The 288358-nt window shown below is 39.5% G+C and overlaps 1 protein-coding gene, 1 long non-coding RNA gene and 1 other non-coding gene across 3 annotated transcripts; 1 reads left to right on the top strand and 2 right to left on the bottom strand.

Moving 5' to 3' along the window:
* Window positions 1-59710: 59710 nt before the first annotated feature.
* Window positions 59711-180184, bottom strand: LOC138446646 (uncharacterized). Its single transcript, XR_011259488.1, has 2 exons — window positions 179884-180184; window positions 59711-60748 (listed from the first exon to the last, which is right to left on the bottom strand). It is a non-coding gene; the product is annotated as an uncharacterized lncRNA (long non-coding RNA).
* Window positions 180185-214037: 33853 nt separating this feature from the next.
* EDNRB (endothelin receptor type B) lies at window positions 214038-244089 on the top strand. Its single transcript, XM_069602359.1, has 8 exons — window positions 214038-214380; window positions 215228-215759; window positions 235592-235704; window positions 235839-236043; window positions 237660-237809; window positions 238847-238980; window positions 239541-239649; window positions 241574-244089. Exons 2-8 carry the CDS (start codon window positions 215280-215282, stop codon window positions 241706-241708), a joined length of 1326 nt encoding a protein of 441 aa, XP_069458460.1. The 5' UTR covers window positions 214038-214380; window positions 215228-215279; the 3' UTR covers window positions 241709-244089.
* A 20808-nt stretch (window positions 244090-264897) lies between these two features.
* Window positions 264898-264969, bottom strand: TRNAG-ACC (transfer RNA glycine (anticodon ACC)). Its single transcript has one exon. It is a non-coding gene; the product is annotated as a tRNA-Gly (tRNA).
* Window positions 264970-288358: the final 23389 nt, after the last annotated feature.

The raw sequence follows: 288358 nt of genomic DNA, 5'->3' as shown, positions 1-288358 counted from the left end.
CTGAATGACAACAGCGTGAACTGCACTATCCCCTGACTTCTAGGGAGGGGAGAGGGGCTGGAGATTGAATTTATCACCAGTGGAAAATGAGTTCAGTTCAGTTCAGTTCAGTCGCTCAGTCGTGTCCTACTCTTTGCGACCCCATGAATCGCAGCACGCCAGGCCTCCCTGTCCATCACCAACTCCCGGAAAATGAGTTAACCACTCAAAATTATATAATGAAATCACCGTAAAAACCCTAAATTATCTTGGTACCAATAGCCTCACACACCTTGAGTCTATGAAGATAGCAGCACCTGAGCTCAGAACTCTTCCAGACCTTACCCTGTGTTCCACTTCATCTGCCTCCTCATTTGTATTTTTTATCATATCCTTTGTAGACAACAGAAACCCATAAATGTAGGTAAAGTTTTTTCCTGAGTTCTGCATCTTTAAGCAAATGATAGAAACTGAGGAGAGGGCTGTGGGAATCTCTGATTTATAGCTAAGCTGGCCAGAAACTCCCAGGTAGCACTGGTGGTAAAGAATGTGCTTGCCAGTGCAGGAGATGTAAGAGACTCAGATTTAGTCCCTGAGTCAGGAAGATCCACGGGAGAAGGAAACATCAAACGACTCCAGTATTTTTGCCTGGAGAATCCCGCAGACAGAGAAGCCTGGCAGGCTACAGTCCATAGGGTTGCAAAGAGCCAGATATGGCTGAAACAGCTTAGCACACACGCAGGCCAGAAATGTAGGTAACCTGGGGACTTATGATTAGCATCTGAAGCCGAGGGGTAGTCTTAGGGAACTGAGCCCTTAACTTGAGGAATCTGTGCTGACTTCAGATAGTTAGGGTCAGAATGGAATTAAACTGCAGGACATCACGTGGTGTCTGCAGAGAACAGTAGAATTGCTGGGTGTGGAAAACCCACACATTGGCCGTCAGAAGGGTTGTAAGTAGAGGTGTTTTCCTTTAAGCATTTAAATTTTTCTTGATACCTATCATGCTGGATTTAGAACCTGTTTGGCTGACCTTCTTCACCACCTTGAAGCCTGATCAGTGTTCCATCTGCATTTCTGCAGCCTAGAGTTACAAGTCATGTAGAGGGAGGAGGCGGGGATGGGGAGAACTCAGCGGGGTGTGTGTGTATCTTTCATTGACAGTCACAAGCTCTGCTCTCTCCTTTGGGATTTTCTTAAATGTTCTGTATCATTTCACTTAATTGGGAAGGGATTTTTAGTTTTGAAAGGGTATCCACTGGGGCTTTGAATTTTTTCCAAAATTCATCAAGAAGTCCTGCGTAATCTCAAGCCTCTCCAGGGATTTTGGGGTCCATTGCTATTGGCTCTGCTAACATGACCATTCCTCTACAGAACTAGTCCTTGACTCTTTTTGGAATAACTTTCTCATCCACCCAGCTCGGCCTGCTTCCTGCTCTGTGGGCACAGATCTTAACAAGAATGCTGAGAATTTTGTAGATTCAACTTTTCTACCCAATACGACAACTAGAATGTGGGGTAAAGTTAGGAGCCACTGTACTCCATACCCATGTGAGACATTGAGGTTTTTGCCTCAGACATCACATTCTGAACTTGTTTGATTTGGTTGAATGTTATTTGTTTATTACTATGTTTGATTCCTTTTGTTACTTGCTAGGGAGAGAGATTCTGAGCTCCAGTTCTATTCTTCCATTTTAAACTGAAATATATAATATTTTAAGATTATTCTGTCTTTATGGCACAAGCAATACATGTTTACAAACACAAATACACCCCTATATATAAGAAAAATAAAAGAAAGAAACTGTAATTCTATCATGAAGTGACAATTACTAATATTGAGATAGTATTTTTCTATAGCATAGTGAGAACTTTTACTACACATGTTTATATTGTCATAAAATTTCATATATGTGTATATTATTTTACCACATTAATATATAGTTTTTGTTACCTTTTTCTTCTGTTAAACACTTTAAAAACTGATTTAATTTTTTAATAATAATAAAATATTATCTTAAATAAATTTATATTTATAAAGTATTCTAAATGAGCCAAGGATATTCCATTTTAATAATCTATATGATTCTTTTGATTAGTATTTCACTGGTAGGTACTTAGATTATTTCCAATGAGTCTTATTCTAAACAATCTTTAGATATACTTGCTTTTACATCATATTTTATAGTATTGCTCTTATTTTCTTCAAACAAAGTCCAACAAAAATAAGCTCAAAGGATTATTTGAGAAGGAATCCATACTCTGACTGAAGTTTCAAATAGATTATGTTTCTCCAATGTCAGTGGACCTAGCTGATTTGACCCACTCCTAGAATAACTATCTTGGATTTCTCTAAGAACTAACTTTTGGAGCTAAAAAGCACTACACGAGACTATGTAGTTAAAGCATTTAATAAACTTCCAAATGGCTATATATCAATTGCTTTGTATCTCAGGCCTCAGGACCAAGATCCTGAATTTTAAAAATATTACTGCACAGCTGGTGTTGATGCCTATGTTTTGTTGAATCAGGAGACATCCAGCTTTCAGTCTTATGATTAGTTACTTACAGTGGTTTTAAAAGTTCTAAGACTGCATTTAAGGGACAAAAAAAAAAAAAATGCCATGTCATACCAAGACTATTAGCCCAACGGGCATCACGCTATGCAATAGCAGCCCCTTGAGAATTAGCAAACTCATGACTTGTTTCTCGCTTTGTCCCAACCAGCAGAGCACTTCTCTTTCTCCCCAGCGCTGTCAGCTGCAGGGAGTGGGGAGGAAAAGGAGAAAAGAGGAACTCACAAATGTGTCCTAACACAGCCATCTGCGAGGTCATCCCACAAACAATAACGTCTGCCGTGACATGGGGAAGGCAGTTCTGAAGGGAAGCCGGAGGAGAAAAGGAGGGTAGCTGTTGCTCAACCTTGACTTTCTGTGGCTATTAGTCCTGGTTCACCCTCCATCAAGCATCAACAATGTGACAAGCCTCTATGGGTCAAGACACGGTCATTCTGACTCTACTCCAGGAATCTGAGAATTCCTAGTCTCAGGGCGCACGATTGCCCTCACTCCCACTTGGAGTAAGTCACACTGGTAGTAGTTTTAGAGTCACTTATAGATCAGATGTCTCACAGGACGAAACAGCTCATGCACTTTACCTTCTGGGAGAGGAACTTCAGTTCCCAAACCACAGAGGTTCTAACGGGAAATCCCGAATCTCTATATCTCAAGGAAAGCATCCACTTCTTACCTCAAATGAAAGGTTTTTTTTCTATGTTGGAATTTAATTTTTCTCACTCAGTATTATTTTGACAGGGGCTTTCCAGGTGACTCAGTGGTAAAGAATCCATCTGCAATGCAGAAAACTCAAGAGACTCAGGTTCCATCCCTGGTTTGGGAAGATCCCCCTGTAGAAGGAAATGGCAACCCACTTCAGTATTCTTGCCTGGAAATTTCCATAGACAGAAGAGACTGATGGGTTATAGTCCATGGGGTCACAAAGAGTCAGACATGTTTACTAATTCTATCTACATGTTTTCTAATTCTAAAATTAGAACATCATGCAGGCCTGTCTCATAAAGGCTCCTGAGTAACTTCTTCAGTCAAGTCACAAGACGGGCAGATGCATCAGCCCTTCCCCTGAGAATGTCATATGCACTGATGCATCTTTGCCCATCATCTCAAACAAAGCCATGTTTGTTGGACGAACAAACCAGTGAAAGAGGATGGAGAGACATGAACAGTCAGAATAAGTCTGCTTCCAAGAACAGAAAGTAGTGATTACTCCAGCATGCCCAACTTTTCCCACCTATGAGCCTCCTCTGTTACCCAGAACACTTTGCTTCAGCTCTAGCTGTTATGGGAAGATGGAGTAGGTTTTGTTCGATCAGTCGATGAATTCATATGTTATTGAGTCCAGCCAGCCCTGTGTTGAATCACCAAGAAAAGTCACAGATGCATCAATACACACCTTCACATACAGAACACATCTCTCTGTTACCATCAAGTCATCTGAAAAATGTTAAACCTTTTTGGAGGGTCATGTTTAATGTTTGGGATGCTTTTGCTTGAAACTGGGGCTGCACAACAAAGGCAATTTTTGCTTCGGAGTATCCTGAGATAAACTCAAAAAAGGTAGGCGATCTCATTTAATAGATCTAAAATTAAGACACAATGGGAATCCCATCAGATCATGGAGTAGGAGACACTAGCCATGCACGTAGACGTGTGGTAGACAGAGGAAGTAAGCAGTTGTTTGATGAGAGGCCCACAGTGGAAGACAGTTTGGGCAGATACACTAAGAGAGAGGCACTGACTTACATCCGGCTGCTTCGTGCATGCGCTACTGTTCAGTTCCATTCAGTTCAGTCGCTCAGTCGCTCAGTCGTGTCCAACTCTTTGCGACCCCATGAATCGCAGCACGCCAGGCCTTCCTGTCCATCACCACCTCCCTGAGTCTACTCAAACTCATTCCATCGAGTCGGTGATGCACTATTGTTAGAGTTCCTCATTGTGAGAAACAGCAAGGTTGTATAACCTGCAGTAGCAGACACAAGAAATGCATTATGGATCTTATTCCAGATTAGTTCATTTCTTGCAGCCTGACATAGTTGACCAGGTGGTTGAACAGTCTTGTGTGGTGGCAGGCTGACAGAGACTCTGCCATCTTCAACACGTGATTCCCATGTCTGAGTCTCAGATCACCTTCATTTTAACTGAACTGACCGGAAGTATGGAGGAGCATGTATGGGAAGTTTTTAGTGAATCGGGTCTGAGAAACACACACCACTACACTCACATTCTATAGGTCAACCCTCAGTTGCAAAATAAAGTCAAATTGGCAAATAAATTAAAACTGGGGCCACAGAATGAAAAAGAGAACTCATGTTTTGGTGAGCAACTTGCGGGCTTTGACTTTAGGATAGTCTTCTAATTATATAAGGTTGGATAAATATTCTCCCACTCTGGACTAATAGAGGAGAGATGGCAATAGATAACTTTATTTAGGATTCGTAATGTGCTAGATGCTGTTCTGTGAGCTAAACATGTATAGTTTAATTCAGTTCTCATAAACCTTTGAGGTATGTCATTCATTATTCCCACATCCGCACAGATGAGCAACAAATACTCAGAAAAATTAAGCAAACATCTGTGGTTGCATAGCTAGCAAGTGGCAGAGCCAAGAGTCCAGTTAGACTTAGTCTGTATCAGTTCAGTTGCCCAGTCGTGTCTGACTCTTTGCAACCCCATGAACTGCAGCATGCCAGCCCTCCCTGTCAATCACCAACTCCCGGGGTCTACCCAAACCCATGTCCGTTTAGTCGGTGATGCCATCCAACCATCTCATCCTCTGTCGTCCCCTTCTCCTCCTGCTCTCAATCTTTCCCAACATCAGGGTCTTTTCAAATGAGTCAGCTCTTCACATCAGGTGGCCAAACTATTAGAGTTTCAACTTCAACATCAGTCCTTCCAGTGAAAACCCAGGACTGATCTCTTTTAGGATGGACTGGTTGGATCTCCTTGCAGTCCAAGGGACTCTCAAGAGTCTTCTCCAACACCACAGTTCATAAGCATCAACTCTTCGGCACTCAGCTTTAGTTATAGTTCAATCTCACATCTGTACATGACCACTAGAAAAACCATAGCTTTGACTAGATGAACCTTTGTTGACAAAGTAATGTCTCTGGTTTTTAATATGCTGTCAAGGTTGGTCATAACTTTCCTTCCAAGGAGTAAGTGTCTCAATTTCATGGCTGTAGTCACCATCTGCAGTGATTTTGGAGCCCAAAAAAATAAAGTTTGACACTGTTTCCACTATTTCCCCATCTATCTGCCATGAAGTGATAGGAGCAGATGCCATAATCTTAGTTTTCTATATGTTGAGCTTTAAGCCAACATTTTCACTCTCCTCTTTCACTTTCATCAAGAAGCTCTTTAGTTCTTCTTCACTTTTTGCCATATGGGTGGTGTCATATGCATATCTGAGGTTATTGATATTTCTCCTGGAAATCTTGATTCCAGCTTGTGCTTCCTGCAGCCCAGTGTTTCTCATGATGTACTGTGCATAGAAGTTAAATAAGCAGGGTGACAATATATAGCCTTGACGTACTCCTTTTCCTATTTGGAACCAGTCTGTTGTTCCATGTCCAGTTCTAACTGTTGCTTCCTGACCTGCATATAGGTTTCTCAAGAGGCAGGTCAAGTGGTCTGGTGTTCCCATCTCTTTCAGAATTTTCCACAGGTTATTGTGGTCCACACAGTCAAAAGCTTTGGCATAGTCAATAAAGCAGAAATAGATGTTTTTCTGGAACTCTCTTGCTTTTTCAATGATCCAGTAGATGTTGGCAATTTGATCCCTGGTTCCTCTGCCTTTTCTAAAACCAGCTTGAACATCTGGAAGTTCACGGTTCACATATTGCTGAAGCCTGTCTTGGAGAATTTTGAGCATTACTTTACTAGTGTGTGAGATGAGTGCAATTGTGTGGTAGTTTGAGCATTCTTTGGCATTGCCTTTCTTTGGGACTGGAATGAAAACTGACCTTTTCCACTGCTACTTTTCCAAATTTGCTGGCATATTGAGTGCAGCACTTTCACAACATCATCTTTCAGGATTTGAAATAGCTCAACTGAAATTCCATCACCTCCACTACCTTTGTTCCTAGTGATGCTTCCCAAGGCTCACTTGACTTCACATTCCAGGATGTTGGGCTCTAGGTGAGTGTGAGTGATCACACCATCATGGTTATCTGAGTTGTGAAGATCTTTTTTGTTCAGTTCTTCTGTGTATTCTTGCCACCTCTTCTTAATATCTTCTGCTTCTGTTAGGTCCATACCATTTCTGTCCTTTATTGAGCCCATCTTTGCATGAAATTCTGTATATTGCACCAGTAAGCAGAGAGATCGGTCAGTAAGTAGGCTTTCCTGTTGGCTTGTTGTTAAAGAATCCACCTGCCAATGCCGGAGATGCAGGTTCAGTCCCTGGGTTGGGAAGATCCCCTAGAGGAGGAAATGGCAACCCACTCCAGTATTCTTGCCTGGAAAATCCCATGGACAGAGCAGCCTGGTGTGCTACAATCCATAGACACACAAAAGAGTTGGACACAACTGAGCAATTAAACAACAGCAACAGGTCAGTAAGTAGTTGGATATGTCCTTTTCTCAAGACATTTGCAATTTCATTGGAAATATATAATCAAGAAGAATGGGAAATAATATGCCATATATAGCCAAGTCTTATGCTCTATGGTCTAGAAATTACATTAGCAAGAATTATGAAAGTTAAAGCAATCTGGGTAGCTGGAGGTCTGTATAGACAATGATGACTCCAGAAGGATCCAGTTTTAAAAGCCAGAGGAAGGAGGGATGCAGAGAAACAGGGGAGAGCTGTAATGAGGACCCCTGATTCAGGAGATGCATTGTGCTGGGAGGACATAGGAAGGACTGTCAGCAGGGAATGGTGAGGAAACTAACAAGTTGATTGTAGAGGCCAGTGTTATGATTAGATGTGAGTTCAGGGTAGCAACCAGACAGCCAGATACTCTGTGTCTGTTACTCAATCTAGAACCCTCCCCATGGCTTTATCATTTGTTTAAAGCTATTTTGTGGGTAATGGTTAATTTTGATTATTTTTAAACAGCCACGCAGTTTATAATATGCAATTTATGTAAAAGTACATTTGCAAGAAAATAATTTTGTTGTTAAAGATCACTAAAGAGCCACGCAATAAACTGTGTTCAGAATTTATTCCTAGCAAAACGTTCTCTCTCCTGGTAAACTAATCTACTCACATTTGTCATGATGGAAGTTATATAAACCATGACGCCCCTTTTCTAAAGATACCAGGAAACCTAGATTAAATATTTTTTTCATTTTTACTGAAAAAGCAGTGGTGTACTTATTTTTTAATGCAATACAATCTCTCCCACTTCTCCCTGCCTGCATCACACAACTCTTGGTTTTTATCTTTATTTTAATGAGCTGACTCTGTGTACAGTCTTTAAAGACTGCCTTAAACTATTTCCAGGAGGAAGCTGGTAAAGACAGTAGGAAATGCATAACTGAGAATTGGGATTTGAAGGTCCATAAAAGTTTGGCCAAATGACATGCAATGAATCCTTAAAGGAAGTTCAAGGAGCAGTCTTGGCAATATGCTCCCTCTAGTTAAGACCATTATATCTCCACCTATCCCCCCCTGAATTTCAAATCTAGGGAAAGCCTAATCAGTGTTAGAGGTTTAAACAGCTCATGAGAGGAACATGTTCAAGAATCAGTGTGAGAAATTTTCCTCTTTGTGCTGGGAATTGTGGTATCTGATCTCATTCATGGAAAATGTCTACTTTTCACTGGAGAATTTTAATTTCACTTTTAATTTTAATATAATTATAGACTCATGTGGAATTGTGAGAAATAACACAGAGAGAACCCTGTACTCTTTACTCATTTTCTCCCAATAGCAATAAATCACAAGACTAGAGTCCAATATCACACCTGGGGTATTAACACTGATACAGTCAAATAGAGAACATTTCCATCACCACCAAGATCCTTCCTGTGGCCCTTGTAAAGTTAGGCTTACTTCCTTCCTCTCCCTCCCAAATACTCTTTAGCCCCCTTGAAACCTTAATCTGTCCTCCATTTTTATGCTGGGGTTATTTCAAGAGTGTTTTAATCAGAATGTTACCTTTGATATTGGCTTTCTTCATTCACCATAATTCTCTCAAAATTCACCCAGCTTGTCACATGGATCAACAACCATTTATTCAGCTTTATTGCTGAGTACTATCATCCCATGGTACAGGCTTCCACGAGTGGCTCAGTGGTTAAGAATCTGGCCGCCAATGCAGGAGATGCGGGTTTGATCCCTGGGTCAGGAAGATCCCCTAGAGAAGAAAATGGCAACCTGCTCTGGTATTCTTGCCTGGAAAATTCCATCAACAGAAGAGCCTGGCAGGCTACACAGTCCATGGGGCAGCAAAGAGTCAGACATGACTGAGTAACTGAATATGCACGCTTCCCATAGTATAGACATACCACCAGTTATGTAACCATTCAACCACTGAAGGACATGTAGGTCTGTGTGTAGGCTTTTGTGCAAACATGAGGAGCGTTTTGTTTTTCTCTAGTGGTTGGACTTTCGGAGGCATCTCATCACAGTCTGGCAAAGATGGAAATTTAGGGGCCCCACTCAACTTTTGCTGGTTTATTTATGGTTTATTCAATAGTTTATTCTCTGTTGTTTGCCTGTAATAGAGGGTTATTATGTAAATATTTTCTGTCTAGCGAGGTGTCCTTTTCCTGGTCCTTGGCTAGAAAAAGCAGACTTTTGTTGTCTTTCTGGTTTTGTGGTTTTGGGGGGTTTTGTTGTTATTGTTGCTTTTGGGGGTTGTTTTTGTTTTGCTTTTGTCCAAGCTCCTTGGTTTTTGGTCTCCGGTTTCTCCAGTCCCATGTCTGGAATGTTTTGAGGCAAAAACAAAAACAAAAGACAACCTGGGAAGTGACCAATGTATCATTCCTTGAGTTCCCAAGTCTCTAGCCAGTCTTCCTGCTTCTCACTTTTCCTGTGTTAGTTTTATGTATAATATTCAAGTTGTTAAAACTGTACTTAGTGGAAGCGATAGAAAAAATGTATTTACCATATCTTCCTGGAAGTGAAAGTGTTTTGACATACTTCAAAACATGGATTCCTGCCTCATAAAATCAGTAAAAGCTTAATATACTATCATTTTCATCTACTCACTGATTGACCTCTATGAAGATATAACTAAAGGTATAAAATCATATAAATAAATCATTTTTAACATCAAGATATACTATACATTTTCAAAGCTTCACAATATGTCAGCTACATGACTGACTTGTTACTCCATCTGTATCAGCTTTAGTTTCTATTAAAATGGAGTTTTGGTGGGATAGTTAATATACTATGAAGAAAACTCTCTTTTGTAGTAAAATTGGGAAGCTCAGTAAATTGACAACACTGGTGAATTCAGAACTCTGTGGGTATATTTACTAGCACTGAACTGAACCGGTGAGAGATATGCCTTATTTATGTCACATACTAATGAGTTTTTCTTTTAAACGACTCTCCATAATTAGTTAATAGATGCAGGCTGTCAAAACTAAAATTAACTTAAGAAAAGATATTTACTTCAAACCTTGCTTCCTCTGACTTAATTTAAAACTATATTTAAAATTAGAAGATACCATTTTTTATATAACCACCTTAAGGAGATAATTAGAGTCTGGCCTTTGAAAATTTGCAACTATTTAAGAACTGCATCAACTTTTAAAGATAATACACAATAAAGGATAAAAGAACAAATAACAAGAGTAATTAAGAATAAAGTCATAGAAGATAACCTCCAAAGTTAAATCAACATTTAGTATTATGTTTGAAAAAATAGGAAGCATTATATTTTAAAATAATTTAATTTAATTAGAAAACCACAGTCTCATTTATTCTTGAAGTCTGTATTTCAACCTTTGGCATCTATAGGAAAAATTAATTCAGAAAATTTATCTGAGTGGTCTCCATCATCTAAATACCATTTTTCTCCTAATGTCCAATAGCTGTGAGCTATGAGGCTATGTTTGGACTGTGAAGAAGGCTGGGCGCCAAAGAATTGATGCTTTTGAACTGTGGTGTTGAAGACTCTTGAGAGTCCCTTGGACTGCAAGGAGATCCAACCAGTCCATTCTAAAGGAGATCAGCCCTGGGATTTCTTTGGAAGGAATGATGCTAAAGCTGAAACTCCCGTACTTTGGCCACCTCATGCGAAGAGTTGACTCATTGGAAAAGACTCTGATGCTGGGAGGGATTGGGGGCAGGAGGAGAAGGGAACGACAGAGATTGAGATAGCTGGATGGCATCACTGACTCGATAGACGTGAGTCTGAGTGAACTCCGGGAGATGGTGATGGACAGGGAGGCCTGGCGTGCTGTGATTCATGGGGTCGCAAAGAGTAGGACACACTGAGTGACTGAAATGAACTGGACTGAACTGAACTGACTGAACTGATGAGGCTATGTTAGCATGGTCTGAGACTCTATAAAATACAGTTGAAAATTTTGAACATTATTTTTTAAAAAGTCTTTCAACTAGAGTGTACTGAGCACAGGTAATTCATTTATTCATCTTCATTTATTCATGTAACATTTATTTTTAGATAACCTCGTATGTGCCAGGCACTGTTTTAGATGTTAAAACACCAACCAAATAACTAGCAACCCTGAAGAACTTATACTACAAAATGCAAATATATATATATATACACATACACACACAACATACTCTGTAAATACAACTTGAATTTCTAGAAATGAAACTTAATCACTATGAGTCTATGTTCAAATCATTTGCCTGACTGAAACAGACAATTTCAGTATCTTTATTCCATTTTGCTATTGTAGATAAAACTTTTAACTAAAGTTAAATGCTCCTAAGGACAATTTAAATAAAAGCAGTATATGCTGTCTGTCCTAATACCGAGGCCGAGACTCCATTGCTTCTGTGCCACAGAATATGTAAGCACTGCAAGATGCATATAGTATATTTTCCTGACAAATTCATACTTTAAGCTTTTGAGGGATGAAGTTATATAATTATATCAATAACTGATTTGAGTGTGATATATATATACTCATATGATTATATTAGACAAAAAGGCAAACTTCATATAAATTGTTAAAATTCAAGATGACAGTTCAAAAAATCCTCATTTATGCAACAGAATCAGAGAATCAGCTTCTGTAAATCCCTAGACATGTGGTGAAAAATTTGCATGGGGATTCCCTAAGTAATTTCCTGACATAATTAATCCATTAGAGTTGAAACTATCAGAAAATAGGATCTACAGTATTTTTTATTTTTATTTTATTTTAGAATACAGTTATCTACAATGTTGAGTCAGTTCAGGTGTACAGAAAAGAGATTTAGTTATATATATATATATATATATATATATATATATATATATATATATATATTCTTTTTCAGATTGTAGTTCTCTTTCATCTATAGACCTGCATCCAATAGGCATTCATATTCTCCTCACATTTCTTCCATCCAGGTGAAGGGTCTAGAATCAAGACTTTATGTGCTGTACGAGAGTGATTTAATCAACCATCTCCTTACCATCCCAGCATGTACACTATCAAACCTGCTCTAGAGTTTTATCAGAAACCTAAACAAGTCACGTTAAATTAACTAAAATAATTTAGATATATGTGATTTTTTCTTGTATAATCTACTTTTCTCCCTTAGCTTCTTATCTAATGCAAAGGTTCTAGGTTGCACATTTTCCAAAGGTTCTGGACATTTTTCATTACCATCTAAATCCATTTGCTTGCCGTGAAAATTTTGCAAGTTGCAGTTCTCTAAATAAGAAACCAGGGCATTGTCAATTTTGCATGCAGTATGCTGTGCTGTGGAGAAGGCAATGGCACCCCGCTCCAGTACTCTTGCCTGGAAAATCCCATGGACTGAGGAGCCTGGTGGGACAGGAGCCTAAGGAGGAGCCTAAGAGTCAGACACGACTGAGCGACTTCACTTTCACTTTTCACTTTCATGCATTGGAGAAGGAAATGGCAACCCACTCCAATGTTCTTGCCTGGAGAATCCCAGGGACGGGGGAGCCTGGTGGGCTGCCGTCTATGGGGTCACGCAGAGTCAGACACAACTGGAGTGACTTAGCAGCAGTTGCTGTGCTGTGATGAGTTGCTCAGTCATGTCCTAATCTTTGTGACACCGTGGACTGTAGCCCACCAGGTTTTTTGTCTTTGGGGATTCTCGAGACAGGAATACTGAAGTGGATTGCCATGCCCTCCCCACAGAGTTCTTCCCAACCCAGGGATCAAACTCAGGTCTCCTGCTTTACAGGCAGATTCTCACCAGCTGAGCCACCAGGGAAGCCCTGCATGTAGTATGAACCCCTACAAATTTGCATATTTAAAGAAGTGGCCACATATGAGTTAAAGTTTACAAGAAGATAGTACAGGGAAGGAAAAACAGGAAGTTATAAATCTTTGTATTAATTTTACTCTCAGGCCTGTTGTAAAGGGAAAAGAAAAGCATAGCAGAAACTACTTATTACAGACAACCAACACAGGTTAATGCAAAGTGAGGATGTTAATAAACCATTAACAAATCTATAACCAAGCCTCAGTGCATAAATCCTTGAAGAATACAACAAAAATAATTATCAGAAGTGTATTACCAAGGGATTATCTAGACTCTTTAGACATAAAAAAAAATTGTCATATATTGCTTTGTTTTACAAAACTGGAAAAGCATCATTACTATTGAAGGTAATGGGAAAAAAAATGACCTATGGACTCAGTCTCCAAAAGGGGAACCAATGACTGTTAGTATGCAGTAAGGAAACTATTTCAGAGTAGTAGTGATTAAAATATGCATATTTATATAGTAGTTTCATATGATACTTATATAAATATACACAAAGTGAATAAATATATATATGAACTTATATTTAGTACTTATATTTAGTACTTTTAAGTACTTTTATTACTTCATCAGTACTTACAATCCAGTTTTTGTCATGATTTATTGTGTGCTACTTTTTAATATATGCAAATATAAATGGTAAGAAAGGACTGCTTTTCCTGTTCTCCTGAGATGATCACCTTCTCAACCATAGTCTAGCTTTTACTTCATTTATTTATTTTTATTGAAGTATAGTTGATTTACAGTATGGTACCCACCTCTGCTGTACAGCAAAGTGACTCAGTTTTTTTATATTCTTTTCCCTTGTGGTTTCTCACAGGATATTGAATATAGTTCCCTATACTATACAGTAGGACCTTGCTCTTTATCTACCCTGTATATAATAGTTTATGTCTGCTAATCCCAAACTCTCAGTCCTTCCCTCCCCAAGCCCCCTCCCCCTTGGTCAATATAACTCTCTTCTCTATGTCTGTGAATCTGTTTCTGTTCTATAGATAGGTTCACTTGTGCCAAATTCTAGATTCCACCTATAAGTCATATCATATGGTATTTGTCTTTCTGTTTCTGACTTATCTCACTTAGTATGCTAATCTCTAGTTGCATCCACATGGCTCCAAATGGCCTTATTCCATTGTTTTCTATGGCCGAGTACTATTCCACTATATGTATGCCCCACATCTTCCTTATCCATTCTTCTGTCAATGGGCCTTTAGGCTGTTTCCTTGTCCCAGCTATTGTGAATAATGTTGCTGTGAACAGGTATCTATTTGAATTATAATTTTGCCTGGGTATGTGACCAGGAGTGGGATTTCCTCAGCCATAGTTTAGATTATTACACACAGAGATGTTCCACATTTTATATCTTCAGCCCGTATCTCACTTCTGAGATCCAGACTCACGGTTGCGCCTGTCAACTATGCATTATTTAGACTCTTCAAAAGCATATAAAACTCAACATGTTCAGAATTTAATTCAAGCTCTCTGACTATCCCTCCCACTACATCTTCAAACCACAACAATGAATGGTTAAAAACTTGTATCCCATCATCCAAACAAAAATGTCAGACTCATTTTGGGCCCCCACGCTTTCTCTCTTACGTCCCATGTGAAGGCCATCAAGAAGTCCTGCCATTCTTACTTTCTCACTGTTTCCCACATCCATTCACTTCTCTGAAAGTTCCCTAACCTAAACCTGGTCTAAGTGACCGCATCTCTTTCTGGACCATACCAGATGCCTTCCACTCGTTCTAATCATATCCACTCTTACCAGCCACCTACCCACCATCGTATCTTTGATACTGTACTGAAAGCGATTTCTCAAAATGCAAACATCTTTATTCACTGCCTTGCTTGAAACACATAAGCAATTGCCTTTCATTCTTAGGATAATGAGGAAATTTCTTACAGTGGCCAACAAGGCAACTCTGTCTCCAACCTTGTCTGCCCTGGATGACCCCTCACGCACTGCTCTCTAGCTGCCCTGGCCTCAGTGCCTCCAACACAGAGTGCTCCTTCCTACCTCAGGGCTCAGAAATGGTTGTTCTTAGCCTAAACACTCTCCCACTTCCTTAACTAGTCAACTGTCAACCACTAATCTATCATGAGATCTCAGGACAATGACTACTTCCTCAGGCAACCTTCCTTCATGCCCCTTTATTATGTAACTGAACATTTTTGAATGTGATTCTGTGCTTAGTATCTGTCATATCCACATCTGGAAGCTCCTTGGGGGCATCTGATTTGCTCCACGTTTTCTCCACGTTTACACCTAGTAGAGTGCCTGGCATATAATAAGCACTCACAGTTGTTCTTGAAAACATGTATGAGTGCAGAAAGGTAGGAGCCAAGTGAGCAATTAATGAATGCCTACTCTACATTTCATGTACATTTTCCATTCAGTTTCCAAAAGCACATGGTGCAGATGAAGAAGCTGAAGCTCAGAGAAGTTAAAGGCTCTTGCTCAAAGTCATGAAGCTAATATCAGCTTTGATAAGGCTTTACACCATATCCAGAATCCTTAAATGATGAACATTTGTTGTTTCTAGTTTTCTAGCATCCATCCACATTGCTCTGCTAAAATATCTCTAATTTTCTTTGGAAAAGAAGTCTTCCCCACTCTCTCTCCACATAGTTTTGGAAAAGCTAACCTAACTCCTGCTCCCAGAGAAAGTAATCTAAAGAAATAAATACATATATAGATAAATACATATTGATACATATATGCAAAAAATAGGAATACATATGAAAGAGAAAGGAAATTTTAAAGAAAAAATGACATAAATAACTTTAAAGTATGTATGATCCTTTTTTTTTTTTTTTTTTTTTGGAGAAGGCAGTGGCACCCTACTCCAGTACTCTTGCCTGGAAAATCCCATGGACAGAGGAGCCTGGTGGGCTGCAGTCCATGGGGTTGCTAAGAGTCGGACACTACTGAGCAACTTCACTTTCACTTTTCACTTTCATGCATTGGAGACGGAAATGGCAACCCACTCCAGTGTTCTTGCCTGGAGAATCCCAGGGATAGTGGGAGCCTGGTGGGCTACCGTCTATGGGGTCGCACAGAGTTGGACACGACTGAAGCGACTTAGCAGCAGCAGCATGATTCTTTTTTATGAAATTATGCTGCTATTTATACAACAAGAAATATAACATGATAGTCATCAAAAACTAATGCTGATTGTTTCAGAATATGTATATCCTCAGTCGCTCAGTTTTATCTAACTTTTTGTGACCCTATGGATTAGAGCCCGCCAGGCTCCCCCATCCCTGGGATTCTCCAGGCAAATACACTGGAGTGGGTTGCCATTACCCCCTCTAGGGGATCTTCCCTACCCAGGGCTCAAACCAGAATTGCCTGCATCTCCTTGCATTGGCAGGTAGATTCTTTACCACTGAGCCACCTGAGAAGCCCCTTCAGAGTATGAGATTGAAGATAATTTTTTTTAATATATGTACTCTTTTTGTTTGACTTTTAAAAAATGAAGATATGTTATGTATCAATATGTAACCAAGAAAAAAGTAAGAGTCCTCTTTTGGGGGTAAGAGGAGGTATAGTAATTGAGAGATGTTGAGAGAGGTCTTTGTTTAGACGGAAAACCCATTCAATAGCTAGAATTCCACCATAGATGTCCGAGCTTCGCTGAAGACACACCGTTCCTTCTTCCCTTCAAATGTCTCTCAGCCAAGAAACACACACACTGAGCCAAGAGTCAGTGTGGTTTTTGAGCAAGTCTTTTTGAAATTAATTTTTAAAGTTTTATTCTCATCACCCTCAGTCTCTTAATCTTTTTTTGGTTTTTCTATGAATTTGTGAAGTATTTCCTGACTCCTTTGTTTTCAACCAAATATATGTAAAAATTTACAGAGATTAAAATTTTCATTAGCGTGGACAAGGCCAATGATAACTGAAAAAAAGCCAAACAACTTTGGAAAGGAGCAAAATTTATTCTGACACATGGTGTCATGTAGATTAATAAATACTAATGACAATGATTGCAGCCATGAAATTAAAAGACACTTACTCCTTGGAAGAAAAGTTATGACCAACCTAGATAGTATATTCAAAAGCAGAGACATTACTTTGCCAACTAAACTCCATCTAGTCAAGGCTATGGTTTTTCCTGTGGTCATGTATGGATGTGATGTTGGACTGTGAAGAAGGCTCAATGCCGAAGAATTGATGCTTTTGAACTGTGGTGTTGGAGAAGACTCTTGAGAGTCCCTTGGACTGCAAGGAGATCCAACCAGTCCATTCTAAAGGAGATCAGCCCTGGGATTTCTTTGGAAGGAATGATGCTAAAGCTGAAACTCCAATACTTTGGCCACCTCATGGGAAGAGATGACTCATTGGAAAAGACTCTGATGCTGGGAGGGATTGGGGGCAGGAGGAGAAGGGGATGACAGAGGATGAGATGGCTGGATGGCATCACTGACTCGATAGATGTGAGTTTGAGTGAACTCCGGGAGTTGGTGATGGACAGGGAGGCCTGGTGTGCTGCGATTCATGAGGTCGCAAAAAGTCAGACACGACTGAGCGACTGAACTGAACTGAACTGAACTGAATGACAATGAAATGTCTAATACATAAAAATAAACTAGAACTGTACTTCAGAGAAGTAAGGACTGCAATACTAGAAATTTCTTAAGTCTGTGAACATGGAAAGAATTGTTTTTTATCTCAATATCCAGTTCCTGGCATAACACTAGACATGTAGTCAGCATTTAACAGATATTTGTCAACCAAACAAACTAATGGTTAATTCTTTCTCACCCAAGGAGAGAGAACTCCAGAGACCTACAGAGAGGCTTCCTCAGCCTGGTGCTGGGGACAGAATCAGTGGAAAAAAGCAGGCAGAACAACTCTCAGAATAGTCATAAAGCCTCAGCGTAGTTTTTTGCCAGCTGCCGCAGTGGGGACATAATTCACAGATAATAGGATAGAAGACAAAGATATTGCCTCAGAAAGGGGGGGTGGGGAAATGAGCCCCAGATTCAAGACTTCTCTTGACTTGCCAGGCAGAGCTTAAAAGCAATCCTTGAGAGTCTCAAACTCTTTCCAAGGAACTTAACTGTATCGCAGAGCCAAGCTCAAGAATTGATATTATATATACATGCGGGCACACACGCATGAATATCCAATGCCCACCTGGGTGAAATCTAGAACGTTTGGAATCTAATAAAAAAGATTATGAGCAGGTAAACAAGCAGGAATATACATGTCCCCAAATGAGGAGAAAAGTCCATCAATTGAAACAGATCCAGAAATGACACAGCTCATTGAACTTGTAGACAAGAGAATCTTGAGAGCTACTGTAAGTCATTAGAACTACATTTAATATGTTCAGGAGAGCAAAGGAAAGCAAGCATTTTGAGGAGAAACATGGAAGATATAAAAAGACAAAAGCTGAATTTTTAAGGATAAAAAATACAGTGTCTAAAGGAGAAAACAATTAGGAATTACTTTAGGAATTTCTTAGCTACAAATACGGAGGTTTTATCAGTTTAAATAACTGAGTCAAAGTATTAATATTTGGTAAAAACATGCTTTCTTTTTTGTTTTCTATATTCTGTCCTACCACTCTAATACCCCCTTCATTCTCCCCAAAACTAAAAAAAAAAAAAAAAAAAAAAGTTGTCTTGTTAAGCCCTTCAAAACCTCCTGGGGCAGAGGGTACCTGAAGAGTCTTTGTGGGTCAGCAGTGAGGGATCTGAGCTGCTCTGAGAAACTATCAGGTGATGGTGTCACGGTCTTCTTGGTCACTGCTCATGGATTTGGCATCTCTTTCTTTTAGAAGCATCTACCCTCCCTGCTTCTCTAGCAAAATGTCATCATGGCTTCCAGGGCAAATAATTTGTGGGAGAGAAGAATGCAAAACCTCAAATTAAGATTTGCAAAATATTATCCCAGTCATGTAATAATTAGATTACAAAAAGCCTTCATAATCAACTTTTCAACACAAGGGTATAACAGAACAAGGCTTTGTAAACTGTTTACATTGGCCTCTACCACCTCCTAGGAATGCTATAGAGAATCCTCTAATTTTTCTATGGACTGTGTACAAAATGTATCAGCAGGGAAAATCCTGTTCAGGATTATCAAATAGCTACAGTTCAAATCCTCTCCTAGTTGTAAAGAATGGGATTCAGTCAAATTTTGTTTGTTTACTTACCAAAATGCCTTTTCCTTGCCAACTCAATTTAATTATGTTTTAATTGGTTTGAATTCAAGTTCATGTTCTCAACACTGAAATTTCCTTTGCTAAAAGATGTCACCTCATCCAAAGTTCACATGTTTCTCTAACGAATAACAGAAGATAACTCTGGAAGATTCTGCCCTAAAATGTGAGATCCGTTGGGACACTGAACTATATTTTACTTTTAAATTGTTTTTTCTTTAAAGCATTTCACATCCAATCCAAGACTTTCCTATTGAAATATGTTTAAGAGAAAAAAAAATATTTACACAAATTTTATTATTGGTGCTTTATGGTAGACATATCTATGAGTTTTGAAGAAAGAACTATTTTGAACACTTGAGCATCAAAAATTGAGTTTTGAGAATAACAGATGAGTTTGTCAGTCTTAGAAATGTTTCACATGGACAAAACAAAGATTTTCTTGTATTTTAGAGCTACATATAAATAACACAGAGTCTTTATTTCTTATAAGCCGATGAAACAAATTAAAATGGAATTTGGCCTAAGTTTAATATTTCAAAATGGTTAATATGAGCAATGAAACAGTTTTGGCTTCTTAAAATGTTTTGCAAATTAATGCTTTTATGGTGAAATCCCATAACTAATAACCACAAGATTAATTATGACTAATAACTGACCTCTGTTCCACTCAGGCAAATTGCATTCTTCAGACTTAACCATTCATCTGGATCACAAAAATGACCATAAACTACACCTAAATAACCATAAAAATAAAGTTTAAACAAATCATCAATCAAAGTATGTCCCACAATACTACATTCCAGATAAGATAAACTCAACTAAACTTTAACAAGTGCAAAGCATGGTGCAAAATCTAAAGGGGATATAGCGGTGACAAAACTATATTTCCTGCCACTGTGATCTTAGACTCTATTAAGACAGACAGATGTACAAATTATTAATTGTATTAATACAATGTAAAAATAATGAAACTATGCAATAGTTTGTATCAAGATTATATGTGTGAATGACTTTGATAAGTGTTTTCTTATGAACTGATGCATTTGATTTCTGAACAATTCTAAGAAATAAGCACTCTTAAAAGTCTCATTTTACAGGCCGCTTGTTTTACAGGGACACTGAGGCTTGGAGTTAAATGACCTGAGGTCAAGGAAGAGAAAAGTTTTGAAACAAGACAGAAAGTTGGTAAAGATATGAATAAATTGCCACAGGTAGCTAGTAGTGTTAGAGGAGAAAAGAGTAAGATGTAGGATGTATAAGATTTAAATTTAAATTGTTCCTCTGTTTTTTTCCTAACTGTATGTGCACATTAGCCCCTCAGTTGTGTCTGGTTCTTTGTGACCCCAGGGACTGCAGCCCACCAGGATCTTCTGCCCGTGGAATATAAGCTGAGCAAATATTCAAACAAGCCTTTCAGAGACTTATTGTCTGTAATTATGAAGTGGAGCCATGGGGCTTCCCTGGTGGCTGAGACGGTAAAAAATTTGTCTGCAATTCAGGAGACCCAGGTTTGATCTCTGGGTTGTGAGGATCCCCTGGAGAAGGGAATGCAACCCACTCCAGTATTCTGGGCCGAAGAATTCCACGGACAGTGGAGGCTGGCAGGCTACAGTCCATGAATGAGAGATAACACATGCTAGTTGAAGTAAAGATTATACTAGCTCTTTCATAAGGTTATTGTGGGGCTTCCCTTGTGGCTCAGTGACAAAGAATCTGCCTGCAATGCAAGAGGCAGAAGACATGGATTCAATCCCTGGGTTGGGAGGATCCCCTGGAGGATGAAATGGTAACCCACTCCAGTATTCTTGCCAGGAAAATCCCATGGATAAAGGAGCCTGGCAGTCTACAGTCAATGGGGTCACAAAGAGTCAGACAAAACTGAGCAACTGAGCGCACACACACAAGGTTATTGTGAGGATTATACAATTTAATCTGTATAACAAACCCAATATAGTGTACTATTCTTGGATTCTCCATCACAAAATTATAATTATTTTCACTTTACAAAGGGTCTTATATAGGTTAGGAATATCAGTAACACCAAAATAACAGTGACTCAGACTCTCAAGTGTATATTTTCTCACATAGAAGAAGACTAGGGAAGGAAAGTCCAGGATTGGCGTGGCAGCACCAGATACCCAGATTCTTACCATTTTTGGTGTGCTGCTTCCAGACTTAAGGTGACCTCATGATTCAGAATGGATGCTGGAGTTCCAGCCATCTCATCCATACTCCAGACAGCAGAAAGAAGAATAGAGAAAGTTATCAATAAACAAGCCTGATTCCAAGGTACTTTTAAAGAGTCTTCTTGGAAGTCTCTCACAACACATATACTCTAACACATCTTAACTGGATGGGTACAACAGCCTCAGGGTACCTGGGAATTATTTTCTGATGTGGTCCTATGGAGATTTAAAGATTGACATTCTTGTTAGTAAGAAAGCAGAGAAGGGGTATTGGATTGACAGCTGGCACTCTCTCTCATGACTCTGATGGCAACACATAAAGTAAAAGTAATTTAGAAGATTGGGGAAAGAAAACTAGATCTAATCCTCACTTCCTGAATGCAAAGGAAGAGAACATACCACCCCAGAAGCCTCACCTTTGCATAAATAAATTACACAGCCCCCAAAGATGGCATCAGAGAAGAATTTCTAATCGAATATGATAGCTGGCATTCCCACAACATAGGCTAAATAAATTAGGTGACAACAGTCTTCAAATACAATTTGTGAGCCCTCGACAGAAAAGAAAGCAGAATGAGAGTGAATCAGTAGGTTTTCAGTAGCCAACTCAGAGTAAATTATACCTTCTATTTTCTGTACTTAATCCTCTTCTCAGGCACCCCTGCTTGTTCTTGAATATTTGGGGAAAGAAATGATAATTCCAGGAAATCATCATTCACAGCTTCCACTTCCCAGAGCAGCATCAGAGGTAATTCCAGGGAAGTGCAGTAGGGGGAGTCCACTGTACAGGAAGGCCTGCTTGGAAAACTCACTTGGCCTGCAATCTACCACCCCTAAAGCAAACCCCCATTTCAATCTTTGCAGCTATCCTGAACATTGGAAGGAAATAGAATAGTTCCTATACAAGGGTTCTAAAAGCCCTGAAATTCTATCTGACAGCCCTGGGTTAGGGTCCCATGTTCCCCACAGGCTAGCTGTCAAACTTAGGCCATTTTAAGTCTTGATCTATTTATTGTAAATCCGAGATGAGTAGTACCCACCACATGGAATTTTTTTAAGGATTAGGAGCTTGGCAGAGTACTTCATCTTAGCAAACATTCACATTGGAGTCATATTGGTATATGGTGGAACCCACCTACAAGTTAAGCAGTTTAAATTTCTAAGTCTCAATTTCTGGAGTATCTGACACCTAGAAGTTTTGAAATAAAATGTAATGATTTGTGTGATAATTACAATACATGCTTAATTTTTCAGAACAGCAATTGTATTTTCTCTATATGAGTTCTGGAAATTTTCCCTTACAGATTATTTAACTGCACGTGAATTTTATTATAACATGCCAAAAACTCATTTGATATATTTCCTTCTGTCTTCATATCTCTCACGTGATGATATAAAGAGATATTTAAAGAGGAGATATGCATTTGACTTAGTCATAAACTAGTGTAATATAAGGTCTGCCTCTTAGATCTGACACAAACTGCCCTCTTTAAATGGTAATACAGAATGTTGAAATAAGTCTGGACATGTAATCTTACTTTTTGATTCCATTAGCATGTACAAAACTCATTGTATTTAAGCTACAGTCTCAAAAGGGATCATCTTTTATCTGCCAAATCTTAAAGACTCCAGACTCCTAAATTCCAGAAATGAGTTCACCGACCTAAGTATTTGGAAAGGGGGTAAATGCATTTTCCCAAAAAGGGAATAAATCTAACATAGGAAAATCAACCGGGGAGGGAGAAAGATTACCCTTAGAAGAAGCACGGTTGGATTTATACACAGTTCATTAGTCAATGATGTATTTAGTACTTTGTGATAGCCAGAAAATGTATGGCTAAGTCAGGACTCGGCATGCCAAGAGTGTTAAGCAAATGTTTTTAGGAACCAAGTTACTTAAAGACCAATGGCATGTTTTCATGGTAGAAATTCAGATTTTAGGAAATTGTTTAAACTGTTTTCAGATAAATTATAAATCCAGCAGTTGGTAACTGTTTCCAATACCAGTGAGAGTCCCCTACATTTAGGGTAAGACACCTTCCCAGGCACAAAGTCTGAAAACCAGTAGCTACCAGCTGACAGCTGGTATCTTCTAAAAGTGCCACTTTCTTATTGCAGTTCTAGTTATCTCATTGATTATATTCTTTGCAGCCAAAGATGGAGAAGCTCTATACAGTCAACAAAAACAAGACCAGGAGCTGACTGTGGCTCACATCATGAACTCCTTATTACCAAATTCAGACTCAAATTGAAGAAAGTAGGGAAAACCGCTAGACCATTCAGGTATGACCTAAATAAAATCCCTTATGATTATACAGTGGAAGTGAGAAATAGATTTAAGGGCCTAGATCTGATAGATAGAGTGCCTGATGAACTATGGACTGAGGTTCGTGACATTGTACAGGAGACAGGGATCAAGACCATCCCCATGGAAAAGAAATGCAAAAAAGCAAAATGGCTGTCTGGGGAGGCCTTACAAATAGCTGTGAAAAGAAGAGAAGTGAAAAGCAAAGGAGAAAAGGAAAGATATAAGCATCTGAATGCAGAGTTCCAAAGAATAGCAAGAAGAGATAAGAAAGCCTTCTTCAGCGATCAATGCGACGAAACAGAGGAAAACAAGAGAATGGGAAAGACTAGAGACCTCTTCAAGAAAACTAGAGATACCAAGGGAGCATTTCATGCAAAGATGGGTTCAATAAAGGACAGAAATGGTATAGACCTAACAAAGGCAGAAGATATTAAGAAGAGGTGGCAAGAATACACAGAAGAAATGTACAAAAAAGATCTTCATGACCCGGATGATCACGATGGTGTGATCACTCATCTAGAGCCAGACATCCTGGAATGTGAAGTCAAGTGGGCCTTAGAAAGCATCACTATGAACAAAGCTAGTGGAGGTGATGGAATTCCAGTTGAACTATTTCAAATCCTGAAAGAGGATGCTGTGAAAGTGCTACACTCAATATGCCAGCAAATTTGGAAATGTGGCCTCAGCAGTGGCCACAGGACTGGAAACGGTCAGTTTTCATTCCAATCCCAAAGAAAGGCAATGCCAAAGAATGCTCAAACTACCGCACAATTGCACCCATCTCACATGCTAGTAAAGTAATGCTCAAAATTCTCCAAGCCAGGCTTTACAATACATGAACCGTGAACTTCCTGATGTTCAAGCTCGTTTTAGAAAAGGCAGAGGAACCAGGGATCAAATTGCCAACATCTGCTGGATCATGGAAAAAGCAAGAGAGTTCCAGAAAAACATCTATTTCTGCTTTATTGACTATGCCAAAGCCTTTGACTGTGTGGATCACAATAAACTGTGGAAAATTCTGAAAGAGTTGGGAATACCAGACCACCTGACCTGCCTCTTGAGAAATCTGTATGCAGGTCAGGAAGCAACAGTTAGAACTGGACATGGAACAATAGACTGGTTCCAAATAGGAAAAAGAGTATGAGGCTGTATATTGTCACCCTGCTTATTTAACCTCTATACAGAGTACATCATGAGAAATGCTGGACTGGAAGAAACACAAGCTGGAATCAAGATTGCTGGGAGAAATATCAATAACCTCAGATATGCAGATGACACCACCCTTATGGCAGAAAGTGAAGAGGAGCTAAAAAGCCTCTTGATGAAAGTGAAAGAGGAGAGTGAAAAAGTTGGCTTAAAGCTCAACATTCAGAAAATGAAGATCATGGCATCCGGTCCCATCACTTCATGGGAAATAGATGGGGAAACAGTGGAAACAGTGTCAGACTTTATTTTTGGGGGCTCCAAAATCACTGCAGATGGTGACTGCAGCCATGAAATTAAAAGACGCTTACTCCTTGGAAGGAAAGTTATGACCAACGTAGATAGTATATTCAAAAGCAGAGACATTACTTTGCCGGATAAAGTCCGTCTAGTCAAGGCTATGGTTTTCCCAGTAGTCATGTATGGATGTGAGCGTTGGACTATGAAGAAGGCTGAGCGCCAAAGAATTGGTGTTTTTGAACTATGGTGTTGGAGAAGACTCTTGAGAGTCCCTTGGACTGCAAGGAGATCCAACCAGTCCATTCTAAAGGAGATCAGCCCTGGGATTTCTTTGGAAGGAATGATGCTAAAGCTGAAACTCCAATACTTTGGCCACCTCATGGGAAGAGTTGACTCATTGGAGAAGACTCTGATGCTGGGAGGGTTTGGGGGCAGGAGGAGAAGGGGACGACAGAGGATGAGATGGCTGGATAGGATCACTGACTTGATGGACGTGAGTCTGATTGAACTCCAGAAGTTGGTGATGGACAGAGAGTCTTCGCATGCTGATTCATGGGGTCACAAAGAGTCAGACACGACTGAACGACTGAACTGAACTGAGGTTATCTCAGCATCAGAAGCTATTATTCCCATTGCATCAGTTCTAAAATGACACATGCTAGGATCATGGGAATGCAAATACTCAGGTGCCAGGGATCTCTTCAACCTTTATTCCATGGACATTCAAGGTCCAAGCACTGCAAATGGAACACAGTAACTTGGAAACTTATCAGCTGTGGATTTTGAATCTTGATACTCACTCCCATAGACTATGGGTTTCTCCCATGCCCCAGGCAACCATCCCCTTCCTTTCCCTAAAAGCTTTAATCAGGGATAGGTGGCTGTCAGAAGCAGGAATTCAGTACGAGTCTATTCATATACTATTTTCCAAGAAATAACTGCTCATATTATAATCCTTTATAAAGTAGCCAAATAACAAAAAAAAAATCATTTAAACAAATAATGGTGACATTTTTGGTATAATAGGAAGAACACCAGATTTGGGTTAAGAAAAAAACTGGAATTCTAGAATTCAAATTCTCTTAACTCTCAGGATTATGACCGTGGGTTAGTCTCTTAGTCCCAGTTCTTTGTTTATTAATCCATTCATTCACTAAAGGCCCAATTTACAACATCCATCGCTATTGTTGTATAGACTTAGTTGTGTGCAAGAGACACAAAGAGACAATTTTTCTGCTCCTTTGGTGCTTACAATCACAAAGACAAGAAAGACATTTCAGAAATATAATAACATGATGAAAGTATAGCAATGTAAGAAATCCATTGTAACATTTTTAGAAGGGAGGTAAACAGACCTGAATGAAGTAAAGATGGAGATATCTAGGGGAATAATAATTTAGAATTTCCAGGAATAGAGAAGAGTGGAAATATATCAAGACTTCTCAGATGGTCCTAGTGATAAAGAACCTGCCTGCCAATGCAGGAGACACAAGAGATGTGGCTTCCATCCCTGGGTGGGAAAGATCCCCTGGAGGAGGACATGGCGACCCACTCCAGTATTCTTGCCTGGAGAATCCCATGGACAGAGAAAAGCTTGGTGGGCTGCAGTCCATAAGGCTGCAGAGTTGGACACAACTGAAATGACTTGAATGCACACAGGGAGAAATGCCTCCATATTTAGGGGAAAATGGGAAGTTCCATGTAGCAAGGTAGAATGAAGGGGAGGTGTGGACAGGAGCTTGGAGGGCGGGTCTAGCATGAATCACATGGTGTCTGGAGACGAAGGGAGGGATTTGGATTTCATTCCCAGTAGGATGAGTGCCACTGGAGAGACCTGAGTGAGTAGCATTCCTACTTTGGGCTGTGTGCGGAGAATGGTTCTCCATACAGAGTGTAGAGAATGGTTCTGGAGGATAAAGATTTGTTACAAAACGTGAAAATCCCACGCACACTTTGTGTTGATCATGAAGTCTGTAAGAACTGATAGTGAATAAGCTGAAGCAAGGAATGGTTTCTTTGCCAATGAACTGGGCTGTCGTCAAACACTTGTCTATTTTCTCCAGTGATACTGTCCCAGGACCTTTTGATCCTTGGGTCTCAGCTGTTTATCCAAGGACAGTGTTAAATACCTTCTGAAGGTTGTTATTATCTTGGTCATGCCCCACCCCATCCCTACCAGAAGACGACTCTAAATGACTTTCCTAAGTTAGTATCATCCCTGGGAATTTTGCATTCTGCTGCTCACTGGGCTTTATCTTCTCACCAGTCAGAACTCCCCTAACACTCAAGTGTGGCCTATAGCAGAATCAGAAAGAATAGTTTTGTTAAGACACAACCTCATAAAAGAAACTGCATACTCAGCCATTAAAAAGAATACATTTGAATCAGTTCTAATGAGGTGGATGAAACTGGAGCCTGTTATACAGAGTGAAGTAAGCCAGAAAGAAAAACACCAATACAGTATACTAACACATATGTATGGAATTTAGAAAGATGGTAACTATAACCCTGTATGCGAGACAGCAAAAGAGACACAGATATAGAACAGACTTTTGGACTCTGTGGAAGAGGGAGAGGACGGGATGATTCGGGAGAATGGCATTGAAACATGTATAGTATCATATATGAAATGAATCACCAGTCCAGGTTTGATGCATGATACTGGATGCTTGGGTCTGGTGCACTGGGATGACCCAGAGAGATGGTATGGGGAAGGCGGTGGGAGGAGGGCTCAGGATGGGGAACACATGTACACCCGTGGCATATTCATGTTGATGTATGGCAAAACCAATACAATATTGTAAAGTAATTAGCCTCCAATTAAAATAAATAAATTTATATTAAATATATATATATATATATCTTTGAGGACAGGGTAAACTAATCTGTGAATAGCCAAAACCATAGTTGGTTGCCTAGAAATTGTAATGTCCGGTAGTTTTTCTCCTTATTTGCCAGTATATATTTATTTGTTCTTATTTTGAGTAAAACTCTAGTATGTGATTTTTGTTTCATTACACAGGTTTATATCCTTTTTTCTTTTTCTGAAAAGAGACAACTGGTGTTTCAACTTTAATAGATAGAGAATCCCCTATGTACTAAAAATAATATTTTTACTTCTCCGTTTATTTATTTTGGATGGTCTGAATTTATATGATATAAAAGAAAATTTTGATATGCTAAGCATTTTCCGATACTTTTTAAATGATCTTTTATTTGAGCATAATTTTTCTGCATAAGTTAAAAATATAAAATAAAAATGGATAATTCAGAATTTTTAAAAAAATAAAAAGAAACTGCATAATATTTTGTCTATCTGCAACAGGCTCTCACTTCTATGTTCCAGTCTGAGTTCATGCTGTTCAAGTTTAGAAACATCCCTAAAAGGATTCTTTTAGAAATTAATTTTAATTCCACAGGAAATACAGAAATAGTTTTTTTCTTAATTAAATAAGTAAATTAAAATATAACAGGTTATACTAAGTCCCTTCTGACTACTGCCTCTAGTCTTTCTCTTTCTTCCGGGTTGACCACAGATAAGAATTTGGTGTGTATCCTTTCAGAACACCTATATTTTTCTGGCATATATCATGTCATAGGTATAATTTAGTGTTTGTTTTTCTTTTTATTTACATGTATGACACCCTTTTGTGAGTTCTCTTTCTTTTGCATATATATAAATATATACTACATCTAAAAATACTACTCTGTGCCATGCTACAAATTGCATTGTGCTTCTAATACATCTGGTAGAAATTTCTAGTAATAAATGTTTGTCTTATTCCTTTTAACTGCTGCAATGCATTCGACAATATGAATATACCATAAACTGTTCAGCCCTTTTCATTTTCACAAAATTTCTTTTTTATTTTCTATTATGACTCAGGCTGCAATTAACACTCTCAGAAATGATTACTTGTTCATGTGAAAACATCATGTTTATTATTCTAGAATAACTACTGAAAGCGAAATGACTAGTCATATGCTATCTGCACTTAAATTGGATAGAATTGAATTGATCAGAAATTAGAATTAATTTATAATTTTATCAGTAGAGTATTTACCTATGCATTGGCCAAGACTCTGATTGATTGACTGATTGATTGATTGACTGATTTAGTTAGTTCAGTTCAGTTCAGTCGCTCAGTCGTGTCTGACTCTTTGCAACTCCATGAATCGCAGCACACCAGGCCTCCCTGTCCATCACCATCTCCCGGAGTTCACTCAGACTCATGTCCATCGAGTCTGTGATGCCATCCAGCCATCTCATCCTCGGTCGTCCCCTTCTCCTCCTGCCCCCAATCCCTCCCAGCGTCAGAGTCTTTTTCAATGAGTCAACACTTCGCATGAGGTGGCCAAAGTACTGGAGTAGACTCAAATTGAAGAAAGTAGGGAAAACCGCTAGACCATTCAGGTATGACCTAAATCAAATTCCTTATGATTATACAGTGGAAGTGAGAAATAGATTTAAGGGCCTAGATCTGATAGATAGAATGCCTGATGAACTATGGAATGAGGTTTGTGACATTGTACAGGAGACAGAGATCAAGACCATCCCCATGGGAAAGAAATGCAAAGAAGCAAAATGGCTGTCTGGGGAGGCCTTACAAATAGCTGTGAAAAGAAGAGAGGTGAAAAGCAAAGGAGAAAAGGAAAGATATAAGCATCTGAATGCAGAGTTCCAAAGAATAGCAAGAAGAGATAAGAAAGCCTTCTTCAGCGATCAATGCAAAGAAATAGAGGAAAACAACAAAATGGGAAAGACTAGAGATCTCTTCAAGAAAATTAGAGATACCAAGGGAACATTTCATGCAAAGATGGGCTCAATAAAGGACAGAAATGGTATGGACCTAACAGAAGCAGAAGATATTAAGAGGTGGCAAGAATACACAGAAGAACTGTACAAAAAAGATCTTCAAGACCCAGATAATCATGATGATGTGATTTAGTTAGTTAGTTATTGCCATTCTAGCAAGTGAAAAGGGCTAGCTCAGTTTCGGTTTAGTTTCCTTTATTCCTAGAAAACATGACCACCTTTCCACATTCTTACTGAATGCCGTGTTTATCAGTTATCTGTTTAATTCTTTAACCATTTCTTTTATTGTGTTTTTTCTTATATACTTGTGGAAGTTGTTTATATGTTTTAAATATTAATTATTATCTATTATATATTCAGATAATATTTTCTCATGGTTTATTTTTCTTTTGAGAGTTTTAGCATGTCTTTTGTTAAATGAAAGCTTGTAATTCTGGTTTAAAGAAACAAATTTAAAAAAAAAAAACAATTTTTTCTTTTTCATTTATGGTTCTCCCTTTATGGCTTCCCTCATAGCTCAATTGGAAAAGAATCCACCTGCAATGCAAGAGACCCTCGTTTGATTCGTGAGTCGGGGAGATCTGTTGGAGAAGGGATAGTCTACCCACTCCAGTATTCCGGCTTGGAGAATTCCATGGACTGTACTGTCCATGAGGTTGCAAAAAGTTGGACACAACTGAGTTACTTTAGCTTCATTTCATTATAAGTTTGTTTATAGTTTAAGCCATCTCTATCCCAATTAACATGTACATATTTCCATGTTTGTTTATGGGATATATCTGTCAGCTTAGTCACTAATAATAATATTAATTCATTTATTAATCTATCTCGTATTTATATTCAGATATTAAGGAATTTTCAATGCATTTTTACTAATAATGAGTAAAAATCTAAAAACAGTTTTCTAAATGGAAAACTGTCTCAAATTGTTTTTATAGAATTGTTCACCCTTTCTACTCAGATTTTAAAACTGTAACCTTGCTTATATACTAGATTTCCACATGGATCTATTTTCATATTTAATTTGTCCATTGATGTAATTACCATATAGTCTTCCTTTCCCAGCTTTCTTGAGATTCACATATATCACCCTGTTAATATACTTTGGCTTGCAAGTAGTGGAAAACTCAATTGAAATAGATAAATTAGAGGAATTATTGGGAAGTTCATTAAATTGAAAAGTCACTGAAAAAGTCCAGAAGTAGAGTTTAGAGTCATTCCATCCCTGGGTCGGGAAGATCCCCTGGAGAAGGAAATGGCAATCCACTCCAGTACTATTGCCTGGAAAATCCCATGGACGGAGGAGCCTGGTAGGCTACAGCCCGTGGGGTCGCAAAGAGTCGGACACGACTGAGTGACTTTACCTACCTTACCACACCTTGCTTAGTGCCTCATGTGATGTGATGAGGAAGCAGTTTCTTAGCGCAAAACAGCTTCTCTTGTCCACAATTTGCAGCTTCACTTTGCTAGTGCTAACTCCAACCCTAGCAGCACCCTTGCCACGGTACAGAAAAGTGAGAATGAAAAATCTATATCTAGAACTTTCAGAAAAATTCTCTGAAATATACTATTACTGAATCCTTGAATTAAACTCCACCATCAGGGAGGTAGGGCAAGTCTGAAGGAAGGCTACAACTGGGACAAGGCTAGGTATTCGTCTCAACTCAGAGATTTTTCGCTGGTGCAGCTGGGTGGAATGATGGCACCATTTTCTGATATGAGGAAGACTGTAGGAAGAAAGTGTTGGAGTTGGGGACAGTGAAAGATGGAGTTTATCTTTCAAATAAGATGGAATTTATCATATTTATAAAGGAGTTTATCTTAGGTGAGTTCATGTGAAATGCTTGTGAGATATCTAAATGGATGTTATCAAGTAGGCAGCTCGACATGTGAGTCAAGTTTGGGGGAAAGTTTTGGGCTAGAAATATAAATATGGGATTCACCCTGGATTTATATATTACGGATGAAATATAAGCTTTGGAAATAGATAAAATCTAGGAAGATAATTTAGATAGAAATCAGAAGGTAGCCTAGGACTTACCTTTGGGGAACTAAAGAGTTCAGAAATTAGAGAAAGAAAGGCATGCTATAAAAGAGTCTGAGAAAGACTTCCTAGTGGTCCAGTGGCTCAGACTCCATGCTCCCAATTCCGGGGGCCCAGGTTTGATCCCTAATCATGGAACTTTATTCCACATGCTGCAACTAAGACCCAGTGCAGTCATTTTGTTTTTTAAAGTTTTATTGGTATAACTTAAAGAAATTATTTATTTATTTATTTTTTAAAAAGCCTGAGAATGTGTCTTCAGTGAATCAGAAGTTAAACTAGGAATGTGAGGCCAGAGCCTAGGAGTATCTCAATACATAAGGCAACTAATCTGAAACATGGGCACAGATTCATGAGCCTCCAAACAAGAGGGGCAGATAATAGTTAACTAATTCCTATGTGGATATTGATATATAGTCCTTTAAAGCTTATGATAAAAGTATGTTAGAGGGCACACAGATGCACTTAATCAAGCAGCATTGTTTTGGAAGCAGAGAGACCAATGACTGTCTACCTTGGTCAAGTTTCTTAATACCTTGTAGCCCTCACTCTATAATGTGCTAAATGCAACCCATCTACTTCATAGGGTTCCTATGAGAATGGGTTGTAAGACATGTATGAATCCCTCATAGATGTTTTATTTTCTTCTCCTCATTATGAAAAGGAATTAAAGGGGTGGGGATGCACTGGGGAAAGCAGCTCTACACATCAATGTCTAGATGTGGTTTGATGGAGAGATTGTGTGTGTACATGTGTGCTAAGTCACTTCAGTCATGTCCATCTCTTTGTGGCCCTATGAACCATAGCCCTCCAGGCTCCTCTGTCTATGGGATTATTTAGGCAAGAACACTGGAATGAGTTGCTGTGTCCTCCATTCTCCTCCACTAATCTGAGGCTTCCCTGGAGGTCCAGTGGTTAAGACTCAGTGCTTCCACTGCATGGGGTGTGGGTTTGATCCCTGGTCAGAGAACTTAGATCCTACATGTCTCATAGCACAGCCAAATAAATAAGTTCTCTAATCCCCACAGTAGGGCTTCATTGAGGATGGGACTTGTCAGATGCTGTTTACATGGCAGAAGGACATGGTTGGGGCTGGTTATCCCCTCTTAGCCTTTAGAAGTCTGTTCCTTCTTTGTTCCTCACACACACAAATAGCTATGGAAGTCACTTCACATTTCAGAGTAATGTCCCATCATTTTCATCACCTCTGAATGACTTAGCAGCAGCAGCAGCAGCTGAAGGAACTACGATGTCTATCCTTAGGGAGTATCTTCTACATATTGAGTGCATATCTACGTTGCTATTGACTCTGGGCCATTCATTCAGACATTCGTTGCCTTCTCCAACTTCATACTCTGCTGCAGCAGTGTTTTATATTCCTTTTTCTAATAATGACTTTTCTCAGTGACTTACTCATGCATTAGTAGACTTTGAGGGCATAGAGGGTGCTTTGAGAAATAACCTAATCTCCCGTCACTTTGATTTACTTTCCAACTCCAGGGTAACAAGATATTTTTGCTTGGACTTAGTCTTTTAGAATATCTTGACATTGCAAAAGACTGAAGAGTATATTGTACCAAACAATGCTGTCCTCAGTACAGAGATCAACCAAGTGACCTAATGTGTCTTGCCAGCTTCTAACTTCTATGATATCTTACAGTATGGAATCTATTCACAGCATAATAGTCTTTTATATGAAGAAATGAATATATCATCTAATTCTTTATTTGCATTTTGAACCACAATGTAGCTTCTTATTAAACCACAGATGAACATTCTCCAGTATCTGCTACAGTACTTTGATTAAAAAGTAGAATCAAAATTGAGGAGGTTTATACATTTTATACTTATCTGAGTTTTTCTTGTAGGGGGAAGTGAAAAGAGAACAAGACATAGCCTCCTCCCCTTCTAAGTCATATTTATCTTTCATCAAAACCTTTTGGCTGGTTTAAAATCAGGTCTAAAATCAATGAATTATCTGATCTTGTTTCAGTAAGTCAGTCCAGTTGTTGCACCAGATCTAGTGTATGAATAATGTGCTGCTTTATCATTATCAAGATTTAATTATACCAAGCACTTTAGATCCTCAGAGATATTTATCACTGTCAATTACAATGATATAATTAGAAACAACAGAATTTGACTGACTTGGAGGAACTTTCTCACCAACTGTTTAACTTTGTAGTGTTTTCTAAACAGTTTAAGAAATTCTTCTTTCATATTTTGATGGAAAAATATATAGACTTACTTGGTTTGCTGTTCTACATATTAACAGCAAGAAAAAAAACTAAATTCCATTCGTTGCTAAATGGTATAGTTGATCTACAAACAGCGCCCATTTGTCTTTTATGTACCACATAAGACAAATGCTCATCTTAAAATCTGGTCCCAGGACAGCTCCTGACAGATGGTGATATGGTTATATATACATCCTTGAACAGTAGTTATTTACTGGCTGGTTTCCATCAAAGTCATAAAAAGAAAATTATCGTGGATGATTAAAATGCTATCATTGTATGTTAATGATTTTAATAGACTTTACTTTTTAAAGCAGTCTTAGGGTCACAACAAAATTGAGTGGCAGGCACAGAGATTTCCCATCAATAACTTCTTACACCATCTGAGACTAGACTGTCAAAAGTGTGAAAGCAAGGCTGCCTTTCTAAGTGAACTACAATTAGTAAATTTATTCAAGGGCAAGGAAAGAAGTTAAAGCAGATAAAATTCTTCTGCACCAGCTGGAGGCCCCCTTATCTTCTTGCATGGCTGAGATGGGTTAACCCTGTTTAGCAGGTGGAATATATCCAGCAATCAGCCTAGTCCTTGGGCAGTGGCTGATTTACTGGGAGGAAGGGTGAGAAGAAAGGGTAGCCCAACAAAGTGTAGAGGAACAAAGGGAGGTCTTCAGGGGCTATGAGAACCCGATACTGAATCATAACATCTCCAGACCATTGCAGCCAAGGATATTTTACATAAAAGTTTTATGAGTCATTCTGAAGTTTTGGTCTATGCAGATGCTCCAACCATCTTGCAGATAGAGGGCTTCCTGCTGCTGCTGCTGCTGCTGCTGCTAAGTCGGTTCAGTCGTGTCCGACTCTGTGCGGCCCCATAGACGGCAGCCTATGAGGCTCCACCGTCCCTGGGATTCTCCAGGCAAGAACACTAGAGTGGGGCGCCATTTCCTTCTCCAACGCATGAAACTGAAAAGTGAAAGTGAAGTTGCTCAGTCGTGTCCGACTCTTAGCGACCCCATGGACTGCGGCCCACCAGGCTCCTCCATCCATGGGATTTTCCAGGCAAGAGTGCTGGAGTGGGGTGCCATTTCCTTCTCCGAGAGGGCTTCCTAGCCACCTGAATAAAGTACCTCAAGTCTTTACCTCTAGCCTCCTTAGGACATTGAACTTGAGAGCAGATCCACTCAGTATTGCTCAGTAAGACTCACGTGACCCAGGGATCCCTTCTCACTTCCACAGTATCAGATTTGCCCCAAGAGGAAACTCAGTGGAAGTGCCTATGGAATCATCATAACCTATCCTGGGAAATCGGAGGAATTCAGTGTTTCAGTGACTAGCACAGTAGGGGCTGGACTTCCCAGGTGGTGCTAGTAGTAAAGAACCTGCCTGCCAATGCAGGAGACATGAGAGACACAGGTTTGATCCCTGGGTTTGGGAAGATGCCCTGGAGGAGGGCATGGAAAGCCACCCCAGTATCCTTGCTCGGAGAATCCCAAGGACAGAGGAGCCTGGCAGACTACAGTCCATAGGGTGGCAAAGCATCATACATGAAGCAACTTAGCATGCATGCACAGTAGGTGTTTACATGAGTAAGATGTTTACATTTTATTACTTTTTTTCTTTCATATTACCACAATTCAATGTCTATTATTTTCTTATCTTTGACTTAAATTTTACTGAGAGTTGATTAGTAGTCTAGTTTTTCTCATTATTTTACTTATATAAGAGAAACCTTCTCCCCATTTCTCATTCAATTTCCAGTGCATGTGAAAATGCTCGAGAAAAAGGCAAATCTGAATGCCAAAAGCCTGTCTTCACATGGTCTTGATTCATACATGCTTCAGAAAGATGAACAACTTGTCAAAGCAAGGAACTGCTCCTTAAGTTTTTCTCTCTTAAAACCACTTATGCAGTAATCCGGAGATTAATTTCAAAGCCCTTAATTTTTTAAAAAGCATAAGCTATGGATCAGTATAAATAATTGTGTGATACATCCTAGTAAATAAGTTAAATTAGTGTACCTCCAAGGCCTGAATGTTCTTTGCATTTATACTGATTTAGCACACTTTCTCATGACTGCATCATATTACTATTCATAAATCATGGTGTATCTATCAAAATCTATCATGCGTATCTATCATGAGTTTAGTCTTCCTAAAACACATCATCTTCCTAAAACACAAAAAGGTGTTTCTAAGATGCAAGTTTCATTATGTTAATCTTCTGCATAAAAAATCTTCTGTGACTCTTCTTAATGCCTAGAGTATTATACTAAATTTTAACATGATTTTTCCAGCTATAATTGAAACCCAATCTACCTCTCTGGCTTTATAGTCATCTTCCTACAGTCCACATGTCCTAGACAGCTGACAACTATTTCTTTTTCAGACTTGTGCAAGCCTATTCAAACTCTCTGGTTTGGCTCAAACTCTTCCTTCTGACTTATAATAATTTATTTCCCATTGCTGTGCCTCCCATTATCGATATCCTTACTTACCATCAGTGTCTTTCAAAATCTACCAATGTTTTCAGGTTCAATTCAAGTATCACCTCTTTCAAAAACTCCCTTCCAGTGACTGTCCCATCAGATGTAATGTTACTAAGTCCAAGTTCATGCTACTCACTGCATGACAGGCCAACAAATTGAAGAATGTGTTGTTGGGGCAAGGGAGAGCGACTTTATTCAGAAAGCCACTTGACTGAGAAGATGATGGAGTAGTGTCCCAAAGGAACATCTTGCCCGGGTTTGGATGCTAGTCTCTTTTATAGAACAAAGGTGGGGATGTGAGGAGATTAAGTTGAAAAAAGCAGTAAGTTATTGCAAACATTTCCTAGCTCCAGCCAGACTCTGCAGAGGTTGTGTTAATTCCTTCTTTCCTATAGCCATTCACAGGTGGGCCTGGTCAGGAATTTCCCTGTGAGTTAAACAAAAGTATTTTAGCTTAACATTCAGACATGGGTGGCATGTCTGGAAAGGGGTTATTATGCGTACTTTAAGCCATAGACAGCAACCCTTTAGTGATTAACTTGTAGCAAAGGCAATATAATACAAAGGCTAAAGTAAAAGAAACAGATCCAATATGGAATCAGACTTCTTCCTAATTATAGTAATACTGTCATCCTTTGGGTTGCTATTGCAGTAATTTCCATATCTCTGATATCATTCATTACTATGTGAGTGCATGCTAAGTCACTTCCATTGTGTCCAACTCCTAGCGACCCCAAGAACTGTAAACCCCAGACTCCTCTGTCCATGGAATTCTACTGGCAAGAATACTGGAGTGGGTTGCCATGCCCTCCTCCAGGAGATCTTCCCAACCCAAGGATCAAACCCGGGTCTCCTGCATTGCAGCAAGATTCTTTATTGCTGAGCCACCAGGGAAGTCCCTTATCACTCTGCAGAATTTTTCATAATTTGTATATGTACTAATTCATCTTCACAGTATGTAACCCTCCATCTCATTGAGCATTGCATCCGCAATAGGCCTTAGCTGAACTTGTCTTGAATTTAACTGTCAGTTAAATTAACATTCTAAAAGACCTTGGCCCAATGTTAAACTATTATTTTTTATAAACATATTTGAATTTTGTCATACTTGGTAGTGACAAAGAAAATCTATCATTAGGGCTAAATCTGAAGACAAAGAAGCCTAAAAACAGCAAAAAAAAGACTAAATACAGAGTTTAATAAGAAACACTCCCTGAAAATTAAAAGCATTACAAAGTTTACAGTCAGTGAGTAAAGGGAAAATAAAATGTGTACAAGGACCCCTCAAGTGCCACCAGCCTGTTAGGCTGGCTCTTCCCATTGTATCTGCCCTGGTTTCCTGAGGAAACACTTCCAATAGGAACCACCCTGGTGTTATCTGGCTGTATCAGAGGTTGGGAGGCATTGTGAAAATTTCAAATGTTCCTAATCAATATCTGGGTTGCAATTACACTGAAGCATACTGTTAGAACATTTACATCTGGAATGTCTTTAATAATTATACAGTACCTTCCACTTAGAAGTTGATTCCTCCCTTTCATTTAGCTACCCCAAAAGCAGTATGCCAGTTCTGCATACATGAACTGAACCAACTGCAGATATAAAAAATTCAAGAACTCCAGAAATCTCCAAAAGGCAAAAATCAAATCTTCCACATACTGACAACTATTTATATAGCATTTACATTTTATTAGTTATTATAAGTAATCTAGAGGTGACTTAAAGGGCATGGGAGAAATTGAATAACACCTGCCACCTAGAAAGCTATATAAAACAGTTGCTTTGGGGATTAATTTTTAGTTTTTGTTGTTACTCTTTTCTCAATGAAAAGGAACATTCCTTTTCCGTTTTCTGCCTTTATAAAAAAATTAATTTTAAAAAATAGAGTGTATGAGAGGATGTGTGTAGGTTATATATAAATACTACACCATTTTACATAAGGGACTTCAGCATCCATGGATTTTGGTACTGGCGGAGGAGACTGGAAAGAATCTCCCCTCAGTTCAGTTCAATTCAGTCGCTCAGTTGTGTCTGACTCTTTGTGACCCCACAGACTGCAGCCCCCCCCCCCCCTCACCCCATACCAAAAGATAACTCTATTAAGTAGTACTAAGTAAGGCTGGAAGTATGGGGAAATTCCCACTGTCATTCAAAGCATTCTGACCTATACTTAAACCTGGAGACTTTCTAACCTCCCAATAGTATTCTTGCCTGGAGAATCCCAAGGACAGAGGAGCCTGGCCTGCTGCAGTCCATAGAGTAGCAAAGAGCCGGACAGGACTGAGCGACTTAGCACACACACCAAGCTTGCCCTGCCCCTACATTTTCCTCCTCTCCCTTTTCGGAGGTACAATGACTAGTGTTTATTTTTCCCAGCCTTGAAGCCCAGGATCCACCTCAGAAATATTAAGGAGATAAGAGTACCTATAAAAGCTCTAGAGATACTCTTAAATTTACAGCAAACAATGGACTATTTACTTGCCTTATCTGAGGATGGGTGTTCCCTTTAGTTCATTAGTAAGAAGCCTGGGGCAGAGGAAATTTACAAAAGGAGTCCTGGGCCTCCCAGATCTCCTAGGAAGTGGCCAGACATCCAGGGCATCACACCCTCTGACCTCTGCTAGTCCAGCCAGATTCTAAACATGACATATTGTTTCAAATAAAACCCTCCTTTCTTTCTACTGAAATCACAAATAGTGTTATAACTGAAACAAGACAGGGCTTCTTTGGAGGGTCAGATGGTAAAGAACCTGAAACAGGTAGATCCAGTGACCCTATGTGGAAATAAAGAGTACTCAGACCGAACAAGCAGAGGCTGTTTATTTGGAGGTTGTTATAGGGAGGGAGTCAGTCACCATCGCTGGCATCAGGCAGACTAAGAGGTAGGCAGGCAGGGGAGAGGGAAAGTTTTCTCATAGAACAAGGAAGGCTTCAGGTATACTGTTTAAGTTTTTGAAATGGGGATGCTGGAAATGGTCTCACTAAAAGTGGGGCATCCAGTGTGGTAAGCATGGAGAACATATTTGGCTTTTTCTGATCGACCTTGAGATGGAAGCAGAGTCAAAAATTAAGTAAGCTGGCCTTCATTGAGCACATCCTGGCTGTTGGGGACCAACTGCTACAGAAGTTGTACTTTGGTTTCCCTAGATGGCTCTTTTAGAGACTGTGGGTCAGAGCTCTATTCCATTTGTGGGGCCTGGCCATTGTCTGCTTGTATGTTCAGTCTCTCATGGGACTTTTGCTATTGTTCACTTTTAAATCATTTAAAAATAAAATAGTATCTAAGAAATCATCAAAAACTGAAGAGTAGAAACAAACCATAAACTTGTCTCTGGATATTAACTCTAGAACAAAGCATAGCCTCAGCCCTTAGGATGCTGTTCTCATTTATTCTCAATAAGATATTTGCCTTGCTGGCCCAGTGGTTAGGACCCCACACTTCCACTGTGGGGGGCCTGGGTTCAATTCCTGGTCAGGGAACTAAGGTCCTGCATGGTGTGCGGCATGCCATAATAATCATCATAATACTCCTAATAATTGGCTTTAAAGATGAAATAAAATGCTTGCCCTAAAAAGAAATTTAAAAATCACTAGCAAATCGTTATTAAAAACTGGAAGTTGCCAATGGTCTTAAAGTTAAAAGTAATCAATAGTAGTTATTATTATATGCATGCTTAGTCACTCAATAGTATTCAACTCTATGTGACCCTATGGACTGTAGCCCTCCAGGCTCCTCTGTCATGAAGATTCTCCCAGCAAGAATACTGGAGTGGATTGCCATGCCCTCCTCCAGGGGATCTTCCCTACTGAGGGATCAAACCCAGGTCTCCTGCATTGCAGGCAGATGCTTTACTATTGAGCCACCAGGGGAGTCCCATTATTAGTATATTCCTCCTCTTTTACCATGAATTTGCTCTGTGGTCACTGGTAATTGGATAATTTTCTTTCTCTATAAATGTTAATGAGTGAAAAGAACAATTTTCTCCTTGAGTGTATTAACCTATCTTGTCCATTGGCCCTGCCCTGTAAATTCCAGTTTATTATTCCAGTATCACCCCAGTAAAGATGTGCCCAGACAGCATTCCTTCTAATCCCAATTAGGCAAATTAGTTAGGTTCAATCTCTATGTTACCAGTTTCAATGAATATTTCTAACATTTTACATATACATAACTTTACAGATATAAGCTATTCTGTCTTAATTGCCTCCATATTATTGCCTATGTCCAAGTCATCTTTGTGCTCCTAATATTTGGTAGAGTACATGGGGCATGTTGAATAAATGATTAAATGAATCCAGAAACTCAAGCACACTTTTGTAGTTTGAATTCTGGTAGTCAACCTTTAGGTAGATTGCGACGAAGCTTTGGGGAACATATTTCAAGATACCAATACAATATGATGCAGAGTGTGAAGCAAGGATTTTGCATTATTTATTCATTTTTTCACAAAATATTATTAAGATCAATTTCATGCTAGCTAGGAACTGGGAAAATGTTAGTAAACAAAATACATGTGAATTTTACCTAGACAATCTCTTCTTGAAAAGGTCTACTTTCTGTCTCCATCTACAGAGTTCCATTTCTATGAATTTGATCATGAACCAAGACCAGGTGGATGACAACATGTTGAAATTCCCATATTCTATTTTTTCTCTTCTTTCATACCTGTAGTGTGTAGACACGAACACAATGAACATTCAGTTAGTGTGTCCTGAACTGGATTTCTATCACTGTCAAGTGACTCCAAGGTCATGACTATTCAAGGCCTATAAGATAGCCTGCTTCTCTCCTTCCTTGGCTCCCAACAGTTCAAGTGCAAATAATTGTTGTAGTTTTCCTGGTATGCAATATGTGAGTATAGGAAATGCGGTGTGAAATCTATTGGGTGAAATCAAGAAGGGAGACCCCAGTCCTCTCAAAATGATAACACTAAAACTTCTGCAGAAGTGAAGGCTGTGTTTTCAGTTATGAGGCAGTCTGATATCAGAGATATGATGTCTAACTTTAAAAGCAGGGTTGTAGTTCCTACCTCTCTTTATTATACAATAATGTGATCTTTTGACAAGACAGTTCTGCTTCCTGGGTCTTAATTTCCTCATATGTAACAGACAAGGATTATAAAGATTAATTCAAAGTCAGTATTATTGTTCTAGGCAAAAATCTGACCAAAGTATTTAGACCATCTCAGTTCTGTGGGCCTGATAGTTATCCTAGTGTTTAATTGTCTTCTCAAGGCAGTCCTAATTTACACATGTTCCTAAATAGGGTGCTAATGAACAATAAGAGTTTTTTTCCTGGGATCCACGTGGTCAAGATGTTGTCCATATTTTTTTCTCCACCTTGGAGAGTTCTCATAATTTGCTTTCTTCCTCCACCTCCCAATCAGAAAGAAATGAGAAAAGAGAATGAGTATAAATATGTAGCAATGTAGAGCTTTGTCTGAAGTAGATGGTGTTCCTTTTTCAGTCTAAGAAAAAGGCTCTCTTAATTCAGTCTTTCATGGTCCTCTACCTTTCACTAACTTATCTTCCCTAAATTTCAGGTGTAATTTCACTTTTACATGTGAAAGGTTTAGTCTCTAAATCCAAGACTATTGACTTAAATGAGTGATAACCTAACTTCTACAGGTTTAAGGGCTTCCCTATGGCTCAGCTGGTAAAGAATCCACCTGCAGTGTGGGAGACCAGGGTTTGATCCCTGGGTTGGGAAGATCCCCTGGAGAAGGGAATGGCCACCCACTCCAGTGTTCTGGCCTGGAGAATTCCAGACTGCATAGTCCATGGGATCACAAAGAGTAGGACAAAAACAGGTTTAAGCATATGATCTGTCCAGATCCCCCAAAGTCTCACATATACACATATATCTCCTAATTCTTTTCCCACTATTATGTGTGTGTGTGTGTGTGTGTGTATTCCCACTATTTTATGTATGTATGTATGTATATGTATATATATATATATATATATATATATATATATATATATGGGATTCCCTGGTGGCTCAGATGGTAAAGAATCCACCTTCCAATGCAGGAAATCTGGGCTTGATCCCTGGGTTGGGAAGATCCCCTGGAGAAGGGAATGGTAATAATCCATTCCAGTATTCTTGCCTGGAGAATCCCATGGACAGAGGAGCCTGGTGGGCTACTGTCCATGGGGTTGCAAAGAGTCAGACACGACTGAGTGACTAATACACACACATACACACACACACACACACACACACACACACGGTCTTTAAAAAATTTTAAAGGTTTTAAATTTTGGATTTAAATGAATATTTAAGGATTGATCCTTAAAATAAGAAAAGAAGGACTTCGCTGGTGGTACAGTGGTTAAGAATCTGCCTGCCAATGCAGGGAACATGGGTTCTATCCCAGGTCTGGGAAGATTCCACATGTTGTGGAGTTACTAAGCCCATGTGCCACAACTATTGAACCCATGGGTTGCAACTACTGAAGCCTGTATGCCTAGAACCTATACTCTGCAACAAGAGAAGCCACTGCAATGAAAAGCCCATTCACTGCAACGACGGGTAGCCCCTGCTCACTGCAAGTAGAGAAAGCCCGTGTGCAGCAGCAAAGAGCTAGAGCAACCAAAAAATAAATAAATAAATAAAAATAATCAATAAAGAAAGAAAGAAAGAAAGATCATTTCTTTACTTCTTATATGGCCCACACTTCCTCTTACCCCCATATTGTCTAGTAAAAATCCCTCTCATAGCGCATGCCATAATGCCTAGTTCCCCTAACAGACTATAAGCTTTATAGAGTAGGCTGTGTGTCTTTGAGATATTACATTCATCATCTATCATATAATTTGAGTTGTTGAATAAACAACTGCATGGATGGATGAATATGTGAGTCTTCCTAACAACTAGGGCTTATAAGAATATTTATATAATTGGTCTGCCACAGCAAACTCATATCCGTCTATGAATGATGGGACCTTCTGGCATCCTGGAATTTAAAACAGAATTGTTGTGAAACTTTTCTTTGGATTCAAGAGAAAGTGAAGTGCTAGGAACTGAGAGAAAGCAACAGATATGTTTTCCCATCATCATCATAGCAATACAAACCTGTTTAGTTCACTATAAAATAGCAGAAACGGTGCCTTTAGTCATGACCTCAATTGCCTGGCTTTAAAATAATCTCAGAATGATAAAGAAATATGAATCTCAGTTAACATTCAGAGTCTCTAAAGAAAGTAATCAAAAGAAAGTTAACATTTATTCAATGTCTACTATAGGCATGCTACCAGATTTATTGACCTTTCATATATGAACTTGTATTTTGCTTAATTTTTACAGCAATACCCTGAGGTGTGAAATTGGTTAATATAATTATTTTACATGAAAAGCTAATGAAAGCTAGATATTTTAATATCTCTTCAAGATGCTAATAATATTCTAATCCCATCCACAACTTTATACTTTGAACTGTGTAGGAGATAGGGACAACAGACATCTATGATGTTTATCTTCCAACTTTGATACTAAAGCTACAGAAATAAAATTTATCTTTTTGTATAGGGAGTGATATGGCTTAGAATCTTTAAAATAATTTTAAATGCCAAAAGGCTTTAGAGTTAATACAGTAAGAATTGTTATTTATGCTAGCTTTGTCCTTAATTTCATTATCTATCCACAAAAAATCTTTTAATAGTGGTTTTATTCCATCTATAGAATAAGAATGATAGAATAAATTGAAGGATTTCAAAGAAACACTAAGTTTTCTTGCCATTGTTTTCAGCATTGGTTATAAGTAGAATCCAAACAATAAAGAAACGAATCTCATGAAAAAGACTCAAAAGCAATCAGAAATCCTCCAAGATGGACAGCAGTAGGAAATCTGTGAACCCTCTCTCCCGTGAAACAAGCAAAAGCAGTGAACAGTATTTTAAGATCAAAAACAAACAAACAACAAAACTCAGTTTCTTGAAATTGTCCTAATGGCATATAGCAAATGAAGAAATATTTGTTCAAGAAAAGCTACTAAAACTCAGAACACTGAGAGTCTGTACATTTGAGCCATGGCCTGCTCTCTCCATCTCCACCCCCAGCTCAGCATGACTGAAAACTTCAAACCAGGTAATTGTAGCCAAGAAACTGGTTCTCCCTCCCTTCAGCTTCCAGTCAAGGGTTACCGTATTTCACTGAGAGAGGCAAGTCAGCAGAATTTCTTGTGCCCCCAACTCCTAGTTGAAGAGGATAAATTCCCTGTATTACTAGAGGACAGTGTTACTGGGCGGTTCACCCAGCTGCACTTAAATCCTGGAAGGCCTATTCCAGCCATGGCTGGCAGGAAAGTTTTTGTTGTTGAGTCGTTAAGTCATTCCAATTTTGTTTTGCAACTCCATGGACTGCAGCTTACAAGGATCCTCTGTCCTCCACTGTCTCCCGAAGTTTGCTCAATGGGGTCCTACCACCCTGACATCAATTCAATCACAGAACAGAAGTCCCACCCCACGAGATTCAGGCCAAAAGACCAGAGGTGCTAAGTCACTTCAGTCGTGTTCAGCTTTTTGCGGCCTTATGGACGGTAGCCCTCCAGGTTTCTCTGTCCATGGGTTTTTCCAGGCAAAAATACTAGAGTGGGTTGCCATGCCTTCCTCCAGGGGATCTTCTCAAGCCAGGGATTGCACCCAGGCCTCTTATGTCTGTCTCCTGCATTGGCAGGCAGGTTCTTTACCACTAGAGCCACATGGGAAGCCCCAGAGGGCCAGAGGCTAACTGCTCCAGCTCCTCCTAGAATAGGACTCAGAGATTTTACCCAGTTTGAGAGGCAGTTTATATAGAGACCTGTGAAGCTTTTCCCAAAGGAAATAATGAAGTCATAATTCAAAATAAAGTTTGATGAAGGTCAAGCCTGTGTTCTTAAAAAACAAAGGCTCTTCTTAATTAGAAGTAAAAAGCTGAATTGCAGGCCAGCTAGTTCACCAGAGAGAAACAGAGAAAGAGATAACTAAGAAGTACCCTCCTGAGTACAAAAGATAAAGACCATGCTCAAAAAAAAGTATTCTGTCTGAATTTGATTGAATCAGACTACAGAGCTACTTATGCCTTGGGGCACTGTGTAAAACAATAGAGTAATCAGCTGGTAATTAGTGTGCCTAAGAGGTCTGTATGATACCAAATGAAGCCGAATCATCAGGAAAGGAGACATTCAAAGAGAACCCTGCTAAAGATGCTGTTATCCCAGATGACTGGGTGCATGTCCATGGTTCTCTCAGATGCCCAAGGTTTCACACTTCAGGAGAGTTAAACTTCACTAAAATAAGCTACCATGCAAAAAAAGAAAAGAAAAGAAAAGCCTCAGAGCAGGGGAAGGGAATCATTAGTGCTTGCCTAGAGCTGGGGTAAGAAGATTGAAAGGTGATGGATCAAGGATAAGGGGTTTCTTTTTAGGATGATGTAAATGTTCTCAAGTTGATTATGGTCATGGTTGCACAATTCTGAAAATATTAAAAGCCATAGGGATTATATTGTATTTCAATATGGATGTTTTTTTAAAGCCTTAACAGTATTTTTTAGGCATGGGAAGTGACAGCCCACCCTCAAATACTCTGACTGCCAAGTGAAAGAAATATTTTTCAGCCAAAGCAAAAAATTATAGACTTGCCTGGATTCATCAAATTCTTTGGCAATTTGATGTTGCAGACTTCTGATTTTTTGCATATGCCGTTTGCTTTTCTTTCTCTCAACTAAAGGAAAAGAACACGCCAAGTTTTTGTTTTCAGAGGACTTGTGGGAATTGGGTTCCAGGCTGATGTTCAGCCAGCTCTTCCAGTAACCAGTAACAATAATGTCAGGGTAGCTCTGACGTTTGTCATGTTTGTTACAGGTTGACGTCAACACTCCTGCCTATGGGCCATGCACTGGACATATAACGTCTTCCCAAGTAGGCTCTATTACAAATTCTACAGCCCTGTGTATTTTATCATTCATCTCATGTTGATCTAATGCCTGTGAGCATCAGGCCACTACGGAAAGCGGAAGATTTTAGATAAGTGAATCTAATTAGAAACGTTTACCTCCCTGTCCTTCTATTTCTTTAAAAAGCTTATGATTTTCAGATGATGCTCAGTGTTGGGTGACAAATTTTGAGCTTGTTACCTAGACATTTTCTTTACCTCTGAATTGATTTGCTTCCTTAAAATGGAAACCTCTTGTCTGACTCCTAACTTTGGCATGGCTGAGTCAAATGACCTTGGTGACGTTCATTCTAACTTGAATGGGAATTTCTTTGTAGTTAGTTTCTGTTACTTATTTAGCATTGACTGAGAAAATTCATTCCTCTGCAAAGAAGGTGATATAATGCGACTTTCAGTGTGGCACAGGAAGAATACTCAGCAGGAGATGGTTCTACACTTAGTCAAGTCAGTAACACTCATTCATTCGATCATCCTATATCACTAATCCAACATGTACCAGGCACAGTGCTAGGAGTTAGGGACATGGCAGCATGTACCCACTCTCAGGAAATGCACCATCCATCGCCATTGTCTCTGTATCCATTCAACTCGCACAGATGAGATGTCTGTGTTGCAGACTTTTCATTTTTCACGTGTGTACTTTGCTTTTCTTTCTCTCAACTAAAGGGAAAGAACATCCCAAGTTTTTGTATTCAGAAGAATATTCATCCTCATTTCTCTGTATGTCTGCCCAAAAGAGACTAGGAAATGAAGTAGTGGATTATAGGTATTTATGCAATCGTGACAAACAGCATACATTCTGATGCAAAATTACCAATATCTTTGCTGCCTTAACTTTCTGTTCTCTGTGAAACTGAAATATACTTACAAAACATTTTCCTTATTAACCACTTGCAAAGTGTCAAAATACTTGCACAGTTACTCATGACAGAATAAATAAAATGTTCTTATTTTAAAATTATTGACAAGATGTTGCAATTTTTAAAATAATTTCAAAAAGACAAGTGTTTCAGAGTCATGTATCAGTTCAGTTCAGTTCAGTTGCTCAGTGTGTCCAACTCTTTGCGACCCCATGAATTGCAGCACACCAGGCCTCCCTGTCATCACCAACTCCCGGAGTTTACCCAGACTCATGTCCATCAACTCAGTGATGGAATCCAACCATCTCGTCCTCTGTCATCCCCTTCTCCTCCTGCCCCCAATTCTTCCCAGCATCAGGGTCTTTTCCAGTGAGTTAGCTCTTAGCATCAGGTGGCCAAAGTTTTGGAGCTTCAGCTTCAACAATGAACACCCAGGACTGATCTCCTTTAGGATGGACTGGTTGGATCTCCTTTTAGTCCAAGGGACTCTCAAGAGTCTTCTCCAACACCACAGTTCAAAGCATCAATTCACCAATCACCATCTGCAGTGGCTTTGGAGCCCCCCAAAATAAAGTCTGACACTGTTTCCACTGTTTCCCATTTATTTGCCATGAAGTGATGGGACCAGATACCATGATCTTCGTTTTCTGAATGTTGAGCCAACTTTTTCACTCTCCTCTTTCACTTTCATCAAGAGGCTTTTTAGTTTCTCTTCACTTTCTGCCATAAGGGTGGTGTCATCTGCATATCTGAGGTTATTGATAGTTCTCCTGGCAATCTTGATTCCAGCTTGTGCTTCCTCCAGCCCAGCATTTCTCATGATGTACTCTGCATGTAAGTTAAATAAGCAGGGTGACAATATACAGCCTTGACGTACTCCTTTTCCTATTTGGAACCAGTCTGGTGTTCCATGTCCACTTCGAACTGTTGCTTCCTGACCTGCATACAGGTTTCTCAAGAGGCAGGTCAGGTGGTCTGGTATTCCCATCTCTCTCAGAATTTTCCACAGTTTCCTGTGATCCACACAGTCAAAGGCTTTGGCATAGTCAATAAAGCAGAAATAGATGTTTTTCTGGAACTTTCTTGCTTTTTCATGATCCAGCGGATGTTGGCAATTTGATCTCTGGTTCCTTTGCCTTTTCTAAAACCAGCTTTAACATCTGGAAGTTCACGGTTCACATACTGCTGAAGCCTGGCTTGGAGAATTTTGAGCATTACTGTACCAGTGTCTGAGATGAGTGCAACTGTGCGGTAGTTTGAGTATTCTTTAGCATTGTCTTTCTTGGGGTAGGAATGAGAACTGACCTTGGCAGCTGCGATGGCCAGCCGGGAGGAGCTACCCCACGCCCAAGGTAAGATTAACCCAAGTAAGATGGTAGGTGTTGTGAGAGGGCATTAAAGGGCAGACACACTGAAACCATAATCACTGAAAACTAGCCAATCTGATCACACAGACCACAGCCTTGGCCACCTGATGCTAAGAGCTGACTCATTGGAAAAAACCTTGATGCTGGGAAAGACTGAAGGCAGAAGGAGATGGGGGTGGCAGAAGATGAGATATTGGAGGACATCATCTACTCAGTAGACATGAATTAGAGCAAACTCTGGGAGATAGCGAAGGACAGGAAACTCTGGTGTGCCACAGCATCACAAAGAATTGGACACTACTGAGTGACTGAACAACAGCATTGTGTGTTTTTTTTTCTCTAAAGCACACAATAAACAGAATTGATGAATAAATCCTTAATATGGCCATGACCACTTGACCTACCTCTTGAGAGACCTGTATGCAGGTCAGGAAGCAACAGTTAGAACTGGACATGGAACAATAGACTGGTTCCAAATAGGAAAAGGAGTATGTCAAGGCTGTATATTGTCATCCTGCTTTTTTAACTTATATGCAGAGTACATCATGAGAAATGCTGGGCTGGAGGAAGCACAGGTTGGAATCAAGATTGCCAGGAGAAATATCAATAACCTCAGATATGCAGATGACAATACCCTTATGGCGGAATGTGAAGAAGAACTAAAGAGCCTCTTGATGAAAGTGAAAGAGGAGAGTGAAAAAGTTGGCTTAAAGCTCAACATTCAGAAAACGAAGATCATGGCATCTGGTCCCATCACTTCATGGCAAATAGATGGGGAAACAGTGGAAACAGTGGCTGACTTTATTTTTGGGGGGAGCTACAAAATCATTGCAGATGGTGATTGCAGACATGAAATTGAAAGATGCTTACTCCTTGGAAAGAAAGTTATGACCAATCTAGACAGCATGTTAAAAACTAGAGACATTACTTTGTCAACAAAGGTCATGGTGGAGAGGTTGGACCGAATGTGGTCCACTGAAGAAGGGAATGGCAAACCACTTCAGTATTCTTGCCTTGAGAACCCCATGACAGGATGAAAAGGCAAAATGATAGGATACTGAAAGAGGAACTCCTCAGGTCAGTAAGTGCCCAATATGCTACTGGAGATCAGTGGATAAATAACTCCAGAGAGAATGAAGGGATGGAGCCAAAACAAAAACAATACCCAGTTGTGGGTGTGACTAGTGATAGAAGCAAGGTCTGATGCATAAAAAGCAATATCGCATAGGAATGTTAGGTTCATGAATCAAGGCAAATTGGAAGTGGTCGAACAGGAGATGGCAAGAGTGAACGTTGACATTTTAGGAATCAGCTAACTAAAATGAAGTGCAATGGAGGAATTTAACTCAGATGACCATTATATCTACTACTGTGGGCAGGAATCCCTTAGAAGAAATGGAGTAACCATCATGGTCAACAAAAGAGTCCGAAATGCAGCACTTGGATGCAATCTCAAAAACAACAGAATGATCTCTGTTCGTTTCCAAGGCAAACCATTCAATATCACAGTAATCCAAGCCTATGCCCCAACCAGTGATGCTGAAGAAGCTGAAGTTGAATGGTTCTATGAAGAACTACAAGACCTTTTACAACTAACACCCAAAAAAGATGTCCTTTTCATTATAGGGGACTGGAATGCAAAAGTAGGAAGTCAAGAAACACCTGGAGTAACAGGCAAATTTGGCCTTGGAATATGGAATGAAGCAGGGCAAAGGATAATAGAGTTTTGCCAAGAAAATGCACTGGTCAACAGTTCAGTCACTCAGTTGTGTCCAACTCTTTGCGACCCCATGAACCACAGTACACCAGGCCTCCCTGTCCATCACCAACTGCTGGAGTTTACCCAAACTCATGTCCGTTGAGTCGGTGATGCCATCTCATTCTCTGTCATCCCCTTCTCCTCCTGCCCTCAATCTTTCCCAGCATCAGGGGCTTTTCAAATGAGTCAGCTCTTCACATCAGGTGGCCGAAGTATTGGAATTTCAGCTTCAACCTCATTCCTTCCAATGAACACCCAGGACTGATCTCCTTTAGGATGGACTGGTTGAATTTCCTTGTAGTCCAAGGGACTCTCAAGAGTCTTCTCCAACACCACAGTTCAAAAGCACCAATTCTTCAGTGCTCAGCTTTCTTCACAGTCCAACTTTCACATCATACATGACTACTGGAAAAACCATACCCTTGACTAGACAGACCTTTGTTGACAAAGTAATGTCTCTGGTTTTTAACATGCTGTCTAGGTTGGTCATAATTTTCCTTCCAAGGAGTAAGCGTCTTTCAATTTCATGTCTGCAATCACCATCTGCAATGATTTTGTAGCTCCCCCCAAAAATAAAGTCAGCCACTGTTTCCACTGTTTCCCCATCTATTTGCCATGAAGTGATGGGACCAGATGCCATGATCTTCGTTTTCTGAATGTTGAGCTTTAAGCCAACTTTTTCACTCTCCTCTTTCACTTTCATCAAGAGGCTCTTTAGTTCTTCTTCACATTCCGCCATAAGGGTATTGTCATCTGCATATCTGAGGTTATTGATATTTCTCCTGGCAATCTTGATTCCAACCTGTGCTTCCTCCAGCCCAGTATTTCTCATGATGTACTCTGCATATAAGTTAAAAAAGCAGGATGACAATATACAGCCTTGACATACTCCTTTTCCTATTTGGAACCAGTCTATTGTTCCATGTCCAGTTCTAACTGTTGCTTCCTGACCTGCATACAGGTCTCTCAAGAGGTAGGTCAAGTGGTCATGGCCATATTAAGGATTTATTCATCAATTCTGTTTATTGTGTGCTTTAGAGAAAAAAAAAACACACAATGCTGTTGTTCAGTCACTCAGTAGTGTCCAATTCTTTGTGATGCTGTGGCACACCAGAGTTTCCTGTCCTTCGCTATCTCCCAGAGTTTGCTCTAATTCATGTCTACTGAGTAGATGATGTCCTCCAATATCTCATCTTCTGCCACCCCCATCTCCTTCTGCCTTCAGTCTTTCCCAGCATCAAGGTTTTTTCCAATGAGTCAGCTCTTAGCATCAGGTGGCCAAAGTTTTGGAGCTTCAGCTTCAGCATCAGTCCTTCCAATGTACATTCAGTTCTGATTTCCTTTAGGACTGATAGATGCTGAATTTTGTCCAATTCCTTTCTTACCTCTATGAAGAACAGAAATGCCCATAAGATTTTTTTTTTAAAATCATCACTCCGTTAAGATGTTAGATTTTATCCATGGATTTTCTAATATTTAACCACTCTTTAATTCCTAAAATAACTCTTACTTGGTAAGAATTTTTAAGCATTGCTGAATTCTATTTGCTAGTAATTCATCTTAAGATTTTTACTTGACTATTGGTAGGTAGAACTGGTCTGCAGTTTTCTCTATTTGGTGAAATCTGTCAAGTTTTGGGGGAAAAGATCTCTTACTACTTCAAAAATAAACTTAAAAGTTTTGCCTCTTTATCCCTGAATAGAATAATTATGGAATATTGAGATTATATGATTTTTAAACTGTAATTCTGAAAATAAAGTAAGTCTGTTGTGAAGCCATCAAGTTATTGTGCTTTTTTAATCTACTTTCCATTTTATTCTATGGCAGCTGGTCTCTTTAGCTTTTCATTTACTGGGGTCAGTTTGAATCAGAACTGTTTTTCTATAAAATGAAAAATCTGTTTTAAAAACAGAGACATACCTTTGCCGACAAGGGTCCATATAGTCAAAGCCATGGTTTTTCCAGTAGTCATGTATGGATGTGCAAGTTGGACCATAAAGAAGGCTGAACACCAAATAATTGATGGTTTTGAATTGTGGTGATAGAGAAGAGTCTTGAGAATCCCTTAGACAAGGAGATCAAACCAGTCAATACTGAAGGAGATCAATCTTGAATACTCATTGGAAGGACTGATGCTGAAGCTGAAACGCCAATACTTTGGCCACCTGATGGGAAGAGCTGACTCATTGGAAAAGACTCTGACTCTGGAAGAGATTGAAGGCAGGAGGAGAAGGGGACAACAGAGGACCAGATGGTTGGATGGCATCACTGACTCAATGGACGTGAGTTTGAGTAATCCCCAGGAATTGGTGAAGGACAGGGAAGCCTGGCATGCTGCAGTTCATGGGGTCGCAAAAGATTCAGATATGACTGAGCAACTGAACAACAACAACAAAGCTTTAAAAGAAATCTGCTTGGAGATTTTTTTTTTAAATCATACTCTAAACAACACTGAGCGTGAACACAACTTTTACTCTTGGCAGTGTACCACCAGGGCTGTAATAATCTCAGCATAGTGTATATTTTTTTAACTATTGGTTTTCTATTCTTAGCTATAATATATCACACTTTAAATTTTACTACTTTATGGATAGTTAAATTTGCTCATAAACTTGCCATTATTTGGCAAGTTGCCAGTTTACAGATGAATTTGCATTCTACTTCTGAACAATTTTTATTGTAAAGAGGTCCTATCAAACACCTGCTAGAAATCTTTTCCACGTTTTTCAATGAAGAGTACTTTTGCATATGAAGTGAGAGAAGACATGGTAGCCAAACAAATTTTGGCATTTCTCTCTTTCAGTTCCAAGTTGCAGTGAAATATTGCCTTCCAGACCTTGGTAAGTCTTTCTTATAATACTTACAGAATTTATACTCCTGGTGTTTCCTCCTTTATACCTTCATCTGAACCTTTATACCTTCATTTCTTTTTCTCTTTCATATGAAAATGACCTGCCTTTATTGTCTACCTACTAAGAAAAGATTCCCAGCATTTTCATTTTAAAGTCTCTTTATCGCTCTCTTATATACCTCAAGATGCTGTGTTTATTGTGTATTAATGTTACATTTTTTTAATCCATGCTAGTTTTATCCATGGGTCTTTATGATTATATATCTAAGGAAAGAATCTTTAGGATTATTAATTACACATTAATAATGACATATTATTAATACATTTCTATTTCATTTGTTAATATCTTTTAAATGTTCCTTCGTAATTTGAAGATCCAGCAATTCTATGCTGGGAATCCCCATGGTAAAACATCCCCTTTCCAAGTCATCTCAACAAGAGTAAAACAGGAACTTGAAGAAGCACTTTCCGGAGAATGTGGAAATAGCATATTTCATTATGTAAATAGATTTTTCCTGCACTGGTCTGCATTATGACCAGACGTCTGCTAATTATACCAGAGGGCAAGACTACAAAGGCCGATTTACATTCTGTTTATGGTGCCCTTGATTTGTTTCTAAATCTGTTTCTATCTTGAGAACTAAAACAAGATAAGAGGTTACAAAGTATTTCATTACCAACAGTCACTGCTTTGCCTTTGGCCAGTGGACATCAGGGTCTGTGGCTCCCACAGCACAGTACTGGCCACTCTGGGAAGGACTTCTAGGATCCCCTTAGCATAGACACAGGATGCCCTAAGCACAGATGTGGGGCTTAGGTTTCTTCCTGAGCCACAGATGGACACAGTACTCAATATCCTGAGGAATCAAATGAAACCAGCTGGTGTACTCCTCTGGGTTAAAACTGCCTTCTTCTTCTGTTCTGTCCACATCTTCGGTCATGTTTATATAACTACTTCTCTTCCCTGAAAATCATTCTTAGTGAGATTATTCTCCTTGCATATACAGAGTTCTCTCTCATTGTGTGTATTTGTGTGTGCGTGTGTGACTTATCCACAGACGTCATTAAAACTCAGTTTTCAAGGGACAGGGGGTTGCATCTTGGATCAAGACTCAGGGGACCTGAACTCTGCTTCTACATTTGGTTCTTATTAGATAAGTGGCCTCAAACAACCTCTGTTCCTTTCTTCTCATAATTTAAAAACTCAGGTTAATAATGGATAGTTTACAAGAATATTGTAATAAATAGTATAATGGAAATATTCATTAAAAATCTAAAATAACCCTGTGAAGGTATAATGCAAATATCTCCATAGCTCTTGCTTATTTAACACTTATATATGTGCCAGGAAACCTATGTATATTTTAGGCATATTAAAATTTTTAATATTTACCAGTTCTTGAAAGAAGTATTATTATCCTCACTTTACACACAAGAAAATGAAGCACAGAGAGGTTAAATAACTTGCTGCAGGTCACATAGCAGGTCTGTCTACAGAGCTTTTAATCACGATACTGTACTCCCTTATATACAGTCCCTTGGTCATAGCAGACCCTCAAAAAGGAGAAAAGGGTAATAATTAAACTTGGAAAATTATATTTAGTGAAAGACAGTTGTTTAAAAGATGTCAGTACTGTTCTTTGACAAATCCACATCCTGGCCCATTAAAATAAGCCCATCAAATTTCCAGCTAACAGAATCTACTCTTACTAGTTATTTCATATTCATTTTCAAATGTATTTATGAATGACAGGAAATTATGAGCTTTTGTGGATACTTGTTTTGTAGCTGCACATTTGGCATGCTTTGTTTTTTGTTGTGAGGACAGTTTGGACTTTATTTTTCATTGCAGATTTATTTGGCAATGTACAATAAAATTTGCAAACCTACATCATTTAAAGAATTATTTCAGACAAAAATTTCATGCAAGCAGTCATGAGTGCTGATTTTTTAAAATCTACATTTATTAGAAAATTTGCTGGTTATCTCAAAGTCATTTCATGTCATATGTAAAAATCTTTATGTTCGAGTCACAAAATTTATTTTGAAATCTTTCCCATTTAGGGCAGGAGAACACTTCAATTTTCTTCTAATTCCAATTTAAACAATATAATCCCCTTATCTCCAAAGTCTATTAATTATTTCTCCTCTCATATTTTTGGTTGCTATGGGTACATTTGAATATTTATGAAATTGATCTATTGCTTTTCAGGCTAACCTAACCTAACAGCAGTTTAGAACTAGGAAACCCTACATCTGCTCATTTGCACTCATGGTGACCCACATAGCCTGTGGCTTGATCTATTCTGATTTCATCTTCCAAAGAGTGTATTTCAGATGCCCCAAGTTGGGACATCTTTCTCTTGTTTCACAGACTGAATGAAATGTTTAATCTGTCAATATAAGCTTTTGGCATTTTCTTATCACTTAATGTATGAGATTGAAGGACAGCTTATGAGACAAAGCACACCGACTTTATTTTGGGGGGGGTTGGTTAGGTTGTGTTTAGACCTAGTGGCACCTTGTGGCATTAGCTGCGGGAAGAAAGTGAAGGATCTGCCTGTAATCTCCAACTGACTCCCTCCCAACAATCTTTCAGATGGGTAATTGATACTTTATATTGCATGAAAAAAAGTGACATACAAACACTCTTTTGAGCCTTGCTTTTGAGAAATTGTGGAGCAGTCCCTGTATTTAGGAGGCCTGAATTCCCAGGCTCTCTTTTTCTGATGCCTCTGTCCCCTGATCTGACAACTCTCCCCTGACTATAGCTGTGGGCATGTTTGGATTGTCCTCATCGCCTTCATTGGAGAAGGAAATGGCAACCCACTCCAGTATTCTTGCCTAAAGAATCCTGTGGACAGAAGAGCCTGGTGGGCTGCCATCTATGCGGTCACACAGAGTTGGACACGACTGAAGCGACTTAGCATGCATGCATGGAGAAGGAAATGGCACAATATTCTTGCCTGGAGAATCCCAGGGACAGGGGAGCCTGGTGGGCCGCGGTCTATGGGGTCGCACAGAGTCAGACACGACTGAAGCAACTTAGCAGCAGCAGCAGCATCGTCTTTTTTCATGAGCACCCAAAGTTTGGGCTTACTGAACCCCAAAAGTCTTCTAATCTAACTCAGTCACAGTTTTGGTACATCTTGCCGCTCCTAATATCTGCTCATGAACTATTTGCCCCATGGTTCTGTTGATAAAAATTTAGGACAATGATGAGAGCTGTTTAACAATTTGAATTTCTGTTTAAAGATGGCTTACATGCAGTGTAAAATGTAATTGTCAACTTGAGAGACACAGGGGATGTTCTAAAATAAGTTGCTCTGGGTGGAGTATGTTTGCAACCATTCTACTTCTCATCCCTCTTTGGAGAACAATCTAAACCGTGGTCCTTAGTTTTCCATTAGAAACATGTCCTCAGTTATGCTGTTCTCACATTAGGAGCTTAAGGACAACTGCTCATGTTGCATTTATTGCAATGGTATTACTCCCAGCAGGAGGGTGGGGGGAGCACAGTAAACCTTAAAAATGTGTAAAACCTCTATAATTCTGGGACTAACTTACTATAATAATCATCATTTGACAGTAATGAAAACTCTTTCTTCCTAAGGAAAGAACACTCTGCACGTTATCCAAGGGTGGGGCATGGGAAATGGGTCTTGTGGTTAAGTTATCTCTGGTTCCCGGACATCTATATTTCCTTTTCTGACAAGTTCATTTGTAATGTACAATGCACATGGATAAGCTATCGGTCACGTGAACATTTGAAGGAAGACCAAAAAAAAACCCTGTTGAATGAAAGATCATTAATCTTTTATAACAAGGTTCCAAAGCATACTCAAGGCATATTCTGTCCTGCTCCTTGAATGTTACCTTGAGGACATCTAGTCTTTGCCGGGGAATGATGTATTAAGCCCAGATCTCCAATAAATAAAATGAAATAGAATACTATTAAACTCAGTAGACAAATATTTGGATTGAGTACGATATATACAATGCACTGTATTTCAAAAAGTAACTAGTCTGTCCTATTTTTCTTTTGTAGAGAATTACACAAAACTCTATTTCATAACCTATCCAAGGGCCACAGAACCATTTGTCTAAATAAGACCAGCTGTGATATTCAGGACAAAAAAAAATTTAATTTAAAACTTTTAAAATGTTTTTTTAAAGTTAATTTAAAAAATTAAACTTTAAAAAATCACTTTATAAAAATTAAATACATCTGCCATTTTCATCTTATTGTATCATTAGCAGTATTAAGTTCACAAATGTGTACCCAACTCCCATATGAATTTTAACTGAGAAAAGTAAAAAGAAGTTGGAAAGTTAAAACCATTCTCAAAGACAAGATGTACAATTTCTTGATCATACATGGAAAAGAATCAGAAAGCAGTAGGTGGAATTCTCTGGTTCCAAAATTGAAAATAGGTAGAGACTGCTGACAATTTGGGCTCTGGTAATAAAAACTAAAAATGTTATATACAGCACGAGACTATGCCAGAATTCACAGCCTAGAACTTGGAGTTTTGGTGAGTTCGCCTTGCCGTGAGCTGAAGCTCATAACAGGGGGGCTCACCATTTGTGTGAACCGATGGTTAGAGTTTTTATAAAACTGCATCACTAGAGAAAGAAGAGGAAGTAAGTAGGGTCTAGAAATCAAGGCAAAGACTACACCACAAGTTTGGTGTCTGGTTTTGCACTATTTACAATATCACTGTGTAACTGACATCCTAAGACACACTGCAGAACATGACAAACTTTCACTCAAGATGAACCTGAAAATCAGTATTTCAAAATTCATGATGAAAAACTAATGTAGGAATGACAGCCATGAGATGAATTCAATCTGATAAAATGAAAAAATAAGCAATATGAAAATCCATTTAAAGTGTATATGTTGAGTATCTTCAAAGAGATATAAGAAGGCATAAGTCCATTGGATAAAAAGGAAGCATATACAATAATAACAAAGAAATGAGAGAAAATGAGAAAGAGTGAAGTAAAAATAGTACAATAATACAGCAATTGAATTTTTTTTAAAAAAAAAGCAGAAAATCTCTACACTGGACCCAGAAATAGAGACAATTAGTGAATAAGGAAAAAACACTGAGATGTTCTGCCAAATCACTGTGCAGGATAAAGAGATTGAAAGTATAAAAACGTAGTTAATAGTGATGGAAAATGGTTTGAGAGAACTCAAACATATACTAAATGGGCCTGTAAAACAAAAGAGGGAATGGCAGAAAAGCAATAGAGAGCAAGTGAAAAGTGAAAGTGAAAAGTGAAAGTGTTAGTCACTTGGTCGTGTCAGACTCTTTGCAATGCCATAGACTATAGCCTGCCAGGCTCCTCTGTCCGTGGAATTCTCCAGGCAAGAATACTGGAGTGTGTTACCATTCCCTTCTCTAGGGAATCTTCCTTACCCAGGAATTGAACTGGGGTCTCCTGCACTGCAGGCAGATTAGCTAATAATTTTAACCATTTTCAGAAAGGTTCGAGTATTCAGACCATGAACACGGAGTGCTAAGCAGTTCAAATAAAAATAAAGTCATGTTTAAATTCACCATGGCTAAAATGCAGGTTATCAAAGATGAAGAGAGAAATCTCTTCAAGTAATACAGATAAATTACATTCAAAAAATACACCAACCAGATGGAGGCAGACAGGGAACAGGAGGGAGATTCAATGTAGTACCTTGTCTCATTGAAGAAGAAGCAAGAGATAGAGAAAGAATTTGAGTGAGAGAAAACTATAGTCAAATGAATATGTGAAAACAGAGTAGAAACAGAATCTACAGCTTCCAAACTAGCAAGAGGAATATATTACCAGTCCAACAGAAAGCAGAAAGAAGAGCGTGCTTGTGTGCTAAGTCACTTATGTCCAACTCTTTGTGACCCTACAAGCTACAGCCAGCCAGGCTCCTCTGTCCTGGGGTTAACTAGGCAAGAATGCTGGAACGGATTGCCAGGCCCTCCTCCAGAGGATCTTCCTGATACAGGGACCGAACCTGAGTCTCTTGTGTCTCCTTCACTGGTAGGCGGGTTCTTTACCACTGAGCCACCTGGGAAGACCAGAAAGAAGAGAAGAAGTATCTAAAAAAATAAAAAAAATTAGAGAAGGCAAAGAGAAAAGTGAAAAATTAGAAGGTAGCTAGGATTCCAAATAAGTGAATAATCAAAATAAAAATTAGTGTATTATCTGATTAACAGACATCTGATCAGACTATTAAAAAATGAACACCCTTCTAAAATGAAATGACTCAAAAAGTTGAACATATAAAAGAACACATCTGACAAATACCAAGAAACAAATATTGAATTATCATTATTAATATTGCAAACAGCATCTAAAATATTTGCTTTTAACAATGAGATACTAACTTTCCATATCCAATTACAGATGCTGATTTCATGGTGTTTTCAGTTACCAACTGACATGTGTGGCTTTGATTTCAGTTCAGTTCAGTCGCTCAGTCATGTCCGACTCTTTGCAACCCCATGAACCACAGCACGCCAGGCCTCCCTGTCCATCACCAACTCCCAAAGTCTACCCACACTCATGTCTATTGAGTCCGTGATGCCATCCAACCATCTCATCCTCTGTCTCCCCTTCTCCTCCTGCCCTCAGTCTTTCCCAGCATCAGGGTCTTTTCCAATAAGTCAACTCTTCACATCAGGTGGCCAAAGTACTGGAGTTTCAACTTCAACATCAATCCTTCCAATAAAAACCCAGGACTGATCTCCTTTAGAATGGACTGGTTGGATCTCCTTGCAGTCCAAGGGACTCTCAAGAGTCTTCTCCAACACCATAGTTCAAAAACATCAATTCTTTGGCACTCAGCTTTCTTTACAGTCCAACTCTCACATTCATACATGACCACTGGAAAAAACCACATCTTTGACTAGACAGACCTTTGTTGACAAAGTAACGTCTCTGCTTTTTAATATGCTGTCTAGGTTGGTCATAACTTTCTTCCAAGGAGTAAGCATCTTTTAATTTCGTGGCTGCAATCACCATCTGCAGTGATTTTGGAGCCCCGAAAAATAAAGTCTGACACTCTTTCCCCATCTATTTCTCATGAAGTGATGGGACCAGATGCCATGATCTTCATTTTCTGAATGTTGAGCTTTAAGCCAGCTTTTTCACTCTCCTCTTTCACTTTCATCAAGAGGCTCCTTAGTTCTTCTTCACTTTCTGCCATAAGGGTGGTGTCATCTGCATATCTGAAGTTATTGATATTTCTCCTGGCAGTCTTGATTCCAGCTTGTGCTTGAGAGGAACAGTTAATTTCACAGAAAATAGGATTAACTTATGATGTCCATTTCAATGGGACTTCTGAAAAAGAAGAGGAATAAAGATATTTATGATGGCAGGGATATAAGCAAAAAGGATGCTTACAACATTCAAAGCATTTTAAAATTTGATACAAGATGTCCTTTATGTCAGTATAGGTTAAATTTATTTTCTTCACACTATCAAGCTTTTATTTACTCAATAAAGATATAAATGGTGTGTACATACACACACACACACACATATATATATATGTATATTAAAGTGTTTTAGATTCCCTGCAGTAAAGCCTCTGGTTCTTCATTTCCCTCTGTATCCCTGTTACAAGAGATTTTGCAGTCTGACAAAAGAGAAATGTGGTTTTTACCTTAGACTGTGGGTTTGTTCACATGACTTGCAATGGAACGCTTTTGGGTGTCATGTTAGCAAAGAGTTGGGAAGCTCTTGACTTCTTGAGCTAACTCTATTGCACCTTTGCCATCACTGTGAGAAGAACATGCCTAGTTGAGCAGAGTTCAACCATCCTGGCCACACACAGCCTAGATAAGCCAGCTTCTAGATGAACCCTACACATAAGAGCAAGCCCAACTGAGATTAACCGAGCCACTCAGCTGAGTTCACAAATTTATGAGAACAGATCATGATTGTTATATGTCCCTCAGTTTGGGGGGTAGTTGATTATGCAACATTTTTTTGGCAATAGCTAACCAACACACTTTGCCCTATTTAAAAAAATCTTTTATTCTCCCAGAGCTTTTCACTGATGAGTGCTACTAAAATGCCCTCAGTCTTTGGTTTCAACCATAATTTAACATCCAAATAGAATTTAAGAAAACCAAAGCATGAATCAAGGAACATAAAATTTGCAATTTCTATATTAAATAAAATAGAATTTAAAATTTCCTCTTTTCATAGCATTCAACTCACTACTAGAAAAATAACAATGGAATAAATCTAAATGAAGTTGAAATAAAAGAAATGGAAAGCATGAAAAACAAGTCTTTTGAGATATTAACTAGAACTAAAAGTTATTTGAATAGAATAAATTAATAAAATAAAAACCAGTAGCATCACTGAGGAGGAAATGGGAGGAATTCATCAAAGCATAGCAAAGAGCAGAAGCATATGAATGCAAGTAAATAAAAACGGATTATTACATGCAGGTAAAATGATTGTTAGTGAGTTAAGCATTAAGATATAATATTTTCCACCTTCTTATCTTGACATTTACACAATCCCTAAGTAATAGTCCTTATGTATCAATGACTATATATATTCTGATAATTGTAAAATTTTTATTTGCAGAAAACACTCCAAGATTTAGTGCTATAATTTTGCTTGCCTCTTACTGGCCTACTATAAGTGAGCAACAGTATTTCAAAACCCACATATTATTTCAACTCTGCTCTTTTTTCCCAGTGATCATTTCTTGAACTTTCAATTTGAGTTCCAGTCTGGGTTAATGAAATGGCCATCTGTCCAGATACCAATAGGTGAAGCCTTGACTGACTCCTCTCACTCCCACTCTACCAACTTGGCAGTTTGGTTCTGTGGATTCTTCCATTAGCTATCAACAAGAAAAAATACTTAGTACTTAAAAAACCATATTGCACAAAATATGTATTGACAAGATAAGAAATTTCTTGATGATGGCCATAAATTTCTTAATGTTTTATTCAGTTCAGTCACTCAGTCATGTCTGATTCTTTGTGACCCCATGGACTACAGCACACCAGGCTTCATTGTCCATCACCAGCTCCTGGAGCTTGCTCAAACTCATGTCCATTGAGTCAGTGACGCCATCCAACTTTTCCTCCTGTCATCCCCTTTTCCACCTGCCTTCAATCTTTCCCAGCATCAGGGTCTTTTCCAATGAGTCACTTTTTTGTATTAGGTGGCCAAAGTATTAGAGTAGATATATAGATTTGATCAGATTTTCATTTTGCAAAAATGCATCATTTTGTTTTCAAAGACATGAATGGTATATTAAAAACTAAACAATGCCAAGTCTATGCTTTATTGACTTAAAAATGTGCAATTATCCTTGCATAGATTATTCATGACATTAAATATTCCTCCTATGTTGCCAGGATGTGACAACTGAAAACCAATATTGAACCACTTTAAATAAATTCAGAGGAGCAGTGGATTTAGGAAAAAAAGATTTCCTATTTCCCATTTATTAATAGATATTTTCCCCATTCAAAGTCAGTGAATATTATGTTTTAGATATTAACTTAATGGAGGTTACATCTGTGAGGAAATAAAACATATATATACATACACACACACACACACACACACACACACACACACATATCTCCCCCCAGTTCTTGGCACAGAGCTCTTAAAACTCTTGTAATTTCCTAAGTGATAAGAACAGTAGAAGCATCTTTTGTTGTAATATTTGGTCTTTGACCCTGGTTCCGGACACTGAGCTCCTGAATCCCTTGGAATTTCCTGGGTGGTAGGAGTGTCTTTTCTTCTAACGAGGTGAGTCTTGCTGAGCCTGTCGCCAAGAAGACCAAGCCATGATTAGAAGTTTGGGACATTCAACACCTGCCTTCTTCTCTGAAGCAGGCCTTGAAACTGAATTAATGATTGAGCATGGCTTCGTGATGGAGTCTCCAGAAAAATCCCCAAAGCATTAGAGAGGATTTAGAGAGCTTCCAAATTGGTGAACCCATGGAGGAGGGGAGAGGAGCGAGCTTAGAAAGGGCATGGAAGCCCTGTGCCCCTGCCCACACAACATGCTGTACTAGTGAATCTCTTCCATCTGGTTGTTCCTGAGTCATATCCTTTATAATAAACTGCTAAACTAGTAATGAAACCATTTTCCTGACTTCTGTGAGCAGCTCCAGCAAACTAATCAAAACTGACAAAGGGGACTTCCCTGGCGGTCCAATCTTAAGACTCCACCTTCCAATGCAGGGGGTGCAGGTTTGATCCCTGGTGGAGGAATTAAGATCTCACAGGAGGATGGGGGGTAAGGATGAGGAGGGGTGGCTGTCAGTGGGAACCTCCAAATCATAGCCAGTTGTCAGAAGCCCAGGTGACAACCTCAATGGGCAGCCAGTGTCTGATGTAGGAGGGGAGGAGGAGCAGTCTTATAGATCTGAGCCCTTAACTCATGGGATCCAAACTTATCTCCAGGTAGATAGTGTCAGAATAAAATTAAATTCTAGGACACCTTTTAGGGTCAAAAAGAACTGCTTGGTGTGGGAAAAACTCCCCCTACATTTGGTGAGCAGAAGTATCTGAAGTGTTCTGTGTGAGCACTAAAGAGACACACAGAAGTAAGCTTTTTTTTCTATTCAGCATCTTAGTGCTAGGAGACCAATATATGAGCACATGTACAATATATCTGGTGAGGATAAATGCAATGGACCAGAATGAAACAAGGTAAGAAGGCGAATTCTGACACAAGTACTATATATAGGATGGTTTGGGAAGTCTTTCTAATCAGGGAATATTTTAAGTCAAGGCTTGAAAGGAGTGAGGGAGCCAACTATGTGGATATTGGAAGAAACAGCAGCTCGATGGTGAGAATAGCAAGTGCAAGAGCCCTCCGGGTTTGGCTTGTTTGAGAAAAAGAAAGGCAATCATTGTAGCCAAGAAAAAGGAGGAAGGGGGCGAGGTAGAAGATAAGACTGGACAGACAATGGGTAACAGGTAGGCTGGGATGTCTAGGTCAGTCATGTGAATCTATCCAATTGTTCAGTTGCTCAGTTGTGTCTGACTCTTTGCGACCCCATGGACTGCAGCATGCCAAGCTTCCCTGTCCTTCAGTATCTCTTAGAGTTTGCTCAAACTGATGCCCATTGAGTCAGTGATGTCATCCAACTATCTTATTCTCTGTCATCCCCTTCTTCTCCTGCCCTCAATCTCTCCTACCATCAGGGTCTTTTCCAATCTATCCAGTTCAGTTCAGTTCAGTTCAGTTGCTCAGTCGTGTCCGACTCTTTGCGACCCCATGAATCGCAGCACGCCAGGCCTCCCTGTCCATCCCCAACTCCCGGAGTTCACTCACACTCATGTCCATCGAGTCAGTGATGCCATCCAGCCATCTCATCCTCTGTCGTCCCCTTCTCCTCCTGCCCCTAATCCCTCCCAGCATCAGTCTTTTCAATGAGTCAACTCTTTGCATGAGGTGGCCAGATGTAATTATTTAGTGCATGCTGTAGTGACTTATATTTATATAAGAATATAAATATATTTCAACACTTGATATTTAGTGTTTCAGACTAAATTTTAAATTACATGTATTGATTGACTATTAAAAACTAGAAAAAGCTATTCTATAATGCAAACATAACATTCAAAATAACAAACTATCATAAGGGTTCTTAATGATCATAGGAAAGTGCTGAACAAACTTCTTGATTTAGGATCAAACTGGCATTTCCTGCATTACAGGCAAATTCTTTACCAGCTGAGCTACCAGGAAAGCCCTGATTTAGGGTAGTCAGCCCATTAAAGCAACCAAATATTTATTTCTAAAAGGAACACACATTTTATGAGAAACATAAAAGTTGAGCAAAACCACTTATGAAAAGAAGTATTTTAACAAGATAGTGGGACTATATATTGCCTCACATTAGACAAGTTCATATAAATTCAAAATAATGCAGTTGGCCAAAGTGATCTGCATTGATGATACAGTAAGACTTTAACTAACCAGACAGCAAAGAAGCTGAGTTATGACAATGTAGCCCCAGAGGATGAACAAACAGACTTGCATAAAGGTTATAACACAATAGTAATACTTTTATTTAAAAATATAAAATATTTCTCAACCTACTTCTCACACATATCAAATGCTGGGAGATCCAATACAAAATTAAGTATTGGGAAGCTCTACTCTCAAATAATTCTTGATTTAATTTTTTTCTTATCAACTACTTCCTTATCTATTTTATTTCAATAATCTCTTTGACCATCCCTGGTCTCTGACTTTTCACCAGAATTTACTCAGAGGCAGTGAAATGTAGTGTTTAGGAAAGAGGGAGTTTAGTTCAAATTTCCCTGGTATGAATCCATGCTTTGTTACTTAATAGATAAATGGCCTTAGGCTTTGTTACTTAACAGATGAAAGTACCCTCAACATTTATTTGTAAAATGTGGATAAATAATATTTCTTTGTAGTGTGATTTTTCAGGATTAACTATTAATATAACAATGTATTTAAAGCAAGCACGCAGGCAATAACTTGATGATGATCTTCTAAAATATGATCAATAACAAAATGACCTTCTAAGTGATCTTCTAAAATATGAATCTAGTCTTACTCCTTCCTTGCTTAAAAAAATCCTTCAAAGTCCCTCTATCACTAAGAGATGAACAAATCTCACGGCAGACAGACACTCTCATAATTGGTGTCTCCTTTTTAAGCCTCATTTCTACTGTTCTCTATTATTAACAATCACATATTCAGGCCATCAGTTCAGTTCACTTCAGTCACTCAGTCGTGTCCAGCACTTTGCGACCCCATGAATCACAGCAAACCAGGCCTCCCTGTCCATCACCAACTCCCGGAGTTCACTCAGAATCCTGTTCATCAAGTCTGTCTTCTCCAACACCACAGTTCAAAGCATCAATTCTTTGGCACTTAGCTTTCTTCACAGTCCAACTCTCATATCCATACATGACCACTGGGAAAACCATAGACTTGACTAGATGGACCTTAGTTGGAAAAGTAACGTCTCTGCTTTTTAATATGCTATTTAGGTTGGTCATAACTTTCCTTCCAAGGAGTAAGTGTCTTTTGCTTTCATGGCTGCAATCACCACCTGCAGTGATTTTGGAGCCCCAAAAAATTAAGTCTGACACTGTTTCCACTGTTTCCCCACCCATTTCGATGAAGTGATGGGACCAAATGCCATGATCTTCGTTTTCTGAATGTTGAGCTTTAAGCCAACTTTTTCACTCTCCTCTTTCACTTTCATCAAGAGGCTCTTTAGTTCCTCTTCACTTTCTACCATAAGGGTGGTGTCATCTGCATATCTGAGGTTACTGATATTTCTCACAGCTATTTGTAAGGCCTCCCCACACAGTCATTTTGCTTTTTTGCATTTCTTTTCCATGGGGATGGTCTTGATCCCTGTCTCCTGTACAATGTCATGAACCTCCGTCCATAGTTCATCAGGCACTCTGTCTATCAGATCTAGTCCCTTAAGTCTATTTCTCACTTCCACTGTATAATCATAAGGGATTTGATTTAGGTCATCCCTGAATGGTCTGGCGGTTTTCCCTACTTTCTTCAATTTAAGTCTGAATTTGGCAATAAGGAGTTCATGATGTGAGCCACAGTCAGCTCCCGGTCTTATTTTTGTTGACTGTATAGAGCTTTTCCATCTTTGGCTGCAAAGAATATAATCAATCTGATTTTGGTGTTGACCAGCTGGTGATGTCCATGTGTAGAGTCTTCTCTTGTGTTGTTGGAAGACAGTGTTTGCTATGACCAATGTGTTCTCTTGGCAAGATTCTATTAGCTTTTGCCCTGGTTCATTCCATATTCCAAGGCCAAATTTGCCTGTTACCCCAGGTGTTTCTTGACTTCCTACTTTTGCATTCCAGTCTCCTATAATGAAAATGACATCTTTTGGGGGTGTTAGTTCTAAAAGGTCTTGTAGTTCTTCATAGAACCATTCAACTTCAGCTTCTTCAGCATCACTGGTTGGGGCATAGGCTTGGATTACTGTGATATTGAATGGTTTGCCTTGGAAACAAACAGAGATCATTCTGTTGTTTTTGAGATTGCATCCAAGTACTGCATTTCGGACTCTTTTGTTGACCATGATGGTTACTCCATTTCTTCTAAGGGATTCCTGCCCACAGTGGTAGATACAATGGTCATCTGAGTTAAATTCACCCATTCCAGTCCATTTTAGTTCACTATTCCTAGAATGTCAATGTTCACTCTTGCCATCTCCTGTTCGACCACTTCCAATTTGCCTTGATTCATAGACCCAACATTCTAGGTTCCTATGCAATATTGCTTTTTATGCATCAGACCTTGCTTCTATCACCAGTCACATCCATAGCTGGGTATTGTTTTTGCTTTGGCTCCGTCCCTTCATTCTTTCTGGAGTTATTTCTCCACTGATCTCCAGTAGCATATTGGGCACCTGCCGACCTGGTGAGTTCCTCTTTCAGTATCCTATCATTTTGCCTTTTCATGGGGTTCTAAAGGCAAGAATACTGAAGTGGTATTTCCCTTCTTCAGTAGACCACATTCTGTCAGACGGCTGAGAGGAGCAACCCCACGTCCAAGGATTGGCAGCTGAGAGGGCGCAGGAGGGCCAAGAGGAGCTATTCCACATTCAAGGTCAGGAGAGGTGGCTGTGAGGAGATACCCCTTGCCAAGGTAAGAGAAACCCAAGTAAGACAGTAGGTGTTGCGAGAGAGCATCAGAGGGCAGACACACTGAAACCATTATCACAGAAAACTAGCCTATCTGATCACGTGGATCACAGCCTTGTCTAACTCAATGAAACTAAGCCATGCCGTGTGGGGCCAACCAAGATGGATTCAGGCCATATGGAACTACAATTCTTACACTTCATCAATCCCTACTACTTTCATACACACTACTCTTTCACTTGGAATACCGTCTCCCCACTCTTTCTATTCTACATGGCAAAGCCAGGTTTAAACATTTAGCTCAAAATGTTGGATATGTTTTCCTGCTCTATTCAGTAGCCTTTTGTCATATGTCTTATATGACATATACATGTCATATGATACATAGGTGAAAATTTAGATGCAAGTTTTCTTACATTTGCTTTTCTGTTTTGACTACTAAACACGCAACCTTTTTGTAATCATAACTAAATCTAAATGTCCAATTAGTATACTTGAAGTCTGTGCATTAGAAAATATTTACATCTACAGAAACTAGATATCTGCAGCCAAGAATGAAGATTAGGTCAAATCTTCTCATTCACTCATCACTAGATTGTTATTGCAGCCTATACAAATGTTGATGTATATTTAAGGGCAGTACCACTCTTACTCCCAGGCAACCCTTGCCTGTGCTGCAGGCAGCCAGGTGGGAGGAAGCTGTCTTCCAGGAAAACATCTAAACCTCCTGTTGGGGCCTGGGAATTACCTATGCAGAAACACCGAGGGTCTCATGCTAGTTCTCACCTGCTAGAAAGTCACACTCCAACTCTTAGTCAGTTTGGCAGATAGGAATCCAGATGTTAGGAGGAGTCTCAGTGGGGGCATTCAGAGACCCAGTGTTCTGATCAGATTCCAGGAGGACGACCTAGCTAGGGGATTCTTTTTCTGACCAGTGTGGTATGTCCTTCAAGTTATTTCTTGAGTTTGAGCCACCAGAATGGTGCTGACATGTAGGTCTTCAGTCACTCAAAAATCGTTTATAGAGAGACCCCCACCTAACTACACACAATCATACACTTTCAGCCTCTACATTTAAAGATTGAGTAAATTCATATATGGGGCTTCTCTGGTGGCTCAGATAGTAAAAGAATCTGCCTGTAAAGCAGAAGACCTGGGTTCCATCCCTGGGTGGGGAAGATCCCCTGGAGAAGGGAATGGCTGGCTACCCACTCCAGTATTCTTGCCTGGAGAATTCCATGGACAGAGGAACCTGACGAGCTACAGTCCATGGGAGTTGCAGAGTCAGACATATTCATATTACTGACCAGTCCCCTGGAAGATCCTAAAGCCCCGGTGCACACTCTCCAGCTTGCTGCCTTGGGGTCCCAGTTGGACCACTCTGGGAAGATGAGGAGTCATGTGATATCCAGCTCACCAATCAGAAGTGAAGATGCAACCAGGGTCCGCCCACCTTCCTACCTCCGCTAACCATCAGTTCAGTTCAGTTCAGTCGCTCAGTCGTGTCTGGGTCTTTGCGACCCCGTGAATCGCAGCACGCCAGGCCTCCCTCTCCATCACCAACTCCCGGAGTTCACTCAGATTCATGTCCATCAAGTCAGTGATGCCATCCAACCATCTCATCCTCTGTCATCCCATTCTCCTCCTGCCCCCAATCCCTCCCAGCATCAAAGTCTTTTCCAATGAGTCAACTCTTCACATGAGGTGGCCAAAGTACTGGAGTTTCAGCTTTAGCATCATTCCTTCCAAAGAAATCCCAGGGCTGATCTCCTTCAGAATGGACTGGTTGGATCTCCTTGCAGTCCAAGGGACTCTCAAGAGTCTTCTTCAACACCACAGTTCAAAAGCATCAATTCTTTGGTGCTCAGCTTTCTTTATAGTCCAGCTCTCACATCCATACATGACTACTGGAAAAACCATAGCCTTGACTAGATGGACCTTAGTCGGCAAAGTAATGTCTCTGCTTTTGAATATGCTGTCTAGGTTGATCATAACTTCTGCTAACCATGGCTCCATTTAAAAAGGCTTTTGCATCAGAGGGCCTCTGTTTCTAAGAACTTGGTGATATGATCACCTAGTCAGGCTAGGAGGAGGAGAGAAGGAACAGCAGTTTGAATTCATGTGCGGTGAGGCAGCCAGTGGGACTAAGAACAAGATTTCCCGTGCTGCTATGGATACCAGCAGTGTTGGCACCCCTTGGGCTGGGTTCAGACTGCTGCCCAGAGGACCCCAGTCTTCTGGCACCCCTGAGCTCCTCACAGCTTGAATGCTTCCTCTAGAACCTCCCTGGTGATCCAGTGAGTAAGACTCCACAGCTCCCAATGCAGAAGGCCCACCAATGCAAGGGGCCAGAGTTGGATCTCTGGTCAGGTAACTAGATTTCAAATCATGACTAAGAGTTCAACTAGAGATCCCCTGTGTTGCAAGTAACTAGGACCCAAATGCAGCCATATAGATAAATTAACTAATTAAATTGAATACTAGAAAAATAAAGCTTCCTCCATCGCAGCCTTCATTTTCATCATCTTTGGGGACCCTGACCTGCCCTCTGTACACTGAGCAGATTCTGACCCCGGAGGGAGAGGGAGTGCCCACTGAGACCTCAGAGGATAGTGATCCCTATGGCCCAGAACTGATACTGTGTTCCCAGGAGCAAGGCCACAAGGGGACAGCTCACAGGGGCCACTGGTCAGTAGACAGGCTGTGATTCAGGGGAAACCATGCCAACAAACAGCACCACCAGGAAGATCCTGGCCAGACACAGAATCTTCCAATGTCCCATGGGTTTCCTAGAGCTTTCAGGACTCAGGAGTCTGAGCTTTTCCTGATGTTTACTCCATAGTCTCAGCCCAGCTGCAGACACCATGCTGAGGCATCTCTCTGGACTGTGACATCCCAGCCAGGCTCTGTTTTTTGCAGCCGCCCGAACCTCCCCAGCCACCACACAGGTAAGAAGGGTACTTCACTCCCATCCTTTTCCATCCCCTGCTGGGGGCTGACCTGAGTCCTGTTTTCTCCCACTAGACACCGTAGGAGGTCTTGTCTTGTGCTGTGCTCTGCCTTCCAGCCTGGTGGTAATACCATCTTCCTTAGCACCTCCTCATCTTTTCTCTTGGTGCATTTTCCTTTCACTGTACTGAGCAGTATGTTGAGAGCATCTCCTTTGTCACATTTCTTGGCCTGAGCCTCTCACCTCTTCCACTGGGCGTTCTGTTCCAAGGGTCTCCCTCCTACCATGAGGATGATTATTTATCTTGCCCTAAGGTGTGCTGCAATTCATGGGGTCGCAAAGAGTTGGACACGACTGAGCGAATGAACTGAACTGAACTGAACTGAATGTATATCTGCTAATCCCATCTCCTAATTTATCCCTCCCACCTTTCTCCATTGGTAACCATGTTGGTTTTCCATGATTGTGAGAATTTGTGAAAGAATAAATAATATAATAATATATATGAATTACTTTGCTGAACACCAGAAACTACTATGGGCATTGTAAATCAACTAGACTTTAATAAAATATAAAATATAATTTGAAAAAATTTAAATATAACTCAATTTATTATATCCCTTTCTGTTGAGGCGCTTTCCCCTGAATAAGGGTTCCCCCCACCTCACTACCACCCCCTACATTGTCTCATACCCCCCGGCCCACCATCTTTTTCCTCTTTGATCCCCATGGATCTTTGCACATATCACTAATCATGACATTTGTTTATTTTGATGTTAACTGTAGACTTCGCTGATCCTCTTCACTGTCATCACCATCAGAGGGTGACCTTCTGGCCCTTGAAGACTGTGTTTCTCATCTCTGCATTCTCATTGCCTAGTAGAGAGTCAAGCTTATACTACAGTCCTGATTATTGCCTGTTGAATGAATTTAGGCTTCAAACATGACTTTTTTTTTTTGAAAAGAAGTTTCTCCTACAAACTGCTATTAAAACTCAGAGCAAATTTAAAGGTATGTTAAGTTTCACTAACCACTGTCATGCCTATGATGATAGAAGCAACAAAACAATAACAGCAAACGCACTTATTCTAAGAACCTTGACAAATAATGGGCAGGTTCTATATAGGCCTGTTTTTAAACAATGACCATTTCCCAAAAAAAAGTTTGTAAAAAATATTCCTAAACCATGTTATGGCTTTGATGAGAATCATAAAAACAAAATATAAATTGAATGATAATAATATGCATAAGCTCCAGGAGTTGGTGATACACAGGGAATCCTGGTGTGCTGCAGTCCATCGGGTCACAAAGAGTTGGACATGACTGAGCGACTGAACTGAACTGACTATGGATAATTAAATAATATAGCCACAATTGCTATTTTTATTGTGGTATAACTAATATGTAACACTTTAGTTTCAAGTGCTCAACATAATGATTTGATATTCATCTATTGTGACTAAACTTTTCTGTTAGTTTCAGCAGTTACTTAGACTTTAAAGAACAAGCTTGATATGCTGTTCTTATATAGCATCAACTTGTAGTCTCAAAAAAAAATCAAAACAAAATTTTAATATCAGAATTGATTCTTTTTCCTGCAGAATAGTGACATTCAGGAGAAGTCTTTTTAAAGACTGAAAGAGCTTATGAAGAAAATAAATTAAATTTTAACTGTTTGGCTGGTTATTTTTAAAGTGTCATGAAATCATATTTATTTGAAATAATTCCTTAAAGTTTTCAATACACTGCCTTGGTCTAGCCACATCAAAATTTGGGGCACATGATGCCTGAAATTTTTAGATCATACACCTGGACAAAGGCTGAATTATATAGAGTTCAGAGGTGAAATGCGCTCTAGTGTTTATTATGTGTAGCAAGTATTTTTATAGTGTCTTTACTGCATGGAAGACAAGATAACAGGATTCTTGTTCCTCATAGATTTCCTGAAGCATAGAAACCCATCCTGCTATGAGTGCAATCGTGTGGAACATCAGATGGAAGCTCTTTGCCCCCATGGCCTGCCCGAGAGTACATTTATCCAGCCAAGCTGCAGTCCGCAATGAGATTTCTCTTCTTCAGAGTGCAGCTGTGGCAGTGGTGGGCTCTTGATGTGGGAGCCAGCTCCTGGCTCTGGAAGCACCCTTCAGCTTCCTTAAATCTCAGGAAACGTGAAGTGAGGTCCATCAGCGTGGATCTCAGTCTTAACCTCACCTCTCAAACTTCTCTGCATCTGCAATGCACAAAATATTGTGTAGAATGAGGCAATGGGGAACCATATTCAGTTAAAGGGAATTATACCTTCTAGTCTATCATAATGAATGTGTCCGGGGAAGTCTCACTATAGAGATGCTGTCCTGGTAGGTGACAGACAAACAGGAAACCACAGAAATGCATGTTCATATAACAAATGTAAATGAATCCCTTAGTTAATCCCTGTTCCTCATCTGAGATATGACAATATATTGTGCCTATGTGGACACTGCTGTTCTCTAGTCATTAATTTACATGTTGGTCTTAAATTGAGTTAATTTTAGCCCAGTTAAAGATTTTAACTATACATATGTATATATAGATATTCTCCAGGGAGAAAAAGAGATATTTCATGTTTTTCATGATGATATTGATACTTTAAAAAATATTTTTTCATGCAAAGCTAGTCATTTATTTTATTAACATTTTCTACATTGATTAAAATAGCTGCCTTGAATCAAAGAAAATGCTTGAATTTCACAGACAGTTCAATTTCATAATCTTACATTTAACAATGAGTGCATGCATGCTGTCCTTCAGTCGTGTCTGACTCTTTGCCACCTATGAACTGTAGCCCTCTGAACTGTTCAGGCTCCTCTGAACTTGGTATTCCCCAGGCAAAAATACTAGAGTGAGTTGCTACACCCTCCTCTTAATAGTAAGTATCAGGACCCTATTAAAGTTCTCTTCGAGCAATCAAAATACAAATAACAGACATGGAGCTTGCTATGGGTTGGGACTATGTGTAAATGCTTCTTTGACAGAACCCTCTTCTCTTCTGGTGTTTTAGGTAAGTGTCCTAGAAAATGTCTTTATTGAATGGGAACGCAGCAGCTATCTACGTACACACAAATGTCTGCTTTGTACACAATTTACAAAATAAAATCTATTCATAGTCCTCAGATAAACAAGGTCTCTTCGTAAACAATTTTGTCAACATTTCTTGGGACTCACAGTCCATCATCATCACAGTCCCCTCTCTGTTCTGTGTCTCTTCCCTGTGTTTCCCTTCACCTCCCTGCTCTGATGGAGCCCTGGCTTTCCCCTAAAATCCTCTGCCCCTCATCCCTCTCCTGGGGAGCTTTTTCTTTCCACAGCCTCCTTGTCTTTGGATCTGGAGATAATTTTCTGTATACCTTACTCCTCATTGGCACTGCCAGATGCTTGCCCTTCCTCACTTCTTGTAAAAGCCTCATTTTTGAAGCTCTTGTCATCATATTAGAAAATTAATATGCTTCTGCTAAACATATCTACAAATCCCTGAGCTATTCCTAGAACTCCTTAAAAGTTGTGTGTGCATGTTTTTAAGCAGATCTCTGTCATTCTACCTTATACAATTGTCATCATTTCTAATGATTTCAACATCTAAGTGTTTATCATTTTAAGAAGCTGTCCATACGATTTCCAATACAGATGTGTTCCAGCTTCTCCACATCCTTACAGATACTTGATATGGTCATTTTTTTTTTTTTAAGATTTTAGTCATCCTTATAGATGTGTAGTGGTATGTCATTGTGGTTTTATTGCATTTTCTTAATGATTAATGTTGAGCATCTTTGCATGTGTTTATCTATCATCTGTGTATCTTTTTTTGGTGAAGTGGCTATTTGAATACTCCCCCCCCCTCTTTTTTTTAATGGGTAGTTTGGTTTTTTATTGAATTTTAGGAGTTCTATGAATATATTCTATATTAAGTCCATTATCAGATACACGAGTTGCAAATATTTTCTCCCAGTTTGTGGCTTGGCTTTTCATTATCTTACTGGTGTCTTTTAAAGAGTCAAAGCCTTTAATACTGATTAAGTCCAATTTATTCTTTTATAGATTGTGCTTTATAGTTTGTAGCTAAAATGTTGTTTGCTTAACTCACAGAGGTTTTTCTTCTGTTTTCCTCTACTAGATTTATAGTTTTCTGCTTTATATTTAGTTTATAACTCATTTTGAGTTTTGTATTTGGTGTGAGGTATGGATCAAAGTTCTCCCTTTTCTTCTCTCCTTCTTTCCCTCCTCCCTCCCTGACTTTCTATCTTAATTGCACATGGATATCCAGTTGTTATTGCACCGCTTGTTGAAAGAACTTTTCTCTATCCACTGAGTTGCCTTTGCACCTGCATCAAAATCCATTTCCCATATATGTGTGGGTCTATTTCTGGACTCTGTGTCATGTTTGATTGGTCTGTTTTTCTATCATGATACAATGCTGTCCTTATTTGAGTAGACTTATAACTCTTGTTGGAGAAGGCAATGGCACCCCACTCCAGTACTCTTGCCTGGAAAATCCATGGACGGAGGAGCCTGGTAAGCTGCAGTCCGTGGGGTCTCGAAGAGTCGGACACGACTGAGCGACTTCACTTTCACTTTTCTCTTTCATGCATTGGAGAAGGAAATGGCAGCCCACTCCAGTGTTCTTGCCTGGAGAATCCCAGGGACGGTGGAGCCTGGTGGGCTGCCATCTATGGGGTCGCACAGAGTCAGACACAACTGAAGCGACTTAGCAGCAGCAGCAGTATAACTCTTGTATTGTTAGGTATTTAGTTCCTCTTTTAAAAAGTTATTTAGGCTTTTCTAGAGTCTTGCATTTCCAATTTAAGTTTTAAATAATTTTGTCATCTTTTACAAAGTAGCCTGTTAGGAATTCTACTTGGATTATATTAAATCTAGAGGTCAGTTTAGGAAGAATTAACATCAACAGTATTCAGTTTTGGACTCATGTACACGAGGCAGAGGCATTTATTTAGTGACTGTCAATATGGTTAAGCTCAAATCCTTCTTCTTCCTAAGTGTTTTCTCTTTGTCCCAATCTGTTCTTTGTTCTCTTTTCTCTCTTTTTTTTCTATCTTCTTTTGGATTAATTAAATATTTTAAAGTATTTAATTTTATTTTTCTTGGTTTTTGTTATCTTAATGTTTCTTTAGGGTTGGTATAACATACATTTTTTTAGACTCTAGTTTACCTGTAAGTAATATTATGCTACTGAACATATAGGAAACATGTGATAGTATTTTTAATTTTTCTCCCTTACTGACCTCTGTGCTTTTTACATATGATGTAAAACCTATACAACATTGTCACTATCTTGTCTAATCTGTCAATGATCTTTTAAAGATATTTAAATAATAAGGCAGATTTGGATTTATGTTTAACTTTGCAGTTCCCATTTCCCGTACTCTTTACTCCTTTGTGCAGCTCTACAGATCCTTGTGGTATCATTTTCTTTTTGTCTTAAGAACTCTTCTTAATAGCTCTTATAGTGAGACTCAGTTGGCAGTGAGTTCTCTCAGCTTTTCATATCTGAAAAAAATTTTTTAATCTTCATATTTGAAAGATATTTTGATTTGGTATAGAAGTCTGGGGTGCCAGGCTTGTGTTTAATTTAAGTATTTAAAATATTGCTCCACTGTCTTCTCATTTGCAATGTTTCTAACTACACTCTAGTTATCTTTGTTTCTCTCTATGTAATATGTTTTTATCTTTGCCTACTTAGAAGACTTTTCTTAATGGCTAATTTAGAGCACGTTTATTATGATGTGCATTGATGTAGTGTTTTTATATTTCTTATGCTGGGCTTTATTGTGGTCCTTGGATCTATAAATTTATAATTACTATCAAGTTTGGGAAACTTTTGGCTATTACTTCTGTAAGTATTCTTTCTGTCTCCTGCTCTGCACTCTTCTTAAGAGATTCCTTATGTGTATATTAAGCCATTTGATGTTGTCCTACAGCTAATAAGTGGGCTTCCCAGGTGGCTCAGAGGTTAAAGCATCTACCTGCAATGTGGGAGACCTGGGTTCGATCCCTGGGTCATGAATATCCCCTGGAGAAGGAAATGGCAACCCACTCCAGTATTCTTGCCTGGAGAATCCCGTGGACAGAGGAGCCTGGTGGGCTACAGTCCACGGGGTCGCAAAGAGTCGGACATGACTGAGCTACTAACACTTTCACTTCACAGCTAATAAGGCTCTGTTTGTTGTTTTGTTTTGTTCTAATTCTCTCTTCTCCCTGGGTTTCATTTTGGATAGTTTATGTTGCTATGTCTTCAAGTTTACTCATATTGTTTTACAGTGTCGAATAGCTATTAATCCTATCCGATTTATTTTTTGTTTAACACTGTAAGTTTCATCTCTGGAAGTCTGATGTAGGTCCTTTTTATGTCTCTACATTTTAAACATATGAAACACAGTTATAATAATTATTTTTAAGTTTTTTCTTTGCTAACTCAAATATCTGTGTCATTTCTGGGTTGGTTTCAACTGATTGATTTGTCTCCTCCAGTTCAGTTCAGTTCAGTCGCTTAGTCGTGTCTGACTCTTTGCGATCCCATGAATTGCAGCACGCCAGGCCTCCCTGTCCATCACCAACTCCCGGAGTTCACTCAGATTCACATCCATTGTGTCAGTGATGCCATCCAGCCATCTCCTCCTCTGTTGTCCCCTTCTCCTCCTGCCCCCAATCCCTCCCAGCATCAGTCTTTTCCAATGAGTCAACTCTTCGCATGAGGTGGCCAAAGTACTGGAGTTTCAGCTGTAGCATCATTCCTTCCAAAGAAATCCCAGGGTTAATCTCCTTCAGAATGGATTGGTTGGATCTCGTTGCAGTCCTAGGGACTCTCAAGAGTCTTCTCCAACACCACAGTTCAAAAGCATCATTGTGAGTGGAATTTTCCTGCTTATTTGCATACCTGGTAAATTTTCATTTGATTCAGGGCACTTGGACTTTTGCTTTATTTAATGTTGAGTATTTTGTGTTCCTGAAAATATTTGTGAGCTCTCTCTGGGCCGTAATTAAGTTACTTGAAAACAGTTTGATCATTTTGGTCTCATTTTTTTAAATCATTGGGTAAAACTGAAACAATGTCAGTCTCAAGCTATTTTTTCCACATTACTGAGGCAAGATTCTTCTCTATACTTTGCCAAATGTCCTTTAAATTTTGAGACTTTTCAGTTAGCTTAGTGAGACAGACACTATTTTCAGTCCTCTGTAAGCATCAGGCCCTGTTACTTCTCATCCTTCTGAGTGATTCAAGAGCTCCAGACTCCAGGATTTTCCCCACATGCACAGGCAGAACTCTGCTAAATACCTGAGGGCCACTCTGCTGAATTCCAGAGTTCTATCTATGCATCTCTTTCCTGCAGTGCCTAGCCACCTTGGTCTCCCAGGACTATCAGTTCTACCTTCTGAACTCAAGGAGCCTGCTAGGTTCTGCCTGGGTTCCTCCACCCTGCACCATGGCTTGGAAAATCTCTCTGGATGGTAATCTTAGGAAATTATAGGATTCACCTGACTTGTTTCTTATCTCACATATATCAGTGTCCCCTGATATCTGGTACCTAGTGTCTTGAAAACCATTGTTTCTCATATTGTTTTTTCATTTTTAAAAGTTAGTTCAGTTGGGATGTTATATATATATATATTCCCTGTTATTCCATCTTGGCTGAAAGTAGAAGTCTAGTAGTCTACGTTTTTTATTCCAATTATAACTTTTTTCCCCCCCTTAAGTATCTACTGGCTAATTTTCAAATAGTCATGATTCTTTTCTTTCTTTTGATTTTCTTATTTCTTGATCCTTTTAATATTTTATCATTAATCATTTCAAATACTCTAATTTTATATTCCAATAAATCACTTTTTTGATGTTACCAAAGTGCCATTTCTCTTTTAGCTGTTCCAGTTGATTCTCTAGTATGGTAGCTTCTTTCTGTATGTATATTATAATTTCTCTAAAAAATTAATTGAGTTTAATTTTTAGAAAAGTTTTAGATTTATAAGAATAATTAAGTACAGTGAAGTCCCATATCCCTCCTCCCCCCACATATATACAGTTTTCCCTGTTGTTCACATTATACATCAGTGTGGTGCTTTTGCTGTAATTGATTTTAAAAACAATGTAGATATATTGTTGTTGTCCGGTCACCAAGTCGTGTCCAACTCTTTGCCGCCCCATGGACTGCAGTACACCTGGCTCCCCTCACCATCTCCCAGAGTTTGCCCAAGTTCATGTCAATTGAATTAGTAATGCCATCCAACCATCTCATGCTCTGTTGTCCCCTTCTCTTCCTGCCCTCAATCTTTCCCAGCATCAGAGTCTTTTCCAATGAGTCAGCTGTTTGCATCAGGCGGCCAAATTATTGGAGTTTCAGCTTCAGCACCAGTCCTTCCAAAGAGTATTCAGGATCGATTTCCATTAAGATCGACTTGTTTGACCTCCTTGCTTTCCAAGGGACTCTCACGAGTCTTCTCTAGCACCACAGTTCAAAAGCATCAATTCTTTAGAGCTCTGCCTTCTTTATTGTCCAGCTCTCACATCCATATATGACTACTGAAAAGACCATAGCCTTGACTATTTGGACTTTTGTCGGCAAAGTAATGTTTTTGCTTTTTAACACAACTGTCTAGGTTTGTCATAGCTTTCTTGCCAAGAAGCAATCAATCGTCTTCTAACTTCACGGCTGCACTCACTATCTACACTGATTTTAGAGCCCAAGAAGAGGAAATCTGTCACTGCTTCCAACTTTTGGCCTTCTCTTTGCCATGAAGTGATGGGACCAGATGCCATGATCTTAGTTTTTTTCAGTATGAAGTTTTAAACAGGTTTTTCCACTCTCCTCCTTCACCTTCATTAACAAGCTCTTTAGTTTCTCCTCATTTCCAGTATACTAGCTGTGAGAACCCCATGAACTGTATAAAAACACTATTCATGTGTCTAAGTGTATGAATATCTAAATATGACATTCATATGTCTAAATATACCCTTAAAACAAGGTTTATTTCTAAGCTGAGAGTTTGAGTTTTTTGTTGTAATTAAAAGTGCAGCCTTCAAATACATTTGAGCATTTCCATTTGGGGAAGAGCTTGTGAGGCTCAGGAACAATGTTATATATTAATTCTCTGGGACGGCTCTATATACAACTACCATACAGGTGTTTCCTGTTGAGATTCCAAGTTCCCATACAAGAACTCGGAGGCCAGCTGAGAACAAAACTTAGCCCACTTAATTATATTTGCCCAGTATGCTGCATAAAAAGTCATTGACCAAAAATAACATGTTTAAGTAATGTTCAAGTTGAGATACAAACCAGAAGCCGTCCGGAAATTCAAAATTAAATCTGATCTCCACCCTTCGCTTGTCTCATTGTGCCCAGGCAGCACCAAGGTCAGAAATAAATTGGAGACACAACAAAACACACAGCCTGCAATATTTCAGCTGAGGTCACAAGAAAAACTTAGTTAAGGCCTTATTAGAGGAGTTTATAGGACCACATGACTGTGAATATGAAATTAGAATCTTGCCTTGATGGATGTATCACCTACTCACAGTAATTTGTTGGGAATATTTTCAAAATGTAAGTGAGCATAATTAAGCTTCTGTTTTATGGGAGTCTGGTCATTTGTCTCCAGGTGCACTTGTCTCTGTAGAGACACTGCAAATTTTTTTCAATATTGAGTTTTAAACAGGCTTTTCCACCCAGAATATAATGAGACATATTTCAGTAACTCAGTTTTAAGTTCCTATTTGGACATTTGTGAATTAAAAGAGGCCCTTAGAATTGACAGTACAGATGCAATTAACATTTTTATCCATACTTTTTCTTCTGCAGAACCATAGATATAAGATAAAATTTCAAGGATAATATCACCATGAAAATTAGTTGTATACTGCCTGTTCTATATTCTATCCTTCAGTGAAACCCTTGGACACCACCCCCCGCCACCCACAAAAGAAGCCAGACTCAGCTAGGATTATAAATGCCTACTTAATTGCTAAAAATAAGTGGAGGGAAGTATTTTCTTGATTTTAGACTATTCTTTGTTGTTTAGTTGCTAAGTCGTGTCCGACTCTTTTGCAACCCCATGGACTATAGCCCACCTGGCTCCTCTGTCCATGGGATTCCCCAGGCAAGAATACTGAAATAGGTAGCTGTTAGGGGGAGCTTCCCTACCCAGGGATTGAACCCATGTCTCTGGCATTGGCAGGCAGATTCTTTACTACTGAACCACCAGGGAAACCTAGACTTTTCTTGAGGTGTTTGTATTTGCAAAATACAAACAAATGCAAATACAAACAAAAACAAAAAGTTTGTCCTTAGTTCCAGGACAAACTCATTAATTTCTTTCCGTTTTATTAGAGACACTGCTGCTTAATGTTAATTAAGCTATTTTCTTTAAATAAAAGTATTTTATCTTTTTAAAAGAGAGATTAAGGAAAACAATAAAATAGAAATAGATATAGAAAATCAGGTAGTACCAGAAATTTGAGGGTTTTTTCATTTAATGCTTAACCATCTATGGTGTTCTAATTGAAGAATATAATTTAATTTATACTAAAGATTCCAATCATATGTGCCAAGATTGGAACCAAAGGTAAATATGTCATTAACTCAGGTTAACTACTATTTCCTCAATTGATTTTTTTATTATATAATTTAGAGAAAATTGTTTTGAATTTGGACTATATTTATTCACATTTAATTACTAAACCCCCACATTGTTCCAAAATTAGATTTATGGAACTTTTTAAAAAGTCATATTGACGGAGTTACAATGTCTCTTTCAAAGTAACATTAAACATATCCAACCCCTTCTGCTCCAATTTGCAACTATTCAAGGGTATTGTAGCTGCCTATATTTCTTGGTATAGAAGAGATAAAATAACCAGAAAAAAAGTACAATAACTCAAATGTTACACTAAGATTGACGTGATATTAAAAAAAATATGTTTAATCACTCCACAAAGTTTAAAAACTAAATCTAAACATCCGTTAGCATCTATAAGTTTACTTTTGACATTGCATGTATGGGTTTCATTTCTGAGTCACTGTGTTTGTTCTTTTCTCAAAAGATCTGGGAGAAGGACACGCTGAGAGGCTGTGCTGCGTTGCCAGGCACACGGGTTCAGTATTCAGACATTCCAGTTCCGTTCTCTGACTTTTCTATTTAATTTTTGTCAATTGCCTTCTAAGCATCCAAACAGCAGATGAGAACATAATGATAAACTGTGTTGAAATGACTGGTTCCCTCACTACCAGGGAGTTGCCTAAGAACAATTCTGTATTCATCCTTTTCAGGCACAAAGGAAGAAAGAAACCCACCCGAAACGTGACCTGCTGCACAAAATACCTTTTGTTATCAATGCAAGTGCTCTTCTGAATCCTCAAACCACCCATTGATAGATATTTTTTCCCACATACATAATTTATGTCACCTAATTAATTTTTCATAAGTTAAACAACTGTTAATATTAGTTCCCGGCCATCATCAATGGCAAAAATTAACTTTTTTTCCCCCAAATCCACTTGAGAAGCATCCTTTTCTTTCTTCAATACTGTACAGAGCAGAGACTTAAAATGTCTATAGCCTTCAGTGGAGGAGCAGTCGCCAGAGTCCTTGTTCAGACAAAAGCTTCCACACTGTGAGCAAGTCTTAGCAGAAGATTGCTTAAGGGGAAATCCTATACCACATGATATATCACTGACCTTTCTCCTCTGTCCTGCTGCATGGAGAACAGAACCCCTCCTCTGTCTCCATTTATAAAGTATCTGACAATGACTGATAGTCTTATTTTTTCATAGCTGTCATTGCTTGAAAATGTGGCTGCTGTTACACGGAGTAATGGAGACTGCAGAGTGAGTCTGAAAGGAACGGGGAAAAAAATCTACACAAGTCCTTCATCTGTTAGGATGCATTAAGATCTACTCTCTCCAATTATGAGCGGCTTTTAAACTCCTGATACATAACAAGAATGAAAGACAATTATACACTGGAACAAATAGATTTTTGAAATGCAAACTTGGACTGCTCTGGCCCCTGAATGGAAGGGGAAGATTAGACAGTGGTCAGCACAAGAGGCTTGTATGATTTTTCTCTTTACCTTTATGTAGCTCAGAGATGGGCTTCCCAGGCGGCACTAGTGGTAAAGAACCTGCCGGTCAGTGCAGGAGACACCAGAGATGCAAGTTCAATCCCTGGGTCAAGAAGATCTCCTGGAGGAGGGCATGGCAACCCACTCCAGTATTCTTGCCTGGAAAATCCCATGGACAGAGGAGCCTGATGGGCTACAGCCCTTAGGGTCACAAACAGTCAGACACACCTGAAGCTTCTTAGCATGCACTCCTGCACAGGTCAAAGATAGGACTAGAATTCCCAATTTGGGATCACATAAGGGACTAGCATTAAAAATAAGGGCCTGATCTCGAGTGAAATAGAAACCCCCTCAGTCTTGAAATACATGATTATAAAGCACAAAAAGACCTCCACTCCCACCTCTTTTTCTAAAGTCAAAAAATCCAGTTGATACCCTTTTTAAGTCTCTAGAACTTGTCCACTTCTTCCATATCCACAGCCAGTACCCTAGTTTCACCATCCTTATCTCTTCCTAGCTTCCTTCCACTACTTGTAACCAACCAACCTCCACTTTCCATACTTATAGCAGGAGTCATCATCCTATCACACAAGACAAAATGTGTTGCTTTCCTGCTTAAAATCCTTTCTTAGCTCCCCATTATTCCTGAGATGAAGTCTAAAGTTTCTAGCAAGGCGTGTGAGGTCCATGGCTTATACCTGACTTCTGCTTACATCTCCAGCTCTGATGCCCTGCATTATACCTGGAGCCTCTGCTGTACTCTCCCCTGGAAAGCTTCCTGAACTCTGCTTGGCCAGCTCTTCATCAGTGCTTGGAGCTTCAGTAGGTTTTTGGGGATGCGTTCTCACTTCCTCTGTTTGACTTGACTGCCTCTGTCTTTTGTGTTTCCTTGTCATCCTTTTTGCTCTCTATCTTAGGGTGCAGCGCCCTGCATTATAATTGTCACTTTATTGCTACTTGTCTGTTTTATTCAGCAGACCTAATTAATGTTCTTTGTGGTCAGAGATCATGTTCACAGTACAATGCCTGAGCTTCTAACAGCACCTGACCCACAGTGGATAGTCATCAAATATGGACAGAGGGGAAGATATTATGAAGGAGGGAGTGTTTGGCAGGGCAGCCTAGAGAAATCAAAATCAAATCTTCTTAAGGAGATACATATGCTTTCAGAGAAGACTCAAATGAATCAGGAAATAAAACCCAAAGGAAAATCAAATAATAGTATAACATTGTTATTATCAATCTTACCATTAACATATTTATCTAATAAAATACATTTGAATTTATCAAACATCAAGCTTCACTTTTCCTGGCTCCTAAATTCCTCCTACAATAAAAATCTTATGCTATATTCAATATCCTATAATAAATCATAGTGGAAACAAACATGAAAAAGAATGTGTGTATATATATATTTATTTATTTATTATTTATATTTGACTATAACATTTATATGTTATATTGATGCTTTCTAACTGTGGTTTGAAACTTTTAAACTGTGGTTATATATTGATGCTTTCAAACTAAGATTTGAAGAATTGATGTTTTCGAATGTGGTGCTGGAGAAGATTATTGAGAGTCCCTTGAACCCCTAAAGGAAATCAACCCTGAATACTCATTGGAAGGACTGATGCTGAAGCTCCAGTACTTTGGCCGCCCAACGTGAACAGCCAACTCACTGGAAAATACCCTGATGCTGAGAAAAATTGAGGGCAAAAGGAAAAAAAGGCATAAGAAGATAAGATGGTTGGATGGCATTATTGATTTAATGGACATGAACTTGGGGACACTCCAAGAGATGGTGAGGAACAGGGAAGCCTGGCATGCTACAGTTCATAGGGTGGCAAAGAGTTAGACATGATTTGGCAACTGAACATAACATTTGTATATAAACATATTTGACATATTTGAATATATAATATTTATGTAATGTATAATTATAGATCTACATATATTTTTAAATATAGTAAATACATTTATATATTTCAATGACTGTGCTGTACATCTGAAACTAGGACAACATTGGAAATCAACTATATTTCAATAAAATAAATCTTAAAAACATATGTATATAATCTTGCAAATTCTCCTGAAAGTTTATGTCCTTCAGTATTGTGTGGTATATGGGAAAGAGGTGGCATTTAGTAAGAAAATGTATTTAATTTTAGGTTAATTTACTATTAAAGATTTATTTCAGGGTTTATTTATAGCCTTTAATAGTATCATTACTCTATAACTAAAGAAAATTATTTTTTACATTTAAGCAATGCTTGTTATTGATTTACTTTAAATTAATTATGCAAAGAGAAAATACTACCTGTTAACTACAGATTTGTTTATACTTGCTACATCATATTTGTTTGGGGGGTACAAATACTTATTAAAATAGATGGAAATTTAGCTGTTATGTGGCTAATATAAACAGCAGCAGCAGCAGCATTCTTTACACACACACACACACACATTCACAAACACACTTCTTCACTGTTGGCTCAGTGGTAAAGAATCTGCCTTCAGTAAGGAGACACAGGAGACACGGATTTGATTCCTGGGCCATGAAGATCTGCTGGAGAAGGAAATGGCAACCCATTCCAGCATTCTCGCCTTGCAAATCCCATGGACAGAGGAGCCTGGTGGGTTACAGACCATGCGGTCACAAAGAGTCGGAAACTACTGAGCAGCTAAACAGCAGCAACAGCGTTCTTTACACACACACTTCTTAGTCTAACACAGTGAAATTTACTTGACACTTACTAGTCCACTGCAGGTGTCTTTCATCAGCCTGCTACCTTCCATGCAGGGATACAGGGACTCAGGTTGTTTCCACCTTGTGGCCCCACCATCTATTCATGTTAATATTTGCACACAGAGAAGAGATCAAAATACTATATCTGGATGATAGTGTACTTATTTTGTGCTTATAGTAGACTTTGAACTTTTTTAATCACAATTTTAAGCAAAGGTTAATATTGTTCATGTTACAACATTCCAGATTAAGTCAGTGATTCCATATCAGTACAATGAAGTTTAAGTGCTGTATGTCAGTTCATTGTGTAACTTTCAAGTGTGTATTGTTTGAGTGCAGGGATGAGAGGAAGAAGGAACGGGAGTTTGTGGCATCTTGTTTTCACACAGAAGAGAAGATCTGGTTGAACTCTCAAGACACGATCTAGTTCCATCTCCTCTCTTTCCATAAATAATTGACTGGACCATCCTAGGCCTGCACCCTAAAAGCAGGGTTTATACACAATTTTAGCAGTCTATCACAGTGCCCAGCATAGCATAGGCATACTAGAGAGACTCTTGCTGAGAGTGAAACAGGAGAGTGAAAAAGCTGGTTTAAAAACTCAACTTTCAATAAATGAAGATTATGGCATCCAGTTCCATCACTTCATGGCAAATTGATGGGGCAAAAGAGGAAGCAGTGACAGATTTCATTTTCTTTGGTCCAAAATCACTGCAGATGGTGACTGCAGCCACAAAATTAAAAGGCGCTTGCTCCTTGGGAGAAAAGCTATGACCAACCTAGGCAGCATATTAAAAAGCAGGGACATTACTTTGTCAACAAAGGTCTGTCTAGTCAAAGGTATGGTTTTTCCAGTAGTCATGTATGGATGTGAGAGTTGGACTATAAAGAAAGCTGAGTGCCGAAAAATGGATACTTTTGAACTATGGCATTGGAGAATACTCTTGAGAGTCTTTTGGACAGCAAGGAGATCCAACCAGTCCATCCTAAAAGAAATTAACCCTGAATATTCACTGGAAAGACTGATGCAAAAGCTGAAGCTCCAATACTTTGGCCACCTGATGAGAAGAGCCGACTCATTGGAAAAGACCCTGATGCTGGGAAAGACTGAGGCCAGGAAGAGAAGGGGACGACAGAGGATGAGATGGTTGGACAGCATCACTGACTCAGTGGACATGAATTTGAGCAAACTCTGGGAGATAGTGAAGGACCGAGAAGCCTGGTGTGCTGCAGTTCATGGGACTGTAGAAAGTCAGACACGATTTAGCATTTGAACAACACTGAGTAACAAATTACCACAAGTTTGGTGATTTGGAACATCGTCCATCATCCACTCTTTACCTCACAGTTACGGAGGTCAGAAGGCCAGGTAGGCTCAAGTGGATTCTATCCTTAGAGAAGCAAAAAAGCAAAATCGAGGTATCAACCCTGTTATCTGAAAGCTCTAGGGAACACACCTCCAGGCTTTCAGACTGTTGGCAGAATTCAGTCTCTGTGATTATCAGGTAGAGGTTTCTCTTTCCTTGGGGACCCATATTCCTTGCCATGTGGCCCTTTCCACCTTCAAGCCAGCAATACTTTCTCAAATCCTCCTCACACTTAGAATCTCTCTCACTTCTTTTTTGCCAGCAGGAGAAAACTCTGCTCTTAAAGGGTTCCTGTAATTAGGTTAGCCTTGCTCAGTAATCTCTCCACTGTAAGGTGAAGAGATTAGGAGCCTTAATTATGTCTGCTGAATGCCTTTCACCACATAGCATAATCACAGGTGTATATCAAGTGCAAAGGCCAGGATGGCCATGTTAGAAATCTGCTTAGCACAATAGGGGATGTGATTTATAACTCCTCCCACTGTAGTGCTTTCCAGTGGCTATTGCCTTGTGGACAAACAGATTCTTCTTGATGTCAAGTCTTCGGTGTACGCCACGAAGGCTTGTTCTGCCTTTTGTGGGTTAGTGCTCCCAAGCAGCCTAAACTAGCATGCTTCCCCTCTGGGGCAAAGGGGACAGCCTTTTCTCTAGTTCATACGGGTGAACATAGAGAGACCTTCTGAAAGGGGTTAACTTTTCTCTTCAACTCTCAACATGGTTCTACTTAGGGATTAATTGCTCAGCATTTCTTAAGTCTTCAAAATCTTTTTTCTTCTCCTTCTACATGCTTCCCCATGGGTAATCACAATAGTCTTTAAACAGCAGTGTAAAGTAAGACTATGCCACACAGTTCTGATCACTTTTCTAAGCTCCAGACTGCCTTCCTTACACATACACTTCAATTTTCTTAAGGTATGTAATTCTTACTTTTCATTCTTCCATACTCCAAACTTCTTCTCTCCACCTTCCTCAAGTCAGTAACTGGCAATACTGCCAAGCTAACTTTTCAAGCCAAAAGTCTATGCTGCTGCTGCTGCTGCTAAGTGGCTTCAGTGTGTCCAACTCTGTGCGATCCCATAGACAGCAGCCTACCAGGCTCCCCCGTCCCTGGGATTCTCCAGCCAAGAACACTGGAGTGGGTTGCCATTTCCTTCTCCAATGCATGAAAGTGAAAAGTGAAAGGGAAGTTGCTCAGTCATGTCCAGCTAGTAGCGACCCCATGGACTGCAGCCTACCAGGTTCCTCTGTCCATGGGATTTTCCAGGCAAGAGTACTGGAGTCCCCAATCCCTCTCTTCTCTCTGTTATCAAAATTCCATCAACAATCTTGTTTCCGTTATCTTTAATTTTTAAAACAATCTACTTCTGAATAATAGAATTATATTATCACTGTTTTGCACCACCAATTAACTAAGGTGTCTGAACAAGGATTATCAGCAATTGCTAGCATCAAGAGACAAGCAGATATTATATGCTTCCTGATGGAAATATAACTGCCTAAGAAAAGAAATCAAACTTTAATCCAATTAACAAAATTCTCTGTATGCCAATTTTCAGAAGATACAGGGGATAGAGGAACATATTAATATAAAATGACACTATTATAGTGCCATTAAGAAAATCCAAACTGATGAATACTCTTCAGGAAGTGACTCAACAAATAAATTACAGGGAAAAGAAAAAATATTAGGTCTAGCCACCCTGAGGTTCTTTTTGTCCCTCAAATATGTCGTGCTTGTCCCCGTCTCACGGTCTTTGTCTCAGCAATCCTCTCTGCATGAGAGGCTCTTTCTCTCGCCCTCTTTCAGACTGGCTTCGTATTCTGGTTTTAGGAAGGGTTTCTCGCTGTATGCTCAGTCACTTCAGTTGTGTCTCACTCTGTCCATGGGATTCTCCAGGTAAGAACAGTGGAGTGAGCTTCCATGCCCTCTTCCAAGGGATCCTCCTGACCCAGAGAAGGAACCTGATTCTCCTGCACTGGAGGCAGATTCTTGACCGCTGAGCCACAGGGGAAGCCTCAGCCTTTCTCACAACCACTGAATAAAAGGAGCCATTCCACCCTTGCTTATTACAAGAACTTGTTTTTATCAGTGATATCTAGGTAGCTAGTTTGCTAATCTATTACCATTTTCATCCACTAAAAAGCTTTATTAGAAGATGTTTCAATATTATATTCCCTGGGTCTAGAACAGTCATGCAAATTTTATTTGAATGAATGAATTAATTTACATAGGATCTAACTTTCCACTCCAATTCTACATTCTTATGAATCTTGTTTCAATGAGTTATGTGACCAGAAAGATTCAACATGAGAGAGTTAATCTCTTACACTGTAAGTGTGCAGCTTTGGAAATTAACATCTCCAAGCCTCTGTCTGCTCCTCTGTAAAATGAGGATCCTACTAGGTTGTGAGCATGGTGTGAATTATTATTCCCTGTCTTTCTCATGATGAGCCAAGCCACTGACTCCTTAACTAGTTTGTATGTTTGTTCCAACCCATCCTTCACACTGGAGCCAGGGTTATCTTAAGAAAAATTAGATCAGGTTCTATCAGTACTTGAAAGCCTTCAACAGCTTCCTGTTGCTTTTTAACATACACTCTAGGCCCTGTGTGATCTGGCCTCGTTCCACATCCCCAGTCATCTTTGTGGAATTCTTCCAGATACCTTCCTGGTTCTCACATCCTCCAAGAACCATTCTCTGTCCAGAGTACCCATTCTCTCTTCTTTTCCAGCTCTTTCTGCTCATCCTTCACATTGCAGCACTTTCTCAGAGCAGGTCAGGATACCAGATCTTGTAGTGTCCTTTTCTATTGTTAACAGTTCTTATCACATCTTTTAATTGTAGGTATATTTATATTTGGACTTCCCAGGTGGCTCAGTGGTAGAGAATCTGTGTGCAGCACACGAGACAGAGGTTTGATCCCTGGGTCATTGGGAAGATCCCCAATGAAGGAAATGGCAACCCACTCCAATATTCTTGCCTGGGAAATCTCATGGACAAAGAAGCCTGGTGAGCTACAGTTCATGGGGTTGCAAGGAGTCAGATAGGACTTAGATCGGACAACAATAACAGCAGTCATATTTATTTAGGTTATATAGCATATGATTAATATCTGTCTCGTCCTTGTTATGAGATCAAAGATCATGTTGTTTTACTCACCACTGCATCCTAATACTATCACAGTACCAGGCACTTTCTAGGCTCAATATATATCTATAGAATAAAGGAATGAATGAACAAATGAATCCTTATCCTATGTCCCACCACATAGTAAGTCCTCAATAAAGGAAACATTTATGGTAAAGATGGAAATATGTAATGGTGGTAGTTCTCTTAACATTAACCAGAAGGGTCAGGTGAAGGAGGTCGTACAACCAGATCTTTGGAATTATCTATGTCTCATATACCCCTGTTGCAGGCAGAGAACTGGACGGAGGCTTCCCACACACTCACTGTGACCCTGGTGCTCACACCTCTGGTTTGACAGCCTGACTCTTCATTTCCTCTCTGACCCTGCCATGGCCATCTAACTCAGCTTGCCTTAGGTTTCTTATTGCTCTCACTTCCTGTTTGCTTACTCAGTATTATACCACATCCTGATTTCTATGTTTGCACCTCAGCCTGGTAAACCTAAAACTGACTTCTCTGGTGACCTCCTGGCTTTCTAGGGTTTAAAATCCTGCTCTAACCTTTGACTAAATGAGGGCACTACAGCTCCCTGACATGAATAATGAGATGAAATCATAAAAATGAAATATAATATTCTCTTTTTGTAAAATAGAAATAGTAGGAATGCTTCCTGGTATCTAACACATTTACTAAATCATGATATCACATCAGCATATTTCACAAAAGTATTTTATTCATAAACTCTTATTTAACAAAATTTCTTGGTTTATTTCCCAAGAAAATATTTGTGTTTAATATTTGTGTTTAATTTGTGTTTAATATTTGTGTTTAAACTCTATTGTCTCCCATCCACCTGAATGCCTTCCTTTTTAGATTAAACAATTTCTCAAGGTCATCTTATATTGTATTCTGACTTCTGAAACAATAACTTAGTAATAATTGTTGCTTAGTTTAGTCTTAACTGAAAACTTGATCAGGAAATTGTTGACTATACTTTCTATCAGATTTATTCATTGAAGATCACCATGAGTCCAATCATTATTTATCTGTTTAAAGTTTTTAAAATATCAATTATGTGAAATATTTAAAATGGGACTGGAGAGTCTTTAATAATATTAAAACATTCTTTCTCTAGGAGTAGATTTGAATTTGCATCCCCTCAGAGACAAATCTCCACTAGATAAAACATAAGAAATACTGTTTAAGGATTATTCTTTTATCACCTATAAGATTAGGTAAACTGACATATGATGTGCTTTTTTTTCTTACATTGTGATTTATTGATCCTTTATTTACAGAATCTATAGAATTTTCAGTCTGAATACAATTCATTTTTTTGCATCCAAGTTATTTTCCTATTTGATACATAGCAGTTTCTGTCCTAATGTAGCCTCTTGATTTAGGATTCTTTTTAAATATTATTTAAAAATCTTCAGTGCATGAAGGAAAATAGATTCATATTTTATGGTGGCTAGGTATAGCTTCCACTTGAAATTTATATGGAAAGCACAAGAAAAGAGCTCCTTTCACTTCAGAATGGTTGTCATGTCTTTCATAAGAAAACAAGAAATCAGACAGCATCTTGGGATGTTGTGTCTTGAAAACAGTCCATTTTTTTCATGCCAAGAGTCATTTGCAGAGACACAGAAGCAGCTGCAGACTCATCCTACAGCTGAGAACAGACTTCCCAAGGATCCTGATGAGGCTGCTGCCTGCAGTCCGTGGGGTCATGGCTGACCTCTGACCCCGCCTGACAGCCAGCGCTCTTGTCATCCTGCTTGGCAACAAGTCAAATGAGGCTCTAATTATGCTGCAGACAACGGGCTACAATCATACATTCAAGTCCAGGAGTCTGGAAGGAGGGTGATGACTATGGCTGGAAAGGGATGAGGAGAAGTCAAAAAGTCACAAGACAAACCGCTTTTTGATACTTTTCTCTAAAAAAGCATGACTGTAATGTGTGCTCCCTGAAGAGCAGGATCAAACCACAGTGCAGCGCAACTGTTCTCTGATTTAAAACACCACGAAAACATGACTTTTTGATGGAGATACACCAGAGGCCATGTGACTGTCTAATAAATCAAAGGAACCACGATGGTTCCCAGAAGTTCCTGTGCAAATGGTGTTTACTGATTCTAATTCATTTTAACGAAACAAAGAAAAATAGATTAAGAAGAAGAATGGAGCAGACTAGAACTGGGAGACATGTGGCATATGACCATAGTTTTCTTTACTTCAAAGTTTTTTTTTTTAATTGAAGTATAGTTAATTTACAATGTTGTGTTAGTCACAAGTATACAGAAAAGTGATTCAGAGATAGATAGTCTCTTTCAGATTCTTTTCCATTATAGGTTATTATAAGGTATTGAGTATAGTTCCCCGTGCAGTACTGTGTGTATGTATGTTTGTGTGCAGCTGTATCTCTTTGTGACCCCATGGGCTGTAGCCCATCAGGCTTCTCTGACCATGGAATCTTCCAGGCAAGAACACTGGAGCAGATTGCCATTTCCTACTCCAGAGAATCTTCCTGACCCAGAAATCAAACCTATGTCTCTTGTGTCTCCTATATTGGGGGCAGGATTCTTTATCATTACATCACCTGGGAAGCCCTGTGCTATAGAGTAAGTCCTTGTTATTTACATGTTTTTTATGTAGTAGTGTTTATATGTTAATCCCAAACCACTCCCATCCACTTGGGTAACCATAAGTTTGTTTTCTATGTCTATTAGTCTGATCCTGTTTTGTAGATATGTATTGTAGATTCCACATGTCATATGATATTACATATCATGTAGGTGATATATGATATATGGTGGGCTTCCCTGGTGCCTCAGAGGTTAAAGCATCTGCCTGGAATGCGGGAGAGCTGGGTTCGATCCCTGGGTTGGGAAGATCCCCTGGAGAAGGAAATAGCAACCCACTCCAGTACTCTTGCCTGGAAAATTCCATGGATGGAGGAGCCTGGTAGGCTACGGTCCATGGGGTCACAAAGAGTCGGACACAACTGAGCGACTTCACTTTCACTTTCACTTTCACTATGATATATGGCACACATATTTTTCAGTATGTTTTACCAGATTGACTAGTTTGTTTTTTCTATTACATTTCTAAAAATTCTTTCATGTCCAACTCTTTGCAACACCATGAACTGTAGCCTGCCAGACTCCTCTGTCCATGGAATTCTCCAGGCAAGAATACTGGAGTGGGTTGCCATTTCCTCCTCCAGGGGATCTTCCAAACCCAGGAATTGAATTTGGGTGTCCTATATTACAGGCAGATTCTTTACCATCTGAGCCTTCAGAGAAGCCACTATAAAGTCTAGAAACTCTATTAGCACAAGCCACAGTTATTCTGGACAAATATTTCTAATGATCTATTCTTCAATATTTTGCACCAGAAAATTAAGTAGGTTAAACAACATAGCTATACCAATAGAAATAGGTCTGTCCTGGCTGCCTTTGAGACTATCTAAAACATTATTTGGCATCTTCAACCCTTTGTATCCAAAGTTATAGATTTACTACATAATTTAGAGTTTTGTCAGGAAGGAGGTAATTTGTATTTGTTGATCAGTTTTCTGATATTTGCTGTTCTGTGTGTGCTTGAACGTAGGGCTAAATATATACCTCCTAATGGAAGCAGCCCATGCCATCCTGAAATGGCACTATCAAAAATGTCTCCCTCCTGTTAAAATAAAAAGCTCTGATTTAATTATCATCCACAGGCCCACCCTTTCCTTTGTATACCAGTCTCTGGCCACATTCCACTTGGAAAATCTCTGAATATTTAAAGATAGCTATAATTCTATTCTCTCCCACCAAAACATTCATTTTCTCTTTGACAGGACTTCAACCATTTTAGCAATTCATGTGGACATACATGGGCTTCCCAGGTGGTGCTAGTGGTAAAGAACCCACCTGCCAATGCAGGAGATGCAGGTTCAGTCCCTGGGTTGGGAAGATCCCCTGGAGGAGGGCATGGCAGTCCACTACAGTATTAGTGTCTGGAGAATCCTATGGACAGAGAGGCCAGGCAGGCTACAGTCCATAGGGTCATAAAGAGTTAGACACGACTGAGTGACTTAGCACACACTCACACACACAGAGACTTACGTATCCATATGCTCCATGGCACCTAGAATTTAAAATTCCAAAGGCGTTCAACACAGCCAGTGGAAAACAGCCTGTCACTAATCCCCTTCATTGTTCTAGTAATACTCCTATGATCACAGAAGTTCTCTGAGCTCCCACATCAAAGGGTTGCCTCTCTTGCAGCTGACTATAAACCAAATTCCCAAAGTTTTTTCACACACGCTCCAGTGTATGTGAGTGTGTGTGTGTGTATGTGTGTGTGTGTTTTCCTCCACACCATTAAGCCCTTAGCTCTGATCAAGTAATTAATTCTGACACTACCTGGAAATAGCCTTGGATCACACAAAGTACAGATTCAGTCCCACAAGACTGTCCCCACTTCAGGCACCAAAAGAAGGCCAGTTTGTCACCTGTGCTTCTGATTGGCTGTAAATCAGAGGTTCCCATCACCCCCGTCTTCAGGTTGAATAATTGCTAAAGTGATTCACAGAACTCAGAAAAAATGCTAGATAAACAGCTTATTATAAAAGGATATCAGAGGAGAATAGCCAGATGGAAAAGATGCACAGAGGGCGATGTATGTAAGAAGGGGCGCTGTGTTTTCATGCCCTCTCCCAGCAGGACCCTCTCCCAGAATCTCTTCATATTCACCCATTGGAAGCTTTATGGACTTGTCCTTTTGCAGTTTTATAAGGAAGGGTATTATTACAGAAGAGTGGGTAACCATTCCCTTCTCCAGAGAATTTTTTGCACTCAGGCATTGAACCTGTGTCTCCTGCATTGCAGGAAGATTCTTTGCCGTCTGAACCACCACGGAAGCCCAATTACATAGCCAAGATTGATTAAATCTCTGGTCTCTGGCAACTGATACAAGCACCAACCTCTCTCCCCTCCCTGGAATTCAAGGGAATAGAACTGAAAGTTTCAACCCTCTAATCACTTCCTTAATTCCCCTGGCAACCATCTCCCTAGTTGTAGGTTACCTAGAAACTCACCAAAAGTTACTTTGTTAACATAACAAAAGATATGTTGATTACTTTCACTGCTTCAGAAGTTCCAAGGGTTTTAGGAGCTCTGTGCCAGGGACAAAAGCCAAATATATTTTTTTATTATAAACCACAATTTCAGATATGCTAAGCCACATACATTGTTTCTCTAGGGTATTCTTACTTTGCTTTCTTGAACCCAAGAGCCATTTCTTACATTTATGTTTGTTAAATTGTATCTTGTCCATTTCAACCTCATAGTACCAATTATCAGTATCATTCTAGATACTGCTGCTGCTGCTGCTGCTAAGTCTCTTCAGTCGTGTCCGACTCTGTGCGACCCTATAGATGGCAGCCCAACCAGGCTCCCCATCCCTGGGATTCTCCAGGTGAGAACACTGGTGTGGGTTGCCATTTTCTTCTCCAATGCAGGAAAGTGAAAAGTGAAAGGGAAGTCGCTTAGTCGTGTCCGACTCTTAGTGACCCCATGGACTGCTGCCTACCAGGCTCCCCCGTCCATGGGATTCTCCAGGCAAGAGTGCTGGAGTGGGGTGCCATCGCCTTCTCCGGTCTAGATACTGACTATTATTTAAAACATAAGTGCCCAATCAAACGTTATTAGTGGAATAAATTAAGCAAAGATACCAAAAATACAAATATATGATTTATAGTTTTATATCAATACACTAAAAATGATATGACATTATAATTACATCATTTGGGGTATGCCCTCCATAGCTCATTCAAGGAGGATTATTTAACTGAACTGAACTAGGCTCTTCCACTAATATTATGTTAATCTAGTAGTAGGGAGTTGGAAAAGGCGATGGCACCCCACTCCAGGACCCGTGCCTGGCAAATCCCATGGACGGAGGAGCCTGGTGGGCTGCAGTCCATGGGGTTGCGAAGAGTCGGACACGACTGAGCGATTTCCCTTTCACTTTTCACTTTCATGCATTGGAGAAGGAAATGGCAACCCACTCCAGTGTTCTAGCCTGGAGATTCTCAGGGACGGGGGAGCCTGGTGGGCTGCTGTCTATAGGGTCCCACAGAGTCAGACACGACTGAAGTGACTTAGCAGCAGCAGTAGTAGGGAGTAAGGTCTTGGAGACAAACAGCTGATATTCATATATTGGCATCTCTTTTTGCTTGTTGAGTAGCTTTGGAAAAGTTTACTTACTCTCTAACCTGCAGTATCCTTGCCTGTAAAATCAGAATATAGCTCTCCTAAAAAGAGAAAGTGTTAGCTGCACAGTCATGTCTGACTCTGAGATCCCATGCACTGTAGCCCACCAGGCTACTCTGCCCATGGAATTCTCCAGGAATTCTCCATGGTCTGGGTAGCCATTCTCTTCTCCAGGATATCTTCCCAACCCAGGGATTGATGAATTCTTTACCATTTGAGCCACCAGGAAAGCCCATATATCTCTCATAGATTACATTAAATATTAAATGAGATAACACATATATTTAATACAATGCCTGGCACATACTAAGGGCTCAATAAATGATAGCTATAAGATTTTTACTAGTTGTAAAATTTTGAGTAGTTTTGTTCAACTCTTTTCAAATCTCTTTAACTGTTTTAAATCCAGTCTATACTTTCCAATCTCTTCCACTAAAATCGCATAACCAAACTTATCAAATGCTTTGCCAATGCTTCTAAACATTTGTCATCTATCGGTTACATATCCTTGACTATTCAATAATTTAAGCACATGAAAGAGGGACATGAGTTTAGCTGAATATAACTTCTTCCAAATATCTTAAGGAATTCATGAGATATCCTAGTAGTTATTTCATAACTATTCATAGCCTTTTAAATATCCATTCAATATTTTGACTGGAATGAATGTCAAATTCATATTTTTGAAATAAATATCCTTACAAGAAGTTTAAATTAGGTCAATATTTTTCTGAATATTTATTTTCACATATATTTGTTTAACCAAAAAATAACCTTATTCATAATTACAGAAGGGAGGAAAGGAAAGTGAAAGTGAAGTCACTCAGTCATGTCCAACTCTTTGGGGCCCCATGGACTGTGGCCTACCAGGCTCCTCTCTCCATGGGATTCTCCAGGCAAGAATATTGGAGTGGGTTGCCATTTCTTTCTGCAGAGAATCTTCCCAACCCAGGGATCGAACCGGGGTTTCCGGCATTGCGGGCAGACGCTTTAACCTCTGAGCCATCAGAGAAGCCTGCTGGAGAGCAAGATTACAAGCAAAAATTCTCTGGGTTTCCCAGTTGGCACTAGTGGTAAAAACCTGCCTGCTAATCCAGGAGACATTAAGAGGTGCAAGTTCGAACCCTGCGTCAAGAAGATCCCGCTCTAGTATTCTTGCCTGGAGAATCCCATGGACAGAGGATCTTGGTGGGCTATAGTCCATAGGGTAACACAGAGCCTAATCACACATTATTCAATTTTCACAAAATTTTTTTTTACAACCAGATTTCTTCTTCTAGAAACCAGAGTAAGTGCCCAACATGTATGAATATCCCAACTAGCAGAATTAATTTATGAACAGTTTTCAGAGCAAAGAATTCATCCCTAAAGAACAAATTCCAAGACTAAAGGATATTTAATGTTATACACTCAGGTAAACATAGAAATATTCATACTAGTCATCACCAATAATCATCAAAAAGTCTGAGCAAATGTTGTTTTCATGTATAGGGGAAGGCATTGAGTCAGTTAGATCTCACTAACTTCCAATTAACTTTAATGTTATTTCGTCATGAAGCTTTGTATTTCTTCTGTATAAAATGAAATGTTTGCATAAGATGGAATTAAAACAAGTATTAATATTCATGACAAAATTAATAATTATTATGTAATTACTAAAGCTCTTCAAGTTCTAGAATTTTGTCTTTGATTTTGTGCTTTTCATGAAAAAAGTGACTCAGAATTCATTAAACACAAGTTAGCAGACAATGTTCATCTTGTCTAACACAGATGTATCAGTGTTAATGTAGCTTTCCCTGACCACTTGGCAAAACATACCAATGTATAAAGATAGATGATTGCAGTAACTGTTGGAGAGCAGAGGAAAAGTGAAAAAAAAATTGATTTCTTAATTGCAAAATGTCCCTTCATTAATCTCCATTGCTCTTCTCTAATGATTCTTTATATTTCAAGAAGTAGAATTCAGTACTTTCCCCTCCTCTTCAGCCTTGTCTGCCTTCCCTCCCATTCCCTACAGCTACTATTTCCTCCACTAGATGCAAAAAAATTAGTATTTGTGGAAAGTAGCACAGTATGATTCAATGAAGATCAGGATCAAAGTGAAAATGGATGGATAGTCATGACTATGATTTATGCAACCAAAAGAAAAGGGGAGGAGGCAGCATCTTGTTGCAGAATCTTTAATTCTGGTTATTACTGACGAAATTCTCTAAGGAAGATAATGACCTCTCATTCTAGAGAAAATCTCCTCCATTCATCTGATCTGCAACGAACTCCAACTGAGCTATCTATGAAAACTTGCAAGATAGCAAAAAGCCATGAACATTACAGTAACCCGAGGATTCCTTGTTTTTCAGGACCTTTATACACGTCTGGACTGAAAGTTAAATGAGAACACAAGCTTCCCCTTATATTGATTTAATGACATCAACACTTTAAAGCTAGGCTGGCACAAGTCAATTGTACAGACTACAAATGTAAAGAAACAAGTACAAAAATATGAAAACAATCCATTGATATCAAAAAGCTATACCAAATTTTCATGTGATTCCCCCTGTTCACTTAATTAAGCTCAACTAAGGGGAGTGCTTCCTCTGTATTACATACTGTGCTATCATCTGTGAATAATTGAAAGATTAGAGTCCTGTCCTTAAAAGCACTTAGTGTCTCCTACGGAATACCACTTGCAAAATTGGTGTTTACATATTACTACAAATTAGAAAAAGTCTATGACTTAGGCAAAGCTTTTTTGGTGACATGAAACAGAAATTCACACAATAAGTAGAAAGTACTATAAAAACTCAGTGGACTTCTGAGACAGACCAGAAGCAGGAACACAGCCAGGGCAGCCCAAGAACTAAAGTTTGAACTGGGAAGCTTTGAGGAGCAAAGACTGTTCTCCAGAATTGAAAATACAGCTATCTTTCTCCTGTTGTCTCTAGTTATCCTGCTTGGTGCCAAAGACCAGGTCTCTGTGCTTCTCTTTCAGAGCATGTTGTCCCAAAGTCGTTGCCCAAAGGCTGCCTCAGCCCAGGAACACTGAATTTGCATGTCCTTCAATATCTAGCATGCACAGTTGGCCAAAATCAGGAGGAAAGAATATAATTGGCCCAGCTGAGTACTTGTTTCCCTATGATCCAGTCATCCATAGTGAGCAATCAAATCATATGGTTTTTAAATGCAGCTTTAGAGACACATCCCTGTGCATGATAGTTATCCTGCAAGAAATAAGAACTGGACAGGCACCAGAAATTGTCTGAATATCATGTCCAATCTACAACTTCTAGCAGATATCTTCTTATATGCCACTCAAGGTAGGCTACAAAGAATAAAGAGAAGGTATAAATCATTTGAGACAAAGTACATTTTATTTCCTCAGTACATACTTTCCAGGCTGCTCCCCAAGCTTGAAGTCATCTAAAGATGAAATCATGTATGTTATGAATTACTAACGGAAACAGACTTGTCTTGAAACATTAGATTAGATTTAGGAATAAGATTAACAACTAATGAAGAAGATTTAAGTGTTTATGCCTGTTTCAAAATCTGTTCATAGGTTCTGTGATAAAGAGAACTTTTTTTCTATTCTTGAACACCTTAAAGACATATGCTGGCATACTTTGTATCCCTGTATTGACCTATTGAATACCTAAGGGAAACCACTTGGGTGGGGGTTCAAAACTCCAATGCTACTGAGATAATTATATTACAATGTGGACAAGGTTACTAGTGGACAACTTGAGACCCTCCTCTGCACATGTGCTGGGCTGGGAAATCTCTTTGACCACAAAAACAAGGGGGTTGTGGTGGTTGCTTTGTCTTTCACCCAGTCAGAGCCCATCCTCCCAAAGGTTCAGTTCAGTTCAATTCAGTCGCTCAGTCGTGTCCAATTCTTTGCAACCCCATGAATCGCAGCACGCCAGGCCTCCCTACCCATCAACAACTCCCGGAGTTCACTCAGACTTGCGTCCATCGAGTCAGTGAGCCATCCAACCATCTCATCCTCTGTTGTCCCCTTCTCCTCCTGCCTCCAATCCCTCCCAGCATCAGAGTCTTTTCCAATGAGTCAACTCTTCCCATGAGGTGGCCAGAGTACTGGAGTTTCAGCTTTAGCATCATTCCTTCCAAAGAAATGCCAGGGTTGATCTCCTTCAGAATGGACTGGTTGGATCTCCTTGCAGTCCAAGGGACTCTCAAGAGTCTTCTCAAACACCACAGTTCAAAAGCATCAATTCTTCGGTGCTCAGCCTTCTTCACAGTCCAACTCTCACATCCATACATGACCACAGGAAAAACCATAGTCTTGACTAGATGGACCTTAGTCGGCAAAGTAATGTCTCTGCTTTTGAATATGCTATCTAGATTGGTCATAACTTTTCTTCCAAGGAGTAAGCGTCTTTTAATTTCATGGCTGCAGTCACCATCTGCAGTGATTTTGGAGCCCCCAAAAATGAAGTCTGACACTGTTTCCACTGTTTCTCCATCTATTTCCCATGAAGTGACGGGACTGGATGCCGTGATCTTCGTTTTCTGAATGTTGAGCTTTAAGCCAACGTTTTCACTCTCCTCTTTCACTTTCATCAAGAGGCTTTTTAGTTCCTCTGCACTTTCTGCCATAAGGGTGGTGTTATCTGCAAATCTGAGGTTATTGATATTTCTCCCGGCAATCTTGATTCCAGCTTGTGTTTCTTCCAGTCCAGCGTTTCTCATGATGTACTCTGCGTAGAAGTTAAATAAGCAGGGTGACAATATACAGCCTTGACGAACTCCTTTTCCTATTTGGAACCAGTCTGTTGTCCCATGTCCAGTTCGAACTGTTGCTTCCTGACCTGCATACAGATTTCTCAAGAGGCAGGATAGGTGGTCTGATATTCCCATCTCTTGAAGGATTTTTCACATTTTCTTGTGATCCACACAGTCAAAGGCTTTGGCATAGTCAATAAAGCAGAAATAGATGTTTTCTGGAACTCTCTATGCTTTTTCCATGATCCAGCAAATGTTGACAAGTTGATCTCTGGTTCCTCTGCCTTTTCTAAAACCAGCTTGAACATCAGGGAGTTCACAGTTCATGTACTGCTGAAGCCTGGCTTGGAGAATTTTGAGCATTACTTTACTAGCATGTGAGATGAGTGCAATTGTGCAGTACTTTGAGCATTCTTTGGCATTGCCTTTCTTTGGGGTTGGAATGAAAACTGACCTTTCCCAGTCCTGTGGCCACTGCTGAGTTTTCCAAACTTGCTGGCATATTGAGTGCAACACTTTCACAGCTTCATTTTTCAGGATTTGAAATAGCTCTACTGGAATTCCATCACCTCCACTAGCTTTGTTCGTAAAGCCCACTTGACTTAACATTCCAGGATATCTGTCTCTAGATGAGTGATCACACCATCGTGATTATCTTGGTAGTGAAGATACTTTTTTGTACAGTTCTTCTGTGTATTCTTGCCACCTCTTCTTAATATCTTCTGCTTCTGTTAGGTCCATACCATTTCTGTCCCTTATCGAGCCCATCTTTGCATAAAATGTTCCCTTGATATCTCTAATTTTCTTGAAGAGATCTCTAGTCTTTCCCATTCTGTTGTTTTCCTCTATTTCTTTGCATTGATCGCTGAAGAAGGCTTTCTTATCTCTTCTTGCTATTCTTTGGAACTCTGCATTCAGATGCTTATATCTTTCCTTTTCTCCTCTGCTTTTCACCTCTCTTCTTTTCACAGCTATTTGTAAGTCCTCCTCAGACAGCCATTTTGCTTTATTGCATTTCTTTTCCATGGGGTTGATCTTGATCCCTGTCTCCTGTACAATGTCACGAACCTCATTCCATAGTTCATCAGGCACTCTATCAGATCTAGGCCCTTAAATCTATTTCTCACTTCCACTGTATAATCATAAGGGATTTTATTTAGGTCATACCTGAATGGCCTAGCAGTTTTCTCTGCTTTCTTCAATTTAAGTCTGAATTTGGCAATAAGGAGTTCATGATCTGAGCCACAGTCAGCTCCTGGTCTTGTTTTTGATGACTGTATAGAGCTTCTCCATCTTCGGCTGGAAAGAACATAATCAGTCTGATTTCAGTGTTGACCATCTGGTGATGTCCATCTGTAGAGTCTTCTCTTGTGTTGTTAGAAGAGGGTGTTTGCTATGACCAGTGCATTTTTTCCGCAAAACTCTATTAGTCTTTGCCCTGCTTCATTCCGCATTCCAAGGCCAAATTTGCCTGTTACTCCAGGTGTTTCTTGAATTCCTACTTTTGCATTCCAGTCCCCTGTAATGAAAAGGACATCTATTTTGGATGTTAGTTCTAAAAGGTCTTGTAGGTCTTCATAGAACTGTTCAACTTCAGCATTACTGGCTGGGGCACAGACTTGGATTACCGTGATATTGAATGGTTTGCCTTGGAGACGAACAGAGATCACACTGTTATTTTTGAGATTGCATCCAAGTACTGCATTTCGGACTCTTTTGTTGACCATGATGGCTACTCCATTTCTTTTAAGGTATTTGCAGTAGTAGATATAATGGTCATCTGAGTTAAATTCACCCATTCCAATCCATTTTAGTTCGCTGATTCCTAGAATGTTGACGTTCACTATTGTCATCTCTTGTTTGACCACTTCTGACTTGCCTTGATTCATGGACCTGACATTCCAGGTTCCTATGCAATATTGCTTTTTATGCATCAGACCTTGCTCCTATCACCAGTCACATCCACAGTTGGGTATTGTTTTGCTTTGGCTCCATCCCTTCATTCTTTCTGGAGTTATTTCTCCACTGATCACCAGTAGCTTATTGGGCACCTACTGACCTGGGGAGTTCCTCTTTCAGTATCCTATCATTTTGCCTTTTCATACTGTACATGGGGCTCTCAAAAGGGAGTTTATCTCAAATGGTCAGCATGAAACTGGTTGCAGCTGGTCAACCCAATACATATCAATCTCCTGGGCTTCCCTGATGGCTCAGTGGTAAAGAATTCACCTGCAATGCAGGAGATACAGGAGACGTGGGTTTGATCCCTGGGTCAGGAAGATCCCCTGGAGGAGGAAATGGCAACCTACTCCAGTATTCTTGCTGGGAAAATCCCATGGACAGAGGAGCCTGGTGGGCTACAGTCCATCGGGTTGCAAAGAATCAGACACTACTGAGCAGAGCACAGCACATTTCTATCTCTTACTTCAAAGCACGTGCTCCTTGGTTTCCATGGTGGGAGTTTCTTGCTCAGATGCTAAAGTCTCTGGCTTAGATGCCAATCCTCCCTGCACATGGCCTATTAGGTGCAAAACAAGGAGCTGGCTTTGCCTTCTGCCTACTGCCTATGCAGCAAGAGGCTATCCTTGGGCCCAGCCATGTCTTTCCTGCCTCAGAGGTATTTCTTATTACAGAGGTTTTACTTATTACAACTTAGTATTATGATTCAAATAATCAGCCTTTTCAGATATTTGAACTGTATTTAAACCTGTTCTGGGTTACAGCCAGGCACTGAACAAGCTCAAAGTATAGGCAAGAACAACAAAAATGGGGAATTAAGACTATATTTGAAAATTTATTTAAAACATCAAAATTAGATTTTTAAGTTTTAATCAGATTTCAAGTTAAAATTATTGCTAACAAATAAAAATAGTTTTACTTTTGATATTTTACTCCTTGATATATCATACCAGGGCTTCCCAGGAAACTCAGTGGGTAAAGAATCCACCTGGGATGAAGAAGATGCATGTTCGATCCCTGAGTTGGGAAGATCCCCTGGAGGAGGTGTGGCAACCCACTCCAGTATTCTTATCTGGAGAATCCTATGGACAGAGGAGCCAGGTGGGCTACAGTCCATAGGATCCTCAAGAGTAGGACACGACTAAAGCAAATTCACACGCACACAAGTATATCATACAAACTATAAAATCTTAGCAATAAAAATAAATCATGTGAGAAATAGGTTTATTGCGTAGGTGTCTGAGTGAAAGACTCAGCTGTAAACTAATAACCCACCAGTTAATGAATAAGAGGCTAGTGCCCACTTTAAACAACAGTAACTTCTTCTCTAAGGAGACAGGCAGTTTTCTTTTTTGAACTAATCTGTTCTAAATTTAAAAACTGGAAATGGAAAATAGGAAGAGGAATATCAAGTTAATCACTGAATATTTTAATTTTCTTGTATAGTGAAAGGGGATTCCCTCATTGCTCAGACAGTAAAGCATCTTGCCTACAATGTGGGAGACCCAGGTTCGATCCCTGGGTCAGGAGGATACCCTAGAGAAGGCAATGGCAACCCACTCCAGTACTCTTGCCTGGAAAATCCCATGGACAGAGGAGCCTGGTAGGCTACCATCCATAGGGTCACAAAGAATCAGACACTGAGCAACTTGTCAAAATAGTGAAAGATAATTTTGTATTTTAAATACTATTTACAATTTAATTATGTGGAATTGGGGGGAAAGCAAAGAATATAAATAACTAGAATGGAATTTTATTTTGTTCCATTCTTTTACAAGAAGAACACAAATTAAATTAAGCTGACGTCAGGATCATGTTAAGAAAAGGACACATAAGAGAAGTAATGTCATACTCTATAATTCTTCTCTCTGCTGTCAGCAAAGGACTATATAATGACAAGTATTATTCAAAGGACATAGAAAACCCCAAAGTGCCTTTTAAATAAAAGACATTAAATTAAAATCAGTAGTTTTTTTCCAATATGTGGCTCCATTATGAAAATATGGAAATAATGCAAGAAACATGGCTGAAAATGTATACTTTAGTCTTACTCTGTGTGTGTGTGTGTGTGTGTGTGTGTGTGTGTGTGTGTTATTCACTCAGTTGTGTCCAACTCTTTGTGACCCCATGGACTGTAGCCCACCAGGTTCCTCTGTCCTTAAAATTCTCCAAGCAAGCATACTGGAGTGGGTTGCCATTTCCTCTTCCAGGTTAGGCTTACTACTTCTTGATAATTATAGTTAATTTTTTTCAATCTGCTTTTTCTAGCTATTCTTTAAATTAAAAAAAAGAACTAATTTTAGGGATCTTACATAAAGTATTTTGTGTCCTGACTTCAGTGTGCTCCCCTTTTTTCACTTAACGTTATATCATGTTTTTCATTCTATTCAAAAACATTTTTAATTGCTACATGTTATTTGTTTAAGTGTAAAGACAACAAATTTCTTAATTCTGCCTCTATATTTTGACTTATACTTTGTTTCCTGTAACAAAATAACTTTATTATGTCATACATGATAAATATCTTTAGACACATTTTTTTAAAATTCCCTAATGATACACTCTCAAAAGTGAAATTTTTGGGTCACAGAGATGTTTTAAGTGTTTATGTATGGAAAGTAACTTAGCATAGTAAGATGAATATACATCTTAATTGGAATACAGAGACGTGAGCTCTAATCCCAACAGTTTTTCTAAATTAGTTGGTAACGTTGCTCAAATGAGATAACTTTTCTGGTCCTCAGTTTCCTTACTTGTAGTATAAAGATGGCTAAACTAAATTATTTTAGAGTTTTAGGGTTCCTACTGTGGTTATCTGTGACTGCATAATAAATTATCTCAAAACAACAATCACTACTGTTTCTCTTGATTCTGTGGGTTGACTGGGACTCAGCTGTATGGTTCTTCTTCTGGTCTTGCTTATAGTTCCTTAGGCGACTTTAGTCAGACGGTGGCTCCATATTCCATTTCAAAGATGGAATGTCCAGAATGGCTTGACTAATGTGCCTGGCAGAGACAGCTGGGCTTAGCTGGGATGCTGGGGCAGCTGGATGTTTTTCTTTCCCCCTCTCTCTCTTTCTATCATTTTTCTCTCTCTCTCTATTTCTCTATTTCCACACAGACTCAGTGTGTCTCCTCTTCATATATGCTTTCTATACAGTATCTTCAGATATATATATATATCCCCTTCAGAAAAATATGACCTGTTACACCATCACTCAGACTTTCAGAAGTGCAAACACTTTTTTTCCACTGTATTCTATTGAAAAATCAAGTCTATCAGCCCAGCCTCAATATGAAGGGGATGGTATGAGGTCATAAATATTGGGAAGCATAGTTCATTAGAGGCCATCTTTGGTGAGTAAATACCACACAAAATGTGATGGGAACCATGTCCTCAGAGCTCTCAGATATTAATTGTATGAAAGTTTGTAATCCATAGATAGCAAGTACTATGATAGTCTATGTATAGCAGTAAAGACAGTGTGGTGGTCTGTATTGCCAAAGATGCTCATTTCACCAGAACACTCAATTCTCAACCCTTTTGGGGGTGGGAGGAGTGCACTCTGTAATTTTCTCCAAATAATTGCACTATGTTCTTTGTGCTGACAGCTCACGTCAGCCCTCAGAGGCACAGAAGACATAAATAGACCAACGCTACCCATACCCTCCCCCAAGGAGAGTACCTGGGAGGAGATTCAGCCTGTCTGAGAGTGTTTCCTCATGTGGAGTTTACAGGAAGGTAAATCTGACTTGATTTTACTGATACTCCATATGATTGGGGAAATCAGAAAGAGGTTAACCAAAAATGAGTCCCCAGAATAATGGAAAATGAATCAGCTTTGCTTGGCCTCTCCTAATAAAAGATAAAAATCCTTTCAATAGATTGATTTTGTTACTTGATAGCTAACTATGTACACTCAGTTCAATAGAATTAAGACTGCCAGGCTGTGATAAAACCAAATAACCATTGTTACAAACAGAGAGCAGAGCCAGACTCAATAGTATTTTATTAATCTTTGATGCCAAATTACACATGCTTGAGGAGAATATGCTTTTTCTCCCATGCTATGGAAAATGTCAGCTCTTTATTAAGTCTACCTCTTAAAACTTAAACATTTGCTCTTTCTCCCCACTGCCTAACAGTGAGAGCTAAAGCTTCTGGAGCATTTTATTTATTTACATGGCATTTGTCTTGATGTTTCCCCAGTAATAATACATAGTAACAGAGACAGATGAGAGTTCTATATCATCCTTTCCCTTAGGGCAAACCAGGCACAAATAGACGTCTAAAAAAAAAAAATCCACCGAGCAGGACAATAAATAATGGGGCATAAAATGGGGAAAATAGTTTCCAAGTACAATCTTTAAAAAATACAGAACAGAACATTATTCTACCCAAAGAGAAGTGAAGCCTCTTCAACTTTCACATTTTACAGTAAGTTTTAGCTTCATTACTAGATCCTTTCCCACTGACCAGGTTCTAAATTTTTTTTTTAAGGTTTCATGAAATTGCAATGACTTCTATGGTGCTTGATTAATAAAATGGTACTTGTTCCTAAGTAGTAGCTGAATTATACAGAGATTTTTAAACAAAATATTAATATGATTGTTCAGTTCAGTTCAGTTCAGTCGCTCAGTCATATCCAACTCTTTGTGACCCCATGAATCACAGCACACCAGGCCTCCCTGTCCATCACCAACTCCCAGAGTTCACTCAGACTTGCGTCCATTGAGTCGGTGATGCCATCCAGCCATCTCATCCTCTGTCATCCCCTTTTCCTCCTGCCCCCCAATCCCTCCCAGCATCAGATTCTTTTCCAATGAGTCAGCTCTTCTCATGAGGTGGCCAAAGTACTGGAGTTTCAGCTTTAGCATCATTCCTTCCAAAGAAATCCCAGGGCTGACCTCCTTCAGAATGGACTGGTTGGATCTCCTTGCAGTCCTAGGGACTCTCAAGAGTCTTCTCCAACACCACAGTTCAAAAGCATCAATTCTTCTGCGCTCAGCCTTCTTGACAGTCCAACTCTCACATCCATACATGACCACTGGAAAAACCATAGCCTTGACTAGACGGACCTTAGTCAGCAAAGTAATCTCTCTGCGTTTGAATATACTATCTAGGTTGGTCATAACTTTTCTTCCAAGGAGTAAGCGTCTTTTAATTTCATGGCTGCAATCACCATTTGCAGTGATTTTGGAGCCCCCCAAAATAAAGTCTGACACTGTTTCCACTGTTTCTCCATCTATTTCCCATGAAGTGATGGGACCGGATGACATAATCTTCATTTTCTGAATGTTGAGCTTTAAGCCAACTTTTTCACTCTCCTCTTTCACTTTCATCAAGAGGCTTTTTAGTTCCTCTGCACTTTCTGCCATAAGGGTGGTGTCATCTGCATATCTGAGATATTGATATTTCTCCTGGCAATCTTGATTCCAGCTTGTGTTTCTTCCAGCCCAGCGTTTCTCATGATGTACTCTGCATATAAGTTAAATAAGCAGGGTGACAATATACAGCCTTGACGTACTCCTTTTTCTATTTGGAACCAGTGTGCTGCTCCATGTCCAGTTCTAACTGTTGCTTCCTGACCTGCATACAGATTTCTCAAGAGGCAAGTTAGGTGGTCTGGTATTCCCATCTCTCTCAGAATTTTCCTCAGTTTATTGTGATCCACACAGTCAAAGGCTTTGGCATAGTCAATAAAGCAGAAATAGATGTTTTTCTGGAATTCTCTTGCTTTTTCCACGATCCAGCGGATGTTGGCAATTTGATCTCTGGTTCCTCTGCCTTTTCTAAAACCAGCTTGAACATCAGTAAGTTCACGGTTCACGTATTGCTGAAGCCTGGCTTGGAGAATTTTGAGCATTACTTTACTAGCATGTGAGATGAGTGCAATTGTGCGGTAGTTTGAGAATTCTTTGGCATTGCCTTTCTTTGGGACTGGAATGAAAACTGACCTTTTCCAGTCCTGTGGCCACTGCTGAGTGTTCCAAACTTGCTGGCATATTGAGTGTAGCACTTTCACAGCATCATCTTTCAGGATTTGAACTAGCTCAACTGGAATTCCATCACCTCTACTAGCTTTGTTCGTAGTGATGCTTTCTAAGGCCCACTTGACTTCACATTCCAGGATGTCTGGCTCTAGATGAGTGATCACACCATCGTGATTATCTGGCTTGTGAAGATCCTTTTTGTACAGTTCTTCTGTGTATTCTTGCCATCTCTTCTTAATATCTTCTGCTTCTGTTAGGTCCATACCATTTCTGTCCTTTATCAAGCCCATCTTTGCATGAAATTTTCCCTTGGTATCTCTAATTTTCTTGAAGAGATCTCTAGTCTTTCCCAGTCTGTTGTTTTCCTCTATTTCTTTACATTGATCGCTGAAGAAGGCTTTCTTATCTCTTCTTGCTATTCTTTGCAACTCTGCATTCAGATGGTTATATCTTTCCTTTTCTCCAAGCCATGTTTATTTCCTAACAAGAAATTAAACATTTATTCAACAAATATCTTAGGAATGTCACTTCTATGCCAGACACCATGCTAGGTCATAGGATGACATGAGGGAGCAAGATACTGTTTCTTCCTTAAGGAAACTTCACTGTGGTGGAGGCAATAGACCAGTAAGCTGGCTAGAGTCCAAATAAGTGGTATCTAGTCCCTCTAAGGGCTTCACAGGTGGCCCTAGTGGTAAAGAACCAGCCTGCCAATGCAAGAGCTTCAGGAGACATAGGTTCAATCCCTGAGTCAGGACGATCCCCTGGAGGAGTCATGGCAACCCACTACAGCATTCTTGCCTGGAGAATCCCATGGACAGAGGAGTCTGGCAGGGTACAGTCCACAGGTTCATCAAGAGAAGAACACGACTGAAGTGACTTAGCATGTGCACATGCAGTCCATCTAAAGATTCAGGGAAGGATATTAAGAAATAAAATTTAGGCTGAGATAGGAAAGATGCAGAGAAGTTGGTCAAGGAAAGAGCAAGGGTTGTATAATAGGATTCTACAGAAAAAGAACATTATATTGAGTGGGCCAAAAATTTCATTTGATTCTCCCCTAAGATGACAGTAGTAGCATTTAGTTGTCTTTGACTTTATCCAAAATAATTTCGTTAGATTGTATTAGGATAGCTACCATATCAGCTTGCATTAAATAACTTGTCAAAATGGGTTCATTTTTGTGTAACCATTTTAATATTGAAGATGGAAGAAAAAAGCACTATTTTTGGCATATTACACTTTATTATTTCAACAAAGATAAAACCACCGCTGAAACACACCAAAAAGATTTGTGCAGTGTATGGAGAAGGAGCTGTGACTGATTAAAGTGTCAAAAGTGGCTTTTGAAGATTTACACTGGAAATTCCTTGCTGAACAATGCTCCCAGGTCAGATATACCAGCTGAAGTTGATAAAATTCAAATCAAGACATTAATTGAAAATAATCAATGTTATATCATGCAGGAGATAATTTTTTTTGAAGTCATAGATAACCATACAAACACACATCTTAACGTATATTGAGAGATTTACTATAAGGAACTAACTCATACGATTTTAGAGGTAGACAAGTCCCAAAACCTGAAGTTGGTGATTGGAGACCCAAGAACCAATAATGTAGTTCCAGTCCATGTCTGGAGGCCTGAGAACCAGGAGAGCCAATCTACACTCCAGTTAAGAACTAGCAGGCTCTAGACACAAAAAGAATGGATATTTCAGTTTGAGTCTAGAAGTAGGAAAGGACTAGTATCTCATTTCAACAAATCAGGCAAGAGGAGTGGCCTCTTCCTTGAAACACAGCCACTTTGTGGGTTCAGACCTTCAACTGATTGGATGAGGCCCACCCACATTAGGGAAAACAATCTGCTTTACTCAAACTCAAATGTTAATCTCATCTAAAAACACCCTCCCAGACATATGCAGAATAGTATTTGGGCAAATATCTGGGCACCTCATGACCCAGTCAAGCTGACACATAAAATGAACCATCAGAGACGTATTATGGTAGAGCAAAACAAGGGGGCTGGGTCGGGGGTGGGACTGGTCCTCAGGGAGGAGGTTTTTAAGAAAAGAAGCAGCAGTTGTAAATGCCTTAAGGGCCAAAGGTGGTACTAGAAGGCCTCTAGACTTTGGGCATCAGAAGCTAACACTTAGCGGTATATAAATTTTTCACAATATTCAATTCTATGCTAAGACTGAGAAAAGAAATCACATATGCTTCAAAAGCCCTAAACATCTTACTCATGCCCTTCAGCTTTTATATCCTGTAAGTGTGACTTGTGTTTCACCAGCTTGTCCCCTACCTGCTCCTGAAGGGTCTTTCAGTTCAGTTCAGTTCAGTTCAGTTCAGTTGCTCAGTCATGTCCAATTATTTGTGACCCCATGAATCGCAGCACGCCAGGCCTCCCTGTCCATCACCAACTCCCAGAGTTCACTCAAACTCACATCCATTGAGTCGGTGATGCCATCCAGCCATCTCATCCTCTGTCATCCCCTTTTCCTCCTGCCCCCCAATCCGTCCCAGCATCAGACTCTTTTCCAATAAGTCAACTCTTTGCATGAGGTGGTCAAAGTACTGGAGTTTCAGCTTTAGCACCATTCCTTCCAAAGAACACCCAGGACTGATCTCCTTTAGAATGGACTGGTTGGATCTCCTTGCAGTCCTAGGGACTCTCAAGAGTCTTCTCCAACACCACAGTCCAAAAGCATCAATTCTTTGGCACTCAGCTTTCTTCACAGTCCAACTCTTGCATCCATACATGACCACTAGAAAAACCATAGCCTTGACTAGATGGACCTTTGTTGGCAAAGTAATGTCTCTGCTTTTCAATGTGCTATCTAGGTTGGTCATAATTTTTCTTCCAATGAGTAAGCGTCTTTTAATTTCATGCACTCATCTCACACGCTAGTAAAGTGCTGCTCAAAATTCTCCAAGCCAGGCTTCAGCAATACGTGAAGGGCCTTTAGTTTTCCATAAAGTCCATCCAGTATAGTTATTTCCAAAAATCCTTAGAGGAGATTAAAACTGCCTACATAGATTGGTGTTCCTAACCAGGGATGATTTTGTTCCCCAGGGGACATTAGGCTACCTAGCTAATAAGACATTCAGTTTTCCCACTTGAAGAAGGTGCTACTAGCATCTCTCCAGTAGAAGCCAGGGATGAAGCTAAATTCTCTTCAATATAAAGGATGCCCCAATCCCAGAGAACTGCCTAATCCTCAAGAGTCAATAGACAAGTGCTATTGGTCATCACTAGTACTTCTGGGTGATCAGCCAGGTCTAGACATGGAACCTCTTCTTATCTAATACCCCACCTATAAGATTGTTTGGAACTGCTCCACAAATGCCCAGGACTACAGGGCCTCATGTGCTTTGGGGGTGACTTTAACAGAAGAGTTGCAGAAGCATTCATCACTGAGACTCTTATGCCACTGTATTCTTCTTGCCTTGACTTCCTCCAGCAGAGTCCATAGTCTTTGCCACAGTGGAGGTGCTTGGCCTGAGTACCTCCAACCCTCACCAGCAGTGTCTCCCAGTTTACACCAAGATGTACAATAATAATTAGCCCTCAAGGACATCCTTAGAAGATTCTGTTCTTTATAGACATTTTTTTAATTTATTCCTAAAGCAAACCAGTAAGCTTTCAAATAAAGCTATTAACACTGAGAAAAGTCAAGAAACTTTCCCAACTTGTACTGCCAACTGAAAAAAAAAAAAAAAAACCTGCAATTTTAATTAGAACCAGTTCTCTCTGACTCCTAAACTGTGTTCTCATAAATGAACTAAACTGCATGAAAATCAGACAGGTGACCAACCTCCACCCTTGACTGTGGCTTTGCCCTGTGTCCATAATGAGACCCTTCTTACATTCTCTGTGTTCTCACCCTAAAAGAGATCCAGCTTAACAAAACATGAGCAAATAATGTAACTTTGGGGGAAAATAGGGAAATTTTTTTCAGTGTAAAATTTTTTAAATTTTATTTAATCTACATGTATTCTTTCTTCAAGGCCCCTTTCCAATCCAAGTTTCTCTCCATCTCCTCAATTCTACTTCCATCTGCCAAGACACATAACACACAAAATCATTTCTTGTTGTACTAAACAACTCGGCTTTCACTCTTGGTTTGGGAACCCCAACTAGTTACAAAAATAAAGAAAAGGAAAGGAAATCAGAAGTTAGCTCTTCTTTTCCACCTTAAAAGTTATGTTATCTAGTGTTTCTTAAGACTGTGTCTTGGGAGTTTCTATCTCAGAACTTATATCAAAACCATCATTTAAAAAAAAAAAATCCCAGCCTAGGGAATAGGGATTCCTATTCCTATTCCCTTGAGGGAATAGGGTTCTATTGCTAAGAAAATAAAAATTATCTGTCATTAAAACATCCATAATTTAACCAGCTTTTGAATTAGCCTTTAAGATTCCCTCTACTTGGGTAAAATAGCCTTAAGTAATAATGGTAGTCATATGAACTAGTCCTCAGATGTGTCAGGCATTAAAGTCATTCATTCATTGAATAAAGTGGTCAACAAAATACAGTCCAGCAGCCAAATCTGGTCCATTGCATGTACGGCCCACAAGCCATATATATATATATATATATATATATAAGAATGGCTTTTAAATGTTTAAATATTTTCATTTTACATAGTTAAATAAATATTTTCATTTAAATAGTTACACCATTATCCACATACCATCCTCAGTTCTGCCTCTTGGCCAGTACCTGATGTAAGTCAACCATTGTGTGACGTAGAAACTGTCACTATTCCCATTTTGTGGACAAGAATACTAAGGCCTGGGGTGATTTATTAAGTGGAGGTTAAGTGACTTATCAGTGGCCACATACGTGGAAAGTGGCAAATTCAGGATTCCAATGTACATCTTTTCATTCCAAAACCACCACTTCTAACCACCATAGTAATCCAGTGTCCCGGAGCCAAGAGCCTGTCTATTTTAGTAAAGTGAAACATAATTTGAAGCAAGAGGCCGTCCTTGCTGAAGCTCTCATTGGGCAGCCCGCCGTCATCCCAGGGCAGCACCACCAATGTGATCGTCTGCAGGTGCCCACAGCAGCACGTGCCAGGCTCATCATCCTGTCACATGGGTTTCTGCGCCCAGCGGAGAGAGAACCTCATTCCCAGAAATCAAGAAGAAACAAAGAAGCATTCCCCATGCTCTGGTCTCACAAACTTCCTACTAAAACAGCCCCACCCCCCTTGTTGAATGTGGACTTGGCCGCATGAGCACCCGAGTCAGGAGATAAATGGATGAAGCCAGATAACCTGCTGAATTTGGAATTGTCCCTCTCTGCTGAAAGTCAAAGCTTTTTTTTTTTTTTTAAACGAAGTCTCTTGTCCGCCTGTGGGGAGTCCTTTCTCAGGAAGTTCTCCAGCCCCTCCACCAGGTTCAGACACAAAACACAGCACAGGGCTGGGCTGAAAAAGCCAAGCTTGGATCCCGCTATATATATATGTATATTTAATATATATTTATGTAAGAACTAAGGAAACATCAGGGAAGTGTGACAAATCAGCATGTATATCGGAGACGATAATGATAGACTCCAGCCCATTATTTTTGTTTTTTGCCTTTCCCTATAGAGGTAAATAAAAAAACACATTTCTGTTTACTTCAGAGGAAGCTCTTTATGAAATAAGACTCATCCTCAAATAGTTCTTTCTCCATAGTCACAAGCTTGTCCCAAAGACATGACATAAAATACTACTTCTGACCATGATTCTGTACTGCTTGAAAGTTCAAACCCTAGCTCTGTGGTTCTGAAACAATTCAACCCTTCTGTCTCCTTTTGTGTAAAGTGGGACAGTAACAGTGCCTGCATTACTGGTCATTGTGATGATTATAAATGTAAAACACTCAGAATCAAAAACATGGCACTAACTATGCCAATAAATGCATCTCACCCATCAAATATACCATACAGCTTCCACATTTCAGGACAAAAATGAGACTTTCCCACAATTTTCACTTAGTGTTCAATTTCCATTACATTCAATTATGTTTTTCTGAGACAGAGAAGTATACTAGGTTCTGTAAAATATATAATAATTCTCAGTATGAGCTCTGAAAGGACATTAAAGAAAAAGTGCTTTAAAAGAAGTCTTTAGAAAGCATATTTTGAAAAGAATCAGCTATTATAATGATATAAAGCTATGTGAGATGCACTGTAATTTTCCATCTTTAGAAATTTCAAAGCACATTATATTTTGACACTATCTTGGTAAAGCTTCCTCTCCCCTCTCATGCTTTTTTTCCAAGTAATTATGGACTCTGACTTCTTTTCTATTAGTATAATTTAAAATATCGAGCTACAAAACAAAAATAATAGGACTGAGTTTCTTTGGATCCTCTGAACTTTTTCATTAAAGATGGATAATAAGACAAAAGAATTACAAAGATAGAAAATCACTGACTGAGAAAAGCCTGAATGTGCTGGAGTGATTCGGTGATCACACAGTGGGTAAAGAAACTGCCTCCAATGCAGGAGACCCGAGGTTGACCTTGGTTGGAAAGATCCCCTGGAGAAGGGAATGGTTACCCACTTCAATATTCTTACCTGGAAAATTCCATGGACAGAGGAGCCTGTTGGGCTACAGTTCGTGCAGTTGCAAAGAGTCAGACATAGCTGAACAACTAAGCACAAAGGATCACTACTCAGACCAGGCTGAAAGGAGCAAGAAAGGAAAGAAAGAAGGAAAGAGGTGCTTTTGTCCTTCTGAGACCCTTGCTGTCTGCATGTTCTCTCTGAAGCCCTTCTCAGTGGAAGGGCTAGACCTTTGGTTTTTAATTGAAGTATAGTTGATTTTCAATGTTGTATTAGTTTCTGATGTACAGCAGAATGATACAAATGTGTGTGTGTGTATCTGAATCACTTTTCAGGTTTTTTTCTGTTATAATCTGTTATAAGATATTGAATATAGTTTCCTGGGCTATACAGCAGGACAATGTTGTTGTGGTTTTCAACATATAATAGTCTGTATCTGCTAATCCCAAACTCTTCCTTTATCCTTCTCCCTGCTCTCCCCTTTGGTAACCATGAATTTGTTTGCTATGTCTGTATGTCTGCTTCTGTTTTGTACATAGGTTCATTTGTATCATCTGGGTCCTCTTTTCCTTTGTGTTTTAGTTCTATTGCTTAGCCAACTTAAAGTCCCTCTGTCTTACATTTTAAGACCTCAGGGTACTAGAGATTAAAAAAAAAATTAATACTATTATTTTAGCTTATTCTTGGAAATAGAGGGTTTTACATATGCCCTTCCCAATTAATCTCCAGTGGTAGGACTGTTGCGCATGGCAGGCACTGGGAAAGCTGTTTTAGGGAAGGGACACCCCTCAGATCATTGTGATGACAGACTGTTGTGTTCTGGTGAACACAACACCAGGCTGATTACAGCACCTGGGTCCTGAGACAATGAGGCAATAGGAGAGAAAAGAAAAGAAGAGAGGAAGAGAAGTTTACTTTTTGCTTACTACACATAAAATGTTTCTCTCTCCTCTAATGGGAGGTTTGAGAAGAGGGTGTGCTTCATCCATGCAATGACTAGGGATGAGCCAGAGTGGGGAGGGGGAGTTGATTGCCATCTAGCATGATTTTAGGTTCATTTTATTGTGAAGAACTTTGCCTCTACTACATTAAAAAATGAAAGAAAAATGCATGTATTTTCTCTCTTTCCAGTTGTTGTAGCTAGATAATAATCACATAATTTTTACCTTAAATTTTCATTTTTGATTTGTTCTTCTATTCTATTTAACATGGCCAGATTTTTCAAAACAAAACTATAACCCATCAAGTGCCCTTTCAAGGATTCTACCCAAGGAAGAATACAAACCTTAATGTATTTTTAAAACTTTAATATAGTTATATATATATATATATATATATACATATATATATATATATATATATATATATAGCTGACAGTGTGTCTGTGGCTAAGAATGGTTTAGGGGAAACAAACATTTCAAAGTCACTGAACATTAGATTAGGAAGATAAGGGGATGACAGAGGATGAGATAGTTGGATGGCATCACCAACTCAATGGACGTGAGTTTGAGCAAGCTTTGGGAATTGGTGATGGACAGGGAAGCCTGGTGTGCTGGGGTTACAAAGAGCTGGACACGACTGAGCGACTAAACTGACTGAACTGAATATTAGATACTTTATTCTTACAAATTCTTGAGGTACTCAACTTTCCCTCTTAACAAGAGATGGGTAAAATAAAGTGACATACTTTAAATACTGTGACATTATGCTTCGAGATATTCAAAACCATAGTTAGATAGATAGCTCATGACTTTGAATCTATTGAGCAAGGTAAAGCTTTCAAAACATTTTTATCTAGCATCACACTAATTGCATTTCCCTAAAATACAAAAGTATGTGTGATGTTGGAGAACAAGTTGGCGGAAGAGTAGGTGGACATGGAGTACATCTCTCTCCATGAATACATCAGGAACACACCCTCAGACACAGAAGTACATGCAGAAAACCAGCTGAGAGTGGACAGGAGTACCTGACCAGCAAAAAAGAATATATGGACCCACACAAAACTCAGTAGGATGAAGGAACTAGGGGGGAAAACAGAAATGTTAGTAGGACTGGCCCCTCAGTGGGTGGGGGAACTGAAGCAGGGTTTGGTCCCCACATCAGGGCAATTGTCTACTCAGATCTGTGAGTAGACAGATCTGTGCCACAGATCTAAACAGTTGATCTGTGGCAGCGTAAATGGAGTGAGAATCAGACAGTCCTTGCCGCAGCCATACATACCCCAAATGGCGCAGTGGCTCTGAGCTGGAGTTTAGGAATTGTGGAGCAATCCCCAGGCGAGGGCTGCTGTTGAGTGTGGAGAGACTGATCGAGGGGATGTGAGGGAGGAGGGTGTGGTGAGAAATACCTGTGGAGGAAAGCCGGGCAGCCACAGAAGCAAGCCAATACTGCTGAGTCACCCTTAGAGGGTGGAGCATACCCTCTCCCATCATAAGCCTGAGGTACGGAACTACAGAGAAGGACCCCACCCAGGGTGCCCCTTTAAGTGCCTGACACGCAGATCTACAGAGTAGAACCCCAGCTGGGGCAGGAGGGGGCCCTTATGTGCCTGACGTGCTGAACAACAGAGATGAACCCCAGGCAAGGGAGCCCTTTAAGTGCCTGAACGGGCAGAGCTATGGAGAAAGACTGGCCAAAGAGGCCTTCTGATGGCCAGCTGATAGAGCCATAACTCCTGCAGCAGAGGCAGTCCGTGTCCCTGCATACTTGGCGCTGCCAGGGTCCCTGCCAGCCAAGCAGCTGCACCACCTTCACACTCAACTCTCACTGGGGCAGAGCTGCCCCAGGCAAAAGAGTCTTGTGCCTACGCGCAAAGGGTCATTTCAGTAGCATCTGACTCTTTGCGACCCTGTAGACTGTGGCCTGCCAGCCTTCTCTGTCAGGGAGGGGGAGTTCTGCAGGCAAGGATACTGGAGCATATTGGCCGGTACTTGTTGCCATACCCTCCTAGAGCACTGTATTTCCTGCTGCCCTAGCCACCAACCCCCCTGAGTACCTGGTGCTGCCAGAACCCCTGAGACCCAGGCAGCTGCACCACCTCCACACCTGGCCCTCACAGGGGCAAACCCAAGTTCTCCAAGGCAGCCTCAGGAGCAAACCCCAGTGGACGACCACATGCAGAGGTGGAAATAAAACCACAATTGAAACACAGGGGCAGTGTGGCTAAGGAAGAAGACCCCAAACCACCAGCTGTACAAACTGCAGATTAAATCCACAGGATCAACTAGGCAGACTCTGTGTCTATGGAATACATAAAAGGTCACTGAAGGCTACCCCCTGCACACACACACACACACACACACACACACACACACAAACTAGTTCTGATAGCTGTGGACATTGGAGGCACGAATGCAGAGGAGTAGGACCAGATTAGAATCTGAGCTGACCCCCACAGCAGGTCCAGAGATCTGCACAGTGTTAGAGGGCATCCTAGAGAGGTGAGGTGGACTGTGACTCCCAGCAAGGGAAAGCACTCTGACAGTAGTGACTCAAGAAAAACATTTATTATTCTTAAATTTTGACTTCATCTGTAGATTCTTTTGGATTTTTTCTTTTTTTCCCCCCTTTGTTGTAGTTGTTGATTTTATTGGCACTATGAAATTTAATTAAGCTTTTGAGCAATTTTTTTTCTTTTTTTTTTCTAACTCACATTTTTTATTGTTGTTATAAATCTCTGCCTCTATTTTGGACTTTTGCAGTTCTGGGGAGATTTTTTGTTTGCTTGCTTTTTTTTCTTTTCCCTTTTTTATTTTAATTTTTAAAACCAATTATTGTTTTTTCTACACTTATTCCTTTGTTTGCTTTTCCTACTTGCAGTTAATCTTTAATGTATGTAAATCTTCTTTATCTACCTCTCTTTAACTTTGCATATCTATTCTTTTTTTTCTTTCTTTCCTTTCCTATCAACATATTTGTTAGTTTTATTTTCATTGCTTTATTTCCCAACTGTCACCTTGCTTTACTTTTGTTTTCCAATTGGTGCTTTAGTTAGTTTTGTTCTGATAGACATAATTTTTGGTTCACTTTGTTCACCAAGTCAATCTAGTGTACTTTATTTTTGTTGGACTGTTTTGATTTTGCTTATGGGTGTATATGTATATGTGTATATTCAGTCACACTTTTTATTGTTGTTATAAACTTCTGCCTCTATGTTGGGCCTTTGCAGTTCTCTGTAGTTTTCCTTTTTTTTTTTTTTTTTCCCCTCATTTTGCCTATCTTCTTCCATTTTTTTCTTTTTTCTTTTTTATAATTTTAACTTTTATTTTTTAACCTATTATATTTTTTGTACATTTATTCTCTGTTTGCTTTCTACTGCTTTTTTCCACTTGCAGTTAATCTTTAATGTATGTAAATCTTGATCTACCTGTATTTAACTTTGCATATCTATTCTTTATTTCTTTTCTTTCTTTCCTTTCCTCTCAACATATTCGTTAGTTTTGCTTTCATTGCTTTATTCCCAACTTGGCACCTTGCTTTAGTTTTCTTTTCCAGTTTGTGCTTTAGTTAGTTTTGTTCTTAACTGGTAAATATAATTTTTTATTCCTTTGTTTGCTGGGTCAATCTATTGTACTTTATTTTTGTTGGACTGTTTTGACTTTGCTCATGAGTGTATATGTCTATGTGTGTATTCCATTATTTTAATTATTATTTGCCTAGTTTTGTAATTTCCATTTGTCTATGGTTCATCTTTAGTTTCTCATTTTTGGATATTTGCTTTAATCTTACTTAATGCCATAACAAACCACTTGTGAAATCTTTGTTCCTGACCAGAGATCAAGCCCTGATCCTTTGGAGTGGGAGTACTGACTCCAAGAACCTAGACTACCAGAGAACTAACCCTATGTGGCATTGAATAGTGGGAACTCACACACAAAAGAAACCACTGGAATACAAGACTCAGTGTCACCCAACCACCAATTGTACCCTGTGCAGGATGCCTTATCTAAATAACAAACAAAACAAAAATACAAACCCAATCACCAGCAGGCAGGATTACCACCTCATTCAGCCTTGCCCATCAGAGGAAAAACAAGCAAACAAATAAACAAAAACTCAGCACAAATCTCACCCTTTAAGAAGTTTACACAAAACACTGGACCAACCTCAAGAGGGCAGAAACCAAAAGGAAGAAAGAATTCAACCTTGAAGCCTGGGAAATGGAGACCTCAAACACAATAAGTTAAAAAATGATAATAATAATGAAAAGGCAGAGAAATACTACACAAATGAAGGAACAAACTAGGAACATAGAAGTCCAAATAAATAAAGAGGAAATAGTAAACTACCTGAAAAAGAATTCAGAATAATGATAGTAAACATGATCAAAAACCTTGAAAGCAAAATGGAGAAAATGCAAGAATCAATTAACAAAGACCTAGAAGAATTAAAGAATAAACATACAAAGACAAGCAATACAATTACTGAAATTAAAACTACTCTAGAAGAATCAACAAAAGAATATCTGAAGCAGAACTCATCAGTGAGCTGGAAGATAAAATGGTAGAAATAACTTATTCTGAACAGAATAAAGTAAAAGAATGAAAAGAACCGAGGATAGTCTCAGAGACCTCTGGGACAATGTCAAATGCAACAACATTTGCATTATAGGGGTCCCAGAGGAAGAAGAGAAAAAGAAAGGATATGAGAAAATTTTTGAAGAGATTATAGTTGACAATCTCCCTAACACGGAAAAAGAAATAATCAAGTCCAAGAGGCATAAAGAGTCCCATACAAGATAAACCCAAGGAGAAACATGCCAAGACACATACTAATCAAACTAACAAAGACTAAACAAAAAGAAAGATATTAAAAACAGCAAGGGAGAAGCCACAAGTAACATACAACGGGAACCCCATATACTTAACAGCTGATCTTTCAGCAGAAACTCTGCAGGCCAGAAGGGAATGGCAGGATATATTTAAAGTACTGAAAGGGAAAAATCTACAACCACGATTACTGTACCTGACGAGGATCTCATTCCAAATTGGCGTAGAAATAAAGAGATTTCAGTTAAGCAAAAGTTAAGAGAATTCAGTACCACCAAACCAGCTTTACAACAAATGTTAAAGATACTTACATAGTCAACAAATACAAGATGAGAAATAAGATCTACAAAATCAACCCCAAACAATTAAGAAAATGACAACAGGAACATGTATGTCAATAATTACTTTAAATAAAAATGGATTAAATGCTCCAACCAAAAGACACAGAATGGCTGAATGGATGCAAAAACAAGACCCATCTATATGTTGTCTACAAGAAACCCACTTGAAGCCTAAAGTCACATATAGACTGAAAGTGAGAGGATGAAAAAATATATTCCATGCTGCTGCTGCTAAGTCACGTCAGTTGTGTCCAACTCTCTGCAACACCATAGATTGCAGCCCAACAGGCTCCTCTGTCCTTGGGACTCTCCAGGTAAGAACACTGGATTGGGTTGCCATTTCCTTCTCCAATGCATGAAAGTGAAAAGTGAAAGTGAAGTCGCTCAGTTGTGTCTGACTCTTAGCTACCCCATGAACTGTGGCCTAACAGGCTCCTCCATCCCCATGGGATTCTCCAGGCAAAAGTACTGGAGTGGGGTGTCATTGCCTTCTATATTCCATGCTAATGGGAAGCAAAAGAAAGCTGGAGTAGCAATCGTCATATCAAACAAAATAGACCTTAAGATAAAGAAGATTACAAGAGATAAGGAAGGATACTACACAATGATCAGGGGATCAATCCAAAAGGAAGACATAATAATTATAAATATCTATGCACAACATTGAAAAATTGAGGGTGGGAGGAGATGGGGACAACAGAGGATGAGATGGTTAGATGGCATCACTGACTCAATGGACATGAGTTTGGGTAAACTCCAGGAGTTGGTGAAGGATGGGGAGACCTGGAGTGCTGCAGTCCATAGGGTCGCAAAGAGTTGGACACGACTGAGTGACTGAACTGAACCAATGAAGAACATAGGTTCACCTCAGTATTTAAGAAAAACACTGACAGACATAAAAGGAGAAATGACAGTAACACAATAATAGTAGAAGACTTTAACACCCCATTCACACCAATGGACAGATCATCAAAACAGAAGATTAATAAGGAAGCACCAATCTTAAATGATACATTAGATGAGATGGATTTCATTGATATATTCAGGACATTCCATCCAAATGCAGAAGAATACCCCTGCTTCTCAAGTGCACATGGAACATCCTCTGGGATAGACCACATCTTTGGTCACAAATCAATCCCCAGTAAATTTAAGAAAATTGAAATCACATCAAGCACCTTCTCCAACCAGAATGCTATGAGACTAGATATCAATTACAAGAAAAAAACTGTAACAAACACAAACAAATGGAGATTAAACAACAGGTTTCTAAACAACCAACAGGTTACTGAAGAAATGAAAAGGGAAATCAAAAAAATTTCTAGAAACAAATCACAATGAAAACATGACAATTCAAAAACCTATGGGATGCAGAAAAAGCAATTCTAAGAGGGAAGTTTATAACAATACAATCCTGCCTCAAGAAACAAGAAAAACATTGGATAGACAACCTAACTTTACACCTAAAACAACTGGAAAAAGAAAAACAAAAAGAACCCCCAAAGTAGTAGAAGGAAATAAATCATAAAGGTCCAAGCAGAAATCAATGAAAAAGAAATGAAAGAAAGAATAGTAAAGATTAATAAAATTAAATGCTGTTTCTCTGAGAAGATAAACAAAATTCACAAACCTTGGGCCAGACTCATCAAGGGAAAAAGAGAAAAGAATCAAATCAGCAAAATTAGAAATGAAAAAGGAGAGGTTACAACAGACAATGCAGAAATACAAAGGATCATAAGAGACTATTATGAACAACTATGTGGCAATAAAATGGATAACCTGGAAGAAATAGACAGATTCTTAGAAAAGTTCTAACTTCCAAGACTGAACCAGGAAGAAATAGAAATAATGAGCTACCCAATTACAAGCACTGAAATTGAAGCTGTGATCAAAAATCTCCCCAAAAACAAAAGGCCAGGACCAGATGGCTTCACAGGAGAACTCTATCAAACATTTATAGAAGAGCTAATGCCTATCCTTCTAAAACTCTTTCAAAAAATTGCAGAGGAAGGAACATTTCCAAACTCATTCTATGAGGCCACCATCCCCCTGATACCAAAACCAGACAAAGACAACACAAAAAAACAGAAAACTACAGGCCAATATCAATAATGAACATAGGTGCAAAAATACTCAACAAAATTTTAGCAAACAGAATTCAGCAACACATCAAACAGCTCATATACCATGATAAAGTTGGATTTATTCCAGGGATGCAAGGATTTTTTCAGTATATGAAAATCAATCAATATGATACACCATATTAACAAATTGAAAGATAAAAACCATATGATAATCTCAACAGATGCAGAAAAAGCCTTTGACAAAATTCAGCACCCATTTATGATGAAAGTGAAAGTGAAGTCGCTCAGTCATGTCCGACTCTTTGCAACCCCATGGACTGTAGCCTACCAGGCTCCTCCGTCCATGGGATTCTCCAGGCAAGAGTACTGAAGTGGGTTGCCATTTCCTTCTCCAGGAGATTGTCCCAACCCAGGGATTGAACCCAGGTCTCCCGCATTGCAGGCAGATGCTTTACCATCTGAGCCACCAAAACTCTTCAAAAAATGGGCATAGAAGGAACCTACCTCAACATCAGTTCAGTTCAGTTCAGTTGCTCAGTCGTGTCCGACTCTTTGCGACCCCATGAATTGCAGCACGCCAGGCCTCCCTGTCCATCACCATCTCCCGGAGTTCACTCAGACTCACGTCCATTGAGTCCGTGATGCCATCCAGCCATCTCATCCTGGGTCGTCCCCTTCTCCTCCTGCCCCCAATCTCTCCCAGCATCAAAGTCTTTTCCAATGAGTCAACTCTTCACATGAGGTGGCCAAAGTACCGGAGTTTCAGCTTTAGCATCATTCCTTCCAAAGAAATCCCAGCGTTGATCTATTTCAGAATGGACTGGTTGGATCTCCTTGCAGTCCAAGGAACTCTCAAGAGTTTTCTCCAACACCACAGTTCAAACGCATCAATTCTTTGGCGCTCAGCCTTCTTCACAGTCCAACTTTCACATCCATACATGACCACAGGAAAAACTATAGCCTTGACTAGACGGACCTTAATAGGCAAAGTAATGTCTTTGCTTTTGAATATACTATGTAGGTTGGTCATAACTTTTCTTCCAAGAAGTAAGCGTCTTTTAATTTCATGGCTGCAGTCACCATCTGCAGTGATTTTGGAGCCCAAAATAATAAAGTCTGACACTGTCTCTACTGTTTCCCCATCTATTTCCCTCAACATAGTAAAGGTCATATATGATAAATCTACAGCAAACATTATTCTCAATGGTGAAAAACTGAAAGCATTCCCCCTAAGATCAGGAACAAAACAAGGGTGTCCTCTTTCACCACTATTGTTCAACATAGTTCTGAAAGTCCTAGCTACAACAATCAGAGAAGAAAAAGAAATAAAAGGAATCCAGATCCAAAAAGAAGTAAAACTCTCAGTTTTACTCTCAGTGTTTGCAGATGACATGATACTGTATGTAGAAACCCCTAAAGATAGTAACAGAAAATTACTAGCGCTAATCAGTGAATTTAGCAAGGTTGCAGGATACAAAATTAATACACAGAAATCACTTGCATTTCTATATACTAACAATAAAAAATAGAAAGAGATATTAAGGAGTCAATCCCATTCACCATTGCAACAAAAAGAATTAAATATCTAGGAATAAACTTACCTACTGCTAACTGCTAAGTCGCTTCAGTCGTGTCTGACTCTGTGCGACCCCATAGACGCCAGCCCACCAGGCTCCCCAGTCTCTGGGATCCTCCAGGCAAGAACACTGGAATGGGTTGCCATTTCCTTCTGGTGATTTAAAAAAAAAAAAAAACTGTACCTAGGAAATTATAAGACACTGATGAAAGAAATCAAAGATGAAAGAAACAGATGGAGAAATATTCCATGTTCCTGGGTAGAAAGAATCAATATTGTGAAAATGACTATTCTACCAAATGCAATCTACAGATTCAATACAATCCCTATCAAATTACCAATGGCATTTTTCACAGAACTAAAACCAAAAATTTCATAATTCATATAGAAACACAAAAGACCCTGAATAGCCAAAGTAGTCTTGAGAAAGAATAATGGAGCTGGAGAAATCAACCTTCCTGACTTCAGATTATACTACAAAGCTACAGTCATCAAGACAGTATGGTACTGGCACAAAGATGGAAATAGAGCTCAATGGAACAAAAAGAAAGCCCAGGGATAAATCCATGCACCTATGGACATCTTATATTTGATAAGGGAGGCAAAAATAATCAATTGAGAAAAGACAATCACTTTAACAAGTGGTGCTGAGAAAACTGGTCAACCACGTATAAAAGAATGAAACTAGAACACTTTCTAACACCATACACAAAGATAAACTCAAGATGGATTAAAGACCTAAATGTAAAACAAGAAACTACAAAACTCTTAAAAGAAAATATAGGCAGAACACTTGATGACATAAATCAAAGCAAGATCCTTTATGACCCACCTCCTAGAGTAATGGAAATAAAAACAAAAGTAAACAAGTGGAACCTGATTAAGCTTAAAAGCTTTTGCACAGCAAAGGAAGCTATAAGCAAGGTGAAAAAATAACCCTAGGAATGGGAGAAAATAATAGCAAAGGAAACAACTGACAAAGGAATAATTTCCAAAATATATACAAGCAGCTAGCTCATACAACTCAATACCAGAAAAACAAACAACCCAATCAAAAAGTGGGAAAAAGACCTGAACAGACATTTCTCCAAAGAAGACATACAGACGGTTAACAAACTCATGAAAAGATGCTCAACATTGGTCATTATTAGAGAAATGCAAAGCAAAATGAGATATCACCTCACACCAGACAGAATGGCCATCATCAAAAAGTCTACAAACAGTAAATGTTGGAGAGGGTGTGGAGAAAAGGAATGCTCTTGCACTGTTGGTGGGAATGTAAATTGATACAGCCAGTATGGAACACAGTATGGAAATACCTTAAAAAATAAAACCACCATATGACCCAGCAATCCCACTCCTAGGCATATACCTTGAGGAAACCAAAATTGAAAAAGACACATGTATCCCATTTTCACTGAAGCACTATTTATAATAGCTAGAACATGGGAGCAACCTAGAAGTCCATCGACAGATAAATGGATAAAGAAGCTGTTGTACATATACACAATGGAATATTACTCAGCCATAGAATGGAACACATTTGAGTCAGTTCTGATGAGGTGGATGAACCTAGAACCTATTATGTAGAGTGAAGTGAGTCAGAAACAGAAAGATAAATATCATATTCTATTGCACATATATGGAATATAGAAAAATGGTACTGAAGAATTTATTTACAGGGCAGCAACGGAGAAACAGACATAGAGAACAGACTTATGGACATGGGGAGAGGGGAAGAGAGGGTGAGATGTATGGAGAGAGTAACATGGAAGCTTACATTACCATATGTGAAATAGATGGCCAATGGGAATTTGCTGTATGGCTCAGGAACTCAAAAAGGGGCTCTTTATCAACCTAGAGGAGTGGGATGGGGAGGGAGATGGGAGGGAGGTTCAAAAGGCAGGGGACATATGTATACCTATGACTGATTTATGATGAGATTTCACCAAAAAAAAAAAGAAAATTCTGAAAAGAAATTACCCTTCAATAAAAAGATAAATTAAGAAAGTATATGTGGTGTATAAAATACATTCAGTTCAGTTCAGTCGCTCAGTCGTGTCTGACTCTTTGCAACCCCATGAATCACAGCACGCCAGGCCTCCCTGTCCATCAACAACTCCCGGAGATCACTCAGATTCACATCCATTGAGTCTGTGCTGCCATCCAGCCATCTCATCCTCCGTCATCCCCTTCTCCTCTTGCCCCCAATCCGTCCCAGCATCAAAGTCTTTCCCAATGAGTCAACTCTTCCGATGAGGTGGCCAAAGTACTGGAGTTTCAGCTTTAGCATCCGTACTTCCAAAGAAATCCCAGAGCTGATTACCTTCAGAATGGACTGGTTGGATCTCCTTGCAGTCCAAAGGGACTCTCAAGAGTCTTCTCCAACACCACAGTTCAAAAGCATCAATTCTTCGGCGCTCAGATTTCTTCACAGTCCAACTCTCACATCCATACATGACTACTGGAAAAACCATAGCCTTGACTAGACGGACCTTAGTAGGCAAAGTAATGTCTCTGCTTTTGAATATACTATCTAGGTTGGTCATAACTTTCTTCCAAGGAGTAAGCGTCTTTTAATTTCATGGCTGCAATCACCATCTGCAGTGATTTTGGAGCCCCCCAAAATAAAGTCTGACACTGTTTCCATTGTTTCCCCATCTATTTCCCATGAAGTGATGGGACCAGATGCCAGGATCTTCATTTTCTGAATGTTGAACTTTAAGCCAACATTTTCACTCTCCTCTTTCACTTTCATCAAGAGGCTTTTTAGTTCCTCTGCACTTTCTGCCATAAGGGTGGTGTCATTTGCATATCTGAGATTATTGATATGTCTCCTGGCAATCTTGATTCCAGCTTGTGCTTCTTCCAATCCACCGTTTCTCATGATGTACTCTGCATAGAGGTTAAATAAGCAGGATGACAATACGCAGCCTTGATGTACTCCTTTTCCTATTTAGAACCAGTCTGTTGTTCCATGTCCAGTTCTAACTGTTGCTTCCTGACCTGCATACAGATTTCTCAAGAGGCAGGTCAGGTGGTCTGGTATTCCCATCTCTTTCAGAAGTTTCCACAGTTGATTGTGATCCACACAGTCAAAGGCTTTGGCATAGTCAATAAAGCAAAAATAGATGTTTTTCTGGAACTCTCTTGCTTTTTCCATGATCCAGCGGATGTTGGCAATTTGATCTCTGGTTCCTCTGCCTTTTCTAAGACCAGCTTGAACATCTGGAAGTTCACGGTTCACGTATTGCTGAAGCCTGGCTTGGAGACTTTTGAGCATTACTTTACTAGCGTGTGAGATGAGTGCAATTGTGTGGTAGTTTGAGCATTCTTTGGCATTGCCTTTCTTTGGGATTGGAATGAAAACTGACCTTTTCCAGTCCTATGACCACTGCTGAGTTTTCCAAATTTGCTGGCATATTGAGTGCACCACTTTCACAGCATCATCTTTCAGGATTTGAAATAGCTCAACTGGAATTCCATCACCTCCACTAGCTTTGTTCCTAGTGACGCTTTCTAAGGCCCACTTGACTTCACATTCCAGGATGTCTGGCTCTAGATGAGTGATCACACCATCGTGATTATCCTGGTCGTGAAGATCCTTTTTGTATAGTTCTTCTGTGTATTCTTTTTTTTTTTTTTTTAATTTTAAGTTTTTTTATTTTTAAAATTTTAAAATCTTTAATTCTTACATGCATTCCCAAACTTGCCACCTCTTCTTAATATCTTCTGCTTCTGTTAGGTCCATACCATTTCTGTCCTTTGTCAAGCCCATCTTTGCAAGAAATGTTCCCTTGGTATCTCTAATTTTCTTGAAGAGATCTCTAGTCTTTTCCATTCTGTTCTTTTCCTCTATTTCTTTGCATTGATCGCTGAAGAAGGCTTTCTTATCTCTTCTTGCTATTCTTTGCAACTCTGCATTCAGATGCTTATATCTTTCCTTTTCTCTTTGCTTTTCACCTCTCTTCTTTTCACAGCTATTTGTAAGGCCTCCCCAGACAGCCATTTTGCTTTTTTGCATTTCTTTTCCATGGGAATGGTCTTGATCCCTGTCTCCTGTACAATGTCACGAACCTCATTCCATAGTTCATCAGGCACTCTATCAGATCTAGGCCCTTAAATCTATCTCACTTCCACTGTATAATCATAAGGGATTTGATTTAGGTCATACCTGAATGGTCTAGCGATTTTCCCTACTTTCTTCAATTTAAGTCTGAATTTGGCAATAAGGAGTTCATGATCTGAGCTACAGTTAGCTCCTGGTCTTGTTTTTGTTGACTGTATAGAGCTTCTCCATCTTTGGCTGCAAAGAATATAATCAAGCTGATTTCGGTGTTGACCATCTGGTGATGTCCATGTGTAGAGTCTTCTCTTGTGTTGTTAGAAGAGGGTGTTTGCTACGACCAGTGCATTTTCTTGGCAAAACTCTACTAGTCCTTGCCCTGCTTCATTCTGTATTCCAAGGCCAAATTTGCCTGTTACTCCAGGTGTTTCTTGACTTCCTACTTTTGCATTCCAGTCCCCTGTAATGAAAAGGACATCTTTTTTGGATGTTAGTTCTAAAAGGTCTTGTAGGTCTTCATAAAACCATTCAACTTCAGCTTCTTCAGCATCACTGGTTGGGGTATAGACTTGGATTACCGTGATATTGAATGGTTTGCCTTGGAGACAAACAGAGATCATTCTGTTGTTTTTGAGATTGTGTCCAAGTACTGCATTTCGGACTCTTTTGTTGACCATGATGGCTACTCCATTTCTTCTGAGGGACTCCTGCCTGCAGTAATAGATATAATGGTCAACTGAGTTAAATTCACCCATTCAAGTCCATTTTAGTTCGCTGATTCCTAGAATGTTGACGTTCCCTCTTGCCATCTCTTGTTTGACCACTTCCAATTTGCCTTAATTCATGGACCTGACATTCCAGGTTCCTATGCAATATTGCTCATTACAGCATTGGACCTTGCTTCTATCACCAGTCACATCCACAACTGAGTATTGTTTTTGCTTTGGCTCCATCCCTTCATTCTTTCTTGAGTTATTTCTCCACTGATCTCCAGTAGCATATTGGGCACCTACTGACCTGGGGAGTTCCTCTTTCAGTATCCTATCATTTTGTCTTTTCATACTGTTCATGGGGTTCTCAAGGCAAGAATACTGAAGTGGTTTGCCATTCCCTTCTCCAGTGGACCACATTCTGTCAGACATCTCCACCATGACCCGCCCATCTTGGGTTGCCCAGCGGGCATGGCTAAGTTTCATTGAGTTAGGCAAGGCTGTGTTCCTAGTGTGATTAGAATGACTAGGTTTCTATGACTAGTTTTTTTATGGTTTCAGTGTGTCTGCCCTCTGATGCCCTCTTGCAACACCTACCATCTTACTTGGGTTTCTCTTACCTTGGGCATGGAGTATCTCTTCACGGCTGCTGCAGCAAAGCTCAGCCGCTGCTCCTTACCTTGGATGAGGGGTATCTCCTCACCACCACCCTTCCTGACCTTCAATGCAGGATGGCTCCTCTAGGCCCTCCTGCGCCCGCGCAGCCACCACTCCTCGGACGCGGGGTAGCTCCTCTTGGCCGCGCTTAGTGCACCGGCCACAGCTGCCTGCGCTTAGTGCACTGCCTCCATATGAGCTCTGGAAAGATATTCCTTTAAATCAACTGGACAATCAGAGTGTACCTGCAGGACTAGTATCACCTGGCCTGTATTCAAGGTTCCCATTCTCCCAAAGCCAATGCTTAGGGAGCTCGGAGGGCGGTCATCAGCCAGAGGGAGGTCTCTCAGAGGAAGGGACCAAACCTGTGTGGTGGGATTTGGGGATGAGCCTTCAAGACCCTTTTAGGTAGGAGTGAATTTGGCAACAGCAAAGAGTGACCCTACAGGTAAACAGAGGTATTAGGACTCTGAGTATTAGTAACAAGTTCAGTTCAGTTCAGTTGCACAGTTGTGTCCAACTCTTTGCAACCCCATGAATTGCAGCAAACCAGGCCTCCCTGTCCATCACCAACTCCTGGAGTCCACCCAAACCCATGTTCATTGAGTCAGTGATGCCATCCAACCATCTCATCCTCTGTCATCCCCTTCTCCTCCTGCTCTCAATTTTTCCCAGCGTCAGGGTCTTTTCCAATGAATCAGCTCTCCACATGAGGTGGCCAAAGTATTGGAGTTTCAGCTTCAACATCAGTCCTTCCAATGAACACCCAGGACTGATATCCTTTAGGATGGACTGGTTGGATCTCCTTGCAGTCCAAGGGACTCTCAAGAGTCTTCTCCAACACCACAGTTCAAAAACATCAATTCTTTGACACTCAGCTTTCTTTATAGTCCAACTCTCACATCCATACATGACCACTGGAATAACCATAGCTTTGACTAGACAGACCTTTGTTGACAAGGTAATCTCTCTGCTTTTTAATACGCTGTCTAGGTTAGTCATAACTTTCCTTCCAAGGAGTAAACGTCTTTTAATTTCATGGCTGCAGTCACCATCTGCAGTGATTTTGGAGCACAGAAAAATAAAGTCAGCCAATGTTTCCTCATCTATTTGCCATGAAATGATGCAACTGGATGCCACGATCTTAGTTTTCTGGATCTTGAGCTTTAAGCCAACTTTTTCACTCTCCTCTTTCACTTTCATCAAGAGGCTTTTTAGTTCCTCTTCACTTTCTGCCATAAGGATGGTGTCATCTGCATATCTGAGGTGATTGATATTTCTCCTGGCAATCTTGATTCCAGCTTGTGCTTCTTCCAGCCCAACATTTCTCATGATGCACTGTGTATATGAGTTAAATAAGATTGAAACCTAATTTACATTAGTGGAAATTATGGTTCCCAGAAGGAGACCACAACCTCATTTCCAATACTGAGTCACAAAGTAATTTTGGATGACAATAGGAATGACCTTGGAGCCCAGACCCTCAACAAGTTTAAGGTAAGTTTCAGAAATGTAAATAGAGTTGGACTGCAAGTAACAACTAGTGGCTTCAGTTACAGAAAGAGGCAAGGGTCATGTTGAACACTCATTCAAGTCTGATAGATAAAACTTAGGTGAAAGTGGAATTCTGATTCTCACTGGGAAATGGGAAAGATGGTGTTGAGTGGGGAGTTTTTCATGAAAGGAATCAAAGTAAGAAAGGAGAGAGGGAAAAGACATTCCAGGTGGAATGATGAATAAGTTGAGTTGCTGTTGAGGAAGAACAGGTTGTATGATTTGATTTATAATAAAGGGTGAAAAGAGAAATGAGTAGAAGAAACATGGGTCCAAATATTGATAGGCATAGAGTACCACTTTGAGGAACTTGAAAAAGTTGTGTTTAAGGAATGATGAGTAAGTAAAGAGCTGAGGAGAAATTTGTGGATTCAGAATAGGCCCAAATATGACATGTTTTGGATACCACTTTGAGAAACTTAAATTGAAGAAAGTAAGGAAAACCACTAGACCATTCAGGTATGACCTAAATCAAATCCCTTATGATTATACAGTGGAAGTGAGATAGATTTAAGGGCCTAGATCTGATAGATAAAGTGCCTGATGAACTATGGATGGAGGTTTGTGACATTGTACAGGAGACAGAGATCAAGACCATCCCCATGGAAAAGAATGCAAAAGAGCAAAATGGCTGTCTGGGGAGGCCTTACAAATAGCTGTGAAAAGAAGAGAGGCAAAAAGCAAAGGAGAAAAGGAAAGATATAAGCATCTGAATGCAGAGTTGCAAAGAATAGCAAGAAGAGATAAGAAAGCCTTCTTCAGCGATCAATGCAAAGAAATAGAGGAAAAGAACAGAATGGAAAAGACTAGAGATCTCAAGAAAATTAGAGATACCAAGGGAACATTTCATGCAAAGATGGGCTTGACAAAGGACAGAAATGGTATGGACCTAACAGAAGCAGAAGATATTAAGAAGAGGTGGCAAGAATACACAGAAGAACTGTACAAAAAATATCCTCACGACCAGGATAATCACGATGGTGTGATCACTCATCTAGAGCCAGACATCCTGGAATGTGAAGTCAAGTGGGCCTTAGAAAGCGTCACTAGGAACAAAGCTAGTGGAGGTGATGGAATTCCAGTTGAGCTATTTCAAATCCTGAAAGATGATGCTGTGAAAGTGGTGCACTCAATATGCCAGCAAATTTGGAAAACTCAGCAGTGGTCACAGGACTGGAAAAGGTCAGTTTTCATTCCAATCCCAAAGAAAGGCAATGCCAAAGAATGCTCAAACTACCACACAATTGCACTCATCTCACACGCTAGTAAAGTAATGCTCAAAAGTCTCCAAGCCAGGCTTCAGCAATACGTGAACCGTGAACTTCCAGATGTTCAAGCTGGTCTTAGAAAAGGCAGAGGAACTAGAGATCAAATTGCCAACATCTGCTTGATCATGGAAAAAGCAAGGGAGTTCCAGAAAAACATCTATTTTTGCTTTATTGACTATGCCAAAGCCTTTGACTGTGTGAATGACAAGAAACTGCGGAAACTTCTGAAAGAGATGGGAATACCAGACCACCTGACCTACCTCTTGAGAAACCTAAATGCAGGCCAAGAAGCAATAGTTAGAACCGGACATGGAACAACAGACTGGTTCTAAATAGGAAAAGGAGTACATCAAGGCTGCGTATTGTCACCCTGCTTGTTTAACCTCTATGCAGAGTACATCATGAGAAACGCTGGGCTGGAAGACACACAAGCTGGAATCAAGATTGCCAGGAGACATATCAATAATCTCAGATATGCAAATGACACCACCCTTATGGCAGAAAGTGCAGAGGAACTAAAAAGCCTCTTGATGAAAGTGAAAGAGGAGAGTGAAAATGTTGGCTTAAAGCTCAACATCCAGAAAACGAAGGTCATGGTATCCAGTCCCATCACTTCATGGGAAATAGATGGGGAAACAGTGGAAACAGTGTCAGACTTCATTTTTGGGGGCTCCAAAATCACTGCAGATGGTGACTGCAGCCATGAAATTAAAAGACGCTTACTCCTTGGAAGAAAAGTTATGACCAACCTAGATAGCATATTCCAAAGCAGAGACATTACTTTGTCAACAAAGGTCCATCTAGTCAAGTTTATGGTTTTTCCAGTAGTCATGTATGGATATGAAAGTTGGACTGTGAAGACAGCTGAGCACTGAAGAATTGATGCTTTTGAATTGTGGTTTTGGAGAAGACTCCTGAGAGTTCCTTGGACTGCAAAGAGATCCAACCAGTCCATTCTAAAGGAGATCAGTCCTGGGTGTTCTTTGGAAGGAATGTGCTAAAGCTGAAACTCCAATACTTTGACCACCTCATGCGAAGAGTTGACTCATTGGAAAAGACTCTGATGCTGGGAGGGAATGGGGCAGGAGGAGAATGGGATGACCGAGGATGAGATGGCTGGATGGCATCACTGACTCAATGGATGTAAGTTTGAGTGAACTCTGGGAGTTGATGATGGACAGGGAGGCCTGGCGTGCTGCAATTCATAGGGTCGCAAAGAATCAGAGATGACTGGGCGACTGAACTGAACTGCCATTAAATACTCAAGAGGGGATTAACTGGACTCAACTTTTCTTTTTTTGGGGGGGTGGGAGGGGAAGGTAACTTTGGAGATGGTGTGAGGAGTTTACATTCTAGTATAGGCAAAAAGTAATAAGCTCTCAATCTAAGGGTATAGTAGCATAAATTATTTGAAGAAACACAGCTTTCAGAAAATATGCATCATTTGGTGAAGGTTTGAATATGAAGATAAATCCGAACAGTTAAAATTCAGGAAGAAAAGCATCTGTTCCTGAATTGTGCCCCAGAACTTCCCAGATTTCAGATGTACTACCAATTGAGATTAGTAGCTCCTGGGAGGGGCTTGAGGATTTCCATGTTGAACAATGGTTTAGAAACAGTAAGTCCATATATAGGGTCTGACAAATCACATAGAGAGAAAAGGCACAGGGAGCCATTTCTTGACCTAGATAGAGGTTACATTGCTGTGTTCTACTTGTGTTAATTATTGAAACTTTTGCTTATTATTTATACACTTTTATATATGTATTTTGTTTCAATTAACTTAAAAAATATAAAATGGGTAGAGTTTTAAATAGCAAAATGTTTATATTAACATTTAATTTAATATAAAAATGTTCACTCATTTGATTCTATTAATAAAAGGAAAGCTATTGATATGGATTGTATCTTACAAATATTTAGAATTCATTTCCTTTTCTAGTACCATTTGAACATTTTCAAGCATTAATTTTATATAAAGCAACAGTGAAACTATCAATAATCCTTCCAAACAAGAAAATATGAAAAACATATTCTTTCACTGTAATACAAAATGAAATGAGAAATTAATAACAAAAGTAAACATTTAACTTTGAATGGTTTTGTTTTTAAAAGTGAAATGTTAACAACTTAAGTATTCAATGCAATAAGTTTCAAGAAGAAAACAAAATAAGGAGTAAGCAAAGGGTTGAGAGGAGAAATTTGTGGAATGAGAATGGGCCTAAAGAATGACATGTTTTGGATGCCATTTTGAGAAACTTAAAGAGAAGATAATTATCAGTAAATTTGGAAACAGAAAGAAAAAGGAAGAAAGGTCTAACTAAATGAAATAGTGCTTTTGTGGTTATCTATTTCTGCATTCAGAAAAATGTCTTGACAGTGTTTCATTAAAGCATGTAGGGGCCTAAGAATGTACAACACCAAGAATGAACCCTATAGTAAGGTGTAGACTCTGGGTGGTCATGAGACATAAATGTAGGTTTATCACTTGTGAAAAACGCATAAAAGTTTTTAAATATGTAATTTACATGGCACTCACAGAATTAAATATCGGTGCCATATTAAGCACTTCACTGAGTCAGGCATTCACTCCCCAGAGCACTTGAGATAAATGTGGGTGCAAGAGGCCCATGTGCCTACAGGTTGGAAAAGAAATGCTTTGACTCTTTCATGGAAAGACATAGCAAATAGTGGTGCAGAGGGGCAAAAGGGCACTTTGGGGTGGTGGTAAAAATGTTCTGTATCCTGATTGTTCTGGTAGTTACACAACTGCATACATTTGTCAAAACTCCTCAAATGTGCACTTAAAATAGGTAAATCTCATTCAATATGAATTGTTCCTCAATAAAACTAATTTTTATATGTCTACTTATAATGAGAGTTTCTGTAACAATGAATTTCTCCTTTATGCCAAATAGCTAAATAAATGATATCCTTTTGTCACTGAAACTTAATCAGCCCAAACTGAGAGATTTTTTTGAGAATTTTAGTTGGAAAGGTTAAAAAACAAAATAGCGCCTATATAACATGATCCCAATTTTTAAGGGAAAAAAATCAAGCACATATATATGTGTGTATGTGTCCATGTGTATGTATGTATACACACACACACACATATATATTTGAAGGATGGAAGAACAAAAGCAGCATTAACAGTTCTTGCCCAGTGTGACAGTATAAATATTATTATAATTTCTTCATTTGTTTTTCTGTCTTTCCAATTTTATATAATGTACTTGTATTATTTTAAGCAGTAATAAAGGAACACAATTATTAAAAAGTAGAGGACGAATATACAGACACCAAGGGGGAAATTGGGATCGACATATATACACTACAATGCATAAAAGAGATGGTGATGAACAGGGAGGCCTGGCGTGCTGCAATTCATGGGGTCGCAAAGAGTCGGACACGACTGAGCGACTGAAATGAACCGAACTGAACTGAACGAGAACCTACTATATAGCACGTGGAATTCTACTCTGTGGTGACAAAAAGCAGATATATGCCATATAGCTGATTCACTTTGCTATACAGAAGCAACTAACACAACACAGTAAAGCAACCATACTGCAATAAGAATTTTTTTCTTAATTTAAAAAAGCTTTTAGAGAACCTGTAGCTTACAAAATGAAAGCTAAATTCTTTAAAATGCCATACAAGTCTCCACCCACCAGTCTTAGCCTTTGGTCTCCATCTCACTCCCTCAGAAGTTGTGACCCTTCCCTATAGACTGGACTCTTTCTCAGACTCCCAAACCTTCGTGTGTGCACTTTGTTCTGTGGAGGAAATGCTTGTTTTCACACCTTATCCATCTCAGGCTTTCTGTTCCCCTTTAATAACAACCTCAAATGTTCCCTCTGTGCTTCTTAGAGTTTTCTACTTCCAACTATTAGCTACACTGTTGCACTACACCATCAGTCCAGTTCAGTTCAGTTCTGTCACTCAGTCTTTGCGACCCCATGAATTGCAGCATGCCAGGCCTCCCTGTCCATCACCAACTCCCAGAGTTCACTCAAACTCACGTCCATCGAGTCAGTGATGCCATCCAGCCACCTCATCCTCTGTCATCCCCTTTTCCTCTTGCCCCCAATCCCTCCCAGCATCAGAGTCTTTTCCAATGAGTCAACTCTTCGCATGAGGTGGTCAAAGTACTGGAGTTTCAGCTTTAGCATCATTCCTTCCAAAGAAATCCCAGGGCTGATCTCCTTCAGAATGGACAGGTTGGATCTCCTTGCAGTCCAAGGGACTCTCAAGAGTCTTCTCCAACACCACAGTTCAAAAGCATCAATTCTTCGGTGCTCAGATTTCTTCACAGTCCAACTCTCACATCCATATATGACCACTGGAAAAACCATAGCCTTGACTAAATGGACCTTTGTTGGCAAAGTAATGTCTCTGCTTTTCAGTATGCTATCTAGGTTGGTCATAACTTTTCTTCCAAGGAGTAAGCGTATTTTAATTTCATGGCTGCAGTCACCATCTGCAGTGATTTTGGAACCCAGAAAAATAAAGTCTGACACTGTTTCCACTGTTTCCCCATCTATTTCCCACGTGATGGGACCAGATGCCATGATCTTCCTTTTCTGAATGTTGAGCTTTAAGCCAACTTTTTCACTCTCCTCTTTCATTTTCATCAAGAGGATTTTTTGTTCCTCTTCACTTTCTGCCATAAGGGTGGTGTCATCTGCATATCTGAGGTTATTGATATTTCTCCTGGCAATCTTGATTCCAGCTTGTGTGTCTTCCAGCCCAGCATTTCTCATGATGCACTCTGCATAGAAGTTAAATAAGCAGGGTGACAATACACAACCTTGACGTACTCCTTTTCCTATTTGGAACGATAGAGGACTACATAAACCTTTTTCTGTTTTAATTAGAGTAGAACAGGCTGTGTTTGGTAATTACAAAAAAACTCTCAAATCTCAACAATTCAACACAGCAAAAAATTTTGCTTCTCCTACATTTCATGTCCCATACACATTTTCAGGAAGCTCGGTTACACAGTCTCTCAGGAACTCAGGCTGGAAGTCCACCATCTTGCAGTTGTACCCAATAGTACAAGTACAAGTTACCCACAAGTTACCACAATCCAGAAGTGACACATTTCATGACTGCCCACATTTCCTAACCTATACGGTGACTGGAAACCTTGAGAAAATAACGCAGTGAACTTTACTGTCTCTACCACAATCCCCCATCCTCTATGAGTTCTCAAAAGATAGAGACTATTCTATGTTCAACTTTGTATTTCCTACACAGAATGCAAGGCCTGGCTTTTGGTAGATTAGTAGATGCTTGATAACCCCTTGAGGAATGAATTTATGAACAAAGGAGTGTAGAATTTGGACAAAAGGTAAAAGGAAATTTTGGGGGAGGGAGTAATTGAATAGGTAAAGAGAAAAAGGTAACAATGATCATAGTAAACCTATGTTTCATCAGGAAATGACTATGGCATGCCAAATAATGACACACCCATCCTCAAACAAAGATGTCCACTTCCTAATTCCCAGAACCTACAAATGTGTGTTCTAGAGACCCTCCTATTAAAATGTAGAGCAGCTGTTCAGCTAATAGAGGTTTAACCAATATAAGCCAACACCTCAGAAAAGCATTACTTCCCACTAGAATCAGCCGCTTAACAGTGTTAGGATAGAGAAAGAAGCTTCTGAGAAATTGGGGTGTGAATTGCGAAAGAAACCCGAAAAGGAAATGGGAAGGTGAAGAAAGCAAGCCAAAGTAATTTCTTAATTCTGCCTAGGATAAGTCATGCTCTTAAGTATAATAATACCAAGTAATCTTTTCAGAATTTCTATGCTAACTACTACTCTGGTTTATTTTATTCAATATTTAGTTATGCTCAGAGTGTGGACTATATCTTTCAAAAGGAATGACTTCTTGAGCTCTTTAAGATGTGCAGAGAGGGACTTCCCTGGTGGTCTAATGGCTAAGACCCTACCTTCTCATTGCAGGGGCCTTGGGTTCCATCCCTGGTCAGGGAACTAGATCCTACATGCCACAACTGGGAGTTTGCATGCTGCAACTAAAGATCCTGCATGCAGCAACTAAGAGCTGGTGAAGCCAAAAACACAAATAAATCAGATATATTAAAAATAAATAAATAAAATAACAGATGTACAGAGAATTTGAGTTCCTTCCATCGTGGAAGTGGATTTGGGGTTCAGTCATGCTTGCTGCTTGAAAATAAGAGAAGTCACCATGTGTGTCTCAGCCCCCTCGTGTACCTTGTATACATCACTACAACACTTGTTACACTCTGCCATACATGCATACAGAACCAGGCTCATTTATGGAAGCTAAGATTCTGACTGCACAACTGGTAGGTTTGAAGTCTGGACACAGTTGTTGAATTTCAGAGCCCCGGAAATACTTTCCCTCAGAGTGCGAGATTTTATTTATTTAATTAGATGATGTCCAGCTATAGAGAAAAAAATGAGAAATAAAAGACTAGACTACATTTCTAAGCCCATCAGCATCTGCTATCTGGTCTAGCACATTATAAGTGCCTATTTCTTTGTTGACCTGAACAGGTAAACTCTTGCCAACTTGAAGCCCTTCCTTCCTAATTCTGCTATAATAAGACCATGTCAACAAAAATAGTTTGGCTAATGAAATCTTGAGCACAAATTCTCCTTCTGACAAAATCCGCAGAATCATCCCTTCATAGTCTGTTTTGAATCGTGGTATAAGAACACCTTGCTCTACAGATTATGTCACAAGAAGAAGACCCATATTGCCTCAGTCAACACTGAGGATATGATTATTATTTCTGTTACCTGTAGAGTTCAGAAAATATGTATGCATTTAGTGGGAACAAAATATTTTCTCTTAGCTATAAGCAGTTTACAGCCTAAACTAGGAAAACAAAATATATCAAGCCCAAGATACAATACCACAGAAGTGGCTAAATGTCAGAGGTACAGGTCTAATTATTATTTATTTATTTTTCTGGCTCTGCTGTGGGAAACTTGGGTCTTAAGTTCTCTGAGTCTCAGAATCACAATCTTCAGGAAGGGATTCCAGCCACACCTCTCGTCCTACTCCTTAACTTAGCTCAGGAAACTAAGGAACAGGCCAGGATGTTTTTCTAACCCTCAGCAGGGACTCAGAGGCAAGTGTGTCCCTCTTGACATCCTCCTTGGGATTAACACATCTGACAAAGTGTCAGTATATCCCCAGGAGAGGTCCATTCTTGTGGGGCATCAAATATGTTCTTTTTAATATGAAAATGATAATACTGTATGTCTGAATCAAAATAGAGATGTTTGATACTCACAGATGCTGGGGAAGAATTGGGAAGGATATTGTCAACAAAAGAGATGAAACATGCTTTAAGGAGTCATAACAATTGAAAAGTGATTTTCTCTTAGGTAACATTTCTCAGTCAGAAAAAAAAATGTTCAATTCCTGTGAAGAATTCAAGAAGGAACCCTAAAAGAACACCTAAAAATCTTCCTAGCAATGATCTTGAAGCCATAAAATAGATTTTCTTTCCCCAAGACTCTTGGAAAAGATTAGAATTTTTACTTCCTTATTAGTCATTTGAATAAGATTCTCTTTTTACAGTAATGAACCACTGACATTTGAATGTTGGCACAATGTAATAAAAATGTACCCTGAATATTTGAGAAAAAAAAAGATGGTTGACGAAGTTACACCTTCCCCTTAATGTAAAACATATGTGCTTTTAAAATAAACTTGTATTTTAATTTTTTTAATTTATTTCTACTTTGTCTAGATTTTGTTTTATGAATCATTTCACTTTTGCAATATTTTGAAACTCTTCTTTTTAAAAACCAGGTGGTCAACTGTTTTAGAATGAAAAATATGCAGCTGAAAATTTCCAACTTTAAACCTCAAATCTGTAGATTTTAGTAGACTTTTTGGCAACCCAGTGAGTGTAGCATTATATGATATTCACCCTTCAAATTCCTAATTTTACAAAAGTGTCTTAGTTGCACGAGATAATTGGATGGGGAAAACTAGAAATGGGTATAGATAAATAATAATGGGTCATGGGTTCAGTCAGTTCAGTTCAGTTTAGTCGCTCAGCTGTGTCCGACTCTTTGCAACCCCACGGACTGCAGCACACCAAGCCTCCCTGTCCATCACCAACTCCCAGAGGCTACTCAAACTCATGTCTATTGAGTTGGTGATGCCATCCAACCATCTCATCCTCTGTCATCCCCTTCTCCTCCTTCTTTCAATATATCCCAGCATCAGGGTCTTTTCCAATGAGTTAGCTCTTTGCATCAGGTGGCCGAAGTATTGGAATTTCAGCTTCAGCATCAGTCCTCCCAATGAATATTCAGGACTGATTTCCTTTAGGATGGACTGGTTGGATCTCCCTGCAGTCCAAGGGACTCTCAAGAGTCTTTTCCAACACCACAGTTCGAAAGCATCAGTTCTTCGGTGCTCAGCTTTCTTTATAGTCCAACTCTCACATCCATTCATGACTACTGGAAAAACCATAGCTTTGACTAGATGGACCTTTGTTGGAAAGTAATGTCTCTGCTTTTTAATATGCTGTCTAGGTTGGTCATAGCTTTTCTTCCAAGGGGCAAGCACCTTTTAATTTCATGGCTTTGGAGCCCAAGAAAATAAAGTCTGTCACTGTTTCCATTGTTTCCCCAGCTATTTGCCATTAAGTGATGGGACTGGATGCCATGATCTGAGTTTTCTGAATGTTGAGTTTTAAGCCAACTTTTTCACTCTCCTCTTTCATTTTCATCAAGAGGCTCTTCAATTCTTCTTCGCTTTTCTGCCATAAGGGTGGTGTCACCTGCATATCTGAGGTTATTGATGTTCCTCCTGGCAATCTTGATTCTAACTTGTGCTTCTTTCAGCCCAACGTTTCTCATGATGTACTCTGCATGTAAGTTAAATAAGCAGGGTGACAATATACAGCCTTGATGTACTCCTTTCCCAATTTGGAACCAGTCTGTTGTTCCATGTCCAGTTCTAACTGTTGCTTCTTGACCTGCCTACAGATTTCTCAGGAAGGAGGGTCATCGGTTAATAAATAGTAATAAATAACTAAGGAGAATATGATGATTTTTTTTCATGGGGTATTTTTTTTAATTTTTATTTTTACTTTATTTTACTTTACAATACTGTATTGGTTTTGCCATACATATTACTTTTCCTGTTTTGTACATGTTTAAAATTTTCCATTGGCTTCCCTGGTAGCTCAGCTGGTAAAGAATCCTGTAATGCAGGAAAAAATGAAAATGAAAGTGGCTCAGTTGTGTCAGACTCTTTGTGACCCCATGGACTATACAGTCCATGGAATTCTCCACGCCAGAATACTGGAGTGGGTGGCCTTTCCCTTCTCCAGGAGATCTGCCCAAACCAGGGATTGAACCCAGGTCTCCCACATTACAGGAGGATTCTTTACCAGCTGAACCACCAGGGAAGTCCAAGGATACTGAAGTGGGTAGCCTATCCCTTCTTCAGTGGATCTTTCTGATCCAGGAATTGAACCAGGGTCTCCTGCATTGCAAGCAGATTCTTTACCAACTGAGCTATCAAGGAAGCCCAGGAGATACCAGTTCAATTCCTGGGTCAGGAGGATCCCCTGGAGAAGGGATGGGATACCCACTCCAGCATTCTTGAGCTTCCTTGCTCACTCAGACAGTAAAGAATCTGTCTGCAATGAGGGAGACCTAGGGTTTGAGCCCTGGTTTGGGAAGATCCCCTGGCGGAGGGCAGGGCATGGCAACCCACTCCAGTATTCTTGCCTGGAGAATCCCCACAGACAGAGGAGCTTGGCGGGCTACGGTCCATGGGGACGCAAAAGACTCAGACTCGGCTGAGCGATTCAACACAGCAGCACATACCATAATATAACATTTTTAAATGAATCAAAATACTGAATATCATGGTAATATGATACCTCCAGTTATCTATTAGCAAAACAAAATAAAAATTGACTTGCAAAAGAAAAAAAGAAAGAATGGTGTTTTATTTTGTGATCCTATATGATATCTCATACACACACACACACACATACACACACAAGCATACATAAGCATGCACCTCTCCAACATTTATTCTATTCTATTAAATTCCATGCTATTCTATATATATATGTTCAACTACTCTTACCTATAATCTAGATTTTCTTTCTGACAAATAACTTTAATAAAATCTTAGAAACTATATAAAATAAGAGGGATATTGAGCTGTGATAAAAGTTGTTTTAGTCAAAGGGAGATTATCCAGAATTGTTTCTTTCCATCTACAGTATTAACCTGTATATTTGCTATATGTCTGTACATGAGCAAGAAATCTAGTTTTGGTCAAATGATTAATTATTATTAAGTCAAAATTGTGTATTTGGGAAGAGGAGAGATATTAAAAATAATATTCAAGAACAATGATTATTTATTACGATCTTTCTAATATATGAGAAATCAATTATATTTTGGCCAAAGTTTTGCTTAATAGATTTTATTAAAGTATTTCTTTATTTATTTGTTTTTGTGTTCTATTTAAGAGAGAGAAAGCATATTGTTTTTATCCCAGATCTCACTGTATAAAGAAGTCAACAACTAACTGTTAGTCAAGAAATCAAGGCAGCAAAGAAAACACAAACTTCTATTTTTAGTCACTAGGAGCTCATCCAAAATGTAGACAGAAATAAACACGTAATGTAAACATACTGATGTTACAGTCACAAAACAAATTAAATATTCTGGAAAGGATTGTCCATCTCTCAGTGTGTGTGATCATTTTTAGTAGAGCTACAAATACTGTTCTGTATTGGCTGCAGAAAGAGAAACATGTGTTAGTAAAATAATAACAGCTTTTCATTTCTCCTTGTGAGAGAAGACTCTTCAGTGACTTCTCCCTGTTACTTTGGGTAATAAATGAACCCTGGAATGCCAGCGGGGAGAATATAGCACATGTTAAGGAAATGCGGATGGGCACTGATGTTCCATCAGATGCACTAAAAATAGCTCCATGCTGGGAATTCCTTTTTTATCAGACAACACGGGGGCCAGTTTCTCATCCTATGAACACCGGTGGACTCTGTGGGAAACAGCCTGCCCTTTTTTATTTTTAAAGCCAATATTGTGCCTTATCTGGAAATCTGAACAAAAAGTCCTGCTAAGTTAAGTAATAGGCAGCCTCTTCTCTACTTGAAATAGAGAATATGGCTGTGATAATTATGATCTAACATACTTTGAAGAAAACCAAACAGTCACACAGGAAAAGTTTATTTATACTCTCCTGGAGGAAAGAGGAAATAATTTCAAAACTTAAATATTTTGCATGAGAAACTAGTCACACATCTTATCACAGGTGATCTAGTGAGAATCTTCGCTATTTCATGCACAGAGAAGATTACAGTCATGACGTAGGTTAAAAGAAAACCAGGGTTTTTTTTGTGATAAACTAAGACGAAATCTGATAAAACCTGATTTTATCTGATAAAATGTCTAGGGCAGGAAACTGGCTGCCTTATCAATCCTAAATGATAAAATAATGATTCTCAAGTTGTAGACCATAAAAGTAAGAAAAAATATTTTGCATGTACGATTCCTAGACTTAGTCCCAGTGCAGGCCTGTTGTGACTCATAGATTTATCAGTGATGAAGTTAAATACACTAGAATTTCTTCCCATTGGTAACATTTGCAGTCATCGAGAATGGACTTTCTGAGTGCAACATTTCCACCTCCTAGCGTGATAGCATCCACTTTCCAAATGATAGTACAAAACACAGAAACTTGTATGCTCCCTTATGGGGAAGGGTTTTAATCCTGAAATATAGCTTATAATAATAGTCTAAGAGATTTACTAAATTTGGCTTCCAAATTGAAAAAGAAATTTATCATTCATTATTATTTAATGAAGCTTTCAGAAACTATAATACAATTATTCTTCATTGTGGGTCAATATTTATTTTAAAAATACTAGAAACTGAAGACTAGTAACAATGACATGTAAGCTTATCATATACTACTATTTATTATGTATTATATTCTGGATTTTTCCTAGAATTCTGAGACTTTTCCTATTAGATTTTCCCTAGGATTTCCTATAATATTACATATTATATTCTAGGATTTTTCCTCAGTATTTCCTATTATTAACTCAGCAAATCATGGCAAACTAGGTACAATGAGTATTGTCATTTGACAGATAAAGAAACTATGGGGACCTGTCCAAGATTATGGGAAAGGTTCTGTAACAAAGTTAAGCTTTGGAACCAGAAACTTTGGCTCTAGCATCAATGTGCCTGACAATTGTGCTGGTTTGACTATGACTTTTTAAAAAGGTAATGAACTCCTCATTTTTCTAGCTTGCTGATGAGATCTTTTATTTGCTGTAAAGCAGTCGTTGTCAATAGGGCTTCCCTGGTAGCTCAGCTCATAAAGAATCTGTCTGCAATGTTGGGAGACCTGGGTTCAATCCCTGCATTGGAAAGATCCCCGGAGAAGGGAACGGCTAGCCACTCCAGTATTCTGGCCTGGAGAATTCCACAGACTATACAGTCTGTAGGGTCGCAGAGTCGGACAGGAATGAGCGACTTTCACTTTCATCAGCTGTCAACTGTCTTTTTCAATATATTTCAGTTAAGTGCATATCCTGTGTTCCTATTCTTTTACCTGATGACTATTTGTGTTTTTTAATTGGATGTGATTTTTTAAATTGTATTTTCTCTTTTGTTTTTAGCCATACTGCCTGGCTTGCGGGATCTTAGATCCCTGACCCAGGATCAAACCTGGGGCACTGGCACAGAGAGTGCCAAGTCCTAACCACTCGATTGCCAAAAAATTCCCTAAAAACTTGTATTTTTTAATCCAAAGAAAAAAAGTTTATGGAATGAACCATTGGGATCACAAATTAATATTTGCATTATTTTCGATTTTTTGTAACATGGTTATCTTACTTTCATAATAGAATTTTAAAAGTTGTAAACCCAGAATTTTGTGCCAAAGAATGAGAAGAAAACTCAATTCCTTTCCATTTTCAGTTTCCACAAGTCTACTTTTTATACTACTTACACCTGTGCTAATCAGAATTTTTAAAGGAGTTTTGATTAATTACTTACAATTTGCAAAGGGGACTCCTGAATTTTTCCAACTCCCTTAAAGGATTTCTTGGTGGGGACAAACAGGAAAAAATACAGTCTGTGGAAACTTGCCTAAGCTTGTTGATGAGGAGAGAGAGTTCTTACTAAAACTAGTAACTGTGGTTTCTCCAAAAATGTAAGAACCTTCTGTCAACAATCACAGTGGGCAAGTATCTAGTTAGACCACCATGGAAGATAGATGTGGGGAAAAAACTTAAAGATTTGAGTTTAGCAGTATTTTGGGTACTTTGTAATCATTAAATTGTGTACAATTCAGTCATCTAAATTAGAGAATAATCCAGTAAAAATTATACATTTTATTGTTGCTTTTTCTGCTTCATATTTGTGTGAGAGAGAGGAGAAAAGAGAGAGGAATATGTTTGTGTTACATTATGAATGTAAAAGTGCTGCAAACAGATAAAATAGTTGAAATAGTTTACCTGTTGAAAAGTTCCCTATTATTTTTGGTGTTTGTTATTTAAATTCAGCAGACAAGAGCTTTAGTAAGTATATGAATAGACAATGTCCCTTAGAGCATAATATATGTGCTCAGTAGAGGATTTTCTCTCTGAAGCTAATCTTCAACAACTGCAAAAAACAAATTTTCATGCATTCAATCCATTTGATAAATTTTAAATATCCCATTCCCTTATTCACCCATGGCTGTCCCAAATTGTTGATATCAATTTTATTATCATGTCACGTGAAACAACCTTTTAGGGAGAATAAATAACAAGATCTTTAAATGTACCTGTTTTGTCAGAGTCCTGTGCACCCATTACTGGGAGGTTCTGCATATTTGCTTCTGAGTCTACTACTAGAAGTTTGGATCATGTAGCGAAATGATGGATCATGTAGGAAGAGCGCACTGGCCACTGGGCCTCGAACAGACCCATTCTATTCCTTGTAGTCGAGTATTTTCTAGGCTTCATTGCACTAGTGGTGGCAATAGTGGTAAAGAATCCACCTGCCAAAAGATGTGAGTTTGATCCCTGGCCCAGGAAGATCCCCTGAAGGAGGAAATAGCAACCTACTCCGGAATTCTTGCCTGGAAAATTCCATGGGCAGAGGAACCTGGCAGGCCAAAGTCCCTGGGGTTGCAGAGTCGGACACGACTGAGCACACTGTTATTAGAGCATTCTCACTCACGCCCGAAGGGATGGACTGGCATCCAGTCGACATGCATCTCTTCCTGTCCTACCTTGTCAGGGTTTGCAGTACACTAGTGGTTGCAGCTGAGGGTTGCTAATTTCCTTCACGTGGACACCTGTCTCGGGCATACCATGGGAGTTTAATGGCTTTTGGAAATTCCAAAATGTACCACAGTTGCTACTAAAGGAAGAGAGGACTCTTCATCAACTTAGCAAAAGTTTGATGAAAGGGTGAAAATAGGCATGTACAGTTATGGTAGCTTCTTTGGGGCATCCAGAGGCAAACCATAAAAATGAGAAAAGATAAGCCCTGTAGGGGAAGTACATGGGAAACTTACTTTGGGATATTTCACATAGATTTTAAGGGTTCTGACTTTTAAGTTTACTTTTCCAAGGCTATCATCATTCCCAAGCTCAAAACTAACACTGAGAAGCAGGAATTGGGGTTATTTCTTCGGGAAATGTGTATTAAGCTCTTCGGTGTGATAGGCATTGGAGTAACGAAGATAAAAAGACACTCCTGTCTAGGAAAGCACAGTTTAGTGACTTGCCAGAAAATTAAACTGACTTAAGGAAAGCTAATCAAGGTTCTTGCCAACAGTTGTGACAGTAATGTATGACCGAATAATCAATAAGAGATGTAATTTTAGGTAATTTTTCAAACCCAGCTAGAAGTACACTGGTTAGTACACTAACCCAGGATTTAAATGAAGCCAAAGGCTAAGTAAAGAATCACTAACTTTTATTTTCTAACAAGCTTTGGTTATAACTTTCTGGTATTACTGAACATTAATCCTTAAAAGCACACTTTGTCTGGGAGTTAGTACTAGGCATGAATGAAAGGATGTTTATAAAGGGAAAGATGAGAAATCAAATGCATATTATGCTATATAATCATGTTCAGTTCAGTCACTCAGTCATGTCCGACTTTTTGCAACCCCGTGGACTGCAACATGCCAGGCCTCCCTATCCATCACCAGCTCCCAGAGTTTACTCAAACTCATGCCCATTGAGTCGGTGATGCCATCCATCCATCTCATCCTCTGTTGTCCCCTTCTCCTCTTGCCTTCAATCCTTCCCAGCATCAGTCTTTTAAATGAGTCAGCTCTTCGCATCAGGTGGCCAAAGTATTAGTGACTATTCAGGACTGATTTCCTTTAGGATGGACTGGTTGGATTTCCTTGCAGTCCAAGGGACTCTCAAGAGTCTTCTCCAACACCACTGTTCGAAAGCATCAGTTCTTCAGTGCTCAGTTTTCTATATAGTCCAACTCTCACATCCATACATGACCACTGGAAAAACCATAGCCTTGACTAGATGAACATTTGCTGGCAAAGTAATGTGTCTGCTTTTTAATATGCTGTCTAGGTTGGTCATAACTTTTCTTCCAAGAAGTAAGCATCTTTCTATTTCATGGTTGCAGTCACCATCTCCAGTGATTTGGGAACCCCCCAAAAAAAGTCTGCCACTGTTTCCACTGTTTCTCCATCTATTTGCCATGAAGTGATGGGACCAGATATATAATCACATACATAAACACAATTTACAAATGTATATATGAATGTGTGTGAACAATCATGAAGATGTTAGTGTAAGTGTCTAACAAGATAATAGTAGACAGATTCTTAGTTAATATAATTACATTGATTCCTCCAATAGCTCATGGCAATACTATCTTTTATTTTTTAAAGTATTATTTATGAATACATAGTTTCTGATGTTCAGTTTAAAATTACTTTAAAAAATAACCATGTTTTATAACAAGACAGGCTTATCTACACAGGGTTGAAATTCCACACATTCATAAAGTACCAGAAGCCTGATTTCTGAAGTGAGTCAGTGTTTGGGAAGAAGTCTCCTCACTGTCACACTGCCTGCATGTGAGCATGGGGTGTGTGGAGAGGAGAGCGAGGCTACCCAAAGTACAGGTCACGCACACTCATTTCTGGGCCCAGCCACAAGTGACCTGTTTGGGACACTCAGATCCAGTGTGGCAGCACTCTGGTCCAGTCAGCCTGCTGCCTCTATCATTGCTGCCCTGCCTTCCCACCTGAATAGGAAGTGCCTGTAAAGTGCTGTTAAAGCACTTCTGGAAGTGGGTTGAGCCGGTGTCTGCCAAGCAATAGCTGTCAGCAGGTTGGTAGTATACCTGATTGGGATTTATGCAGATCATATTGAAACTTCCCACGAGCATCTGCAGCCAAGGGTCGGTTGTGCCCTGCAGCATGTAGAAGTCCCCTGGTAATGACCCTCAATGTGTGTTGGTGTGCCAGCTCTCACCATGTGGTCCCCAAGTGGCTTGTGGTCTGGTTTGCACACAGCGCATGGAGACTGAAGATTTAGGGGCTAGAAACAGCTTAGGATCACAAGGCAGGACCAGAGCAAGGGCTGCTCATGGTAAGATCTCTGCGTACATCCCTCAAGTTAACATTTACCCGGATAAGAGACATCAGTCCCTCTTCTCAAACCACAGTTTCCATTGACACCTGATTAGGTAACATTTGTCCCACACTTAATATTTTACATTAAAATTGCTCAGCCCGATATAAAGGACTACTGATCAGAGAAAAAATTTCAAAATGATATAACTGATAAGGGATTATATCCAATGTATGTGTAAACAGTTCATACAACTCAACAGCAAAACATGAACAATCTGATTAAAAAATGGGCAGAAGGCCTGAATAGACATTTTTTCAAAGAAGACATTCAGCAGGCCAAAATGGATGGAGGAGCCTGGTGGGCTGCAGTCCAGGGGGTCGCTAAGAGTCAGACACAACTGAGCGACTTCACTTTCACTTTTCAGTTTCATGAACTGGAGAATGAAATGGCAACCCACTCCAGTGTTCTTGCCTGGAGAATCCCAGGGACGGGGGAGCCTGGTGGGCTGCCGTTTATGGGGTCACAGACAGTCAGACAGGACTGAAGTGACTTAGCAGCAGCAGCAGCAGGCCAAAAGGCATGTGAAAAGATCCCCAACATTGTTAATCATCAGAGAAATCAAAACCACAATGAGATATCACCTCATACCTGTTACAATGGCTGCCATTAAAAAGACCACAAATAGAGGCTTTCCTGGTGGCTCAGTGGTAAAGAATCCACCTGACAATGCAGTAGACACGGGTTCAATCCCTGATCTGGGAAGATCCCACAGGCCGTGGAGCAATTAAGCCAGTATGCCACAATTATTGAGCCTGCACTCTAGAATCCAAGGGCCACAACTACTGAAGCTCCCACAAGCCCTAGAGTCCAACATCTGCAACAAGAAAAGCACGCACTGCAACTAGAGAGGAGCTCCTGCTCACCACACCTAGAAAAATAGCCCACGCAGCAACAAAGACCTAGCATAACCAAAATAAATAAATTTAAAAAAAATTTTTTTTAATACTACAAATCACAAATATTAGTGAGGTTGTGGAGAAAAAAGAACCCTTGTACACTCTTGGGAATGTAAATTGGTACTGCCATTGTGAAAAAAAAAAAAAAAACCAGTATAGAGTTTTTTCAAAAAGCTAAAAATAGAAGTACCATATGACCCAGCAATTCCACTCTTGGGTATATAGCCAAAAAATAAAAACACTAATATGAAAAGATACATGCACCCCAGTGTTCACAGAAGCATTATTTACAATAGCCAAGATATGGAAGCAACCCAAGTGTTCATCAACAGATGAATGGATAAAGAAGATGTGGTGTACATGTACGATGGAATACTCCTCAGCCACAGAGAAGAATGAAATTTTGCCTTTTGTAACAACATGGATAGACTTTGAGGGTCGGACAAAGCAAAACAAACATTGTATGATGTCACTTGTAGGTAGAATCTAAAAATATAAAACAAAATAAATATATAGCAAAACAGAAACAGACTGATAGGTATGGAAAACAAACTGGTGATTACTAGTCAGGAGAGGGAAGTAAGGAGGGGCAGCCTAGGGGTATGGGGTTAAAAGATGCAAACTACTATGTACAAAATAGATGAGCAACAAGGTTAGGTTGTACAATACAGGGAATTATAGACATTACTTTGTAATAACTTTTAATGGACTATAATTTTTAAAAATATTGAATCACTGTGCTGTACACTTGAAATTAATATAAGGTTGTAAGTCAACTATACTTCAATAAAAATTAAATTTATAAAAAAGGATCCTTGATCAATAGGAAGATTCAGATATCATACTATGAGCTGAAGGAGAAAGCAGTCAGCCAGTCTCCTGAGGCTACGCTGCAAGATCTCAATCCTAGGACTCTTATGTGGCCCCAAATAAAATTGAAAGGCCTCTGAGAACGCAGATTACTTCTGCAGATCCACTACAATAATATCTTTCATTTGATTAGCTTTTTATCTCAGTGCTAATTAAGAACAGCAACTAATAATAATAATAGTAATAATTATAATAATAGTATTATATTATTAATATTAATAGTGCCATAATTATATCAATATATTAATGTTATTATTAATAATTATTAATATAATAATAGTGTTTACTAATAATAGTAAACACTTATCTAGTGTTTTTTATGTGCCTGATCCTTTCTAAGAGTTCTCATTTAATCCTCACAGAAACATAATAAGATATGGTTTCTCATTTACCCATTCTACAGATAAGAAAACTGAGACACTGAGAGGCCAACTAGTTTGGCCATACGTGGTAAATGTTGTGCCAGGATAGGTTCTCTTTACCATATGATTTTCTGATTCTTATTTATATTATAATTCTTAATGTGTTTGCTTATCTGCTTTATTTTCTCAATGCAGATTAGCTGAGGAACTAGGACAATAGTGTTGGGAGACAGATGGAGGTAGGTTTTCAGAGACAAGATGGAGAAGTCATACTGAAACAAAAGAGGCAGAAAAAAGAAAAGCCAGAACTATATCACCACACTGGGCTTCCCTGGTGGCTCAGAGGGTAAAGCTTCTGCTTGCATTGCAGGAGACCTGATTTCAATCCCTGGGTTAGGAAGATCCCCTGGAGAAGGAAATGGCAACCCACTCCAGTACTCTTGCCTGGAAAATCCCATGGACGGAGAAGCCTCATAGGCTACAGTCCATGGGGTCGCAAAGAGTGGGACATGACTGAGTGACTTCACTTTGACTCACTTTGATATCACCACACAGTACCATATACATGCTTGTTTTCTAAAATGACACCATATTTGCAAGGTAAGTTTGTTTTATACTAAGTGAAGTCAGCCTGTCAGAGAAAGATAAATATCATAAGATGTTTCTTATATGCATAATCTAAAAAAAACAATAATACAACTAAACTTATATATAAAACAGACTCACAGACACAGAAAACAAATTTGTTATTACCAGTGGGCAAATGGCGGGGGATAAATTAGGCATTTGGGATTAACACATGCATACTACTATATACAAAATAGATAACCAAGGACCTACTATATACTATAGGGAACTGTACTTGAAATTTTGTAATAACCTATAAGAGAAAAGATGAGATAGTTGGATGGCATCATGACTCAATGGACATGAGTTTGAGCTAATTCTAGGAGATAGTGAAAGACAGGGAATCCTGGCATGCTGCAGTCTGTGGGGTCACAAAGAGTCAGACATGACTTAGTGACTGAACAATAGCAACAGAAGAGAAAAGAATCTGAAAAAAATAGATTTTTGTGTATGTATAATTGGATCACTTTGCTGTACATCTGAAACTAACACTACATTATAAGTCAGTTCAGTTCAGTTCAGTCGCTCAGTCGTGTCCGACTCTGCAACCCCATGAACTGCAGCACACCAGGCTTCCCTGTCTATCACCAGCTCCCAGAGTTCACTCAAACTCACGTCCATCAAGTCGGTGATGCCATCCAGCCATCTTATCCTCTGTTGTCCCCTTCTCCTCCTGCCCCTAATCCCTCCCAGCATCAGAGTCTGTTCCAATGAGCCAACTCTTCACATGAGGTGGCCAAAGTACTGGAGTTTCAGCTTTAGCGTCATTCCTGCCAAAGAACACTCAGGATTGATCTCCTTTAGAATGGACTATACTTCAATTAAAAACAAAGCAAAGAAGGAAGCGAAAGAAAAAAACAAACTTGTTTTAATGATATCGTCTAGAATTCTTGCCTGGAGAATCCCAGGGACAGGGGAGCCTGGTGGGCTGCCATCTATGGTGTCCCACAGAGTCAGACATGACTGAAGAGACTTAGTAGCAGCAGAAGGTAGAAGGCATGGATTTGACTAAAATAGTTTAGATAAATTTTTATCCTAAGGGATAAAGATGAAGAAAAAAGATAACTAAACAGGTAAGAAATGTACTTCCTTATGAAAACAGAATAAATACTTTATAATCAGTATTATCTTTTTATATGTAAATTTCCCTAATAGAGCAGCTCCTGGGAGAAAAGCAGCTTTCTTATTAATCCTGAAGACTTTTTACCACTCCTTCACTAAACTAGGAATAAAATAAACTCAGAAGCAAAGCTTTTTCTTGTTTGTACTTGGTCCTGAGTGTTTCCGCTGCCTCTCCATACTTCCTCCCATTTAGCAACTCAGAATCTTGCATACCTGGGTGAACAAAATGAATGAGAAAATTTTGTTTCCACAATGTCGTATTTTGAGACCAGCATTCTTTGAATGTACACGCCAACATTGGAAAGTGTCTCTTGAACTGTCTAAGCAGCGTAGCCTCCTTAAAACTTTTCAGTAGAGCTTTATTTACTGGGCAAGATACGTCATGTCCTGTTGTGTAACACCCCCAAAAGACCTTTTCCCAAAAGTCCCCTTTTCCACGTCATAGCCCACATCATTGTCTCTAGGGCATGTATCATAGCAGCATCAGCAAGAAGGTTATGATCTGGCTCTTCCCAAAATCCCACAGGAAAAATACAACATCTTTTTGTTCTGACAAAGTACAAAAATGCACCTCTCTGACGTGTCCCTAGACAACCTTTTCCTCCACTCCCTCACAATTAAACTCTTTGTCATCTCAGCTTCTATGGCATTTTATTTAAATTCTTCTATAGTGTAATATTGCCACTGTGTGCTAAAAGTTGCTTCAGTATGTGTCCAACTCTTTGCAACTCTATGGACCATAGCCCACCAGGCTCCTCTGTCCATGGGATTCTCCAGGCAAGAAAACTGGAGTGAGTTGCCACGTCCTCCTCCAGGGTCTCTTCTCAACCCAGGGATTGAACCCATGTCTCTTGTGTCTCCTGCGTTGGCAGGCAAGTTCTTTACAACTAGTGCCACCTGGAAAGCCCATAAATCATGGTAATTTTACTTTATAGATATTTATTAAGGATCTACTCTGAGCTAGACAATTGATATACAATGAATGTGGATGAGACAGATAAACAACAACTACTTATAAAGTACTTTGATCTAGTGAGAGAATCAGACGAATAATGGACAATACAACACAGTGAGAAATGTACTATAAAAGAAGAAGAACAGGGAGTGATAGCCCTAGTCTTTCGAATTGAGGATCCAGGAAAGGAACAAGGACAGATGTGACTGAAAATGTTTGCGACCTGACTATGAACTCTGGCTTATCTACCTTCTACACCCAATGGAGACAGACAAGGAGGATAACATTCTTCCCTGCTGCTGCTAAGTCACTTCAGTCGTGTCCTACTCTGTGTGACCCCAGAGACAGCAGCACATCAGGCTCCCCCATCCCTGGGATTCTCCAGGCAAAAACACTGGAGTGGGTTGCCATTTCCTTCTCCAATGCATGAAAGTGAAAAGTGAAAGTGAAGGCACTGAGTCATGTCTGACTCTTAGCAACCCCATGGACTGCAGCCCACCAGGCTACTGAGGACAAAAAACAATGCACAGACTCCATTGTAACATGATTCTGGTTAGCAGACTACTGAGATTCTTCGCTACACTTTCAGGGAGACTGACTGCAAGGTTAAATTATTTCCAAAAAATTACAAAGAATTTTTAAAATTCTTTTTTAACCACTTTCCTTTCATCATAGAGCTATTTCAAATCCTGGAAGATGATGCTGTGAAAGTGCTACACTCAATATGCCAGCAAATTTGGAAAACTCAGCAGTGGCCACAGGACTGGAAAAGGTCAGTTTTCATTCCAATCCCAGAGAAAGGCAATGCCAAAGGATGCTCAAACTACCACACAATTGCACTCATCTCACATGCTAGTAAAGTAATGCTCAAAATTCTCCAAGCCAGGCTTCAGCAATACATGAACCGTGAACTTCCTGATGTTCAAGCTCGTTTTAGAAAAGGCAGAGGAACCAGGGATCAAATTGCCAACATCTGCTGGATCATGGAAAAAGCAAGAGAGTTCCAGAAAAACATCTATTTCTGCTTTATTGACTATGCCAAAGCCTTTGATTGTGTGGATCACAATAAACTGTGGAAAATTCTGAAAGAGATGGGAATACCAGACCACCTGACCTGACTCTTGAGAAACCTATATGCAGGTCAGGAAGCAACAGTTCGAACTGGACATGGAACAACAGACTGGTTCCAAATAAGAAAAGGAGTACATCAAGGCTGTATATTGTCACCTTGCTTATTTAATTTATTTGCAGAGTACACATCATGAGAAACACTGGGCTGGAAGAAACACAAGCTGGAATCAAGATTGCCGGGAGAAATATCAATAACCTCAGATATGCAGATGACACCACCCTTATGGCAGAAAGTGAAGAGGAGCTAAAAAGCCTCTTGATGAAAATGAAAGAGGAGAGTGGAAAAGTTGGCTTAAAGCTCAAAATTCAGAAAACGAAGATCATGGCATCTGGTCCCATCACTTAATGGGAAATAGATGGGGAAACAGTGTCAGACTTTATTTTTGGGGGCTCCAAAATCACTGCAGATGGTGATTGCAGCCATGAAATTAAAAGACGCTTACTGCTTGGAAGAAAAGTTATGACCATCCTCAATAACATATTGAAAAGCAGAGACATTACTCTGCCAACAAAGGTCCATCTAGTCAAAGCTATGTTTTTTCCAGTGGTCATGTATGGATGTGAGAGTTGGACTGTGAAGAAAGCTAAGTGCCAAAGAATTGATGCTTTTGAACTGTGGTGTTTGAGAAGACTCTTGAGAGTCCCTTGGACTGCAAGGAGATCAACCAGTCTATTCTAAAGGAGGACAGTCCTGGGTGTTCATTGGAAGGACTGATGTTGAAGCTGAAACTCCAATACTTTGGCCACCTCATGCGAAGAGTTGACTCATTGGAAAAGACTCTGATGCTGGGAGGGATTGGGGGCAGGAGGAGAAGGGGACGACAGAGGATGAGATGGTTGGATGGCATCACTGACTCGATGGACATGAGTTTGCGTGAACTCTGGGAGTTGGTGATGGGCAGAGAGGCCTGGCATGCTGCGATTCACGGGGTCTCAAAGAGCTGGACACTACTGAGCGACTGAACTGAACTGAACTTTCATCGTATTGACATTTACACAGAAAAGAAAACTATTGGCCCCTTAGCACAAATCAAGGCAGTGGAACCAAACTATTGTGATCATTGAAAATTGACCTCCATCTTTCATAGAGGGGCAAATGAAGTCAGTTAACTTAAGAATATTCTCAATGAAGCAGTAAAATAATTATTTTAATTAAATCTCAGCATTTGAATTCATGTCTTTAAGATGTCCATATAATGAAGTGCGAAGTATTAAACAAAAACTCAATTCTGCAGCCTACAGAAGTGTGAGGGTCTCAGAGAAAAGCCCTGGTGTGATTGTGAGTTGCAAGTTGAACTAGCTACTTTTTTCATGGAACACCATTTTCACCTGAAAAACATTTTCACAGACAAACTATAGGTATTCAGATTTGGGTATTTGGCAGGCATTTTCTCAGCATGAACGAAGCAAGTCTGTTACTTCAAAAAATAAATGACAGTATTTGTTGACTGTAACTGAATTCACCCCAGTTTCCCAGGTGGCTCAGTGGTAGAGAATGCGAGTGCCAATGCAGGAGCTGCAGGAGACACAGATTCGAGCCCTAGGTCGGGAAGATTCCCTAGAGAAGGAGATGGTAATCTACTCCAGTATTCCTTCCAGGATAATCCATGAACAGAGGAGTCTGGTGGGCTACAGTCCACGGGGTGTCACAGAGAGACATAATTGAGCATGCATACATGCAACTGAATTCAAGCTTTCAAGTGGAAAATAGAAGTTTAGAAGATTCATATCTATAACCTTGAGTTAGACAGCATTATAATATTTAAAAATTTTCTGATGAAATGGTAAGGATATTAACAAATATGATTTTTTAAATGTTTTATATGACATTTTCCAACATTTGGCAAATCTTTAAAGCAGACTAATAAATGATGTTACAAAATCATGTATGGGAAAGATTCATTCAAAGATGATCTAATGAATTTAATAGAAAGAACAAGAAAAGGTTTTTGATATGGGTTCAGGTTTCATACTGTACCCAACCGTTAAGAGAGAAAGTTTTGAGTCAAAGAATATGCACAATTATAAAAAAAAAAAAAATCTATTAAAATACCCTTCCCTTTTCTAATACAAATCTGCAGAAGGCCTGATTTTGTTTATATATTTCAACCAAAACAACATATTTCAACAGATTGAATGTGGAAACAGATATGAGAATTCAGTCATCTTCATTAAACCAGAAGTGAAAAAGATACACACAAATATAAAATAATGTCAATTACTAAAAAATAAATATTTTAAAAAATCATTCTCAGTTTAATTCCTAATGTAACATACACCATGGATATAACCCACACATATAAATGTTCTTTGGGTTCCCCAATATTTTGAGAGTGCAAAGCGGTCTTGAGATATTAAAGTTTGAGAACTGATGCTAAAATGATGTCATTATATGAGTTTAATAATACCAGGAAAGCGATATTAAACCACTGTCTCATATTTACATAATACCTTATCATTGACAAGAGCTCTCACATCACATCATTTGAGCTAGATAAGTCAGGAAGCTGAGAGTCAGAGGTTAATTAGCTTAAAAAGATAACATTGCTGGTAAAGTATGAGAACTGAGACTCGTTGTGACTCCTCGGTCAATGCTCCTTCCACCATATCCATTTATCTCTGGTTTAGATTACACATACTTTTCAGAACTCTCATGAGCTCAAAATCCTCACTGCTCAATGCTTTGCACTTTTATTTTCTTCCTTTCCTTGTTCTTACATTTGCTTAAATGTCTTGGCTTTGCCAACTTCAATGGGCAACCCAATTACCCTTAGATAATGTGTAATATGGACACATACTCTAAATCAAACTACGCTTTACTCCTATCAGTCTACTTAAAAAAAAAAAAAAATCCAGTGCTATCTTTTATACAAACAACCAGAGCAGAAATTGTTTATAGTCCTTCTGGAAAACAAAAGGATCCATACTTCCTACATAGGCCTCATAAATAAATAACAGAGCTGAGATGGTCTCAGTTCCCACCCTACAGCTTCCAGATAAATTCCTCCTGGTAACCTAAACAGGCTCTTTCTGGACCCCATCTGGAGGAGGTCATTGATTGTTAGGTTTATGGCTTCTATTCTTTGTAAACCTCTTAAATCTAGTTTATACTGATCACACAGAATGCCCAGGCTCCTACCTTCAGAGTGGAGTTTAACACCAACTTGATGTGACATGATTCCATGAGAACTTTTCATAGTTTTAATTTTATTTGCTGCAATAGAAAGTTCAAACATAATATTAACTAATTATTCTCTTTCACACCATCCTTCATTTTTCTCAAGTGTCCTAGTTTGCTTTTATTGTCTCCTTGTGAAGTGATTTAGCTATTTCTGATATTACTTCTCAGTATGGTTTCTGTGATTATTCCGATAATCCTTCAATATTCTTGTTTTCAAAGTAGTTTCCTTTCTTCAGTACCTCTATAATACTTTGTAACTCCCTATACACTCCAAGTATAGAGGAAGCATGCAAGAAACACTTACTCAATAAACAAATTCATGAAGGCATGAATGAAGACACTGCTTGATTATTCAATTTGCCTTGATCATCTTTAGATCATTATTATTCAAAATTCCCCAAATACTTATATGTGGAGATATGAATGGAAATATCTTAAGTTAATACACTTGATTAATTTACAGTAACATCTTAGAAATCATAAAACATCTAGGAATAAATCTAATAAAAAATGTGTAATACACCCACATTGAAAACTATAGAAATCAAAGGTTTAAGTAAATAATGGGATGTACCAAGTTCATCCTTGCTCCTTGGAAGGGAAGTTATGACAAACCTAGAAAGCATATTAAACAGAAGAGACATCACTTTGCTGGCAAAGCCCAGATAGTCCAAGCTATGGTTTTTCCGGTAGTCATGTATGGATGTGAGAGTTGGATCATAAAAAAGGCTGAGTGCAAAAGAATTGATGCTTTTAAATTGTGGTGCTGGAGAAGACTTTTGAGAGTCCTTTGGACTGAAAGGAAATTTAGCCAGTCAATCCTAAAGTAAAATCAGCCCTGAATATTCATTTGAAGGACTGATACTGAAGCTGAAACTCCAATACTTTGGCCAGCCGATGTGAAGAGCCGATGAGAAGACTCTGACACTGGGAAAGATTAGAAGCAAAAGGAGAAAGGCGTGGCAGAGGATGAGCTAGTTAAAATCATTGACTCGATGGACATGAATTTTAGCAAACTCAGAGATATAGTGGAAGACAGAGGAGCCTGGAGTGCCACAGTTTATGGGATTGTAAAGAGTCAGACAGCGTAGCGACAACAACAGCAACAACCGTGATCATGAGTTGAAAGGCTCCGTATGTTTAAAATATTTGTTCTTTTTGTATTGAGCTTTATATTCATTGTAATTCAAACCAAAATCCTAGCAGATATTTTATGGAAATTGATAAGACAATCCTAAAATGTGTTTGAAAATGTGAAGAGCTGTGACTAGCCCTTGGCAAAGAAGGTTACTTTAAGAAGTTAAGCCTTATTATAAAGGATTAGTATAGTATTTAAGACAGTATGACATTGGCTCAAGGATATACAACCAGTGAAAAAGTAGAGCACATGGAGAAACTGATCCATAATGAGTACTGTAACCTAGTCTATGCCAGAGGTGACAATGCAGTGCAGTGGGGAAAGATGGGCTTTATAAATGAATGGCTTGGGGTCAGTTGAATATCTGTATGGATAAAGGTCAATCACGTCTACACCCCCAAACTTACAGAACACACAAAAATTAGTTTTAAATGTTAAGGAGTTCTAAATATGAAAAGTAAACAGCAAAACTGTTGAAAGAAAATATCAGAATCTTCCTGACCTGAAGGCTAGGCAAAAACTACCAAAATACAGAACAAAATGCACTATCCTTGAAAGAAAAAAATTACAACTTAAACTTCTCTATGATAATTAAGAACTTACATTTATCAAACCAAGATCAGCACCTGAAAAGGCAGTGCACAGAATGGCATAAGATTTTTGCTAGTCACGTATTCAATAAAGAACTGACTTCTAGAATAAGAGCTCCTTCAACTCAATGAGAAAATGACAGATAGTAAAACTTTAAAATAGTCAAAAGTCTTAGACATTTTACCAATGAGAATATCCAACTGGCTAATAAACATAAACATATAAGAGACATTCAACTTCAGTAACCATTCAGGAAATGCTAATTAAACTATCAGTTCAGTTCAGTTCAGTCGCTCAGTCATGTCTGACTCTTTGCGACCCCATGAATCACAGCACGCCAGGCCTCCCTGTCCATCACCAACTCCCAGAGTTCACTATAGTGATATATCATTTACATACCCACCAGAATGGCTAAAATGAAAGACAATACTATAATTACTGAGATCATGAAGTGGCTGGAACCTTGGTATACTGCTGCTAGGGATGCAAATTAGTTCAACCAATTTGGAAAACTGTCAGGATCTACTAAATCTGAACACACTCATGTCCAAAGATCAATCATTTACTCCTAAGTGTACAACCCAGAGAAATGCTGTTATAGGCTGAATTATGTCCTCCCAAATTCATAGACTAAAGTCCCAATCACCAATGTTACTAGAGATAGGGCTTTAAGTAAGCAATTAATGTTAAATGCCGTCATAAGAGTGAGACCATGATCCAATAGGACTGGTATCCTTATATGAAGTGGCCATGTGAGGACATAACAAGGAAGCAGTTATCCACAAGTCAAGGAGAGAGGCCTCTGGAGAAACCAACCTACTGACACCTTGATCTCAGACTTCCAATCTCCAGAACTGTGATAAAATAAACTTCTATTGTTTAAGCCACCCTTCCTATACTATTTTGTTACAGGAGCTCTAGCTGACTAATTCAGATGTTCACAAAAAAGAAAAACATGTACAAAAATATTCCCAGCAATACTGTGAAGAATAATCAAAACCTAGAAACAGCCCAGATGTCCATCAAGTGTAGATTTTTAAAATTGTGGTTATGTATATGGCAGTATAGAGAAGGCAATGGCACCCCACTCCACCACTCTTGCCTGGAAAATCCCATGGACAGAGGAGCCTGGTGGGCTGCAGTTCATGGGGTCCCTAAGAGTCAAACATGACTGAGCGACTTCCCTTTCACTTTTCACTTTCACGCATTGGAGAAGGAAATGGCAACCCACTCCAGTGTTCTTGCCTGGAGAATCCCAGGGACGGGGGAGCCTGGTGGGCTGCCGTCTACGGGGTCACACAGAGTCAGACACGACTGGAGCGACTTAGCAGCAGCAGCATATGGCAGTATATAATTAGTCAGTGAAAACCAATAGATCCAGCTAGAGAGCAACATATGTGAATCACATAAAGTTGACTAAAAGACAATAAATGGAAAAGAATACATATTGAATGATTCTATTCATAAAAGTTATGATAAATCAGTCAAAACAAATCTGTGGGGTTAAACATCAAGAGAGTGGTTAATCGTGGAGACAGTAACAGGAAGTGAGTGCCAAGGGGCTTTCTGAGATGCTCTTATTATTCTGATTCTCGATCTCTATGAATGCTACCTATGTGGATATGTCTCTTTATGAAAAGTCACTGGACTGTGCCATTATTTATTCAGTTTTTTAAATATATGTTATGCTTCAATAACAACTAGAAAGTGGTAGGTCTGGGATTCTAACTCTGGCTGCCTGACTCCAAATCTCTTAATATTCCATTACATTGTTCAGTTTTTATTCTGATCATGTCACGTGGTCTTAGATATCTGAATACATGTCCCCATAATCTATAATGACTTCCCCAGTGGCTCAGTGGTAAAGAATCTACCTGCAATGCAGGAGCCGCAGGAGACTCGGTTAAAATCATTGGGTAGAGAAGATGCCCTGGAAAAGGACATGGCAATCTACTCAAGTATTCTTGCCTGGAGAATCCCCACCGACAGAGGAGCCTGGCAGGCTAGAGTCCATAGGCTCGCAAAGAGTCGGACAGGACTGAAGCGACTTAGCATGCATGCATACTGACAACTTGTATCATTAAAGATCTAGAATTCTTCCTCTGACTAAATAGCTCCTTGTAATGAGGATCTCGTCCCTGAAGCCCATCTTTATATTTTTCTTTAAGAACATTTTTGTTCTCAGTAATTCAGAGAGCAAGTAGATTCCATTTTCATTGTTTTTTCCCATGAAGCTCAGAAGCAGAAAGGGTTTTGTCCCTCACGAAATGCTCTGTGTGCTTACACTGCCTTGAAGTTTCCCATGCTGGGTCATCCTGGGAATGACACAAAGCACATGCCTCAAAAGTTCTCAGAAACTCTTTAACCATCAGTTCATCATACATGCTCAGATTCTAATGTACGGCAAGAGGTCCTAAATAGATTTCCCCTATTCCTTTCAGCTCATAACTTTCCATTTAAATCCCCCAAGTATTTATCCTTTCACTTAACAATTTTCCTTTTGATCTGATTTTTTTTCCCATGATGAAGCCATCCGAGACAAGTTTCTCAAATGTGGCACCAACTACAGGAAAGTCCCCTATCCACAGATTTCCTATTTAGTAACTTAAAGTCAATTAAACCAAACACTCAATTCCACGTCTGTAGTGTATTTTCATTGATTATAAACTGTTCCACTTTCTAAATGTACATTAACTGATAATTAAAAATAATTTTATTTTGCCTTGGAGGAAATATAGTCAAAAAAGGAAGAAATATAACAAAAATTCTTGGTAAGGAAAATCACATATTTGTATCTCTTTCCCATTTATCTTCTGTTGTTATCCCACTTTACCAGTTCTCTGTTTGAAAGAAAATTTTCAAACCTCAGAATCTGCTGAGGCAGCTTTTCTGCCTCTTTGCCACCGTCCTACTGCTTTATTGCCAATAGTAACACTTGCCCTTCTGCTACATTCTCAGAAAAAACATTCATTTTCCCACACCCTTTCTCAATTTCTGCACATCCAACATCCTGCTCCTCTCTCTACATACTGCTGCTGGAAGTTCACTGGCCCTGCTGATCAATAAAGGAAAGTAACCTCCCTCTCTCTTTCTCTCCAACCCCCCTTCCCATTTACCTATTTTTATATATATATATATATAATTTATTTATTTATTTATTGAAGTATATATATTTATATATATATAATTTATTTATTAATTGAAGGATAATTGCTTTATAGAATTTTGTTGTTTTCTGTCAAACCTCAACATGAATCAGCCATAGGTATACATATATCCCGTCCCTTTTGAATGTCTTTCCCATCTCCTTCCCCATCCCACCCCTCTAGGTTGATACAGAGCCCTGGTTTGAGTTTCCTGAGCCATACAGCAAATTCCCCATTGGCTATCTATTTCACATATGGTAATGTAAGCTTCCATGTTACTCTCTCCATGCATCTCATCCTCTCCTCCCTTTCCCCACATGCATAAGTGTGTTCTCTGTCTGTTTCTCCAGTGCTGCCCTGTAAATAAATTTTTTAAGACCATTTTTCTGTATTCTGTATACATGCATTTGAATGTGATATTTATCTTTCTCTTTCTGACTTACTTCACTCTGTATAATAGGTTCTAGGTTCATCTACCTCATTAGAACTGACTCAAATGTGTTCCTTTTTATAGCTGAGTAATATTCCACTGTGTATATGTACCACAACTTTCTTATCCATTCATCTGTTGATGGACATCTAGGTTGCTCCCATGTTCTAGCTATTGTAAATAGTGCTGCAATGAACAATGGGATACATGCATTTCTTTCAATTTTGGTTTCCTCGGGGTATATGCCTAGGAGTGGGATTGCTGGGTCATATGGTGGTTTTATTCCTAGGTTTTTAGGGAATCTCCATACCGTCTTCCATAATGGCTGCATCAATTTACATTCCTACCAACAGTGCAAGAGTGTTCCCTTTTCTCCACACCCTCTCCAGCACTTATTGTTTGTAGACTTTTTGGTAATGGCCATTCTGACTGGTGTGAGCTGATATCTCATTGTGGTTTTGCTTTGCATTTCTCTAATAATGAGCGATGTTGAGCACCTTTTCAGGTGTTTGTTAGCCATCCGTATGTCTTCTCTGCAGAAATGTCTGTTTAGATCTTTTTCCCACTTTTTGATTGGGTTGTTTGTTTGTTTTTCTGGTATTGAGTTGTATGAGCTGCTTGTATATTTTGGAAATTAATCCTTTGTCAGTTGTTTCATTTGCTATTATTTTCTCCCATTCTGAGGGTTGTCTTTTCACCTCACTTATAGCTTCCTTTGCTGTGCAAAAGCTTTTAAGTTTAATCAGGTCCCACTTGTTTACTTTTGCTTTTATTTCCATTACTCTAGGAGGTGGGTCATAGAGGATCTTGCTTTGATTTATGTCATTGAGTGTACTGCCTGTGTTTTCTTCTAAGAGTTTTATAGTTTCTGGTCTTAGTTTAAATCTTTAATCCATTTTGAGTTTATCTTTGTGGGTGGTGTTAGGAAGTGTATAAAATCAATGGCATAGGAATTTAGAAAGACCCTAACTAACATAAGATGTTTTCTGAATTTAAGCAAAATTATTATAGAAACACCTTTTTATTTTTGACTTCAGATGCATAGAAGAAAGGGATTTTTGTGCAGGAAAAGTAAATTCATTGCAATATTTTCAGAAAAGAAAAATAAAATGTAGCTGCACCAGGCATAGCACAAGTCTTAGATAGAATGGCTTACTGTTGATCATCTGTGGGTCTTTTATATGCCTAGTTTCTTCTACAAGACATTCTAACTAGTTTCCAAAATTTAGCTTCTAAACCACTCTTTTTGTTCTGCTCCTCATTCCTTATCCCATTTCTCAGGACTCTTTTTGCTATAAATGTTATGGCCCAAATTACTATTTTGTTTTCTCTTAGTGTTTATATCAGCTCATACCCATTCCCTCAGTGAATCATCAAATATTTATCAAAAATCTACCATGTACCAGGAGCTGTTCTACGTTTAGAGCTACAGATTTGGACAAAACAGTTAAGAAAGAGTCATACTAATAAATAAATAGCATAATATCAGAAAGTGATTAAGCTGAAAACAAATAATCAGCATAAGGGAAGAGAAAGTTAAGTGGTAGAGAAACTCTCTTAGAAAATGTTGTAGGGAAGTGCTGTCAAAGGAAAAGACATGGGAAGGAGACTTTAGTGATGCTGGGGATCAAGAGAATAAAAAATCTTGGGGTAGCAAATTTCAATATGGAAGATTAGAGGATGGTTAGCAAGAGGAAGGCCCCAAAAGATAACTTATAAAATAGATAACTAATGAGAACTTGCTATACAACACAGGGGAAGAAAAAGAAGGTACAATCTATTTACAGGACATATATTTAACTTTAAAAGTGCATTCCAATATACAGTAAGTACAGACAAATACTGTTTGATTCCACTTACATAGGGTATCTAGAATAGTGAAATTCATAGTCAGAAAGTACATCTGTAGATCCCAGGGGACAAGGTTGGAGTGAGGGGGGAATGGGGACTTACTGTTTAATGGAGACAGAGTTTCAGTTTAGGAAAGTGAAAAATTCAGGAGATGGATGATGGTGAGAGTTGAACAATATGAATGTACTTAGTGCCACTGAACTCTACAGTTAAACAGGGTTAAATTGGATGTTTTCTATTTGTGATTTTTATTACAATAAAAAATGTTTTTAATTAAAAAAAAAAGAGTAAGGCCCCAAAGAAGGATTAAGTTAGGCTTGTTCAAGGATGGCAAGGAGGTCAGTGTGGTCAGTGGAGTTGGGCGGGAGGGTAAAAAAGAAGGTTGGAAGCTTACCAGCACAGATCATTTAGGTCCCTTTAAGCAGTAGCAAGGAGTTAGGAATTTATTTGGCTTTATCTTCCAAATTATATTTGGAAATATATTTGGACTTCATTTAGTTACTGGAAGACACTGGAAAGTCTTCAGGAGCGAAACAACAATTTGAACTGACTTGGGTCTATATTTTGGTCTCCCTGGCTGGGTGTGGGAAATTGACTGCAGGGGCAGAGAGAGAACAGGAAGACTCTGCAGATCAGCCCTGTCTCTCCTGGTCACACAGCCATGGATGTTTCCCAGATGTGGCTCCAACACTCACTCTCTGGCCACCGGAAATCACAGCCTCCTGGGTCACCTCTCCTGCCTGACTCAACCCAAGACTGCCAGCGTCCTCTGCTTCATCAGGACACTCCTCAGCCAGTCCCTGCTACTGGGAGGGGGGGGCAATTCACAGCCAATTTATACTTTCAGGAATACAGTCTAGAGCTGCCCCTTTTACCCCCAAAAATGCCACCCAGGCACTGGAATATACTAAAATTTTTGCTTATTTCTTACATTTGACAGTCCTTGTTTTTCAGTGAGCTGAAAATTTAAAGCTGGCCAAAGTCTAAACCACTCAAGCTCAGTGAGCATGCATATAAAAACAATTTTGTTCTAGTATCACTTTTAGAAAAAAGTTTAAATAAAGCAAATGCTCTGTCCTAAACTTCTACATCAAACAACCTCAATAGTTGCACAAGCCCCATAGGAAATGGAGCCATCAGTTCCTGAAAAGTCCTGGAATGGTGCCTTATCCATAGTTTGAAATGATAGAAACATTCCAATCAATTTTGCACGGGTCAAAGAAAACCATGTTTCTGCAAACATGTTCCAACATCATGTCCCTTATTTATTTACAATGCCAGATATGAGCAGGCTTCTGGTGCTGGTGGAATGCAGCCGACCTGGAAACATTTCTGGCTGTTCAGTTACACTTTGAAGTTGTTAAAATTTTCCAGAGTAAATATCCCAAATTTCTGATAACACGAGGTACATTATGTACAGCAAACGCACTAGGTTAAAACAGAGTCAAGCTCCTGGAAACAAGGTGGCAGTGTTCAGTTCTAAAAACTACTCCCATTATCCCTACTGGAAATGGGGTGGGGGAGGGGGAAGCTTTGAAATCAGGATAAGGTTCCTCATGACTTTCCTTGTGAACAGGGGCCTTAGATCAGCCTGCAATGGGCATGAGAGAGATTCACGTTGGCCCAGTGGGATAAATAATGAAACACAATGCATAATTGTCAGTAAGTTCTTAGAACCTTCTCAGACCCAAGCCAGCATGCAGAATGCATTCCCCCCAGGCTCCACAGGGTCACAAGGGAGGTAACCAAGTGCTGGGATGAGTAAATAGACACGATTGTACAGAGCTCCTGTCATTATAACAACCCTCTGGAAAAATGGGAATTCCATTTTGCACAGCTGCCTTCCTGACTCTGTTGGCAAAGAATAAATGGTCTGTGCAAACAGCAATCCTGAGCAGGCCAATTTAGCTCCTCATTCTACAGTTCAACCACAGAACTGGCTGCAGAATTAACTTTGGAAATCAATACTCTTTATTCTCATTTACCTGAACATGTATATTCCAGTCATAAGAAGAATGCTTCATGAAATGCAATATTTACAAAAGAGAAGTAATGTCACCGAACATCCAATTATGTTACAGTTATAGAATTAGCAGGACCCTGGCACCAGGGGGTGGAAATGGAGCTGTGGTTCTTATGAGACAGGTGTCAAACTCTACAACTTTAGGGACCAGTGAGGTGTGCTTCACAATACCAAAGGCTGAGCTAACTCTAAGGATGTCCCAAATGGTGGAGGGGTGAGTCCAGACTGTTTCCTGTTATACCTGCCCAACTACAAGGGCAATCAGGGGCTGACCAAACAAACAAAAAAATAATACTGTCATTTCCCAAAGTGCCTAACTTTTTTCAGGATCGGTTCGTGATTTTGTTCCTATTACGTCAGTTGACACAGCACAAGCCCTGGAGGCAGAAGACGTGAGTATGGCCCTGACTTCCCAATGACTAGCTAAGTATGTGGGCAGAGTCCTAGGTAATTGCCTGATTTAAGGTCTTTCTTCCGGCCACCCCCATCCCTTAGCATGAGCTCTTTTTATATCCCTCATAGCACTTAATAAAACTTTTCATTCGTTTTCTTTTTAACTTTTGATTTATTTTTGGCTGTGCTGAGTCTTCATGCTTTGCAGGCTTTTCTCTAGTTGAGGCGAGCAGGAGCTACTGTCTAGGTGCACAGGTGGTTTCTCTTGTGGAGCACAGGTTCCAGGGCACACAGGGCTTCAATAATTGGGGCCCCTAGGCTCTGGGGAAGAGGCTCAATAGTTGTGGTGCACAGGTTTAGTTGTTCCTCGGAATGTGGGATCTTCCCAGTTCAGGGATCGAACCCATGTCTCCTGCATTGGCAGGCAGATTCTTTACCACTAAGCCATCTATTTTTATGTTCTTATTTATTTACTGACTCTACCACAACTACACAAATTACATAAGGGCAGAAAACAAGTCTGTCACATTCTACTTTCTACCTCCCAGGACTTTGCTCCTGTCTGGGAGCAAAGTCAAAATAAACATTTAATAAATGTTGAAGAAATCAGTCTTCGAATTACTTTTTCTCAAGGGAATACTATCACCTTCCTAAGACCCTTTTAATATCAAATGAGATTATACATTAAAGCTTTTTATGAGTAAATGCATAATTAAAATGAGCTATTGTTACTGTTTACTCCACCTAAGGCCTTTTAGTTCCAGAGAGAAGAGTACTCTTGCCTGGGAAATCCCATGGACAGAGAAGCCTGGCAGGCCACAGTCCACGGGGTCCCAAAGAGTCATCCACAACTTAGTGACTAAACAACAGCAACAATAATACCATTTAGAAGACAATCTTTCATCTGAGTTCAAATACAATTCTTCATTACCTGAGAGGATAAACTTAAACTGTTTATGGTACACTATGTTTTTGTCTCACATTTATAAGAAAATACATTTGAACTCCATTTTTGTTGGGAGTAAGATGTTAAACTTTAATTCAGAATCTCTTTAGAAAGGAAAGACATTAAAAATATAAACCAGGATTTTTAAGCCACAGTCGCTAGTGGAGGGACTATTTAGAGAATTTCCTAAGAGTCTTGAATAAAGCATGTCATCCAAAAAAATCTTTGCTGTCCCTTTGGGAATTCCAACTATTTAGGGTTACATGATATTACTCCAATGCATATGTAGCTTACTGCTAGTCAACTGCACAAATGTCATCATTTCCACTAGACAGATTCTCAGAAACAAGCATAAATATCAGAGATAGAAAAATAATTTTATTGCTGTAAAAAGCCCCAGCCAGATCCCTGCTTATCTATGTTGAAAGACCAGTTGCGTAGAAGAAGTTCCAGTTTATATTTTTAGGAGACTATGAGAAAAGCATCCAAAAGGACATCAATGGGACATTTCTCCCATGTTTTTATTTAAAATTGGCTTCTCATTGCTTCAGAATTTAGCCATTTTGTGCTTTCTAAATAATATTTTGAGAAATGCATAATAAGATTAGTCATATTTTGTCATTAAAATCAAGTTTAGATCAATTCAATTCATTCAAAGGACACATTGATTAAGTACTTTGTTTTGTTGTTGAGTTACTGAGCCATGCCCAACTCTTTTGTGACCCCCATGGATGGTAACCCACCAGGCTCCTCTGTCCATGAGATTTCCCAGGCAAGAATATTAGAGTGGGTTTCCATTTCCTTGCCCAGAGGATCTTCCTGATCCAGGGATTGAACCTCCATCTCCTGCATTGCAGGCTGGTTCTTTACCACTGAGCCACCTGGGAAGCCTGATTAAGCACTTATTGCATGTTAATTTAAGCATTGCTGTGGACACAGCATAGCACAAAGAAGCTCTCAGTGTACCAGGGAAAAACCTGGGTACATGATGTTGGACATGAAACATTAGAAGCAGGAAATGGCAACCCACTCCAGTATTCTTGCCTGGAAAATTCCATGAACAGAGGAACCTGACCAGTTACAACCCATGAGGTCACAGACAGGCAGACATGACTGAGCGGGACAGAATGCTTTAAGGGGCCAGAGGAGGAGTGCTCCTTCAGTACCACTCAACTAAGTAGGTCAGTTCAGTTCAGTTCAATTCAGTCACTCAGTTGTGTCCAACTCTTTGCGACCCCATGAACCGCAGCACGCAGGCCTCCCTGTCTATCACCAACTCCCGGAGTCTACCCAAACCCATGTCCATCAAGTCGGTGCTGCCATCCAACCATCTCATCCTCTGTCATCCCCTTCTCCTCCTGCCCTCAATCTTTCCCAGCATCAGGGTATTTTCAAATGAGTCAGCCCTTCACATCAGGTGGCCAAAGTATTGGAGTTTCAGCTTCAACATCAGTCCTTCTAATGAACACCCAGGACTGATCTCCTTTAGAATGGACTGGTTGGATCCCCTTGCAGTCCTAGGGACTCTCAAGAGTCTTCTCCAACACCACAGTTCAAAACCATCAGCTCTTCGGCGCTCAGCTTTCTGCACGGTCCAACTCTCACATCCCTACATGACCACTGGAAAAACCATAGCCTTGACTAGACGGACCTTTGTTGGTAAAGTAATGTCTCTGCTTTTTAATATGCTGTCCAGGTTGGTCATAACTTTCCTTCCAAGAAGTAAGTGTATTTTAATTTCACGGCTGCAATCACCATCTGCAGTGATTTTGGAGCCCCCCAAAATAAAGTCAGCCATTGTTTCCACTGTTTCCCTATCTATTTCCCATGAAGTGATGGGACCAGATGCCATGATCTTCATTTTCTGAATGTTGGGCTTTAAGCCAACTTTTTCACTTTCCTCTTTCACTTTCATCAAGAGGCTCTTTAGTTCTTCTTCACTTTCTGCCATAAGGGTGGTGTCATCTGAATATCTGAGGTGATTGATATTTCTCCCGGCAATCTTGACTCCAGCTTGTGCTTCATCCAGCTCAGCGTTTCTCATGAGGTACTCTGCATGTAAGTTAAATAAGCAGGGTGACAACATACAGCCTTGACGTACTCCTTTTCCTATTTGGAACCAGTCTGTTGTTCCATGTCCAGTTCTAACTGTTGCTTCCTGACCTACATACAGATTTCTCAAGAGGCAGGTCAGGTGGTCTGGTACTCCCATCTCTCTCAGAATTTTCCACAGTTTATGGTCATCTACACAGTCAAAGGCTTTGGCATAGTCAATAAAGCAGAAATAGATGTTTTTCTGGAACTCTCTTGCTTTTTCCATGATCCAGCAGATGTTGGCAATTTGATCTCTGGTTCCTCTGCCTTTTCTAAAACCAGCTTAAACATCAGGAAGTTTACAGTTCACATATTGCTGAAGCCTGACTTGGAGAATTTTGAGCATTATTTTACTAGCGAGTGAGATGAGTGCAATTGTGCAGTAGTTTGAGCATCCTTTGGCATTGCCTTTCTCTGGGATTGGAATGAAAACTGACCTTTTCCAGTCCTGTGGCCACTGCTGAATTTTCCAAATTTGCTGGCGTATTGAGTGCAGCACTTTCACAGTGTCATCTTTCAGGATTTGAAATAGCTGAGCTGGAATTCCATCACCTCCACTAGCTTTGTTAGTAGTGATGCTTCCTAAAGCCCATTCGAATTCACATTCCAGGATGTCTGGCTCAATGAAACTAAGCAGGTCAAGGAGTAATTAATTCCTGTATCAAGTGCATCACCCTTGCATCCTGTAGAGTGAATTCTAACCAAGCCTAGACAGTTGTTACAATCAAGCAGTCCCATTACTTTCTTTAGCAAAGCCTTTCTTGATTACCTTTCAAGAATCCACTGTTAATATTTACATCTTTGCAGTTCCCCTTCTCATGTCTTTCTTACCTGTATAATAATTCCAGGCACAATATTTTCAACATTTGCCTACCAGTAATCTGAATAGAATAACCTTTCTCAAAAGGGTCTAACCAGAACTCATCTGGGGAGGAAATTTTTAATTTCCTTCACTTTTTTGATTGTTACTTAGGTTTATGGAATCTGTAGGACAAATTCAAAGGTTTCTGGAGATCTGGGCAATAACAGAATTACATTTATTAAGTCTTCATGCAGTACTCTTGTCATTTTTGTGTCTGTCTTCTTTCCATATTTAACTGTTTTCTTCTTCTGATATAAGCTTTATTACTTTGTCAACTCCAAAACTATAAAGTTCTCAGGCATTTCTTAATTTCCTCAATAAATGATTAATTTAAATGAAACATGAAAAGAGTCCTTTTAACCTAATGTTCATTCTTACCCCTAAGGCCAAAAGTTAGATCAAAATACTCTGACTCTTTCTGCTTTGCACAGCTGTAGTTACTGGGATGAAACTGAGAAGAAGTAGCCAGTGATCTGGGCTGTGAAATTCTGGGCAGTCTAGTGAAGACTCCAGAAGGACTTGAGGAAAAAATAGTAGGCACACCTTTTTTGTGTCTGTGGACATTGGCATGTTTTCAAAGGACAGACTTATGGCTCTCATCTGATTCTCAGAAAGCTATAAGACGGATGAAGAAAGGTTAAGGATCATCTGACCAGAAGTAATGATATTCACATAATTAAGGGCGCTTAATCATTTATATAGTGACAATGCTTGTCCATCTCTCACCAAGTTCTCCTTTCTCTTTAAATCCTTATTTATTCTCTCTCTGATTTTAGCCTTTTATCTCTTGATATTCATGAGAGCCAGTCCAGAACTCAAAAAGTTAGGAACTCACCAGGCACAGAGAGATTAACAAACTGGTATGACTTTCAAGTCCGATGGAGGATGATAGAAAAGACAGTTATGAGGGGAGCTGGATTGTCCATGCTCTTATCGTCTTCCTCAGTTCAGTTCAGTTCAGTCACTCAGTTGTGTCCGACTCTTTGCAACCCCATGAATCGCAGCACTCCAGGCCTCCCTGTCCATCACCAACTCCCGGAGCTCACTCAGACTCACATCCATCGAGTCAGTGATGCCATCCAGCCATCTCATCCTCTGTCGTCCCCTTCTCCTCCTGCCCCCAATCCGTCCCATATCCTTGACTAGATGGATTCAAGGTTTCCCTGGTGGCTCAAAGGTAAAGAATCTGCCTGCCAACACAGAAGATGCAAGAGGCACAGGTTCAGTCCCTGCATTGAAAAGATCCCCTGGAGAAGGGAATGGCTACCCACCCCAGTATTCTTGCCTGGAGAAGTCCATGGACAGAGGAGCTTGGTGGACTACAGTCCATGGGGTGGCAAAGAGTCGGACACACTGAACAACTAACACTGTTAGTAATTCAAGATACCTGTGGAGGACCACAACTCTCTCCTAACCTCCACAGTCCCCTCTACTTCCCCAACAACTCACTTTGCCATTTGAATATTGTGTTTTGGCTGCAAGCAGCAGGAAATAGGACACCATCTTGAAAATCCACGTCCTACACCACATCTCACTCAAAGTGCTGACAGCAGATGGGATAAGGAAATAAGAAGATGGCAGTATTAATATTTGGAAAGCACACTTGAACACAAAGCTTTTTATTTACATGAAGCCCTTCCTTCACAACTCTTACCTTCAGTTCAGTTCAGTTCAGTCACTCAGTCATGTCCCACGCTTTGCGACCCCATGAATCAAAGCACGCCAGGCCTCCCTGTTCATCACCAATTCCTGGAGTTCATTCAGACTCACGTCCATCGAGTCCGTGATGCCATCCAGCCATCTCATCCTTGGTCGTCCCCTTCTCCTCCTGCCCCAAATCCCTCCCAGCATCAGAGTTTTTTCCAATGAGTCAACTTTTTGCATGAGGTGGCCAAACTACTGGAGTTTCAGCTTTAGCATCATTCCTTCCAAAGAAATCCCAGGGCTGATCTCCTTCAGAATGGACTGGTTGGATCTCCTTGCAGTCCAAGGGATTCTCAAGAGTCTTCTCCAACACCACAGTTCAAAAGTGTCAATTCTTCAGCGCTCAGCCTTCTTCACAGTCCAACTCTCACATCCATACATGACCACTGGAAAAACCATAGCCTTGACTAGATGGACCTTAGTCGGCAAAGTAATGTCTCTGCTTTTGAATATACTATCTAGGTTGGTCATAACTTTTCTTCCAAGGAGTAAGCATCTTTTAGTTTCATGGCTGCAGTCACCATCTGCAGTGATTCTGGAGCCCCCCAAAATAAAGTCTGACACTGTTTCCACTGTTTCCCCATCTATTTCCCATGAAGTGATGGGACTGGATGCCATGATCTTCGTTTTCTGAATGTTGAGCTTTAGGCCAACTTTTTCGCTCTCCTCTTTCACTTTCATCAAGAGGCTTTTTAGCTCCTCTTCACTTTCTGCCATAAGGGTGGTGTCATCTGCATACCTGAGGTTATTGATATTTCTCCTGGCAATCTTGATTCCAGCTTGTGTACTCTGCATAGAAGTTAAATAAGCAGGGTGACAATATACAGCCTTGACGTACTCCTTTTCCTATTTGGAACCAGTCTGTTGTTCCATGTCCAGTTCTAACTGTTGCTTCCTGACCTGCATACAGATTTCTCAAGAGGCAGGTCAGGTGGTCTGGTATTCCCATCTTTCAGAATTTTCCAGTTTATTTTGATCCACTTAGGATGACTCATTGCTCCAAACCATTGTTGAACATCTTTAGTACTGGTCTAGTCTCGTTGGTACAATGAAAATGTTCTCAGTGTTGGTTGCAGTTTATCCCAGTAAGACCTATGTTAGACTTCAATCTACAGTACAATATTAAATTTGTGCTGTTTTATATGCTTTTTGCTTTTTGTTTGTTTGTTTGTTTGTTTTGGCCATGCCATGCAGCTTATGGGATCTTAATTCCCCAACCAAGGAATGAACCCAGGTCCTCACTGGTGAGAACGTGAAGTCCTTACCACTGGACTACCAAGGAACACTCAAATTTGTGCTGTTTTAAACCACTGAATTTGTAGCAGTTTGTTATGGCAGCAATAGAAAATGAGAGACAGTCCTAGATCTGCCCCTATATCACCTATAGTAGTTGAAGTCTTTATGCCACAATGCCTTCAACTCTAAGTGGAGATTAACATAGACTTCTTCAGGAATAAATATATCCCTTTGTTAGTTCTGATGATTGTTATTAATTATTTGCTAGTTTTTATATTTAAAACTGCCATTAATGGTAATATCAGTAGTTACACTGTCTTTTGTTTTACCTCAGCCACTACTTGAATTCCACTACTTGGCTTTTTTTGTTGTCATTCCAACAGGCAATTGAACAAATATTTACTGAGGGTCTGCCCTTGCAAGGCATTTTCGTTAGTTATAGATGAAAGTTTACCTGTACTTGAGGATTTTTAAAAATAGTTTTTCAGATCCCAAATAGGCAAAACTTAAGCCATTTTCTTGAATTTTTCCAAGTTTTGCTGACTTGACTAGGCGTGTTGAGGTCTGTTGCATGTTTATTGGTTCATTTCAAATCTTTATTTAAAATGTACATATGCACGATGAATAATATTAACTTATTTTATAACATTGATAAGTTCCAAAAAATAATAAACATGCAGCAAGATTTTGAAGTAAGCTTAAAAAAATTTATCATGACCACTATTGAATATTGGTATTATGTTTGCGCTAAATTGCTTCAGTCATGTCTGATTCTGTGCAACCCAATGGACTGTAGCCAGCCAGGCTCCTCTGTCCATGGGATTCTCCAGGCAAGAATACTGGAGAGGGTTGCCATTTCCTCCTCCAGAGGATCTTCCTGACCCAGGGATCAAACCCATGTCTCTCACATCTCCTGCTTTGGCAGGTGGGTTCTTTACCACTAGCACCACCTGGGAACAAATGATATATTAAAATAAGGGTAAGTAGATGAGGCCATAGATAGGGACAGGGTTGGTTTCATGTTGATTGTTGGATGATGGGTGTATTGGAGCTTATTATAATATTTTATCTGATTATATATCAATGTGAAATTCTTCACAATATGAAATTTAAAAAACAGTGCACATTAGAAAAGGCTCCCAGATGACTCAGTGGTAAAGGGCTTGCCTGCCAGTGGAGGAGACATGGGTTCAGTCCCTGGTCAGGAAGATAGTCTGGAGGAGGAAATGGAAGCACACTCCAGTATTCTTGCCTGGAAAATCTCATGGACAGAGGAGACTGGTGGGCTACAGTCCATGGAGTCGCAGAGAGTTGGACATGACTGAGCACACACACAAATGCACGTTAAAAAGGGTGGCCAGATTTTTTTTACTTAATGCCGATTCAAAGGAAAGTTAGAAACTACTTTCTTTTTATGAGTTGATTCTTAATGTCATCTTCTTCTTTTCATTTTCCCTATTTCAGACATCCTAGTTCAGACCATCTTCATGTGGTCTCTGGTTTCTTGAAATCAACTCCTACCTAATTCCTCATACTTGGACATCTCCCCAAATCCATCCCTTTTACCATTGTCATGATATTCTTTATGCTATTCTAACATCCATAAACTAGTCAAGGTCATTGTGAATGTAAATTCCTCTGTCATTTTTTTTTAAAGAGTTTCTTATCCTTTGGCTCAAACTCTCTTTTTCATTTCTCTCTAATCCACTAGATTCTAGAAAGTCCAGTCTTTCCATTTTTCTGAAGATGTCATGTTGCTTCTTGTCATACATAAACAATCCTTCTCTTCTTCCTGTGGTCCGATTCTGCCAATATTTTAAGATTGATTCATTTCCCTAAATAACCATTTTGTTTTTGGATGCTCAAATAAATGGATTATAAAAGACACATGTAAACCTTTCATAACTTTAAAAATACATAGGTCACTTAAAATATATTTGATCTTAAAAATACACATGTAATTATACATATTTTCCCCCTTAATAAGTTCATGGTGTTTACTTAATTGCATCAACTTGTTAGTGTCGATTACAGAGGCCCTGGTCATTTTGAATATTCTAAATGAAAGTACCTAATAGAATTTTTGCTTCCTCTAATCTAGGTTTTAGCATTAGATCATTAAATCTAAACGAAACTTGCTATTCTATCATTTTTAGGTGTTAACTTAGAGGTAACGTTTTACCTTTTGCCAGGTTCAAAGTCTCTCTAAAGGTAAACAACCAAATGGCAAACACAATGAAAAATATAAGATGGATGACCTTCTTTGTTTTTCTTACAGTTTGGAATCCAGCACCTTTCTGAGATTCTTTTTCCTGCTGTGGACTAAGGCTGCCTAGAGAGTGGTGAGCAGGCAGGCTCCCTAAGCATTTCCTCTGGGGCCATTGTCCCCTGTACAATGATCTCCATAAAGCCCTGCTTGGGTTAACCTCAAAGGAATGCTGTTTGCCTGAGGCCAAGACCTCTACAGCACATCCATGAGAGTCAGCAGTGTAGCAGGCTACATTATCAATCTACAGAGCCATACAAGGGCCCCTTGATGGGTTAAAAAACATCTTAAGTCCAAGGCATCATGAGATTAGGGGTAAAAATGGATTTCAACTTTAAAATGCAAGCACATTATCTAATATAGGGTCTCTGTTCTCAATTAAAAAAAATTTTTTTGCTTTGTCCAGAATATTTCTACTAAAAACACTAAATATTATAGTACCTCAATTTCTATCCCATTACATTAGCTTTTTACAGATGGACCTTACCACTTTTTTTGCTTTTCTTGAGGTCTTAGCTACTCAAAAAGACTAAGATCTAGCCAAATGTGTGGACAGCCTTGGCAATGATGTGTGAGTTGTCCACTCTGAAAGCCTCTGTGTAGTCCTGGGGTGACTTCAACATGCAATTTAATGACCTCTCCCTTCTTAGCCCCCTTTCTGTTTGTAAACTCTTCCTTTAGCGTCCGTGACACTAACCTCCTTGTTCTCCCACCTCTTCAACTTCAGAATCCTTTTTCAGTCCACTTATTCATGTTGATTTTAAAAACTATAGTCTTTTTTTTTAAAAAATTGGAACATAATTGATTTACAATGTTATGTTAGTTTCTGTGATATAACAAAGCAAATCAGCTATATGTATACACATACCCCTCTCTCTTGAACCTCCCTTCCACCCACTCACCCCATCCCACCCTTCTAGGTCATCACAGAGCACCAAGCCGAGATCCCTGTACTATACAGCAGCTTCCCTTTAGCTATCTAGTTTACGCATGCTCGTGTATTTATGTCAAACCTAGTCTCCCAGTTCATCCCACCCCCACCTCCCCCACCCTGTGTCCACGTGCCCTTTTTTCTATGTCTGTGTCTCTATCCCTGCCCTGCAAAAAGTTCATCTGTACCATTTTTCTGGATTCCACATATATACGTTAGTCTTGACACATGCACAACAAACTCTCCCCCTATTCACTTAAAATTACTTTTCTGTACTTTCTGCCACCAACACTTCATTTTCACCCAAACAACAGCTTTTTCCTAGTTTCATTCCCTGCAGTGTTCTGTCTAGTCACCTCTGAGATACTCTCAGCATCAAAAAACCTCTTTCTGGTAAGGATGTGCAGCTTCAAAAATTCTCCTCGTTCACTGCTGGTGAAAATGCAAAATGGTACAGCCTCTTCTAAGACAGTTTGGCATGAAAATCAGTAGATCAAATATTGTCAAACTTACCTTCTATAGTGAAAGTGTTAGTCACTAACACTGTTCAACTGTTTGTGACCCCATGGACAATAGCCCACCAGGCTTCTCTGGACATGGAATTCTCCAGGCAGGAACACTGGATTGGGGTGCCATTTCCTTCTCCAATGCAGGAAAGTGAAAAGTGAGAGTGAAGTCACTCAGTCGTGTCCTACCCTTCGCGATCCCATGGACTGCAGCCTACCAGGCTCCTCCGTCCGTGGGATTTTCCAGGCAAGAGTAGTGGAGACTTCTTCTTCTAGTATGTCCTTAGTCTTTCCCTCTTTCAACCAGTTCCCCTCTTGGCATAAATATGCTTAACTATTTTCCCATCTTAAAAGAATTTCTCTTTGACCCCTATCACTCTTCCATTGATTGGCAAGCTATAAACATCACTTGGTTGTAGTGGTCAGGACATTCAAAATGTAAGTGAAAAAAAAAAAAAAACCTCAAATTGAACTGGCTTAGACAAAAACTGGGGTTTATGTACTCCCACAACACAAGGAAGTGGTGACCCACCAAGGAATGAGAAGGGGAGAGATTCAGCCAAGACTCAGACAGAATCAGAGACTCAGTTGTCATCTGGATTCTCTATCTTGGCTCTATATCTCTCTGCATTTGGCTTCATTTCCTCTTAATACAGTTTTACTTTCTTCACCTATTAGGGCTCCTCTGTCCGTGGGATTCTCCAGACAAGAATACTGGAGTGGGGTTCCATTTCCTTCTCCAGGGGATCTTCCCAACAAAGGGCTCAAACCTATGTCTCCTAGATCTCCTGCATTGCAGGCAGATTCTTTACTCACTGACTCATCAGGGAAGCCCCATATACATCTATATATCTATATCTGCATCTATTAAGACACCTTTTAATATATTTATATATAAGCCCATATCTATATGTGTGGGAAGCATACCTGTATATTACATATCTAACTGCAGTCTTCCCAGGTAGTGCAGTGGTAAAGAATCCACCTACCAGTGCAGGAAATGCTATCTGAGTCTGGAAGATCCCCTGGAGAAGGAAACAGCCAACCATTCCAAGAATCTTGCCTGCAGAATCCCATGAACAGAGGACCCTGGTGGGCTACTGTCCATGGGGTCACAAAGAGTTGAACATGACTAGGAGACTGAGCATGCACACATATCCTAACTTATACCTATGTATTACCTATATATCGTTATTACCTCTATATACTAGTCACAATGGAAAACTTTTCTTCCCTTAGCATATAACAACTATTATTTACTGTTTATCGCTATTGACAGCTCTTTCCCTCTCCTGAAAGCCACTCCTCCATGGTTTGTGTGAGGCAGTCTGTTCCCAGGAACCTCATCTTTGGCAGTTCCCCCACTCTGTATGCTCCAGACTTCCTTTCCTCTGCTAGATCCTCTTTCCCCATTAATCCTTGGGATATACAAGCTCTCTGGCTTATTGTAATACCTTCATATGATTTGCTCTGGGTAGGTACTTATTTGCCTAGTAGGGTGACTGTTATAGGAATTGGGTCCAAATCTGTGTACTCAGAGAGTAGTTCCCTATAGTTCTTAACATAATACTGAAATTTCTGAGCTCAGTGCATGTTATGGTCTGGACCCCACTCACTTACTCTTTCCCTCTTTCATTCCTGCCTTTTCTCCTGGCACAGGCCACACCTTTTACACCTTTGTCTTCTGTAGGAACAGAACTCCTCTGCTTCTACTTCTTTTATTTATTTATATTTTTACAGAGTTTATTCTAACTCCCAACTCTCCTTCAAAATTTAATTCAACAGGAATGGATTATTCAATGCATGGTTTTCAGGAGCAACAGGAAAGACTATTATTTGGGGTTGAAAATTAAGCTACAACTTTAGCTTTCAGTGATTACTGTGGTCAATCCCTGATGAACCTAGAAAGATTTGTAAAAATTTGAAAACAAAGGAAAATGAGAAAATTGAGTTTGTCAGTGAAGAATTACATTTCTACACAGATTAAGTGTAGAACTAATTTTTAAAACTTAAGATAATATGTAAAGATTCAATCAATTAATAGTTTAGAGTTTTGGTTAGTTCAAACAAAAAAATATTCAAAAGGCAAATGACAAATTAGAGAAATATATAAAACAGACCTTCTCTTATTATTCACAATATATAAGTAGCTTTTGAAAATTAAAAACACAATGACCTAGGGGGAAAAATTCAAAAGACATAAAAAAACATAGATTTTCTAATTTGAAAATGAAAATAAATAGACCAAAATTTAATAGCAGTTACTACTAAGTGGTTAAGATGAGGTGATTTTTTAGTTCTTATTTTATTCTTTTCTTTACATAGTTTTCAGTAATTAAATTATGTTACTGACGAAAATGTAAACTATGCATAAAATTGTTCTAACAGCAGTATTAAAAATGGTGAAAAATTGGAAACAACCAATGCTCAAGAAGAGTCAAGAACCAAGCCTTCTCAAAAAGGTATCCATTTCATGCTGAATTGGGTTCTAACTTCTCAGTGTGGCTAAGAAAATATTTCTACTTGCATTAATTTCATCTCACCACCTATTTAACTGTGGTTTTCTTAGTAATAAAATGTAAAGATGTGACTACATGTCCTGAGTTTGAACAACAACAACAAAAAAAAACACAGTGTCAATATACTTCCAACAAAGATATCTAGCACATGGACACAGGGGCACAACTATTCTAAACTTTCATTTCAATCCATAATCCATTAGATAGTCTTGATAAGCTCCCATATTATAGAGAAAATAGAAGCCAGGTATGAACTGCATCAGATGAACTCATCATCTGTCACCTAGTTGATTAAGCTCCTTAGAAACCTATTGGTCTATTTATTTTCATTTTCAAATTAGAAAATCTGTTTTTTTATGTCTTTTGAATTTTTCCCCCTAGGTCATTGTGTTTTTAATTTTCAAAAGCTACTTATATATTGTGAATAATAAGAGAAGATCTGTTTTATATATTTCTCTAATTTGTCATTTGCCTGTTAAATATTTTTTTGTTTGAACTAACCAAAACTCTAAACTATTAATTGATTGAATCTTTACATATTATCTTTTTAAGTTTTAAAAATTAGTTCTACCTACCATGTACCAAGCACTGCCCTGTGCAAAGATCCCCAAGCTCCAATAGAACATAGACTTCAGGGAGCTATCTGAGTGTCCAAAGGCAAGTTAAGTTTTATTGTTAGGGCAGAAACTTGTAACCAAATTTCTTTTAACTCTCCAAACCCAAGTATGTTATTCCCACACCACCATTGACTCTAACTTTAAAAATTCTATGAACCTAAAAGAAAGCTAGTTTAATCAAAGGCAAATCTCTCTTCTGCTTTTCTCAAAGATTTTTTTTTAACACATTAGAGACTTTTAGGAGAACTGGATTAGTTGAGCCCTGAAAGTAATATTGAATGTGCCTTGCAATATATCACTAAGTAGTCTAGCTAAGATTTAGATAGTTTTAGGACAAAAGCGGTTAAATATTCTCTTACCACCAGTACTCTTTCCTTTCTAATTGCTATTAAGAAAGTTAGAAGTTCATCAAATGTCTTTGGCAGCGATATGTTCAGAAAATGTTACAGAGCTGAAAATGAAGTTAATTGATCTTAAAATTTTTGAGGTGGTCATTCAATAGGAAATAAAATCATTAAATTAAGTCCATCCCTATTCTTAATGAATGTGAAGACAGTATAAATTCTATGATGTTATGATCAGTGTTATTATTATTATACATGTGGTTGCTACATCAAAAACCTCAAATCCCCAGTTTAAATACACATGTTTTACATACATTAAACCCTCAGAGTTGTAGGTAAGAAACATTAAAACTTTAATAAAATGCTTTTTTTTAATTCAGAAAAGCTTATTTAGTTATGTTAAGGCTTTTAAAGAGTAGTCTTAGATTGTATTCTCCATTCTGTAACCACATAGGACTCGTTTGGAAACATGCTCAAGTTAAATGCTTGCTTTAAAGAACCTTTTCTCACCCTTGCAAGTGTGGAAATAAATCATGTGTATAAACTTGAAACTGCCTGGTGTGATTTTTATGGAAACAACAATGGCAGTTCAACAATGGAGCAGAGGGTGGGGGTGCTGATGGTTATAAATACATCACCAATAACGTCAGTGTATTTCCCTTGTCTTCCCCACAACGATCCCCGGGGAAATAAAAACTCTGCTACATGCTAACTTGAATTCCTGTCATTGTACTCTACACATCAGTCTCTATAGTCTCAGGCTTAGGGCCTGTGGCTGAGGTTATCATCCTGTGTGTCACACACAGCCACTGACATGGAAATGAAATCAGTGGAGAAAGGATTGTTCTTTTTTCTTATATAGGAGAGGCAAATGACTCATGAGCTCAGCAATAAATCACAGTGACCCAAGACAACTGAACAGTAGGGCAAATCTTAGCTGGAAAAACTAGAGGTTTCCAGAGGAAACGATATTAAATATAAATCCTTTCCTATGTGTTGATAACTATATTTGCTTCAAGTTCCTAAACCGCTGAAAGTGATGACACAACCAGCTTTACACCATGCCAAGTGGATCATTTCCTTCCTTCTCCCCTCTGCACCGCACCCTCCCCCTGCCTACCATTTAAGAAAAAAAGAAAAAAAAGAAAAAGCTGAAGACAGCAAACTCTTCCCAGGAGAATAGCCTGGAACTTTAGTCTGGCTTATCCTGGGAGCTTTCTGCCCTTCCCTTTAGATAACACCTGTTCTAGAGAGAAGCAGGCATGCAGTTTCTCTGCAGGGTTTCTGAATTTGGTTTCTCTGACATTTCTACATGTCTATGACAGTTCACATACTTGTGGCTTTGGAGAGAGTCTTATTTTGTAATTATTAGTGCTTCAGACCTGAGTCAGGATGTGTGGCACCATAAATCTCAGGAGATGACTAATGATGCCAAGACCTGGTATAGCATGACTGTCTTGCTCTGATAGTTCCAACAGCTGTGTCATATCTGAGTCTGTTTCTGATGCCTGCTTTGTCTCTTCAGATTGTGTCTCTTGGCTTTTGGCATGCCTTGTAGTAGCTAGCTGAATGCTGGACATCATGTACCAGATAATAGGAACTGAGTGAATAAAGGCCTTTTATGTGAGGCTTTCTATTAATCTGCTTAGAAGTTAGGCTGTATTTAGTATTGCTGTAGCTGTGGGATTCACAGACTTCAGATTCCTATGGTATCCTTGATTTTAGTTCCCACTTCTTGAGAAACCGATACGCAGGTCAGTAAGCAACAGTTAGAACTGGACATGGAACAATAGACTGGTTCCAAATAAGAAAAGGAGTACATCAAGGCTGTATATTGTCACCCTGCTTATTTAACTTATATGCAGAGTACATCATGAGAAACGCTGGGCTGGAAGAAGCACAAGCTAGAATCAAGATTGCCAGGAGAAATATCAATAACCTCAGATATGCAGATGACACCACCCTTATGGCAGAAAGTGAAGAGGAACTAAAACGCCTCTTGATGAAAGGGAAAGAGGGGAGTGAAAAAGTTGGCTTAAAGCTCAACATTCAGAAAACGAAGATCATGGCATCTGGTCCCATCACTTCATGGCAAATAGATGGGGAAACAGTGGAAACAGTATCAGACTTTATTTTGGGGGGCTCCAAAATCACTGCAGATGGTGATTGCAGCCATGAAATTAAAAGACACTTACTCCTTAGAAGGAAAGTTATGACCAACCTAGACAACACATTAAAAAGCAGAGACATTACTTTGCCAACAAAGGTCCATCTATTCAAGGCTATGGTTTTTCCAGTGGTCATGTATGGATGTGAGAGTTGGACTGTGAAGAAAGCTGAGTGCCGAAGAATTGATGCTTTTGAAATGTGGTGTGGGAAAAGACTCTTGAGAGTCTCTTGGACTGCAAGGAGATCCAACCAGTCCATTCTAAAGGAGATCAGTCCTGGGTGTTCATTGGAAGGACTGATGCTGAAGCTGAAACGCCAATACTTTGACCACCTCATGCGAAGAGTTGACTTATTGGGAAAGACCCTGATGCTGGGAGGGATTGGGGGCAGGAGGAGAAGGGGACAACAGAGGATGAGATGGCTGGATGGCATCACTGACTCGATGCACATGAGTTTGGGTGAACTCTGGGAGTTGCTGATGGACAGGGAGGCCTGGTGTGCTGTGATTCATGGGGTCGCAAAGAGTTGGACACGACTGAGCAACTGAACTGAACTGAACTGAACAGATTGGTGTTCCCAAAGTGCTCTTCAGAGAGTCTGAGCTTTGCATCTTTCAACTCTCACCCACTGTTGTCATATGGAGCCCTGCATATATGGCGTCTCTTCCTGCTTCCCTGGAAGAGTTATAGTTATTGGCTATAACTCTTTGGATTTGCCTTTCTCTGCAGATTTTGGCAGAGAAGGCAATGGTAACCCACTCCAGTACTCTTGCCTGGAAAATCCCATGGACAGCGGAACCTGGTAGGTTGCAGTCCATGGGGTCGTGAAGAGTCGGACACGACTGAGAGACTTCACTTTCACTCTTCACTTTCATGCATTGGAGAAGGAAATGGCAACCCACTCCAGTGTTCTTGCCTGGAGAATCCCAGAGACAGGGGAGCCTGGTGGGCTGCCGTCTATGGGGTCGCACAGAGTTGGACACGACTGAAGTGACTTAGCAGCAGCAGCAACAGCAGCAGCAGATTTTGGTGTGAGTTTGCCTAGTGATTTCAGTTCTCTACTGGGTCCTAGAATTGTTACTGATTTTCTGTTTGTTAGGCTTCTTCTTATCATAGGATTGGAGTCATGGCCTCTAAGCACTTTATAAATGTCAGAGCTGAAAACAGGAGTCCCCATTCATGTCTCAGGAATCAGCAAGTAGGTGCATTTGTTTAATCTATTTAGTCAAAAAGAGTCCAAATGATTGTACCAAGATCTTTCTAGGGGCTTTTGCTTTTAGTTTTTATCAACATCAGACAGAATCTATATATTTCCAAAACCAAAAATTGAATCAGTTATACAAAATATTGGAGAAGGCAATGGCAACCCACTCCAGTGTTCTTGCCTGGAGAATCCTAGGGATGGGGGAGCCTGGTGGGCTGCCGTCTCTGGGGTCGCACAGAGTCAGACACGACTGAAGCGACTTAGCAGCAGCAGCAGCATACAAAACGTAAGATATACACACACACCAAAACAGCCATCAACCTCTGAGATGGAAGATATCAAAACAGGGCAGCACTATCATAGTCCCCAGCTCTAATCCGATAGCCTTCTAAACCAAAGGACAGTGGGTTCACAATAACTCTAAAGGATTCACTCGGTAGTTCAGTAGCTGCAACTTCTCCAAGATCTCACACATGGAGATTTTCTCACCAACCTCAAATTTTCTCAACTCAACCCTCAGTTTACCAACTCCATTTATTCACCCAAGGGAGCTCTAGCATAAGTCACACAGCCCAGGAGTTAGGTCAGCTTCCTCTTACTTTATGGGGTTGGCTTCCACTGAACTTGCAAATGCCTATCCTCTAATTAAGTGGATGATTTGCTCTTCACTAAAATATGCCTTGGCACCTTTATTCTACTGCTTCCACTGCCTGGAAATACTACTCCTTCCACTCTGCCTTTTGAAATTCCATTCATCTTTTAATTAATGATAAAAACTTCATCAATCTATCAACTGTATGTGAGTTTCTATTTTTGATCCACACAATCCTTTATTAATACCTTTATTATGCATTTACCATACTCTCTGCCTTTTATTTAAATTTAGGTTCACTTACTTTAACTCCTCTGGTAAGTAAGCTCGAACTTCTTGAAGATGTAATCTATACACGGTGCCTTATACATTGTAAAAAAATTATCCATCTAATGCATGAAGGGATGAGACTAAGTTTATGCTGGAAGCAGTGAGTTCTTAAAACCTACTGAATGATAAGCTCAGAGGGGAATGGATCCTATTGATAGCCAGGCCCCTACCTTAGATCGACTCAACATCCAGAGCCAAGAATTCTCTAACAGTCTTCGAATAATACTCCCTGTAGAGCATTTCTGTTCTCACCGGAACTCATTAGACATCTTTCTGCCCAGTCATACAACCTGGCAAATATTTTAAAATTTTACTCCATAAGATTGGTATTTTAGTCTCCAAACTACCTGGGAGTTTGAAATTTTGCAGATTTCACTTTACAATCTGTCCTCCAGACTAAGTGTGAAGTAAGACATTGTTCCATGATCTTCACTGTTTAGATTCGAAGTGGTTTTTCAGCTGGAGTTTGACCATCTCCAATGTTAGGGCTTTACTTTCTTGAGTTTGCAGAAATTTTCTGTGTCTCTCCCAAAATTGTTTTGATATAAAACAAGAGAACTTTATTATATAAATCTAAAGATGTGTTGGCGGATATCTTTTTAGAAAAATTTTCTTAAAATTTTCTAGAGAGCTTTGAGAAAAATCTATTTACTTATTCAAAATTCTGGCATCTTAATTCAGGGTGATGGATGTACTTTTTGATCACTGAAATCAAGTAATAAATAATGAAACTTAAAAATCCATGGAAGAGATATTAAGATAATGAAGGCAAAAGGCCAAAAATAATGAGAGCTTATAAATCAGGAATGATAAAGGCTGAGAGAAGGATGAGATTAAAATGTACACAACCATTAAGATATTGAATAAGGCAAAAAATAAAAATAAAAACATGACTGAGTGACTAAATTTTAGAAGAATAAAGCTAGGGAACAGTCTGTAAAGTTTGATTAAAATCAAAAGTGGTACTATTTTTGAAATAAACTGGTAAAGTTATATCAATACACCTTCATGAAAAATTAAATAAGCTAAAGAAAAGTTTCAATAAATGAATAGATGTTTCAAGGATTATAAAGAGAAAAATGAAATCCTTGAGTATGTAAGAAATCTCTGTTGCTATGGAAATTACTCTGAACAGTAAGACTTCTTTAATGCCACAAGTTTTAACAGTCAAGGCTCTACATAAATATTTAATATGATGAGATATGTATAATCTAATTAAAGTTTGTCTATATATTAAAGGCAATTTAGGTAAATCACTCTCAATTATCATATCCACACAGCAAAATATTGCTTTACAGGACAGGGTGTTGCACATTTTCAGGCAGTTAAATCAAAGAATAGCTTTTACAAAAGAAAGGAGAGTATTTAGCTAGAGTGTAATAACCACAATATGTAGCAGTTGGAGAAGTCAGAAATTGATTTCTATTTTAAACTAAGTTTGCCTTAAATGGCAGGCTAACCATTTCCAGCAAAAAAAAGAACGTTTATACTAGCAATAACAAGTTATAATATATTAGGTAGATTTTTTGCGAAAGTGTAATTGTTAGGGAAATTAAAGTGGAGGAAGTCTTGTTCAGGCTTCAGAAGCAGGAGAGCAGATCTCTGACCTGCTTCTGACCTGCCTGGATACTACTGCATGTGGGATGGACCCACTGCCCAGGACACTTTCCCAATTAGGACTCTGGCTTGCTATTAACAAGTGACTTCCCAGTGCTGTCCAAGTCTGGATGTAGGTCAGACCAACTTGGTGATGTATATACTGTTACTTCCCTCTATTGTTTCTATTTCTTTTCCTTTAATAACTATATATTATAATTAAATCAAATGATCTATTAAAAAATGAAATTGTTTATATGTTTATAATGAATAGTTTCTTTTGTTAATGAATTTTTTTAACTTAAACTAAATCTTTCAGTAAAACAGCAATACTCCCTAAACTAATGTATTCATATAATTAGTATAAAATAAAAATAATCGAGTTTGTTAGGAAAAGAGTTTTTATAATTTGGAAAACAAATATTTCCTTAAATAGCAATGTTTTTGAGTACACCTCAATTCTCCATTTCCTTTTCTCACTGACATCAGTTAATAGGAAAAAAACACTAATGGTTTTCTTTTTACCTGCATGTTAGATTCTGGATGAACATGGTCATTACTAAGATTGGATACATCATTAATTCCTCATATTACAATGTCAATTGAGCTTCATTTGCTGTAAACATTACTGAAAACAATTCACATTTCACCCTTATTAATTGGTGCAACATGATCTAAGCAAAGAAAAGGAGAAATACCAGGAAAAGCCTGTTTGACCTATCTGAGACATGGATAACCTAGTGGCTACCAAGTAGGCACTGGACTCAGATTTCTTGGGTTTTTGAAATCAGCTTTATCTCTGTCCAGGCTTGGGCAAGTTATTTAACTTCCTTTTCCCTGAAATTCCTCATCTGGAATTAGCCATCTCTCAGAGATGTTGTGAGGATTAAATGAACTAATACAGAACAACAGAAATAGGGCTTGGTTTATTACAAACACTTCATAAATGTATGGCATCATCACAGGTTTTTTCTATTAATATTTTCACACAGTAATGAAGCCCTTTATACAATGATCTTCAAATTGTGGCAAAGTGCATCATAAGATTGGCATAGACATTTATTCTTTTGTCTCTCTTCATGGATTTTCATGAAACCGCAACTTAATACTGAACTGACATTATAACTTTATACTCAAGACAATATTGCATATAATTATGTTGGTATTCCCAGCAAGGCTTTTTGCTTTATATGAGCATTAGTTCACCAAACATTGATTGAGCATTTACCATGTGCCAAATGGATTCCAGGGTGTACAACAACAACTGTCCCTAATGCACAAACTTAGAAGCCTTCCAATAACTCTCATTCTTTTTGGAAAAATTTACACCATGGTTCTTGCGATGCACTGAATGTGTCCCCTCATCCCTAAAACTCATGTTGAAGTCCTAATCCTCAATGAGATGATATATTTGGATGGAGCCTTTGGTAGGTAATTGGGTTCAGAAAAGGTCATGAAGATGGAGCCCCCATGATGGTATTAGTGCCCTTATAAGAAGAGGAAGAGGGCTTCCCTGGTAACTCAGTGGTGAAAGAATCCACCTACCAATGTAGAAGGCATGTTCCATCCCTGGTCTGAAAAGATCCCGTATGCCACAGAGCAGCTAAGCCCATGCATCAGAACAACTGAATCTGTGCTCCAGATCCTGGGAGCCCCAGCTACTGAAACCCACATGATCTAGAACCTGTGCTCTGCAGCAAGAGAAGCGACCACAATAAGAAGCTTGTGTATTACAACTAGAGAAGGCCTATGTGGACCAGTGAAGACCCAGCACAGCCAAAATAAATAAATAAAATGCTTTTTTAAAAACAAAGAAGAGGAAGATACACCAGAACCAACTTTCTCTCTCTCTCTCTCTCTCCACCATGTGAGGATTTAGTAAAAAAAAAAAAAAAAAAAAATCCAGTTGCAAGCCAAAAAACCTGAACTCAACCATGCTGGCATCCTGACCTCAGACTTCCAGCCTCCAGTGCTCCAAGAAATAAATGTCTGTGTTGGAGTCACCTGGCCTGTGATGTTTTGTTACAGCAGCCTGAGCTGACTAAGAAGACACTTTTGTTCCAGCTTTCCTACTCTAATTCTGGTGATCTGTGCACTCTCATTTAACCTGCTTAAGAGGAACATCCTAACCTATAAAACAGAAATGAGGTTGCTGTGCGGAAAATGGACTAGCACAAGTGAAAGAATCTTGTGAACATCATGCAACTGTTAGTTATTTGGTATAACATTAAAAGAATTTTGACATTTTTTAAAATTGTTTAGTCACTCAGTCATGTCTGAGTCTTTACAACTCCATGTACTGTAGCCTACCAGGCTGTCCATAGGATTTTCCAGGCAAGAGAGCTGGAGCGGGTTGCCATTTCTTTCTCCAGAGGATCTTCCCGACACAGGGATTGAACCCAGGTCTCCCACACTGTAGGCAGCCACTTTACTATCTGAGCCACCAGGGAAGTCCCTATTTTTAAATTAAGCAGCAACCAATCAAAGTAATGGAGTGTAATGCTCTTTGTAAATACTGGTCATTTCTAAATACTTATTTTCCTCAGAGAAAACAGACAAATCTACCATACCACTGCCTCTATCCTAAGAAATATTTCTTCCAGAAATAATTATAAATGTCTATAGGGATTTCTTGTTGTGGTGGTCTAGTTGCTAAATCATGTCCAACTCTTTTGCAACCCCATGGATTGTAGCCTGTCAGGCTCCTCTGTCCTTGGGATTTCTCAGGCAAGAATACTGGAGTGGGTTGCCATTTCCTTCTCTAGGGGATCTTCCCAACCCAGAGATGGAACCTGCATCTTCTGTACTGCAGGTGGATTCTTTACCTCTGAGCCATCAGGGAAGCCTCTATAGGGGCTTAAAAACAAACAAAATAGAGTTCTCTGTTACCATCATCCTGAGCCTCTTAAATGTCTTCTCTTCTTTGTCTTCTGTAACTCCTCTTCTTCCTTTTTGGCCATTCTTTTGCAGTCTTTCTGTGGAAAGGCTTTTACATGCACTCCCATACCCATCCGGGATGAGAGCATCCAAACTAAATGACAAGTCCCAAACATGTAACTGCATTTAAGACGTGAGCTCCAGACTCACACCTCCAATTTTCAACCAGATGTCACACCTAACTATCTCCCAGGCATCTTAAATTAAACTAGTCCTAAACTGAACTCATCATCTTTCCCCCTAAATTCCTGGGCTTCCCCTCTTAATGAATAATACCAAAATGTACCCATCCAGAGTGAGGCTTCCAGACTCCTCATTTCCTTCAACTCACATACAGAGACCACACCTTGTATGTTTGGAGTCATACAACAACTTTCTCAAATTCCATCCATCCCCTCTTCAAATATTTGCAGCTAAAGTTTCTTCATCTTGCTCATGGGCTATGACAATTTTAGTCCACATGATTTCTGTGCATTTTTACTTACTCCCTCCTGCCCCACACACACAAGCAATCTATCCTCTATTTGACTTGGAATGAGATTCTCTAGTAAACTGATCTGTCCATGATCCCAGTTGTAGGGTTCACCTGCTCCCCAGCTCTAAAAGGTAAACCACAGTCTTCTTAAGTCAGTGTATGGGAGCCTTCTTAGGTTGGTGTATGGGAAGAAAAGCTATGACAAACCTAGAACAGCATAAAAAAGCAGAGACATTACTTTGCCAACAAGGGTCCATATAGTCAAAGCTATGGTTTTTCCGGTAGTCATGTATGGATGTGAGAGTTGAATCATAAAGAAGGCTGAGCACTGAAGAACTGATGCTTTTGAACTGTGGTATTGGAGAAGACTCTTGAGAGTCCCGTGGACTGCAAGGAGATCAAACCAGTCAATCCTTAAGGAATTCAATCCTGAATATTCATTGGAAGGCCTGATGCTAGAGCTGAAGGTCCAGCACTTTGGCCACCTGATGGGAAGAGCTGACTCATTAGGAAAGACCCTGATGCTGGGAAAGATTGAAGGCAGGAGGCAAAAGGGACAACAAAGGATGAGATGGTTGGACGGCATCACTGACTCAATGGACATGAGTTTGAGGACACTCCAGGAGATGGGGGAGGACAGGGAAGCCTGGCCTACTGCTGTCCATGAGGTCGCAAAAAGTCGGACAAAACTGAGTGACTGAACAACAACAAAGGGATCCTCCATCATCCTCTAAAGCTGTCTTCTCACTCTTATTGCACTGAATGCCCCTCCTCTGTTCTCTGTTCCAAGCATACTGACATTGAAACTCCTCAGGTACCTTGGGAAATTTTCTATCAAGAATTTTATCAAGCTTTTCCATTTTTCTGAAATTTCCTAGCTTTCTTTTCTGCCTAGAGGACATCTGCTCATCTTTCACACCTCAGCTTCATTATGATCATCCTTTTAAAATAATTCTTAAACTCTTTTCTGTTAGAATTAACCATTCTCACACCTATAATTAATCTATTTTATGGTGACAATAACATCTGACTCCACGCTACATGTTCAACCCCTGGTGCCTAGCATAGTGCCTAGAACCTAGGGGTTAAATCAGTAAATATTTGCTTATTTATTGCAGAAGAGAAGTAAGTTAATGATCAGGTAGCTGTAGTAATGGTGAATATCAACATGATATGCATCCCATAAGAACACAAGTCTGCACATAATTTTAAGTCCAACCTGCTACCATAATTCAAAAGAATCCCTAATGAAGGGAATCACATATGTTTGCTGAGTACTGACATTGTACAAATCCTTTATCATCATTATCTCATTTAATTTGCACAGAAACTCTTTAAGATAAATTTTTATGGATCACCTACAATGTAAAAGGCATTTCTTTTCTTTCATGACCTCACTTAATCCTCCCAACAAAGTTGTGAAAAGGTATTATTTTTACAAATATACAAATGATAATATTAAAGCTGAGAGAGAGTAGAAAATTTGCTAAAGACCATAGAAGTTAAAATCCAAAATTCAGTATTCCAACCTACTTTTCTGCCTACCAGAAAAAATGTCCCACAAAATTCAATTTTGAAGTTCTTGCCACAATATTCACAGGTGTTTTGAAATGGACACAGGAGTTTCTAGCATCTTAAGATCACCACAGAAACAAATGTTCCCATAAAAGGACATTTGCAGAAAATTTAAAACAGCCCTGTCATCAACACTTCTTAAATATATATAATGCCACACAAGGAAATTTGCATGCTTTAATACTTGGCAAAACATCAAAGTTTGCTTCTTTAATGTGATGTATCCTTTAGTTGGTCATGACAGATTTATTACAACTGCATGTTTTCCAGAAGTCATTATGCCTCCTGATTTATTCACTCATTTTAATCTTGGAGAGATTTGAATTGAACTCTAAATTTGTGTTACTAAAACATTAACACTGAGTTCCACCTTAAAAGGGATTGAAAGAAAAACTGCTTTGGCTAACACCAAATATTGGAACAATTCACTTAGCATTTATGGTTTTGATTGTATTTATTATCTTTTTCAATAAGTATGTCAGTTGAAGCCATGAACGGACTTTGGCATACACTGTCAATATGAGCATGATCAAAACATTTGGAGAGTGTGGGACTGGAGTCAGACTGCCTTAGTCTCAGATTCTCCATCCATTGTTTACTTGCTCTATGTACACAGGCATATTGAATGACTCATCTTGAATGCCAAGAAATATTTACTTCATAGAGTTTTTAAAAATAAGGTTCTACCAAAGTCAGACACATAGAAAAATTATGCAACTGATATGTCATTGAGCTGTCACTCAGTAAGTGAAACTATTATTACTAGTATTGTTTTAAATAATAAAACTTATTAAATAAGCAATAGAGACTAACGTTTCTCATATCTTCTTCACATGTCATTATGCAGGTATGTTCTGATAAATTAGATCCAAGGAGAGACACTGAAAGATTGGGAAATAGATGAAACTGTCTATGATGTCCACTTTACTTCATAGATTTTGAGTATCTTCAATCCTCAGAATTCTAGGTTCATCTGTTTATGTCTGTACTGTCTTTACCCTTCCTTTCTGAGACAGTGTCAAAATTTCAGGACTTCTGTCTCCACCCTTGGGTCTATTTCTTCTTGGTTCTGAACGGAGTCTCTCCTCACATTTTTCCAATAATCTAACTGTCGAGATAATTATGTCTGTGTTATAAAACTGGATTCTGATATTATTTTGTCTTATTTTTGTATTTAAGAAACAGAATTGATTCTTTCAGAAAACAGTTTTATAAAAATTTGTCTGTGAACTAACACTTCTTATTAAAGAGAACTTTCATTGTATGATTTGAGCTACCCTAGCCAATGCATTTAGCCAGAGATAATTATTATTAGATGAAAGGATATTTAACATCTATGTAATAATAACATGGAAACAACTTCACTTCAAGTAGACATAACTAATCATCTTATACTTTCCGAATAGAGAAGCCCCATGTAGTCCCTTCCTGTCATTTTTTCTTTCATTCTTAGGAGAGGAGAGGATGGAGAAGATACTGAGAAAGTGCTACAGATTCCTAAAGATCAGAAACCTGGAAGTGCAAACAAATATCATCCATTTAAATAACCCAGACAGTCCAAGAAGGAAAATAAGCAGCTCATAGAAGCTAAGAGGAGTAATCTGAAAGGAGTTTGATGCTAGTGTGCTCTAAGACTTGGCAACTAAATCCTAATCATGACAAAGAATTGCCTCAGACATGTTTCAGGGTGAGTTAATAAACAAACATGCTGATGGACAGTAAAAACTATGATCATGGTTAATTCTTATTACTAAGCTAGGATTTAGTGATCAGGTTGTAAATACTGCATACATACTTACTTTTTAAATATTTGCTTTATAAGATGGTATTCTGCACTGCCTGCTGCCCCCAGGCCCCAGTCAGGGCAGCTCAGTGTCAAAGCAAAAATAAAACTATCTTAAGAAAATCCTCTCCCAAATACCAAAGTAACTTGAACATTCATTTCTAAAGAGCAAATCAGTGTCTCATGATAGAAGTTTCCTGAAATCCTTGTAAAGCAAATCCTTTTCTGGTAATAGATACATTGCTCTTGTTTACCAAATGCCTCTTCCCTTTACCCACATCAAGATCACTGGTCAGTTAACACGGTCATGTAAGCCAGTTGAAGTGTGCTCAAAGTACCTTGGTCTTCTATGAATCCAATAGGTACTTAGCTGTAAATAAGAAGATTTTTCTGAATGTAACTACATACTTTCTTAATGAGAAAACAAACATTAATATATAATGTATTTTCATTGGTTACTATAGTTTGAACTTTAGTTTACATTTGATTTGAAGCAATCTATTTTCTATTAGCATGTCAATTATGAATGTCTGTTACACACCCATATAGATATGCATATGAGTATACGTATTATAAATATTTATATATGGCTATGTACAAGAAACCTACTTTACAAAAATGAATTTCTTTTCTTTGAATCTAAATCTGAATCACTTCTATTTTATAAACAATTGTCTATGCCAGTGTTTCTGCAATGTTAGTACATTTCTTAAACATTCCCTCCATGTGACAGCTGTTTTGCTTCTCATATCTATGGATTGAGACCACACATAATGAAATTGAGCTGCCATGAATTCAATGGTTTTTTAAAGTGCTTTCTCATTCTTTGCATACAATTATATATTTTTTGAAATCAAAGTTAATGTGGGTATTTATTCAATAAGTATTTACTAAATGTATTACTTGGGCTTCCCTGGTGGCTCAGGGGTAAAGAATCTGCCTCGGTGCGAGTTTAATCCCTGGGTTGGGAAGATCCCCTGGAGAAGGGAATGGCAAGCCACTCCAGTATGCTTGCCTGGGAAATTCCACATACAGAGGAGGCTGGTGGGCTATAGACCATGGGGTTGCAAAGAGTTGGACATGACCTAGTAACTAAAACAACAGCAACAGCAAATTGTATTTCTTAACTATTTCTAAGTAACAAATTACATCAAAGTCTAGAGCTTAAAATGTCAGACATTTCTTATAGCAAATAGTCCCAGAGACCAAGAATCCAGAAGTGGTACCGTTGGACAGTTCTGGCCCAAGGATCTTACCAGCATGTAGTCAAGCTATTGCTTGGGAACTTAGTCATCTGAAGCTCAACTCAGTCTGTGAGATCCACTCCCAAGTTCCGGTTCGTGGCTGCTCATAGGCCTCATCTCTTCATTAGTTATTGGCCAGAGACCTCAGTTTTTATATAGGAAGAGCATCTCTACATGAATACTTGTAACATGACAACTGGCTTTCCTCAGATCAAGTAAGGAGATAGGTGAGAGAGAGAGAGAGAGAGTGTGTGTGTGTGTGCGCGCGTGTGTGTATGTGTGTGTAACACACAGAGAATCAGAAACAGAGAAGAGAGAGAGCAGAGAAAATGTAGGGTCTTTTACAACCTAAGCTTGGAAGTCACATACTGTGACTTCTGTCACATTCTGTTGATAACACAGATCAACACATCAACCTTGGCACAGTGTCAAAAAGGACTGCACACAGATCTAATACCGTGAGGAAGAGATCATGGTGGACCATTTTGGTGACTAGCTGTCATAGTAACTAACTGTGGGCTAAGTAAAATATATTCTAAAAAACACATACATCTAAAACCCAAAAATGAGAGTCCTTCGTAAGTTTTCTATACTTGTTACAACCCCAATGTAAATATTATAAATAATTTGTTATCTACTGTTTTAAGTTTTTCTTTTTTTACATATATGGATGTATGTGCATGCCTGCTTGCACACGTGTATCTATAATTCATAAAAATATTCTGAAACTGTACATTCTGTACTGAAGCAGACTCTTCCATGCAGTAATCTTTTGTGAACATCTTTCCACGTAGGGCTGCTTTATTCAGTCATCAATGACTAAATTCCTTGTAACTCAGTTGGTAAAGAATCCACCTGCAATGTGGGAGACCTGGGTTCAAACCCTGGGTTGGGAAGATTTCCCAGGAGAAGGGAAAGGCTACCGACTCCAGTATTCTGGCCTGGGGTCCATGGAATAGTCCATGGTTCTGTATAGTCCACGGGGTCGCAAAGGGTCAGACACAACTGAGTGACTTTCAATTCCACATAGGTCTACTTTATTCAATCGTCAATGACTAAATAGTATTTTCTATTATGGATGTAATAAAATTATGTTGTAACCAATTTTTTAATGGTTATATGTTGATCGCTTCTAAGTTTTCTCTACTGCAGTTTGCTTCAAAAAATTTGTGTCACATTAATCACAATAGAATTTACATACATTTGAAAAGGAAAATCAGAAAATTCAAGTAATACTTTTTTCAGAAGAAAAAAAGCCTAGCATTCCATGAAGGCATTTTTTAGTTAAGTTTTAGAGACATTAGCCATATATTTCTGTTCCAACCTGTGATATACACCTAAGCATGTTTGTTCAAAACCTACCCTGTTTGTGCATGAACATGACCCCTGATTTCAGGGGACCTACAATCTTTGGTGGTGGTAGTGATGGTGGTGATGATGACTTGGTGATGATGGTGATGGTGGTGGTGAACACCTGGTGGTGTTGGTGATGGTGGTAGTCATGATGGTGGTGGTTATGACTTGGTGGTGTTAGTGATGGTGGTGTGATGAAGTGGTGATGGTAATTATGGCAGCAGCAGTATTAAAAATAGAGACTTATTGGATGCACTGAGGCAGATAAGCAAACAGAAAAACTCAATACAGTGTAATAAGTGCTGTGATAAGAAAGCCCTTAGAAGAACTAATCTACTGCAGCTTTAGGAAATCTTCCTCATAAAATATTTATTAGCAAAGACAGCAAGGATGTAGGTTAGCCAGGTCATCTGAGTCAGCTATCATTAATTGAAAAACTAATATCTGTTTCCAGTCCTCCTACTTATTAATTAGTACACACAAATTCATTCTTCAGTCCCATTGACAGAAATAAGCATCTCCTTCCCACCTTCAGAAAAGAGATATGCTGATGGCTACCATCTTTTAAGTTTGTTAATTTATTCACTTATCAATATTCACTGAAAATCTACCATGTGTCTGAACACTGATCGGGCAATAGGATAGCTGGGGTCTAGCACCTCTCCCACCAATCGGCTATGGCCAGCTAGGCTGTCATATGATACAAACACGGTCCCTTAGTGGTGCATGTATGCTCAGTTGCTAAGTCATGTCCAGTTCTTTGCAACCCCATGGACTATAGCCCATCAGGCTCCTCTGTCCATGGGATTTCCCAGGCAAGAGTACTAAAATGGGTAGCCATTTCCTTCTCCAGGAGATCGTCCCAACCCAGGGATGGAGCCCATGTCTCCTGCATTGGTAGGGGTACAGCCCTGCATAATCAAATCAGAGGAAGAAACTTCCATGGATCAGGAAGCTTCTCCAAGATTGCTATTTATAAGCAGTTTGATTATAAGTTGTTGTCATTGTTGTTTGATATGACTTCTCACACAAAATTTGGGAAATTCCTCAATAAAATGAGGAAAGGCAGATTTGGGAGGGGCATGACTTTAAACATAAACTCATAAAACTGAGCCACTTCATCGGTGTCCTTACAATATTTGAAGTTTCATTTTATTTTAGTTTCAACTATCCATGTAAATATTTTATATATTATATTAAAAAAACAGAAATTTGCTTTATACAATGGCTTTAAGAAAACAGGCTGAAATTATCTTAGTCAACAACCTCGTGACATAGGGCAGCAATGATCTAGATGCTGCTTTTCAAAAACAGCATCTGGAAACTGAATTTCTATTTCTCTTTGGCTTGCAAAAATTGGTATTTTGCTGCTAAATATAGGCCAGTGTATAATACACACTTAGAGTTTGGGGCTCTACCTTATAAGGTAAAAATAGGTGTAGAAATGTCATAAAATAGATAGTGCTCCAAATTCCACTGGCACCAATAACAAGACCCAGCTGTGCATATTAAACTCCTCAAAGACTGCACTTTAGGCACCGCAAGGGTTTAGCCAAGTCTCATTATTTCTGCAAACATCTCAGAACTGCTGAAAGTTCTATTTTGGCACATAACAGATGTATCAAAACATGCTGGACTTTTCTCAGTAGCTTTCTTTGTATACTTTTGAAAAGTTAGTATGTTACAAGCTATCAAAATTTCTGACATGATTTTGATCTCAGATTTGCACTGATGGATGGTTCATGTCCACCAACATGGAAATTTCTCCCCCAAACCATTTCTCCATCACAGTGCTATTGTATCCCAGAGCACAAGCATCCAAAGAGTGAAGAAATCATTTATGCTAATTTGTGGTGCCACATTACAGATGTTTAATAATATTAAATATAAAATATTAATGTATTTTGAAGTAAAAATTAGAACTGACACCACCATGAACCAGTTATTTATAGAGTCTTCTCCAAAAGTAGCTTACTGGAGTATACTTCTTACATGAAAGTACATTTTAAGAACTTACTGAAATAAACAAGGCATTTGAATCTATGCAGCTCTAACTTTGTAAGTGATGAAAAATAGACTGTCCATATAACTAATTCTCATGCTTTTCAGTTTTCTTGACTGGCTTTCAAGTGGTCATAAAGGCAATGGCTATCTATTTGAAGACAATGAAACTGTCACCAAGATGGTCAGTCTTGCTCATTTCCGGTCATCATATAATTGATTATCAGAAGAAAGCAATCCAGTGCAAGAAACAGTGATGACATAAACTCAGCTGTCTACCAGTCAATCATAATATACAATAATTCTATTAGAAACAAACCCTCATCCAAAAGATTCCATCATGCAGTGTCCCCACCCTAATATTTACCCTCAAACAGAAAATGTATTATTAATAAAAATGATCTCTGATATTTCTAGATGGTCTCTCAATCCAAAGTACTATTCTTTTTTTAAGTGGTTTTTTTTGGCCCCACTAGCCAGCATGCAGGATTTTTCCCCAGCCAGGGATGGAACCTGGGCCCCTTGCATTGGGAGTGTGAAGTCTTTAACTACTGGACTATCAAGGAAGACCAGGCACTATTCTAAATGCTTTACAAACTGTAGAACTTAAATTTTACAATGGAGTCACTATTCTTATTCCCTTTTTACTCAGGAGATACATGGGGGTAAAATGATTCACTTAAGTGTTCTCAGCTAAATAAATGACCAGGTTTCAGAGTGACTAAGGCCCATGCTCTTATTTGCTTTTCAGACCAACTCTTCTGTAAGAGGCATAAGCCTCTCCTTTTTCTAGTCCAGGGGTTTAAAAGGAAGATTGATATCAAGGAAGTATTGGAGGGGTTTCCCTGATAGTCCAGTGGCTAAGACTCCATGCTGTCAGTGGGGGCAGGCCCAGTTTGATCCCTGGTCAGGGAACTAGATCCCACAGACTGCAATTAAGACTTGGCACAGCCAAATAAATAAAGTATTCGAAAGTTCACCTGCCATGTACAGATCTATTTTCAGGTCCTTAAGAATTATCTAGGGGCTTCCCTGGTGGCTCAGTGGTAAAGAATCCTGCCTGTGATACAAGAGACCTGGGTTTGATTTCTGGTTCGAGAAGATCTCCTGGAAAAGAGAATGGCAACCCACTCTAGTATTCTGGCCTGGAGAATTCCATGGACAGGGGAGCCTGGTGGATTACTGTTCATGGGGTCGCAGAGAGCTGGGCACGATTGAGCAACTAAGCACAGCCAGCATACTATTGTAGTACATATTTAGTAAAAGAAATCCACATACTCGTGCAACCACTATTAAAAACAGCATAGAAGTTCCTCAGAAAGCTAAAAATAGAGCTACCATATGATCCAGCAATTTGAGTTCTGGGTATATATATTCCAGGTAAGTATTCTTGCCTGCAGAATCCCATGCACAGGGGAGCCTAGTAAGCTACAGTCTATGGGGGTCACACAGAATTGGACACAGCTGAAGCAACTACGCAGCCTCGGATAGAAACATCTAATTCATATAAGAAATAAGACAGTTGATATTTCATTGTTTCAAAATAATGATAGATAGATCTTAGCCAAAAATAATAGCAAATAAGCCGCAGAAGAGGAAGTCTTCTAATGTACTTTTTAAAAAATAAAAGCCATCTAAAGAGAGCAGATGGGCTGCCCCAGTGGCTCAGTGGTAAAGAATCCACTTGCAATGTAGAAGACATGGGTTCAATTCGTAGTTGGGAAGATTCTCCTGGAGAAGGACATGGTAACCCATTCCAGTATTCCTGCCTGGGAAATCCCATGGACAGAAGACACTGGCAGGCTACAGTCCATGGGGTTGCAAAAGAGTCAGACACAACTAACTAAAAATAACAACCAAAGAAAACAGAGGCTGTGTTGTAAGACTAAGCTGAAGCCAATATACATCACTAAGTACCAAAGAAGAGTCACACATACGTGTAGCTGAAAGGTACAGTTTGTATGACCAGATCTTAGATATTTATCTTACCCTTTTCCCTTATATATTAGTAACTGTTTAGGAAGACAGAATCCTGTATATTTTGGTCTTCTCACTCATATACTCTGAGAATTTCTAATAACCAAAACAATTCCTGGTATTAGGCCCCCATTACACTTGCTCAGGCAAAGCAAACAATCCCTTCACATGATTATTTCCACTGTCAGTCACTTCCAGAAATCTGTTGTAACAAGCAGCATCCTGACAAGTACAGGAAATGAATCACTCACCTTTTGACCCTCATCGATGTCTGCACCTCAACTTTCAACCTGATACATGTCTGAATACAACTGAAAATGCTTCAGTCATATTGCTTTAGTTCTTCTGCTGATAGCCTGAGCTCTAAGTAAATTTGATACTTAGAGAAATTATTTTAACAATTGGAGATTGGACAATGATTGTTGCTAAATGCATTAGAAATATTTTAAGAAATACTTAGGAAATTCTTCTTAAATAATTTGGTGAAAACATTACCAAGCCCATGAAATTTTACCTTCATCCCTGTATTTGCTTTTCCCTAAAGGTAAGGATCACATTGTTCCCTGACTTGATCTTCTCTTGATTTCCGAGAAGCTGTATTATGTCTGGAAATCCAAGGGGAAAGGGCTATTTTTTTAATCTCAGGCAAAGCCATTTTCATTTATATGTTTCAGATGGAATAACTTAAATATGTGTTTTTAGAGCTACTTTTCAGCCGAACACACTGTTGATGCCTCCAGTGGTAAACTCTTTCCGGAAAAAACATTCTTTTTGGAAACAAATCTCCTTAAAATATCTTGTACTCTAGCTAATTTTATACCAAAAAACACTGTCATGAAAACAATATATAAAATATTTGGTAACAATACCAGCACAGAACCACCCTGTGGTAAGCAAAAGGGTTGAAACATTCCTCAGAATATTTCTGGGTGGTGAAAGAGGACCACCAAAGATCAGGTCACTTGGTTCTTGATATAAGACAGTGGTTAACATTACATTTTTTAAAATATGATGATTTACTATTGTCATGGAAACTAAAATGGAGAAAGTCTTATTCAGGCTTCAGAAGCAAGAAAGCAGGCCTCTGACTTGTTCCTGACTAACCTGGACTCTGCTTGGATTCCGTGCCTGCCTGCAAACACAGCAAGTCAGACAACACTTTAGATAAGAAAGGGAGTGGGTCTTGGAATCTCTTTTAAGCCCCTGAGGACCAGGCCAGCCTCCCAGGGTCTAAGAAGTCTTAATGACTCACCAGATGAAACAAACTGTAACAGTATTGTAAAAGCATTGCAAAAGTTAAAACAGAGCTGCATTTTTGCACACAAACTGATGATGATGGTATCAGTTTGCAGCCTGGGATTATAAACAGGAGCCCCCCATACTGCCATCTGAAGGCTTACCTGTAGGGTAGATGTACCGCCTGGAACACTTTCACAACTGAGACTCCGGGTTGCTACTAACAAGGGACTTACCGGTGCTGTTCAAGTCTGGATATAGATTATTGGCCCAATTTGGTGACGTATGCACTGTTCTCTCTATCGTTTCTACAGCTTTTCTTTTAAATGACTGTATATTGAAATTGTCAAATAATTTTCTATAAAAAATTTAAATTGTTTATTTGTGAGTAACAAGAGATTTCTTTTGTTAACAAATTTCCTTCCAACCTAAAATGAAAGTAAAACTTTTGGCAAAACAGTTATCATATATATCATATGATATTATAATACATCTACACATATACGTATACATAATAAAAGTAGCATCTTATTTACCACCCAAATGATTATAAAATAAAAGATTAGTTGCTTGTCTTTTTGCTTGCATACTAAAGGTCAAATATACTTTTTTCTACAAATACTTGACTCCCCCACAAGATATGGATTATTTACTATGAATATCTAGATAGATGGATGGATGGATGGATAAACGTAGAAGAAAAGGAACTGTGAAAGTCTAAAGATGTTATAGCTCTTACTCAGGATAAATTTTATTTAAAGCACTGCAGTGATGATAATCATTCACCTACTTTTTCAACTACCTTGAAATGGGAACAATATCATGAAAACATTTCTATGAAGTTCCTGATTGTCTATCTCACCTAAACTCCACAGCTGGTCTTTTACCAAATTGTCAAAAAGGGGAAATTTGTCTTAAATTTATCTTGAGTACACCCACCCTTGTTAACCCTTGACCTGGTTTCTAGACACAGACTTCCCCAGTCCTCACATTTCCCCAGATGGGTCTATTAATATCCTTCTTGTACAATTTCGAGCCTGTCCAATTCCTACATAAATCCAGGGCAAGTTCTGAATGCAACAGTACAGTTCCAGAGTCCAGCCCTCAACCTACCTCAACTTGAGAATCTCTGAACTTACTGAGGCTCCCAGATCAAGGATGTGAAGGCTCAGTGCTCACACGGGGATCTTTGAATCTCTGACTTCTACGACCATGGACAGAGAACTAGGCAATTAAGAACAATCTTTCTTATGAATGAAATAATGCCATTTGCAGCAACATGGATGGACCTAGAGATTATCCTACTAAGCAAAGTTAGAGGAAAAAAAGATAACATGGTATCATTTATATGTAGAATCTAACATTTGACACAAATACACATATCTATGAAACAAACACAGATTTACAGATACAGAGAACAGATCTGTGGTTGCCAAGGGGGAAGGGGTGGGGGAGGGGAGGGAAGGGCTGGGAGTTTGGGATTAGCAGATACAAACTATTATATTAACATATAGGATCAATAAACAGCAAGGTCCTACTGTACAGCACAGGGAACTATATTCAATATCCTGTGATAAACCATAATGAAAAAAAGGACAATCTTTTTCATGAAGATGAGAAAAAATATGTATTAATCTTATATATGCTGTGTGTGTATGTGTATTGCTCGAAGCCAAAGATTTAGCAAGGTAATGAATTAATAGGCCAAGTTCTCAGAGAAACGGTAAAACCGGAGAAGTAAGCCTGTCATTTTGATACTGCTTTTGCCACCCCCAGGCATTGACCAGTTCAGTTGTGCCAAGAGGCAGCTTCTTCCCAGCCTTACAGAACTAGGAGAACAAAAGCTGGAGTCCAGGACACACCCTGAGTGGGGGCCCCTATCCCCCATCTGGGGTTGCACTCAGAGCTGTCGCCTCTTAAGAGTAAGGATGGGAAATAAACAAGATTTCACATGGACTGAAACTCAGCTTCCGGTTGTATGCCTGCAGCCCACATACAGGACACCAGGGGCTCTGACCCTCAGGAAACTTTTGTTAGAAGTCCAGCATGTGGTTCCTTCTCATCAGTTTTGGCCCAAGTTGTTCTGATCACCAGTGTCAGCCGATTTCCTGCTTGCCATCACAGGATTAGATTTCAACATATGAATTCTGTTCATATCACCTCTTCACTGCCATATTATTCACAATAGCCAAAAGGTGGAAGCGACCCAATGTCCATGGACAGAAGAATGGTTACACAAAATATGGTTTTAAACATACAATGTATTATTAAGGAATATTATTGGGCCTTAAAAGGAAAGGAAGTCCTGTCACCTGCTACAACATAGATTTAGCTAAAGGTTTATCTATGATAAATAATCCTCAGATAAAGCTGAAGATTATGCTAAGTGAAATGAGTCAGTCGCAAAAAGACAATTACAAGGGTATCAAAAGTTCTCAAATTCATAGACACATTAGAACGGTTGCTACCAGGGCCTGGGATGTAAGGGAAAAGGTACAGAGGTTTCAGTTTTGTAAGATGAAAACTGGAGACCTGTAACAATTCCCAGCACAGGTGAACTGTACACTTACAAATGATTAAGATGGTAAATTTCATGTTATGTGTTTTTTATCACAATAAAAAAATAAGCAATATAGATTTTCAAAGGAGGAACCACTTGCCAGATTCCCTATTGCTATATCCTGTCTGCCTCCCTACCTAACTGCTCGGTACCCACTGCCTCTGCAGGGGCCCCTTAAATGACCAGCAGCCCCTGAAGGATGTCTTCTGTGCATTTCCTATGAGAGCATGTGGGCAATGTCAATAATTAATAGCTGATAAATGACTTCAGAATCCCTGTTTCCATAGGTAGCAATAACTGTTCCTCCTAGAAGGCCTGAAATAGAAGAGGCAATTCTTTGCTCATCCATCTCTAAGTCATTGTTATCATGGTTTAGTCGCTAAGTCATGTCTTTGCAACCCCGTGGACTATAGCCCACCAGGCTCCTCTGTCCATGGGATTTCCCAGCAAGAATACTGGAGGGGGTTGTTATTTCCTTCTCCAGAGGATCTTCCCAACCCAGGGACTGAACCTGTTTCTCCTACATTGCAGACAGATTCTTTACCACTGAGCCATTTACCAAAACAGCCTTATGAAATCAGGCACAGTTTTGAAAACCCTTGATAATGCCTCACCTTAACAAAGGTGTCATAATTCTGAGCTATTTACTTTAGTTTGGACTGGAGATCAAATTTTTCATCTTGTGTAAGGTAAATGAACTTTCAGGAAATTCAGTTTCCTGAACATTTGCAGTTCAAACTTCTCTATTCTTCCACTAATAGATCTCAACAGATAGAAAACTTTTTAAAGATGTCAGCAGAATTTGATTGAAAATGTTTTCATTAAAACTCAGACTTTAATTATTAGCAAAAGTGAAATAAAAATACCTCATTGGTCAAACACAATTTTTTTAAAAGCCTGCTGTGGAAATTCTTTTTCTCGTCTCCTAGCACATTCTATTTTGTACCGCAAAGAACTCCTTTCTTTAAGAAAATAGCAATTCTCCTTTATTCAAGAGTGAATTGTTAAATCCCCATGTTTCACTCTCTCCTTTCTTTCTAACTTTCTTTGACTAATATCTTTTTGAACATTCTTTTGGGGATATTAAAAGAATGGTAATGAGGAAAGTGAAAATTAAAGAAAATAGAGGAAATGATCTATAAATTCATCATAAATTATATCCTAATGAAATAACAGCCCCCAAAAGGAGTTCCTGGCATATGATGGGATTATTCTAATGTCAAGAAATGGGAGTGTTTTGTCCATGATTGAATGAGCTAAGAATAATTATCGTAAATGCTAAGTGTGCTCTGGCAAACCAAGAGAGCCCAGGTCGGACTGCTTGCTTAGAAGGGATTTCTAATACATTTTTAAGTTGTGCCAAGTAGTTCTTGTGAACAGTTTTAAGGATTTTGTAGACCAGCTTATACTCTTTTTTTTTTCTTTTACTGACACTGGTGTCCAAAAAGTACATCAAAGAAAGAAATATAAAAATCGCTTAAGCCATAAGCAAGGAGCAAATCCTTTAATTAAGTCCTTTAATTAGACTTTAGCCTGAGGTATTTGAACTATGCTGTTTTTCTCAGGAAATAAAAGAAGTGTGGCCTTGCTATTTTTCAAATTTCCTCTAAGCAGATAACTAGTTATGTCTTATTTCTAGTTACTAAAAGCCTATCAAACTTTCGTTACTTTAGGGGTATTGTCAAGCAATTATCAATATAGTTTCAAACTTTAGATTCTGTAAATTATAAGCACACTTCTAATGAATCATGTTTCAATCATAGAAACTGATAACATGTATAAAATAAGATACTAGAGTAGAAACAATGTCTAAATGAAAAATTTCATAGGAATAGTACCCAGATCCAAAATATTCAAATGTTGCTACTTTAAAAGAAGAATAAATGCATTTTCAAAAATCGCTGGTAAGTATGGGTCACAGGGAACATGCATTTGTCAAAAGTCTTCCAATAGTGAAAACTGTGCACTTGTGGTTGTTTGTCATGTCTGACTCTTTGCGACCCCATGGACTGTAGTCCTCCGGGCTCCTCTATCCGTGGGTTTTCTTGACAAGAATACTGGAGTGGGTTGCCATTTCCTCCCCCAGGGATCAAATCCATGTCTCCCACGTTGGCAGGCGGATTCCTTTACCACTGAGCCACCAGGGAAGCCTGTCCATTTAGCTATATGTAAATTATAGTTTCACTTTGAAAGCCTTAAAAGGGCATCCTCAGCCGTAAGGCCCAAATAGCTACAGTCACTTAATATATGAGAAAAATTCAAAAATAGAAAGGCTCAGGCTGTTTGCTGTTGATTTGTACAGTCACTTTAAATCTTCTGTTTGCTCTTACTTCAACCTCTATTTGATCATCAGATCTGTTCCTAGGGGAGATGTGTGGAGAGCAGCTAAACCAACTCTTTCTGTGTTTTTCATACACTGTGTTCCCCAGCATTGATGGTTTAGAGAATGGCAGGTAGATTTCGAAAGGTACATTCATAGCAAGGGGATCACACGAAAGCATTAGCTTTTTCTCGTGATTGTAAGGGATTTCTTTTTTCTTTGTTCTCTTACCAGGGGAAAAGGTTTGCTTTGAGTGAGCTCCCCGTTTCTCAAACATCTTTGAGAAATGAATTCTGGAATGCATTCAACCATGTCTTCAAGACTTTCTAGTTAAAGCATTTGAAAGGGATTGTGGGACATTGTTCTTCACCACCCTCTCTCTCTGGTGACTTTAGCTAATCTAGGATTTTGAAGTACTTCCTAGGACACTTCAAAAAGTGTCTTCATAAAAGCAACTTTGAAAAGAGTCCATATTTACGAAGTCAAAAAAAGAAATTCCCTTCATAAATGCTAACAGCGGAATTAGTTCAAACCCAAAAGTTTTCAAGAAAGAATTATTAAAACTTGATCCAACTTTTTTCTCCTATTTACAACTGAAAAGTGTTTACACAACACTTTAACTACTGGTGAATTTATAAATAATGTTTATCAATAAAGGCTTTTAAGTCATTAGGTGAAAAAAACCCTTGTATCTGTAGTAGTAATGCCCAAGGCATGAGTAGCAGAGAAAGTACAAAGAAGAAAAATAAGGTCTGGCCTAAGATCTCTCCTCACTTTTCTGATTTTCAGGTCACTGAGCACACCCGCACACACACACACACACACACACACACACTTACACACTTATAGGATCAGTTAGCTTACCTGTCAAACTGATGGATTAAAGTGAGACAGCTTTAAAAATCATCCAGTCCTTTCCCTCTATTTTACAAAAGAGGAAAATGAGACTCAACTTCTTGTGACTTGATCAGAGTCATTTAAGAGGAGCAAGTCAGAAAACTTTCACATAATTACCTTTACCATTATCACTCAATTGAAGGTTAAACTTCAATTCAATATTCTAATGTCTAAAATACTGCTTTCCCAAATTAATAAAACAAAAAATATGTGTAGAATCTATGGAGTTAGTCGAAAGTGTGGTCTATATAACCAGATAGACTCAGATTTGAATCCTAGATTGAAATCATAATCCCAACAACTAACCAACCACATGATCTTACACTGATTTCTATAGCTCAATTTCCCTACCTATAAAATCATGAAAAACAATTCCTAACCCAAAGACTACGATGAGGGAGTATAAGATCCTGTGGATGAGGTGCTTAGTACATCCTGTAGTTCAGTTTCAGTTCAGTCGCTCAGTCGTGTCCGACTCTTTGTGACCCCATGAACCGCAGCACGCCAGGCCTCCCTGTCCATCACCAACTCCCGGAGTTCACTCAGACTCATGTCCATTGAGTCAGTGATGCCATCCAGCCATCTCATCCTCTGTCGTCCCCTTCTCCTCCTGCCCCCAATCCCTCCCAGCATCAGAGTCTTTTCCAATAAGTCAACTCTTCACATGAGGTGGCCAAAGTATTGGAGTTTCAGCTTCAGCATCAGTCCTTCCAGTGAACACCCAGGACTGATCTCCTTTAGAATGGACTGGTTGTATTGCGGTCCAAGGGACTCTCAAGAGTCTTCTCCAACACCACAGTTCAAAAGCATCAATTCTTCGGTGCTCAGCCTTCTTCACAGTCCAACTCTCACATCCATACATGACTACTGGAAAAACCATAGCCTTGACTAGATGGACCTTTGTTGGCAAAGTAATGTCTCTGCTTTTGAATATGCTATCTAGGTTGGTCATAACTTTCCTTCCAAGGAGTAAGCGTCTTTTAATTTCATGACTGCAATCACCATCTGCAGTGATTTTGAGGCCCCCAAAAATAAAGTCTGACACTGTTTCCACTGTGTCCCCATCTATTTCCCATGAAGTGATGGGACCGGATGCCATCATCTTCGTTTTCTGAATGTTGAGCTTTAAGCCAGCTTTTCCACTCCCCTCTGTCACCCTCATCAGGAGGCTCATAGCTCCGCTTCCTGCAGTGTATGTGTATCAGTCACTCGGTCATTTCCGACTCTCTGTGACCCCATGGGGTATAGCCCACCAGGCTCCTCCGAAGTGGGTTACCATTTCCTTCTCAAGGGTGTCTTCCCAACCCAGGGATCAAACCCAGGTCTCCTGCACTGCAGACACACTATTTACCATCTGAGCCACCAGGGAATCCCAGGTTACCTGGTCCTGAAGTAGGTATCCAGTATTGTATTTTAAGCTTCAGGTGAGGAATGTGTATATTTACCTTAATTTTTGGCTTTGACCCTGAGACTTATGACTACAATTGTTAAAATATAATTCAATTACATAACTTAAAATGTAATTATCACATCTATAAAAATTATTTCTGGAGCTCAGCTTGCGGCAGGTTTATTGTGGTGGTTCAGAAAGAACCTATCATTCTGTCCCTGAAAAAGAAGCGAATACACATGAAATCAACCTTGAGCCATGAAAGCCTCCATGTGATCAAGTGCTCAGTCGTATTTAACAGTCTTAAAGTGCTAAGAGAAGAAAAGGAGAGTGAGATCTTAGTGAGGCTTAGAATAGACACCCAGGACTCGGTGGCACAAACATGACTGGAGATGGCAGTGAAAGTGGGGGACTTAGGAGGGAAAAGAAAGTAACCCCTTCTGTAGGGCTCTATGTGCCTGCCATAGGGGAGAAGGACAGGTCCAAAACTGAGCACAATATGCTCCAAATGCATCCATTTAATTTCTCATTGACATAACACTCTGCATTGTCACTTGACTCAGTTTTGAAGCAACTGAATGTTTACTTTGTTTTTTACCAAGACAGGAAGGATGAGTACTGGGCTCAAAATAGCCAGATCTGGAATTAGTGCTCACAGTTCTAGACCATATTTCTCATTCCTTTAGCATTACTTCTTAATCATGTTCTTTAAACCATATTTCACACTTAAAGTTCACCTTTTAAAATAGAAATTGATTTCTTACTTAGAGTTTCCCAGAAAACTTTGTATCGAAGCCCCAAAGTCCAAGATTCTGGTGGGACCAGATTCTGGTCCCACCAGAATCTTGGAGGCTGCAAGGAGTGGCTCCTCCTGGTTCTGAAATTTCACAGATCCAACAGGGACTTATCTGACTGGGGGACAGCGGAGTATCATCCAGTATACACTGTACAGCCTGAATTTCTGACTTCCGTTCTATACAATCTAGCTAAAACTGGCCAAAATTCTCAGCCAGTATTATTTCTTTCTACCTCTTAAAAACTGAGTTCAAGAATGGATAGAAAGGATTCACTTTATGGCTCTGCTGATAAATATCCTAAATCTGAATGTTAGCTTTCTGATTATTTTCTTGCCCCTGATAGGTATCAGGTTCTGACAGTAATAAAATCTGGAGATAGGCTGACAATAGCACTTTAAGACATAGCAGGAAGAGAAAAGAGGCATTGCTAGAGAAAATGAGGGAGGAATTTTAATTCTCTCTCAGGGCAGTGATGAGGCTTAAGAAGAAAGGATCAAGCTCTTCCATGCTGGTGGGGGCCAGTGCAGACTTGACACTTAACAGGAAAACATTTGGACTCAGTGGGAGAAGAGGGAGGAATGATCTGAGAAAATAGCATTGAAACATACATTACCATATGTAAAACAGTCAGTGGGAGTTTGATGTTGGAGAAGGAAATGGCAGCCCACTCCAATATTCTTGCCTGAAGAAATCCGTGGACAGAGGAGCCTGGTGGGCTGCTGTCCATGGGGTCGCACAGAGTCAGACACGACTGAAGTGACTTAGCAGCAGCAGCAGCAGGGAGTTTGATGTATGAAGCAGGGCACCCAAAGCCGGGATAGGGTGAGAAGGGAGGTGAGGGTGGGGGTTCAGGATGGGGGTGAATCAGCACATACATGCTTATGGCTGATTCATATTGATATATGGCAAAAATCATCACAATACTGTAAAGTAATTGTCCTCCAATTAAGATAAATAAATAAGTCCACAAGCAATAAATGCTGGAGAGGGTGTGGAGAAAAGGAAACCCTCTTACACTGTTGGTGGGAATGCAAACTAGTACAGCCACTATGGAGAACAGTGTGGAGATTCCTTAAAAAACTGGAAATAGAACTGCCATACGACCCAGCAATCCCATTGCTGGGCATACACACCAAGGAAACCAGAATTGAAAGAGACACGTGTACCCCAATGTTCATCGCAGCACTGTTTATAATAGCCAGGACATGGAAGCAACCTAGATGTCCATCAGCAAATGAATGGATAAGAAAGCTGTGGTACATATACACAATGGAGTATTACTCAGCCATTAAAAAGAATACATATGGATCAGTTCTAATGAGGTGGATGAAACTGGAGCCTATTATACAGAGTGAAGTAAGCCAGAAAGAAAAACACCAATCAGTATACTAACACATATATATGGAATTTAGAAAGACGGTAATGATAACCCTGGATGTGAGAGAACAAAAGAGACACAGATGTATAGAACAGTCTTTTGGACTCTGGGAGAGGGAGAGGGTGGGATGATTTGGGAGAATGGCATTGAAACATGCATAATATCATATAAGAAACGAATCGCCAGTCCAGGTTCAATACAGGATACAGGATGGTTGGGGCTGGTGCCCTGGGATGACCCAGAGGGATGGTACAGGGAGGGTGGTGGAAGGGGGGTTCAGGATGGGGAACACGTGTACACCCATGGCGGATTCATGTTGATGTATGGCAAAACCAATACAATATTGTAAAGTAATTAGCCTCCAAAAATCAAGGAAAGAAAAAGAAAACTCAAAACAACAACAACAACAAAATAAATAGTTTTTGTTTAAGCCAAGAGCACCGGACACCCCCAACTAATCAAAGTTTAGGTATCACCGTGGGACGTTTAACTTTTGGGGGCAGGGGAGTCTTAGCAGACGTTGCGTGTGCCTATGCTCAGTCATTTCAGACTCTGGGCCACCCTATGGACTGTAGCCCGACAGGCTCCTCTGTCCATGGGCCTTCTCCAGGCAAGAAGACTGGGGTGAGTTACCATATCCTCCAGGGAATCTTCCCGACCCAGGGATGCAACCCTAGTCTCTTGTCTCCTGCATTGGCAGGTGGGTTCCTTACCACTAGCACCACCTAGGAAGCGGGCATTAAACACATTTAATTCAGAGCCAGGTTCTAGTCTCCAGCCTCGAGGGCCAGGAGTTGTGTCAAAACTTGGCCTTGGCCGAGGCTCGTCATCTGAAGCGCTTTGAGCCATGATACATCCGCAGCCTTTCAGGACGCATCTCTGTCCGAGGACTGCCCAGTATGGCAGCGGCCAGGTCCGACTGATGCTGTCCAGGCGTCGCCCCAGGGGAAAGGTTGCTGCGCGGTCGCTAGGGACGGAAGGAGTCTGGTGGTGATTGATGGGGAACGGACGAATGAATAAAAGTACTTGTCTTGGGACAGCAAGGATCCCGAGCAAACTGCAGAGGCTACACGGTCAGGCATTCCCTCGGCGTTTCGTCAGAGCCAGACCCTCCCGCTGCTGAAGGGAGGCGCGCTCTGCTCCCGGGCAGCCGGGAACCCAGCCGCGCGCCGGGGAAAGGAGGTCCCTGCCTGGCGCGTCCGGACCAAGAGGTAACCGTTCTGCTTGGTGTTTAAATCAAATCTGTGATTGAACCTTATCCTGGGGCTTCAGTTTGGATTACTTCTTAGTGTGTGTGTGTGTGTGTGTGTGTGTGTGTGTGTGTGTGTGTGTGTGTGTGTGTGTGTGTGTGTGTTTAAAACCTGTAGCTGCAACAGATTAAAATGGGATTGGAGTGAAGGAGGGCTTGAGCGTTTGAAGTCACTCGGAGGGGATAGAAACTTCCGAGTTAATGCAGATAGAGACTCTTCCAATCAGACCAAGTGGAGATGTCCGGGAGATTTTCCGAATCAGCCGGCGCAGTCCTGGGGTGTGTATGGGGGGTGGGAGCGGTGCCGAAGGAGCCAGACCACGGGCAGCCGGGAAGGGAGGGGTCTGGGAGTCCAGACACGCGGCATCCGGGGTTGCTGTGGAGTCAAATGCAGAGACTGGCGATGCCCTTGATCGCTAGGTGCCTTGATTTCCCCTGTACCCGCGCGCCGTTGGCCGGAACGAATACTCCTCCCTCTGCGCACACCAGGAGCTCAAAGCTTTGCATTGGACACCCATCCTTTCCTCCCCGTCACACCCCTTCCAGGATACCCCGCCCCACTGCGAGTCATTTACCCCTCAGGGGACGCAGGGGAGGAAAAACCAGCGAAAGCTGGCTCTGGAGGGACCGTCTAGGGCGCAGGCGAGTCCCACGCGCCAGAGTTCCCCACTGCTGCGCCAGCTTGACTTATTAATACTTTCGCGCGCTGAGAGTGCGGGCGCTGCTGCGCTCCGGGACAGCTGCTTGCAGGGGCGTGGCTGGGGACGCTGACCCGGGTGTCCTGTCTTCCTTCCCTTGCTGGTCTCTAGACTCGGAAAGCTGAGGAGCGGCCACCCGACTCCCTCTGGAGCAGGCAGCAGCATGCAGCCGCTGCCCAGCTTGTGCGGACGCGCCCTGGTGGCGCTGATCCTTGCCTGCGGCGTGGCAGGGATCCAAGCAGAAGAGAGGGAATTCCCGCCAGCCGGGGCCACTCAGCCACTTCTGGGGACCGGAGAGATGATGGAGACCCCGACTGAGACCTCCTGGCCCGGGAGGTCCAACGCCAGCGAGCCGAGATCGTCCGCAACACCGCAAGTTCCTAGAGGGGGAAGGATGGTGGGAATCCCACCGCGCACCCCACCCCCGTGCGACGGACCCATAGAGATCAAGGAGACTTTCAAGTACATCAACACGGTGGTGTCCTGCCTAGTGTTCGTGCTGGGCATCATCGGAAACTCCACGCTGCTGAGAATCATTTACAAGAACAAGTGCATGCGAAACGGTCCAAATATCTTGATAGCCAGCCTGGCTCTCGGAGACCTGCTGCACATTATCATTGATATCCCCATCAATACCTACAAGGTAAGGGATGCCTGCCAGGATCGCGATGGGAGGGCGCACCCTCAGGACCAGGAAGATGGGAAAGTCTTTGCAGGGAGGCTCCTCAAGAAGAGCCATCCCCCCTCCCCGGCTCCCCCAACTCCACCCTCCGGCCCTACACCCCCGCTTCCCCCACCCCCGCCCCCGCACTTCCAATGATCATTGGAACCAAACACCCTTCTGGTTTCAGTAGCCCCCTGCTAAGCCTAGAAAAAGCATAGTCCCCAGACCAGCAGCCTAAATATAACTTGGGAACTTGTTAGAAATGTATTTTAACAAACCCCCCAGGTAAAGTTTGAAAGGCACTGGTCTTGAAGGACCTTGTCCCTAAATTCAGCTCACAAAGGTATATTCGCTCTGCTCAGAGATTCATGGACCATGGACTGGCAGATTGTTATCACCTGAAAGCTTGTTAGAGCTCCATGTCTACCCCAGATTTATTAAATCAGAACCTGCATCTTACAATACCTATGTGATTCTTATGCATACTAACCTTGGGAAACGAATAGATTTTTAGAAAACGAATGACCTAAGGGAAAAAGTCCCAGATAGGTGAGTGCGAAAACACAGTTCATCTGCTGTGAATGACTGTATCCTATCTGGTTTTTCTTTACTGAATGCCTATGATGGGCCAAGCACCGGGATAAATGTGTTACTTTTCCTTCCTCCTTCTAACAACCTATGAGTAGATATGACTCCATTTTATGAATGATAGGATGCTCAAGGTCTCACAAGGAGTAAGTGATGGAGCTGAGGAAAATCAGGCCCAATCTGTCAGGTTCCAAAGTGCAAACTGCACCGAATCAATTACTTTGCGGACAAGACCAAGAACACCTAATGGCAGTCTGTCACAGTTTCAGTAGCTAACATCATTGTGTGATTGCCACTGGCATCAGAGGAAATGGGCATGAAGAGCTAGGGCAGGACACAAACCTCCACATGATTTGACTCTCGCTTGCTTTGAAACTCTGAACATATCCTAACATCTCTGGACCTCAGTGTCCTTAACTCTACAGTAAGCTGCTGAGTGAAGTCGCTCAGTCGTGTCCACTCTTTGTGACCCCATGGACTGTAGCCTACAAGGCTCCTCTGTCCATGGAATTTTCCAGGCAAGAGTACTGGAGTGGGGTGCCATTTCCTTCTCCAGGGGATCTTCCCGACCCAGAGATCAAACCCAAGTCTCCTGCATTGCAGACAGACACTTTACCATCTGAGCCACCAGGGAACCCATCAACTGGAATTTTGTGGCATTGAGAAAACAGCCTAAGGGAAAGAGATGGAATATTTTAAAGGACTATGCAAATATGTAAAACTCTGCATCCCCATCGTAATCAGCAATAGAAAGTCACCCATAAACACAGAACCAAAAGTGTGAGGGACTCAGAATGTACTTTGGGGATTTGCCTAAAGCTAGCTTTGGGCTCAGTACAAGGGGTGGGGCGCGGAGGGGGAAGTCATGTAGGATTAGGAAAAGGTTGTGGGGAATTCTTGGAGCTTTGTGACAGGAGAAGTTACCAGATAGGATGCTTTTAAGTTGCCTTTTATGAATCTCTGGAAATCCTAATCCAAAAAATCATACATTAAGGAATTCTAGAGATTTTTAAGATTTAGAAATAATATTTAGATTAGGAGCCAGGTCCTACAAAGAAACACTCCCAGAAATGAGGGATAAATAGATGAAACCCTAACTTCCTGCATGACTACCAGTTCTGATGAACTCTGAGGATTTCCTGGGAGAAGCACGGGCTGAAATGTGCCCCTTATATGCAGTCCCATCTCCATTAGAACCTAACTAACCCATTTTAGGAGTCCTACAGACCAAGTCTTACTGTTGTAATGTGGCAGAGGCATTCCTCAAACCTGACTTAAGAAACTTCAGAGTACAGTGTGTTGTGAAGAACTTTAAAGTAAGTGATTTCTTGTTGTTGTTTATTCGCTAAGGTGTGTCCAACTCCTTGCGACCCATGGACTGCAGTGCACCAGGCTCCCCTGTCCTTTACCATCTCCTGGAGTTTGTTCAAACTCATGTCCATTGAGTCAGTGATTCTCCTCAACTATCTCATCCTGTTACCCCCTTCACCTCTTGCCCTCAATCTTTCCCAGCATCATAAGATCCTTCTGAAAAGGAAGATTACATCTAGTTTTGCTAGTTTTATGAAAGATCTGTTAAGGAAGGTGCCAGGAAACTTCATGTGGTGAGTGAGCCGACTTAGATATCCTCCTAACTCCTAAGTCAGCAGGCAGGTGAAATCCTGTAGGGAAGATAGGTTTGAGGGCATCAGATGTAAATCAGCTCTTCAGGACCATCTTACTTTCTCTGCCTGACCAAATGATTACATTCAATAAGCCAGAGGCAAGCCTGTTCCCAAAGGGGCACACAGGTTTTCCTTCCCTTTCAAATTCTTTTATGATTTTCCTAGGAAGTTACATTCTTTTCCCTGAAACCATTAAGTCTGTTCAACCTGTGTTTCTGTTTCTGAAATAAACAAACTAATGAGTCATTACAAATCTGGCCCTGTAGTCATCCTTATTGGCTATGAACAAATCCATCACTTAGAATTAGGTCCTGTTGCTAGGTTTGCCATCACTGAATCCTACATAGTGGCCTTTGGTTTGTGTTTATGATATGCATAAATGTGTCACTTGAGACATAATATAATAATAATGGTTACCATTTATTATGCACTGTGTACTTGGTTTTGGTCATTTTGATCACTACAAGAAAGCCTATGGAGGGAGTATTGTTATCACCCCTGTTTGATGGGGAAATTGCATTTTCAAGAGATGAAGAAGTAACTTGCTTGATGATGTCACACCACTAGAAAGTGATGAAACTAGGGCTTGAACCCAGGCCTTCTGGCCCTAGAACCCATGGTCCTCCCATCCTGCACAGATTGAGCTGCTCACAGCATGACCTCTTCCAACCTGGAATATTGTTAGGACCTCATTGGAGTATAATGGTGCAATTACATCATGATATACTACCACACAGTAGTCTACTTGGGAAGCGTTTTCAGTTTTAATTTCATAATCTAGAGATTCCTATCTGCTGAAATTTCCCTCAGATGATCTATAATGTATAACATTGATAATATCACTATTTGTTATTCTAGTCTTTATTTACAAAAACATTGAATCCAGGACTAGTTAAAAGCCATTTATTTCTTTAAATAATTGTGTCACTATATAAGGAAGTTTTAAAAAATGCATTTAGAATTTCACAGTAGTCAAGTATTATACTTTACACAAAGGAACTTAAGTGAATTATGAGTGTCGTTTAAATTTAGCCTAAAGTGGGGTATTCTAGTGATTTCTAATTTTGTTTTTCTGGGGTGTTACTAGTCTCTTGAAAATCCAGTTTTAATTATCTATGTTATATGCTATATAAATTAATATATAAATAGATAATTTATGTATGAAAGAAAAAGTGTTAGTCACTCAGTCTTGTCCAACTCTTTGTGACCCCATGCCCACCAGGATGGAATTCTCCAGACAAGAATACTGGAGTGGGTAGCCCTTGCCTTCTCCAGGGGATCTTTCCAACCCAGGGATCCAACCTGTGTCTCTCTCATTGCAGGCGGATTCTATACCATCTGCGCGTTGTAATGAATACATAATATAATATACATTCACAATTCCTGAGGGTTCATAGAATACTGCAACTCATCTATTGGTTTACCCAGGGTATGGAAACTTCAACATGAATCTGTAACTTTAATCTGGAGTTCAGTGCTTCCCTAGTAGCTTGGACGGTAAAGCGTCTGCCTACAATGCAGGAGACCCAGGTTCAATCCCTGGGTCAGGATGATCCCCTGGAGAAGTAAATGGCAACCCACTCCAGTATTCATGCCTGGAAAATCCCATGAACCGAGGAACCTGGTGGGCTACAGTCCATGGGGTTGCAAAGAGTCGGACATGACTGAGCGACTTCTCTTCAGTAATTCTAGAGTTCAATAAAGTTGACAAACCACAAAATGTCACAGATTTGGCTGAAAGCCATGCTCCTTGATGCAGCTATAGAAACAGGATGGGACTTCTCAGGGAGGGGCTGCTGTGAGCGCTGACAAACCTCAGAGAATGTGTCTCTTCTGCCTCAACTGTTTCAGAGAACCGTTCTCTGGAAACTTCTAGACAGAGTCAGTCCTCTCACCAGGGCTCCTGAGTCAGGGAGGAAACCCTGATTGACAGATGTTGTGGGAGACTCAGCAAACTGAAGCTCGAAAGGGGCTGATAGGCATGTAAGCATACTGGAAATAAAAGCTTATGTCTCCTTCTCAGCAACACACACTGGGGCTGTCATTGTATTACATAAGAGCATCTAGATGAGAATGAAATGCAAGCATCTAAAGAGGTCCTTTAAAAATATGTGTGTATGTGTATATGGGCTTCCCCAGTGGCTCAGCGATAAAGAATCCTCCTGCCAATGCAGGAGACACAGGAGACGTGGGTTCGATCCCTGAGTCAGTTGGAAGAAGGCATGGCAACCCACTCCAGTATTCTTGCTGGGAAAATCCCATGGACAGAGGAGCCTGCCAGGTTCCCGTCCCTGGGGCCGCAAAGAGTAGGACAGGGCTTAAGCGACTGAGCACACACATGCACATATGTCTTTATACATATTCATATGTAAATACACTAAATGTTACAAGAATGTATAGACAAGTAGATAGGTGACTATCATTGATCACAGTTCCTGGTACAAAGTAACCAAGTAATAAATGTTACTAGAATGTGTGAGAGAGTGTGTGTGAGTAAGAATGGAAATTGGTTTGTTTTTCAGCTTTTGCCATTATAAACTTGACTACAAATAACCTTTTTGTATGGCTTTGTACACATGTGTGACTATAGTTGAAGGATAAATTTTTAGAATTAGAATTATTGAATCAAAGGATATGTGCCTTTGTAATTTTGACAGACATTGCTATACTGTCCCCCAAAGTTATTGTTGTACTCTTAGTTTGAATCACGAGTTTATGTAAGATGTTTCAAAGCTATACAAAGATGTTATTTGTAGTCATGCTTATAATGGCAAAAGCTAAAACAAACACACAAAAAACAGTTTCCATTCTTATTCACACACACACTCATACACATTCTAATAACATTTTTACTTGGTTACATTGTACCAGGTACTGTAACCAGTAATATTCACCTCTCTACTTATCTATACATTTTTATAACATTTAATATATTCACACATTATATGTATATACATATATACTTACATATTTTTAAACATCCTCTCTGGATGCTTGCATTTCATTTTTCATCTGGATGTTCTTATGCAATGCAGTGACAACCCCAGTGTGTGCTGCTGAGAAGGAGAAATAAGCCTTTATTTCCAGCATTTCACATGATTATCTGAAACCCTTTTAGAGCTTCAATTTGCTGAGTCTCCCACAACATCTGTCTATCAGGATTTCCTCCCTGACTCAGGAGCCCTGGTGAGAGCCCTGGTCAGAAGCCCTCTTTATACGGGCTTCCCTGGTGGCTCAGACATTAAAAGAATCTGCTTGCAATGCAGGAGACCCCAGTTCAATCCCTGAGTTGGGAAGATCCCCTGGAGAAGGGAAAGGCTACCCACTCCAGTATTCTGGCCTGGAGAATTCCATGAACTGTATAGTCCTTGGGGTCACAAAGAGTCGGACGCGACTGAGAGACTTTCACTTTCATATATATATATATATATATATATATATATATATATGAAAAGTTAAAAGTGAAAGTGCTAGTTGCTTAGACAAGTACAATTCTTTGCGACCCCATGGACTACAGCCCGCCAGTCTCCTCTGTTCATGGGATTTTCCAGGCAAGAATACTGGAGTGGGTAGCCATTCCCTTCTCCAGGGGATCTTCCCAACCCAAGGATTGAACCCAGCTCTCCCACATTGCAGGCAGATTCTTTACCAGCTGAGCCACAAGGGAAGCCCATATATATATATTCACACATATACATACATATATACACACATTTATATGTATCAATGTCTATCTCTAAAATATAACATGAATCACTATGCCAGTATTTATATGGGCTATGTATGTCTTAAGAGTCCCTTGTTCTGCAAGGAGATCCAACCAGTCCATTCTGAAGGAGATCAACCCTGGGATTTCTTTGGAGGGAATGATGCTGAAGCTGAAACTCCAGTACTTTGGCTACCTCATGCGAAGAGTTGACTCATTGCAAAAGACTCTGATGCTGGGAGGAATTGGGGGCAGGAGGAGAAGGGGCCGACAGAGGATGAGATGGCTGGATGGCCTCACAGACTCGATGGATGTGAGTCTGAGTGAACTCCAGGAGATGGTGATGGACAGAGAGGCCTGGCATGCTGCAATTCATGGGGTCGCAAAGTGTGGGACACGACTGAGCGACTGAACTGAACTGAACTGAACTGATGTACTGACCCACAAACTAGTGTTTAAGTATCTGATGGGAGGGTGAATCTCTCCTTATTCACAAACTACTTATTGTGTCCTTCTTGTAAGACTAAAATGAATGAAATAATCTAGATGTTTGTTGCCTATAGAATCCTGGAATAGCACCAATGTCAAAGTTTCATAGGAAGAGCTGAGTGTACCTATAGATCCTGTGAAGTTTTATGTGTTGCTAGTGATTGATTGATTAGTTGGTTTGCTTCGTTTGGATTAGCAGTGATATTTTTAAAAGCCTTGAACTGAAAATTTCTTCAACTTCTCTTAACATCTCAAGAAGTTAAAAATGCTTGAGCAAATATCAAACTTTTAAATTATAACAAATTCACTCTTTGTGCTGTATTTACATGGATAACTGAGTTGATATATATAGTTAACATAAATATAGTAAATAATAGAAATATAGTTTCCTCTATGTGTAAGCAAATTGCATTTAGTATTGTCCCAGGTGGCCCTACTGGTAAAGATCCTAAAGTTATGAGATGCAGTTTCAATCCTAGTTCGGGAAGACCCCTGGAGAAGAAAATGGCAAACTGCTCTAGTATTCTTACCTGGAAAATTCCATGGACTTTTTTTTTCCTAGTGGGCTACAGTCCATGGGGTTGCAAAGAGTCAGGCACAACAGAGCTCACACACACACACAAATTGCGTTTGAAAACAAATCTCCTTATAAACTGATGACAGATATCTACACGGACATTATTTTGATAAGGATCCAAGTATAATCTGATGTCTAGTGGCTGTGGAGAGCTTTCTAAAAATTAAGCTGGTGACCTATTTGGAGTGCCTCTAGATGGTTTTATTGTTAAGACTTTGGAGGCCACTGTTGGAGGCAAAGAAGCTGCCTTCATAGGTCTGAGAGGCAAAAACTACTGATCTTTAACATGTAACTACTTCAGGTGGAATGCATATAACATTAAAATGCTGGTATGTCAAAATGGGAATTGCTTCACTGAACCCTCAAATGAGTTTTGAGTGAAATGACCTTGTAGTGACTTTGTCAGTCAGGCTTTCCTGCTTGGGACGCAATCAAAGCTATATTTCAATCAAAAGCACCTTTCTCACTTTTCAATCTTAGACTACTTCTAGCACTTAACAAGTCTGTGTATGGTTAACTAGTTTCATAGTTAGAAGTAGAAGTGAACAGAGCACCATCAAATTTAACTTTCGAACTTATACTTCTCTGATTAATAAATGGAAGTTTATGTGTATAGCACAACACAAGAAATAAAGGTATCATGGAGGTTGTTGTTGTCATTGTTTAGTTACTGAGTCATGTCTGACTCTTTTGCAATCCCCAGAACTGTAGGCCGCCAGGCTTCTCATTCCAGAAGATTTCCCAAGGAAGAATACTGGAGTGGGGTGCCATTTCCTTCTCCAGGGGATCTTCCCAATTCAGGGATTGAACCAGTGTGTCTTGCATTGGCAGGTGGATTCTTTATTGCTGATGCACCAGAGAAGCCCCTGACATTGAGTAGGCGAGTCTAATTTTGCCCAAGATAACGATACTGTTCATATGTCCAGTTAAGTAACTGTGATATTTTAGTGACATTTTAGTAATATCTGGAGATATGTTAGGGTTCACCAGTGGCTTAGTGGTAAAGAATCTGCCTGCTAATGCAGGAGATACAAATTTGATCCCTGGATCAGGAAGATCTTCTGGAGGTAGAAATGACAACCCATGCCAGTATTCTTGCCTGGAAAATTCCATGTACAGAAGAACCTGGCAGGCTACAGTCCATGAGGTTGCAAAGAGTCAGATACAGCTGAGCACATAGAGATATGTTAGTAGAAGAAGCATTTTGTGCCTAGAACAGAACCTAGATAATTCTGAGATTCATTTATTTAAAGCAAAAAAAAAAAAAAAATTAAGGATCACCAATTAATCATATTTGAAATAGTAATATTTTAAAAGTATTAATAAAGGGTAAGACTATTCGTTTTGAATAACCTTGAGTTGATTAATAAATATAACACTCCAATACCCTGTAACAGTCAACTGCAGACAAATGCTTGTTGACATATGTTCTACTCATATTTTTGTAACGGTCCAAATGAAAAAGAAGAGATTTTTGTTCTTTTTTCTATATATATATGAGGCTATTGGCCATTGCAGAATAAGAGGCCAATGTTACTGCTGCTAAGTCGCTTCAGTCGTGTCTGACTCTGTGTGACCCCATAGATGGCAGCCCATCAGGCTCCCCCATCCCTGGGACTCTCCAGGCAAGAGCACAGGAGCAGGTTGCCATTTCCTTCTCCAATGCATGAAAGTGAAACATGAATAGCAGATGTCAAATAACCCAAAAACTCAACACTTCCTAGTTCTGATACACTGCTTCACATTTTGCCCGTGGTTGCCTGTGATGAAATGATTGGCAAACCCTTGGCCATGGACAATGGAAGGTTTCCCAGGGTTAACTCTATGATTCTTCTTGTGTTTGCCTTTGATCTGTCACTCGGTCACTCCATAAATCTAAGGCTCTTAAAATGTCAAGGCAATGTCTCTTTCAACATGGTAAGGCTTATCCATCAAAGGCTTTACATTTTTTTCTTTGCTCATTTTAAATGAATAGTTCAAGACTGAAGGTATTTCCATAGTTGTACAAGAGGATGGTACAGCCAAGACCATGCTGTTTTGTAGCCAGGGAGCCAGGGTCTTCACTCTCCAAAGAAAACCAAATAAGGTTTTCACCGTGTAGCTAATATGCAATGGTTGATGATCTTTAGAGAAACATGCCTAATAATAAGTGATTAAGTGCTTTCAAGGGTGTTGACAGATATAGCCTGAGCTGAAAAGCAATTCTAGATATAATTTATGATGTGAAGCATTTTCTTTGAGGACTTTGCAAAATTAAGAAGAGGTTGGTTATGTCTGGGAGACAGCTGAGCATGGTATATGGATGTACCTTAGCTGGCAAATTCTCTAATTTTAGACTTTTTTTTTTCTTTCCAATGCTTTTATTTTAGAGATTTACTATTTGTCTTTCCTAAAAGATCCTCTGGTGAAAATGGTAAAGGAATAAGAAAATGGCCAAAATGCAGTGGTAGAAAGAAGAGAGAATGAGGATTGTTCTTGAGTCAGAAATTATTAGCAGGGACTTCCCTGGGGGTCCAGTGGTTAAGACTTTGTCTTCTAGTGCAGAGGGTATGGGTTTGATCCCTGGTCAGGGAGCTAAGATTTCACATTCCTCACAGCCAAAAAAACAAAACATGAAACAGAAGCAATGTTGTAACAAATTCAATAAAGACTTTAAAAATGGTCCACATCAAAAAAAGAAAGAAATATATCAGCAAAGTTGACTGAGGCATTTTGTCCCCAAGATTCCTTTCCAGACATACTCGTGCCTTCTCACCCTTGTGTTTCTACTTCTCTCCTCCTTAGCTTCATTTTACTTTCCAGAAAGGGGTAACCCAATTCTTTGGGTGTTAGGTTCTATATGTCTCCTTCCCCCTCACACAGTGTTTTTAATTTATATTAAAGAGCTTTTGATTTCCATAGTAATCAAATGTTTTCTAAGCACAGATTATTCCATAAACCATTCTCTGGATAGAATTAGGTTCAAGTAAGACATGAAATGACTTAATAAGATTTGTTGAATTTATTAAGTTTGAGAGTCACTTTCTGAGCCATGAGATCATCAGGTTATAATTCTTTAGTTTCTTTAGGTGTCACAGTGATCTTCGAAGATTCAGCTCAGAGAAGTGAATTTGACCATAAAGCTAGATTTGTGAATAGCATTTCTTAATGCTCTTACTTGAATCTTTTCAACACATGTGACATGTCAATGAAAGCTTTTAAGCACAAATTGAGGATAAGTTTTCAGGTTCAGATCATAGAAGAGTAGCCATCCAGTTATTTATTGGCCTGTTACAGACGTGGAAATAAATTTCATTGTAACCTGAGAAAGGATATATATTTAAGGTGAAGTTAATTTACTCCTAAGACATATTTATATTTAAGGTGAAGTTAATTTACTCCTAAGACATATTTATTTTTTTTTTGTTTTTATTCTGTTTCTTTGCTGCTCTCAGAGCTTTTGTTTCTGGAAACTTAACACGTTTTAATGGAGTCGTTCATCTATTTCAGCCAGTCCTAGGAATCTTTTCAGAGCAGTGGAAAGCCCTTTCTTTGCTGGAGTACACACAACAGAGTCCTAGGACAGGGTCTCTGTCTTACACAACTCCAGGGGGTGCTGTTCATACCCTAGTCTATTTAAATAGCTGCTGCTGCAGCTGCTGCTAAGTCGCTTCAGCCGTGTCCAAATCTGTGCGACCCCATAGACGGCAGCTCACCAGGCTCCCCCATCCCTGGGATTCTCTAGGCAAGAATACTGGAGTGGGTTGCCATTTCCTTCTCCAATGTATTTAAATGGCATTTCTGGCCTATTCTTTAAGTGATTAAGTTTATTTTAATGGATGTAAGATGGAACTTGTAATTGATACTTGTCCCCAAGGCACAAGTACGATGTAAGTCAAGAAAATATTTTCTGTGCACTTGACCAGCAGCTTAAACTCTCCCTGTACTTTTTAAAAGTAAATTTATTTATTTTTAATTGAAGGATAATTGCTTTACAATATTGTGTTGGTACCCGCCAAACATCAACATGAATCAGCCATATGTATACCTATGTACCCTCCCTCTTGAACCTTCCTCCCACCTCCCTCCCCACCCTACCCTTCTAGGTTGTCACAGAGCTCCAGTTTGAATTAAAGAAAAAGAAGAAAGGGAGATCAATCAGACATGGGAAATCCTTGAATGAGGGTGTCTTATCTTATTAAAACGCCCGTTCAAATGCAGAAAAACTCTTATCTGCCACAGGAAACAGAGATAAAAGCAGAAGAATACACCCTTCCCCAAACTTGTGAAACACAGCTGCTCCATTATTTCCTTCTTTTGACTCTGACTGTAAAAATATTTCTATAATATCAGTTATTTGAAAGAAATGTTCACAGTTCATCACCAGATGGAACGACAGTAGTCTAGCAAAGTAACCCTGGTTGTCACTTGTAATGTGTTGCTCACCCACCTTCCTGAAAGCATCTCTGTGCTTTCTGCATTCATCTCCGCCACATTTACAAATAACACACCTCATAGAATCCCATCAGATAGTGAGAAATAGTGGGTTCTGTTTTATACCAGTCATTTCCCTGACACGTTTGAGGAGGAGAGACAGAGGGGAGGGGAGGAATTTTTCTTTCCACTTTTTCCTGTCTGCTTGGCAAGCGGAACTCCCAGAGAAGAGCCAACGCCTCATTTCCGGAGGCCCTGGCTTTCTGTGTCAAGAAGACTTGATCTATCTGGTAGGGAGGAGGACCTGGACCAGACAGTACAAAATCAATCAATCAGTAGTAAGCCCAGTCATTTCAATTCTCAGAAGAATTGTTTCAAATATGGGAACTGAAAAGCTCATGACAAGTCTTAATACAAGATGTCTGTCTTATGCTCAAATTCATTCACTCATCCATGAACTCATTCATTCATCATTAAGAGCCAACTCACTGGAAAGGACCCTGATGCTGGGAAAGATTGAAGGCAGGAGGGGAAGGGGACGACAGAGGATGAGATGGTTCGGTGGCGTCACGGACTCAGTGGATGTCAGTTTGAGCAAACTCCGGGAGATGGTAAAGGACAGGGAAGCCTGGCATGCTGCAGTCCACGGGTTTGCAAAGAGTCAGACATGACTTAGTGACTGAACAGCAACATTTAATCAGCAGTCACTGTGTGCCAGGCACTATGCTAGCCACTAAAACTGTTGTAGAATATTCTGAAACTAAGAACCAGTTAAAGCTCAGTGCATCCTGTTAATATTTTTGAAAAATAGAAAGGAGAATGGTGGTTATGGTTAATGAGACAATTGAACATTTGTTAGTGCAAGATGGTTACCTTTGGCATTTCCTGACCCTATGGGTCTAGATTCCATTGGGTATTAAGAATGGTATCTACTAATAGGATTTTCTCCATTTAATTTGTCAAGAATGTAATTTTTAATTAAAAAAAGAATTGGAAAATATAAATTTCCCCAGTTGGAAAGATTTTGTAAGACTCATTTAGCAATACCTTTGAAGAAAAGACATTGATTTTCTATTCACACTGTTTATCCTTTTAGAAATTTTTTAAACTATGTAATATAAAAATATGGATATACTACAATAGTATATAGTACATAGTAAAACTATGTACTGTAAAAATAATTTTACAATATGATATGAAATTTTGTAGTATTCTGTTGCCTTTTTTCTTTCTCAAACAGCTGTTTCAACATGAAGTTATGAAATCATGGGCATTTTTGAATAGAAACCTTATAGTCAGTATTACCATGACTGTTTTCAATCTAGTGTTTATTTGTTTATTTGTGTTTATTTATACAAAAGAAATGTGCTAGCAAAGCAGTGGAAGCTTTAGGGGAAAGAGGCAAGCCTGAGGACAGGCTATCATTTGTCAAATGGACACTACATTGCTCCAAGGAACAACACTAACAAAAGCTCTTTCTCAAATGAGCCATCACCATTGCAAACCAGTGTCAGTAATGGGAATATTTTCTGACTGGCTCACATTTGATAAATGATAAGTAATACGTATTCAAACTTAATTTTAAGCGGGCCCCAAACATTTAAGTTATGTGGCACGGACCTAGAAACAATATTGATCCCTGACATTGTTTTTTTTTGCAATCAGAGAGATTTGATTAGAGGCATGATTTGTCTTCAGTACTCAGATTTTGCCCTTAAGTTATCTAACTGAATGACAAAAACTGCAAATAAGAAATATGAATGTGTTATTGCTAGGTTTAAAGTTAGACTTGCTTCCTCTTGCAATAAAAGAGAATCCGTTTCCTCTACCAAAAGGAAAACTGAATCGTTGAACTTCAGATTATAGGCATTGGGTGTCATTATTTTTGTCAAGAAATAGTGAAATAATTTCCAGGAATTATGAAAACCTGTAAGAACATTCTTTCACCAAATTTTAAAGTGGCGTCTTGGTTGAGATGGATTTTTTTTTTTTTTTAAAGTTCACAGCTTTTCCTCCACTCAGGGCAAGAGATTAATGTCTTTGCATTCTTAATAAGCTCCAAGCCCTAAATTGCCAAGATATTCTGGATGGAGGCCATTTAGGCAGAGATGAGCATCAACAGTAAGCATGGTCTATGTCACAGGAGATCAGGCTTCTCAGCGTCTCCACAAAGCCTTCTGATGAGAGAAGCAGAGATTGCCAAAGTCATCCTTCTGACTACAAAATAATAGAAATGGGCACTCAATCCCTCACCTTCTGTGACCTCTCAGGACTGACAGCATTCATGTCTGAACTGAAATCATGAAGGGTTTTTTGGCAGTCTCTTTTCCTTTGGAAGGGTAGATTAGAAAATTGTAATCTGTCGGTTGTGATTAAGTTGCTGACTATCTCTGTGTTGAGCTTGAAGAGAATTGCTACAATTTTCAGTTTGTGTTTCCCTGTCCCCTGTGATAACTTGGGTCAGAGGTTGGACTGCAGGCCTCCCAGTGGTATGAAGAGCAATCATCCAATGTCTAGTCTGAGCCAAAAGCAATAATAACCTCAAAACAGAGCCTGGATTCAACGCAGAACTCATTTCCATTGACCAGACGTGTCTCCCTTCAGTGACCAGACACTCATTCATTTTGACTCATCTAATGATTGTACCCTGTGATACTCACATTTGCATATTTAGAGACTGTTCAAGACAATAAAGTAATTGAAACTATCTGAATTTTTGGACATTAGATGAATAAAATAGCTAGGGATTTATCTATTACTTACCTAAGTTAGCATGTGTGTGCATGCTAAGTCACTTCAGTCATGTCCAACTCTTTGCGACCTTATGGACTATAGCCCTCCAGGCTCCTCTGTCCATGGGATTCTCCAGGCAAGAATACTGGAGTGGGTTGCCATGCCCTCTTCCAAGGGATCTTCCTGACCCAGGGATCGAACCCACAATATCATGTCTCCTGCAATGACAGGTGGGTCCTTGACCACAAACGCCATGCAGGAGGCCTCACATAAGTGAGTGACCAAGGACAAATATATTCCCTGGTAGCTCAGTTGGTAAAGAATCCATCTGAAATGCAGGAGACCCCAGTTCGACTCCTCAGTCAGGAAGAACCGCTAGAGAAGGGATAGGCTACCCACTGCAGTATTCTTGGGCTACCCTGGTGGCTCAGCTGATAAAGAATCCACCTGCAATGCGAGAGACCTGGGTTCTCCTGACTCAGGGTCTCTCACAAGGGTCAAGTTATTGGCAGGGCTGCAGTCATGAGAAGGCTTGTCCAAGGCTGGACACTTGGCAAATCAGTGCCAGCTCTTTTCAGGTGGCCTCAGTCCCTTTCCATGTTGCCTCTTCACAGGGACCCTCCTCCTTGACATGGCAACTCCCTCAAAGTGATGATCCAAGAGTGAGCAAGGAGAAAGCCAGAATGCCATCTATGAACTAGTCTCAGATGTCAGGCATCATCAGTCCCATCACATTCTATTCACTAAATGTGAATCATTAAGTCCCTCCCTGCCCCCTGCTGCTTCAAAGTGAGGGAAATGAGCTTCACCTTTTGAAGGGAGGACTGTCAAAGAATTTGTGGGCATGTTTAACACTGGAGTGGGTTTCCATGCCTTTCTCCAGGGGATCTTCCCGATCCAGGGATTGAACCCAAGTCTCCTGCATTACAGGTGGATTCTTTTACTGTCTAAGCCATCGGGGAGCCCTAAAAAACCAACGCAGCAAGTTAATAAACTTCTAAGTACCTCTAAGTCTTTTAACCTATTAAAATGCAGATTATAGTAATTTACCTTATAGGATTGCTTTGGGCATTCAATGATATACCATAGGTAAATGGCTTAGAATAGTGCCTAACCCATTGTAAATGTTAGTTTTCCTTTTTCTTCCCCCTCTGATATAAAGACAGAATGATTAGAAAGACTATCACCTAGATGCAATAGTTTATACCACACTGTGTCTGGAAGCATTCTTTCAACTGGTTGGAATCTTTCTATTATGTTTGCAAGGGTAACTGGCAAGTCTTCTAAACCACCTCGAGCTTGTCGCTGGTTCAGATTTGCTGGATCCTGGGTCTTCTACATTTCTGTCAATGTCTTCACCATTCATATGACCAACTTCTTTGAGTGTTCTGGCTCCTCACGTCTTATATCCAACCCATCAACAAGTCCTGCTAGCTCTGTTATCAAAATATATCCTGTCTATAATCCATTCCTTTCAGTTGCAAGGCACCACAAGTTTCAGCCCATGATCTCTCATCAAATCTTCTTTTCTTGACTATTCTAGTTTATCATTGTCTATCTAGTCTATTCATAGTCTACTGTTCCACTTTCTAGTTTATCTTGAGCATCCAGAGTGATCTTTTTATGTGTTTAGAATGAGAGGGGTTTTGGTATTTTTTTTTAATATGGACCAATTTGTTTCAAGACTTTGTTGAATTTGTTACAATATTGCTTCTGTTATTTATGTTCTGGTTTTATTAGCCATAAGCATGTGGAATCTTAGTTCCCTGACCAGGAATCAAACCTGCAACTCTTGCATTGAAAGGTGAAATCTTAACCACTGGATCACCAGGAAAGTCCCTGGAGTGATTTTCTTTTAACGTAAATAAGATGATGCCATCTCAATGTTCAAAATATTGCAAAGAATTTCCTTTAAAAAACAAATCACACTCCTCCCTCTAATTACATCTAGACTGGTCTGGACCACTCCAGTCAGCCTTAAGAACCTTCTTTTCATCTCTTCCTCTCACTAGGGTTATTTTGACATCAGTTCAGTTCAGTTCAGTCTCTCAGTCGTGTCCGACTCTTTGCGACCCCATGAATTGCAGCACACCAGGCCTCCCTATCCATCACCCACTCCCGGAGTTCACTCAGATTCACGTCCATCGAGTCAGTGATGCCATACAGCCATCTCATCCTCTGTCATCCCCTTCTCCTCCTGCCCCCAATCCCTCCCAGCATCAGAGTCTTTTCCAATGAGTCAACTCTTCGCATGAGGTGGCCAAAGTACTGGAGTTTCAGCTTTAGCATCATTCCTTCCAAAGAAATCCCAGGGCTGATCTCCTTCAGAATGGACTGGTTGGATCTCCTTGCAGTCCTAGGGACTCTCAAGAGTCTTCTCCAACACCACAGTTCAAAAGCATCCATTCTTCGGCGCTCAGCTTTCTTCACAGTCCAACTCTCACATCCATACATGACCACAGGAAAAACCATAGCCTTGACTAGATGGACCTTAGTCGGCAAAGTAATGTCTCTGCTTTTGAATATGCTGTCTATGTTGGTCATAACTTTTCTTCCAAGGAGTAAGCATCTTTTAATTTCATGGCTGCAGTCACCATCTGCAGTGATTTTGAAGCCCCCCAAGATAAAGTCTGCCACTGTTTCCACTGTTTCCCCATCTATTTCCCATGAAGTGATGGGACCAGATGCCATGATCTTCATTTTCTGATTGTTGAGCTTTAAGCCAACTTTTTCACTCTCCACTCAGGACCTTTCTATTTGCTCTTTCCTCTGCCTAAAATACAGTCTACATGGCTTACTCTTTTGTTTTAGTCAAATCCCTACTGAAAGTTGCCACGTGTGAGAGAGACCTGACTGGTGGTGCAGGGGTTAAGACTTTGCTTCCCATGCAGTGGGTGCAGGTTGGATCCTTGGTTGGGAAGCTAAGATCCCACATGCCTCATGGCCAAAAGAATCAAAGCATAAAGCAGAAGCAATATTGTAACAAACTCAATAAAAACTTTAAAAATGGTCCACATCAAAATTATCTTTAAAATAAGAAAGCACCCAAAATTTCATTACAATTTCTCAGTTCAGTTGTTCAGTCATGTCCAACTCTTCGTGACCCCATGAACTGCAGCATGCCAGGCCTCCCTGTCCATCACCAACTCCTGGAGCCTACCCAAACTCATGTCCATTGAGTCAGTGATGCCATCCAACCATCTCATCCTCTGTCGTCCCCTTCTCTTCCTGCCCTCATTCTTTCCCAGCATCAGGGTCTTTTCCAATGAGTCAGCTCTTCGCATCAGCTGCCACAAATCCTGTGAACACCATATTAAGTATTTAGGTATTCTTCCTCTGCCTCCCTCACTAGACTGTAAGCTCCATGAGAGCAGCGAGTTTGCCTTGTTCACTGATAAACCCCCGTACTCCAAATGGTGTTGGCACATGGTGGGTATTGAATACATGTTTGTTGAATGAATAAATGTATAAGCAGAGTTATGAGCCAGCCCATTTTAATCCAGAGGTCACAAGTTAGAGGCTGATCTGACACATAAAATTATTTTGTTAACATGATGTTATTATCTGTTAGTGTTTTTGTTTTTTCAAAAATTTGAATTAGTTGACAATTTTTATAAACTGTGAGATTTATATAAACATTTGGGGATTAAAATCAAGATATTTTGGTACTGGGGATTTCTTATCAACAATCACATCATGTTTATTAGCACAGGCTCCTTTTAGACAGGATTTACCGCAGACCCCTCTGCTGTCTATTATTTCCTGACACCAGTGACTTTCTTGCACCTGGCTGCCTTCACTCTTGTGTGATCTGTCTGGCCTTGCAGGCTTTCCGACCCTAGAAAAAGCATATTTGCTGTAAGTTTGCCAACATTTGTCTACATGTCGGTGTAATTTTTCATGTCTGTCTTAGAAATGAAATTGGTCTCATGCTGGAGCTCTGAGTCATATTCATACTGAGACACACGTTTCAGCTTTGGGTGCTATTCTAGTTGCCAAACAGTTACCCAGCATGATAAACTCTACAAAGAAATGTTACAAGTAGAAGAATGGAAAGACTTAATTATGTTTCAAACTAGTTTTCAACTTTGGAAGGTTATTCTTTAAAACACCCATAGGTAGATTTAAAACAGTTTCTTTTCAAACCGTGTAAACATTTGACCCAGATGTTTACCTAATATGATTCATTTACATTGGGTGTGGGGCATACCCAGTTGTCCTACAAAAGAAAAATCATGAGTTTAACAGAAGATGGCTGCATAGTTAGTTTAAAATAGAAATGTATGTATAGTAGCAAGAACTAAGTCATTTTGCTCACTGAATAACCAGTGCCTATGTATTTTAGGGACTTGAATACTAAAGCATCTACTGTGTGTCAGGAACTGTGCTAGGCAATTGCAGAAGTTGTATTCTGTCTGATAGGCTAGGGGTTGCAGACAGCAAAAACTTAACAAAACAAACAAGTATACTATACTACACACAATAGGAGTTAACAAGTGCTGTAGGTGTAAAGGAAAGTGGAGTAGAAAGACAGAGATGGGGAGGCCTGACCATTTTCTATCCTTAGCAGTGTGGTCATATTGAAAAGATGAGACTTGAGCAAGAGCTAAAAGAAGTAAAGGTTTTAGCCAAGTGGATCTGTGTGGGGAAAGCCTTCTGGGAGAAGGAAGGACTCAGGTGAAGTCTTAAGGAAGAAGCATGCCTTGTGTTGAACACATTCTGGACAGTGTGCTGACTGACAGTGCAGTTGACCAGAGTGAAGAGTAAGGACACGAACACACACTCTGTTCTCCATAGGAGTCATCTGTGCTTAGTCACTCAGTCATGTCCAACTCTTTTCGACCCCATGGACTGTAGCCCACCAGGCTCCTCTGTCCATGGGGATTCTCCAGGCAAGAATACTGGAGTGGGTTGCCACTCTCTTCTCCAGGGGATCTTTCCAACCCAGGGATAGAACCCAGGTCTCCTGCATTGCAGGCAGATTCTTTACCAGCTGAGCTACCAGGGAAGCCCAAAGAGGCATCTAGTCTAACTAAGAAACACTTTTCACCTATTTTTGACTAATCTTTATTTTTATTTGGCCGTTAACTGAGCATTGGAGACTTCATAAGAGTATGAGAGGCATTTTCAGCACTACAGGCTCAATTTAAATTTAAAAAAAAAAACTGGAATATAATTGTTTTACAATGTTGTGTTAGTGTCTGCTGTGCAATGAAGTAAATCAGTAATATGTATACATATATCCTCTCTCTTGAGCCTCCCTCCCACTGCCCCCCACCCATGCCAGCCCTCTAGATCATCACAGAAGACTAATCTGAGCTCCTGGTGCTGTACAGCAGTGTCCCATTTTTGTAAGGAGAACTGAAGCAATTGGCCCTGCAATAGAAGAGACCTTGACCCTAAGCTCCTGTTCATGTGTAGCTAATTCTCCTGAATTAGCTGCCCTTTCATGATTGCCAGCCCACTCTCTTATTCCAGATATCTAACAAATGCAGGTGGTTTTCAGAGGAGTGCATGAGAAAAAGAACTGGAATTTGTTATTTTACTCCACAAGCTCATTCACCTCCACTAAGTAATAAATACAGTTCAAGAGCACCCTGTGAACATCTCCCTAACAGAGCTTTGTGTCTCCTCAATGCAGTTGCTCGCCAAGGACTGGCCCTTTGGGGTTGAGATGTGTAAGCTGGTGCCTTTCATTCAGAAGGCCTCCGTGGGCATCACTGTGCTGAGTCTATGTGCTCTGAGTATTGACAGGTAAGAGCATGTATCTAAGCAACATATATCCTGACCAAAATCCTAGTGGTTGCTACGTTACTTAGAAAGTAAACTGTAATTCAATAAAAACCAGGCTCTGCCAGCTTGGCAATTGATTCTGTTTTGTTCTTCAGATATCGAGCTGTTGCTTCTTGGAGTCGGATTAAAGGAATCGGGGTTCCAAAATGGACAGCAGTAGAAATTGTTTTAATTTGGGTGGTCTCCGTGGTTCTGGCTGTCCCTGAGGCCGTGGGTTTTGATATAATTACGAGTGATCACATAGGAAATAATCTGAGAATCTGCTTGCTCCATCCCACTCAGAAAACAGCATTTATGCAGGTAAATTTTACTTTTCTTTCCCTTTTCTGCTCTTGCCTCATAAATGTTTAGCTATTTTCCCCCAATCTCCTCTTCTTGGGAAATTATTGATTTATGACTGTCCTTGGCTTAAATTAAAAGTGTAGGTCCCAGGACCTCAGGGTTAACAGCAGGACTAATGACCCATGCTACAAGAAGCTAGGTCATTACTTCTCCAAGAATCCCCTGGTTCTCAGGAATACAGATAAGCCAAGTTGACATAAGAGAGTCGATTAGAATTTATAGCTTTCCTACTCAAATTCACATAAGAACTGGCAGCTACAACATATTTTGCATTAAGCAACATAGCAGTCATTGGAGGCAGTGTGTGGTTAAAGGGATGATCAAGTGGAAGTCACCCTGGTATGGATAGACTGGTAGAAATCTAAGTGACTCCATGAATCTTGGTATGAATGACAAGCCTGTCCTGTCTCTAAAGGGAAAACTACCATTGCAAAGAACTCCATCTTGTCAATTTATTTAAGAGTGTTTAATTAGGAAATGGGGGAAAATAGCAATGCTGGTCATCAGAAAATAGACCGTAAGTGAAAAAGGCTCTTCCCAACAGAAAGGGTGAAGAGGAGTAACGCAAAAGGAGTGGGTCCAAATGTCACAAATAATTATTTTCTACTTTACACATAAGTTTATATAAGACTTGATGTATATGTGTATAGATCATGGTAAACAAAAGACTAAAGAGGGGCTTTAATGGGAAACTGAAAATGAAAATGCTGTTTCCTTGTTTCTTATTAGTTACAATGGAAAAAGTACTGCATGGGTGTGCGCTAAGTCACAGTCATGCCCCAATCTTTGCGACCCCATGGATCTTACTCCACCAGGCACCTCTGTCCATGGAATTATCCAGGCAAGAATACTGGAGTGGGTTGCTGTGCTCTCTTCCAGGGGATTGTTCCAACCCAGGGATCGAACCCACATCACTTATGTCTCTTGTCTCAGGCGGGTTCCTTACCATAAGCACTACCTGGGAAGCCCAAAGTACTGCATAGATTCCATAACTTCTGTTCCAACAGAGACATATCTGGAACAACAATCTTTAAAAGGAAAAGGAAAAAAGAACAAGTAAGAGAGGAGTCATTTTATAAGCAATTTTGATTTTTAGTTGATAGTTTAGATGTATACATCCCTGAGCTAAATGATTACTATAGACCTCTTCCTACCTGCTTTCCCCAGAAACAAACTTGTTAAAAAGTGAGAAGTTCCCCCAAAACACTAAAATATCTTTACACATCCAGATGTGGTAAGGAATTCCTTTCACTTCTGTGAAGACAAAAATATTTGAGTTATCAAGTATTCAAAAATTTGCCCAATTGCTTACATTTTTATATATAATTATAGCACACTGCCTTAGAGAATTGAAACACCTTTTAGGAAAAGTTTGTTTCACTTAATTTAATTTTTTGTTCAGCAGACAAAAAATTCTGCATAGTGGTGTAAAGATTCTACTGAAAGATTCTACATAGTATTTATAAAAGGGATCTACTTTAGGAGATTATTCCTTGATGAGCATTTTTAAATATTTGATATGTAAGAGTTTCTTACAGAGGAATATTAACTATAACATCCTTTCTTCCCCTTAGTTTTACAAGACAGCTAAAGACTGGTGGCTATTTAGTTTCTATTTCTGCCTGCCATTGGCCATCACTGCATTGTTTTATACCCTGATGACTTGTGAAATGTTGAGAAAGAAGAGTGGTATGCAAATTGCTTTAAATGATCACTTGAAACAGGTAAGGAAATAGAAATATTTGCTGACTCATGATTACAATTCCAATTATGAATATGAAAATTATTGTAGTGACAATAAACTGAAAGTATCATCTACTAGAGCATAATTGCTTTTTCTTAGTCTGATATTTTTAATATGTTCTATGCTATCTACCTGGAGGTATCTTACATAATCTAAAGGAATGTAATAAGAGCCATCACTTTTTTAGAGAAACCGTCTTTTATTGGAGTATAATTGCTTTGCAGTGCTGTGTTAGTTTCTGCTGTGCAGTGAAGTGAATCAGCTGTATGTGTACATAGATGCCCCCCTCTTGGACCTCCCTCTCATCACCGCCCATCCCACTCAGCTAGGTCATCACAGAGCTGACCTCCCTGTGTCACACTGCAGGTCCCCACTATCCATTTACACATGGTAGTGTATTTAGGTCAAATCTCATCTCCCAGTTCATCCTACCCTCCTCTCCCCTGCTTGGTGTCCATACACCCTTTCTCTATGTCTGTGTCTCTATTCCTGCCCTGCAAGTAGGCTCATCTGTACCATTTTTCTAGATTGCACATATAAGCCATTACTTTTTAAAGATGAATCTCTAGGATGAGAGGAAAGGCCGGCTAGTTAGGAGGTTTGAAATGGACATGTACACACAGCTATATTTAAAATGAATAACCAACAAGGACCTACTATATTAGCACATAGAATTCTCCTAAATGTTGTGTGGCAGCCTGGATGGGAGGGGAGTTTGAGGGAAAAGGGATACATGTATATGTATGGCTGAGTCCCTTTGCTGTTCACCTGAAACTATCACAGCATTGTTTATTGGCTATACCCCAATGCAAAATGAAAAGTTTAAAGAAAAAGATAAATCTCTAGTCATTTAGGTTCTAATTCAAAGTAACTATTCAGCTTAAAACTCTGTATCCTGAATTTTTACAAATGCCACTCACTTTTTGTAAACATTATTAAACATTTTGTTTGGAAAGAGAGAATGCTGTGATTATAATGAGCCATCCGTTACAGAGTCTGATTGTGGTTTTATTTCAGAGACGGGAAGTGGCCAAAACAGTATTTTGCCTGGTCCTTGTCTTTGCTCTGTGTTGGCTTCCTCTTCATCTTAGCAGGATTTTGAAACTCACTCTTTATGATCAGCATGATCCCCGTAGATGTGAATTTTTGAGGTACGTAATAGTTGTGTAAATAAATGCCATTCAGAAGTTTTTCCATTGATTCCTTTCATTGGCAGGAAGAGAGAGTACCATTTTTCTAATCCTCAGGGAGCAATTTAAGATGCCCCCCAGCTTTTCTTTTAACTTTTACTTCTATTTCCAACGGAGAAGTAAGGGGAGCTTTGGAGAGCACTGAGAATGGAGAGCCAGGGCTGTCCAAGTGAGTGAATGACATGATTGAAAATATCAGATCTGGTTCTCCATTGCACTTTGTAAATCCTTTGTTTTTTAGACAGCCTGGGCACTTACAAAATATATTTTATTTTAAGGCAGAGAATTGAGCATGGGAGTGGGAATAAGGATTAAGGATATGACAGGGACAGAGAATAAGACAAAGAGAGAGACAGAAGCAAAGAGAAAGAGAGAGAGACAGAGAGAGATCAAAATCAGCAAAGACTAATGATAAAGTAAAAATAATTGTAAATGGGTAGTTTTTTAATTTATAAAGTACAAAAGTCTGTAAAGAATTTGTGCTCATAGCACATAAATAAATCTTTGTATTATTTTCGCAGCTTTTTGTTGGTATTAGACTACATTGGCATCAACATGGCCTCCCTGAATTCCTGTATTAACCCAATAGCTCTGTATTTGGTGAGCAAAAGATTCAAAAACTGCTTTAAGGTAAGAGAGTATTCTAAAATCAAAAACCCTTTTAATCTGGTATCAAATATAACCCTTACAAACTATTAATATTTCTAACCAGAGAGATCTAGTCAATTGTTTTATAATTTTCCCTTGTATTACATGATAGATGATTGTTTAAATATAAATTTTGCTCATAAATCACTATAATTGATTTCTCCCTACAAATCCCAGTCAACCATTCACTACTGCCTCAACCAGTCTTACTCATAGAATTACTCAGAAAATGAATAAAAAATTACATGCATTGATATCTGAATGCTATCACATGATAAAATCAGAGCTACACATGAATTAAATGCACTGTTTCCCTTTTTGGAAGATTTTGGACTAGGTAACACACTGCTAATTATAACTAAGTTAGTCTCCTTTTCATACACAGGTGAGAATTACAAGTCAAACAAAGCAGCTTAATTCAAGTTCTACCTTCACTTTTTTGCTTTCATTCAATAGCAGTGTTCCTTGATATAGAATACATGAAATTATTCCTCATTTGGCTGCTTCCATTTGTGTGTAACATCCATCCATTCATTCACTCCTTCAGTTACCTAGTATGGAATAAAATATTCCTTCCCTTATAGCCACTTGTTCCTAGTGTAACCAAACCCGAGTTGGCTGCTTGCTGCTCATACACCAATAATTCCAGAGGCAAGTGTTAATAAAGGAGAAAAAATGGAGAAAAATGCTTTCATCAGAAAAGCCAGCAATCTAGGGAGATGGTGGACTCAGGTCCAGAGACTGACTCCAAAGATTCTGTTCAGTCATGACAATTTTTAAAAGGAAAAATGGAGGGAGAAGAATCTCAGTGAATCATCCTGGCAGAAGGTTGGGCTCTGCCTCTCCATGGAAGGCAGACTGTCTGGCTCTCTCTTCAGATGTTATCTTGCCAAGTAATCTGCTCCCAGGATTCCTTGCGGGGACTGCTGTGGGTGCAGACCTAGTACTGCTTCTTTTTATCTAGGAGAAGCATCAACAGGTTAGACAAGGCATCTTGTGCACTCAGTTGAGCATTAAGTCAGGAGTTAGTTTCAATTGCTTAGTGATCAAATCCCCAGGGGTGTGTTAGTTGCTCATGTCCAATTCTTGGTGACCCCATGGTCTGTAGCCCACCAGGCTCCTCTGCCCATGGAATTCTCCAAGCAAGAATACTAGAGTGGATTGCCATTCCATTCTCCAGGGGATTTTCCCAAACCAGGGATTGAACCTCAGTCTTCTGCATTGCAGTCAGATTCTTTATCCTCTGAGCCACCAGAGAAGCCTATAATTAGGTTCTTTTAAGGTTAGAAGTAAACAGAAATAGGCAAACAGGAAAGGGACAAAGGAGCTGTTTTCAGTTCCCCCACTGTCAACCACCATTCCATTTCTATAGGATTAGGGGTGAAGTCCTAGGGCACCATATTCTCAGAGGGGAAGATGTCAACATGGTTCTGTAGCATCTCTTTGCTGACAATTCTAGTTGTGTCCTTAAATGTACGGGTGGAACAAGCTACAATTATTTTGATGCCCACAAAGTTACAGATTATTATGTATGTATGGGTATGGTAATATTTCCACTTGCATAGGAAAAAAAGGTTTGAGTTATATATTTGTCAAATATTAAGACTATTTCTCAAGTAATCAAGAGTAAGTATCCAAGAATTGAGTGTCTTTCTATTTCATTTTAATTAAAAGATGAAGAAGTGTAATTATATACATTTTTCTTCGGTGTAGCTTCTAGTTTAAAAAATTATCAAATACTACTTCTGTAGTTATATGTTTTTAAGGAGAAAATAAGAGGGCATGGCAAGAAAGTGGCCCAAGAATTGCTGTTCATGCAGAGAAAGCCAGAATTCTGGTGAGCGGGGAGGGTTGTGATAGTGTAACTTGATGTAAACTTATAACAAAGTTACTTTGTTTTGGGCAGTCATGTTTATGCTGCTGGTGCCAATCATTTGAAGAAAAGCAGTCCTTGGAGGAAAAGCAGTCGTGCTTAAAGTTCAAAGCTAACGATCACGGATATGACAACTTCCGTTCCAGTAATAAATACAGCTCATCTTGAAAGAAGGAATATTCATTTTCTTTATTTTGGACAGAAATCATTCAAACAAAGAGGTGTCTGCCAAAGTGAAACAAAACAACATGTGTGTTTGCACAAAACAATGTACAAATCTAAGAGCGATTATTTTCTTCACACTCAAGAGTTCCACATGACATTTGACGAGCTATTTCCAGCATGAGAAGACAAGCAGTGAGAATTAAGAAAGCCTCGTTGTGAAAGCACTTAATTCTTTACAGTTAGCACTTCACTATGTTATAGCTCTTCAGAACTTCTGGTCTATTCATGCACCACTTACATTTAACTTGAGTTCACTCAGAATTCCTGTGAAAGATGTTTATTTTTGTAAATTAAGATGCATCTGATGTAAAGGAAAAAAATGTCACTGCAAAACAGAATTTTTAGATGAAATTTAAATTACTCAATTTAAAAATTTTTAAATCTTTTAAAGTTTCACACCTTTAGTGGGACTATATTTGGAAACAACACATGAAAATAGTTCGGCTAGTGTATTTTTGACATTAGAGACATATTTAAATGATCAGGAGGGAAAATCAGAGAGACTGAGGTTTTTGAAAATCATGCAACTTTGCATTCAGAGAAGATCAAATGTCACAAAGGGACAGAGAGAGAAGTTTTGGAATGCCATGCCAAAACACTGCTTTGAAATCGCCTATTCGTGTGCTTGGCAAAGAAAGGACTACCTACAATTTTTTTGAGGATTATTAAAGCATTCTTCTTTTACCACTGTAGTTTAAATTCTGTACTTTTAGTTTTGTCATCTGTAAATACTTAGCTACAATACACAATGTGTAGATGATTAAACAGAGGGCAGGCCCCAGTGTTCATACCTTTACAATGGAGAGATGCCAGTAACCCCATCATGGACAGAATGTGAGTTGCCTGGAGCGTTGACCATATGGCAAAGGAAACAGCAGCATCTTCTCTGCAATTAAGGTGGTATCTGGCATATGTACCATATGATAGTTAAAACACTGTCTCTAAGATCATAGCTATTACAGTCAGTGCAAGAGACACCTTTAAAACTTATTACTAACTTTTATATTATTTTTGTAAATAACTAATAGAAAAGAGTTCTGGATGCGGTGCTTTCCTGTCACAGGCAAAACTGCTATATGAGACCGTTAAGAACCTTTTAACTTTGTGCATTCTTGCTGAATTCTTTCATCTCCCCAGCAAAGTGCCTTAGGTTAACTCAGATGAGATGTGTGTGAAAATATGTACGAGAGAAAAACGGAAGACAGAGGAAATGAGATGGGGCGGGAGGAGACCCATGGGGACAGATTCCCATTCTTAGCCTGATGTTCGTCATTGCCCTTTACATCAATGCGAAAGGTCCTGATTCTGTTCCAGCAAAACACAGTGCAATGTTCTCAGAGTGGCTTCAGGAACAAATTGGGCCCAAGAGCTTTAACTCTGTCTTAAAATATAACAGAGTTTCTGATTTTTTTTTTTTTTTTGGTAACCCAGAGCCACATGTTGGGAATAAATGAGCAATGTTGCTTTCCAGCACCTAATGTGATGATACCAAAAACCCAACAATGCCAGAAAGGAAAGACAAGTCATGGATTCATGTGCCACATAGAATTTATTTACACATCACAGTCGTGTTTATTAATGTCTTCCTAATCATTTTCAGATCCTTGTTATCACAAGAGACATTTCAAACTTCGGATCTTAAATTAACTTTGGGTCACTACTGTTTTCAGTTTGTTAATGGATTTTTTTATTCCTATTTAAATTTGAACTCATTTTGTGACCATTTCATTTCTTCCTCATTTACATTATAATGCCCTTTCTCTGTGTCAGAATCATGGGCTGTCAACATCTTGCCAAATTTTAAACTGCACACAGAAAGTATATGCATGCATTATTTATAATGAACTCATGTTCCGTAGCTTTTCTAAAAATGGTTGATTCAAAATTTAAACAGACTGACAAAGGTTGGTAAGAAACAAACATGATTTCTCAGCATAAATAAAATCAATATGGAGAAAGGGGCTACCGTTTAATTTTCAAACATATTTTCTAGTATTAAGGACTGTATAATATAACAATGGACAAAAGTAGTGTTAACATGGTTGGAAAGCTTAAAAGATTTATGACACTTTTTGATTTTCTCTTTTATATTTGCTCATATGGGTGTGCATTAGTATTGATAGCTTATAACATATGGCCAAAGGAATACAGTTTATAACAAAGCATGAGTATGCTGTAACTAACTTTATAAAATTGTAATATAACCATGTAAAATAATTATATATTTTGTTTTTTCTGAGGTCACTTAAAGTGGCAACTACTATAGTTGCTAATTCTTTATGATGTAAACAAAATCAATAAAAATTTAAATTGTTTTTGAAAAAGACCAGCTTATTTTTTTCAATGTGCAAACAATAATTTATTAAACACTAATTTAGTATTAAAATTTAAAGGAAATATGAATGTCACAAATGGACTTTACTTATGTAAAACACACAACCATCAAGAAAATATGAAAGTTCATAAATTAAAATGCCAAAGTTTCTGTTAATGGTTTATGGTTTATTGTTGTGAATAACCAGATACATATATACATTCCGTTTTCCTAGGTTATCTGATTGATAGTTGCCAATGGCACCTTATGTCTTTCCACCTCTGGTTTCTTGCCTGGGGAGCATTTCATTGTCTAATTATTACTGTATCATAGATGAAAGGTGAAAGGCTGAAATGCGATTTTGGAATCACTCATTTCATTTCACAAGCTCCTTTTGAGTATTTACTAAGTGCAAGATAGGATGAAATTAAGAAAATAAAGAGGTCGGCTCTTACTGGATAGGAGATAGAAATGACAGCAAAAATAGTACAAGACAAAATGAAGTGACCACTAAATAACTGTGTTTTGCAGCTCTCATGGTTCACATGCCTGTATCTCTTAGTACACAATCTCTTTCTTCCCCTGATAAAAATAATCAAGAATTTGCATTTACTCTTTTACCAAATAATTATCTTAAACTCAGCCTAGTGTTCCAGAGGTTTGTATGAGTTATTCCTCACCTTTTCTGAATGGCAAGTTACCTAATCTGAGCTGGGCATTTTGAGATATGCTTGTGTGCTGAGTCACTTCAGTCACATTCGACTCTTTGCAACTCAGTGGACTGCAGCCTGCTAGACTCCTCTGTCCATGAGATTCTCCAGGCAAAGATACTGGAGTGAGTTGCCATGCCCTCCTCCAAGGGGTCTTCCGAACCCAGTGATAGAAACCATATCCATCTTTTATGTCTCCTGCATTGGCAGGTGGGTTCTTTGCCACTGGCACCATCTAGGAAGCCCCCATGTACTTTGAGATATAGATGTTCTGAATTCAGGAGCTATGTGAGAAGTACAAGAAAGCAAAACTCAGGCAGAACCCTCTCTAAGGATTCAACAAAAAGCCTTCCTTCTCTTGAACTATATTAGTTATAGAGTCACAATAATAATAATGCCCACATGATTCATGATAGTAAATGTAGGCAAAACAAATGTAATTTAGGTTCTTGGAAGAAAACCAAAAGATGTGGCAACACTAAGATGGAAATGTCCAGAAATCCAAACAGTGCAGAGGCCAAACTCATGAAGAATAATGTATCTGGCTGGACTGACTCACTTTCAGTCATTAGTCAGCCACAGAAGTGACAACATTAAATAATCAACGAACCGAATGTGTATACCCAAATCAGAAAATCCCACTGAACACTTCCAGAATGTAAGGCTCACCAGCCCAGGGAATAACTCCATCATGGTAGGAAGGCAGCATGTGTAATGGAAAAAACTTCAAATGTTAAAAAAAAAAAAAAGTGATACCCTTGATTGTTTTGACACTTTGGTTGATCTCAAGTCAGTTAACATCTCTGAGTTCCAGTTGAATTATCTATAAAATATAGATATGAACACTCTTAGTCTATCTCTTATATCAAATCAACACATTTATAACATTGTTGTTATTCTGTCGCTAAGTGGTATCAAACTCTTTGCGACCTCATGAACTGCAGCATGCCAGGCTTCCCTGCTCTTCACTATCTCTCGGAGTTTGCTCAAACTCATGTCCATTGAGTCAGTGATGCCATCCAACCATCTCATGCTCTGTTGTCCCTTCTCCTCTTGCCCTCAATCTTTCCCAGAATCAAGGTCTTTTTCAATGAGTTGGCTCTTTGCATCAGGTGACCATAGCATTAACTTGAGCTTCAGGTTCAGCATCAGTCCTTCTAGTCAATATTTAGAGTTGATTTCCTTAAGGATTGACTGATTCAATTGCCTTACTGTCCAAGGGACTCTCAAGAGTCTTCTCCAGCACGACAGTTTGAAAGCATCAATCTTAATATGTAATTTTATTGTACCCTCTAAAACATAGGTATATTCAAATGCAGAAGACATAGTCACTGTCCTTCAGAAATTCACACTCTAATGGGAGAAGTAGACAAATAAATTCAAGGAGCTAATATGTTATAGGTTCTAGAATATGGATACATACACAGTAAGAATAGACAGTTCAAGGAAACTCATCAGAGCTGTTGGAACTTGAATTGAACCTTAAAGGAAGTTTACCCAACAGACCAGGAGATAATGGCATTACTGGCAAAGTGACTATCTAATGGGGAAAAAGAGGATGAACCAGTATGGCCAGTTCAAGAAAAGGGCTGACCCATAGTATGTTGAAGGAGGAGTTGTGAGAGGTGGGGCTGGAGAGATTACAGGTCATGAGGACTTGTGCTCCATTCAGAGGGGTTTGCCCTTTCCCAAGGCTGAAAGTGAAAGTGTTAGTCACTCAATCATGTCTGACTCTTTACGACCCTGTGGACTGTAGCCCGCCAGGCTCCTCTGTCCATAGGATTCTCCAGGCAAGAGTACTGGAGTGGGGTGCCATGCCCTTCTCCAGGGGATCTTCCTGACCCAGGGATCAAACCCAGGTCTCCTGCATTGCAGGCAGATTCTTTACTATCTGAACTACCAGGGAAGCCCTTTTTCTAAGGCTACTGTTTTTCAAATGTTTGAGGACCACATGTGCCAATCCATCTGGAGGTTTGATTAAAACGCAGATTCCTGGCCTTCAACTCATATCTTCAGAATCTCTGGGGTGGGGCCCAGAAGTCTTTAATTTAATGAAGATTTCAAGTAGGTCTTATGCATGTAGCATTGAGGAAACCCTGCAATGTAGATGTCTGCAGAACACCAAGTATTTTAAATAAGAAGCAACAGGGTAAATTCTGTTCCTATAAGACAGTGGTTTGGAAGCAGCGTGGAGCCTGACTAAAAGACAAAAAGGAAGGAGATAGAATAGAGACATGAGGGTCTGAGGGAGGAATGTGTGTGGAGAGGATGGAGAACAGACCTGGAAAGACAGGGTCATCATAACCTACTAGAGCAGAAAGATGTGGCAGGTAAAGTTTTTAAGAGGTTTTTGGCTGGTGGGCCTTTAACCTTAATTAGCAAACTGTGGCCCAAGGGCCAAGCCAGTCTGCTAACATCTTTTCTTTCTTTTCCTTTTTTTTTTTTTTTGTAAATAAGGTCTGGGAAGACAGCCACATCTATTTGTTTACATATTGACTATAATTGCCTTTCACTATAATAGCACAATTGTGACAGAAACTTCATGGACTGCAAAGCCTGAAGTATTTACTACTTGGCCTTTACCAGAAAATATTTGCCAGTCCCTGACTTAGATAACGGAGAAGACGATGGCACCCCATTCCAGTACTCTTGCCTGGAAAACCCCATGGACGGAGGAGCCTGGTAGGCTGCAGTCCATGAGGTCACTAAGAGTCGGGCTGGACTGAGCGACTTCACTTTCACTTTTCACTTTCATGCACTGGAGGAGGAAATGGCAACCCACTCCAGTGTTCTTGCCTGGAGAATCCCAGGGACAGGGGAGCCTGGTAGGCTGCCATCTATGGGGTTGCCCACAGTCGGATACAACTGAAGCGACTTAGCAGCAGCAGCAGCAGCAGCAAACTTAGATAAGGGCTTCCCACATGACACTAGTGGTAAAGAACTTGCCTGCTAATGCCAGAGACATAAGAGAATAGGGTTCAATTCCTGGGTTGGGAAGATCCCCTGGAGGAGAGCTTGGCAACTCACTCCAGTTTTCTTGCCTGAAGAATCCCCATGGACAGAGGAGCCTGGCAGCTACAGTCCATGGGGTTGCAAAGAATCAGACACGACTGAAGCAACTTAGCACACCGGCACAACTTAGGTAAACAACATTAAAGGAAAAGAGAGGCAGCAATTAAATTGGAGGACAAAAGTGAATTCTGGGAATGAAATGAAGTCTGTTTGGGATGGAATGAGTTTAAGGTACCATGGAACATCCACAGAGAAATTTAGAAGCTATGTCGAGGTTCAGGACAAAGATATGTTTATCACTTCAGTCATGTCTGACTTCTTGTGGCCCCGAGGAATGTAGCCCACCAGGCTTCTCTGTCCATGGGGATTTTTCAGGCAAGAATACTGGAGTGTATTGCCATGCCCTCCTCCAGGGGATCTTCCCAACCTAGGGATCAAACCCAAGTCTCCTGTATTGCAGGCAGACTCTTTACCATCTGAACCACCACAGTTTAGAGATGCTCATTAAAGGGGGAAAGGTTCAAGGAGAATCAGAAAAAGTAGAAAAAAGAAAAAAAATAACAGAGGTCACAAATGCAAAAGGGGTGAACAGAGAAGAAAAATTCAGAAGAGACTCCAAGGAACAATGAAGGCTGGTGTCACTAAAGTCATGGGAAGGTGGTGCAGAAACAAAGGAATAAGCTGTCAATCAGAGTAAAATGACAATGTTCAAAGTGATCTTTGAAATTGGAAATTTGAAAAACATCAGAGACATCACCAGGAGCAGTTTCTGTGTGTATATGTGTGTGTGTGTGTGAGAGAGAGAGAGAGAGAGATGATGACGACGACAGCAATATATCTCCATTTTCTCATCTCCTATTCACTCATTAATATGTATTTCATACATATGTCATATATCATGCCACCTTAGCAATAGAGGAAGATTAGGCTCTTGATTAACATTAGTGTATTAAAAATATATGCTTTTTTCCTCATACTCCTTCCAAAACTCCACTAAAATGACAGAAAAATAATTTTTTAAGGTATAAACCCACAAAGACAGAGAGGAAAGAGAAGATAGCAGCTGATTAGAAATAGTAACAGAAGTGAGTAAGATGAAAACCAGAAAGATGAGAAACAACTCAGTCAAATTTGGGCGCTCTCTATGCAATGACTGCCGCAGAGGCAGGTTGACATGTTTCACAGCCCAGAAGACTCAGGTGTTGGAGGGGCAGGTGTCTTCTTTCCCTTTGAAGACAAGGGACTGAAGTGAAGCAAGAAACAAAAGGACTGATTTAAAGTCTAAGAGAGCAGACTGGAGCATCCCTCTCTAGCCTGTACAAACCAGTGAGTGCCCCTAGTCCGCTGAAGACATGTGGCTTAACTTCTGGAGAGGTTGCGCCAGGTTATCTGTGGAGATCATGGTCTGTGGAGGTCAACTCTGTGTTCACATGGAGGACAGGAGAAAGTGGGAGGCGAAAGAGATCCCTTACTGGAATCAAAAGGATGAAGCAAAGACTACCCTATAGACAGTGGGAGCTTTAGCCCTCATCCCCTACCAGACACACCAGAAGAGTGACTGGCAGTCTTGTATGTCCTGGCAGGAGACTGACAATTCTGTTCTGAGGAAATAACCAGCTCAACTCAAGACAAATAATGTCTACAGATATCTCTATTAAGGGTGGGGAAGGTTCTCATTGCAGTGGGGTTTCTACCCCACCACATACCTGGAATTACCTTAGTGCCACATTTTGAAATATGAATAATCAAGCAAAGATCAGTAGGCATTTTAGAAAAACATCTGAAGTGAAAGGACCCAAAACAAACAGGAAAAAAAAAAAGTGAAGGGACTGGGGAAACAAACGTGAAAAAAAATGCAGCAAAATCATAACTGATTTTCCCAGAGCAATAAATAATGAACAGCAACTACTGGATGTTGTATAAACAAAAGGAATGTTCAAAGATGGAAAACATGCTCCTGGAAAATGAAAATTGGTAGGAGAAATAAAATAAAATACAATGAAAGGATTTCAGAGATGAACTTGAGGGAAAGTAGAATGTAATGCTCTTCTACCGAAGTGTGCTTAAGCTAAACTGAGGAAGGAAATTAAGGAATCCAGGAAACAGGTGAATCCCACACAGGAAAGGCTCAGAAACTATTCCCAAGATAACTGAGGGGGAGGAAATACTGTTTAACCTGTCTACGGTGCAATCAGTTTAGTTTAGAGCTGAAGAGCAAGGGGAGGAGCTCAAAAAAAAAAAAAACAGAAGGGAGAGATTGTCTGTCATATTTGACCATATTTATAGGAGAAGGAAATGGCAACGCACTCCAGCGTTCTTGCCTGGAGAATCCCAGGGACAAGGGAGCCTGGTGGGCTGCCGTCTATGGGGTCGCACAGAGTCGGACATGACTGAAGCGACTTAGCAGCATAGGAGTTTGCAAGTCTATTAAAGCACCTGAGGATAAATGGATAACAGTTGCATAGAATGTAAGCAAACAAAAAGTAATTAGGTAATCATTCATCTCCCAAATTTTTTCTGGTAGAGAAAAAATAAATTATCATACCTACATGACTTGGATATGTTGTTGTCAATGTGAACACTGAAGATTGTTTTAAATAATCTGGTGACACAAATGAAATTGTTATGTAAATAAATTGGAAGAAAAAAAGGAGAAGAAACATGTGTGTAATGGTTATGGTGCAACAGAGGTAAATCTTAATTTTGTATAATAAAAACCTAACACTGACTTGGGAAAACAACAGTTGTTGTCGTTCAGCCGCTAAGTCATGTCTGACTCTTTGCAACCCCATGGACTACAGCATGCCAGGGAAAACAATTGCTGACTACCTAAAAAAGTTGAAGATATGCTTATCCTATGACCAAAATTTCTACTTGTAGAAATACTGCTTATGTAATCAGGATACAGGTATCAGAATGTTCAGAGAAGTGTTGTTTGTTTCAGTCAAAAATAGAAAAACTCTAACTCTATCCATGATACTTTCTATGGCTAGATTTTGTGGTCCATAGCCCTAGAGTGATATACTCCACTATGGTTTTCTCAACCTCAGCACTATTTACATTTTTGACCCAGTAATTCTTTTTTAAAGAGTCTTTCTTGTGCATTTTAAGATGTTTAGCAGCATTCCTAGCCTCAGCTTGGTAGAAGCCTGTAGCATCCACCCACTCAGTTGTTACAAACAAAATGTCTCCAGACATTGTCCAGTGCCTCGTGGGGGCCAAACTGCGTCCTGCTGAGAACCACTGAGTTCCGTCAGTCTGATTTCATTAACATGAAGTTCAAAACCTTGCAAAACGAAGCTATATTTTACAGTATTGCAAACATAGATGACAATAAATAAATAAAGGTAAGCAAGAAAATAATTATACAGGAAGGATGATGGTTATTCATGGGAGATAGGAGATCACTGTGATTTAAAAGAGATACATGAGGCTCTACTGGCTTTGGAGAGATGCTTATTATTTGTTATGTTATTAATTTGTAGTATTCTGTATGCTAACATGTATATTAATACATAATATATGATGTATATAATATGGCTATATATGGTAATACCTAACCATATTATATAGGGGCTTCCCTGGTAGCTGGCAGTAAAGAACTCGCCTGCCAATTCAGGAGAAGTGCATTTGATCCCTGGGTTGGAAAGATCCCCTGGAGAAGGAAATGGCAACTCACTCCAGTATTCGTGCCTGGGAAATCCAAATGGACAGAGGAGCCTGGCAGGCTGCAGTCCATGGGGCTGAAGAGTCAGACAAGACTTAACGACTAAACAAAAACAGTAACAACTATATTATATATAAATATATACTTCGTGTCTGTACTAAGTCACTTCAGTCATGTCTGACTCTGCGACCCTATAGACTGTAGCCTGCCAAGCTCCTCTGTCCATGGGATTTGTCAGGCAAGAACACTGGAGTGGGTTGCATTTCCTTTCCCACAGAATCTTCCTGACCCAGGGATTGAACCTGAGTCTCCTGCATTGCAGCCAGATTCTTAACCATCTGAGCCACCAGGGAAGCCCAACATGTACTTTAAATATACCTATATTATACATGGGGCTTCCCGGGTGGCACTAGTGATGAAGAACCAGCCTGCAAGTGCAGGAGACATAAGAGATTTGGGTTCCATCTCTGGCTAGGGAAGATTCTTTGGAGGAGGGCATGGCAACCCACTCCAGGATTCTTGCCTGGAGAATCCTATGGACAGAGGAGCCTGGCAGGCTACAGTCCATAGGCTTGGAAAGAGTCAGACGCAACTGAAGCAACTTAACAGGCACACACGTATATTATACATACATGTATTATATATGTAATGTAAGTTTGCATATATTATATATGCATATGTTGATACTATTATATATACATGTACATAAAATATGATGTACTTTATATACTACTAAATTTGTATAATTATTTATTTAAGTATAAATGTCTTATGACCGCTTCTGTAGTTGTGTTGTAGTTCACAATTTAAGAAGTGAAAAAAAAAAAAAACCCAGGAAAAATGTAGATAACACCTAATTGAAAAATTGAGAAATAGCAGTAAATTATGTTTTCAGAAGTATGAAAGAAAAAGGCTGAAAGGCTAGGAAAAAAGAAAGATATTACTTAAGGATACAGAATTCACAGGAACAAAGGATGGAGGAGGGGCAGGAAGAAGCTAATATTCATTATAAACCTTCTTACAATAAACTAGGGCACATATGTTAGTATATTAAATGTAAAAATTAATCTTTAAAAGTGGAAATTGGTAGAGGCATATGAATACATTTCCTGAGTTGTAAGCTCTGTAAGCATTCTGGCTAGATTTTTTAATGCCACGTATTAATCAGAGTATTTGCAGAGTGTCTGAATGCTTTGGGGTTGGCAGAAGTATAACAAGGCTATTTTACTAAATAGGCAATATAGAAGCATTTTGTAATGTTTATTAAAGATTAAGCAAATAAATTTCAAAGGGGATTTTAAAACTGTAATACATTTAACATAATAAACAGGCAAATTTGAATGACTTACTAGATTAATTCTTGAAAGTTTAAACCTTTTAGCAAATCAAAGGAAACAGGGAAAAAAGAAAACAATGGCTGAACATGAAGTCCACTTTATTACATTGTATGTGGTGCTAGAAAAATTGTTTTTTTCCAAGAGGTTGAAACATAGCTTAATCTATTATCCTAATTAGCAATTAGTAGTATCAATTAGCATTATCCTAGTGTGCTTTAAGACTAGGAAAGTTTTTATTGTTTCAAGTACTTAAATTGACACCGTAGTCAGCTTTGGCCTCACTGTTCAGTACATATTAAACAGATTGTGGAGAAAGCCAAGTTATAAATCTGAGATAAGCAACATCATTTATTTATTCCTCTCAAAAGTCAACAACATACATGGAACTCAGTAAGAACTCTTACAGGAAAAATGAAGCACAGAGGGGTCTGGATTCTGTGGCATTTAGGGAAGGCTTCCTAGGGCAGGTGACTTTTAGGCTGAAGTCTAAAAGTGGGAGTTAGCCAGACCAAGGTCCAAAACAAGATTTCTCCTGAGAGAGGACAGCACACATACAGCCTAGAGATGAGAGAGGACATGATCTCTGATGATGTCTGTGTGTGTGTGTGTGTGTATGCATATGTATGTACATGGGTGTGGGTCTGTGTATGCATATGTATGTGTGTGTATCTGAACTCTGTGTGTATGTGGCATCAGAGCAAGAGAATAGTGATAGACAAGTAAACAGTTCAGAAAGGCCCTTCAAAGGTAAGAGTTTCAAATCAGTGATCAGGGAGACACTAAGTACTTTTAATCTAGGATGTGCACTTAGAAAGATGATCATGGACCTACTACAGACAGTGAATGAGGGCAAAACTGGAATTCTAGAAATGGATTAAAAGGCCACATGTGATGAGGTAACAGATATTGCACCCTAGACTAGGGTAATAGTTCTGGAATGATGTAGCTGGACTAAAGAGATATTTAGAAAATAAATCAACAGGATCCCACCTAGTGATGAATGAAAAGTGGGCATCAGATAGGTAAAGAGTCAATGACACATCCCAGGTGTCTGACTTGGGTGATGTTGTTCACTGAGAGGGGAAGCCACAAGAGAAAGGCAGCCGCTAATGCTTTTGAAGGGTGTGTGGGTGTGAGTGTGTGTGTGTGTGTGTGTGTACGCACACGTGCACTCACCTGACATGCCGAGAGTAAAGGGAGGACATATAAATATTTGACTTGGCGTCACTTACACTTGAAGAACTTCTACAACATTTGTCTTTTAAAAAAATACACAAGAATCTTGACAGAGTTTATATAATGATGGGGTTAAATTGCTGGAGAGGGAGAGGTTTGAAGACACAGAAGAAGAGGATTTGGGAAATGGTGTAAAGAAGAGAGTTCTGAGAAAGTATAAGGAGATGGGATTGGATTTCAAGAAGGAGAGACTGGGTATACACTGGAGAAGAGAGAGAGGAAAAAAAAGAAACTTTAAAAAAAAATAATGATTTAATTGTCACTTCGGTTCAGTTGCTCAGTCACGTCTGACTCTTTATGACCCCATGGACTGCAGCACACCAGGCTTCCCTGTCCAACACCAACTACCAGAGCTTTCTCAAACTCATGTCTATTGAGTCGCTGATGCCATCCAACCACCTCATCCTCTGTCATCCCCTTATCCTCCTGCCCTCAATCTTTCCCAGCATCAGAGTCGTTTTTTTCCAGCAGGTGGCCAAAGTGTTAAGGGAAGCACACTGACTGAAACCGCCCACCCTGGTCAGGCCCTTTAGTAACCATTCGCATGAGCTGTTTTATGACAGGAGATCCTGGTAAGGAATACGAAATTAATAAGCCACCACCAACCGGAAGAGTTCAGGAAAGTTCAAAAGGAGACACCGCGTGTCAGTCCACTTCCCAGAATCCCTCTCAAAAGCATCCATCTTGGCTGAGTGATGCGTGCACCACCAGGAAAGACTCTGAATTAGAATGATTGGCCAAAAACAACCTGGAAACTAATCCCATCACCATAAAACCCGAGACTGTAAGCCACATGGCAGAGCAGTTCTCCTGGTTTCCCTTACCCTACTGCTCTCCACCCGGGTGCCCTTTCCCAATAAAATCTCTTGCTTGGTCAGCACATGTGTCTCCTCAGACAATTATTTTCTGAGTGTTAGACAAGAGACCAGCTTTGGGCCCTGGAAGGGGTCCCCCTTCCTGCAACAAAAGTATTGGAGTTTCCACTTCAGCATCAATCCTTCCAGTGAATATTCAGGACTGATTTCCTTTAGGATGGACTGTTCGGATCTCCTTGCAATCCAAGGGACTCTCAAGAGTCTTCTCCAACACCACAGCTCAAAAGCATCAGTTCTTTGGTGCTCAGCTTTCTTATAGTCCAACTCTAACATCCACACATGACTACTGGGAAAAACATAGCTTTGACTAGACAGACCTTTGTTGGTAAAGTAATGTCTCTGCTTTTTAATATGCTGTCTAGGATGGTCATAGTTTTTCTTCCAAGGAGCAACTGGTCTTGGGGTGCAGTCACTATCTGCAGTGATTTTGGAGCCCAAGAAAATGAAATCTCTCACTGTTTCCATTGTTTCCCTATCTATTTGCCAGGAAGTAATGGGACCAGATGCCATGATCTCAGTTTTCTTTTTTTTTAATATGAATTTATTTATTTTAATTGGAGGCTAATTACTTTACAATATTGTATTGGTTTTGCCATACATTGACATGAATTTGCCACGGGTGTACATTCGTTCCCCATCCTGAACACCCTTCCCACCTCCCTCCCCATCCTCTCCCTCTGGGTCATCCCACTGCACCAGCCCCGAGCACCCTGTATCATGCATTGAACCTGGACTGGTAATTCATTTCATATATGATAACATACATGTTTCAATGCCATTCTCTCAAATCATCCCACCCTTGCCCTCTCCCACAGAGTCCAAAAGACTGTTCTATACATCTGTGTCTCTTTTGCTGTCCTGAATACAAGGTTATCATTACCATCTCTCTAAATTTCATATATATGTGTTAGTATACTGTATTGGTGTTTTTCTTTCTGGCTTACTTCACTCTGTATAATAGGCTCCAGTTTCATCCACCTCATTAGAACTGATTCAAATGTATTCTTTTTAATGGCTGAGTAATACTCCATAGTGTATAGGTACCACAGCTTTCTTATCCATTCATCTGCCAATGGACATCTAGGTTGCTTCCATGTCCTGGCTATTATAAACAGTGCTGCGATGAACATTGGGGCACACGTGTCTCTTTCAACTCTGGTTTCCTTGGTGTGTATGCCCAGCAGTGGGATTGCTGGGGCGTATGGCAGTTCTATTTCCAGTTTTTTAAGGAATCTCCACACTGTTCTCCATAGTGGCTGTACTAGTCTGCATTCCCTTCAACATTGTAAGAGGAATCCCTTTTCTCCACACCCTCTCCAGCATTTATTGCCTGTAGACTTTTGGATAGCAGCCATTCGGCCTGGTGTGAAATGGTACCTCATTGTGGTTTTGATTTGCATTTCTCTGATAATGAGTGATGCTGAGCATCTTTTCATGTTTGTTAGCCATCTGTATGTCTTCTTTGGAGAAATGTCTGTTTAGTTCTTTGGCCCATTTTTTGATTGGGTCATTTATTTTTCTGGAATTAAGCTGCAGGAGTTGCCTGTATATTTTTGAGATTAATCATTTGTCAGTTGCTTCATTTGCTATTATTTTCTCCCATTCTGAAGGCTGCCTTTTCACCTTGCTTATAGTTTCCTTTGTTGTGCAGAAGCTTTTAATTTTAATTAGGTCCCATTTATTTATTTTTGCTTTTATTTCCAGTATTTTGGGAGGTGGGTCGTAGAGGATCCTGCTGGGATTTATGTCAGAGAGTGTTTTGCCTATGTTATCCTCTTGGAGTTTTATAGTTTCTGGTCTTATGTCTAGATCTTTAATCCATTTTGAGTTTATTTTTGTGTATGGTGTTAGAAAGTGTTCTAGTTTCAGTCTTTTACAAGTGGTTGACCAGTTTTCCCAGCACCACTTGTTAAAGAGATTGTCTTTTCTCCATTGTATATTCTTGCCTCCTTTGGCAAAGATAAGGTGTTCATAGGTGTGTGGATTTATCTCTGGGCTTTCTGTTTTGTTCCATTGATCTATATTTCTGTCTTTGTGCCAGTACCATACTGTCTTGATGACTGTGGCTTTGTAGTAGAACCTGAAGTCAGGTTGATACCTCCAGTTCCATTCTTCTTTCTCAAGATTGTTTTGGCTAGTTGAGGTTTTTTGTATTTCCATACAAATTGTGAAATTATTTGTTCTAGCTCTGTGAAAAATATCGTTGGTAGCTTGGTAGGGATTGCATTGAATCTATAGATTGCTTTGGGTAGCATACTCATTTTCACTATACTGATTCTGCTGATCCATGAACATGGTATATTTCTCCATCTACTTGTGTCCACTTTGATTTCTTTCACCAGCATTCTATAGTTTTCTATATATAGGTCTTTTGTTTCTTTAGGTAGATATAGTCCTAAGTATTTTATTATTTTCATTGCAATGGTGAATGGGATTGTTTCCTTAATTTCTCTTTCTATTTTCTCATTATTGTTGTATAGGAATACAGTGATTTCTGTGTGTTGATTTTATATCCTGCAACTTTTCTATATTCATTGATTAGCTCTAGTAATTTTCCGGTGGAGTCTTTAGGGTTTTCTATGTAGAGGATCATGTCATCTGCAAACAGTGAGAGTTTTACTTCTTCTTTTCCAATTTGGATTCCTTTTATTTCTTTTTCTGCTCTGATTGCTGTGGCCAAAACTTCCAAAACTATGTTGAAAAGTAGTGGTGAGAGTGGGCACCCTTGTCTTGTTCCTGATTTTAGGGGAACTGCTTTCAATTTTTCACCATTGAGAATAATGTTTGCTGTGGGCTTGTCATATATAGCTTTTATTATGTTGAGGTATGTTCCTTCTATTCCTGCTTTCTGGAGGGTTTTTATCATAAATGGATGTTGAATTTTGTCAAAGGCTTTCTCTGCATCTATGAGATAATCATATGCTTTTTATTTTTCAATTTGTTAATGTGGTGCATTACATTCATTGGTTTGTGGATATTGAAGAATCCTTGCATCCCTGGGATAAAGCCCACTTAGTCATGATGTATGATCTTTTTAATATGTTGTTGGATTCTGTTTGCCAGAATTTTGTTAAGGATTTTTGCATATATGTACATCAGTGATATTGGCCTGTAGTTTTCTTATTTTGTGGCATCTTTGTCAGGTTTTGGTATTAGGGTGATGTTGGCCTCATAGAATGAGCTTGGAAGTTTCGTTTCCTCTGCTAACGGGAAGGTTCATAGCAATACAGGCATGCCTCAAGAAACAAGAAAAAAGTCAAATAAATAACCTAACTCTACACTAAAGCAACTAGAAAAGGAAGAAATGAAGAACCCCAGGGTTAGTAGAAGCAAAGAAATCTTAAAAATTAAGGCAGAAATAAATGCAAAAGAAACAAAAGAGACCATAGCAAAAATCAACAAAGCCAAAACCTGGTTCTTTGAGAAGATAAATAAAATTGACAAACCATTAGCCAGACTCATCAAGAAACAAAGGGAGAAAAAACAAATCAATAATATTAGTTTTCTAAATTTTGAGCTTTAAGCCAACTTTTTCACTCTCCTTTTTCATCAAGAGGCTGTTTAGTTCTTCTCTGCTTTCTGCCATAAGGGTAGTGTCATCTGAGTATCTGAGGTTATTGATATTTCTCCCAGCGATCTTGATTCCAGCTTGTGCTTCATCCAGCCCAGCATTTCTCATGATGTACTCTGCATATGAGTTAAATTAACAGGGTGACAATATACAGCCTTGACATACTCCTTTCCTGATTTGGAACCACTCTGTTGTTCCATGTCCAATGCTAACTGTTGCTTCTTTACCTGCACACAGATTTCTCAGGAGGCAGGTCAGGTGGTCTGGTATTCCCATCTCTTTTATATTAGAAACGACTCTTTTGATTAATCTTGGTTCAAGTCACTATTTTCTCCTTGACTTCTAAAAAGCTGCTATTTACACACGCATAATTGTGTATCTCTGTCCATAGTTCATCAGGCACTCTATCTATCAGATCTAGGCCCTTAAATCTATTTCTCACTTCCACTGTATAATCATAAGGGATTTGATTTAGGTCATACCTGAATGGTCTAGTGGATTTCCCTACTTTCTTCAATTTCAGTCTGAATTTGGCAATAAGGAGTTCATGATCTGAGCCACAGTCAGCTCCTGGTCTTGTTTTTGTTGTCTATATAGAGCTTCTCCATCTTTGGCTGCAAAGAATATAATCAAGCTGATTTCGGTGTTGACCATCTGGTGATGTCCATGTGTAGAGCCTTCTCTTGTGTTGTTGGAAGAAGGTGTTTGCTATGACCAGTGAATTTTCTTGGCAAAACTCTATTAGTCTTTGCCCTGCTTCATTCCGTATTCCAAGGCCAAATTTGCCTGTTACTCCAGGTGTTTCTTGACATCCTACTTTTGCATTCCAGTCCCATATAATGAAATGCTATGCTATGCTAAGTCACTTCAGTCGTGTCCAACTCTGTGCGACCCCATAGAGGGCAGCCCACCAGGCTCCCTCATCCCTGGGATTCTCCAGGCAAGAACACTGGAGTGGGTTTCCATTTCTTTCTCCAATGCATGAAAGTGAAAAGTGAAAGTGAAGTCACTCAGTCGTGTCCAACCCTCAGCGACCCCATGGACTATAGCCTACCAGGGTCCTCCTTCCATGGGATTTGCCAGGCAAGAGTACTGGAGTGGAGTGCCATTTCCTTCTCTGCATATAATGAAAAGGACATCTTTTATGGGTGTTAGTTCTAAAAGGTCTTGTAGGTCTTCATAGAACCGTTCAACTTCAGCTTTTTCAGTGTTACTGGTTGGGGCATAGATGTGGATTACCATGGAATCGCGAATGGTTTGCCTTGGAAATGAACAGAGATCATTCTGTCATTTTTGAGATTGCACCCAAGTACTGCATTTTGGACTCTTTTGTTGACCATGATGGCTACTCCATTTCTTCTGAGGGATTCCTGCCCGGAATAGTAGATATAATGGTCATCTGAGTTAAATTCACCCATTCTGGTCCATTTTAGTTCTCTGATTCCTACAATGTCAACGTTCACTTTTGCCATCTCCTGTTTGACCACTTCCAATTTGCCTTGATTCATGGAACTGACATTCCAGGTTCCTATGCAATATTGCTCTTTACAGCATCAGACCCTCTTCTACCACCAGTCACATCCACAACTAGGTATTGTTTTTGCTTTGGCTCCATCCCTTCATTCTTTCTGGAGTTATTTCTCCACTGATCTCCAGTAGCATATTGGGCACCTAATGACCTGGGGAGTTCCTCTTTCAGTATCCTATCATTTTGCCTTTTCATACTGTTCATGAGGTTCTCAAGGCAAGAATACTGAGTTGGTTTGCCATTCCCTTCTCCAGTGGACCACATTGTGTCAGACCTCTCCACCATGCTCTCCCGTCTTGGGTGGCCCCACAGGACATGGCTTAGTTTCATTGAATTAGATAAAGCTGTGGTCCTAGTGTGATTAGATTGACTAGTTTTCTGTGATTGTGGTTTCAGTGTGTCTGCCCTGTTCCAACATCTACCATCTTACTTGGGGTTCTCTTATCTTGGACATGGGGTATCTCTTCACGGCTGCTCCAGCAAAGCACAGCTGCTGCTCCTTACCTTGGATGAGGGTTATCTCCTCACTGCTGCCCTTCCCGACTTTGAATGTGGAATAGCTCCTCTAGGCCCTCTGGCGCCCACGCAGCCACCGCTCCTTGGACGTGATGAACTATGGACAGAGGTTTGTGACATTGTACAGGAGACAGCCATCAAGACCATCCCCATGGAAAAGAAATGCAAAAAAGCAAAATGGCTGTCTGAGGAGGCCTTACAAATAGCTATGAAAAGAAGAGAAGCGAAAAGCAAAGGAGAAAAGGAAAGATACAAGCATCTGAATGCAGAGTTCCAAAGAATAGCAAGAAGAGATAAGAAAGCCTTCCTCAGTAATCAATGCAAGGAAATAGAGGAAAACAACAGAATAGGAAAGACTAGAGATCTCTTCAAGAAAATTAGAGACACCAAGGGAACATTTCCTGCAAAGATGGGCTCGATGAAGGACAGAAATGGTATGGACCTAACAGAAGCAGAAGATATTAAGAAGAGGTGGCAAGAATACACAGAAGAACTATACAAAAAAGATCTTCATGACCAAGATGATCACGATGGTGTGATCACTCACCTAGAGCCAGACATCCTGGAATGTGAAGTCAAGTGGGCGTTAGGAAGCATCACTATGAACAAAGCTAGTGGAGGTGATGGAATTCCAGTTGCGCTCTTTCAAATCCTGAAGGATGATGCTGTGAAAGTGCTGCACTCAATATGCCAGGAAATTTGGAAAATTCAGCAGTGGCCACAGGAATGGAAAAGCCAGTTTTCATTCCAATCCCAAAGAAGGCAACGCCCAAGAATGCTCAAACTACTGCACAATTGCACTCATCTCACATGCTAGTAAAGTAATGCTCAAAATTCTCCAAGCCAGGCTTCCACAATACATGAACTGTGAACTTCCTGATGTTCAAGCTGGTTTTAGAAAAGGCAGAGGAACCAGAGATCAAATTGCCAACATCTGCTGGATTATGGAAAAAGCAAGAGAGTTCCAGAAAAATATCTATTTCTGCTTTATTGACTATGCCAAAGCCTTTGACTGTGTGGCACAATAAACTGTGGAAAATTCTGAATGAGATGGGAATACCAGACCACCTGACCTGCCTGTTGAGAAACCTATATGCAAGTCAGGAAGCAACAGTTCGAATTGGACATGGAACAACAGACTGGTTCCAAATAGGAAAAGGAGTACATCAAGGCTGTATATTGTCACCCTGCTTATTTAACTTCTATGCAGAGTACATTATGAGAAACGCTAGACTGGAAGAAGCACAAGCTGGAATCAAGACTGCCGGGAGAAATATCAATAACCTCAGATATGCAGATGACACCACCCTTATGGCAAAAAGTGAAGAGGAACTAAAAAGCCTCTTGATGAAAGTGAAAGTGGAAAGTGAAAAAGTTGGCTTAAAGCTCAACATTCAGAAAACGAAGATCATGGCATCTGGTCCCATCACTTCATGGGAAATAGATGGGGAAACAGTGGAAACAGTGTCAGACTTTATTTTGGGGGGCCCCAAAATCACTGCAGATGGTGACTGCAGCCATGAAATTAAAAGACGCTTACTCCTTGGAAGGAAAGTTATGACCAACCTAGATAGCATATTCAAAAGCAGAGATATTACTTTGCCAACAAAGGTCCATCTAGTCAAGGCTATGGTTTTTCCAGTGGTCATGTATGGATGTGAGAGTTGGACTGTGGAAAAGACTCTGATGCTGGGAGGTGTTGGGGGCAGGTGGAGAAGGGGACGGCAGAGGATGAGATGGCTGGATGGCGTCACTGACTCAATGGATGCGAGTCTGAGTGAACTCCGGGAGTTGGTGATGGACAGGGAGGCCTGGCGTGCTGCGATTCATGGGGTAGCAAAGGGTCGGACACGACTGAGCGACTGGACTGAACTGAATTGTAGATCTACAAAATACAATTTGGAATGCTGAAACAGATGATATTCAATACATAAATTTTACAGAAAATCTTCCTTATACATAATAAACTATGGTTGGGACAACAGGACTTTATTGAGATTATTACATAAGAAAATTACTTAATTGCTTTCTATAAATATTGGACAGCAGCTTGAATTGAAATTATAGTTTTCTTGGAAGTTTATGATTAGTTCTCCTTCCTCTGCCTCTTTGTAAGTCCCCCTTACCCAGCCAGACATCTTAACAAACATGTGCTGTTTCCAAAAAGACATTTTAAGTTGGCCTTTACCCAGAAAATATAAACCAAAAGTCACCTTGTTTCCAGGCCTATTGCTTGAAAAGTTATTTTTGAAATTCAGCTTTAAGTTTTCAATCTGTTGTGAATCAGTGTCAATAGATCAAGGCATAAGAAATAAAATAATAAATATATATACCCTAATACATCCAAAAAAAAAAACTGTATGCTTTTCAACTCACAGGAGTAATTGAGAACAAATCAATGAGGCTAATATCAATCCAAAAACCCACCACTGTGTGTCATGATGTGTGTGTGTGCTGTTGCTTCAGTCGTGTTTAACTCTTTGCAACCCTGCGGACCATAGTGCACCAGGCTCCTCTGTGCATGGAATTCTCCAGGCAAGAATACAGGAGTGGGTTGCCATGCCCTCCTCCATATGTCATGATGAGTTCCGTGTGATGCAATCCACCATTTAGGAACAATAAGAGGAATACCTGATTTTCTTGTCTTGAATGTTCATCCCAAATGGTAACATCTCTTAAAAAGTACTTATATGCAATTATCTAGCACCTACCTTCAGGTCTGTTACTTGGAAGAAGAGTCATGAATCAGTCAAAAAGATTTCTTTTTCCAAATAGTGTGGTTCCTAAGAAATCAGCTGTGCCAAAAGTAGGGGTAAGAAGTAAGACCACACAACGCATGAAACCAAAGGGGGAAATACAATGCTGCCTGTTGTTCTTCCTGTTCAGGGATTGGTAATAAATATGTGGTACACAAAGGGAGCTGACAGAGAGTAGATGTGAAGAGACATGCCCCTTCTATCCCATGTGTATGTGATAGAGGCCTCATGCAGCTATTAACTAGAACTGCCCCATGACCCAGCAATCCCACTGCTGGGCATACACACGGAGGAAATCAGAACTGAAAGGGATATGTGTACCCCAATGTTCATCGCAGCACTGTTTATAATAGCCAGGACATGGAAGCAACCCACCATCAGCAGATGGAATCAAGTTTAAATCTCCTCTGTGCATAGGATCTGCACATAGTCATGCCTTTTAAACTGTGGTACTTGCAAGTGGAGCCAGAAGGGCAATTTTCCTAACCACTTACCTCATCCTGCTTTTACCCCACCACGTAAGCAGGTGCGTGTGCACGTGCACACACACACACACACACGTGTGAGCATTCACAGAGAAACTCTCCACCTCCAACTCCCCAAAGCATTTTTAAAACCCAGCCCTGTATGAGAAAACAAAGTCCTTTCCTTTCCCTCAGTAGCAACCTCCTTTATCAGTTCTGGAACTGGGAAGTCCCAGATCAAAGCCAGCAGATTTGATATTTGGTGAGAGCCCTCTTCCTGGTTCACAGATGGCTGTCTTCTCTCTGTCCTCACATGACAGAAGGAGCAAGGGAGCTCTCTGGGGCCTCTATTAGAAGGGCATTAACCCCACTCGTGAAAGCTCCATTCTCATGACCTAATCACCTCCCGAAGTTCTCACTGCCACATACCATCACACTGATGATTAAGTTTCATCATACGAATTTTGAGGGGACCCAAACATTCAATCTACAGCTTCTTCTTTCTCTGCTTTATTTTTCCCCACGACAGTGCTTATCAGATCTGCCACCCTATAAATGTATTTGTTTTTCTGCTCTCCTTTTCTCAATTGGAATCACAGCTCCACAGGGGCAGGGTTTCTTTGGTTCACTGCTCTAACCCTAGGACATACAGCAGTGCCTGGAACATGGTGGACATGCAACAAATATTGGCTGAGTCAATCCATTTGTTCACCAAGTATTTGTTGACTGCTGTTGCCCAGGATTACATAGATGGTTGGACATAGAGCCAGAATGAGTACTTAGGTCCCCTGACTCCCTGTCCTGTGTCTTTCTGGTAGATTATACCATCTTCTTCTTGTGAACTGCTGTTTCCAATAATTGCTTAGATAAATGGACAGATTTTCTAAAACTTGTGTATGTAGAAAGACATGAGGTGATGCCCACATACTATGTCGTATTCTTCTAGGTTCTTTAAATTAAAAATCAAGAACGTAATAACTATATACTAAAAAAAAAAACTGCATTTTGAAGTTCATTAAAGTTAGTGATGTTGCTCAGTTATGTCTTGACTCTTTGCAACCCTTTGGACTGTAGCCTACCAGGTTCTTCTCTTCATGGGGTTTTCCAGGCAAGAATACTAGGTTGCCATTTCCCTCTCCAGGAGATCTTCCCAACCAGGAATTGAACCTGGGTCTCCTGCATGGTAGGCAGACACTTTACCGTCTGAGCCACCAGGGAAGTCTAAGAACGGCAAAATTATGAAAGTGAACCTTCCTATTTCTTTTGCATTTTAATCATTAGATTATGGATAATTGACCTGGTCCCTGAGAAGTGGACAACAGAGGATGAGATGGTTGGTTGGCATCACCAACTAAATGGACAAAAGTTTGAGTAGGCTCTGGGAGTTGGTGATAGACAGGGAAACCTGGCATGCTGCAGTCCATGGGATTGCAGAGTCAAACACAACTGACTGACTGACTGAACTGAACTGATATTCTTTAAATTTTATGTAAAATACTCTGAATACATTGTTTTGAGCTTATGAGTTTCATGTAAAATATTATAAATAAGTTGTTTTGAGCTTCTTTAATGCCAATTGCTTATTCACAGAGGTAAAATCTATACAACTGAGGATCTGTGGGCTCCACTGGTGGCTAAGTGGTAAAGAATCCCCCTACCAATGAGGGAGATGTGGGTTTGATCTCTGATCCAGGAAGATCCCTTGGAGAAGGAAATGGTAGCCAGTATTTTTGCCCGCAGAACCCAGTGGAGCCTGGCATGCTGCAGTCCATGGGGTTGCAAAGAGCTGGACATGACTTAGGAACTGAACAACAGCAAAATCTATACAGTGCATCAGAAGAAATTTTCCTAGAATTGAAAAGCTATATACTGATAGATTCCTAGTTACTGAGTGGGAATTTCACAGATGATATTGTCAGTGATTTCCTTACTGCACATTCCTAGAGATCTGTTAATATTGCTACCCAAAGAGAGAGAGAGAGAGATAAGGAACCACCAAAGAATGCAAAAAGTTAGGAGCTTAGCGTCTCATCCCATTCCAAATTGAAGTGAACACTCTTATTTCTGGTTAGTACCTTAGGCTTCTAGATAAAAGAAAACGTCATATTTTTTTTAAAAAGTTTTTAAATCCTCATTATTTTACCATTTCCATTCTATGGATAATGTAACTATGTCCCAGAACCCTGCTCAAGGCCCAGTAATCAGTGATACCCTGATAGCTCTGTTGGTAAGGAATCCACCTGCAGTGTGGGAGACCTGGGTTTGATCCCTGGGTTGGGAATATCCCCTGGAGAAGGGGAAGGCCACCCACTCCAGTATTCTGGCCTGGAGAATTCAAGGACTGTATAGTCCATGGGGTCACAGAGAGTCAGACATGACTGAGTGACTTTCACTTTCACTTTCACTTTGAGGACTAATAATAATCTGTCTTCTGAGTCCTCATCCAAACTTCTTATCCTTGTACCAACTTCCTCCCCCATAAACAAATCTATTTTGAAACACAGACAATCTGGGTTAGGTCTGCCATCTCTCACTCCAAAGTATTTCAGCTATGTGCTTGCAATTAACCAAGGATGATAGGACCACAGTAATTAATTTTGAGGTATTTATCACCATAGAATCATTTACCACAGATGAAGCTTGAAATAAGCACTCACTTTTCATCTATCATACCTTTTCATGACTTTCTGGTTAGGGAATCAATACAGAAATATCCTTCATGCATTCTGGGACTAACAAGGAAAGAACACAGGTACAAACCCATTTCCTGGATCCCTGAGTCCTAACAAAAGGGAACTGAACACCTCCCCTTAAGCTTGGGAAGTAAGCTCCAAGACAGAGGTAATATCTTCACCTCATAGAATAGAAGAGGCCTTTGGGGTAAAGATGCATTTCAAACACACTATCAAACCAATTGTAGGATTGTTCGTATAACCAATGCCATGTTGGGCCCACTCAACTCTTCCTGTCCTTTCACTGACCCTACTACCTAGGACTGTGCTGTATAGTAAATCTCTTCCCCGTCATCAAGGGCTTTGTAGCCAATATTGTCTAATAGTAGGTCCAGGTGGCCTCTATGCTCTGTTAGTCTCCAAACAATGATGAAGACTGCAGAAGCTCATCCAGAATTTCCAAGCCAGAAGTAATTATGATACCTTTTTTTCTCCTTATTAGGCGCCTTGTGCAACTATTGCATACACCTGGGAATTTGATCCTCAGAAATCATCCTCCTCTTCTGGAGGATGTTTCTTCAATAGCAGCACATCTTCTTACTCATCTGCTCTACACCATAAATCCTGTGAAGTCGAAGCACAATGGTAGGTATGGATGGAATAGAGTTGGGTTTTTAAACATTGTCTTAACCTGGCTATTGAGGTCTTGGCTAGTTAGAGGCCCATCAGTTCTCTTTTTTTGAACAATTGATTAAGTCTCCAACCACGTTCCTTCTAGGCTCTCACACTTGGGGCTACTATAAGAAGACAGCCCTAATCACCAGGGCCAGGTACACAACAACCAGGAACAGCTCCTCTGTCCTGGACCTGCAACTATTCAAATTAGCCAGTTCATGGGGACCCCAGAATCCAAGATAACCCCACCCCCTTGCACTAATAATTTCTCCCCATAGCTCCAGCTAACTGTTATCCAGTTGCAACCCCTGAGATTGCCCTGCTGAGCAGCCTTCTCTCCTTTGGAGCTGTAGGTAACAGAGAGTTCTGCCTTTCATCTGTTCATTTCAATGTTTTATCTGTTTCCATCCAAAGAATATTTAAATCTGATGAAACAACAGAGCAGATAGTTGAAAGTTTACCAGGGAAGGAGAAGGCAACAAAGAGCCATCTATCAACCAGACTTTCAAGTGCACTTTTCCAAAAACTTCTCATTTGCTAAGCACTTCATGAAGTCAGTCTAACTGGTCTGGAAGAATCTGCCCTTGATTTTCTCTGAAAATCTCCAAGGTTAATGTATCTAACATGCGTGCGTGCTCAGTTGTGTCCGATTCTTTGTGAACTCATGGAGTGTGGCTCACCAGGCTCCTCTGTTCGTGGGATTTCCCAGGTAAGAATACTGGAGTGGGTTGCTGTTTCCTCCTCCAGGGAATCTTCCCAACCCTGGGATAGAACCCACGTCTCCTACATCTCCTGCACTGGCAAATGGGTTCTTTACCACTGAGCCACCTGGGAAGCCTTAAATGTATCTAACAGTTCTCTCTAAAGTATGTCTTGATTATTTGTTTATTCTCAAGCAAAAGGACAAATAATCACAGAAATGATTTTGTCAAAGAGCCTAACAATGTGTCGTGTTTTTTTTTTTTAAGTATAGTCACTACTTTCCCAGGATTTTCATTATATCTTAGAGAGCCTTTGAAAGAATGAGAAATGCCTGAGAAAGTTCAGCTTATCTCCTTTTCATACAACTGGAGAAAACATAGTATTTTCATGCTTATCAAACTTAACTGAGTTACAGACTTAAAAACTGACCAACACTATTGACTTCCAGAATGAATGGTGCATCTGTCACTTAGAGGGACGTTGGCTGATTTAAATTATTCCTCATCTTGCTTCTTCTGTCTTCCAAAGAGCTAAATGTTATGATTACATGGTCCTGATTGAGCAAGTAGAGTTTAGTGGTTCCAGATTTTCTCTGGTAAACTCTTACGTGCAAAAAATCTGCTGTGTGACGTACTTTAATGAAGAGGAATCTGTTGTTTATTCTCTTTTCAACTTTGCCTGGGAGATAACATCACTGTCCTCTTCCAGAAGGCTGGCTCTTCAGCATGTTCACTGTTGTGGGAGATTAACCAGACACAGCAAATAGGCAGTCATATGTCTATCAGAAGTCACCTCTTTCTCCACCCATCATTACTTTCCGTCTCCACCGATTGACTTAGAGATGGTGGTTTAGTCACTAAGTCATGCTGACTCTTGCGACCCTATGAACTGTAGCCTATCAGGCTCCTCTGTCCACGGGATTTCCCCAGCAAGAATATTGGAGTGGGCTGCCATTTCCTTCTTCAGAGGATCTTCCTGACCCAAGGATCAAATCCATATCTCCTGCCTTGCTGGCAGTTTCCTTCATTGTAGGCAGATTCTTTACCACTGAGCCACCAGGACTTGGAGCTGGTCTTAACCACTCTCAGACCAGCTTTTCTGGCATTCACATTGACTCCAGGAGCTATGAGTTGACATTGAATATAACATCTCTCAGGGACATCCTTGGTGGCCCAGTGGTTAAGACTTTGTCTTTTAATGCAGAGGGTGGGGGTTCGATTCCCGATCTAAGACCTAATATCCCACATGCCTCACGTCCAAAAAAATTAAAGCATAAAACAGATGCAAGATTGTAATAAATTCAATAAAGACTTTTTTTAAAAAAAAGACCTCTCAAATAGCAGAGGGCCGAGTAGAAATTAAAGATATTAAAAATCATATCTCCTCTACCAGACAAAATTCATTTGTGTTGCCATAAGCAGGAATCATTTGCATTGCTATGAACCTCTGGAGACCTATTTAATTAAGTTACCAAATAAAAGTATCAGATAGAAAACAGCCTATGGAGATAACTGGAGAAGTTAAAACCGTTGAATCTTAAAGTAACCTCTTCACTAGTCTGCGAAGATATACTAGGGTGTGTGTTAGGCTGTGAGTATAGATGTCCCTAGAATTTCCTTGTAATAAGGCACCATTGTTATAAAGAATATAATACTTAGGATTGGTGAGTTTATTGAATTTCGTTGTGACAGAGAAAAGGTATAGTAAGAATATGACTTGGCCCAACCTGGTTATCCTAAAAACTTCTTTGAGGACAGCAAATATTAAAAAATCTTATTCCTATATATACTTATTTATTTGTACAAACACTGTAGCTTTACTATGTCTTGATTAACTAGAGTTAAAAATTTGGGATGACCCAGCCACGCTTTGACATGGACTCCAAAAGTCATGGATATTCTACTTACAGCAACTTTATTTCCATATGAGATTTGAGGTAGTCCAAAACATAGAAGGCAGGTTAAAGAAGTTGATCATTTAGAATTAAGAATATATCAAATATATGAAAAAGACAAACAACAAATCCAGATTTATTCATATATCTTTTCTATGAATGGGTGCAATTGATTATGAGCAGGCTGACATGTCAAAACATCATTTTCCAATATCAGAAAACGAAAAGATTTTAATCAAGAAAAAAGTTTCCATGGGGCCTAAATTAACAGGAAATTTTTCATGTGGAATATATTTAAGAGACATTGACAAATGTAGGGAACAATTCCTAAACAAACCATCTAGGAGCAAGTGCAGCATGTGGGCTCATAGGATATTCCAGGTACAGATTCTTAAAGATTATGACTCTCGAAAATCTGCAAAAGAACAATTCCCACAAAGATCTACTAACCTTCTGAATGAAAAGAGACAGATAATGCTAACTATCCACATATACCCCTTGAGACCCCCCAAAAGATGTTCACTTGGAAATTTTTTAAATTGTATTTTGAGAAGGTAAAACATTTTAAAGCATTTTGTCTAACTTCAACTTCTTTATGAGCCCATTTTACAGTATTATGGCTTTAAGTCCACTCTTTCTTCAATCATTAATGGAAATAAGCCAATTTGTCAGATGCAATGACAAGCATTAGCATCACTGGTTTAAGAACTCAAGTCTATTACTCAGCATGATTAATCTGTCATAGCAGCCGGATTCAAAGAAATTGAGTTGTAATCTGTTTGTCTAGTCTGCATCATATATAAAATATGAAAAGAAGAATGATATCAGAGGAGCTGGCCTCAAGCTCTCATGACAGTGACTCAGTGAGCAAAGTTGCTGAAAATGAGGTAAAACAGAAGTTTCCTTGCAATATCCCCTTTCCTATGAAAACATTTTTATCCTTTTTTTCTATCAAGTTTCAGTGTATTCTGATTTTGGATGAAATTATTAGTTATATGTTTCCTATTAGGAGACCCACACTTTAAGCTTTAGGCTACAGGAGTTCATATTTCGTCTAGCTGCTTTAAGTATACTTGAGCCAAAACTGTTTACCTGCTTCATTTCAGACATTCATTGCAATCCCCTGTTATAACAGGATATTATTCAGATTCTTCTGAGTCAAAACAGCAAAGCTTAATAAAAATCAGAATTTGCCTTGGTGATATTTTGTGGACTATAATTTTTTTCCATTTCATTTTAGAAAAATTATAAAACTTTAATCCATTTTATGTAACTAAACTTAAAACAAGGTTTTAGCCTCTTTATTACTAGGTTCTCTTGCCAATATAAGTAAGAAAATGCAACTTGAATTCTTATATATGCTTCTTCAATGCGTATACATATATATGTATTTACTATGTGTATTATATATTATAATAGTTTCATAATCCATATTCTGATGCCATAAGCAACTAAAAATGTAACTGCTTGAATAGCAGCACTCAAAAGAGGTATATGAGTCCTTTGAACCAGCTCCTGCTACATCAGTGTTTTTAAAATACTATATCATGCATGATTTCAAGTGCTTAAGAAGTGCAGATTTCTGATGCACTGGCCCCACCTGCAAGCTCCACTTCAAACCAAACCCAAAAGGAATGAGATCCTCCTATAGGTTACAACTAAAGGATTACATGTGACATCCACTCAGTGAAGTAACTGAGCACGCACGCACAATGTGGCCCTCCTTCAGTCTACATAGGATACCTACTCTGTCAAATTAAGAAGTATTAATACAATTCAATTTCATCAAATATCTGAAAAAAATTAAAGTCCACAGAATATCATGGAGGCAAATTCTGATTTTTATGAAGTCTTCTGTTTTGACTCAAAAGAACCTGAATAATATCTGAGAGTTGAGAGAGAATCTCAGAGCCGGCTAATTCTGGCTTCCCTTAGTCCTTCCTTAAGCCTTCTTGCCTTGGACACCAACACTGCTTGCCCACTTCCTATTATTCTCTTTCACTGAGTTCCAGGGTCCCCTCTGAATTCCCAGGCACTCAGTCCCACTGGGATGCACCACAGATGCCGTTAGTTCTTCTCAATGATGATTAAGAAAAAATATCACTTCTCACAGATCCCAATCTAATTTTAACTTTTTCCTGGTTCTCTCCCTTGGGCGTTTGTGTGTTCATGTGGGCAAACACACACACACACACACACACACACACACACACACACATTTCTTTCAAGAGACTCATGCTGAGGTAACAGAGAAGTATGGAGAATCCTGGAAGTCCCAGTACTAAGGATTAATTCCGTATGCTGCTTCATGAAGCAACCCTGGGCAGCAGGTAACAGATGCTGCCCTCGCAGTCAGCACCAGGCCTAGGTGGTTTCTTCCTCCTCCCAGCTGTTCTTAGACAGAACTTCAACACCTGTCTCCCTACAACATCCAGGGTTCTGTGTGTATGTGTGTGTGCGTGCCTATTTGTTCGTTTGCCTCTTGAGTTGATTCCTCAAGCACCACACCAACCCCACACTCACTGGAGAACTCACAGTGCAGTATAAAGTCCAGTGGGAATTGCAGTGATGTTTAACTCTTCTAGGGAAAGGAACTACTTAAGATGCAACTGATCATAGAGTTCTGCTACATCACACTTTCCAACATTTCCCGAAAATTTCCAGTGACGGCAGAAGAGAGCAGATGTGTGACCTCTGAGGTCTTGAGACTTACATGAAGTTGCACAGATTTACGACATTTTGCAAGCACAGATTGCTCATATTTTAGCCTAAATATCCTTGGGATTTCTGAAATTTATTTCAAAGTATGTTGATATTTGTTTTAATAAAAAATGTTTCTCTCTCCAATCTAACTCTTCAGTCTTATAGTAAAATTGACACTCCAGAAATAGATGTCTATCTTATTGTCTTGCCTACCTGGGAAAGCTTTGTATTTCACTCAGGGGATGAGGATGAGAGTCATCATCAATGATGACCACAAAAATAGTTAATTTTTATCAAATGATTGCTTTGTGTCAGGAGCTATATAATGACCTGGGTAAGCATTATCTCATTTAATTCTTATACCAACATTACCAATTTCATATAATTATCTTTATTTTGTTGATGAGTGAAGTGAGGTACAAAAAGAGTTAAATAACTCACCTTTACAAACTTTTAGCTAGAAAGAAGAGGACTCAGAATATGAATCCCCACAGTGGTGGAAATGATTGATTTCTTTTTCTTGTTCTTCATTAATAGTTTCCTACCATGAAGTCCAGTGGGGTTAGGTGCGCCTAACCTCAAAATTCAAAGAGGACTCAAACTAATGAACAGAGATGAACCAACTGTAACTAGGCAACAAAGAGGGTTGTTTAGGGACAGAACTTGAGGACCTTAATGATATCAACATAAATGTGGGAGAGTCTGATTGGGAGCTCTTTCATGACTGAATTCTCCTTCTGGTACTTATAGAGCAGGTACTCTATATTAGCTACAAGATCCACATGCTCTGGTGCACACATGCTGCAGAGAGGTTTAGTGTCACACTTTTGGATGGCAGCTCAGCTCCCATTTTTTTAGGTCTTAAGGCAGAAGTCAAGTCCTTAGCCCTCAAGTCTCCAAGTAGCCTTTTCTCTTCAAGTTGCTTCCTCAACTTTTATCAGGATGACCCCCAGGCAAGTCACTTAGGATAACTAAGGAACTAGGCCAAAGCTGAGATAGATCTTCATGGTACCTTTTCATGGAAGGCTGAGACATCTGTGCAAATCGGGCTTCAGGAATATTCCTAGCCACACAATGATTCCTCAAGCCAGAGATACAAACTAATTCTAATGGGGTAACTTAACTGAGTTATATCTATTAATAAATTAGGTTAATAATAAGTGACTTTCCTCTCTCAGGTCTCCTTGCTTCTTTACCTAGCCAAAATCTCCTTCACAGACCCATTTTAGCTGAAAGCTGAGTGCCAAAGAATTGATCCTTCTGAATTTTGGTGTTGGAGAAGACTCTTGAGAGTCCCTTGGAATGCAAGGAGATCCAACCAGTCCATCCTAAAGGAGATCAGTCCTAAATATTCATTGGAAGGACTGACACTGAAGCTGAAATGCCAATACTTTGGCCACCTGATGTGAAGAGCTGACTCATTGGTTAAGACCCTGATGCTTGGGTAGATTGAAGGCAAGAGGAGAAGGATGAGATGGTTGGATGGCATCACCAATTCGATGGGCATGAGTATGAGCAAGCTCTGGGAGTTGGTGTTGTACAGGGGAGCCTGGCTTGCTGCAGTCCATGGGGTCGCAAAGAGTCAGACACAACTGAGAGAATGAATTGAACTGAACTGATCCTCTGCATCTCTAACAGGTCTTTATAATAAGTATTCATTTGAGCATCATGGCATATAATATGTGTCTGTTGAAATACTTAGATTAAAGCCATAAATCGCTGCTCAGGACTTTACACAAGGGTCAGTCCAGGAAAAATCAACCTTAAATTTTACTCCAGAAATATGTCATTTGTAAATATTGTAAAGTAATTAGCCTTCAATTAAAATAAAAAGAAAAAAACAATAATAATTTTTTAAAAATAAAGAAGAGTTTAGTATACTTCATCCAGAAACTGGAAACCACGTAACATGTTTTCCCCTTGAATTTGCTGCCAGGAACAACTCCCTGTGGGCTTCCCAGGGGACACTAGTGGTAGAGAACCAGCCTGCCAATACAGGAGGCATAAGAGACACAGGTTTGATTCCTGGGTTGGGAAGATTCCCTGGAGGAGGAAATGGCAACCCACTCCAGGATTCTTACCTGGATGGCAACTCAGCTCCCTTTTATTAGGTCTTAAGGCAGAACTTAGTGGACAGATGGCCATGGCATCGCAAAGTCGGACATGACTGAAGTGACTTAGATTGCATACACACACACCACTCCATTTCATGTCTGAATGAGGTAAAATGTTTATCTCAGGTGCTTGGTAGCATCTATTTGGGTACTGCAGTTTGTTTCAGCGGTTCTCAAGCCTAGCTGCTCATTAGAATCTTCTGTTTCAACAATATTGGATATCTGGGGCCTATTCAGCCAGATCTAAGGGTGGGGGCCAGGTCCTAGAGTATTTTAAATGTTCTCTGAAATGACTCAAGAGGTTTCTCCAGTGGCTCAGCGGTAAAGAATCTGCATGCGATGCAGGAGCCAGAAGAGACGCAGGTTCAGTCCCTGGGTTGGGAAGATCCTCTGGAGGAGGAAATGACAACCCACTCCAGAATTCTTGCCTGGAGAACCACATGGACAGAGAAGCTTGGCGAGCTACAGCTCATGGGGTCGCAAAGAGTTGGACATAAATGAAGCGACTTAGCACGCACTGGATGATTCACACATAGAGGAGGAGTTGAGAGCCATTTATAGGGATGTTCTAAATTTGTTGGGGGTTTTTGATTTGTTTTGTTTTAATTCCAATGGTCTGGTTTGTAAACTAACTTATTTACCCTAGCTCAAGTTCTTTCTCAGTAAAAGAATCATCATACGTAAATACATAAGCCATCAATCTCACACAGTTGAACAGGTCTACATCTAACCAGTCTTTCTTAATCTTGGCTCTCCATCAGTGTCACTTGGGGAGCTGCTAAAAATCCTGGTGCCCAGAACATACCCCAAATCAATTAAACCATAATCTCTGAGGAGGATACTGAGGCAGTGATCGATCATTTTAAATCTCCTCAGGGAATTTCATTGTGCACCATGGCTAAAAATGACAGACCCATACTCTCTCTTCCCCCTTATTGGTATCTTAAAAACATGCATTGTTCATGGGTGAAATTATTACTCAAGGAAGTGAGCCATTTCCCCACACCAAGGGCAGGTAAGTTAGAAGAACTGCCAGCATTGACTATACTGGGTCCAGAAGTAGCCTTCCCAAGAAACAAAGGGCCTGGTTTGAGTTCAGATGGTCAGTCCAGACATATGTCTTACCCCTCCATCCCCTCTCCCCTCCAAGTGAAATCAGAATACAATTAATACCAAAGTTACTTTGTAGCTCTGTGAGGTCATTGTTGTTGCTTAATCACTAAGTCGTGTCCTACTCTTTGTGACCCCGTGGACTGTAGCCCACCAGTCTCCTCTGTCCATGGGAATTCCCAGGCAAGAATACTGGAGTGGGTTGCCATTTCCTTCTCCAGGAATTTTTCCAGACCCAGGAATGAAACCCATGTCTCCTGCATTGCAGGCGGAGTCTTTACTACTGCACCACCTGGGAAGCTCCCATGAAGTCATAGATGTTAACTAAATTTATTGTGGTAAGCATTTCACAATATAGACATATATCAAATCATCATGTTGTACAGTTTGAGCTTATATGCTATGTCAGTCTTTATATATCAATAAAATTTTATTTATCAATAAAACTGGAAAAAATTTAAAAAATAAAAACAGACTCTTGGATTATTTTTATTTATTCATTTAAAATTGCTTTTAAACATTACAAATCAACCATACTCCAATAAAAATTAATTAAAAATAAAATTATTTTTTAAAGATTTGATCTCATATTTATAAAATTGTTTTCTATATTTCCCTCTTTGTTACAGACTCAACTCTTTCTATATCTTCTTTATTGTCAAATTATCCCCACTATATCCTGTCACATGTGGAAAACAAAACTATTATAAAACTATAATAAAGTATAAGCTTGTTTTAGCAGAATCACTTATTTAGTTTAAACTCCCTATAAGTAAGTTTAGTTTGTGGAATAGAAAAAGGATTTTAACTCAAGGTTTGCATACAAATACACAAGATCTGTTGATATGCAGAATGAAATAGGACAGACAATCAAAATGGAAACTGAGATTTTTAAAAAGTATTAATTTCTAATGAAATCTGCTTCCTGATTCAGAGTAGCTATGTCATATCTGTTAAGACTTGCACATGAAGTCCAAAAATTCCTTGACTGACTAAATGGAGGTTGCACATTATTCACCAGCTCTGTATGTATCTTTCACTTGTCTCTCCTAATTTAAAACAAAAATGGAAAATTAAGTGATTATCTTTTATAGTGTTGTGGGACAAGATAGCATGCATTTCTGGCCTAATTTATTTAGAGACTGGTAAATTAAATGTTTTAATATATTCACTTATGAACCATACAGCAACCAAATGTATGCATATAGCTTAATCAGAGAGAAAAAGAGCAAACTATAAGTCTTCAAAAAATTACTAAGGATAAATTCATATGGACTATTTTAAGAGAACTGTCACTTACAGTTGGGGAAGCATTGGTGGCTCAGTGGTAAGGAATCCACCTGCCAGTGTAGGAGATCAAGAGACACAGTTCAATCCCTGGGTCAGGAAGATCCCTTGGAGAAGGGAATGGCTACCCATGGCAGTATTCTTGCCTGGGAAATCCCCTGGGCAGAGGCGCCTGATGGGCTACAAAGAGTCGGATATGACTGAGTGACTGAGCACGCGTGCATTTCATGTGATTAGTTCCAACACATGTTCCCCCCAAAATTCAAAATGAGTCTTGAAAAGGAAAACAGTGTCCCATACCAAGAGCCTGCGAATAAAAGAAGGAAAAACTCAACCGTTTGTTTGGTAACAGTATGGACCTTACAAATTGACCATGTGTTAGACAAGTTCAGCTATTTTTTTAATTAATTTATTTTTTTATTGAAGGATAATTGCTTTACAGAATTTTGCTGTTTTCTGTCAAAGCTCACCATGAATCAGCCATAGGTATACGTATATCCTCTCCCTTCCTTCAGCTATGTTTAAGCCATCTGCTAGGTGAACCAATTTCTTTCCACCATGAGCTCCCTTCCTGATCCACATTTTAGGATCCTGAGCTTTGGATTAACTGAAGTTTCATGACCAAGAATCATTATTACAAGATTTGGTGCATCTGAAAGCTACATGTGGTTCCTCTTCAGAGCCACTTACTCTGTTTTTATTCCACCTGATTGATTTGAAAACAAATAATCCCATTCTGAGGAATGGTAAAGAATCTGCCTGCCAATGCAGCAGACATAAACTTCCATCTGTGGGTTGCGAAGATTCCCTGGAGGAGGGCATGGCAACCCACTCCAGTATTCTTGCCTGGAGAACCCCATGGACAGAGGAGTCTGAATGGATACAGTGCATAAGGTCGCAAAGAGTCAGACACTCCTGAAGTTGACTTAGCATGCACATACAACACGAGAAAGACTGACACACAAAGATATGAACACTGAGCCTATTCTTTACAATGTACTTGGTCTTCTGAGAATGTAATATGAACTTTTGTTTAGAACTTATTCCTAAGCAGTTCCTAAACTTATTCCTCTGTATTGTAATTCAGCGCCTAAACAATTCCTAAACTTATTCCTCAGCTCAAGTCCCCAGAAAGCTCATGATATATATATACACAAGAAGCAATATATTTCATCCTTAGGGTTATTTTTACATAGTTATGTTTCTTAGCATCTTAAAGGTAGGAATTGGAAACCATAAATGAAAATGATGAATATTATATTAAACAGGCAACATAGCATGCGGTATATATTTTTTTAATTAAATGTGTTCACCTTTAAAAATGTTCATTTTCCCCTGTTAAAAAAGAAAGTGAAGATCTGAGTTCTTATGCTATCCACTTAATAAAATGAGAGGAAAGAAATAAGAGCCCTCAATGTGAATTTTTAAAAGGGAAAGAAACAGAAACCACAAGCCAGACACAGCTGCAGTGGAATTCCTAGTGTGATATTCAAAATCATGGATAAAATCATTCCAATGGCACAACGTCCTCTAAGGATCACAAATCCTGTTTCCCTCCCCTGAGATATTTAGTGTTTTAATTTCTACTCACACCAAAGCTATCTACATGACACTGAAATAGTGAATAAACTCAGTCAAATTCATTGATGGGTTTGACAGAACTAGATAAAACATATTCAAAACCAAATGACTTGCCAAAATACCAATTGTAAATTTACAGAAGCATTACTGATGTCACCTATTGATGCTAACTCTCAACCAGGAAACATAAATTTTAAAATATATACATAAACTTACTGTCCATAAAGATGTTTGCTGTGAGGAAGGTACAATAAAAGTTGACCAAAAAAGATATAAAATATCTATTTTGGAAACATTACAAATCAAAGACAAAGACAGACTACATATTACTTCCAAGGAAAATAACTAGCAAAACAATTCTATCTAAACACTGTCTGCATTTCACTTTTTCAGGATTATTCTGCCATTTAATAAGTCCAAATTTTCTATTGTTTTCATTTCTTTTAGCTCTAAAATACTAAACTATCATTTCTAAATTGCCCTTTCCAATAAATTTTATTTATATCCTGAGACAATAAAAAAAATGACCAAAAAATTAATGTTACTGAAAATTGCATTGCAAAAACTTACTGTAGAACTTAAATTATCTGTCATCACACAGCATACTGTTTATATCAAAATGGCTTTATAATTCAAATGCCTGCTTTAACAAGACTTTACTATTCCAGTAATCTCTTGCCCAGGAAGATGAAGTTGCAAATAACTTACTTGATCACTTTTTGGAGAAACTTTCAAAAATCCATTTGTTCCATTAATAGACTATTCAACTAGTCCTTTCCAGAGTAAAAGCCCCTACTCAGGACACTGGATGACTCCATGAGGTTCCCCAATTGACTGTCTGCTCTTCAAGATTGACTTTAATATGCTCGCCTTGCTTCATCTATCAATCCTAAGCCATTTTGTTACAAACCCTCCTGACTCCAGTCAGTCCCCTACCCCACACTTACAGATGTGCCTTTAACCAGAACCCTCAAAATCTTATAAGTGTTCCATCTACCCCTTGTCTTCTAAAAAGCTACAAAGATTCCCAAGGTAGAAGTCTCCTTTACTGAAGTAATAGATAACTTGGATTTCCTTTATCAACAGGCTACTTGACAGTCTCTCTGGGGATTCATGGAATCAGTAATTGGCACTGCACATTTCAAATAACAGTACTTTTATATTACAAAATCAGTGATACGAGCTATGTCTATTATTCTCATATATGTGCTGCATGTAAACTTGGAACAATTCCCTGGTAAATGTTTTATTGGACTAAGTAGATAAAGGCAGTGGCACCCCACTCCAGTACTCTTGCCTGAAAATCCCATGGATGGAGGAGCCTGGGAGGCTGCAGTCCATGGGGTCGCTGAGAGTTGGACACGACTCAGTGACTTCACTTTCACTTTTCACTCTCATGCATTGGAGAAGGAAATGGCAACCCACTCCAGTGTTCTTGCCTGGAGGATCCCAGGGACGGCACAGCCTGGTGGGCTGCCATCTATGGGGTCCCACAGAGTCGGACAAGACTGAAGCGACTTAGCATAGCATAGCATAGACAAGACTAACATAGAAGCTTAAAAAATACTACATGAGAAAAATCATATAATCATTTCTATCGGATATGAAGTATGACATATAACCACTGGAGACTCTTCATGGTATCAGTCTTGGGTTGTTTTATCTAGTATTCTTCAAATGTCTGTAACTATATTAAGAAAATCTGCAACTTGCCTAATCCTAACTTACCACAGTGAGCAAAAAAGTCCTTGTAATTACAGAAGGTGTACAGGGCAACAACAGCAAATACAGGGCATTGGACACACCTCATAATACAAATTACAGTCCAGAAAAAGAAAAAGCCTTTTAGACATTTTCCAATGCAATATAAATAGAACAAAGCTTTGTCTTCTACAAGTGAATAGTTAAGGCTTAACTAGATATTAAAATAGTTATTTCTGTTCCACGTGGTAGCTCTGTTGTATAAATTCATTCTGAATTCACTTCAATTTCTATTCAGGCATTCTTGGAACATATCTTATTAATTGGTATTAAAGTAAGCCAAAAGCAAATTATGTCTTTATATACGGAAGTCTGAGAGAGTAGCTCCTTTTCTTGAGTCTAGGTTTTGAGAGACTAATAATAGAACTCTCCTTTTCCTCATCCGTGTTCTAAACCGTTTGAGAGATAGATGTAAGCAAAGGAACTCAACATATCAAGTTTTATTATTGACAAAGCTCTTTGGAAATGAAGTTCTAGGATTGTTAGTTCAGTGGATTCACTGACAATGCAGATAAATGGTAATCCTCTCGTTTTTAGCAGTTATCCCCATAAAGTCTCTAAGATGAAAGCCGGAGAAGGCAACAGCAACCCACTCCAGTACTCTTGCCTGGAAAATCCCATGGGCTAAGGAGCCTGGTAGGCTGCAGTCCATGGGGTCTCAAAGACTCGGACACTACCAAGAGACTTCACTTTGACTTTCATGCATTGGAGAAGGAAATGGCAACCCACTCCAGTGTTCTTGCCTGGAGAATCCCAGGGTCGGGGCAGCCTGATGGGCTGCCATCTCTGGGGTCACACAGAGTCTGACATGACTGAAGCGACTTAGCAGCAGCAAGATGAAAGCAGCTAATCCTGAAAAGCACCAGGAAAAAGGAATTATGTTACTTCTAAAATTTATCTAAATTTTTCTGCCAGTCTCCCATCAGAAAGTTATGTCACTTCCTTTAGTGAGACCTGAATAAAAGATTGAAAAAGTCAGAAGAATTTATTCCCAATGGAAAATCTTCCTGTGCAAACATAAAGCCAAAGGAAAAAAGTTTGAACACTTAATACTTAGATGGTATGACTGGAGAAGCGATACAGGGTAACTACTATTTACTGTTCTACAAACTATTGCCCCTGCTGTTTGTGGGTAATACCTAAGATCTCCATCATCATGGTGGTGGTGGTGGTAGCTTAGCTGCTCAGTCATGTCCAACTCTTGCAACACCATAGACTGTAGCCCACCAGGCTCCACTGTTCATGGGATTTTCCAGGCAAGAATATTGGAGTGGCTTGTCATTTCCTTCTCCAGGGGATTTTCTCAACTAGTGACTGAACCCACTTTTCCTGCACTGGCAGGGTGCAAGTGGTTTCTTAACTGATGAGCCACCAGGGAAGTCATTTCATCATCAAACATAGATTTAAAATGTTAGGGTTTCCCTGGGGGCTCAGATGGTAAAGAGTCTGCCTGCAATGCGGGAGACCCAGGTTTAATCCCTGGGTCAGGAAGATCCCCTGGAGGAGGAAATGGCAACCAACTCCAATGTCCTTGCCTAGGAAATCCCTTGAACGGAGGAGCCTGGTGGGCTACAGTCCATGGGGTTGCAAAGAATCAGACACGACTAAGTGGCTAATGATCATAACACACACAGGGACTTCCCTAGTAATCCAATGATTAAGACTTCACCTTCCAGTGCAGGGGGTGTGGGTTGGATCCCTGGTTGGGGAGACTGCAAAAAATTCAACAAAGACTTTAAAAATGATCCATATTTTAAAAAACTTTAAAAAGTAAGTTAATATAGCTCTAGAAATTTCAGATTCACCAGAACATATGTTACAAGATTATTTTTTAAAGGTAAAATGATGCCCAGCTTAACAGTTTAAGGTCAAGAATCTTTTTTCAATGAATTTATTTTTAATTGAAGGATAACTGCTTTACAGAATTTTGCTGTTTTCTATCAAACCTCAACATGAATCAGCCATAGGTATACATATATCCCCTCCCATCCCCTCTCTCCTGAACCTCCCTCCCATCTCCCTCCCCATCCCACCTCTCTAGGTTGATACAGAGCCCCTGTTTGAGTTTCCTGAGCCATACAGCAAATTCCCATTGGCTATCTATTTCACATATGGTAATGTAAGTTTCCATGTTACGCTTTCCATACATCTCACCTTCTCATTCCCTCTCCCCATGTCTGTAAATCTATTCTCTATGTCTATTTCTCCATTGTTGCCCCATAAATAAATTCTTCAATACCATTTTTCTAGATTCCATATATATGTGTTAGAATACAGTATTTATCTTTCTCTTTCTGACTTACTTCACTCTGTATGATAGGTTCTAAGTTCATCCACCTCATTAGAACTGACTCAAATGTGTTTCTTTTTATGGCTGAGTAATATTCCATTGGGTATATATACCACAACTTCTTTATCCATTCATCTGTTGATGGACATCTAGGTTGCTTCCATGTTCTAGCTATTGTAAATAGTGCTTCAATGAATAATGGGATACATGTGTTTCTTTCAATCTTGGCTTCCTCAGGGTATATACCTAGGAGTGGGATTGCTGGGTCATATGGTGGTTTTATTCCTAGCTTTTTAAGGACTCTCCATACCATCTTTCATAATGGCTGTATGAATTTACATTCCCACCAACAGTGCAAGAGTGTTCCCTTTTCTCCACACCTTTTCTAGCACTTATTGTTTGTAGACTTTTTGATGAGGGCCATTCTGACTGGTATGAGGTGATATCTCATTGTAGTTTTGATTTGCATTTCTCTAATAATGAGCGATGTTGAGCATCTTTTCATGTTTTTGTTAGCTATCTGTATGTCTTCTTTGGAGAAATGTCTGTTTAGGTCTTTTTCCCACTTTTTGATTGGGTTGTTTATTTTTCTGGTATTGAGTTGTATGAGCTGCTTGTATATTTTGGAAATTAATCCCTTGTCAGTTGTTTCATTTGCTATTATTTTCTCCCATTCTGAGGGTTGTCTTTTCACCTTGCTTATAGTTTCTTTTGCTGTGCAAAAGCTTTTAAGTTTAATCAGGTCCCACTTCTTTACTTTTGTTTTTATTTCCATTACTCTATGAGGTGGGTCATAGAGGATCCTACTTCGATTTATGTCATTGAGTGTTCTGCCTATGGTTGAGAATCTTTTGAATCATGGGCCAGAAGTGTGCCATTTATGTGCAAAAGCTAAAATGGCTTAACATCATACTACACTTTCTACTATAAATGTATTACTATGAATGGTCTCTTAATTAAACCCAACAAGACAGCCAAGATATCCATTCACTCAGTGAGCAGATGTAGTTTGCTCATTTATAGCATGTTTCTTTTGGAGAAAGTAGTGGTGGACACATTTGGATCAGATTTATACAGTTGTGAAAGTAAAGATTCCATTCTGGTCAAAAAATAAAAAGCAAAATCATGACTCTCATGCAAACATAAAATTTAAATATATCAAGAATTTATTTAACTTGTTAATAAATGAAGGAACCCGTATGATGTTACAACCATCAGGAATACTGACATGAATGTGCAAATAGATTCAAAATTGGTTAACACCCATAAGAAAAAAGGCTTCCCTGATAGCTCAGTTGGTAGAGAATCTGCCTGCAATGCAGGAGACCCTGGTTCAATTCCTGGGTCAGGAAGATACCCTAGAGAAAGGATAGGCCACCCACTCCAGTATTCTTGCACTTCCCTGGTGGTTCATCTGGTAAAGAATCTGCCTGCAATGTGGGAGACCTTGGTTCAATCCCTGGGTTGGGAGAGGGAGAAGGAAAAGGCTGCCCACTCCAGTATTCTGGCCTGGAGAATTCCAAGGACTGTATAGTCCATGGGGTTGCAAAGAGTCAGACATGACTGAGCGACTTTCACTTTCACAGGAAAAGAACAGATTACATTTCCACTAATAAAATTTATTTGCATTCCTATGTGTCTGTTAGTTGTTCAGTCATGCCCAACTCTGCGACCCCATGGACTATAGCCCACCTGGCTCCTCTGTCCATGGAATTCTTCAGGCAAGAATACTGGAGTGAGGGGATCTTCCCCACCCAGGGATTAAGCTCAGGTCTCCTGCATTACAGGCAGATTCTTTACCATCTAAGCCACCAGAGAAGCCCATTCCTATGTACAAAAGTTATTTATATTAGCATACAATTTAGATGGTAAATTTGCTTAAAACCAATGAAAAGCACAACAGATAATCCAGCAGAGTGCACCAGGCAGGATGTCCAGCAATTTTTTGTACATTTCAAAGTCTTTTGCAATATTCCTTGTTATAGTCTATTAATAAGAAAAACTAGTGAACTGCTCTCTCTTAATTTACTTTGTCACATTAACCTATACCATTTTACAGTCAAAAAACATGAGACGTGGAAAAACACATAAGAATTTTCATCATATGGTTTTGTCAACCCTATGAACTCAACGTTTCTACTAGAATCAAGTTGTCAGTATCTATTCCTACCAATAGTAGTTTTCAGCCTAAGGAAAGGGGAACAGGATGGAAGGTGGACTTCCTTCCTTCCTCTTATTTCCCCAAAAGCAATTCTAGGAGAGATTATCTGGCTTCTCACCTGTTTTCTTCCCTAGATAGTCCTGAATCCATTAACTTTACTTCCTGATTCCTCCAGAGCTTTTACTCTTAATACTCAAGACCAGACTCTTACTATGCAAAACATTGTGCCTGCCAAAAAGCCCAGTTATTGTAAATCAAAAGCCTTGGCATTCAATGTTGTTTTCTTTGCATTTCTTTAAATCACTGTTACAAAATTGAAGTGATGAGTCTCAAATATTACTTTTTCTTGTCATCTCTACTACAATACTTAAAAGGCACCTCAGGGCAACAGGTACCTCTTTCAGAAAAGGAAGTTATTTATGTACAAGAAAGTTTAAGACCTTGTCCTAAGTTCAAGACTGGGTCTAAATGATATGCAGCTCATTATGCTCAGTCACTCAATCGTGTCTGACTCTTTGAGGCCTCGTGGATTGTAGTCCACCAGGCTCCTGTGTCCATGGGATTTTCCAGGCAAGAATACTGGAGTAGATTGCCATCACCTCCTCAAGGGGATCTTCCCCAAGCAGGGATGAACCATCATCTGCCTCTCCTGCACTGACAAGCAGATTCTTTACCACTGAGCCACCTGGGAAGCTCCCTAAGTGATTCAAAATCTGCAAAACATGTATTTTATAGTGACAAAAAAATCTAAGCCAAAAATATTTAGAACATGACCTGTAACATATAAGATATTGAAATAATTACAGAAGGAATAATAAACACTAGGCTAATAATTTTTAAAGCTGAAATAAAGTCTAGTGATTTTAACAAAATTTATTCTTTCAATCCCTGAAAATGGTATATCTTTCCATTTGTTTGTATCTTCAGTTTCTTTCATCAGTGTCATAGTTTCCCAAGTACAAGCCTTTGATCTCCTTGGTTAAATGTATTGCTAGATATTTTGTTCTTTTAGATACAAATGTAAATGGTGTTTCTTTCTCTTTTTTGCGTAGCTCTTGGTTAGTGATTCACCCATTCCAGTCCATTTTAGTTCACTGATCCCTAAGATGTTGATGTTCACTCTTGCCATCTCCTGTTTGACCACTTTCAATTTACCTTGATTCAAGAAACTAATGTTCCAGATTCCTATGCAATACTGTTCTTTACAGCATTGGACTTTACTTTCATCACCAGTCACATCCATCACCAATCACACCCACATAGGCATTATTTTCATTTTTTCTCCATCTTTTCATTCTTTGTGGAGTTATTTCTCTACTCTTCTCCAGTAGCACATTGTGCACTTACCGACCTGGAGTGTTCATCTTTCATTGTGATATCATTTTGCCTTTTCATTCTGTTCATGGGGTTTTCAAGGCAAGAATATTGAAGTGGTTTGCCATACCCTTCTCCAGTGGACCATGTTTTGAACCAAAGAGCCTCTTGATGAAAGTGAAAGAGGAGAGTGAAACAGTTGGCTTAAAACTCAACATTCAAAAAACTAAGATCATGGCATCTGGTCCCATCACTTCATGGCAAACAGATGGGGAAACAATGGAAACAGTGAGAGACTTTTGCTTAGGCTCCAAAATCACTGCAGATGGCGATTGCAGCTATGAAATTAAGACACTTGCTCCTTGGAAGGAAAGTTATGACCATCCTAGACAGCATATTAAAAAGCAGAGACATTACTTTGCCAACAAATGTCCATCTAGTCAAGGCTATGGTTTTTCCAGTAGTCGTGTATGGATGTGAGAGTTGGATCATAAAGAAAGCAGAGTGCCAAAGAATTGATGCTTTGGAACTGTGGTGTTGGAGAAGACTCTTGAGAGTCCCTTGGACTGCAAGGAGATCAAACCAGTCAATCCTAAAGGAGATCAGTCCTGAATACTCATTGGAAGGACTGATGCTGAATCTGAAGCTCCAATACTTTGGCTGACTGGTATGAAGAACTGGCTCATTAGAAAAGACCTTGATGCTGGGAAAGATTGAAGGCAGGAGGAGAAGGGGACGACAGGGGATAAGATGGTTGGATGGCGTCACTGACTCAATGGACATAAGTTTGAGTAGGCTCAAATTGAGTTGAGTTGGTGATGGACAGGGAAACCTGGCATACCTCAGCCCACGGGTCACAAAGTGTTGGACACAACTGAGTGACTGAACTGACTGGCTGGTTTGAGATTACCAGAAAGTTTGTGGTCAGTATTTATTTTAAGTTGATGATCTCTTAAGTTCCAACATATTCTAACAATTCATTTTTACTCCCTTTCACCACATTTAATGTTTTTGACATCATATTTGACATTTTTTTTTTTGTTTTATATATCCTTTAATACTTATTGTGGGTATTTGCCTGGAAAATGCCATGGACAGAGGAGCCTGGTAGGCTGCGGTCCATGGGGTCGCGAAGAGTCGGACACGACTGAGCGACTTCCCTTTCACTTTTCACTTTCATGCATTGGAGAAGGAAATGGCAACCCACCCCAGTGTTCTTGCCTGGAGAATCCCAGGGATGGGGGGAGCCTGGTGGGCTGCCGTCTGTGGGGTCACACAGAGTTGGACACGACTGAAGTGACTTAGCAGCAGCAGCAGCAGCAGCAGATGATGATTTTACTACTTTTGTTGTTTAACCTTCCTACCAACTTTATAAGTAACTACTTATATCTACTATCCTGACTGTATGTTTGCCCTTACCAATAAGATGTTCATTTCTGTAATTTTTATATTTCTAGTTGTGACCTTTTCTTTTCTGCTTAGAAAAGTCCCTTTAACACTTCTTGTTCAGCTGGTATACTGATGTGAAACTCTTTTGGTTTCACTTGTCTGTAAAACTCTGATCTGTTCCTTTGAATGTCTAATCTGCTATTGATTCCTTCCAGTGTATTTTTTATTTCAGTTACTGTGTTCTCCAGCTGTGTTTGGTTCTTCTTTATATTTTCTATAATAACTCCTTATTAAATGTCTCACTGTGTTCACCCGTTCTTCTCCCAAGTTTGTTAAGCATCTTTGTGATGATTACCTTGAAATCTTTATCACGTGGGTTTGCTTCACTTTGCTTAGTTCTTCTGAGATTTTTGTCTTGCTCTTTGATTTGGAATATATTCCTCTGTCAATTCATCTTGTCTAATTCTCTGCGTTTATTTTTATATGTTTGGTAGCTCAGGTACATTTCTCAGTCTTGGAGAGGGAGCCTTATGTAAAGATGTGCTATGGGGTCCAGCAGTGCAGTCTGCTCTTGTCACCAGGGCTATATGCTCTAGGAATTCTCTCTATGTGGGCTGTATGGGCCATTCTGTGGTTATGGAGCCAACTATCCGGCATATTGCAGTTCACGGAGTCACAAAGATTGAAATGACTCATTGTGACATGCTAAAGCAGGACTGGCCCCAGCCTGGTTGGCTGTCAGGCCCTGCCTTTTGTGGTGTTCAGATCCACTGATGAGTAGGACTGGAGCTCAGCAAGGTTGACTAGATCACCCAGTGGGTCCCAGTGGTGGTGGCCTACTGGTGGGTGGGGCCAAGACCTAGGGCAGATGAAACTGTGGAGAGAGGGAGGACCCAGGATTGGTGCCAGCCCACTGATAGGCAGGTAAACCTCTGGCATTAATAGGTTAGATGA

The sequence above is a fragment of the Ovis canadensis genome, chromosome 10 (assembly GCF_042477335.2).
Source record: "Ovis canadensis isolate MfBH-ARS-UI-01 breed Bighorn chromosome 10, ARS-UI_OviCan_v2, whole genome shotgun sequence".
NCBI classification, from domain to species: Eukaryota; Metazoa; Chordata; class Mammalia; order Artiodactyla; family Bovidae; genus Ovis; species Ovis canadensis.
Note: the sequence above shows the minus strand (reverse complement) of the source record. Positions and strands in the feature narration are given on the sequence as shown.

Coding starts and splice junctions, on each gene's coding strand:
- EDNRB (XM_069602359.1), top strand. CDS start 215,280: ATGCAGCCGCTGCCCAGCTTGTGCGGACGCGCCCTGGTGGCGCTGATC. Junction 235,705..235,838: donor TGTGCTCTGAGTATTGACAG/GTAAGAGCATGT, acceptor TTTGTTCTTCAG/ATATCGAGCTGTTGCTTCTT. Junction 237,810..238,846: donor TAAATGATCACTTGAAACAG/GTAAGGAAATAG, acceptor GTTTTATTTCAG/AGACGGGAAGTGGCCAAAAC.